The 268,114-nt window shown below is 39.9% G+C and overlaps 4 protein-coding genes and 1 long non-coding RNA gene across 18 annotated transcripts; 3 read left to right on the top strand and 2 right to left on the bottom strand.

Moving 5' to 3' along the window:
- Positions 1–1,442: 1,442 nt before the first annotated feature.
- Positions 1,443–26,340, bottom strand: CUNH12orf40 (chromosome unknown C12orf40 homolog). Of its 5 annotated transcripts, none has more exons than XM_027640012.1 (13): positions 18,437–19,820; positions 16,787–16,826; positions 14,604–14,739; positions 13,557–13,689; positions 12,981–13,047; positions 12,086–12,190; positions 8,788–8,894; positions 5,704–6,236; positions 5,393–5,465; positions 4,645–4,705; positions 4,008–4,074; positions 3,212–3,291; positions 1,443–2,758 (listed from the first exon to the last, which is right to left on the bottom strand). In XM_027640012.1, exons 1-13 carry the CDS (start codon positions 18,601–18,603, stop codon positions 2,144–2,146), a joined length of 2,184 nt encoding a protein of 727 aa, XP_027495813.1. In that variant the 5' UTR covers positions 18,604–19,820; the 3' UTR covers positions 1,443–2,143. The 5 variants fall into 5 exon arrangements, with proteins under 5 accessions (XP_027495813.1, XP_027495815.1, XP_027495814.1 ...); XM_027640014.1 differs by having other exon boundaries at positions 18,740–19,819; XM_027640013.1 differs by lacking the exon at positions 18,437–19,820 and adding an exon at positions 18,214–18,427.
- Positions 26,341–27,157: 817 nt separating this feature from the next.
- ABCD2 (ATP binding cassette subfamily D member 2) lies at positions 27,158–72,749 on the top strand. The gene is made up of 10 exons (XM_027640011.1): positions 27,158–28,200; positions 29,569–29,749; positions 32,367–32,488; positions 35,262–35,430; positions 38,465–38,559; positions 39,947–40,092; positions 57,683–57,828; positions 64,994–65,078; positions 65,803–65,928; positions 68,438–72,749. The coding sequence occupies exons 1-10, from the start codon at positions 27,277–27,279 to the stop codon at positions 68,646–68,648; spliced, it is 2,205 nt and encodes a 734-aa protein (XP_027495812.1). The 5' UTR covers positions 27,158–27,276; the 3' UTR covers positions 68,649–72,749.
- A 23,435-nt stretch (positions 72,750–96,184) lies between these two features.
- On the bottom strand, positions 96,185–97,623 carry LOC113945632. The gene is made up of 2 exons (XR_003527144.1): positions 97,026–97,623; positions 96,185–96,566 (listed from the first exon to the last, which is right to left on the bottom strand). It is a non-coding gene; the product is annotated as an uncharacterized LOC113945632 (long non-coding RNA).
- Positions 97,624–97,712: 89 nt separating this feature from the next.
- On the top strand, positions 97,713–186,023 carry KIF21A (kinesin family member 21A). Of its 10 annotated transcripts, none has more exons than XM_027640000.1 (37): positions 97,713–97,930; positions 129,789–130,011; positions 131,304–131,486; positions 134,389–134,538; positions 135,207–135,341; positions 138,395–138,562; positions 139,932–140,047; positions 143,928–144,123; positions 144,932–145,121; positions 145,811–145,874; positions 146,544–146,747; positions 150,122–150,160; positions 152,372–152,456; positions 152,633–152,750; positions 153,898–154,086; positions 155,001–155,200; positions 155,586–155,693; positions 156,183–156,251; positions 156,362–156,573; positions 157,251–157,404; positions 157,762–157,959; positions 158,294–158,395; positions 160,221–160,386; positions 160,893–160,913; positions 164,759–164,819; positions 165,036–165,090; positions 166,115–166,332; positions 170,355–170,465; positions 171,009–171,137; positions 172,719–172,757; positions 174,753–174,889; positions 176,958–177,138; positions 177,500–177,664; positions 178,347–178,464; positions 179,688–179,858; positions 182,729–182,928; positions 184,768–186,023. In XM_027640000.1, the coding sequence occupies exons 1-37, from the start codon at positions 97,893–97,895 to the stop codon at positions 184,859–184,861; spliced, it is 5,007 nt and encodes a 1,668-aa protein (XP_027495801.1). In that variant the 5' UTR covers positions 97,713–97,892; the 3' UTR covers positions 184,862–186,023. The 10 variants fall into 10 exon arrangements, with proteins under 10 accessions (XP_027495801.1, XP_027495800.1, XP_027495803.1 ...); XM_027639999.1 differs by lacking the exon at positions 97,713–97,930 and adding an exon at positions 97,942–98,065; XM_027640002.1 differs by lacking the exons at positions 97,713–97,930; positions 150,122–150,160 and adding an exon at positions 97,942–98,065.
- A 1,330-nt stretch (positions 186,024–187,353) lies between these two features.
- Positions 187,354–245,258, top strand: LOC113945616 (sucrase-isomaltase, intestinal-like). The gene is made up of 23 exons (XM_027640010.1): positions 187,354–187,429; positions 190,218–190,452; positions 190,905–191,007; positions 191,095–191,240; positions 200,511–200,679; positions 201,279–201,375; positions 202,159–202,271; positions 210,881–211,006; positions 211,990–212,121; positions 217,852–217,965; positions 218,069–218,185; positions 218,269–218,353; positions 221,584–221,701; positions 224,909–225,077; positions 225,613–225,729; positions 228,319–228,467; positions 232,452–232,536; positions 235,082–235,138; positions 236,801–236,931; positions 237,734–237,822; positions 238,209–238,258; positions 242,168–242,326; positions 245,112–245,258. The coding sequence occupies exons 1-23, from the start codon at positions 187,393–187,395 to the stop codon at positions 245,169–245,171; spliced, it is 2,658 nt and encodes an 885-aa protein (XP_027495811.1). The 5' UTR covers positions 187,354–187,392; the 3' UTR covers positions 245,172–245,258.
- The last annotated feature ends 22,856 nt before the right edge of the window (positions 245,259–268,114 follow it).

Raw genomic sequence — 268,114 nt, 5'->3', positions numbered from 1 at the left:
GAGTGTGTCTCCTCACAGATCAGTTCTGCAGATGAGGAGTATCTGCCTGAACTTGGGTAGCTCGCTCCACTGTAAAACAAACCACAATTTAGAAGTCCCAGCAAAAATGCCACTGTCACAGAAATCAGGAGTGTAACTTCCATTGTGGGTTAACGGCAGTTCACTTCCGTTTGGGTCACTTCAGTACCTCACTAACACAAACACCAAAGAACTCTCTGACCATGAGGCAATTTTACATCTGCTAGGATAATAAAAACCCTCAAGTCTAAAGCACACAGTGCTGGAACTTTTAGCTGTAATGTGCCACCCACTGGCCTCTGCCACAGTGTATTGCAGGAGGCTGACAGGCCAAGGGCGATGGAGCAGAGTCAGCCATGGGGGAGGCTGTGACATCAGACAGGCACCACTGGAAAGGCTGGCAGGTACATACTGGGGCTGGGGCACTGCTGGGAAAGCAGAGATGTCCTAATTTGAGTCAGCATGGGCCATTGCTGGTGTGGCATAATCTCAACTGGCTTTGTCACACTGAGTGAACAACTGTGCCTTAGAAACCACTGGTAACAGCTGAGCTCTCAGCAAATCACAGCTGTTACTCAAATAAATTATAGCTCCTGTGGAGATGAATATTGCAGCTTAAAAAATAAATACTAGGGAGTTTGCTTTGACATTAAATTCAGGCAACCTAAAAAGAAAATCTGCTTATGTCAAACCTTAGGAAGTGGGAAGTAAATTGCCTAAACAATAGTTACATGTTTCAGAAGTTGGGCTGTGCAAACCATTTCCCATGGATGCAATTTATACATATAGAAGACAAAGCTATGTTCTTCTAAGTACAGAAAAATCCACTTAAATTTCTGAGGTGCTATTTTTAAAATAGCATAGCTATAAACCTCAAGCTGTTGAGCAATGTAGACCTTCTTTTAAAAATGGCTCTTATCTTCAAGAATAAAACCCAGCAGCAAACACAACCGCTAGTTTGATGATGAGAGCAGGGACAAAGGATGGTGACAAGTCTCATCCAGGCTGAGTGAGACATGCCCCTTCTACAAAACATAGAAATAAAAAAAAATGACATTGTGGGAATAAGGGCAGTGAATATTTTAACTGCAGACTCCAAGTGGAAAGCACAATATATTAATCTTAGAGAAGCAAATCTCCTGCTCTGTTTCGGGAACAGTCTCCAGCACAGCTTTTGACCAAGCCCAGTTTGTAAGGAAGAGGATCCCTGCACACAGACAGCTGGATAATGCCAGTGCATACACACACACAGTTTTTATACATATACATACACATACATACATATATTTTTATGAGATATACAGAGAGAGATATCTCTGTAGAAGTAAAGGTGTATGGATCTATAAGTAGATGTCAGTGACAGAATGAGTCACCCTACCACCTTGACTAGGAACTTTTTAGAAGGAAATACTGTAACCTAGAAGCAATATTATCAGAAACTTTTATTTTGTTGTGATTTGTGACTTCACATAAATACTGAAGTGAAGAGGAAAGTAGTTCAAATTTTTAATTTGCAGACAGAATACAGAAACACATGAAAGATTTGTTAGTATTAACAGCCAGAGAGTGTATCAATAAATGTGCTGTGGAAGGAAAAGTCAGCTTTTTTAAAAAATAATAAATTAGTTCTTTTTAAATTACATTCTATTCTATGTGTGCAGATGTACATTTTCTGTTGTTTTCCATTTTTGTATTTAGTATGAACACAGAAAAGTCAAGTTTGTCTGTTAAAATGGATAAGAACCAGATAATAGCTCTGAACTAAGACCCACATCAAAAATGTTTTGAAGTGAAACAGCATCTTTCTACTACGTTAAAAGAAGCAAAGTCAACCCCAAACTACAGAATCCTATGGATATATGGTAAGAAAGCCAATCTAATTCCTAATGCTTATATTTACTAGGGTATTGTAAAATCATGTATTAACAGTTGGATATTTATAGAAACCCATATTTAGAGATAGCAGTAGTTAGACAGAAATCCATAGGTATTAATAGTTTAAAGCAAACAAACAGCAAAAATATTTTTTGTCCAACCAGGCTAGAAAAATCAAAACATGTCAAGCGAATGAAACACCCTGAGAACAGAACAAAACTTCTGTGTTCCTCCCATGCCATCTAGTTGGTCACTGCTTATCTCTCTCCTTCATTTTATCAATGTAGTTCAGCACCTCCAGAGTCCTTTTGCCAGCCAAACTCAGGTACTCGGCTTCAGAAGGAAGGGTAGCGGTCCCGGCCGCGCTGCCGGCGCCCGCGGGCTGCGGTATCTCCTGCGCTGGCAGTTCGTCTTCTCCCCCGGTGCCGGCGGTGCGGGGAGGAGGGACCCCGACTGGGCTGCGGGCAGCGGGCAGGGAGCCCCCACAGTTGCACACCCGCAGGGTGCCACACTGGGTGGCCACATCCGCCCTCTCTACTTCTGTCACAGAGCGCTCAGTCTGCGACCAAACATCACACCTGGTGCTGCGAGTGACGTGCTCTCTCTTAAGGGCTCGGTTTGATGAGCTGCCCTCGGATGGGGCAGCGTGGTTTTTATTTTCGTCCTCTATGGCGCAAAAAATTAAGCCTTTATCCTGCAGAATGTTTGCTTCTGCTCTAGCCAAACTACTGCTGGGCTGGAGAGGCACAGTTCTGGTGTGGAAGCTCTTGGGGGCCTCTCTGCTTGCTGAGAGGTTGGCATCATGTGTCTTCAAGGACTCTTCATTCAGATATCCTGTCTTTTTGGCTGTGTCTTCCTCTTCGCGCTGTTTGAATAGAATTGTGTGATTGCAACTGTTTAAATAGTTCAATAACTAAGGACTAAGTTAATGACTAACTAATAACTAAGTTAGTCAAATAAACAGAAAGGTCAGAGCTGTCTGGTTTAGGTTGTTAGTGGGTTTTTTCATTCTTTTCCCAAGGATGTACTCCTGGCTTTCAGTGCCAATGCAGACCTTCAAGCTCACATCTTCCCACAGTCATGCTACTGTAATTCCACATGGCCAGGCATTATCAACAGAACAGACCACATGTCTGTTAAACTACTTAGGAAAATTTACAGCTAATAATTTCTTGTCCTCCTCACACATGAATTTGCCTTGTACGAGGCAAAACCATAAGTAAGATTCCAGCTACATCCACCCTTAGATGCCCTCAAGAATGGAGATATGATCTGAATGAAGCCCTGCCAACCCTCAGAGGCTGTGGGGTGTACTCACTGTGTCAGGACTGCAGCTCAAATAGCTCTCAGTCTGCCTTGGAGAGTAACTGTAAGACTGGCTGAGTGGTGACTCCATATCTTGAAAAATAGATGAAAAAGAAAGGCTACTCACCAGAAACTCCCCTAAGATCCAATTCTCAAGTACAGCATGTAAAATTAAACATTATTATTTCTGATGCAGTTTTAAGATACTGTTTAAAGAATAAAATGTTAGCAAGTTCAATCTAGGCAATCTAAGGCAGTAGCCAGTTCTTCTCCTCTCAGGAAAACATATCTTAGCAGAAGTTGTGAGACAGGTGCCCCAAAGCTTCAGCTGTGCTGTTAATCAGCAGCTGCACCAGCAGCAGAACTGTGCTACCCAAAGCAAGAAGGACTTTGCAGAGCAAGGGCTGTGAGAGAACACAGCAGACTCCATGTGCACACTGGCTGCCATACAAGTTACATGCTTTTTTCTTGGAGGCCCATGAGAGATCTTCTGCTCTGAAATGCAGCCAGCACAGCTGACCCTACAGCTACAGCTACCGAGGGAGCTGACTCCCCTCCCTCTGTCCACATGTGGAATGACAGCATATAGTCTAATGGAAGAGAATCTTTCTTCAAGGAAAAGCAAACACAGATGGTTCTTAGCTACCTGGTAATGCTACTTGTCTTTTTACAGTGCTGTATGAATCAGAAAAACAAGCCCTCAACAAATGAAACATCCCAAAAAGATCATTCTCCCTGGGTTTAAAAGTAACTGTTTCAATTTCACGTGTGGAGAAAAAGAAAAGTAATAATATATAAATGATACTAACTTTTCTCCATCTCATCAAGATTTGAACTTGCTCCGAATTTAGACTCTTTCTCTCGTGCTATTGTAAACTGTAAAAAATAATGAAGTGTTAATAGTGAGGGTTCAGCTGGATCAGCACCTTGGGTTAAGAGGAACATTCAGTTTCTATATTACATAAAGGAGCCACTGCACTGAACCACAAATTATTTTAAGAGGTATTTGTACCCTGAGCAGAACCATATGTACCTGGGTGACTTCTACAGGCAAAACATCTAACAGACTATGTGCCAGTATATGTATACTGGCACAAAGCTCCTTTACAATACTGAAGCATCCTGCATATAATGTCTGGGCACTGCCTGTAGAATTTGATCCTAAGGGTTGATGGGTAACTTACACAATGTATTTCAGGCATCAGCTGAGGTGTGAATCAAAGCATGTGAACTGCGGACCTGTAAGGGCTGTCTATCTGAACCACTTCACTAGAAGCAGTTCTTTCTGAATTCCTTTTATAAACCAGGATGGCAAAGAAGCTTCCACAGAAGTTAATTCAGTGAAGCTATATTCAGTTTCTAACTGTTGTGGATATTCCTTCTCCGCCTCAAACGAACGTTGCAAACAGTAGCTTTGACAAAAAATATGTCTCTTTAAAAAGTTACCTCTTCAAATCTAAAAAGCTGGTTCTGTCTCCAGGCTGTTTCTTTCATGGACTCGTCATCCCTGAGGAATGCAAACACAAAGTTCTCTGGTGAGTGATTTTTCCCTCCTGTATTTTTATTTTCTTTCTGAGTTAAAGTCCTCACTTGTGACTTTTCTGTCTTCAACTTTTATTTTGTCTTCAGTAACCATAAAATGCTTTCCACTATTGAGATGACTGAACTTACTTCTGAACTGAGATTTTACACCAAGAATCTGTTTTTCATAAACTTCATGTCTGTTGAAATGCAAAATGGAATTGGAGAGATGGCAGAAGATAGTGCTGTTTTGTAAAATGGAAGATATTATGGATCGGAGGCTTTGAAAAACATGTCTTTTGTAAAATATGGGGCACTCACATGTGCTTACTTTAGCCCAGGGAAGATACTAATTTCCTCTGCAGCCAGTGGAATGTGGCAGAGTCTTTTAGGGGGTAAGCCAAAGCAAGATCTTAATTTCAGGAACTCAAAACTGTCCCATGAAGCAGTATTTCTCTGTACTTATTATAGGCAGATGAGCAAAGGTATAAGGGGCTTACCTGTGCATAAGTTTACTCACATTATGCACTACTATTTTCACTGGGAAAACTTGACTCCTTGGTAATACTGTTTAGAATTTTACCTTCCTGTCCTCTTGGCAGGATTTCTCCAATTCAGTAAGGTCTCTGTAGTTATCAGTAGTTAATAGTTTGATAATTTCCATGGCACTTACCTTTTTTTTCTTGAATAATTCTGCACATTCTCCTTTAAGTTAATCTGCTGATCATGGTGATAAGCAAATGTCTCTAAAATAAAAAAAAAGTAAACCTTGATTTTAAAATGTAATACCATAAATGCAATTTGAAAGCAAAGCTTTCTGTCAAGTTTTTAAAATAAATAATTGGATTTAAAATTAAGTGATTGCAATCAGAAAATTCATAGCATGTTTTCAGTCAGAGCAGATACATTTCTGGTTATAAGAATATATGTCTTTAAAAGGAGAATAAAACCCAGAATACATGTCCTTTAAATCTTGATACGCACCAATTTTTTCAAAGTTTGCATGTTTTTCTTTCTTTTCACAGGGTATGAAGTAGTGCTGTCCCTCATTGAAGTTCTGCAGGTCGGTTTTATGAAGTCCACTGGTTTCCTTGTAGCTTGCAGTTGAGTCATTGTTACTTTTAAGGAAAACGAGTTCTGGAGCTGTGAAAATGCCTTCAAGGTGTCTGTCTACAGAACTTTTTTTTTTATTGATTGCAGGATAAGCCTTTCTAGTGTTGTAAGGATAATTTCTGTCAGTCATTTGATTTCTAACATCAGAATGGATGAAAAAAATGTCAGTACTGCTTTGGTTAACAAAAAGATTAAAATGCTTTGTGGAAGGATTATTATGGATTGGTTGGCTCTCATCTTCAAACAGTGCCAAAAAGGAACAACCACTTCCAACTTGGGGAGCTTTCAGTTCTGCAGTTTCTTTCACAAAATCAAATACTGGTGCTTTTATTCCCTCACAGTTTTCTGATTCCTTACTGGTCATTATGACTGGATTTTTCCTGGCAGAATTCATAGGGTCTAGCCTGGGGGTGGGGGATGAAGCGGAGTGGGGGTAGAAAAGAAAAAAAAAACATTTTGTTTAGTATGCAAAGAAGCAAAATACTGACTGCTAACACAACACTTTATAACTTGATGATAAAAATCTCAAATACTTCACTACTCATCATACTTGTTTTTGTCCTAAATGAGCAATTTTTCAGCTGAAAAATTATGTATTTTATTGTATTTAGTTTTTACTTTATAGTAAGATTGGTTTAAAAGGGGGTCTGTTTCATAATATCTCCAAATATGCCAAGCCATGGAGCACATCCTCCAGGGTGTGATTTATAAAAGCAGCCACAGTATGTCACTGCTGCTCCACTAGCTGACCAAAGGCAGCAACTTTGGGGAGGGGACAAAAAAAAAAAAGAAAAAAAGAGGAAGATAGTTTCCTCTATTCATAAAAGTAGTTTGTTCCTCAAGATTACAGTTCTCTTGGGTACTGAAAAGCCTAATAAGCTCTGTGTACTGCTTTATTCCTGATCTCTCTAACAAGTGACTTCCATTTGTACTTGAGATCAGTAATCCTGATTCAGCACAGAACTCCTCTATTGCACTGTCAGGCGGCCAGTCAGACATTTTATTTTGCCCAGACTTCCCTACTCCACTTCTGAGATTAGTGATTTTGAAGATGTTATCATGCAAACATCAGAGGCTTGAAAGTTATCATGCTTTCACTTACTTAGCTCTTAATCTAACATTTTGACTGTATTTTTTCCAGGCCGGATCTGCTGATCTGACCTTTCAGAAACTCTGAGCAAAAAGTTAAGAGTCTTCAGAAGCACAAAGAATTGGCAAAAAAGGACATTCAAAAAACGACCTTTCTTTAAAATGTTTTGAGCAATGCTGTCAATGGAACTTGAAAACTGAAATGTAGTACAGAAAACTTCTGTGGTGTTCTGTTCAGCAAATACTTGGAACTGGATAAAGATTCTACAGTACTTCAATGAAGTAGTTTCCTCTGCTTACAGAAGCCTCCCCAGAACAGTTTTAAAAGGCTAACCACACTAGACTTTGTTCCTGGAAAAATTTGGACAGATATATGTGAGGAAGGTAAAACTGTTTTGTGAACCAATTCAGAGGGTTATTCTTAATTCCAGCTGAACATTTTGTAATGCAAAGTAAAAGTTAAGAGTAGATGAGAAAATAAGACATATAAAATTTTTGGTTAATATTTAATGCCACACCTCTCAGAATTACGCACATTGATTACATCACCAGTATGCTACATTAAACAATTGTATAAATTTACACTCTACTTTTCACAGTGAAAGAAGGTCCCTTCACAAAAGAACTGCCATCTCTTGAGGTATAAGAATTTATGGCTACAATGGATGAAAACAAAACAAGGATAATATAAAGAAATGGATTTGAAGAACAGTTGGAAAGGAGATGTTTTTAGTGAGCCATAAATGGGTAGAAGACAACAGGAGGTGCCATAAACAGATGAGTGTAGGTCTGACGGCTGGGGGAGAAATGAAAGGGGAGGTGTAGGTGCAGTAAGGTTATGTAGGGCTTTAATGTAAAGATATTAATGAGGAATTGTCCCAGATATACAGCAAGGTGAATGCTATCCTCATTTTAGGTTTTGCTGGAGAAAACCAAGAGAAGCTACAAGAAGAGTGAAAGATAAGGTGGCTGAGAGGAAGCTAATGTGCCTGGTTATCGTGTGACCAGTGAGATTATCAGTCACTTAAGTCCCCAAGCAAACAGGCTGTAGGTACTTCAGGAACAGCAAAATACTATATGGTCTTTTTATGGCTCTATCCAGCCAAAGCTAGACACTGACAGGAACTTTCAACCAGATGGCAGACTCATAGAATAAAACGAGTAAAGAAAGATTAGCTGTGTACAACCCCTAGATCCAAGGGAAGAGTTCCTGGAAAGAAAATTATATAAAATGTTCAGTACAAATGAGTCTGGTCCTAAACCATCTATGATTAGAAATATTTTTAATCAGCACATACAAACAGAAATATATTCTTGATTTCTAACCATTCTTTAAAAAACAAAGTGCATATTCCCATAAAAGTATTATTGAAAAAATTATAGGGGAAAAGAGCTATAGCAGGATCACATATGAAAGAGCAGGAAAGAAAATGCTTTGTTGGTGGAATTCCAAGTATAAACAAGTAGGTGGAGTTGCTCAACTGATGCTACTGCATCAAGGTCATCAGAAAAGCACTTGTAACAGTGACCAGAACTAATGAGACCTGAGGCAGCTTCACTCTCCTTGTGGCTTCTTAGTAAATCTGAGCTATCATTCAAGGTAAATTCAGTAACACTATCATGTTTGTGACATTGAAAAAAATAGATCATGGTTCCAAATGCCTACCCAAAATTCAGCTTTTGCTGCCTTTCAGCAAATTGAAATAGCTTTGTATGTTTAGTCTTTCCATTTGATTTCAATTTCTATTTGAAAAGCATCAAAAATCAGTGAAAAAGACAAGTAGCAATAAGCTTCAGATAATCTTAGTATTTTTCTTAATTAAACTTGACTGTTATTTCCCTCTTTAGTGTAAAATCACTGCCTACCTATGAAATGGTTCAAACAGTTCCTGAAGCACTGTATCAGACTTCCTGAAAACGCACTGGCTTGGAGGTTTAGTATTCCAAGAGTCTTGATCAAGACTATTTCCTGGCTGAGAAAACAGTAGAAGCTATCAAACTCTGAATACACATAATAGCTATAGTCTTTAAAACTTTAAACTTGGGTTTACAAAGAATATACATGTTTTCCCACCATTTTTACTTCTTTTTATCTTTACAGTGGAAGCTCAAACCTGCTAACAGCCCAACTGAGTTCTGTATAACTTACACTTTTCCACATTTGCATATCAATGTTAATACGCAAAATGTCCTTTTAGCATCCCATCCTCCCATAGTATGAACAAGCTTGATAGACTGCAACAATCTGAAGTTCCACTGAAGTTGACAGAATCAGAAAACCTCGTCTGGAAGGGACCTCAAGAGTCATCTAGTCCAACCTGCTTAAAACAGGGCCAGCTTCAAGCTAAGGCCAGATTGCTCAGTAATGTTCAGGACAACCACCTGCTGCATGGCCTCTTCTTGTGCTTAGCCAGTTTCGTGGCTATTTTTTATCCTGTACAAACAGAATTTCCACTGTTGAAACTTGTGCCTTCTACCTCTTGCCATTTCTCTGTGCACCTCTGGCTCTGTCCTGTCTGTAGCTCTGTTTAGACTGTAGAAGACACTGGTTAGTTCACCCCATATCCGGGTCTTTCCCAGGCAATGAAAGCCCTCTTTGCTCACTCTCTTCATAATCAACACCTGCTCCAATCCCCTAACAGTTTATGTGGTCCTTCATTGGTCTTGCAACACTTTGCTCATTTCTCTCTTGTACTGGGGGGGGTCCCAAAACTGGACACAGTATCTCAGACGTGTTCTCACATATGCTGCTCAGAGCAATAATCACTTGCCTTTGACTGCTGGGTGTGCCCATCGTAACAGCAGGTCAAGGGAGGTGATTCTGCCCCTCTACTCTGCTCCCGTGAGACCCCACCTGAAGTGCTGTATCCAGACCTGGGGCCTCCAACAGAAGAAGGAGGTGAACCTGTTGGAGTGGGTCCAGAGGAGGGCCAGAGAGATGATGAAAGGGCTGGAGAACCTCTCCTATGAAGACAGACTGAGACAGTTGGGGTTGTTCAGCCTGGAGAACTCTCTAGGGAGAACTTACAGCAACTTTCCACTGCCTAAAGGGAACACAAGAGGGCCAGGGATGGACCTTTTACAAGGGCATGTAGTGATAGAACAAAGTGTAATGTCTTTGAACTGAAAGACTGTAGTTTTAGATGAGATATTAAGAAAGAATTCTTCACTGTGAGGTTGTGAGGAACAGGTTGCCCAGAGAAGCTGTGGATGGCCCACCCCTGGAAGTGTTCAAGGCCAGGATGGGTCTTTGAGCAACCTGGTCTAGTGGAAGGTGTCTCTGCCCATGGCAGAGGGGTTGGAAATGGGTGATTTTTAAGATCCCTTCCAACCCAAACCATTCTCTGATTATTGACCTGTTGCCAAGTAGACTTTAGCCAACAGACAACTATTTTGAGTATGATAGCAACAGACAGTTTTTTATTCATCTTATTGTCCATTTATCTGATTCATACCTCTCCATTTTGGCTACCACGATCCCATGGGAAACCTTGTCAAAAGCCTTCCTCAAGTATAGGTAAATAATGCCTGCTGTTCTCCCAAATTTACTGAGCTACTAATTTTGGCACAGAAAGCAATTGAGTCCACCAGGGACAGTACAACCTTGGAAAAACTGATGGCTGTTCCCAGACACCTTCTTGTTTTTCATGTACCTTGGAATTGCCTCTGGGAACTTAGCTCCCTAATCCTTCCAGAGACAAAGGTGAGATGATACTTCCCCAGATCAATTAGATCATTTTTGCAGATGAATATAACACATTTCTTGTCACTGGGAAGCTTTCCTGATCATCACAGTCTTACAAAGACGATAGATATCTGCCCTGCAGTGATGTCATCCAACTCCCTCAATATACTTGGATGGACTCTGTCCAGTCTCATGTATTTCTTTATGTCCAGGTTACTATGGATTCTCTAACCTGTTCCTTCACTACTGTTTTGCACCACTCTCCTCCAACTCCCGAATGAGCTTGAAGAATAGCCAGAGAGCAGAACTTGTCTGAAAAAACTGAAGCAAAGTAGGTTTTGAGTGCTTCAGACTTTTCCATGTCCTTTGTCACTACGTCTCAACTCTATTTAGCACTTTCCTTCATTTTCTTTCTTTGATGAAACATCTAGAGAATTCCTCCTTATCACCCTTCTCACCCATTGTGATTTTCAGCTCTGACCATCCTAATGGTACCCCTCCAAGATCAAGGTATGCTTTTGTGTTCTTCCTGGGTTGCCCATCCCTCCTTCTACACTTCTTCTTTGCATTTGAGCTCAGTCAGGAGTTCCCTGATTCAGCCAAACTGGCCTCTGGGACCTACACATTCTCTTGCACATTGAGGTAGACTGTCCTTGTGTTTTGAAAGCACCTTTATTGGGCTCCTTTTTTCTTCAGGTCAGGTTCCTCTGCGTTTCTGCCTACTCATTTTCTGAACAACCCAACATCTCCCTTTCTGAAGCCTTTGAAGTACTTCTTCCTCACTTACCTCAAGACTTTATAATACCACTGATGATACACATAGAATTTGTTTTATTATTTCAAATTAATAATATATTTTCTAAAAAATAAAGCATAATATATTTTCTAAAAAATAAAGCATATTGTATTTGCTATTACTTTTCTAAGGATGACTGTTTTAAGAATCCTGAAGTTAACAAAAAAAAAATAGTAACATGCATCAGAACAAATAACTCAATTGTTATTTAAAGGTAATGAGTTAAAGAGCAGGCTTTCCTCGATCCTTTTAGAGCACTGAGAATACTGTAAGAACTATGTTACTCACACTGAAAGATTAAAAATTAGGTCATGGGATCAACTGGGATCATACAACACCCAGTTACACCAACTGTATGTTTAAGAAAGCTGTATCTCCAACTATAATACACTTCAGCTTTCTTTAACCAATGTTACAAGCCAGAAACAAAAGAAAGCCAGCAGCATGTGACTAATTCTCTTTCTGCAGATATCAGCAATGCTGAGAGCTCAATGTTAAGCTCAAGTTAAGCTTATTTCAGAACAATAAAACAAATATATTTGTATATATGGACTATTCGTTGCCACCAGCCTACAAGAGATGTTGATTGCTTATAATTATCTTCACAATTACACTTTATCTACATACAAAACAAAAGAAAGATAGTTTAAAATAATTCTGTGGAAGTAAAATGTTAACCAAACCTGCTTTTGCAGCTTCTCTTCATAGGTCTGTTCCCAAATGTCACCCATTAGGTTTGTGTTGAACTTTTCTTCTGGAAGCTGTGTACAGTTAGAGGACTGAAAACCCTAAGAAGACAATGAACAAGTGATAAAAGCTCTTGCTCAGTTGTCTTCTTGTTCCATACTAGAACCAACATACAGTAATTCAGCTACTTGTGAAAACTAGACAAAACATGGCAAAGAGAATTTTATCAGAAACTGTTTTGATTTAAGCATAAAGTGCAAAATAATCAAACCTTTCTATATCTTTTACATCTCTGCGCATATACCACAAGGAAGAGAAAATTTTTGTGTATTTGAATGTCATGATACGACTTTTTCACAAAAAAACCATAAGGCTATAAGGGCTTATTTCAGGCAAACACATAAGTACCTATTTAATTTGAAGCATGCACACAAATGTTATCCTGCGGAGACATGGATATAAATACATTTTTAGCACTAGGTATATAGGTAAATGATCTGCTGAATTGGTTCTGCGACTTGCACTTAAGTTCACTTTTATTTATGTTTGTCACATTCCATCATTTCACATTTCTGGTTTTTTTTAATTTACCTGCTGTTGGCCTCTGTTCCTTTCCCATAAGCTCTGTTCTTCATGACTAGCTTAGAGCACAGATATTCTGAAATAATTTGCAAAATGCCTAAAACAAGATGAGCCTTTCCAGAAAAATGTAAGCAATTGCAGGAATAAATATAAAATGTGACTGCAAAATAATATATCAAAATAGTCTTAAAGAGGAAGACTTCACATATTTCAGTATCGATGAGATTTGGTCACTCTTTTAAAAATAACTTTAAAATACAGCAATTGCTGAACAATTTTAGTTTTATATCATAGGAAAAATAAACCTACATTATGCTGGTATTTTACTTTCTCTGAGAGATGCTGCCTTCTGCTGTCCAGTACTTGCTTTTGTAACCTTGTAAAATGAACAAAAAACAGCCTATGAAATATGAGATACAAGATCTGTAAGATTTAAATTTTCTGAGTATTAATTTCAAAATAATTTAGGAATATTTTTCCACACATCTTACAAAGGCCTGATTCTTAAGCAGTTGTGAGCAGCCTGTGTGTGATTCGGTCAGGTCAGGGTCTGAAGCTGGATGGGAAAGCAGTGTAAGTGGATAATGCTGTTTGAACAGCCTGCTTCTCAAGATAAAACTAGTGTATGTACCTGACATGAGTAAAAACACACCGCCTTTTTTTTTAAAAATCTCTCAGCTTCATGTGCAGTGTTTTATTCAGAATCTATTTATTTACTCTCTCACAGTAAGAGTATCACTGGAATGCCAGGAGTGATTGTGAAACTCCCTGTTTACTACGGTATGTATATGGTTTCTTAACACTCCAAATATAAAACCATCATGAATTAAATACCTTTTCCAGAACTTCATTTTAGCATAACTATTGCCTATTTTACACAAGTACCTGTTCTGGAGATCATCCAGGTTTGACTTATGTTGTGTATGTAGTGGTGACGTGGGAAGCTCTAAGTTGTGTCTCCCAGGAAGTTTTTTTACATCTTCAATGATATCCACGTGGACTGGCTTCCTCACATTCTCTGCAATGAAATTATTCGGTATGTCAGAGCTGGGCTTGGAGAAACTTTTGAGGCTCCTGAATTTTCACTTGAGTACAAAAGCTGTTGTTTTAGACTTCTTAATCCATTTAAAGCCATATTTTTTCTTTCTTTTTTTACTAAAAATGCAAAAACTCTATTCTAAATGGCATGATAGTATAAAATTATTCACAGTCAGCTGCTGTGTGTGGACAGGCTCTGTTGCCCTCCTCAGTCATCTTCTACTTTTCCTCAGCATAGGACAACAAATTTTCCACAATCTGGTTTATGAGAATATGTCACAGAAAATAAGAGTCATAGAGTCATAGAATTGTTTAGGTTTGAGAAGACCTTAAGATCATTGAGTCCAGCCATTAACCCTGCACTGCCAAGTCCACCACTAAACAATGTCTCTCAGTACCCCATCTGCAGGTAAAGAGTAGGACTGAAGTTGCAGTGACGTTTCTTTAGAAGTTTAATAATGGATTTTAGGAAAGATAATTTGGGTAGAACTGACAAGATTATTCCAAATGCCCAAATGAAAAAGGAAGTGGATTACAAATGGACCCATTCAACGGCAAAGGGAAAAAGAAATGGATATAAGATAAAATTAATGAATAGAAAATGAGGAAGGTGCATAAGTGTATGTTGCAAACATTAACCCTTTCCTGGCAGAACCAGGACAGTGTACAAGACTTCAAAGGTCACATAGGCTGTAGCCAAGGTTATTTGATTCATCTTATGCCCTGACTTTTTATTCAGTCATAATTTCTGTATATAGTTACAATTTTTTATTTTAAAAATAAAACAACACTGAGCATTAAGTTACAAGTGGAAGAACAAGAACGAAAATAACAGCAGTAATAGTTAAAAATAACTGATTCTGAGAAGTCAGAACACTGTTACTCAAAACTCACCAGTGTTGTCTTTTTTGGTTGATATCTGGTTAACCACATAGAGATTAAGAAGATCTAAACTGACTGCTGAACTTTTAGGAGACGATACTTCCAGAAGCTTCATTTTTGATTTAAGTTTCTTTTTTTCAAAGTATTCCTTAAATTTTTAAAGGAGATAATAAGTTTTTGACAAAAGCTTCAACAACAGACTAGGAGTATAGATAGATATTTCTTTTGAGATTAGCAAGAAAGACTTAGTGAACAATTCCTAATAATAAAACCACATGATTAAGTACCTCTGAATTCTCACACCCTGTTAGCAGTTAATTTATTTTTTATGGCCTTGAAAAAGACTGCAAGTATAATTCGGTCATATTCAGAATAAGTCACTATTATCTTGATGCCAAAAATTTAGTCCTTAAACACTCATTTCTCAAACTTTGTGTATAATGGCTAAAAAATATTTCTTTCAAATAAAAGATAAATGTGGCAAGAAAAAAGTCTTTAAAAAATTTAAACTTGGGCTTTTTGGGTAACTTATAAGATAGCAGGCAAATAAACTAGCAAGATTACATACACCAGATGTGCCATCCATAATGACACAAAGAGTTTATTGTTCTCCAAATTTGTCTTTCTTGACAAAGAAAATAGTCTTGTGACAAGAAAAAAAAAGACAAATCTCTATGACTGGGACTTCAGAAAGACTTTTTGTTGCAAGGAATAAAAAGAGATACAACTGACACTTTGAATATATCAAGGAGATAATTCTGGAAAATTTAGGAAAAAAACCCCATCATTTTGTAGAGACTTAATAATGATCCTAAAATCATCAGTATCAAGTACAGCAGACTAATAAAATAAAACAAGTAAGATTTATTTTTTCTAACTGAAAGATGGATATTGAAAATTGAAGGCTATGCCAAAAAGAAAAAAAAATAGTACTGGCTTTTCTTCTGAAATGTAATTCCTCTCCTGAATGCAGGTTACTTGTAACCAATATACCCAACATGTTCATTGGTAACTAATATTCAGTATAATTTATTATTATCTTTAGCTTTCTAGGCTGATTTCCTCTGTGGAAAAATATCTATTTTTCAGTTAAGAAGTAAAATCAACCTGTGTACAAATCAACACTTCAAAATTTATATTACTTTGGGGTCCACACCCCTAAGATGTATCCAATTCCCTTCAGTGTCCCAGATATTTTCTTCCCATCACCTCTAAATTACTGAATTACTAATAACTGTGTAATAGCAATTACAAAATTACCACTCTGTTTAGTAATTTAGTGCTACATTATTAAAAACAATCCTGACTTGGATCCTTTCCTTATTTCCCTCCTCCACTGAAGCAAATTACATAGTTTTAACATCAATTATGTGGTTTAGACCAGTAATCCCTGAGAAAACAGATATTTTGGAGAACTCATAGGCCTCCAGGAGACTGGGAAAGTGATGAAGACAACAAGGTGCTGATTGGTCCCACATTCCCTTATGTAAACGTTTTTATTTCAGTGATTGTCTCCACACAGTCAGCCTGTTTCTCCTACTTCTCTGTATGCCTATGCACCTGCTCTGGGCACTGGGGATACCAGCTTCAGTGGTGGAGCTTCCCTGTACTGCCTCTTTCTTCCCTGCTTAGGACACTGACTTCACTTACTGTGGTTATAGCCATTTTCTCTTACTGTTTTCTTCCTCTTTGCTGTTTGAAACATCTTCTGCCAGGGATAAGTTTGATTCTCTTGAATCAAAATACAAATAAGCTGGCCTACTTTTGCAAATGCCAAATAAAGTACTTCAGTGAGCCTAACACTCTTTAATACAGCCCAGAAGAATAGCTGTGTATGCATGTGTTAGGCCAGCTGACCATGTGGTTGTCACTGTGAGGCTTCAAGCAATGCCATGTGTCAGCACATACCAATGTAATATGGTAACAGAAATAATTCAGTAAAACTTAAATTGGGCACATTCATTCGTTCATTCATTCATTCATTCATGCCCTTCTCTGGCTGCCTCCTCTTCCTGCTGGAATTCAGTGTAGTAAACCTAGCACAAGACTTTTGCCCTAAAAGTCAGGTAAAAATATTTCAACTGTTAAGTTACTGTTTTGAATCTCACTCTAAATGCTTTGAAGGTATTATCTAAGTGAATCCACTAAAGCATTTATATAACAATGTAAAATCCAAGGTAGCTAAAACCGTTTACCTTTTGTTTTCTCCTTTCCTGCTTTAATATGATTCTGCTCCTAAAAATGCAAATAATTATTATTTTAATTGCAAAAGTATAATCTTGAGTCACGGCTTTAATTGCTCATCAATGTTATTGAGAATTTAGGACACAAATTTGTTATGTTATGTTGTGTTATGCTATGTTATGTTGTGTTGTGCTGTGTTCTGTTATGCTATGCTAATGTTATGTTATGTTACCTGTTATGTTATAATGGATATTCAGGTAGTTAAGTCAATATATCTCTGTTGAAGTCACCTTGACTGATCTTGGTTTACTCAGGTAAGGACAGGACCACATTGTATATTAGGCTACTACACTGAACATGAGAAAGGAAAACAGAAGAAGCTTTTAGCCATTTGACCTGTAATGCAACATTTCATCAATTTGTAATTTCTTAAAACTTAAGAAATCTTTGTCAATATATTATTTTCTCCTAATTTTCTTTGTCAAGCTGCAACATAGTTCCAAAATATATCAGCAAAAAACCCAAAGGAGCACGATACAAGCTTTTACCTTCTTGGTACAGAATATTGTGAACCTTCCACAAAAAAGGTAAGAACAACAGTTTGTCACTACAAGGTGCTGTTGTTTGTGCACCTTAGGAGACAGTTATACCTTTAACTATGTATCTCACTTGTAAAACATAGCCTTAAATGAATTGAAATGGATTGCCTACAGGACATAGTGCACAAAATTGGATGTCATGGTCCTGCTGTGAGCAGGGTGAGCACGGCTGCATTCCTTGGGTCGGTAAGATTAGGACATTTTTGAGGGTTAGAAATATCAAATATCCCCTCGGAATGACTTTTTTTTATTTTCCTGTTCTTAAGGTTAGAACAAACTTTCTAAACATGCATACATAACTTTTGCCCTTGCAGTGGGGAGAAGCCTCAGTAACAGGTAGTTTTTCTTGCACCTCAAATGCAAATCCCAGACTCACTTAAGGAACCCTGACAGATACTACCAGCAGCAGCAAGCAGCAGGTTGATTTGTATTTGCTAAGTGCGTGCAATACTCCTACACGCTGTGTTTTCTTACAGAGGGTATGACAGACAGACATTTCGGACAATGTTGGGTTTGGGGTTTTGGTTTTTTTTTTTCAAACTGAATCTCTCCCTTCCCCCTGCTTCACAGAGGCAACATTCAGAAATTCCATTTTGCTGGGAAGACTTCCAGATGAGTAAGCCATTCTTTTAGTTTGATTCTGCATAGAGTCAGGAAGATTACAAAGCTGTGTTTAGCAACACTGCTTCCCAGTGGCTGGCAAAATCTGTGGGGTTTACATTTCTAGTAGATGGGCAGATGGCACAGCACCTAAAGAAGCTGAATGTTATCTTATTTATTTTGTTTTTAACATTACAACTCAGTTTGTGGTATTTTACTATTTCAGTGCATCTCAATACCTGTACATCTTTTTCTCCAAATGGTAACCACTGCTGTTTGTTGAGGGTGTGAGGAAAGGCCTCACCCAGCCCGTCTGTGGAGAAACACTGGGCCTAAACATGACAGCCCTGTCTGGGGCGGGATGGCTGTGTCACCACACAAACCACAGCGCTGCCCAGACTGTGAGGGAACACCGACACAGCATGGAGCTGTTTCTGTCAGCCTTCGAAGAGTTTCACTCACCGACTGCCACCAACCCAGTTCATTTTCTGCTGCTGAGGAGGGAGGGAGGGAGGGCTGGAGGTGGGGGCGATGGCCACAACGGAGATGGTTTGCAGCCCCCCAGCAGGGCCACAGGGCCCTCCTGCAGGGCTCCTCCTCCTGGGAGCACCAGGGCAGCTGCTCTCCATGTCCCCAGGCTAGCAGAGAAGAAGGAAAGGGTGGTGCAGGGACAGACAGCCAAAGGGGAAGGATGCAGAAAACCAAGCAAGGCAGCTAATGGGGAGGAAGTGATACTCTGGTTGCTGCTGCTCCTCCTCTACCCACCATGTTTCCATACAGGCTGCTGCCAGAAGCCATTGCCCTTTTGCAAGGGGGTCATGAACCTCTTGCTGTCCCAAGTGAATTGATTTGTCTTTCAGGGCCAGCTTGTCTTTGCTACAACCACCATACTTTTAAGGCAAGAGAGAAGCACCTTCCTCCCCATCCCGCTCTTCCTCAGGTAACTTAGGGGCAACAGGGGAATCAATGAGCATTTTCTACTAGCAAGCGTTGTTGCCCTTGGGTCTCTCTGATGACCTTTTGTGCGCAAATGTGACAAACCCTCCAGGAGAGATGCATTGCTGGGGGTGCTCCCTGTGCTCCCAGGGCATTTAGCAGCAACACAGCTCCACTCGCTCCCTTCCCTGTGACTCCCTGCCATTGTTTCAGCAAGTGAAGGCACCCATTTACAAAACAATCATCAAATTTTACATGAATCTTTTCCTGTGGCATTTCTTTACTGAGCTATCTTTAGCCTAATGTTTCTCAGGGTACTAAAGTTGGCTTAGCGTTAGTACATCAGTGGGAAGGATGCTCAGAGTAGATAACAGGAGCCTAATATTAAAAATGACCCAAGATTTTTTTCTTTGTAATACTTCTAATTTGATTAGGGTGTTTAAAGAATCTGAATAGTATGCATAATCGTTTATTGTAACAACACTCGATTAAAATCATCACAATAAGTAATATCTATATTTTAAGTCTATGTGCCTCTACAGCTCATATGATAGATGACAGAATGAAAGTTAATTTAACTAATTTCATCACTTCAAACATTAATTTTTATTTTCAATTTCATCTAATGTACATGTTTCACATGTTAATACTATGTCTAAGATGACGTTTCATGCCTAACATATTCAAATACCTTTTACTTTTGTTTTTCTAATATATCATGTTTTCTGTATCACCATTACCCTTACTTTTCTATAGTATTGTCTAGATTTAAGGAAAAAAGTGCACTTTTCTTTATGTTTGATTTATTTAGTCTGGTAGTTAGCAGTTATTTGTAGAATCCTGGAAAGGTGACACGACAGCTTCAATTATTTTTCAACATAAGAAATCTTCTCCTCAAATTATTTTCTGCAGATAAAGCAACACTATCTGTGGTGTTTTACACTAACCTGGATGATTGTTCTGCCCTAAAAAGTTCTTTTTAAAAGATGGCTGTGATATTGCAAAGTCATGATAAGAGTCTGAGGAGGTTTAAAAGAGAGGACAAAACTTGATTTAAAAACAAAGTTTCTCCTTTTAAAAGTAGCTCCTCTTGAAAGACAGATCTCTCTTTCAATTGATTTAATGAAAGGCCCTTCCTCTATTCACCTTAAAAGGGTATAGAGACAGTAGATAGTAGAGAGGCTAAACAGTTTCCAAACATAGCAAACCGGTCAGCTCAGAGAGAAGCACTTAATCTGCCTGGGTAAAAATCCAATGCCCATCTGGGAAGAACATGGGATTCAATCTACATGGCAAACCACCAGCCAGGACAGTATCACTGACAACAGTAGGTTGACACATTGCTATATGAAGCAGATGCCATTCTTAGCTGGTATTATTTAGATGGAATAATTTTTCACTGAATGAACCCTCAAGACTAGGTGCAGTCCTTGGCTTGATGGAGAACAATGTATGACATCTGTTTCAGAATCTCGAGCTGAAAACCCCATTTTATGAAAACAGTATTTCTATAAAGATTAAAAAAGACCAAAGAATCCTCTGCAGATGTGCTAACTCCAGTAAGGGAACAATGTCAGTCTTGTTAAGAACAAATTAGGAGAGGGAGTTAAAAGAATTAAATCTTTACATGTGCTAGGAAAAAGCTGAAGGATACCAGACTTGAAAAAAAAGAAACAGTCTGAACCACAGCAAATAGCTATACTGCATTCAAAAGAAGATAACAGTAGGGAACATGAACTCTGAGAAACACAAAAATACAATTAGATAGGTCAAAAAGAATTTGGGAAACAACTAGGCAAAGGAACCAAATTACTAAATCACTCTTCTTCACATCAACTAGGAGCAAAAGCTTGCTAGAGGGCCAGTTGAGGGCCAAGGTAAAACATAAGTGCTCAGAAGAGACATGGATGTTACAGAAAAGATAAGTCAGTTTTCTCGCATCGGTATTCATTGATGAGGAAACTGGGGAGAACTTTATGCAGGAATCCTTTCTGGAGAACTTACTGAGGATCAGTCCAAAGTGAAAATAACAACAGACAGTCAAAATCATCTTAACCAAGACAGAACAAAGACTAGCAAAGCACCAGGACTAAATGGTATTCACTGAAGAGTTTTATAATGAAGCACTATGACCATGTATAACTTGATTTTGGAGTCGTTTTAGAGACTAGAGGGTAGCAAATGTGACAATTTTGAGAAATAATAATTCTGTGGCAATCCAGAAAGCTTACTTCTGCATAAAAAAATTGCAGGAACTATAATATAAGTCAGCATGTGAAAAGCTGACCTATAGTGTAGCTTCTGCAGATGGAATTTGCTGCCTCATAAACATGTAGAAAAGAGTGATTGCTGTAGTCTTGATGGATTTAATTAAGGCTGCTGACAACATCTGTTACTTAAGGTTTTAAGAAAACTAAGAAAGAATGAAATAAAAGGGAAGGTCCTGCCATTTATTAAAATGCAAAAGAAAGGGAGGAGAATATTTAGTTCTGGTATCACTGTACTCAATGGCTGGGGGCTGCTATGGAATAGAGATTGACGAACTCCTGAGATGGGAAAGTTGCTGGGCGAGAGTGGGAGAGAGTGAGGAAGAGTGAGCTCCACTGTTGAATGCCTCTTCCAGAACAGGCATAGGTGACCATAAAGTGGAGCCTGTGGGAGTCAGGGTCATATCAAGATGAAAGGAGGGATTCTTCATATATGATATGGTAGATCTGAGGAATTGCTTGCCATAGACATTATTATTTATATAAGAGTTTACATTATTTCAAGAGAGACTGGACAAGTACTTTTAAGAGTAGAATATTTAACAGAAAAACCTCTCACTCACAAAATTCTCACAGTTAACGGTCAGAGGTTGGGAGAGTATGAAGCTGTAGCAGGGGAGGCAGCATCACATGTAGTTGCAATTCTTTTTCTTCCTTGGGTATCTGCTTAGAGCTATTGTTAGAGGCAGATTCCCATGCTCAGTGGAGCACTGGTCTGAACCAGTTTGCTTCTTCTTAATATTTAGAAGTCTCCCAAATAAGAGTTAATAAATAAACTACAGTAGATGATCTTTGTGTTGTCATATCAGCTGCAAACCCTCAAAAATTCTTGAGGCATGACAAAAGGATGGCAGCAGATCCCGTGTTTGGGGTGTATGAGTAGAAGAGATGATTTTCCTGGATTTATTCCTGCCTGCACTTTTGCAGAGTAGAACACTGGCTCTGCTGAGGGCAGAGCCAGTAGCACCATTGCTAACTTATACCAGCTACATGACTTTACCACTTTTACCTGTACTATTGCACTTGGCATATAGCTTATTTAAAGTGTTCAAAATGCACTTGAAAAAAGTAGCATTAGCATTTTCTTCAGATGATCTGAGAATAGAAACCTTAAACAGAAAGAAACTCAAAGCAAAACCTGAAAAACATATGTAACATATTCAAGACTTCTGAAAGCATAAAAGACACATGCTGATTCAGCTGAATTACCTGTATAGAATAAGAAATAAGCTTAACAAGAAAGAGAAATATGTCTAAAAAAATACAGATATTTAAGTTTTTAAGTATTTAAGTGTAAATACTGAAATGTTAATTCTTTGTCTAAGATCCTAACTTGGCAGTTTACTGTGGTTGGAACAGCTGACATCTTCTCCATCCTTGGCCTTTTCCTTGTCCCTCTCTGTAAAGGGAAAACAACTTGTTTACACTTCTTTCTAGAGCTGTATTCTGTCTAGAATGCCACTGTTCTCAAAAGTCAGAATTGTTTGTGATTGGTCTGCTGTTGACTGTCCCATCAGTCAGATTACTCAAATCCCTTATGGATAAACTATCAGAACCCACAAGTCATACAGGGTTCAAATTTACAGCAGCAAGTATGCTGTAAGAGTAAGGGAAACAGAGTAAGGGAAAGAGGACTCCTGGTGTGGGAATGCCCCCCATTTACACCATCTCTGTGATGTCTACACTCAGGAGCCAAACAACAGAGTAGGATCTCCCTGTTTCCTCTCTCCTCTCTTGCCATAACACACCTCTGGCTATTCTGGGTACCCTACAGCCCCATTAGGACCAAAAGAGTTGGAATCAGCTGCTTGGTAGGATCAGACCAGTCTCACCACAGTGACACTTTTTCAACAAGCTTCTATCTTGATCCCTTTCCCCACCCACGACGTGGGGTGGCCCAGTTCTAGTTCCATTTCCATCTGAAGAACCATTGCGACACTTTGAAGGATGGGGAAAGGGAACTCCAGGGGTTTCTCAGGGGTCTTTTCTGACCCTGAGCCTGGAGGGGAGAGGTGCTCCCCCCTCCCCCCCGCACGTGGCCCCATGGCCGGCAGGGAGACAGGACACCGGGCGTGGAGAGGAGGCAAGAGAGCGTTTATTATTGGGGATGTTACATTTATAGGGTTTAGGAGGATTCACAGAGTAACCAATTAGAAGTCTCAAGGGGCTTACAGGAACACCCAATCACAGGAAGGAGTTAACAAAGGCCAATGGGAAACACCTCAGGACACCTTCCCAGGACATTCCTGCATGGATAACACTTGTCGTGGGGGGTGCTGGGAAGAAGAAGCATGTGTTTGCCAAGAGACCACCAAAAGCCATTTTAAGACATGTTTAAACAACAGTTTTTCCCATATAATGCAGATTTAGCGCTACACTTCTATATCTGTGATTTTAACCCTGAAGCTCCTTGCTCGGCTTAGATCTCCAGATCCTAAAGGAATTACAGTGTCTGGATATTCTACTGAGGTATATGAATACAGTCAACAGCTCCTCTAAACTAGCCTGAATAAGCGGATAATTTCTGCTGATACAAACTTGAAATCAAAGGTCAAGGTATCTTATCACCCTTTTCTGATAAAAACATCATATTTGTCATTGGTGTGCCTTGACATCGCAAACTCATTCTGTGAGTGTATTTCTGTACTTATGTAAGTGATGACATTAAAGTAAATAGAAACTTTGGAAGTGCTTCAGAGTAAGGTATTTACTTGATTAATGGCTTGTATGTTCATCCTCTCTTGAATCTGGCTCAAGCTGAGTCCTACTATTCCCACACCCCTATGATAAAATATACAGCTCAAAATTAAAGAAAATAACAGACGTTCCCAGCTCACCATATTACAGTACATCATATTTTAGACATTATTTACAGTTCAGTATTAGTATTTGAAAACAACAAGCACTGTGTGGATTCATGACATGTTTTACACATACTCATCCACATAGAAGCTGCTACATACTGTATACATGACCTATGCATATCTAAATGTTAAAGATCATAAATAGTAATGATTCAAAACACATAATTTATATCTATTTTTCAGTATCTTTACTTTTTATTTTTTATGTCTTTATGGCACAGTGGGTATCTCCATAAGCAGTGAGGAAATTCCAGTTTACTGCACACTGACATAACAGCAATGGGACCTTCTGTTAGGATCATATAAAACATCAGGTAAATGGCCTTTTGCTTAAAATGTTGCACGCTTTGTTTTTTCAAACACTGAATCAAAAGATACAAAAAATGATTATGGAGTAGGACTGATTGATATCTCTTGCATAATAGCCTTCACATTCCAATTCCACTACCTCCATTGCAACCACAGAGTTGTGCAAGGACCAAGTGCTGGTGTGGGAGCCAGTGGGCATAAAACAAAAGAGAAAAAAGAGACATCAGTTGCCATGATTACACTCTAGTTCCTACGTATTCAAACAGTCATGGACGTTAGTCACTCTAATATTCATTATTGCCATTTCTTCTTCCTCCTCAGTTATTGGTTCCTGCACACAAGTTATTTTAATGCATTTGGTGAAAACTAACCATATGACTAAAAAACAATCATTTGACACTAACAAATGTGTTTTTCCTTAAGAGAGGATAAACCCCCAAACATTCTGGTTCTAATATCAACATCCCTCCAATCTCACAGCTTCAATTACTCAAACTTCACTGAACACTGCACCAATATTACTGCAGCTTTATTAATTATTTTTGAGTAATATTGTGAACTTTTATTATGACTAAATGTAGTAAAATTGTTGCCTTCAGCATTAAAAAATTATATAAATCTAACACCTAAGGCCATGCTTCACAAAGAGGAGTTTGTGCACGGACTACTGAGCAGGACTGTGGCAGAGCAAAACTCTCAAGGCAGCAAGAACAGAAGAAAGAGAGTATTTAAAGAACAGTTTAGGCTTTTCTTCATCCTTTCAAAAGGAGGAAATACATTCCTTTTATTGACTGAAACACTGCACAGTCAGATTTGCTTCACTTAAATGTTCCCACAGATCTGACTGTGGGGTGTATGTCTGCACTAACCACCAAGCCACCAGAAATTTCAGTCGTCCAGGATCTTGCAAAGTGAAAAGTCAGCAGACATGCAGAACCAAAAGAGATCTGTGAACTTTCCCTTTGTAAGAGAACACTAGAGTAATGGAATATTGCAAATAGCTGTGGTTTGGCAAAATCTTAGAGTATGCTGTGGTACACACAAGCCAGAAAGGGAAGTATGCAGTTGGAGATCACGATTAAAAAAATAACAAAGTCTAAGTAAAGCAATTTCTTAGTCAGTGTATCTTGTGTCTTTGTGCACTGAAAAACCTTCCTATTTTACTGACAAAACAACCTGCAGTGAAATCACGCCTATCTACTAACTGAAAGTTAGCTGAACTGCACTAGGTCAGATTTTGACATTTTTCTAGCTTTGAGTTATTCAAAAAAAAAAAAAAAAAGGCTAGAAAGGTCTCTGTCTAAATCTCTAGCCTGTCCTCACTGGTAAAAATACAATAAACTCCAAAATTACCCCATATCTTCTCTAAGTATCTGTCCAGCCTATTGTGGACAAAATTTGTGCAACTTCCTAGGAAGAAATGAGAAATAGACATTTCTCGGTCTTTTCCTCCTGGTCTTGGCTTATTGGACTTTTTGGAAGGCACCTGGATGTTTTGATAAATGATGTCTGATTTTTAAAAGCAAAGCTTGCTCACTCTCAAATCAAACATATCATTCCTTCATCCTGAAGCTTCTGTTGCTCTCTAAGCATCATCACTGCACTCTGCTCCCACTAAAGGGGGCTGCTTTATAACAGTAAAGCAACTTAGCATTTGCTGAGTTACCGAGAGACAGGTGGCCTTACTCTGCATTTCTAGGGAAAGGCTGGGCTGCTCAGCACTCCTATATGCTCAGCACATTCTTAAATTCTGCTTTTATATACACACCCTAAACTAATGCTTTATCATATACCACCTTGTACAGCTACCTTACTGCTACATTTTCAAGGTGTAAAAGAACCTGAAGTATTTTTTAAGTACTCTGATCCTCCCCCTGCAGTTTCAAATACAGTACCTTTTCCAAACAAGGTAAGAAGTAGAAATAAGAAATTAGGAAAAGAGAAAAAATAAAGCATCAAGACAACTGTCTTTACGGTTGATTCCTTTGTGCGAAATTAGCCGGGTTTTGCTGCAGGGGCCGTGCGACTCGACCGGGGTTGTTTTGGGCTGCCAGAACACAATACCGGTTTCCTTTCGGCGAGCGGACAGGAAACAAATTACGCGAATTGTGCAGGCGCTGCCCCGGAGACGCCGAGCCGCCCGAGTCCTTCCCGCGGCCGCCCGACCAATTTCCGACCCGGGGCCGCCCGAGGCCACCGGCCCGGGCTGCGCCCGCCCTCGCCCGCGTCAATCCCGCACCGGGCGCCCCCCCCCCGCGGCGGCGCTTCAGCTCTCCCGCCCCGGGGAGGCTCGGGGTCGCCGGGGGTGACGCGCTGTCCGCCGGGGCTGCCGCGGGGACCGCGCTCTCCCCGGTGCCGCCGTCCCCTCCTCCCCCCGTGCCGCTGGCGAGGCCGCGGCCGGGGCCGGGGGCGGAGGCGGCGCCTGCTCTGCAGGGCAGGCGGAAGGAAAGGGCGGACGCAGCCGGGGGCGAACCGGAGCGCTGCAGGGCCGAGCGCCGGGGGACCAGAGGTGCGGCTGGAGCCAAGCGCTGGGGGAACCCGCCGCGAACGCGGGGCAGGGCGGAGCTCCGGGGCACTCAAGCTGCTGCCGCTACCGGCGCTGGTGCGGCCGCGCCCCGAGCTATAGCGGTGCGGCCGCGGCGGCCGTGCGGGGCTGCCGGGCCGCTGCCGGTGCCGCCCCGCGCGGCGCAGCCAATGGTGGTCGGCGGGGCGGGCTGCGCCGCGCAGGGCTGCGTTGTGCAACGCGCCGCGCTTTGAAGGCACCATCGCCCCTGGGAGGCAGCGCTCACTCGGCATCTGTCACGGCAGGGCGGCCGGCGGCGGGCCGGGCCCAGCGCCCCAATGAAGACCCGGCGGGACCGGCCTTCGCGTTGGGCATGATCCGCCCGCGGTAGGAGCGGCGCGTAGCGGTGCCCCGGCGGGCAGGATGGCCCACATGCTGCATGCGGCGGCCCGGCGGGTGCAGTGGAGCAGGACGGGCGCCGCGAAGAGGGCGGCGTGTCTGCTGGCCGCGGCGTACGGGCTCAAGATCCTCTACCCCATCATCCGCGGGCGCGTGAAGCGAGCGGGCGGCAGAGGCGGCTCCCAGGATGAGGGGGGCCAGGCGGCGCCGCACCGCGCCGGCGGCCGGGGCAGAGCCTCCCCGGCCGTGGACGCGGAATTCTTCAGGCAGCTGCTGGAACTCCGCAAGCTGTTCTTCCCGAAGCTGGTGAGTGCCGAGTTGGGCTTGCTTTGCCTCCACTCGTTCGCTCTGGTGTCCAGGACTTTCCTCTCTATCTATGTGGCCGCCCTCGATGGGAAAATTGTGAAGAGCATCGTGGAAAAACAGCCCAGGAGCTTTATCTTCAAGTTAATCAAATGGCTGATGATTGCGATCCCAGCCACTTTCGTGAACAGCACCATACGGTACCTGGAGTGCAAGCTGGCCCTCGCCTTCCGCACGCGCCTGGTGGATCACGCCTATGAGACCTACTTTGCCAACCAGACTTACTACAAAGTGATCAGCATGGACGGGCGGCTGGCCAACCCTGACCAGTCTCTCACCGAGGACATCATGATGTTCTCACAGTCTGTGGCACACCTCTACTCCAACCTCACCAAGCCCATCCTGGATGTTGTGCTCACCTCCTACACCCTCATCCGCACAGCGCGATCCCGGGGGGCCAACCCCATTGGGCCCACGGTCCTGGCTGGGCTCGTCGTCTACGCTACGGCCCGTGTGCTCAAAGCCTGCTCGCCCAAGTTTGGCAAGCTGGTGGCCGAGGAGGCTCACAGGAAGGGCTACCTGCGCTTCATACATTCACGCATCATTGCCAACGTGGAAGAGATCGCTTTTTACCGAGGGCACAAGGTAAGTAGGAGAGAAATTGGAGGGTGCTGTGGTCACTTCCACAGTGCTGGAGCAGACCCATGCTTTCCCTGCTGCCCTCCCTGAGCACTTAGGGTCCCTCTGACATTTAAACCTGTTTACAGCTTAGCACTTCCCATTTCTTAGGAAAATGCCATCACACAAGCAGTATCTGGGGGGAGCAGATCACAGTTCCCTTGAGCTCTGACAATCTTCCGGTTTTGCAGCTGGATCTTATGCTTTTCTAGAAAATTTATCTCCATTATTGTTTTTCCCCCACCCAGTCCATTCTGATTAACTTTCCCAGGCTTTTTTTTCTTCCCACCCATTTGTATGAACTGCCAGATTTAATACTGCAGAAATAGCAAACAGGGTACACCAGAAAGTCTAGGGGAAAACTCTGTGATAGCTCAGAGCACACTACAACCTTTGACACTCTTTTACATAGCTAAGCAAAGATGTAGTCATCAGAGTCTTAAAATAGCTTAAGTACAGTACTTCTGCAATCATAGTTACATAAACTAGTAGCTTGTTTTAAAGCCACTTGATTAAGAAACCCTTCACATTTTTATTAGAAGTGGATTTTGGCTGTAATACCTTTCAAACACAATTGAGAAAAAAACTTGTTTCATGTAAGATGAAAATGAAAGCTGGAAACTCTCTCAGTCCAAGCAATGATTATATAAGGTAAATGGTTTATTTTTGTAGACACAGTTATTCTCAAAAGCTGCCTATAGTAATGTTTTAAGTGTAGCTAAATTAAACATTTTCTCAATTCCCATATATCTGGGCTTGAGCTGAATACATATTGTATTGACTTGCAACTCTCTTTGACTTGTTAAACCTCTTGGGATAGTTCTCTCTTCTCCCAGACTTCTTGCAAAAACAAGCAGCTTTGCATTTCAGGGATCAGCTCTGCAACTTTAAGTCACTGGAGATAATTGATCCCCAAACGCTGCCCAATATGAGTTTCAGTTACTGTGAAACTCTACAGCTGCAGCTTTATTAGAAGGATGTGGCATCAATCTTATTATGGTTGTTAGAATTAGCTGCTGTTGTGACTGCCTTCTATGTTGTTCTTGTATATATCAGAGATCTTAAAAGAGTTGAAAACCTGCCAATGTTCTGTCAAGGGACGATAGATAGTGTAATAAGATGGTGTAAATAAGAAGCAGGTGCACTGACTTCTGTAAAGCTGTGCACTTTTGCTGTGAGACTGCAGTAGAGTGAAAATAAAGTACCATGTAGCAGATGTGATTCAGAAGTCACAGCTCTGGGTGCCGAATTATTTCAGGTGCATATGTGAATGTATCTTGTATGACATGTGCATCTTTGTTGCATTGTATAAATGTTTTATTTTTTTAACTGTAGGTAGAATTGAAACAGCTGCAAAAAAGCTACAAAGCTTTGACAGATCAAATGAATCTCATTTTGTCCAAACGTTTATGGTACATCATGATAGAGCAGTTCCTGATGAAGTATGTCTGGAGTAGCTGTGGTATGATTATGGTCGCTGTGCCCATCATTACTGCAACGGGATTTGCAGATGGCGGTAATACATTTTTTTCTTAATTTCTAAATGTTTCTTTAAAGTTATGTCCTCAAAAGACTGTACTTCCCCTGAATGCCACTCATATTGATTTATTTTTCACAGACTTTATTACAACATCCCTATCTTGTGTGTAACTTTCAAGCAGAGCAAGTCAGCCAAGGAAAGAGCAACACAAATGATTCAGCTTTGAGCATAAGCCTGATAAACAGTATGAAGTCAGGACTTAGAGGATCCTTGTGTCACACAAGATTACAATGTTAATTGCCATCCTTTTTCACTAGCTACTCTCAGGATGGTAGGCTGATATTTGCAGCATCTCCATTTACAAAATGATACTATGAACTTTCCTAGAGTGCTTATCTCCTCCTTCCATAAACCACAGTGTAATCAAAGGTAATTATAGGTCATTTTTCTCTTACTATTGACCTATTAGGAACCGCTGGTTTTCCCTGACTCCATGGGCAAAGAGAAGGTGAAATTCAAATTCCAGACTAGGATGGTATAATTTTTGACATCCTGTCAAAACTTTCCTGGAAGTGAAAGGAGACTCAAGTAGTGCTTTTATTGCAGATGCTTTTAAAAGATAAATAAATTTAAAAAAGAGAGAGAACAGAAAGAAAGGTAATTAAGGAAGAGTAGTGAAAGACAAGTGGGTAATTTGGGTCAACGGGCTTCCTTGTGCACAATTAGTACCACAGAATGTATTAGAATTCCACAGGATTCCTTAAACACAGATCCTACAATATCTGTGGAAGGATCAGTTCCAAGTTGGATACATTTAATCAGAAAGGAGTGAATTCTTTTCTGTGCAGTAGTTATATTTTTTTCTTGGTAGTTATATTCCAAATCACGACTGTCCAACTGGACAGGTTTGATGTGACCTGTGGGATGACTTTACGTGGTGCCCACATGGTTTAGCTCACTTGCAGTTGTGTTGATACACGGCTGGGTGTTCAGCTGTCTGGGCTGCTGCCCATCACATGGCTCAGGAGGGCACTATATCAGGACCCTGGCTGGCATCCTGGGAACAGCTTCAAAAATATCAGGATGTCTTGTTCCAAACAGAAGAGGTTGTACAAAGGCATTTCACCTCACAGTGAAGGTTATCAGCACAACAGAAAAAGTGATAAGAGTCTTTCTGCTAGAATGGGAATGAGTACAATCGAGAAAAAGAGCGTTTAACCACATGTTGTAAATATCTCCTTGGTATTAGAGCATGAATAAAAAAGGACTTGTATTCATGCTAAACTAGATAACATTCCTGTTACCCATGACTGTTCTTTTGATAAATACATTTCAAATGTGGGAGAAAAGACGCAGCAGCAGTGGCTCGTGTTGTAAAGCAGAATATTTGCCACCAGCAACCTAAACTGATAAAACATGGGTTTTATTGTGGAGTCCTGAAGCATAACATAATGGTGGGTGGCAGACATAATACTGACAACACTGTCAAGACCAGTTTGAGGTATTACAGGTATTCAAAGAATCAGGCATACCTGAAATTACCATTGACCTGCTTGGGAAAACAGTGCTTTGTGCCTCAGCAGATCAGATACAAGTTTGTTCACATCTGAAGGAAGAGGTAGTGGACTTACTACTTTGGGATGTATCAACAGAGTCAGGGATATGCACAAAACTGGTACCATGGCCAGACTTGAGACTACAGTTGTAAAGCAATAGATTTTGTCCACTTCTTCAAGGGGGAAAAAAAGTAAAAAAAAATATTCTTCAATAATAAGAAAAAAGAATCTTTTTTTAACAGTAATATTTCTGACTGAAATTTTTAATTTTGCTACATCTTTCAGGGAAGAAATCAGCTGGTAAAGCCAAGATTCCCACTTCATAACACTTCTCATTCTTCTTGTGTTAAATCGTTGGTGTTCCAAATGTTGAGTCTCTCATCAGTTTTTGCAGAGTAACTGTTTTTGGAAGCAAGACTTTGATTTCTCTAGGCACAGTAAACATTTATCTTTGTTTATAAAATAAGTATATATATATCAGTTACATAAATTAAGAAGAAAATGGAAATGTTAGTTTCTGTATGAAACAGAGGCAGTCTGTCTGCTTTGTTAAAACACAGTTCTTTCAAATGCAGGAGGCCAGCCATATGGAAAATATTTTGGACAAAAAGTTCACGTAACATTATATATAAAATAGAAGCTTGTGTTTTGGCACTGTGAAATGTCCACAAATTCTATATAATTTTAGTTTTTCAAATACCCCTAAATTAGCTGTTGCAGTGGTTTGTAGAGGTCTCTCAACTCCTGCTCAATGAGCTGGCCTGGGTGCTGGAATCAGCCGTCAGTAAATTCTGCATTTACCTTAAGGAGGAATGCTGCATCAGTGTAGTTAAACCATACCTGGTTGATAGTATAAAAGAATAGGATGTTTTGCATAACAAGATGAATTCCATATGCTCCCACTTATTCTTTGTTACCAAGTTATCTATGGTAGTTATGTTCACCAGTTCTTTTTGAAAGATTGTCTTTATAGAGCTAAGGTTTTCTTAATTTAAAAGCTGTTCTATAATAGCTCACATTCCCATCGTAATTTAATTTGTAGAGATAATTTTAAGCAGAATATTTTAACAGAAAACTTTCTTCTTTTTTACTTTTAGAGTTGGAAGATGGCCAGAAACAGGCAATGGTTAGTGAAAGAACAGAAGCTTTTACTACATCACGAAACTTGCTGATCTCTGGAGCAGATGCTATTGAAAGGATTATGTCTTCATACAAAGAGGTGCTGTACATCTGTCATACGTGAAACAGTAGAGAAAAAAGTAAAACAGAATTTACATTTAATTTAAAATATAAAAAAAGTTGTAAAGTTTTTTATTAAAAAATATTAAAAAAAAATTTAAAGGCAGTTTCTGTTGCAACTAAATCCATGGAGATCTTTGAACTGGTAGTTTGATCTTTAGAGTTAAGTCAATGAAGAGTCTAAAGTGCACAGCTGCCTGTATGGTGCAACATGTGGTTGTGAGTTTTAATACTTGTGTTCAGGTGCCATTAGAGAGTGATAGAAGTTCCTGGAATGTGAGTGATAAAGGTTCAAATTCCTCTTCTGTTTGGAGCACAGACCTGAGTTCAGGCTGTCTGCCTCCACTTCTCTTGGAAGTGTCATAAAATCATAGAATAGTTTGATTGGAAGAGTCTTTAAAGGTCTTCTAGTCCAGCTCCCCCACCATGAGCAGGGACATCTTCAATTATGTCAGGTTGCTCAGAGCCCTGTCCAACCTGACTTTGAGTACTTCCAGGGATGGGGCATCTCCACCTCTAGGCAGCCTATTCCAACCATGTTTTGTATGAAACACAGGGAGAATTGAATAGTTATTTCCTGTCTACATAAATGGCGAGGCTGTTTTCAGTATCTTGTGAACCTGTTAAGTTGTAAGTAATTTTGCAAAGTGTAGAAATTTTAGCAGGAAAAAATCCACTTTGGGACAGCAAATATTTTAGAAGTACAGGATGTTCATCTGAAAGGTTAGAGATATTGTTTCAGATCCTTACCCAAGTTTCAGTAAAGTTGAGCTTTCATCTGTGGTCTCTTGGGGATTTCTCTAGGTGCCAGCTGTTAAGCCAAAGAAAAGTGAGACGGTGCTGTTATTCTCCTCAACATTTCCTTCTGAATGTTGGTTCTGCATTCGTTAATTGGTGTTTGTTTGGCCCTTTGGTGGGAACTCCTTTTCCCAGTGCAGTGTGAGGAGACATGCATTAACTAGGCAGCTAATCAAAGACTATGGATTCTGTTACTTGGAATCCAGCCTTAATAGCTACAGCTTCGTGAATTGGAGGAGGTGGGGTAGTTTGGTGCCTTCAGATACAGACTTTGACAAATCCAGAGTCTGGGCTGTTTTCAGAAGGAATCCTTCTAATGGGCTATGATTTTTGACCTATGCTCCTTCAGCTGTTTCCCTACTTGGCCTCTGCTCTAAAGATACTGCCAGATAACCTATTATACAGTGATGTAATTTCTATTGTATTTTCAACATTTAAGTAATTTATATAATGTACATGAGGACTTACAAACTCTGGGGGTTTATTTTTTGGAAACAAAAATATCCACCATGTAGTAGAAGAACTGAACAAACTCACTTTTTTTATAACAAGACCAATTCTATGAATTTCCATCTTAATTTTACATTTACACTTCTCTTCAAGAGATGCAGCAGTGCTTTAACCACATTGTCATTCCCGTTTCATGACTCGGGCAGTTTCCAAAGGACAGTGTGCTTCAACCCACTTCAAGTGGTAGTACAGTTCCAGTTCTTGCCCACCTGATCCACCAGGGCAGCCTTCTTCAAGACAATGTAATTCAGCGTGCAGAGGAGGAGGGCTCGACTTTTCTTTGCAGTCAACTGTTCAGGTGGGAGTATTTAGAGTTTTGACAAAGTGAGTTTGTAGGGTCATTGTTTAGAAACTTACTACAAGTTTTATGTTTCTTGTGGAGCACAGCTGGTATGAGTTTCATTTGTAACATGGAGGATTCTTTCCATCACCCTCCAATAGAGTGATGGCCATGTGGCCAGAACTAACACTCACTTCTGAGTCTGGCACAAATAGTGAAGCTACAGTTGGAATTATGTATGCTGTAACAGGTGATCTCAGTCATGGAGTGTATGTATTTAACCACAGCAAGCTAGAGATTTTATAATCTTTATCTAATTTTGTTGCTATTCTTTTTTTTCTCTATGCATTTAGTATAAAAATTAATCCTTTTAAATCCATCTAATTTATAATAAGAGGCCTGGGTTTAATTCTTTGTTGCCAGCAGATGGAGGCAGTTCTTTATGAGCTCTTGGTGGTGTTGCTGCTCATGAATAGTAAGTTACTAGGTCCAGGGATCTGTTGTTTCTGTCTTCACCAGGTGGAAATTGTGAAAAAAGGACCAAAAAAAAATTGAGAAAGCCTTTTAGGAGACCTCACCATCTTAGAAACTCCCAGTTCTAATCCAAGGTCTCAGATTTAGTTCCGGTGCTGCAGCATGCAGTTGCTAGAAGAATAATTTCTGTTTTGTACTGTATTTTAAATTAGGATGCCCTGGTGCTGTCTCTTGTACACAGAAAAGCACACTTTTCCCACAGGAGGTTTCAGGAAAAAAAGGAAATAAACATAAATAATTATAGATGCCATTTTTCTCACTTCTGTGGACCTTTATTTTTTCTGGAAAATGCAGAAATTTTGTTTATCTCTTGTATGACAGGCTATCTGTTTTCAGATATGTTAGTAGCTATTCTCTGCTGCTTGAAGACTCTACTGATCCACAAAAAAGATCAGTCTCTGCAACCTCTTCATTTATTGGAGCTATCATAGCTTACATTGGCTGAAATCAAATTGTCCTTTCTGCTGGCTAGTAGCAGCTATGAGTGGTATATGGATTAGCACAGAATCTTGAGGAATGAAAATGGATTGGTGTTGAAGGACGCTTTGTTGATCCTGTTGATCTTTGGCCAAACACTTGGTTAGTAGAATTTGTGGAGTATCACTGAAATGAGACATTTATTGTTCCTCAGGTCACTGAGCTAGCAGGATACACTGCCCGTGTCTACAACATGTTTTCAGTCTTTGATGAGGTGAAGAGAGGCATCTACAAAAGAACTGCTGTTATTCAAGGGTCTGTAAACAACAGCAAGAATGAAGATAAAGCAGAGTTACACATTGATGGGCCCTTAGAAATCAAAGGTAATTAATTCATATTTGTGTCTGTTTCCCAGGGGATGGGAGGGAGGCATGGTGCAGTGGGGCAGGAGTGAACAGAGGGGTTTTTTCTACAACTAATCTACCTCTCAGCCTAAATGCTGCAGAGGCCGTGTTACCTTTCATTTTAACCTCCTGCTGTCTTGTAATTCTGTCCTTAAGGTATGCTTTTCTTATACACAAAATGGCTCAATTTTTTTCTGTGAAAACTTCTAATGAAAAAGGCATTTCAACTATACTATTACTGATGGTGGTGATATTATTATTCTTACACAGACAGTGCCTGTTTCCCTCAGACACTTCATTTTTTTCAGAAAACTGGGACTAACATTTTCATCTTCAAACATCACATTATTTTGTTTGAGGCAGAAGGGAAGAACAGATTGGTTCAGTAGTTTTTGACAAAAATACTATGTTTTCAATGATTAAAGTTCAGCCCGTGCTCATTTTTTTGTAATTTAGTGGGAATCTTCAAATGAAAAAACAACTTCACCCTTATCCTCACCTCCCAAATGATCAGCATAAACCTTTTTCCTCCTGTCCCTATCCTGTATCTTTCTGGTGCCACTATCTTTCTGTCTCCACTGACCCTGGAGCATTTACTGTGTACATCCCTTTCTTGCTGTGCTCCATTATGTGATGCCTCTCTCTGCCTCTTGCATCCAGCTTTTGTCTGACGTACTTAAAGGCAGCTTTTGCAATGGCTTTATCCTCATTTTCCCAACAGACCATTTCTGCTACTCCCCTCTGTGATGTTGAAAAGCCTCATTCCCTCCCTTTGGTTTTTGGAAACTTAAGCCTCAGTAGAGTTAAGGACTCCTAAGGGCTCTTTATGAAATAACTTCTTGCAGTAATTTCAACAGTGCTGCCCTTCAGCTCAGATTTCTCAAAGGTTCTCTGACAAGGTCCTTCACAACAAACAGTCTGATGCAGCATGGTGGGTAGGTGTGGAAATAGCTGATGTCTTAATTTCGTAGATCTTGGTAATATTTGGCTGACATTAAAAAAAATAGCATTTTATAACTGTTGCATTTTGTCATGTATATGAGAAAAGGGTTGTAGTTCCTGGAGCAACAAAGTAATTTGGGGACTCTTTTTAGATAGATAAAACAAATCCCAAATACAATTCAGATATGCAGGCATGTTGTTTATGTTTCCTTTTGGTCTAGTATACATAAACTCCCCTCCTTTTTTGTCTGCAACCTTTTCCCAAGATTTCATTCCACTACATTTCATCCAGTCTGAATTCCTCCTAAGCCATGGTGACTAGCATTTGTTCTTGAGTGGTTGGTGCTCTCAGAGGCAGCTAGCCAAGACCAAGCATTGTGCACAAGGATTTAAAAAGAATTTAGGCCAGATGAATCTAGGCCACAGGCTCCACAGTTTTTATGACAAGTCCTGTTGTAATAGTGTTTTTCCTCCTTTGTTTTGGTCTTGATACTTTAGAAATCCCTGAATAGTGGATTTGTGTGTAGCTAAAAGTACACGTGTCTGCACTGTTAGAAAAGAAAAATCTTAATATTCAGCTTCCCCAGTGACTCTTTGAACATATAATACTTATTTCCTTTTGAATCATCCAATATAAGTCTGTGTAACTAACCAATGTCTGTTTTGTGCCTTGTATTTACTGTTGTCAGTAAGAATGTGAAAATATGAACATGATAATAATTCTGCTTTATAGTGTATCTAATAATTCATAATTTAAAAAAATAAATAAGATTTTGTACAAATACTATCAAATTGTGTTTCTGATTACACATAAATATACTTTAAAAGCATACTAAAGTTGCAATCAAATGCTGTGAAGTTGGGATTAGGAAATGAGAATTAAGTGTACTTAGTGCTTACTAGCTTACTGTATTTTATCCTAGATTTATTTTAACTACAGTGTCTCCACTGTATCCAAGTAATTTCTTTTAACAGCAAAACACTTTTTTTCCCCATAATCTCATACTGGACACCACAGAACTGTTTTAAATGGGAAAAAAAGAATTCTGGGACTGCTGCATGGCACAGAATTTTTTGCCCAGGTTGTTATAGTTTGACAAAGTTGCAAGCAATTGAAAAAAGAGCCTCTATATGGAAAATGTAAAACTAACCTTAACTGAAGGAAACACTACCAGAACCTTTTATAATGAACTCAGCTTTGCATTACTTACATTTCCTTTGTTCAGAGTAGTCTAAGTTGTAAATAAACAGCTTTCTAATACAAAGAGAAACCTCTTTCCTTTGCATCTTTTCTGTGAAGGTAATTTCTAATATTTGTCTAGGAACCCAAGGGGTCAGGTTCTGTTAGAGAAGTCTGTTAACAGGCGACTGAGAAGTTAGAATTAGTTTCATTTTTTTACTGTTTCCAGGAGAATTTATTTGGAAGTCCTTGTGTTACAGCGTATCCAAATGTCTGATAGAGATTGCATATTTAAATTTGCCAGAAATCGAAATACTAAGTGTATGTACCTGATGGAAATGTTACATGATCTTCTGCAAATACTTACAAGGCACGTTTGCAGTGTCTGTGGCATCAAAAAGAGATGGAAGCAAGCCATTAAACCTTTTTTTCTTTTGCTTTTGTTGCTAGAGGAGACTGAAATGTGCTCCAACTTTCAGGGCTGGTAGTGATTTCTAATTAAATCCTCAAAAGAAGGTTCACTGGTCTGCCCGTGGCTAAGGCTGTCCTTGAACTTTTTTATTGATTGGTATTAAACAGCTATTTCAAATAAAATATAGTAAATACAGGTAGAATTTAAATGAACACGTCTTTATAGTGCATCATGTATTTGTGATGCATACTGTGCATTATGTTTATGATCAAATTTAGAATTCATTGCACATTCTTGGCTACTACTGACAGTGTCTTTCTGACTAGCTAAGATTTATTATTCAGATTTTCCACTGGAGCACATAAGAGCTGTTTCAAACACCAGTCTGTACTTCTCAGCCGTGCACAGAGACTATCACAAATCATTGCTTAGTGGAAGGCTTTGCAAACTGTTAATTTTTATTTTTTTTTTCTTTCTAGGGGAAGTAATTGATGTTGATCAAGGAATTATTTGTGAAAATGTTCCTATTATTACTCCGAATGGCGATGTGGTGGTTTCCAGACTAAACTTCAAAGTAAGATGATATGCAAGAATCTTCTGATTGTTGCCATCTCATTAACATAAACAGCACAGAATTCATATACCTTATGTTAAGTACTTGGAGGAGCATATGGATAAAAGGGAAAGTCCAGAAAGGTAGGCATAGTAGCTTGATAGAGGCAGACATATGTAGTTTATCCTGCTCAAAGAAAGAGAAGGGAGGATTTCTGGTGCTGTTGCCAGGTGAAAAACCAAACTGAGATTTTCAAGGGTGAATATGGCAGTATGCATCCATCTTTAGTTAACTTCAGTGAAATTGGGATGCTTTACTCACACAGGCTCCTTTAAAAGTCTGAGATCACAGCAACAGTGAAAAAATCAAGTCTGTAGTTTCACTTGATCACCACCAAGAGCAGTGCTGGCTAACAGCTGACAGCATTGTTCACAAGCCCAGCTGGGGAGTATTTACTCAGTACAAACTTTATTGCTTTTAAAAACCTATTCCAGATACTTCTTGCTACCTGCTCACAATTTTAATGAATGACCTTTGCTGAATTACTCCCATATGTATCCTGATCTGATGTTCCATTGCAGGTGTTACTACTTTTAAAAAGAACTGAAGTTATCAGAACACTAACATGAACAATTCCAGCAGGTCTTCTAATTTAGGTAAAGCAGTGTTCCTTTTGCCACCTCTGTGGTGTAGGAATTAGGAACTAGGTGAAAAGGGTCCTAGCTATAGCAAAACTTGCAATAACTTCAGTGTAGGAATTTCAGATTTGTAAAATCATGACTTGATGGTCAAGCAGACATTTATATTTATTCATTTGGCTCAAGTGACAGAAACAAAGAAAATATAACAGTCGATATATTTCTGTAAAGCACAGACAATAGCATTGTGATTATGCATAAATATACACTCATATATGCTCAGGGTAATATTCAAATGAGTAAAAAAAAAAAGTTAGCCAAACTAACACAGGTAATTAAGTGGGAAAAGGCAATATGAAGTAAATTTTTTGAATAACTTGATAGGCCTCCCATTGCTGCAGTTAATATCAGAGGTAGGCACAGTGCTGCTCAGTGCTCTGTTAACACCCTTGGACCTAATCTGCATTAGAATAATTGGTTCTGATTGTGGTGTATTGACACTGTAATATTAATAATAATTGACACTGTAATAATCAATGTAGTTTTTAGAGACACTCAGACATAATAGAAATTATTTTTATTATCTCAGCCCACATATTATATCTAAAACCACTGTTTCCAGTATAGTTGCATGAATATGTGCAGGTAATCAATGAAATGGGTTGATAATTTGATATAAATGCTCATGTAACTCCCTCTTAGGGCTCTTAGACTGTCTTGTGCCACATATATTGCATAGTAACATCTTTGTGTTTTCCTCCCCTTTACAGGTCGAGGAGGGGATGAATCTTTTAATCACTGGACCCAATGGCTGCGGAAAGAGTTCACTCTTCAGAATTTTAAGTGGTTTGTGGCCTGTGTATGAAGGAGTTCTCTACAAACCCCCTCCGCAGCACATGTTTTATATACCACAAAGGTATGTGTCTTGCTCAGGGTGAAGCCTTTTATCTAGTTACATGAATTTTGACCCTGCTTCTCTTACTTTTAATCTATGATCTGTACAGCCAAGTTAAAAGGTCGTAAGCCTAACCTCAGCTCTGTGGAGTGTGCTTAAAAGAAAAGAGATCTCTTCTTGTTGGTGATGCAGTATTGTTAGTCACTGCAAAGAGCTCACATACATTTGTGTTGGAGTCTATGCTCTGCTGATGGCTAATGTTCTGGATGTTTGGAATCGTGGGAGCAGACTAGAGTCTGAAAGAAATTTGAAATAGACCTCACATATCTCAATTCTGATTTCACTTTAAAACCAAAGATCAAAACAAATGAGTATTTTGGTTCCTAAGTGTTGAAATAATATTCAGAACTTTCACACCACAAGATCAGAATCCAATCCAATAGTAACTGCAGATTGCCTTTTTAATAATATGTGCTCATTTCACTAAGGTGTGCCTTTTTTGTGCTTCTTTTGTATTCTGATATGCTGTTTGACTCTCAGTGCATATTTTAATGCAATTGATTCTAGAATATCTCCTTAGAGACTTCTAACTGCATTGTTTTGCAAAAGCAAAATCAAACACAGAATCTCTTACTTTTGTAGTTCATTTCTTCCCATGGGCAAAAGAAGTATTCATGGTACAGTTTGTAGTCTTGTTTAAAAAGTACAAGCTACTAAGCTGAATGGAAAATATTAACTGATTAGTAGATTTTCCTTGCTGCAGGTGAAGGTAGCAAAGAACACTGCTCTATAATTTTTTCAAATATCTCTATAATTTATCACTAGTCATTGTCATTTTTCTGATCCACTCAAGGGTTTTAATCAGGAACTTGGAGCAAAATACTTTATTAAATGTTTTTCAAAACAGTATTTCAGAATACTTATTGTGCAGGACATTCTTAAAACCAGTTTTATTCTCATACAGAAGAAAAGCTATTCTGAATTTTTTTCTTGCTGAAAATTTTGAGTTTCAGCCACTTCCATCCTCTGTGTGATCCCAACCCCTACTCATATCAGCACCTATGGCTGGCTTGCCTACAGCCCTTCCTCTTTACTTATGTTCCCTTTATTCTGTGAACGCAAACAAACTCACCTTGCATTCAGGCAGATTTGGCAAAGTGCTGATTGAGGGGATTGAATCACATCTGCTGGGTTTTCATCTCCATAAGCAGTTCCTTTGTCAGCTGCTTCCCTAACTTTGCAGTGCTGGGGGAATTCGTCCAGCAGACCTCTTCTTTGAAACATTTCCAAAGTTTTGGCCAGAATTCACCCAACATCTTTGCAGCCCCCTGTTACCTAAGCTATGTAGGGATTGGCATAAGTATCACTCACATACAGTCCATCCTAATAGCATCCTCCAGGAGGAAAGGTGCTGCTGTGGTGTCTTTGGGACATCTAAGGGATATTGCCATTGCTCAGCTCTCTTGCTCTTTGTGAGCTCTGTGCTTCTGGGGGTATTTTTAGGCAGTACAGAGATATTCCCTTCCCTAGGGAACAGAGCAGTGTCTGGGAAATGGGGCAACAATGAGTGACAGAGAAGGCTCTTCTGCAGAAGTGCTATGCCTTGACTGTTGCTGAAGATTCTGAAGTCTACTTTGAGGGAGTTCAGCTGTGTTGCTGTGGGTTCTGGTGGCTCAGAAGTGTGGCCTGTCACTCATCAGGGTCTTGTATTTGGAAAGGGACTGAAACTGAGTCTTGTAGGGGTTTGTAGGTGAATGTGGCTGAAGGGATTTGTAAATGACAGCAGTTTGTTGGATGTCCTTGAGGATCCCAAGTTGCTTTTTTGCCCATTGTATTTGTTCTTTGGGCATACAGAGTCTTTGATGAATATCTGAGATACTTAAAAATTACTTGGAGCATATTTTTTTCTGCCTTTAATCTACTTCTGAGTGTTTTAACAGTTCATTTAGTTATGGCCTAAATAAATTACACGTTCAGTTGGAGTTTTCTGTCTGTCCCTAGCTCTAGTATACACTTAGAATTTCTGTAGTGGTTTGTGAACTGTTCTGAAGTCCACAAATTAAAGAGGCTTGTTTTGTAAGGTCCTGCAGTTGCAACCATTTTGCTTATTAACCCTGTGCAAATTGCTGCTTGATCAGGATTCTCTTGTTTATTTTTTTCTCGACATAATCCTATGAATTCTAGATTAAAAATATAGTGCCCTGCCTACATTTCATGATGTATATATTTCAGCATAACTTCAGGGAAAATTGTTCCTATCAGTCTGGCAGATGTTCTGGACTGACAGGATCTGGGATTTGGTAGGTTGGTGTCAACCTGGCTTCAGCACACCTCACTCTTTTGTTTGGGGAGTAGGTGAAAACTATGGTGTAGCAGAAAGCTCTTGAATTGGTGGATGTCCATCAGAGCAGCAAGTTAGGATGACATCACTGTGTTTAAGTGTATACATTATGTCTCTGGTCTGAGAGCATGGCAGGTGGCTTTCCATGAGTGGACAGTTAGCACTGAACCTGGTAAGAGCTCACTTCTGCATGCCTGTGGCTGAGTTTAATTCTGCATCAGCCCTTTTTGAGTCAAGCGTGGGAAGCCTCATCTGCTCATGTGAATGGTGGAGAATACAGTGACTACTGAGTAACAAAATACTCCATAGTAAATAGGAGCTCACTGAAAAGATTATTTTTTCGTCTCTGTTTGTAATGTTCCAGCATAGTATTCCAGAAGTATGTGGGAAATCACGTGTCTTTGCTGAGATCAAAAGCTACACACAAAAGTATGATTTATTAAAAAGTGAATTGGCTCATTGTATACTTGAAATTTCATTAGCGCTTCAAGGACTTTGTAGTTAGCATTACTTAGTGGTATCTACACTTTAAAACAGAACCTTAAGAGTTTCTATCTTTTTGGATTTTTTTTAGATTGCTTAGCATCATTACACTGCTTTTTTTACATTTTACTGTGAATCACCGTGAGGGTTTTTTTTCCTCCCCTTATATAGGCCTTGCAGAATTTGTCTTTAATCAGTCACAGTTCTGGAGGAGGCTGATGGTACAAACTGCCCTTTTTGGGGGGCAGGGTGAGAAAAGCCCAGGGATTTCAGCAGTTCTGCCACTGTCTGTGACAGGCCTGTACAAGAGGAGGATGGGCAGAAGAGAGGGTGACCAGAGGTCAGAAGAGAGCGAGGTTTGATGGGGCTTTAAGCAGTCCAGCATCATTTGGTGCCAGAATAAGCTTGTTGGATCGGTGCTAGGAACTGGTCAGAGCTCAACAAGTTGTCAGATCTCATTGGAGCCTCAGTAGCTGCCAGAGTGTGTGTTCTTATCCCTTCTTTTACTTGTGTCTCCTTTTTTTTGCAAAGTAAAATTTGTTTGTGTTAACTGCCTCTTTGCGTTTCTCTTTTAATGAACTGGCCGAGAAGGTAGCATGAATCAAAAAAGAAACGCTTGTGGCACTCTAGCTGGTAAGGAATCATGATTCAAATCAGAATTCAGAAACATAATTTTAAATAATGCATAATTAGCAAAAGTATGTAGTGGTTAACATGGGTGCTGATGCTAAAGATATAACCATGAGATGTATCTGTAGCACTTGGGGAATTAATGAAGCAGTCAAGCCTTTCACAGCATATCAGCGGTGTACCTGAAAGTAGCTTATTTCTCCAGACTGTGCCATGTTTCTACTCTATTGGTCTTAAACATGGGAGGAGACTCTATCTCCATGGAATTAGTGTGCTCTAGCACACAATTCCTCCTAGCATTTACTCCACTGTTACTTGCTCTCCAACTTAAAGTCTCAGCTTTTTCAGTTTAAGGAAATGCAGATTCTGCAAATGTTGGCTCTCATTTCCTTAGTTCTCCATCATTTGATATAAACACCAGCAGAATTGCACACCTACATACTTGCAGGTTACCTTGACAACACCACAGGAATATTCCTCACTATCTCTGCACTGTAGAGCTGCAGTAAAGCTCTAATTACCACTGGGTTATTGATATAAATTGTTAATAATTTTCTGCCCGCTGTGTCTTATTGTCTTATTTGCATGGAGGAATGTCTCATGCAGTCTCTCTTTGTTCCATAACCTTCGATCACAACTCTCGTCTTCCTAGCACAGCACATATCTAAAATGTCCATCAGCATTTTTTTCTGTCTTTCTTGAGGACTGTTTCACATTTGTAGAGCCTGGACTAATTCTTAATCCATACTTCTTTCTCCTCATCTATTGTCACTGTTTTTTCTCTCCACTTTGCTTCTGCTGTAATTTGGGTATTTTTGTGAGAGATGCATTTCTTCAGTAGCACGTGTAGTTTCTCTATTATTCTGTGTGCCATTCTAGTAGAAGACCAACCCACTTTGTCAGCGGTCACAGTGATGGTCCAGGTCTGTATTCTCTCTCTTCTTCTATTGCTCATTCAAGTAGGTCTCTTAACATTTCTTTCTTTCAACACCAGGCTTATCAGGTGTTAAAATGGAGGCAACCAAAGACGAAGTAGTATCAAATGTAGTTTGTTCTTGTCATTTAAAATTTATATACCGACATCTTCCTGCCTTCTCATTAATGCTAGGACAGTATGGAACAGTTTAAAGATTTATCTGGCCCTCAGAAGCTGTTTGGTTTTGCATACATCTATCTGCTCTATTTCTGGTGTGTTTGTCTGGGGTTCCTTTACAAGTCTTTTCCTGTCTGGCGTTTTTCCTTCTGTATTCTAAAAATATCCTTGGCTACTAAACAAAATTGCATCAGCTACAGAGATATATTTCCTCTCCTTAGCTCTCATGAGTAATCCAAATGTCTGATGTGATTTGCCTGAGGTAGTCCAAGGATATTTATCACGTGGATAAAACCAAGCAAGAATGTTTCAGTTCTAAGTGATGTAAATAGCAAAGTGATAAAATAAAAGTAATTTTGACATTATAAGCACATGAAAATGTGAAGATTATAGTATGATTCAAATGTTATCTTATCATGGAGGTAGGTAGTAGTGGCGCTGTCATCCTAAGACAGTTCTTGATTATGTAAACAATTTAATCTTGCAAAATCTTTGTGTTTCACTTTCAGATACCCTATATGAGAAAGCTTGTGCATATGGAATACATGTATATATGGTTCTTCTGTATCAAACTGCTTTCTTGTTAGCATGTTACAGAAGTGGCCTGAGTGAAGTGCTGTGCAAATATGCCTGTGGGAGTTCTGTTGCCTCATCTAATTTAGATTGGCTCAGATTTCTCTATGCTATGTTGTATTTTGCACATTCTAATTTCTTGTCAACTCATACTGCTCTGCACTTAGCTATGATCCTTTTAATTGAGTCAGCTGGAGTTAAACTGTACTTTGGCTGCACATGCCAACACTGCACTAGAGATTGTCATTGTCCTTCAGCATTTTGCTGACAGTACACCACCACATAGACTCGGTCTTTTGATACTTTTCCATCAGTTCATGTTATGCTGTATAGATACCCATTCCCTGGCGCACTGGATCTATCTGTAATACTTGCTATTATCAAGTTCATGGTGCTCCTTTTCAATGTGTTTATTTCCAAAGTTCACCACTTATCTGACAGATGAGAAAAAGGTCTGTGGTAGAGAAGCGTTAACACGAAACATAACACAGCACACTTCAGTTTGCATACTATTGACAGATTTGCTTTAACAAATTGCTTGCTACTTTTTATCTTCTTTTTTCTTTTTTGAGATAAGTCATTTCAGGACAGCTTGTGGCCTTGCATCTCGGAGGGCTGTTGGGCTCTCCGCTCAGCCAGGGCACAGCTTTTCCCATTTTGTCTTTCTGGCATTCATATAGAAACGCTTGCACTTCTCCTTCCTGATTGAAGGAAGTCCTGTCTTGCCTCCTCTAGAACAGTAAAGTTCTTGCCTTGCTGCCCTGTAGGTTGGCTGAAGCTTTGCCTGCCAGGATCACTGCGAAACCTCTCCATTTCCACTGAAGGCTCACTCACAGCTGTGAAGTTTGAACATTTATTGTTAGGTCTGTGTGCTGACTGTCACAAGTAATGACAGTACTTCTTGGTAGGACATTGCGAACAAAATTCACCAGCACAAACAGTCTGAGGTGGGAAAAGATTTTATGGATTAGCTGCTACTCCCTCTTGAGCAATGCCAAGTGTCTTCTTTACTGGCCAGACACAAGAGTTAGCTAATTAAAGAGCAGTTTACAAGTCTTTTCTTTTATTAAGGAAAGTCTTGCATAAATCCCAGACTGAAGTCAACTTGCTGCATTGGGGTTTAGTTTAGATTTAAAATGTATTTACATAAATTCAACACTGATCTTAAGGGCTACTGCTAAACTCATGTTTGTGAAGGACTTCAGCATGCTCTGGGGTTTTGGTCCCTCAGTCCCTTGAGGCTGCGGGCATGTCTGGAGCAAGCTGTGGCTGTGGGAGGTACCAAGGGGACTAAACATGGGTGAGAAATTGAGATGTGTTGATACATACTCAACTTTTACTCCATATGGAGACTATTGCATTTCTGAGTGGGCAGTTGTCTGAAGCATGGAAGCCAGTACCATTGTTTGCTACAAATGAAGACTCTTGTGACAAGTTTGACTCACCATGAAAGTCCAGGCTTGATGTGATGCAGAGATTTCAGTATTATCTCTTATCTACTGGTGGTTTTTTTAGTTGAAGCAGGGGCTATTATTACTACCTTCTGTATGGATGGTTAGATTTCATATGCCAGACTCATGGAGATGTCTCACTTAATGCACAATATGATCATTTAACTTGGTGCAAGCCAAATCCCTTTTATTTGTGATCCATACAGCCTGATAATTCAGAAGATTAAGATCCACTCAGAAACTCATTGCATTCCTTCCAAGTGACAGATACACAGAGGTGTGATGTAAAATGTTGTCAGCTGCAAGTCTGACTAAATACCATAATGTGCATGCAACTAAAAGGTGAAATCCATTTTTGTAAATAAGGTGCTATCCCTCCCATTTTGAGTATTGCTTCAGTACTAAGCACATATATCTTGTTTTGGCTCCTGCACAAGAGTGGATGTCACTAATATGTAGACCTTCCTCCATTTATGTTCTTTTGAAATGTTTTCCTCAATGTTACAGAAGAGCTAAATTTTTGTCTGTGAGGATGCAAATTGCAGGAATTTTTCTACTATCAGCTGCTCTGTGTTTCATAATGTATTTTGGACACCATGTTCTTGCCAGCATGAGCTTGCAATGCCTCCACCCCCACTTGGTCCTTTTGATAGAATATTGAGTATGAAAAGTCCTCATTCAGCACCAATAGTTACATGTTACCTGTACAACCTTTCGAGGCATCCATGTATGTGCCAGACTGTTTATGGAACTTCATTTAAAAGCTGGGAAAAATAAACTTTGAACTTTTTGTAAATTACATTGTCAGATTAGTCTTGACAAGCATTTTATAAATACAAAGGCATCAATAGATTATAGGAGCTGACTACATGGTTGGTATTTATAGGACCTATCCCGCAAAACAATTGCAATCTATTTAATCTGTGTTAGGATAGTTTTGCTGATGCAAACAGCTCAGAGAATCATAGCATGCCTTGAGTTGGAAGGGACCTTAAAGGTCATGTAGTTCCACCCCGCTACCATGGGCAGGGACACCTTCCATTAAACGAGGTTGCTCAAAGATCCATCCAGCCTGGCCCTGGACATTTACAGGGATGGGGCATCCACAGCTTCCCTTGCCTTTAAAATTTAGTTCTGATAGCAGTGCCAGGGAAACAAATTCACCTACATGTTAACTGAGAACACTGTGTAACTTAGCAGTGTTAGGGAGTAATCTGGGGGTCGCATTTACATGACCTAGTTTTTGCAGAGAAATGGCATTGCTGTGTCTGGCTTGAGCAGTTACCTCTACCTTAACTGCCCTATGTTGCAACTGTATAACAAAGGATCTTTGACAGATGTACAGAATGGCAAGTGTTCACTATTTCAATAATACTTTACCCAGGAATGTCAGAAAACATGCTTCAAAAGCCTTATGCATATCAAATTATGAGAAGCAATTTGGTTACATAATACTGGGAAACACTGGGGAACACAAACTACAAAATCTGCCTGACATAAAAAGCTTGATATGAAAAGACTGAAAGGATGTTGGTTTTTGTGAGAGAAGGACAGCTGAAAGCTCTAATAACAAGTGTATCCAATTCCCTGGGAAGAAGTATTTTCTCTTTTGTACCATAGTTTTCAACCAGAAACTCAGTTACAGTGCCCTATGCTTTTAAAAATCCAGATAGTAGACATAGCCAACACGTTCCTCTTGAAGAGAAGATGGTAGTTCTTCTCATGCTCTACAGGCTTTGCCTTTTGCCTGCCCCTGTGTCCTGGGCTCCAGAACTGTGTCCCAGCTCCAAGGTAATTCAGCCTTCTCCCAGCCTCTCCATGGTCTGCTTGCTCAGACACATTCTTAGGTTCTAGTTCTGTGTTTGCCTGCCTTCAGGCTGACGATTTCACCCTCTGTTCCTCCTCCAACTCACTGTGGTTTCCAAGGTAAATATGAGTTCAATTCAGCACAGTGATTCTGTTCTGCATTTCTTGGAGACAAATCCATTTTCACTAGTAGCTTCCCACCCTCCAGAGAAAAGGCCATTAGTAATTTCTTTTATAGAGGTGTTCAACCCCTATCCCCAGCAAGTTAAAGCAATAAGCTATGAACTCATACACCAAAGGTAGAATTTGTCTTTGTTTATTTAGGCAGCTAAAAGTTAGACATTCTTGTGTGAGCTTTATCATGAGTGAACTGTCTACCTCTGGAAGGTGATTTGCTGTTGCAGTGCACCAATGAAAGCATCCATTGTTCATGCCAGTGAGAAAGGTATAAATACTCTAAGGCATTAATTAAAATAGCTTTTATTAGAGATAAGGAATAAGTTGATAGCATAGATAATCACAAAATTACAGAATGTTGAGGTTGGGAGGGACCTCTGAAGGTCATCTGATCAACCCCTGTACTCAAACAGAGCCACCTAAAGCTGTTTGCCCAAGACCATGTCAGAGGGCTTTTGAATATCTCCAAGGATAGAGACCTTCCAGCCTCTCTGGGAAACTTGCTCTAGTGCTTGATCACACTCACAGTGAAGAATTGTCTCCAGATGCTCATGTGGTGTCTCCTATTTCAGTTTGTGCCCATTAGCTCTGATCCTGTCACTGGGCACCACTGAGAAGAGCCCAGCTCTGTCCTCTTTGCACCCTCCCTTCAAGTATTTATATACGTGCTTCAGCCTTCTCTTCTCCAGGCTGAACAGTCCTAGATCCCCCAGTCTTTCCTCATAGGAGGGATGCTCCAGTCCTTTCATCAGCCTCTGTGGTACTTGCATCCCATCAGATGCTAAGAACCCAGCATTTTGCAGCATCAGACAGACCTCTAGTCACAGCATAGCATGCTACACTTGGTCCTATCCATGCTAAGGTTCCTTAGCATTATGGTCTTTAGCACTCTGGTAGGTTTTTCTTAGAGGTAAAAAAAACCATTTGTCACTTCTATTGTCAAACCAAAGGATGTCACCATGAGAACATGGCTGCTTTGCTTCGAGATAAAGACAAGGATGCACGGGTGTGTAATTGCTCGTGCCAAGTGGGAGCTGCTTGCTTGCTCCTCCATGGTGATTAGCTGACAAAGTTTATCCTGCACCCAGGAGATAAGTGCAGCATAGCACAGGCATGAAGGCCAAGCTGTATGTGCAGCACAACCCTACACAGTGCAGCTAAGTATAGCACAAGCCTACGGCCACTCAGGTCAACTGTTCTGTAGATCACTGACTCCTTAATACACCACAGCCTTCCCATTCGGATCACTGCAGCTGTTCGTCCTGTGTTCTAGGACCAGTTCACTAGAGGACACCCTTGACTACCAAGAGATCTTGGGACTAACTCAGACTTGTATGAGTAACTTCTAGGTGAGATGAGTCTCTTCTGCAAACAATGCTGAGTAGTCCCCAGAACTCTGGGTTTTCAGTTCATTGTTCTTGAGACATTAATTATGTCATGGTCTCATGGGAACAGATAGCAGGTGGGTTTTTTTCTGCAGTTCAGCATGTGCGCACCTGCTTAGCTTAGATGGAAGTGTGTCTTTCCCAAGAGGGAAGAATTTTTCAGGCTTGTTTATCTGCCTAACATTTTGCATTAATTATATTCTATCAATTTTAGTTTCAGCTAGAGATTACTACGACTCCCTTGTGGAGCAATGTCTGGTACCAATAATGCTTATAACCATGTATCCATATACATGGTGTGTCTCTGTCATGTTCTATCCTGTGTAATGCAGTGTTTCACAGCAGCTAAGAGAAGAAAGTCAGTGCAGTGTGTGACTTCTCATTTGTTGGCAGGGTGTTTCACTGCAGACATACTATTGGTCTAGTACGACTTGTGTATTCATATTGCAGGGCATGGAAAAATTGTGCCATGGGAAACTAAGCATTGTAGAAACCCAGAGCAAAAGCACCCTCTGCTCTAGAGGTTTCACTGTCTGCACTTCCTCTTCTCTGTGAAATAAGGTGTCACTTCTCATCTACAAAACCATGAATAATTTGGGATCTTCCCAACTGCCTTGGTCATTGTGTTACATTGCTGTGATAAAAATCAGAAGCACCTCTTATGCTGGTGTGTGCCTGGTGGGACTGGCAGGCTAGAGTCTTGTCCAGAACAGCTCACTGTGCTTTCTTCAGATCATTGGTCTTTATGATCATTAATCCGTATAATCCTTTTATCATCAGTACTGCCAGAGGTATGAAAAGACTGGGCTTAAACATACATAAACACTGTATGTTTAAGAAAAGGAGCATATTTTTCCTTGGTCACAGCACCAAGGCTGACAGAGCTTAAGGAGCATTTGGCACATGGTGTGTGACTCTTGCGGATGGTCCTGTGCAGGGCTAAGGGTTGGACTCAATGGTCCTTGTGGGTCCCTTCCAGCTTAGCACGTTCTGTGATTTGAATGATTCATTGCAAGAGGTATAATTATTTCAGAATGCATTGGCTGCTTGTATTTTGTAGAATTTGTTTGGGGTTTGATTTTAATTATACGTGTGTTTTGTCACAGGATACAAACAGACTGAACTGGACAATTATGTGAATTGTTCACCTTAAACGCATTTTGACATCTGATCAGTTCTAGTAATATTGTACGTGATTTTAGTAATGGTGAATAATCATGAGATGAGATGATACCTGAGCATGAATAGCACTTTAATTTAAAGGCTTCTTTTACCTCTTTGCTTATTATTTCCTCCCGGATTCTTTTCTTGCAGAGATGTGCACAGCTTCTTTGCAAAAAAAGCCACAGTGTGATTAGTGTGATTTTTTCAGTCTTTGATATCAGATTCTAAATATATGCATTGAGAATTCAGCCTTTCATACTGTGCATTTAATTTCCTGTTAACTGTGTTAGTGGCCATAAGCTGATTACATTCCACTCAGGTGACTATCTATCTGAAATATTTAGCGGATGTTCATGGCTAGTTCTGTATGAGTGGAGAGCAAAGTTCAATGTAGGCTATTTTAAAGAAAGATCAATTATTTATATATTTATAAGGGTTGCTGAAAATTTAGCTGGCCCTAAAATCCCTTGAACTAGACACAGTACAATAAACTCACCCTCTTGTGTTTTTTTAAATTTTGATAAATATTGTTTATTATTTTTTAACTTTTTGGTGATACCACCTTCTGTTTGAGAGTAGTGGATACTTAAAAAGAACTTAATTCACATTCATTCAAGACATTTTATTTTCTCTAAGTTGTAGTGGTGGTGCCATCAATTATATTTTTTGCTGTTTATTTTGTTAATGTCATCCAAGAACTATTAAGAATTCAGTCCATTTTAATTAGTGGAGGCTATTTGTTCTTGAGCATCACTGTAGATCAAGCTTTGCTGCTGTTGAAAACTGGAGTTTTTACCATTGATCTAAGTCAGGAGCATTGCAAGAACTGGAGTTTTGCTGAGGTGATTGCAGACAAAGTATAACAGCTCCTAAAAATTAGGATCTTGGCAAGCAAGGTGATGGAATGTTCAAAATGTGTGGATTCCCAAGATGATCAGGGAGAGATTTTGAGCTTTTGGAAAATGATTCAAAATATGTATGTAGTAGGTAAAGGGAGCCACCTAGAGTTAACCTATAGGAATCTCTAGATATAAATGTGTGTCTGATCTTCTGCCTCTTACTGCAGTTTAGGTGCCAAACTGAGAGCTAAAATTTAACTCATTTATCTCTAACAAGTCCTCTCCTGAGAGCAGGCACCAAAATAAGATTAGAATCCCCTTTAATATGTTTTTACAGTGCTACTGAAGGATTAGCATAGTTGCTGCATTTTATATTAAAGAACATTGGGAGAAAGAAATTGGTACTAAAATCTCCTTCCTTTCAGTTGAGAACTCTGACTGGTATAGTATATAATTAGGCTCTTTCCAATAACTCTCTCTTTGGACATGTGGTTCCTGCCTCTTAACAGTAGTTTCCTTGCTTCAATGGGAAGATTAGAAGGTGCCCTCCTTTTGACTCCTCTTTAGCCAGGATGGTAGCCTAGAAAAATAGCAATTTGATGTCCTGCAAGCTGACAAGAACTTAGCCTGAAACCAGTTCTTTGAAGAGATTTGCTAACAGTAAACTTGTCATATAGCCCCTTCTCTTGCATCTCTAGTAGCTGCAGTGGTTTGTGCTGGACTTAAAACTGTTGCTCTCATATTCCATGCTGTGCTGGACCTTCGGGGGATTAGACAACATTTGGCTTTCTGGACTGGCGATTCTTCAGTGCAAGGCCTGACTTCTAAAGATCTTCCAAGTTTCTGAGGAAGATACTTCCCTGATTGGGGCTTGGGCTCCAGTATCAGCTTCTTAAATAGAGGTGCCTAAATTTGGAATACATTTTATTTTAGTTGTCAAAGCAAGCACTCTGAATTGCACTCTGAAGCCATCCCAATCTCCTTTGAAAATCCGAGCTGCAATTTATCTGAAAAGGAGAATCCCAGGTGTAGTGTTCCCCTTTTTCTCTCCTGCTTGGATGCATCAGACAGGCACCTTGTCAGCCAGAAACAGAAGCTTATAAAATGGGTCAGTCACGTGTTTATAGTTGCATTGCACATAATTTTCCCACATAAATTTGCATATCTATGAGAATAATAGTGCCATCATTACTGCAAACACACTTGGACAGTGAATGGCAAATCAGGTGTGAATTGCGCAGTTGGGGCCATGCAAATGGGTCTCAGAATAACGAGCCACATTTTTTAGACTTCACCTTCCATGGAGGAAGTGTTAATTACAGCCTGTGCCAAGGAAGGTGAGATGAGCTTTAGACTGTACCTGGAAGCAGTTCCTTGGGCAGTTACATTGGACTAATATCCTTTAACTTCTGATGCCAGACACTTAATTAAGGTTTATTTTTGGTCCTTTTCGTATTCCGGGATGCTTGGAGTTAAGACTCTGATCATTCAGATTGCTTCAGAGACTCTTAAAATCCATATTGATTAGTTGCTGTAATTCTTTAAAATAAGATTGTGGATGTCAGAACAGATTATAATTTCTGTCAGCGCAGTTTATTTTGCATGGAAGATGAAAACACCTTTGAATACATTCAGGGAGTATTTGTAAATATTTCAGGTGGATATGGCTTGTTCTGATTTTGGAGCAGAAATTTCTTGGCATCTAAGCAAGTCATCTTCCTTAACTTGCTACCCAAAAGTGTGAAGTCCTCTGCTCTTCAAGACATCAGAGCATTACTAGATGTTAGTAGAGCCTGGCTACAGTGTGCCTGTGTATCTACAGGTCCTTTGAATTTGCAGTATACCTTTTTGTCTGTGCCTAACAGCTCCAGCATGCAAGTCCTCTGTGTGGAAAGACAAGTGACTGGTATGTACTGTACTAGGTTTTGTAGCACCTGTCCCCTTCTTCCTTCCCAAAGCAATTGCAACAAAGAGACCATATCATTGGCAACACTTGCTCTTCCTCCCATATGATTTCTCTATTATTTTGCCAGCATTGTACACAATGTCATGTGTCAGTAGGGCCCTGGGGAATTGTCCATACCACAGGCTTCAGATTGCAGCATGTCTTGGTATCATCTTTCTTCCCCTCTTGCACTGCAAGGGGGAAACTGTAAACCCTAGGGATGATTCCTTGTTTCTAGGAGAACTACAAGTTCTAGCAGTATTACAAGTTACAATGCTACAAGGTGAAGTGCTAAGTGCACCAAACTAAAATTAGTGATGTAATAAAGCCATCAAACTGACTGAAAAGGCATCAGTTTATGAGAACTGAAAGTGTCTCTTCCAATAAATGCCTTGATGTTCCAGAAAACTGGGCAAGAACGAGTAAGTTTTCTTAACTTTCTGGAGGTTTGATACCAAAGCTTTAAAAAAGAATTGCTGATCTTAAATCCTGTATCTCAAAAGCAGCGTAGAAATCTTTTTTCAGAAAGCAGAGAAAGAAAGAAAACCATTGCAGAGCTATTACCATCAAAGACATGACCTCAGCATGGCAGAGGAGTTGCTTTTGGAGTCTGTAAGAGTGCTTTCTTTGAAACTGGAACCCAGACATTGTGGCTGAAAGGAAAAACTCCATCAGAAATCAATTCAGTTCAGTTAGACTCGAGTATTACTTTAGGACAAAAAGACTGTTTTTGTTGCTTGAACTGCTAAAAAATTAATGAAAACAGGATTTTAACAAGGAGCTTACTGGCAAACCCAAAATTTCACTGTTGCTGTATCCAGTTACCCGTACTTCTTACTGTTTAATGTCTATCATACACATGTAACCTCAATTACAATAACATCTGATGTTTAACAGGTTTTAGTGCATTTAACTTTGTGGCACCTGTGGTACGTAAGGAGGTTATTGTCTTCAAGCTACAGCTAGAGAATTCTGGTTTAGTCTGAGATTATGAAAGTATGAGTTAGTTGAGATTTCATCTAACTTTAGCAGTTTAGAGGTTAATTATCTAAGTTGTCTGGGCTATGACCCCCATTGAGAGAGAAGACCCCCCAGGTAGCAATCCATCCCCACCCTTAAATGAATGACATAAATCAGCTACAGAGGTGCTTCTCTTTGTTGTCAAGAGTTGAAGCACAAAATGAGAAATCTCATGCCAAGAAAGATGAAGTGTCCCCTCAGGGACACGAGTGGCTTCCTGTGAGATGGGGGGAGCAGAACATGCTCTCCCACCTCCCAGGGCAGACCTGTAACCATAAGCCATTCTTTTCTCTGCTAGTTAGTAATTGATGGGATTTGTTACTCCACTGCAGGCTGGGCTTTTCTTTAATTTTCACGGACTAGGTGGGGAGAGTCATGCTTGATAGTACTGGTGTGTTTAGATGGGAGGCCACAAGGAAAATCCAGCTGTACCAGGAAGCAGTGCTGGTGACTCAGTAAACAGCATGGCACCAAGTGTCCTGGCACAGTGCTTTTGAGCATTGCCTTCCTGATTGTGCTGTAGGTTAAATCTCAGAGCTGCTAGTCATTACAGGATCATACTTCACAAGAGTAAGGTATTAAAACCCCAGACAAATTACATGATAACTCTGTCCTCCTTGCCCTTACCTGCAGTTTCACCTAAATTACACGGTCTTACCCACAACCTTGATTTAAACCTTTCTGAGTACAGGTGGAGCTGCTGTCTTCTGTCCCAGAGGTGGCAGCAGTCTGGAGCAAGTGAAATGATTTCTGCATATACAAGTAAAGCCCTTTGGGATTATAGATGGAGAGCACTATAGAAATGTAATATATTGTTACTTCATGAAGTTACTTAATATTTAGAGTTGAAATTTTGCAATATCCCAATAAATGTAAGTGGTTCACTGCACTTGGTGCTAGTATTCATGCAGCAGCCCAGAGCAACAGTCTTCCCACAATAAGCAGAGGGCAGAACAGTGAGCAAAGAGGAGCAGCAGTGCTTGTGTTTGACTTGTGGTTCTGGTTTTGCTCCATGTGGGTGCTTGCCACAACAGGGAGATGACCAAATATTTGCTAGCAGTTCAGAACCCCTGCCCTTCCCACTCTCACCCAGCTAGTCGTGAAAGTAGTTGAACTATGAGCAGGTACAGACAGTTCACCATGCATGCTTGCAGCACGAAAACCACTGCAGCTGATACCAGCTTGCATTTGACTTTTAGTTCATATTGCAGCTTTAGTTCCGTAATTCTTCGTTTGTTGAGTTGTGAATTCCTTCACGTTACTCTGTGGTGTATTTTAGAGACTTCAGAATAACAACAGGTAAATCTGCCCCTTCTGCAGACCCCTTCAAGGGAAGGGAATAAATCTGCCCTGGTATTTCACATCTCTGCCAGGCAAAGCCTCTGCATGGCTGAGACCTTCCCACCACACAGGTCCAGAGCACTTTAGGGAAGAAAACTGACCTCTTGTCAGTCCACTGTGAAGTTGTTGGAAGCAGTTCTTGGTGGCAAGAGCAAGCTGCCTTAAAGCCTCCTCATTGCTGGCCCAGTTTTGTTTGCTCCTCTCTATCATCCCCTGACACCACAGCTTTAATAAGACCGGCATTGTTTTAGCAGATGAACCCAGAGGGAGTTAGTGGAACTCTTGGCAGAGAAAACAAGACAGAGTCTGGAGGCTGACTGTTCTTTGGCTCTGGCCTTCCCTTCCAAACTCAGAATCTCACAGACTGTCCCTGGAGTGTTTCTAGCTTCCAAGAGCTATCAGCAGTATCTGTGGGACAGGATGGAGATCTGTCCTTCACAAGAAATCCTTAGAAAAGGAGCAAAAAAGAAATGGTCAAATAGATGTATCTTGCTATCCTAGCCTGAATGGCCTGGTATCTTTTAGAAAGCTGTGAAGCTGTTCTTTCAGCTTACTTTATTTGAGACTAGGAGGATTTTTGGGCCCTGGGCTGAGCACAGCTCATGTTACTGTGGAAACTGTCCATAGCCATTCCAGAGACACAACCATGACTGAGAACTCTGGCTTCAAATTGGAGACAGCTTGTTTTAAGTAAGTATTACCTGGTCTGGACATATGGTGATTCAGAAGCTGCTTCACATACAGCACAGCCTTGTGCTTGGCAAAGGGAGGCTGGTGCTGGGAGGTTTAATGTGACCAGCCTCTCTAATGTATGCTATTTTGCAATTCAGAAGTGTTACACAGCCTTCTAGAGCCAGCTAAGTTGTGCCTGGTCACAATTCTACACTTCGGAATAGTAATGTGCAAAGGCTTTCAGTGCCTGACTCAGGTGTCTCCTGCACCATGGAATTCTTTCCCAGTTTGAGCTGCAATGTTTTTGTTACAACTTGTTTTTAACATGTGAGTGTTTAAATCAATTTCTAAATCTCTTAGAGTATCAAACCTTGAATACAGCATAATTTCACTGATTCCAAGTGAAGGCATTCAGAATGGACTATAAAGTGGATATTTATTCTGCTTGATCTGTCATTGTGTTTCCATGCTAGCACTACTCCTGTTGCTACCCAGTAATCAACTATTGTGGAAACAATACATTGTCCCTAGGGTAAGGTTAGAAAAGTGTTCAACCACAATGCATCCACTGGATAAATCCAGTTTTAGCAACGTGGTGTTTAAAGCATTATACTCTGCTCATAGAGCATCAGCAAGATGTGCTCCCTGGAAGCCAGCCTCACATTACCAGTTTCTCTGTATTTTATCTCAGGCCCTACATGTCCATTGGAACGCTACGTGATCAAGTCATCTATCCAGACTCAGTGGATGACATGCATGAGAAAGGCTACCAAGACCAAGATTTGGAGTCTATTCTGCAGATGGTTCACCTGTACCACATAGTTCAAAGAGAAGGAGGTAAATTGCATATATTTGTAAAAAGCTTTACAAAATCCTTTCCTTGCATGTGTATCTTAGTGTGACTGACCTTTACTAACTGAACTGGCAAAACTGGATCCAGGTCTTTTGTGGTTTTGGGAGCTGCACAGCCACATGGTTGTTGCTAACTTATGCTAAGGGAGGTAGAAGAGCTGAGTGCTCCTCTCCTCCCCTCTCCAGTAAATCCATGCCCAAGCTGAACATCACATCCTTGTTCTCTTGTAATGGCCAGTCTTTTCCTGGTATTGTGAGATCACTGACCTTCCATCATTTTCTTAGAAAATGTAACCTGTCTTAATATCTTGTAATGTCACTGACTACATAAACTTGAAAGCGTGTGAATGGAGAGTCAGATCCGCTTTCACCTCCCTGGTTTGTGAGATCAGCAGGAGTATGTGCCATGAGAAGGAGTGTCAGATACCACCCCACCAGAGTGAGCAAGTTAAAAATAACCAAACAACACTGGCTGGCAGTAGAGTGTTGCCATCTACTGCTTGCTATTTAAGTTGCCATGTGTTCTCAGCATTGTTTGTTCTCAGAGTAGGGGACAGTGTAAATACAATGGCACTATAAATATCAAGATGTTAAAGTTTTCTTTTGTGTCTAAGTAACTGGAGAATTTCGTGGCTTTTTTTTCCCAAGCATAGCAGTAATTTTTGTCCTTCTGTTCCTACCAGCCACTAATCTCTAGTTTCAATTTCCTCCCCTTCATTATGCTTTTAAAACAGACACAGGACAAAGTTGGTAACATTTAGAGAAAAGAAAAAAGATCTTTAAACCACTCTAAGGGGCTGATATGCGAGTGCTGAATGTACCCTGCTTCTCTCTGCCAGCTGTAGAGACTCCTTTTTGAGCAGGTACTTTGGGAGCATTGCCTTGTAATGTGTGTGCTTGATTACTCTCAGGATCATATAGAGAGTAGAGCTTCAGCCACTGGGAATCCCAAGGCAATGTCTAAATTCCCATTTCTGGATTGCAGCCTGTTGCTCTGATCAAAGGGCAGAAGGTGTCTTTTATTTTTGAAGTATGCAATGGACACTGCAGTGTCTTTTCTGCACATTTTAGAGTGGGGGGTTGTAATTGTTTATAGCAACAATTGTATACTCCACCTTGCAATCCTTTTGTTAGACTCTCATCTTTCCATAGGTTAATGCTTTTTTATTAAGAATGTGATAATGACTGCTTGCCCTTGAGTTGCAATAGAAAATAAGAATCTGCCATCATTCTGATTCATCAGATCTGATCTTATGACACAAGAATTGAAAAAGTGGGCAGAGAGCTAAACTCAGTGATCGGAATAATTGCAGATACGGCCTCTACTCCCTGCACTGACATTATAACTATTCCTGTTAGTGTTCCTGAGCCATTTGCTTCAGTTGGTGAAGTGCTCAGATTGCAGAACAAGTGGAAGTGTTAGGGAGCTGGAAAAGGAGGAGCACTTAAACTGCCAGTGGCAAGAAGTTACTGTGGAGTGTGCATTCATTGTATATTGGTACTTGTAGATGCACTGAACAACACATAACCCTCAGCAGCCAAAACCATCCCCCCAGCAGTCTCTGAATGTTCATCATTGTGGTTTCTGACCCTGCAGCTGGAGCATCTAACTGATGGTGGGGCAGTTACTGTGCTACATACAAGAGCCTTGGCCAGAGTCACTGTTCTGTATTGCCAAGCTGAAACCCCAAGTTTGGATCAGTCTCGCTCTGCTTTCTCTGCCAAAGAAAGTACTTATTGCTGACCCCATTTTTGCTCTTCTGCCTGTCTGACTGCACATGCACAACACACACAATCTATTAAAAAGTCTGGAGGACACTGTTAATGTTCACTGGTGCTCTACTGAAGCTCAGGGTAGGGGCACACTGTGCAAAAGTTCGCACAAACAGACGTGTCTTAAATACTTTGTGATCTAAAGTGACAGAAAGGGGCAAAGCCGGAAAACAGGAAGGGAGATTACCACATACCAGAAGTTTTTAGGACCATAATATACTTACTTGTTCCCTCTTCTCCTTGAGCATTTGCAGGAGACAAGTGCCAAGGTAGGAGCAGAGAGGAAAGCCTTGACATATGATTTGACGCATTACTCAGGTTTTATATGCTCACATATTTTTTAAAGCTGCCCTGGTCTGGAACAAAGACTCATATTCTGGTTTTTTTGAACTAGCAGGACAGAGAAATACTTGTTGAAAGTGAACAATTGAAATTTTTTGTTTATACACAGATTAATATTTCTAATGCCAGTTTTTATTTTATTTTTTTAATTAAAATATTACTTTTAAACTAAAATTATTTTTATTAAAAATGGAGCTTTATTCTTTGTGAAATAGTGAAAAATCCTATATAAAGCTTGTAGAACAAAGGATTTGCCCCAAACCACCTTTCTTCTTTCTGCAAACTGCTTTGATGCTTGACAGACACTGGCATTTTAAAATAGAAAAACTTTTTGCTGAAAAATTCCCAGCAAATTTCTATTTATATATTATATACACTTTTGGAAAATGTACTACATCTGAAAAAAAAAAAAAAGAAATCATTCTTAGTTACTCAGATCCATGTGGATATATGGGATATGTCGATGCTATTTTGAACCATTTCCTTAACTGTTCTAAGAATGGAGTGAACTATCTGTCAATCATTAAGTTATAGAAATCTAATATAATTCTTCAATATTTATTTCTCTTCTCCTTCAGAGCCTTAACTCTGTCTCTTCCCTTTTCTCCTATCCCCTGCAGCATTAAGCCTCAACCAGGCAACAGGCTCCTTAGGGCATGACTCTCTTGTACTTTAATTGACCACGAAAGTCTTGTGTGTATAATCTGATGCTTTGCAGTTTTGTGTTCTGCTCTTTGTGGGCAGTTATGAAAAAGCCAGATGGAGCCAGAAGTACACAACTCTGACTCAAATTATTTGTTCTGGCGTGACTTTATTGTCTTTAGCTGAATTACTTCCACATTGCACAGTACAAGGGTCACCACATTCCAAGTATAAAGTAGCCAACAAGAGCCTGACGTTGTCCTTGTTGCAGCCAGGGACAGAAATTCTGCTTTTTCTACCAATACTGTTTGACCCAGTTAGAAATAAATAGAATGGTTACAAGAATTAATAGCCCAGTTTTTGGCATTTAGCTTCGGTGTTACCCTCGTGAAACTTTTTTCAGTTAGTATCAACAGAATACATCAAATCCACCAAAACAACAGTCTCCTTCTCCACCACCACTGTTGTGGATGTCACTGAGCCCAAGCCCTCGAAGAACCCAGTGCAGTGGCTGTTGACAGTACCCCCCCTTGCTGCTGGAGGCAGAGTTCCTTTCCTCCTGAGGTCCACACTAATGTTTTTCTCACCTGCTGGATATTAGAGGAATGCTGTTTTGTTACTTACCTTTATATTGTCAGTAAGGTGCCCCCTCAACACTTGCAAAGTTGCTAGCTCTACCAGAACCATAATTTCATACAAAATGTGGGTAGCAAAGAAGGTTGTATTCAGCGTGGGTAGTGAAAAAGCATGTCCAGAACTCGGGGGTAATATCATGGAGATGTGCTGTGGATATATCTAAGGTGGTTCCTTTTGGCCTGCTTTGAAAATCCATGTACATTTAGCAAGTGTCAGTTGTGATGCAGCCTTAGGCTGCCAACAGCCTGTGACACAAGCGGAGCCATGAGTACGTGTAGCAGCACAGTGAATGCATGACCGGGCCTGTCTGGCTAGGGCTGATGACATTACTGAGCAAGTTCAACCTGTTTATGGTTTCTCAGCACCCCAGATTATAATTATTCCTCATTATTTTGCACATTTGTCATATCTTTGGGTCTTGTCCAGGGAACCTTTGTGCTAGGCCACATATAAACACACAGACAAGCCCATTTCCTCTCTTTGACATTTTTTCATCTGATTGTTTTAGTCCTGGATTTACTTTTGTTACTGGTACCAACAGGAACTCTGGAAGAGCTCTGCCAGCTTTTCCAGTGGCTCTGCAATTCAGAGACACAAATCCTTGCAGTGTCATGCTGAGCTGGGGTTCATATAATTGGTGGTCTCTTTGTTCCTTCCTCAGCTCTGGGTTGCCCTTGCATATTCATCCTGCACAGCACCCAGGCTCTCTTCCATTTGGACAAGTGCTCAGAACATACACTGTGCAAGAGGCTTCCATGCCCAAAAATTCACCAGGGGTGGACTCTCTGGCTGTTAGCCTTTCTTCTGTCAGATAATGCTCCAGTCCATGTCTGATAAGGCACATTTGAATGGAAATCTGGAAAAAGGAAACTTTAAGCATATCTTTTCATGGCAGCTGAATGCTCTGTCTTGCATGAAATCCTTGTATTCAGAAGGATGAAAGATACAGAGGGCTACAGATCCCAGGTGTAACCATTTTTTTGTTGCGAAATATAGCTTGTGTTTTCCTTCAGAAAACTGAGATTAAAGGAATTATAAAAGAAACCATGCAAGAAAATGAGATGCTGGTATCATGAGGCTATCAGTGGTTTCTGCAGACAGCTGTATGTATTTCTCTTGCTGTTAGTGTGCCCCAGCACATTATATGTGCTCTTTGTCTTACTGACTGCAAAAGGCATTTCTGTGACATCCAGTGTTCATCACATCTACATCAAGGCTGTGTGTAACAAGAAGCTGGGCAAGGAATTTGGACTCCGAAAGCTGGGATTGTATTTGCACCTACTGAGAGGTTTGTGCTGGGTTCATGGGCGAGCCATTTCATTTCTTCATTTGGGAAGTGGATGTACCCGTGGGTGACCTAAGCTGCTGACTTGGCTGATATTTCCAGAATGCTAATGACCTTCACTGACCTATGCCATGTCAGCAGGAAGAAACGGGAGACAAGTAGGTGCACTATTGTTCGTGCACAGTGGGGAGTCTGTTTAGTGTGAGTTACAATGCCTAAGTGTTCAGGGGAAATTGTTCAGACATTAGAAAATAATTTTCAAAAGGGGTAATATAAAAATGCTCACTTCCTTATCTGTTGTTTGAAGCATTCCAAGTGTGAAATGGAAATTTCAGGGAGGGAGCTAGGCAGGAAGAGACAAGATGCACCTCTCATGTTCAGTTAGAATGTAAGTTGAAGTGACCACAGAGATGACCATTGTATCCTGGTAAAAAGAGGGTAAATCTTACACCTTTAGAGAAAATAATAGAATGATTTTGCTGACAAGAGAATGCTTCTTCATGCTGCACCATGTACTCTGAGGCACGTGGTGTGACTTGGGAATTGTCGTGTTCAGGGCTGAGAGTTGGACTCAATGATCCTTATGCGTCCCTTCCAAATCAGCATATTCTGTGATTCTTCTTGAACTTCATTCCCTTTTTGTCTTTTAGTAAGCCTTTATAAACCAGCTGATCAGGAAGAAACTGTATGAACACAGGCACTGCTTCCCCAGGCACATGTGCACACATGCACACCCACCCACACCCTAGCTCAGATCCTGGTCCCTGGAGCTCGTCTGTATTCTCAGCTTAAAAATAACAGAACATAAGCAGCAACTTGAATGTTGTATTTAGAAGCATAGTTGTTTTTATGGCTTTCATGAAGGACTGTTCCCATCCCTTCCTAGAACCCTTTGCCAAAAGGTGTTTTACAGTGTTTTTTGGAAGCTCAAAGTGTCCCAGCACTGGGACTGCTCAGCAATAGCAGCCTCTGTATATCTGTTCCCTTTACCAGAGTATATCCAAATGGTGATTCAGTTATTCACTACACAACTCCATCTTTACTTGGAGCCTGCTGATAGAAAGCACTGGATGTGCCCCTGGGAGGATATCCACTGGGATCCTGAAACAAGAATGGAAAGAAAATAGGGAAAAACTGTAGGATCACTACAGGTGATGTCTTTCTTCTGTGTGCATGCCTGGCTTTAAAATCTAACTATATACACATTTATTTAAAAATCATTGCATTATATTTTCCAATTTGATATAGAGAAAATTCTTGAAATTCAGCCTGAAGTTATCAATTCCTGATTTTGGCCACACAGGCCCCCTGCTTTACTGAGGGTTTTTTCAGTCCTATCAAGCCCAAGCACAGGCAGAACAATCCCCAGCCTGTTGCACCTTCACAAGCCCCTTTTGTCTCACCTTTATTCAGTTACCAGAAATGACACAGCCCATCCTCTTTGCTTTATCTTATTTATAGTCTTTTCTGGCAAATGTTTATTTTCAGTTTGGCAGTGGCAGAAAAGGGGTTTTAACTTTTTAGTTACGGTGTTTCTGGGCTGATTTGGAAAATGTTCTCTTTCTCGGCCCTACTCCAGCTGCTTGTCTCATGAGTAGATGATCTGTTGAGAGAAATGTCTTATCAGATTTTCACTACATCCACACTCTCCCTTTTCAAAACTCATTTATTTTGCTACTCTATACATCTGGATTGTTTGACTGAAGACTTATTTTCAGTAGGGTAGTTTGTTATTTGAAGTTTTTCATTAGTGGGAATGAATCATGCCAGAGTACTCACAGAACACCAGTCTGCCCTAGAATTGCAGATAAAATGCCTTATGCTCCCATTGCATGTATCTGAAAGTGATAAAGAAATACATCAGTTAGAGGCCATGCAGAATATTAAATAAGCATACCCCCTGTTATAGCAGTTGTGGGTTATTTCTAAATACAAGGTAGTGGGAAATTTGTATAGAAGATTCTCCTGTCTCTGTGCAGTTTTGCTGCTTGTCTCTGTCTGCAGCTGTGTTTCTGTTGAGTTTGCTGACAGTTTTCTTTGCCTACTGTGGTGAATGCAGTCCAGCACTGCTCTTTGGTTTCTTTTTTAATTTATTTTAGTTTGTTTTTAAATTTCCACTGATAACTTTAAAGAAAAAATAGCAAATTGTTTCATGACACAAACATGACAGAATAAAATTATTAGTTACAGGTCAAAGAGTTTTTTCAAAGAGACGGTAAGTAAAGTTTTTTGACAATATCTACATGACCAAAAAGGTTAAACTCCACTTTTGAAATTTACATGATATGAGGGACATTTTTCCAGTTGATGGCCAGTGGAAAAGCACTGAGGTATTTCAGAAGATGTGATCCAGAACCCTGAGCTATCTCTTCTGCAGTAGAATTGCTCTTTACAAGATGTTACAAGTGAAGCTGCATTTCCTTCATAAACTTACATTGTCCTGACTCATTTTATTTGCATTTCTTTTAAAAGGCTGGGATGCCATCATGGATTGGAAAGATGTCTTATCAGGAGGAGAAAAACAAAGGATGGGCATGGCTCGGATGTTTTACCACAGGTAAGTGTTAAGATTCATTCCTTAACTAGCGTTTGAAAATGAGGAAGGGTTTTGCAGGTTTCCTGTTACAATTTGAGCTGTAGTAGGCTATAATCTGCAATATGCAACACTGCCAGACAGCTGCATAGGACCTGCATAAACCTTGTTGTTTATTCATACAAGCTTTGACTTTAGTTTGAACAATGTTTCTTAAGCTTTGCTTTTGGCAACATAACATTACCTGTTCGACATACTAATTTCTTTAACATCTCAGGCACAAACACCTTCCCTCCTACAACTGTGGCAGAAATCTGATGGACTGTTGCAGAAGCTCTTGGAGTTTGATAGCCAAGCTCCAAAACCTTTTGTTTTTGGAGACTGCAAGCACACAAAGACAGCCCAGTCCACACATGGCAGTCCACGGAAAGCTGCTGAGTCAGCTGTATCTACTGCCCAACTTGCTGATAGGACAAAATAACCCTAGGTCAAACTAGGACATAATATTTAGATCACTGTGTACTCAGATGGACCAGGAAATAAACCCCATTTTTCCTGGAAGTTGTCTCTGCACTTGAATAATGCATGGAAAGTTTATGTTGTTGCTAGCCAGCTTTCAGCTGTAAATGAGAGACAGCTGTCTGGCAAAAATAGCTGTCTCCTTTCTGTTGTTGTTGCAATGAAACATCATACATGGGAATACTGTCCAAAACCTAGAAGAGTAATGTTCTTCATCTGCTTTTGAAAGGCCGAAATATGCATTGCTGGATGAATGTACGAGTGCTGTAAGCATTGACGTCGAAGGAAAGATATTCCAAGCTGCAAAAGCTGCTGGAATATCCCTACTTTCCATAACACACAGACCTTCTCTTTGGTGAGTATCTTTGGGGCTTTATCATGGTCCTTGCTTTTAGCTTTCTGACAGGCAGTGGATTGGCCTTTACTCTTTCTGCTAGGGCAGTTGTTTAATCAGTATCTACTGCACTTTCTAAGATAACTTGTCTACAGCTATGTTGATTTAAATTAATTTAGCATTGATTTTTTTAATTCTTTGAAACTTGTTTATTCCTCCCTCTTATTTTTTTTTAATGTGTTTCAGTTATTAGCATGCAGGTGTCTGAGATGCAATTAATAAGTCTACACCACAGCCACAACAGATATCACCAGGTTGTTCTGTAAAGGTGACAAGATACATGAGGTGTCCTGGGGAAGTTTACCAGTGCGGGGAGAAGATGGGAAACTTGCCAAGTGGTTAAACTATTCCTTGTTCTTCCATAGGAGTAATACATCTGGCTTTTTAACTTCAGTTGTATGTTCTCTATCTGCAGCATTTGTGAGCTTTCAAATATGATTATCTGTTAAAATAAGAAATATTGGAATTCTGAGAAGCATCATTCTAGGAGGGAGTACTAAGTATAGAAAAGTCCCTGCAAGGAAAAAAATGTAGTAATGTATAAATGAGACCAAGGGCAAAATGAGACCAAAGAGGTGTAAGATAACTTTAGCAGAGACTATTTGTTCTGAACTCCTAGATCCTGCTGTCAAACTGTTTGTTTTTTTTAAACTGATGACAAAAATTCCATTATTAGTATGTTGCCTCAAAGGAAAAAAATTGTATCAGTGTCTGCTTCTCTGGAAAGGAACGGTTTCCCTAGCATTCCTCCTTCCTCTGTGTAGGTGACAGTGGAAATGGTTTTTGTTGAATCAAGACCTAAATGTTAAGAAAAAATGAGTATTCTGATACAAAAAAACCCATTCACATAGACTTTTGGTTTTAAAATAATTTAAATTACGCTGATGAAGAAAAGAAATATTTCATTTTGTTTAAGTTTGGTGGTTTTTTAAAACCACTGCTCAAGAAAACAGGTATTTGAGAGCATCTCACCCATAAATGATTATAAGAGGGAAGTTATTCAAAAGACCTTTAGAGAAAGATCTTTTGAGTTCAGTTTCTTACCAATATTTCTTGTTTTCTAGTAGTAGTGCTATTCAGGAAGGCTTGGGATTGCTCTTGTAATCTCCACAGTATTACTGAAATGATCAGAAATCTCGTGATTTGTGTGGTTCTGGAGAAGTAAACAGAAATGCTGAGTATTCAGAAACAAGCATACCTTTAACTTATGTATGCTTTCACAGGGACTGCACTGCAGAGTAAAAAAAGCATGTTCACATGCTATTTTCTCGTCTTCAAGATTATACCAGGAAATATTTGCTCTTTTAATCAAAATGTTTATTAAAACTTTCCTAGAACACAGACACTGGACATTTCAGTCAGCTCTTAGCTTCTTGATTTTTTGGGTTTTAGTGGGGCAAAAATAGAGGGATAGATGGGGTCACAAAGAATAATATGCAGGAAGTGCTCAATGTAAGTCTGGAGATGAATCTTTTTTGAGTCCCGTGTCATAAACCATTGAGTTTATTAAACTGTCACATTCCCTGGATGGGATTTATAATCAGTGTTTTATGATGCATCTCATCTTCTGTAATTTATAGTGATAAATTACACAGTCATACCAGCAGCTCTGAAGGAACTCTGTGCTCTTGCTCTTGTATCTCCTGAAAAATGTCTTGTCAGGTCTTGACAAACTCTACATATACACCTTTGAATATTTTCAGTGCACACACCCTGATACTTACTGAAAGATCTGTGACTCCTACACAGACTTTTTTATTTTGGCCCCTTGCAAATCAAACCATGTTTTAGGACTGAAGGTGCCTTTAGCCAGCCTTATAAGATGCAGGGAACAAACTGAGGTGTAATTTGAACAAACTCAAGTTTTATCAGTAGCAGCAGGTGCGCTGTGCCTGCCTCACTGTATTTTCCACTAAGGAGGTAAGACATCTCTCAGGAAGCGGGTAAATAAAATAAACTGGGACTAGCGTTCCTGAGGAGAAGCAAACCGTGTCTGTCACTGCTGTTCAAAGCCCTGGAGAAAAAGGCATCTGATGGAGTTGAAGTGAAGGCAACTGTAGCCACAGACAGTGTTTCCAGGAGGGAGGCCACCACCTAGGCCAGAGACAGCAGATGATGAGGGAACCACCACTGCAGGTGAGGGCCTCCATGAGCCCGGCCATGTGGGCAGTGACTGCCCCACTGGGAGCCCACAGCGGTGCCAAGAGCTTACAGGTGGCACCCACTGCTGAAGTTCACTGGATGGCCTAGAGGGGCCCTGGTGACAGACTTTGAAATACCCAAATCCCTCACGCAAGACTGTCCCGGGATGATGAGTCATTGAAGAAAAGGTCTTGCCCAGTGATCCAGGACTGAACACCTCTCAGTTTCCTGAGAGGCACCATTGAGAAGAGACAGACATCCAAATTTGTTCGCAAAAATGGACCATCTGTTCCCTGAGCCATTGCTAATGTTTTAATTTCTACTACAGGAAGTACCACACTCACTTGCTGCAGTTTGATGGACAAGGCGGCTGGCGTTTCGAGCAGTTGGACACCGCTATCCGTTTATCACTGAGTGAGGAAAAACAGAGACTGGAATCCCAGCTTGCAGGAATTCCTAAAATGCAGCAGAGACTGAATGAACTGTGTAAAATCCTGGGAGAAGACTCAGTGCTTAAAACAATGGACAAAGAGGAATAAATAATTTATGTTTTATGTTTTTAAAAGTATTTTTTTAGTTAAAAGCATTACAAATTCAGCCATTGTCCTTTGCATGCATTGTGATAGAGGCTTAGAGCATAGCGAAACACAGCCAGCAGAAAATAATGCTCTGAATGCTATGTAAGACTTTAGCATTTTAGTATTAAGGAAGAAAGAGGTTGAACTGTGAAAAGAAAATAAGCAAGTGCACAGAGTATAAGATTAGTCATTGGAGCTTATGTTAATTCCTAGTGAAAGCCCGATTCACTGCAAGAAATGGCCAATACACTTAGGTTTTGTGGGTGAATTTTTACCTGAGACTTGGCCTGCAGAATGTGCTCTTGTACCAGGTTACTGTGCATATGATATGCCTGCTACACAGAGCAACTGGACATGAAACTCAGGCATGGAGCACGGCAGAGGCAGTATCTGGGTGAGTATGCAGATGCATGCAAAAATCTCATCTGGGTATAAGAAGCATTCAGCCCATGTGAAACAAGACTTCTGTTCTACTACTGAATTGTATACACACCTTTACTTGCATTTTTATAGAAAATAACATAATAGGCTGATCAGAAGAAAACTGTCTGACCAACCCACTGCCCCCGTGATGGAGAAGCAGGGATAGAGCTAAATATGTAATGTGCTTGTGCTGTACTCTATGCCACTGCACATAGCTTCAGAGGCTCCTTGCCCTTCATGATACATCAGTTCCTTTGGGGGATTATATATATCCCTTATTCAGTAACCTCTGGTGGTGTGGATGGAGCACTGGGCCTGGCATCAAGTGACTTAGTTTTTGCTTGACTAAATCATTCATTTGCTCCATGTGTCTGATCCAGCCAGCATCCATCTCTGTTCCTCCATTGGTATAATCACAACATAGACACTTCTTTGTTCCATGAGACACTTTGTGACAGGAAGGACTGTAGGAGAAAGAAAGGTCAGTTTCTAACAATAGACTGAATTCTCAGGCAAGGCTGTCCTGCCTGTTAAAATGCTCAGCATTTATAAAGGTCTGTGAAAAGTTAGAGCATTTTGTAATTACTAATTAATATGTCTGCCCTTTTTTGGTGAAGTGGCTGAACACTGCCCTCACCATGAGCAAATGCATTGGTTAACAGCTTTGCTTTCAAATGCACTCACTGATTGTCCCATCTGCTTTTCAGTCAGTAGGAACATGGTCCCCAGTCAGTCAAAAGGTGCTTTAACAGAACAGCCTGAGACAGTACTGGCCTGCATGCCTTGCTGGAGGCAAAACCTGGAGAATTAGAAATAAAGATGTGAATGTATTTAAGAGCTCCTGCTCTCTCTGGCTGCAAGTGCATGGCAGAAGGGCAGCTTGGGAGTGAAGATCAGATGTGGTAAGAGGCTTTACAGATGGGTAAATGAGCCTTAGCTGAGATGTAGCGATCCTGAAGTTTGTTGGTTCTTTTTTCCCAGAAGTGTGATTCCTTAGAAGATTTATGTCTGTTGTTCTCAGTCTGAGAAAGGCAGTGCTTAAGCTGTTAAGCACTGCTAAAGAGAGGAGAAATATTTTAGGGGCATTTGCTGAGATGGAAATGCTTGAGCATCCTGAAGTTAATAGAAACTGTTTCCTTTTTCTGATTACTTCACGAAAACGGGGAAGGTGAATTAACTCCATCTGCCAAATCCTAGTCCAGTGCACTAATAATTAGCCCATATTCCTTCTCACTGTGTGCTCGGCCTCATGATTGGTATGGCACTTGCACCAGAAAGTGGAATAAGTCTGCTCCCTCCAGAATATGTGGCTTGAATGTAACCCTGTAACTTATCCTGGTGACAGCAGTTTGTTCCTTTCTTTAGTTTTTGCTGTAATTTTCACCCACTGAGACATCCCACTGACATAGAAAGGAATGCTCCTGGGAACTTTTGAAAGGGCTGAAAAATTAAGGTTCAAGAAGTTGTGTAAAAAAACTAAAGAACAGAGTGGAGGTCACTGCTGTGGTGGCTGACATGTGCAGGCATTTTAATTTGCAAGTGTCTCTGCTTGTCCCTCTCCCTGAAGGCGAGCTTTCCCCCCTCTCATCTTCAAAGCAAAATTTGGAGCTGCAAAGGAAAAAAAGAAGTCAGCCAAGAATCTGTTCTCAGTGAGCATGAATGAGATGACTGATGAGTGTAAAAAGCTTGCACATTTTTGAGTTATGTTTCTCTAAGATGTGGTGAATCAGGCGTACACCATACACATGCCCTTGTCCCCGCTGCTGCGTATCCTGCTAGCTCAAACCAGCCACTTTTCCACAGGAGGATCTGAGGTGGAGGAAGGGGCATTATTGTTCCCCCACTAAGCACTTTAATATGTGGCTGGGAGCTGAACCAGGGTTGACAACTCCCTGAATGAGTAGGACACTGAAAAGTGATGAAGTGGCCCAGTTTGGTACAGCTCCAGGTATCCCACCAAAGCTCTGCTCTGGCCCTTGACTTTCTGGGAGCCTTTATGGACAATACAGCATCTGAAATCTGCTGTACACCTCGCAGAGATCAAAGCTGGCCATCCCTCATGGCATAAAGCAGACATCTTCTGAGGAAACCATGTTGAGTAGAAGAAAGTATTTTTGCTGGGGTTTTTTAATGAGATTATGCATAAAACATACAAAAGATATATATGTTACTGATGAAATTTTGATGAAAACTGAAATAATACCAGGATCGATGTAATAGTATTTTCTTTGAAGTTTGACATATATTTCTTGAATCCAGAGATAGACTTAACCATTCCCATCTAGTAATATAATGTAAAATATTCTAGACTCTTGCTCAGCTATTCACATTCTTGTAGGCATGGCAAGAACATTAGAGGCTGGTATGAGAAGAAACACTTCTCTAAATAAGAACTTTATGAGTGATACTGAGCCAGTTTTAGAAGGATTTTCTGTACTGGTGGCTTGTTATTTTTAAAGCTAGTTTTGTGGAAGGAAGAGAAGCTGCCCTGGAGATATTTTCTGCAAACTTTCTCTGTTGTTCCAAGGGCTAATTGAGACTGGAGTGTCCGTTTCTGTTTCTTCAGAGTTTTACAGGGCATAGGCCAGCTCATTTGGTGCTGCTTTGGGCCCAGCCGAGCAGAGGTGCGTGCTCCCTGCTCAGGAATAACTCAGGGAGACAGTTCTGGAGCCGAGGCATGGGGAACACGTGGCCCTTGCAGTGCGAGAGGGTCAGAGCGGGACAGGTGGAATGAGAGCTGCTTATCAGTGTTCATTCCCTTTCTGTCATTCAGGAGCTGTGACTCCCTGGGAGGCTGAGGAAGTGACTTTTTGGTCTTCTTTCTGCCTGTTGTATCTAGCTGGAGCTAGCCAGATATCCCGCTCAATGTGTCATAGCATCTGTGCATTCAGGGCGGGATACTGCACAGTGCTGAGCACACCTGGCCCCCATAAGCGCCCTCTCACCCCCCAGGGCTCAGGGCAGACTGGACTTGCCTGGGTCTGCATCCTAGAGGAGTACAGGTGCTGAGCAAAATTCATACCAGCCTCAGGCAAGGAATAACTGTACAATAAAAATATGAATTTTCCACATCAGTTCATTCAGGTAATGCAGGAATTTTTTGGAAGAATCTTCAGAATGGGAGGGCACGTTTTTTGTGCTTAGGATTTCAGTATGTTAGAGTGGGAGGAGTTTGTTTTTCACTTAGCTTTGGGACCAGAGTCATTCCTACTTTGGACTTGGAAGCCCTCCTTCTGCAAGGACAGAAGACCCCATATATCTTTTAAAGGACTTTTTGAAAGCAGTGGGATTTGTATTTGAGTAGGGAATGAAGGACTGGGTAATCACTGGGATATTTTAAAGAAAATTGCATTAAAAAATTATCTCCTAAAGCAAATGAACACATCTACAGTCCCCTCAATATGTCTGAATGGTGACAGTGCATGTCATAAGTCAAATTTATGGGCCAGTCGTATAAAAAATCCCCTTACTGAGCTGTTTGTGAAGCTTAAGAGAACTGAACTGCTAATTGAATGTCTTTGTTTTGTTTATGTTTGATATTAATGCCTTTTAAAAGCAGACGATTTATAAAGCAATAAAATATGCTTTACAGTTGTAATTTATTCCAACCTCAAATAAAACACGTTGCATTTACTTTGAGTTTGCAGTGTTCCTTATGAGTCACTCACAAAGCAGTCAGGACCTGCCTGCCTGTGCTCTGGGAGTCCTCTCCCATCCCTGGTTTCTGTGATGGAGCAGGAAAGCTTGGGGTGGATGTTGTGTGTTTTCAAGTTAAAACAGGTGTTCCTAGATCAGGCTGGCGTCAAAGGCTGCTATGAGGTTTCTCATGTCTCATGCCCATCCACTTCAGTGTGCACCTGATTTGTGACAGGAAGGTGACAAGAGCTGCCACCCCTTGCTGGCGTGTTCGCAGGGGGACTGGGCACCCAGCAGTGAGCCAGAGGACCGTGTCAGTAGCACGACTTCAGGTGTCCTCAGCAGCATCGGTCCCAAGGGTTGTTATTGTGGTCTTTGTAAGATACAGTTATGCATAAAGCACCAATGTCACAAATATTAACAAGCAAGTGCCCACGATGGCCTAGCAAAGGAGAGGGTTTTTTCTTGGGGAGCATGAGGACATCGGTTGACTCCTTAGCTGCTTTGACAGAGCTGGCTGATGTCTGGCCCCTTCCCAGCTGTGTGGCAGGTGTTGGTGAGGTACTGCATGGTGGCACAGGACCTGGATTATGCAGCTAAGGAGCCAATGGTGATGCTGGTCACTTGAGAACTAGATTCTTAAGGGTAACTGAAGGCCAGTCCCCTGTGCCTCCCTTCCAGCTACTGCACCCACTCAGAGACTGGCAGAGAGCAATGTCCAGGGCATGAGCCATCAGAAATTCACTTTTGAGGGTCTGTGGGTGGGCTGTACACCACGCTGGGGCACATACATTAGACCAAGAGGAGACAGGCTTTATTGTATTGGGGGAGGTAAGCTGAAAGCTCAAGTTGCACTTGAGTTTCGCTTTTTTTGACAAGAAATGTTTTGGTGTCCACTCCTTGTAGAGCATTCCTGCTTTCTGATCAGGCTATCAGAGAACTGGTGCCATGTGTTTTAAGTGCCATAGTCCTGAGCCATGGGCCCTGTGTGCTCAAGGGTTAAGTATTCTGAGAAGAGAGGGAACAGCAGGACTCGTATTATGGGAGCAAAAAGGACTTAGGAAATATTCAGAGCAAAAATGTTCAAAGACTTCCCACACATGAAATTTTCTAGTAAGTGGGGAATATCTGGAAGAACATCTTACATGTGTCTCTATGGCTTATTTCTGATTGTAGTTCACTCTGCAGCACCTGCTTTGTATTTTTTAAATTAGTGTCTTTAACCTCATGAAAGTGAGACCATCTATGAGAGGATAACAGTGACATTTCAAAAATACTTCACCCACTCAATGCAAGTTTTATGTGTCTAAACAGTCTGATTTTAAACAGGTAATTAAGAAAGGGAGAAAGAGATTGTGATGGTGGCTGATGCAGGGCTGAGAAGCCAGTTGGGTCCTGGGGCTGAGCCCCCAGTGAGAAACTAGGCTGGGATGAAGTCTGAGAAAAACCAGTCCAAGAGAGCCATGGGAGAAGCCAGATGTTGGAATAAAAGAATAATGAAACATGTCTTGGACATAATGTAATTGTGCAATAGCACATTACTTCTCTTGTTGTCAAACATACGGAGACAAGCTGTCTCTGACACAGCATTTGTAGGATAATACAAACAACAAAAGAAAAATGTTCATTTATTGATCAATTTTAGCATTAAAAATTGTCAAAAAAGTTATTTAGGTTGAAATGTCTTTGAAAGAGTTCATATTTGTTGGTTTTCAGTGCTGAATTTCAAATAGATCAGATTCATAATGCTTTTCATAAAGATTTGGGTCTTTGGGAATTAGAAATTATTCTTGCCTTAAATGATAAACAAGATATTGAAGGAAACTCAACCTATTTAATATTTAAAGCAACCAAAAAAATTGCATTCAATAATTCCAGTATTCTTGTTCTCAGTTAAAATGTTCTTCTCCTCAATTACAGCCACACTGTGCTATAAATACATCAAGTTTATGAGGTATTTCTCTATCAGTTGGTGTTTCCTGTGCTGGTGTGTTTGGAGATCTCTATCTTTATTAGATGGGTTGCACTGGGTCTTCCTTCCCATCCACATGCTGGTGCCTTTGATGGCAAGTGGTGGAAGAGAGGGAGTGGGGTGGTGGATGCTGTCAAATACGTCCAGGTTTTTTTATAGATAGTCTGCAAACACTTTTAGGAAAAGTCTTAAGAAATAATATCTGCACAACTGAAGTAGTAGCTGACAAGGTACTAATCCAAGGTACTAAGGTGCAACAACTGGTAGTGGTAAAGCTGGGCTCTGCTTAAATGTCCGCTCACAATAATAAGACATTCTTGCATTGAGTGAACACTTCCCAGCATCACTTTATACCTGCAAAGCTAGGGTGGTTTAAAAGTTACACAGCTCATACTTGTGAAAAACAAATAATATGCTTAATCCTAGCCCACAATTTTAATCAGAGGCCTTTCATAATGTTCTTTAGAGTTTTTCTAGGTAACACATAAGTATAATCCATTCTTAAATAATAACATTCCTTGTCTGAGCTCTGCTATTCAACCAAAGTCCCTTTATAGCCAGTATGAAATGGCAGTCACAGAAGCAAAATTCTGAAAATCCCCATTTTCTTCAAAGTGCAAAGGAGGTGCTGTTGCAGTTTTTTATACCGTAATCATGTTACAGAGAATTCAACTACTTGCTCATTTTCCATTATGTATGTGCCATATGGCTCATTGCTGAGTATCAGAGGATGACGACTCTGTTTATTGGACTCTTGCTTGTATTATTATGGGTGAAAAAAGTGATTGATGTATTTCATGCCAAGATGAAAGTGGAGGCAAGGCAATCCGGTCTGGAAGAACAACTGCACTTCCTTTCCAGGGACTTCTGAAGGAAGGTTCAATTCCTCTTTCAAGTCATGGGCTTCTGTCTGACAGAGGGTTTAATTAACAACCAGGAAAAAAACTCCAGTGGCAACATTAGTTTTAAAGATATTAAAAAATGTCTCTTTCTAAATAATGAGCCTGCTGGATGTTCCCTTACTCAGTCTGATCTGGTTTTGTCGATTTCCTGTGACCCGCTCACCCTGCTCTGACACTGGGCAAGGACAGAGCTGTGCCACTGAGGGCTGGGCCCCTCATCTCCGTGTGGGACACCACCAAGGTGCCTGCTTCTCTGCCCCTCTGAGTGCCTCCGGGAAACCTGAGGTTATTGCATTGGCATGGGCTCCAACCATTCCAAGCTCCTCCCCTCCAACCAAGAATTATTTCCTCAAAAACAATCTTCTCACTCTCTTCACTTTAACTCCTATTCTACCTGTCAAAGATTCCAAGGGAGTCAGGAGTTCTCAGCAGCACCTTAAAGACAAACCAGATCAGATGTGCTGAAGCATGTTCTTACATATGATATGGTGTAGAGCTGTATCACCAAATACCTGCCTAGCCTGCCGTGAGTGTAAGGCCATGTTCCAAGATTTTTGGTTCAGTTTGTTTAAAGCTATGCAAGAAGATGTGTCTTTACTTCGCTAATTCACAGCCTTATGCTGCTGCAAGAGGCATAAATGAGATACAGAAGCTGGAAGTAGAAAAATTCAGACTAATGAAGCCAGGACAGGTTTTACTTCTGATGGGTGCTGGAGTACTGCAGCAGAAAGTGCCTGTTTGGCACAGGGCGTTGTTTGATGGCATCTATGGCTTGTGTTAAGCAGTGCCAAACCAGTCCCTCCTGGCCAGCAGGAAAGTGGGAACTTCAGTGCTGTTGGAGTCAACAGGACTGCACACCCTGTGCTTTCATGGACAATGCAGCCAGCCTGGTGAGCTCTGCTGCACAGAAAAGCTACTGTGAGCTTGGGAGGAAAGGACTGAAGACGTGGAGCCATGAAGGATGAGTCTCTCCAGTCTTTTCCTGCATTTGTAGGAAGCAAGTACAGACAGACCTGAGTTGCCCTGCCCTGGCACCCATGAAGGCACATTTAATCAGCATTGCCCACTCTGAAAGGCACTTACTTCTTCCCACAGGAGCTGTCTTGCATTACCCAGTGCCAGGCAAAACATGATGCATGAAATGCAGTGCTGAGCTGCCTCTGGATCAGAGCAGGCTCCTGCCGTGTCAGCCCAGAGTATGGGCAGAAGTCCTCTGCTGTCTGCACCCAGCTGCCAAACAGATCTTAGACTGGCCACAATCTATACAGGGTTTTGCTTTAATCCTATCTGACTGTCACAATCCTTTCAAGTTTTTTTGGATTTCTTGTGGGTGGAGGCAGAAGAGGCATGGCTGCATGCTCTCCTGAAGAATGAGGCGTGTGTGAGCAGAAACTATTTGCTTTGTTGCCCTTGAAGATGAGTCCTCACCCACAATGGCTCATGTGAGAACAGAGCTCTGTCGCCTGCCATGGAGAGCTTCGGGGGTGAGAGTTTCACTAGAAATCCACTCCTGTAAGCATTCAGGAATACTCCAGACCTGGGAGAGCTCTTCATCACTGATGTCTTGCTTCATTTACCTCAATCAGTTTCTCCTGCAGTTGGCTGAGCACCAGATTCAGACACAAATACAGAAGCTTTTGTGTGCAGGCTTACAGGCTCAAATTTCCTGTCCCACATGTAATACTAAGCCTCAGGAATCCTGTTTGAAAGTGCTGCTGGAACTCCAGTCTCATGGGCTTCTAGCAGGAAAGAAACATGATGCTGACTTGAACACCATGTTGAGCAGTGGAGCCTAACTTGTTGCTGGTGAAACAGAGGGCATGTAAGGGAAACCAAATGTTTGGACCATGAAGCTTAGAGTCCCCAGTCATCCTGAGCTGTTCTTGAAAGGTTTCCTGACTTAATGATGCTGATTAGATTACTAGAGAGGAACTTGGAAGAACCCACATTACTGCTGAGTTTGCAGTCTCCTATCAGCATAGCATTGCCAAAGTTTGCTCCTGAGCCAGGCTTGCTCCCTTCACAGTAATTTCCTGTAAAGATTATTGATAGTAAGTTCCTCTGATAACATGTGCAACTCCTTTTGATATTTACTGGCTGAGAAATCACCATTACTTTTGGGTATAACACATAAAATAGTGACTACACTGATGACCCTTAAGAGTGTGAAGGCACCTAAGTCTGTTTTATATGAATATGATTTTAAGGTTTTCGGCTGTCCTTGGGAGTGACTGACTATGCAATACACCATGGAATATTTAATTCTGTCCCAAATTCTTCTGCCCATCGTTTGCATGCTGCATTACTTAATTGGAGCAGATCTGCATTCTGAGAAGCACTGCTATGGGCAGGGCTCAGCAACCGCAGCATTTCCCAAGAGTTTCATGACTTTGTCTCTGCCAGGCTGATGTTTTCCTAGCTGAATACTCATCTGCCACACTTAGGAAGCCTTCAGTGAAGATGATGTAAGCTTTGCAGGTGCAAATCAAAGATTAATTGAATTTGGCTGTTTTATTCCTTGTTGTTTAGGACTGACATGACTGATAAGCTGAGGGGCAAAAAAATATTGGAGAAAAAAAATTAAACACATCTAAGCTTTCTTCCAGTCAGTCCAAGCACTCAAACTGGTGCTGTCTGCTTTTACAGAAACCAGCTGTAGTAGGCTGGGAAGAGCTCTCATGTTGCCTAGGGCATAGCTTTGATCAAACAACCTCAGCTTGCCTTTCACAAAGCTTTTTTAATGCACCTGATATGGGATCCTGCCTGAGATAATGAATCATAGTGCATTTAAAAGAAATTAAAGGATTAATGTCAAACTCTGCCTCTAATCCAAACCAGCACCTTAATCATTCCTCCAGCATGCAGAGTGGTAGGACAGCAACAGTCCTGGGCATCAGCTTATGGCCTGAGCACCCACAAATGTAGGTCACTGCCATCTGAGAGACAGAATCAATATTTCAGGGTGCATTGCTCCCTCTAGCTTGTGAGTTTAATGGAAGGGGTAGGAGAACTGAAGTAAATTTTTAAACAACCTGACTGGAGGGCAAAATCATCTTAATTAAATCTCATTCACTCTTCCTCTGATCCTGCCTGCAGATGGTGTGTCCCTCCTGCACTTTGAAGAGGTTAGCCCAGAAAGACTTGCAGAGAGAGCAGATCTGAGACTCTCAGAGTTTACTTTCAGACAGGTTTCGACAGCAGAGATCACTGACGCTGTCTGTAGACAGACACAGAATTTGAAGACAGCAGGGAGAGGGACATGCTCCCAACTCTCTCCTTCTATGGTGAAAATAAAGGGGGGTGTCATTTATTTTTAGGGTTTTTTCCTCTTGTGTTTGTGCTTCTGTTTATTCACTGAGTTTTCAGCATAACTGTTTACACCCTGGGCTGGCTTTCTCAAGAGAAGGTGCTGGTGAAAGTCCCCAGGACAGGGAGCTGCCACACAGCACTGGCAGTACCCACCCAGCACATACACCCATGGCACCACTTTGCATTTGGCTTTGTCTGTGGTTCATATTTTCAGGCTTTATTCTCTGAAGCTAGAAATAGGTTGCTTTTTTTTTATTCTATTAAAAAAAAAAAAATCTGTGTGTTTTTCTCCTTTACTTACCTGCATGGAACTGGAATTCCCAGGGCGGGGGGGAAATCCAACTGTTAGGAGATTTGTAATAAAAAAGGTTGAGAAAACAGCTTAGTTCTCCCATCTGTTAAGTGTTCATTCTGTGTTGCAAACAGAGCTGTCAGCGTGGCTTCCCCAAACACCGTGTCCTTCTGGCCCCAGTGAAGGAGTGGGGCAGAAGTCAGCAGCAATACCAGAATGTCCTGTAGGGCTTCTGGGCAAAGACACCTTGCCAATGCACCCTGCCTCTCTGCCAGAGGCCCCTGATGTGGTGGAAACGAGTGGGGAAGGAGGAATACATTAGTCCTAACTCATGCTGTGAGGTTAAAGGCTGGAGGCTGAAAGGGCAGCTGCATTTCAGAAGAGAGAAAAGCAAGCAGTTTGGTGGAAGAAAGGGAAAGCCAGGGAGGAGGGAAGCCAGAGAATGCTTCCCCTCTGGGGGCAGTAGCAACTTTCTTTTGAAGACTAGAAGCAGTGCATCTTTGAAGTCTGTTTCAAGCTGAGTACATAAGAGCTCTGGGGGGTGTTCACAAAAGAGAGATGCCTGGCAGTAGTTCCAGGGATTGTGCAAGGGCTGCCATGAAGTCAACCAAGAATGACACGAAGGAGCTGCTCTGCAGTTAGAGCAGTGGGATGGGACTGCCAGCCAGGGACCCATCCCTCACCATATGACAGGGTAATGTGGAGCAGCTGGAAAACCACCCTTCCCACTGCAGAGAGCCCTCATTCCCACTCCAGAAGAGCCTGCCCACAGCCAGGGGAGTGGCTGCCCACCTTTAGCAAATCATTAGAGTCAGGCTCCCTTCAACCCCTGGACCACAGGATGTTAGCCAGCATTGTATGGCCCCAAGAAAATCTAAATGCTGCTTTTTTTAACCCATTTGTAGAACATCTTTAAGCCCCTGGTCCTTATGGGACACCAGATGCCTTCAGGAACCTCTGGCCACATCCAACCATGACCTCGGGAAGGCCTTTCTGGCATGCTATAGTTTCTCTCTCTGAACACCAGCACTTCCAGCCTCCTCCTGTCATGCTGGAAGACACTCATCCCAGGGCACTCACTGGGGCCAGTGATATGCATGATGAGCGTGTGGGGCCCAGGGACAGACTGCAAGGGCCACCTAGTGCTTTGTGTGTGGCATATGCTGGCACAAGTGCCCAGAGCAGCCAGCTCCTCCATCACCCTGAGGAGGGGACTCTGGCCCCAGAGTAGGAAAATAGCTGAACTGGGTGACTGTTCTGTGGGCGGGACACAAAGCAGTGCATGAAGGCTGTTGGTGGATTGCCTGCCAGCTTGCATGGATGTGAAATTACTCTTTATTTCCACTATAATCAAGTAGTGGGAATAAAAGCTATTGATATGCCTCATGCAGATGCAGCACCACTCACTGACTTACACTCATGCACATTGTAAGGTATGTTTGCTGATGCTTATCAAATGTGTCCTGAACATGATGGCAATATTGAAATGTTCCTAACCTGCTGATTGCTGCAGCCTGGGAAATATGTGGGCAAAATATTATGGTGCTTCTGTCTTTTCTGTATAGTTTTTACCTGTATCCAGTAGATGCTGCTTTGATATGGCTGTCAAGGCATGCCACATGTATTGTGTAAATAAATGTGGAAAATAGGTTTTCTGAGGAGTGCTGCCACACGTGCCACAAACAGCTGGACCTGAGAGTTACGGAATGTGGTGAAATGTTTCCACGCCTGTTCTTACCTAGAGGTATTTCAGTACCATTTCCCTGGTGATTCAAAACCTGTTTCTTCATGCTTCAAAATTAGGTTCTACATGCTAGGGATGGCTTGCACAATCTGTTTCCAACTGCAGAGTTCAAACATTTCTAATGCTTACATGAAGAAGAATGGAGAAGGCTTTCATGTTTGCCAATGCCACACCTCAAGCAACTTTGTTTAAAAATAGTGATAATTTTACAAAACCACAAATACTGGATTGTTGTTATCTTAGTAATTCTGATTTCTGAGCCTTTAGCGTATGGCTGATCTAAGTTTTCCTATTTGCTTTGTGAATATGAGTGCTGGATACCTTCCTATTAATCTGAAAGGATTTTACTCTTGCATAACTATGGGTGTGCAGTGGTTTAGGCTTTATGGAAAACATCACAGCTTTGAAATTCTTGATAAAAGGACAAGATATAGCACAATTCTAAAATTAAAAAAAATCTTTATATCATCTAACAAAACAAAGCAAAACAAAAAGATTATTTTATTTTTCTTTCATGTGTATACCTTTGAACTGAGGCAAGCCAGGAACATTTCGGTCTTCCCAGAAAAGAATTTCATAAGATTTTACATGTAACTAAAAAGGGGGTTTTATCATAGTACATAAATGACAGTATTTGCTGCCCAAAAACTTGTTGGGTAATAGTAGATAGCTCAGTATGTGGTTGATGACAGTGACAGAGGTTAAGGTTCAGATTCATTTCAAAGAACATGACCCACAGGTTAAAAGAAATACTGCAAGTAGTAGTTCAGTTAGAAAATATACAGAAAAGTCTATATAATTAAGGATGCTTGACTGAGCATTCTACAGAAATACATGCAGTTATACTGAAGACTAAATGGTGAATTAGATAGAGATGACTGTTGAGTTTATTAGTACATAGATGGATTCCGTGCTTATGGGCTTTAGGCACAGCTCATTGATTATTCTTGTTGCCTTCTAACTTAGGGGCTGGAGGGAAAAGGCAGCACAAAGGCTTTAATAACAAATCTTGTCTTTCTAATGGCATGGCTGCACACATCACTGCCTGGCCAAGGGGAGGTAGGAATTGTCTCTTGAAAGTAGTATTACATGTGTTCCTTTGGCTTTTATTTAACTTCAGACCAAACTTTCTGTGGGTCTCTAGTGGGTTTGTGAAGTGAATGAGTCGCCACATTCAACTTGATCCATGTTTGAGTGGTTTAGCTTAATTTGAAAGACAGTTCAGGAGCTGTATGGACACATACCTGTAGTGGACAATTATATAAAAATTTGCCCATAGGTGTAGTTTGCTGTAACCCCAGTTATTCACAACGTGCCTTGGACTTTGGTATGGGAAGGGTTTATTTATCACTGGTAATTATCACTGTGCACAGCAAAGTACAGACCACCAGCACCACTCATCTGCTGTACAATCAAGGAGTACCTTGCCAAGGACAGAAAGGTCTTGGTCTCTTCTGAGTATCAGCTGGGTATCTTGTGGCAGGGATGTCTTGTGGCAGGGATGTCACAGATCAGTTGGACATGTTTCCTGGACTGCATGTACATCACGTACTTCATGCTTGAGCAAAAAGAGAAGCAAGGTAGGACTTTGTCCCACAGCAGTAAAATGTGGTCACTGTTTCACCAGGTAAATAGAGTAATTCAGAGCACTAGAAATACTCTGTATATAACTCCGGGGCTTCTTTGTGTCCTGCTGCCACCATCTACCACTTGAGCTAACCACTGCTTAGGTAGCAGGTTGGATTTACCGCATTTTGCTTTGTCAGTGAGGAGCACAAATAATACCCATAACAAATTCTCAGAAAAATTTCTGAATCACTGCTCGATCAACCTACTGGGGAATTAGAATGAGCAGGTCTATGTAGAAATAAGTAAATAGGAAGGATAAATATCAACATATATTCCCTATAGATTTTAGTCCTGTGCCTATAATGATAGTTACCTCTTCTTTTGGCTTGAGCAGCAGCACTGATTTCCAGGCAGGTGAGCTCCATCTATCCACGTGCATGTAGAGCAATGATTTGCTCTTCACTTTAGTTTTTAATAGTGTCATCATTTTAAAATCACCTCCACAATACCTTCATCAAAGGCTTCTGTAACAGAATGTATATCAAGTTACTACTATAACAGGAGTATTGAGAAGGATTACAGAGTCCTGGAAGAGGCAAGTAAGGGACTCAGGAGTAGTTATTTTTTTATCAGTTCTCCTGGTCAAAGGGAAGGGTGTTGAAAGGGCCAGTCGAAACTGGTGACTCTACAAATGGTTACAGGACTGGTGCCACAGCCAGGGGTTTGGCTGCTTAGACCACGGTCCCACTTTGAGAAACCTGGGAGCTGATGGGGTTGATCTGTCAGAGAAGGGAAAGAGCATCTTTGCTCAAGGGCTTGCCCAGCTGGTGAAGAGGGCTTTAAAGTAACGGTGCCAGGGGAGGGCAACCTCAGTCTTTTCCAGTCATACCAGCTTGATGTCCCCTACCTGGAACAGCAGGAGATGCCCAGAGCCTGGAAAGCAATCACAGGTCAGCAGGAGAGCACATGGAGAGCAGCACAAAGAAATTCCAGACACTCCAGCCAATGAGGCAGCTTCATGGGGACCCAACTTCACTGCCTCTCTATGCAAGTGCACAGAGCACCAGGGATAAACAAGAAGGAGTTAGAGACAAGCACATGCCTGCAGGGTTGTGATTTTACATCCTGGGACAGCTCCTGTGGCTAGAGTGTTGGAATGGGAGGATACAGATTCTTTAGGAAAAACAACCAGGGAAACAAGGAGGGTATGTCATCCTCTGTGTCAAGAACCAACTGGAGTGACTGGAGCTCTGTCTGGGGGTGAAAGAGGAGCCAACCAAGAGCTCATGGGTCAGAATTAAAGGGAGGGCATGGACAGGTAACATAGTGGGGGTCTGTGACAGCTGCCTGGCCAGGAAGGCTGAGCACATGAGGTTCTCCATGGGCAGATAGGGATGTTCTCACATTCAGAAGCCCTGATCTTCATAGGGGACTTCAACCTCCCTGATCTTGGAGAGACAACACAGCAGACCGTAAGTAATCCAAGAGATCCCTGGAATGCTTTCATGTTAACTCCCCCAAGCGATAGAGAAGACAACAAAGACAGGTTCTATGCTGGACCTTGTTCTTACCAACAAGTAGGGGCCGGTGGAACATGTGAAGCTCAGGGTCAGCCTGGGCTGTAGTGACCATGAAATGGAGAGTTCGAGATCCTTGGAGTAGTGAAGAGGGTGCACAGCAAGCTCAATACCCTGGACTTCAGCAGAGCAGACTGGTCTATTCAGGGATCTGCTTGGTAGAGTGTCAGAGGATAAAGCCCTGAAGGGAAGAGGGGTCCAAGAAAGATGGTTAATATTCAACGGTCACTTCCTCCAAGCTCAGGAGTGATGCATCCTAACAAAGAGGAAGTCAGAGGAACTGGGAGAATGAAGAACTATGAGAAGATCAGGTTTGACACCATCTAAGGTCATCTGAAGCTGTGCAAGTCCATGGGACCTGATGAGATGCATCTTTGGGTCCTGAGGGAACTGGTGGCGGAAGTGGGTAAGCCAATATCCACTATATTTGAGAAGCTGTAACAGTCCAGTCAAGTTATCACTGATTGGAAAAGGAGAAACATAATAATCATTTTTAAAAAGGGAAAAAAGGAAGTCCCAAGGGAGTACAGATTAGTCAGTCTCAACTTGGTGCCCCAGTAGTGTTCAAGACCAGGTAAGGGGCCCTGAGCAACCTGATCTAGTGCAAGGTGTCCCTGTCCATGGCAGGAGGGTTGGACATAATCTTTAAGGTCCCTTCCAACCCAAACTATTTTATGATTCTGTAAATAATCTTAGGACTAAACTGAAATATAGTGATGGCTCTCAATTTGCAAGATGTGTACTTTGCCCTGCTCAAATATGAAAAGAAGGATTTATTAGACATCTGCTAAAAATGATTGACAATTAATATCTGTATCTGCATGAATATAATTCTAATCCGTGATCTTTAATGTTTCCATGTTTGCTATAAGGAGGGACTATGTTTAGTTAATCCAAGAGCTACGAAGTGCCCTGTCAATGCAGGAGGTACAATATGTCACTTTTTAAAGTTCTAAAACAAAACAGTTTTCTGCAGAGGCCTCCCAGACCGTGGGTTTGGAAGCTGTGCTTGGGAAACAGCACCTCTCAAGTCATTGCTCAAGCCAATGAGAATCTGCTTGCTCAAGGTGTGTCTTATACACACCCTGTTCTGCTATATAATTCATGGTAATTATATGCTCGCTGAAAACACAGAACAAAACCATAACTAGGAACAAACAGACAGTCTGGGAAAAAAAACTTTGGTCTGTAACATTTTTAAATAGATGCCATTTGTTTGCTTCTGCAAAAGCTATCATCATAGCACAACTGGACTCTGGCTTTCTGCCTGCAACTAGCCTCACCTTTGCTGAACTTTCCTGGACATGTGGCCATGCTGTCAGGGTATGGGAAAAGACAGAGGTTCCCAGAGGAAAACTTACCCTCCCAAATTGCATTAACACAGGTATATTTTCTTAAGAGGTGGGAGCTTGCTTCCCTAGACCCTGACAAGGTGTCTGGCTTGTGTGTGAAGCAAGCAGGGGGAAGGAGGCTTGAACATCTGCCAGGCACAGCACAGCAGGGCTTGCCCTCTCCTTGCATGGCTCTAAGGGAGTCCAGCACCACTCAGTTTGAAGGGTAGGATTGGTGACCTTGGCTTCCTTCTAAAACAAAAAGCCAAGGTGCCAGACTGGGGAGGGCAGAGCAGCAGGCCCTTGGTGACAGCAAGATCTTACCTACCTCTGGGTGTCATTAACATATGGCTATACACTCTTCTCCTCCCATGAGGCCATAAACCTTTATGCAGTTGCCAGAGTCTCTTATTGCTCTTGGTTTACTCATAGCTAAGTATAAATTTGCTTTGAATTGGTGGGTTTGGTTTAATTTCTTAGGAGGTTGTTTCCTGAGGAGAAAAAGCATGAACTTATAACTCTGCTAGTTAGAAGTACACAGGCTATTACTGCAGCTGCAATACCATATTTTTAACAATTAGCCCCCACTAATTAGTTAATTACCCCATCACTAGTGTAGCTATGAATAGATGTTAAGTTCTATTGCTGAGTACGATGACAGAATTAAACCCACATGCAATGAGATAACACTCCCTACAGACTCTCCCATGCTCCCCACAGTTGTTACTACAGAAAAGATGCAAAACCAATGCCAGCCCTTTCCAAAGTATTTTACATCATAACTTCATTTTAAAATTATGCCCCTTAAAGAGCCTCGATGACACTCCCTGGTGACCCGCAGCAAGCAGTGCAGACATGGACATTGGTGTTGCTTGGACACACTAGGACAGGAGGGTGTCTTCAGCAACCCCCTAGCCCAGCTGTGGATGTTCATCTCTGCACAGCTCTTGTATCATTGCAGGATCAGCTCTTGGAAGTCCCTTTGCATATCTTGGGTGTGTGCTTGTGGAGGGAGCACTGCATCCTTGGAATATGACACAACATACCAGGTTGGTGGTTCCCATGAATCAGAAATTGATGCAAACAGCTACAGGTGTAAGTCCTATGTATCCATAATCAGATGAACATGTATCTGTGCACTATCATGTTTTTACTTCAGAGCCATGGGATGTTGATATAAAAAGTGTGCCTTTCATATGATAGTATACAAGTGTGCTGGTTTAAAGGTAAAGCAGCTACAATGGTAATGGTCTGCACCCCTTTGTAGCTTTAGGGGAACTAGAGCCCTGCAGACACGTGGTGTTTGAAACATTAATGCACACCAGCCACATACCACACACAGGCACCGTGGCTGTTTCATGAGTACTCACGCTTTGTACCACCTTTATTTAATGGCCTGTGCATATGTGTACTAGAAGGACTATAAAGGGCAGAAATATAAAGCTCTGTGGACTAAACCATGTTTTGCAAATCAGAGGACGTGGAAAGAATTTGAATAGCTCAGTTTCACCATCTTCCTGTTGAAATGGTGGTGAATGCTAAATCATTTCAAGTGGAGAAGAAATAATTCCATTATTACAGAAATTTAATCTGGCCATGGTAGCATGGTGTCACTGAATATCACAAATTTAGATGGAGTAACACATTTAAATGGCATTTTACTATAGACATCCATATGTAAATTAACCCACATAACCGATACTACATGTATCTTCAAGTCTGGAGCTATTTAAATAATACATAACGATAGCTGATGCAGAATCATTCTAAGTTGATTTACCTGTTTCTTATCTTCTTTTGAAATTCTAATTACATTATGACAGAAAAACCAGTGCTGTGATACACAATAGAAGGCCTTGAAGACCAGAAATAATAACACTAACATAATGTAGATTGATAATCAGAAGAAAACAAAGCCAACAGTACCGGATTTTAACCATAAATGCTGAAAAAATAATTAAGGTTACATATGATCTATCATCATGATAATGAAGGCAACAGTTATGTAAAGCAATGTGTTTTTTTCAGACCTCCCTCCTGGATATTTCAACTCAACCAACCAACCAACCAACCCCCAACAAAACAAAACAAACAAACAAAACCACAACAGGAAAACAAACAAAAAGTGTACAGCTTTCACATTTCTAAGAAAATCTTGCAAGTTTTATGTGAATGTAGGATCAGAGAGTAAACGCAATGAATCCCCTCTTTTTGTAAGTGCAAGCATTAGAAGTTTGGTCTTCTGGTTTCTTAAGCCTTTCCTGTATTGATTAATTTTCACTCGAGTGAAAGCAGGGAAACTTATCTGTGGATCACATAACTCCACTGTGTGAGTAAGGGTAGTAGAATTTGGCCTGAATTAATCAGACAAATAACCATAATTATGTTAACTAGGTGCCTAAGGCATTACCTTAGTGTGCACAAAACTCTGAGGGATGTCGAGCTCTTGATGAACCAGCTACTCTTATTGAGCCAGGATGCTCACTGATGCTAAGGATTAATTCCTCTCTTGGTGGATAAACTGCAGGAAAACACTGAAATCAAACATCCAGAAGATTAGAATATATGGAGACACCTCAGCATTAACAAATAGCATTTAGCACTAGGTGGTGCTCTTTTCTCTACTAAATCACTATTCAGTGGTTGTGAGGGAAATGTGGAGTTTTTTCATGACACTGCCCCATTTTTTGCAGTAGGACTTCACTCAAAGAACACAAAACTCAAAAGCAAAAGCATAAAGCAAATAAGAATCCTTTCTTGTGTTGATTAGTCACCATCCATAAGCCCAGAGACATAAATAAGGTCATGCAGTACATTTCTGTGAGTGTTCACTGCTGTTGCTCCTGGTCCTTTTTTTACCAGTACTATTTGCACCGCCCCAGCAGTAAGAGATTTCTTGCTTCCCGAAAAAGATTTTTTTGGATATGTACATAGATCACTTTAATGAAATTTATTCATGAGATCCTCTATGTTCCCTTTACTTTTGTATTCTCAGTCACAACCTGTGTCCCATAAGTCGTCCTTCATTCATTCCCTCCATATATTTCTGTTCTTTAGCTATGTGCTCTGTGGCTATTAGTTAGCCAGGGATACACACACATACATAGGAATTTACTTTAAGTCTTTTCCCTTGTGTCAGTCTATCACATATTATATGTCTTTCTTATTCCTGTTATTTTTCTATAAACATCCTCAGATTAATCAAGGTTTTGATTAGCAGAGCCTCATAAGAATATCTGCTAAGATCTACATTTTCCATGAAAAGCCAGACAATGGGAAAATAACTTCAATAGTCACAAAAATGTCTAGAAGAATCTTCTAATACAGAATGACTCAGTGATAACAAGTGGTAAAATAAATTAGGGCACAAAAACAGAGGAGAAAATGGTCTTTTATTTTACAGGGTAAACAAAACCAAAAAAATGTCATTATTACCATACAGGAAGAAGATGTTAGAGGGTGGATAACAAATGTCAGCTCAGTGCCAGTCAAACAGACAAACATAATCTCAAGACTTGCAAAAGAACTAGGAAAAACTGAACACATCCTTGTGCTAGGGGAAGAATGCATGGGGCAGCATAATCTTCAGTGTAGCTCCAGTCTAGTCTTCTGATTTTAGGCTGGAGGTATCAGAGCTGGAAGAGTCCAGAGAAAGGCAGTAGAAGTACTCAGGAGGATTAATCAAATGGAGTTAGAGCCTTCAGCTGGAAAAAGAGACAGCTGCAAAGTCATGGCTAGTTTGACATCCACTCTTCCTTTCAGTGTCACCCCTGAATATATGTTTTCATGTGCCTTTTGGAGAGTGAGCCCCTTTGATGCTATCCCAAACAATTATCAAACTCATACTGTATTAACACATTTTTTTTTCTTCCCCCATCTGTACTTTCCTGAGCCTCAGTGAATGGTTTGTTAAAGCCAGTTCTTTAGAACTCCTTTTCAACTCCACCATGCTGTTTGCCGGCCTCTTTGGTGAGAGCAGCACCACCTAGGGCTTAACTCATCAGAGCATTAAGAAATGTTCTGCAGGTGCTATTGCTGCCCATGATGGCACTGGGGTAGCTGCATGGGTGCTGGTCATGTGCCCTGGTTGAGCCACAGGTTTTGAAGACCCTAGCAGAGTCTTCAAGGTCCCCCATATTCCCAGCACAACATTGACTGAGACAGGACAGGCAGATCCAGAGAGCAAAGCCTGGGGAGTGACAACAGGAGATGCTGTTTAGGAAGAGCACGGTGTACGTGGCCTCTTCCTCCGGTCCAGTCTCCTAAGTTCACAGACATTGGTACTGCCTGTTCCTTTTATTACCTGTTAATAGAGGCATTGTTCACAAATCTTGTCTAATCCCTTTTTATGCCTGCTAATAGCCTGCTTTCCCAGCCTCCTGTGGCAATGAATTCCAGAAGTTCATTACCCACTGTGCAAAGAAGTGCTCTTTCATTTCAGGAGCAACTGTATGCTTCCTGCCCATATATATAAATTTAAATAAGATTCAGCCTGTCACTGTGGTATCATCTTTTAGCCTAAGTATTTCCAAGTGATATGAACAGAGTAAGTGGTACAAAAATGAATTCAAATAAATATTAAAGAAAACAAGGCTCAGTTTGTTGCATTTTTCCAGGGGAAGGTGAGAAATGGTTGCTTAACTATGGCTACTACCTGGATAAGTGAACACTTCTTCTCCACCTTCATGTAGACAAGCCCAGAGATGGCAGTACTAGTTTTCTTGTGGGAAGGGGAGGTGACGTTGCAGCCTGCTGCAGAGCTTGGGACTGCAGCCCTGGCTGCTGCTGCCATGGTACATGACGTGATCCTTCTGCAAACCTTGTTTGGGAACTTCTGCTTCTCAGTTCTCCCAGCTTGTTATATCACCATTTCAACTAACCATCTTTTTTCATGAGTCTGTGTGACAGTGCCAAGCCAGGCTGCACACACAGAGTGTAAAGCAACCTGTGCCACGTTTAATCTACAGCTGTCATCCCTTAATTTATAAATTCCATGATGCTATCAAAATACAGACTCTCAGTTTTGTCTTGCAAGACCTATTCTTTACCCACCCAGCCCTCTGTTGTTCAGATGACTCTCCACCCACTTGCTCTTCCTCAAGCTCCCTTGCTGCCTGTGGCTTGTGGTCCAAGTATTGTCTAGATAATTAGTCATGTCTTCACCCACCTTCCATCCTTGTTTTTTTGTTATTACTATTTATTGTTTTAATTGCGGTAATGCCTAAGGATGCCAGTTAGGAAATTGGACTTCATTGTAAAAAATTGTACAACAAGCTCTAAGCCAAAGAACTCATCCCTGGGTCTTAGGCACACCATGTCTAGTGAATATGTAGAGAAGTGGGAGGAAGCCGGGGAGAACAGCACAGGAAAATAAAGTGTTTACACAGAATAATCAAAGAAACGGTCAGCAACTAACCTCTGCTAGTAGTCATTAGCGGGTTCTGTAAGGAAACAGAAAATTTCCTGGCCTCATTGGAATTAATTTCATCTGGGTATCTTACCAGAGATGGGGAACTTAATATTGATTTAATCTGAAATGTGCTAGAGTTTTGATGCTTGTCCTACAAATAGGTAAAGTATTTTTTTTCTCTCTTATGTAGGGCAGATTGGCAAGGCTGCTCAGAGGAGGCTGCCTTGCAACTGTTAATGCTGTCTCTGCTCACCACACACATACAGAACTCCTATCATTCAGTACCTTACACGAGGCTGAACCAAAAACTGAAATCATAGTGGTGATGGGGGAAGTGGTAAGGACAGGGGAAGGATGAGGATACTATTGGGAGGGACATTATGAAAAATCCATCGTGTTGGGTAATTGTATCCTTAAGGCAAAATTTGTGTTGTGCAACTGTGACACGTTCAAGTCTGAACAGCTGGTTTGGGTGAGAGGCAGCAGAAATTAATTTCCCGTGCAGCTTTTATATTAATAATTCATCTCATTAAGGTGTGGCCTAATAAGTGTTTGCACAGGCACAAGAGTCAGCCCTTATACAGTTCTTGACAACCATTTCTTCTACAGGTATCTGTGACTCACGTGTCCCTCTTGCCTCAATTTCTCCATACAAGCTTCGGTTAAGATCTGTAAAACAGGTGGCTACTACTCAGTTACTTTGGAGATATTTTGTAGTCCTTTGCAATAACATGAAGAAAGCATAAAACTCAGCCATCCTGATCATGTTGGATTTATTTCAAGGCATTAGCGAATCAGGGCCAAGAATCAGGTTGAAGGACAAGGTTCTGACCCACAGGATTAAGTTCCTTGCAAAAAACTACAGGACCTGGCTAATCTCAGGAGATATTTAACAACCCAAAGACCCAGTAAGGTCTTGTCCTGCTAAGACTTGAGTTATTTTCTTCTTCATACTCTATTGAATAGTGTTATCATAAATTATTAAACTAAATTACATTATTGTAAAGGCTACTTTCTTTTACTTTTTTCTCCTCATCTCCATTATTCAGATTCTTCCTTTAATACCTGAAGAGACTTCCAGTTGCCAGGGTGCATTTGGAAGATTTTACTGCAAAGGAGCTGATCTCAACTTTCAGTTAACCAACAAATTCCTAAAACACAGTGACATAAAAGGGATGTTAATCCTTGGTGAAATCCACTGATTTGAGTCATGAGTCTGATTAAGATCACATAGGGGAAATTTTCTCCAGAGACGTGGTTTAGCCCTGTTCTTTTTCATGTGTTTTCTTCTAGTCTAGTAGTGTTTATTCAGTGGGGATCTAATGTATATGTGTGTTACATGGCATATAATACAATGCATATATTCATATCAGAATATTTACCCTGATATGACCATATTAATGCAGATAGCAGTTACAGTAGTACAAACTACAGCCGTCCTTGGGCCCAGAAGAAAGATAAATAAATCTATGGGTATAAGCACATTTTTGTCCTATAACACAACCACTCTGGGGTGCCAGGAGCAGAAGAAAATGGTACTGCTTTGTTAACAATGATATAGTAAACAAAGTAAAATTTTCAGCAGTAAAAATCATTGGTACAAAATGAAATTTTTTCTTTCTTCATCAAGTGTAATAGTGTAGCTAGCAGCTGTATTCACATTGAATCCTCTACTCAGCTCTAGATATGACCCCTTTATTGTGTGTTTCTTCTCATTATATTTTCTCCTCTACAGTTCATTCATTTCCTGGAAGGTGCTGGAAAAAACCACCTCCTTTCTTCTCACTTCAGAGGTGTCTGATGCTACTTTTCCTTTTGTGCTGATCAGCTTCAGAAACAACCCTGCAGAGCCATTGCTTGGCTTTGACTCCAGAGATCCCTCTTCCTTTTCTACCCTGTCCTTTCTGGTTTCTCTGCCGCCTTCTCTCCACACACATCTGTACTAAACCAGTCCCTATCTAGTGTTATTCTGATCACATAAACATCACCTTATACTCCTTTTATTTTTCTCAACTTTGAGGTTACTCCCCCCATATTGTCATGAGCCAAGTGATGATTTCTTTCAGCAACTTGCTTTCTTTTCCACAGTTATTGGAAGCAGAGGTTCCCCTGTTGCACATTTCAGCCTGCTGGTTTAGAGTAGCTTAACACTTCTCTTCCCTCATTGTTATTTAATCAAAAGTCTCAGTGAGTGATGGGAAGAAAATGGAAAGCATTTGAAATGTCTTTTTAGGCTTGACTGCTTTTCAAGATCTGCAGTTTGAAATGAGAAGCCAGTCAGAGAAGAAAAAAACTGCTTCTAGAAAGTTGCTTAAAAATCAAGATGTAACAGCTTTTAGTTTTGTTCGTAGTGAAAATCTTTTAAAAGATTTTGGAAACTCCTAAGTTTCTTGTAAGCTCAAGGCATCATACAGAAAATGCAAACAGAAGTTTCACTGCCAAGTAGAAACCTGGAAGCACTGTATATATTAATGTTTATTAGATAAAATGGAGTGATTATTGCCGAAGCATGAATGTTGCTGACTTAATTTCCATAGGCAACAGCTCATGAAACCCAGTTGCATAGGAGTCTGGTTACCTTTTCTGTGTCAGAAGATACTGGAATACAAGGAGTTATCAAGTCACAGAGTTCATAGGACAGACATGGACAAGCAAAAAGCTATAGAGAAAATCTGTGGTCACTTATATGAGCCAAAATATCTAAATTTTTCAAACTATCATGTGAATGAATATGATATAAATTTTTCCTCATTTTAATGTATATATTATATCATATTTGCATATACATTTAGGCTTCACAGTGTGCCATTCCAGAAATCACTGAATAAATTGTGGCTTGGCTAAAAAGTGTTTATTTAATATATACATTCAAGAAAACAATGGTCACTAATGAGATGGTATGCTAGCTGATTATGTTGTGTGTGTGATTTTGATAAAACAGCATGAACTATGCAGACAGTGAGATTTAATGACATTCAGAACAAGACATCAATATTGTTCTTTCATAGCATTTGAATATTTCATGTTCCACTGTCTGTATCTGAAAGAATATCTGCCTCCCATAATACTCAGCAGGTGCCCAGGTCAGGTGCTTAACTTGTCAAAACCTCATAATTTTCCTTGAAGCCTTCTAGAAGTCATGGAACAATTAGTTTATTTGATACAGATTAATCAAAAATTAGTGATTAATATATTATTGCCATCTTAAATGAAACAATGTCACCTCCACTACTCAAAAGAATCTCTTCTCCCAACTAAATGATATATTTAACAGGTCAAAGAAATAAGCAACTAACAAGTCAAATCTTTGACTAAATTGGCTTATTTAGCACTGGTAAATTATCACAGTTAAAAAAATTGAAGTGAGGTGTCTTGTATTTTAAGTGGTCTATTTTAATTAGATACAGCATAGCCACAGCCAACACAACTTGTCTGCAAACATACACAGGTCAAAGCACAGGGCTCTGACTCTGGAGTGGAGTCCACTTGGCTCTCTCAGGTTGTGTACAGCTCAGTGATTTTAGGCAGCTTCTGATGCTTAAAGGAACTCCATGGGCAGCTTCACCATCTGTGCAGTGTGTGCGTGTGTGTGTCAGTCAGAGCACTCACCCTTCCAAACACAGGTTTTTGTTTGGTTGCCCAGTGAATGAAGCTCATGGTGCTGAGTCATATGGCAGGGGAATGGAGGCGGTGAAAGTGTAACAGCAGTCATCAGGGACAGCTGCCAGGGAGGGATGTTCTTAGCAGTCCTCTTCTAAGCACAGAGCAGGGATCAGAGCTGTGAACTCCTTCCCTGCTTCTCTGCCTTGCTGTTTGTCCCCTCTCTGTGAACATCTGCAGTTGATCAGGAGGTGACCAGAGGTGGTTGTTACCTTGTGGTGTTGGAGCCACAGGAGAGACAGAGTGCTCTACCACAGGCCCTACTTGTATATGTGCTGACTGAGGAGTATGAGGAGAGGGGACCTTTTGAAAAACGTCATTCATTAGCTGGGAGATTGCACAAACCTGCAACTGTTACCATTTAGCTTATACAGCTTTATATATAAATGTAAACAAGACACTGGCAGTTTAGTTACATACTTGGACAATTTTTTAAAAGAGCTATTGTGCCCTTATTTATTCAAGTTAATCAAACAAGGAGATGAATAGGATGTTGGAAGGCAGAGGCCACTCACGTTATAAGAAAGGAAAAGCAGGAGATTTAAGTTTCTTGGTGCAGCCAATTTAACAGTATAGCACACTGCTTGTTTATATTCGGAAAAACCAAAATAAAAGCTCATTTTGACAGAGGGGTTGTATGCTTTCTGGAAATGGGGAACACAGAGAAAAATTTGCTATTAAAGAAACAGGAACTTTGTCTTTTATCTGCTTTACATCTAAAGAGATGCAAATGAGGCAATTTGCATAAAACACAGCAAGAAACTAAATGTCACTTGCTATATCAATTTCAGAGGAGTCTGGAATTGGAGTGAAACATTTAAGACAGAAAACACGTAATACTGTAGGACTGAAATAACCATAACTTAGAATAGTTTTACTATAGCACCAAAATTTATTACTTCCTGTTTAAGCCCAATGTAGATAACAAATCTTTGTCATTAAGGTCTGAAATCTGTGAATACCAACCCATCTATGTACCTAACATTAAACTCAGGAGGACTTCTCCCAGACTTTTTAATTTGCTAGCTTCATTTTCAATGTGGAAGAGAGAGGTCTGGATGTAGTCAGGCAAAAGCAAATATCTAAGGGCACACAGAGGCCAGAAAAGAAATGGCCCTGGAAAGATCTAGGGTATGATCCTGGGTTTGAGCATCCTTTGGCTGTTACTCCCCACTGAGTTTTCAGCACAGCTTATGGCAAACTGGAGACACTGACTTAGCAGGATTTTATGGGCATGGGCAGCGTGACGTGGATGAGCTTTGCTGTACTGGGGCCCATCCAGAAAAAGATGCTGTGAGAAACAAATGCAGGAGGATGCAACCAAGGTATAAATTCGGCTTGAGTATGCTTATTACATTAACCTTGTAACTAACTGTGTCAGCTGAAAAAAATGCATTGGATACTTTCGGATAAGAAATAGCGACCTTTTCCATAGTTGTTAAAGTTTTATTGTTAGCTTGATTTGTAAATCTGCTACAACTAAATTGTGAGAACCTAATTATGCCATAGGATTCCACTCACTGTGAGTGGGTTGCAGGGTATTTTCAATACAAGACCCACAGATGTATGAGGCAGTCATGAGTGTTCAGTCCCTTCTAGCTGGAAATGCCCTTGAACTGTGAGACTTCTGCCACTTTCATTTCAAGGCTATTTTGTATGAATGCCAACACAATTCACCTGCAGGAGCTTTTTCTTTATTTATCTTGCCCATTCCATAATACATTGAGGCAAAAGGTGGAACAAAGCATCTGGCCTATGGCATTAAATTAGAGAATAATGAGCTGAGAAGCCCAAGGAAATGTAGTCTTTGCTCTGCTTGTATCAGATTCCCTCAGTGATTTCATACTGAGCTATCTGGATCTCCATTTTTCTGCCTTTCGGATAAATATTATCTCAGTGTACCTCAGCAATATGGTATGTGGCTTAAGTTCCCCATATTTGCAAATGTTGTTGGAGATTTGTGTGCTGATGCTGTGTAATTCAGAAGAAAGCAGAAAATCATCACTTTGTATAGCAACTTCCAGGCAGGCCATTTTCTAGAAACAATCCAATTTCTAAATAAATAGAGAAAAATAGAAAAGACAGAGAGAATAACTATGAGAAACACGCAGAGTAACTATAATACAGGGGGTTTCTGCTGAGAAAGAGAGACTTTTGAAAGATTCAGGGGCATGGCTAGAGGCCCCATGGTGTGGGGAGATCTCACCTGCCCATCTGTGACCAAGGCTGGGACTTGGGCGTGAACAACCTTTACTAACAGAAGCAAAACAACTTGAACTGCAAGGCTTTTAGCATATCATTACAAATTCAAATCCAGGCCTATTCTGATGGAAAATCTTCCCTAGGAATGTGAATTGTTTTGGGCAAAATAGTCGGGCTTGTTTCCTGGCAGGGATACTATTTGCATCAAAAATTAGTGTCATCCGCCCACTCAGTTTCCAGCTAAAACCCAGGCATTTCATTAGCGAAGTGAGAACAGCGATGCCTGGCTCGAGCAGCCAGGGCAAACAAACCTGCCGGCACAGCGAGGAAGGTGGGAGAGCTCTGTGCTCCTGCAGGCAGGGCCAGCACAGGGCCAGTGGAAGAATGAGGAGGTCTCATTCTTGCCCGGGAGAGGGAAATATGTGGAAGGGCAAACGGCCCAGCCCTGGCAAGGGCTCTCTCCCAGGAAGGAGGCCTCGAAAGCTGTGTGCAGCGCTGTGCGAGAGCCGCGCACGTTGACCGTGCGAGTGGATAGTTGCGTGTGGGCGAGCTGTGCAGTTGTGTGGGAGCGCTGAGTGCAGGCGCCTAAGTGCCACGCGTGTGTCCGTGTGTGCGAACAGGCTCGTGTAAGCCGGGCACCACGACCGGCCCCATGTGCGCCCACAGCCGCCAGCGACGGTGTGCGGGCCAGAGGCGCGTGTGAGCCCACACGCGAGGGCAGGACTGAGAAGGGCTGCGTGCGCAGGGTGGACAAGCGCTACCCCTGCGTGTGTGCAGGAAAATGCCAGGAGCGTGTGTGCAAATAACAGGTGCGTGCGGGGACCGGCCACGCCGGGCTCTGTGTGTCTGTCTGTGTGTGTGGTTGTGGGGGGAGGCCCGGGCGGGGCGGCGGCCGCGCGTGTGCGCAGGGCCGTGTGCCCGCGTGTCGCCGGGCCCCCCGCGCCCGCCGCGGCGGTTGCCCGGGGCGGGGCCCGCTGACGCACTGCGGCTGCAGCGGGCGGAGGAGCCGGAGCCGCCGGCCCGGGCGGCCACTGACCGGGGCCGCAGCTCGGCCCGCAGGCGGCTGACTGACAGCGCTCCCCGCCCAGCGACTGGGAGGGCCGGGCCGGGAGGGAGGAGGAGCGGCGCGAACCGCTCTGCACTGCTGCAGCTCGCACCTATTCATTCAGTCACCTAAAATGGCTGGAGAGAGGAGGTGGCGGAGCAGGAGGAGGAGGTGAGGGGGCAGCTGCAGCGGTGCCCCCACCTCCTCCGCGGCCCGGCAGCGCTCCTGGCAAGGCTCGCGGCCGCCCCTCGCCCGCGGCACCATGTCGGGCGGCCCGGACGAGAGCTCGGTGCGGGTGGCGGTCAGGTGAGGGCCGGGGTGCGGGTGGCGGTCAGGTGAGGGCCGGGGTGCGGGTGGCGGGGGGTGACTGTGCCCGTGCCCCCGCGGCTGTGCGGGCTCACCACCCGCTCAGCGACACCGTCGAGGCACATCTTCCCTGCGGAGAGGGGTCGCCTCGCCTTGGCTGCTCCTGCTGAGGCTCTTTTTTTCCTCGCAGCAGTGGGAAACAGCCAGAGGAGCGGGGGGGAAGGACCGCCACCATTCTGAGGTCTTTCTCGCTCATTTCTCTCTAATTTTGAGCAGTGACCCTAAAAATATTCCGAGTAATTATAGCTCGGTGTTGCTAGTGCTTACTCATGGAAGCTGGGCAGCCCTTGGACTGTAGCGATGCCGTTTGCATCACGGAGCTTTGCGAGAGTGGTTCCTGGCAGACTGATATTTTTAGCAGGATAAAGGCTTTTATCCCGCGGAGGCTGTGTCTAACCTCACACACTAGAGGGATGAACTCCCATAGGGCTGCTCACAATGCGTAGGAATAGGTATATGTAGAAGTCTTAGTGGGAGGGGAGCTTAAATAATTTTAAGACATCAGTTAATTCAAATTGCTCTTTAATCAGAGATAAAAATCTACTGTTCCTCAGAGAACTCTTGTCTCTTGTCGGTTTTCCATGTGAAAATACTGTTTTATTGTTTGAAGAACTTCCAGATTAGCCCACAGATGCCTTAATTTTCAAGATGTCTTTACATGATTCAAACATGAGGAGAAACGTATATGTGTGTGTATATATCTGTGTCTATTTATGTATACGTATGTCAATATTTGGGGCTTAATTGTGATACTGAATGTTGATTTATGTCTTTACTTTTAAAAAGTTTCTTTATGTTATATGTTGGCACACTTGGAATATTATACCACAAGAAATCAGACTTTAGGGGAAGGTCTGTTTCTTCCAGTGGATCTTTGGAACCATTTCATACATCTTACCTTAGAGACTTCAAGCGTTGTTCAGGAAGACCAAAGCGTGGTGGTTTTGTTTTCTTTCTTTTTTTTTTTCCCCGAAAGATGTAGAAATAAGTGATGTTACTGTGTGCTATGGTTGGTACTCGTGTGTAGGGGGAACGGTGCAATAACACTTTCAGTAAACAGAGGAACACCGCCCCTGCATGATAACATGGGGAGTATGCTGCAGTTGGTCATTAAAATCTGATTGCAGTAGCATTTTTCTATGGAGAGAGATGCTTTTGTGAGTAGTATCTGTTGAAGCATTTTTCACATGATGTACAGGGAGGTATTATTCCAAAGCATAATTAAGTTGTATTTTTAAAAAGGAAAATATGAGATAGGTGTGATCCTAAAAACAGGGTGTGTTACAGGTTTACAGACTGCTCTGTTGTTTGAAGAAAATATTAAATATGTTCTGAGCCAAGAGAAATAGTGATGTAGAAGTTAATTTACAAATACAGAAGGTTGTTGCAGCCTGGAATTAAAAACCTACTGGTAGAAGTATTTTTATACTTTATTGTGTGTGATGATTAGAAATAATATATGCCAAACAATTTGTAGAAGTGAATTAAAATGACCCAGCTGTAACTCTTGATAACAAATCTCTGATGTTACAAGGTGTATTTCTGCACTATAATTGTCTAACTAACATCTTGTGTCTCAGTGCAGTTCACTAGTAATAAAGAATTGCGTCTTTCCTCCTGTCTGCTTTCTTCCTTTTGGCAGATTAACTATTCATGCACAAGATTTCTCCCTCTCTGTTTAGCAGTCATGAACAACAGCATGCGCAATTATTTTTCTTTTCCCACCAGTAGCTCTTTATAGATGGTTTTATTTTTTTTCTGATTGTGTATTTTGTACAGTCCTGTAATTCAACTGATTTTGCAGCTCACTATGTATCGGTGCCATGCTGTATCATGCATTATGAATATTACATTATGTTTCCTTGTTGGTTTTGTTCTTCAGTTCTTTCTGGCAACTTGAGCTTAGTTCAGTGATGATCTCCACTGTTGTGATGAATTAGTCGTTGTGTTTTGTATGTATGTTTCCTGAACAAGGCTTGCTCTACAGCTGGACCAGCTTTTAGTTTGCAACCCTCGTGTTTGCAAGATACTGCAAAGGCAGATTGCACTGAGTTTAGTATGAAGATGAATTTGCTTAAACTTTAAACATGGGTTATAGAATAGACATCTGAAATTAGCAAATTGTTTTTCCAGAACCTGATTATCTCACCTAATTGTATACAACAGGGTTCAAAAATACTTCATTCTTTCCAATTAGCACCACCTTTTAAGCTATCATCTTGTATGCTAATTGCTCCCCATTTTCTTCAGTGTAATAATGGGTTTGTGACTGATGAGCTGAATACTCCTGTTTAGTGAAGCATGAAAGCTGAAAATAGTTTGGCAGATAATCCAGTAACTAATGTTAAATTCCCCAATTAAGAAAACATTTCTTTCTCTATTGTCACCCACCACTGAAAGACATGTGGGCTTAGTTTTGATGATGGTGTGCAACTTCAACAAAGAGCTTTGCTCTCTGTGTGACTGTGTAATGTCTGCTTTCAGATATAGAGAGCCCCCACAATAGTTATCTAATCAAATTACTGTTTTCTTTCTTTTAAATGTGAAAAAATATCCTTTTTGTAAATCTAAAATAGCTGTCTTTTACAAGTGTCTTTTCATATGAAAAGTAACTTTTGACAAGGCTATGAAATAGTATCAACATCATAGGAAACTGTTTCAAGTTCACAAAAGGATGTAGATTATAGTTTCTAATTCTTGCCTGTCTTGCCACTTCAGTGATGTCCACAGTGAAAATGCAGCATGTAGGCTGCTGGTATGTTGGGTAGACGAAGTTCTCGCCTAAGATTTAGATCCCCACCAGCAAGTGGTCTGTGTCTGCTACTGAGTTTTAGAGTCCTTGTGCTACCTGAGGAAGGGAGTGGATGGGGTCACTGCAGTCAAAGGTGCACTTGCTTTTACCCTTTAACCAACTAGACCTGAGCTGGGTTTCAGGAACTGAAACGGCTCCAACAGTTAGTGCCTATCCTTGCCCCATGTGGCTTGGAGCCATAGGGTTAGGATGTCGTAGGGGTGATGATCTAAGAAGACAAGAAAGTTGGATACATGATGAAAAAGGGAACTTTTGGAGAACAATAGTGTTTGGATAGAGCTAACCAGAAGCCTTGCATGGAGCACTACTATCTGATAAAGCATGGAAGTATGTCTGTTATGTCTTCTCCGTAACAGGATCCAGATAATAATGTAGAACATTGAAGGAAACTGCCTTCTAGTCCTCCAAAGGCGAAAGATGGCCTTGATCCACTTTGAGGCAGTGGAGGTGCCAGATGTATAGATGATAAGCTTCAGTGTTGATTTGTTTGAGATGCTGTATTAAAACAGAAGAAGTAGTAATGAAGTACAATGTGAAAAGATGAATAGCTGTGAAAGCTGACCAGTAGTCAAGAGGAGATGATTGCTTCAACGTGCTTGTGTGACACCTCAGATGGAGTGGACATTAAAGGACACGAAATACTAGCTGATAAAATGAAGAGCTTTGGCATTGATTGTGTTCTTGTGAAAGATGGAGCCCAGCTGAAACTGTGTTGATGGGCAGAACACAAAGAACCAGGGGAGAGAGAAGTTTTAGGGGATGGTGTTTTATAATCAAGTATGTTTAATTAACATCAGTAAAGAACAGTTGTGAAAGTTCCCTCTTTTCATCATCCTTGGTATGTCTCTCTATGTGCCTCCTTAACCCTACTTTAGCAAGAGTACTTCACTGCTACTGCTTCCTGTGCTTTGTGTTTCATCCCTCAAGGAAGGAAGTGGAGTGTTGCTACTGTCCTCACTTGTGTAGAGAGGCTCTGAGATCAACCACCCACTGCCTTGAATTGTCTAAAAAGTTCCCTTTTCATACCCACCCTGGGTGTCTGCCACATGTTGTGACACTGCTTCACAAAGGTGAAATGATGTTTGCCAAGTGTGGAACTTATGTGTGCAAAATGTAATGGAACTACTGCTAAACTTTTTTTAATAACAGGTGCAGCTGATGAATTGAAACCACCCAGCCTCTGTTTCTGGTGTTCCAAAAGGGAGATAAAGTATGCTAGAAAAACATATTGATTACTAGTGCAATTTAGGAATGGAGGTTTTCTGCAACTAATCAAGCTGATTGTGGCAGGACATAAGGATATAGTGTTGACTTCTGATTAGGCAAATGGGATGTGTTCATCACTTGTAACCTTAGCTTTCCACTGCAAAGCTTTGTTATGGGAATGCAGGATTTCTTTTCATACCCCCAGTTCTTGAACTGTGTGATCAGTTGGACATCTATAGTGGGTTTTTTTTCTCCTTTGTTAGTTTCTGTGTGGTTTTTTTCTCCCCATATGGAATCTGCTGTTTGTTGTTGTCTTGCCTCCCTCTACCTTTTCAAATTTGTGTTCTTCTTTTTAAGGATTTTCTTCTAATAGCTTTTATACTGAAGTTTTCCTATGTCTTAGATCCAGCTACTGTTAAATACACCAGGAAGGAAGCAGCTGAGTGGAAGGAACCTGTCTTTGACAGGTGTGTTTTAAGGCACTTTGATGGCAGCTGAGATTGATTTTCTTTCTTGGGCTGCTCTTTTGCAAACAGTTACAGCTGTGTTTAAGCTTCCCTCCATGAATGGCTCCTCAAATGTCAGATGAATGAACATGTATGCTGTGGTATATATTATAAGCTCTGGAGGGCAGATACTCATTTCATGCTTCCGATGCAGTGCTAAGCATTCTCATAAATCATTCTGTAACTAGATAAGCAACAACAGTAGGCTACAGTACTGACCATTGGCTCCTTAAAATGAACCAAAGTTTTCCTTTTAATAGATTAATTAATGCCTGTCTGTAGTCATGTGAAGCTGGGACTGTTTTTTGGGGAAAATATCTCAAAGTAACTGTGTTAATGAAGTCCAGCAGTCTATAAGTATGCAAGCATGCCCCATCAAAGAAAAGAAAATTATCAACAGTATCAAATAGTAAGGTGTTGGAAAATAAGTCTTTTGCACAGAGTCTGTTAAGGGAAAACTACAAAAGAGATCTTGTTTTTGGAAAGCTCGAGTTGCATATCTTTTTGTTAGTTTTGGTGTTTTTCTTTACTCCCTGACTTAAACAAACATTCCCTTGTCCTTCACCGAAACTTTACTCCATCCGTATGTTTTGCATTTTAGCTGAAAAAAAGACGCGGCACCATCTGCTGCCGAATTAACTCTGGTTTCATAATATCTGGCTTGGTCGTCCGTTACTGATATTGCTTGGGGCGGGCTGAAATCTGTGATCTTGCTTTCTAGGAAATAAACTTTCCACCACTCCTGTTGTAAACACAAATTCATTCTTTGATGGAGGGGAAAGAAATCCTACTTGGGCCTTGTGTCTTGAATCTAGGAAGAAGAAAAAGCAGTGAGTGGTGTACATGGGTGGTCTGTTCATGCTTGCGCGTGAATTATATTTTTAACTTACCACTTCCCAAAGTTTGTAGAAGACTTGGGAGTTTACTTTGCTTTGAAAATCCATTGAGTTACTCACTAATTTCCATTTAATAGTGTTGTCTTTGCTACTTACGATCTGTGACAAGTTAGGATTTATATTGTTGGTCTAGACATGCCTTTATTACTGAACTCAAGGCTTCATATTTTCAGGTTTACTTTGTGACTTCTGTAAATTCTTCTATAGTAGTTGAATGACCCTTGTGCTTGGGATCAAGGGAAGCTTGCTCCCTCCCTCTGCTTTCCCTTGATTTGCTTTAAGTGTATTATAGATTGCCCTTGCTGCCCACTCAGAGATGGCTGCTGCAATTCTTGCTTTTATGTTCTGTTGCCTGATTAGTGCTGGGGAAATAAAGCCATTTTAGGTTTTTAGGTGCCTTTTTTTTTTTTTCTAAAGAAAATATTCAGTATTCTGCTGTATCTGTGGCTGCCAGAGCAGAGAATTTTTTGTTATGGTAATATTATTTCCATATAAAATACCTGTGCAAAGTTAAGTGTCATTTGACCTGGTGAACAAGGAAGTTTAATTAGAAATCAAACCTGATCTGAACAAGTCTAGCAAGAGTAACTGCATGAGCTGTGCCTTTTTCTTTGCTTGTGCTCCTTCTCTTCTCTTAAATTGTTTTAAATTTTGTTCATTTTCTTCCTACCCTTCCTTGGTTTTTTTGTAGTTTTCAATGTTTATTTCCACTTTTCCTTGGTAAAATACATCTGCTCCTGTGTAACTACGGGGAGAAGTGCTACCTTATTTTTCAAAAATGGTCTTGTTTGATGTGTTTACTATAGCAAAAGATACAAATGCAGAATAGTAAAAAGATTTTAAGATCAGTGTCACACTGAGTTTGATGCATAGAGAAGCAAAATGTTCAACAGGTATTTTAATATGTATAAAACTGATTATTCAGAGCTTATGATTGATTAGCATAAAATATTTCCTGAATAGACTCTGAATGGAAATAAGGAGTGAGTACCATCTGGTCCTTTATTCTAGTTAGTGTCCTCAACAGATTTGGCAAAGTTGGCCACTGCTGGAATAATTAATTTTTGTGTAAAGAACTTTTTTCTTTTTAAATCAGCTGACAAATGCTTGGCTTGCTGTTTGGGACAATGCACCCTTTAAGCATCTTTACATCTTTAAGTCTGCTTAACAAAAATGAATGACTTATCCCTTCAGCTTGTTTACTCTGGAGCTTCAACACAGAAAACTGAGAGCAACAAGACCTTAGTAAAAGGTTATTATATGATCGTTCTGTTATACACAATGATTTATATCCATTCAAGTAGACTAGTGCACTTCCATTGTTGGCTTTAAAAATGGATTCAAGGATTTGTTGTTTAGGTAAATCTTCGTGTCTAACTGGTGGTTCTTGCATTTGTGCTGCTGTAGGAACTCTGCATAGTTCTGTTGGTTAGCAAGTATCTAACTCTTTGCAGGACATTTTAGATGTAATTTTTCCATACTAGCTCTTAAATACTCCAGGTTTCTTGAAATCTTTTCCCTTGTACACTGTAACTTTGAAGGATACTTACTTATTTTTGCTTTTGTCTACATTCAGCATAATTGATCCTTTAAAAACATGAATAAAACAGTATTTTCAAAGTGAATAAAAGTTAAAAGACTGTAGCATGCTATAGCAGCATGGTTCAACTACCAGAGCTGAACACAGGGAACGTTATCAGTAATAAGACTAGACAGAAAATGTTTCCCTTTTGTGAGACATCTCAAAGTCTGACACTTATCTTTTCTTCTGTGTTCCCTTTTGATAATGGAAGAATTTGATCAAAGAGGCTTCTCTGTTTACTGGGTCTAATCTCGTCTGGAGCCTTGGAAAAAGGTATTCCACATCTTGAGTCAATTGTCCAACCCCTCAGTTACTGTCTTTAAGCTGTGTATTTTTTCATGGACTGTTTTTTCCTTCCATTTATAATCATGTTAGTTGTCTTTTGCTTAATACTGCTAAGACAAATTTAAGGAGACATATTAAGCTGAAAAGCTACATAGCCATGGAGCATTAATGTCAGTCAAGAGACTGTGTTAAATATGGGACTTATTAGTAGTGTTGCTTAAGAAGTTGTGCAAATCATCAGTAATAGGTTAAAACACAAAAGAAAAGAACATCCTCTAGAAATATATTGCAAAAAATGAAATACAGTCTTGCATAACTGTGGGGTCACTGGCAGGATTGCTAAGAAATGTCCCATGTACAATATAGCCCTTAGGATTGCATAGAATGGAGAAAGTGGCTTATCTGGGTTCCTTTGAAGCATTTGGTGAGAGGTTGCATGTGAGACTTCTTGGAATAAAGTGATTGGAGCGTAGGCTGACTTAAGTAAGATGTGTGTTTATATAATTTATTCAAAATACTGAAAATTGAGAAGTTACTTTTCTCATTAACTTTGCTTTTCCAAGTCAGTAATCCTTAGCATTCATTTTGTTGGACATTTCTTTTCTTTGGCATGGGACTAATTGAGAGATGAGTCCCGAGACCTTTTGTGTCATTCCAAGTAGCTCATTATCCCAAGGTCTTAGAGTTGTTAATCTCTCTCTCAGTAGTATTGATTTGCCAGCTGCAGCTGTGCCTCTTGGTTTGTGCTTGATTCTGCCATAGGACACAATCTCTGTGCATCCCCATCTCCACCCTTATGAGAATATGAGAGGGGTATGAGTCTAAGTAGTGAGTTGTTTTTTTTTTTAATGTTCTTTTCCTGCTTTTACCTCCCCATGGTCCACTGGCACTTTGTTTATTGTCATCTTAGAATTATGTCATAAGGTCCTCAGACCAAAGATGTAGCATCGAAGTAAAGACTTATGATATAAATAATACACGATGTAATATCATGAGAAAAGCAACTGCTACTAAAACAGCTGAGTTAGTCACTGAAAAGTGTTACAATTAAAAATTCTATATGTTTCTCCCTCTCTCCATCATTTGTTTCTGTGAAGGGGAAAAGGAATTATGCCTCTACCAAACACTTTGATCTCCAGGAAATAGCTGACTGGTCATTTTTTTTTTTTTTTACCTGCTAAGCAAACATTGCTTTAGTTGTCACTCTGCATAAGTTGTCCAGGTAAAGTTTATTTTACTCCCTAGTCTCAAATACATTCTTTTTGAAGTCTGATTTTTAATTTTAAGTACATGCGAAATAATTATTTTTAGACTCTGTCTCTGTAATGTGATGCCTTTTGAATTTTTCTTTAAGAAGTATTATCTATACACATTACTTTGCAGGCTAGGGATGTTGATACCATCTAAACTTCTGTATTCTCCTAGTTAAAATTATATTGTGCGTGTGAATTACTGGTATATTTGGGAAAGGTTGTTGTGAGCAAACTGTTTGAAATGCATTGAAAACCAGAAAAATATTTTCATATTGGGCTAAGGGCGATTAAATATCTGAATGTATATTTTCTAGATATGATCAAAAAGAGAAGGATTTTACTTGTGTTTGAAGAGGCAGTAGATCAGAGAGGAGGCCACCTGTTCAATCTATATCACTTAGAGCACAGCTTATGCTTCTGTCTAATCTGATCAGTCAGTTCATCACTCAGGAACAATAAAATCGCCAATCTGAGTTCAGCAAAAGTGGATTGGGGTTCAGTAAACTCTAAAAATGAGATGAGATAGGGCTGAATTGGTATTTGCAAGTCAACTATTTGGGATTTAAGCATCTGTATAATTAAATGTACTTTTTTCTTTTTTTGTACTCCTAAAAGCTTCAGACTTTCAGACTTTAGGATGTGATGGGGTTTTTTGGTTTGTTTTTTTTTTGTTTGTTTGTTTGGGTGGTTGGTTCTCTGGTTTTATTTTTTGTTGATGTCTTTTTTGTTTGTTTGGTTTGTTTTCTTTATTTCTTTTTCTTCCCCACACAATCCTCAAAGTGATCTGCATTGGCTGGTCAACCCACTGCCTTGGCTCTGCATTTTAAAATATAGCTGTAGATCTTTTTCATTATCATCATTAGCAAAGCTTTTAGGAACAGATGGACTTTTCTGTGTTCTCTAAATGTCAACAAATAAAGCTTTGGTAGGCCCCAAAAAGGAATCATAGAATTGTCAAGGCTGGAAAAGACCTCCAAGAAACATTGTACAGCTGAGAGCTTCAGATGAAAGTGCTTTGTTCTGTGCTTGCAGCCCTCAAAGCAGTGCTTCTGTTAATTTTTGAACTCTGACTGCTGAGTGCAGAGATGCCTCTTTGGGAAGAGGAAAATGGTGTTATATAAAATGGTGTCGACCTACATCTTGGTTGCTACTTGACTGAACACAAAGGGCTGGTGCACTCTCTGCTGCTATTGGAGGCAAGTGTTCAAGTGATCATGAATAATGTGTAAATATTAAGTATGAAACAGCAGTGTTGTAGCAAAAGAGGAAAATTAGTGTAATAGAAATTGGAGACCTTATGGAAAGTGCAAAGAAATCCATGCACTTTGTTCAGTACTGCTGATATCTAGTGTTAGGTTTTGGGTCTTCCTGTTGAAGAAAAATGTGGACTAACTGAGGGGAATTGAAAAGAGAAGGGAAATGACTGTTTGTCTAGAAAACATGACCACTAACATAGTGAGATATGAGGAGGGAAGATTGGTAAGAGACTCGTATTGAAATACATAGAGTCAAATATGGAGTGGAAGGGAATAAAATGTTCTTCATGCTCAAGGTGAGATCTATAAAAAGTAGTAGATTTAAATTCCAGTAAGAAAAGTAAAAGGAAGAAAATATTTTTCTATTGTAAGAATGTATGTCCTGGAATGATTAGCCTGTGGAGATACGGAATTGCCCCTATGGGAGACTTCTAAAAGCAGTTCAAACTGATAACTGCCAGGAACGTTTTGGATCGAGTTAATGGCGCCTTGGTCCAGAAAGGTAGAGTGGGTAGATAAAAACTCTGACCCTCTCAGTGTTTTTTCCGCCCCAGTTGTCTGTGAAGCTGCATGTTGAGTGCCAGGACCTGAATTCAGCACAATTGAGTGATCCCATTCAAATGTCAGAGTGTGTTCACAGAGGTGTGACGATGTCCTCATGAACAGTAAAGCCTTACGGCTTTGGAAGGGTAAGCTTAGATTAATCCAAGGTTGAAATGACCTCAAGAGGTCATCTGATCCAACCTCCCACTCAAAACATGGCTAAAACTAAATTCAGGTGAGATTTCACAGGGCTCTATCAAGTTAGATCTTGGAAAAACCTCTGAGGATGGAAATTCCCCAGTGTCTCTGAGCAGCCAGTACTTGACTGTCCTAGTTTTTGATGGTCAAATTCTTTTCCTTATGCCAGGCTGGGAAATTTTGTGCTTTGTTTTATGATCAGTGCCTCTTGTCCTCCCAGTGTGAACCTCAGATAGGAACTTGGGCCTGTTATCTTTGAAACCTTCTGTTCTATATTGGGAGAGAGCAGACAAGGCCTAAAAGCCTGGAACATATTGAAGGACTCTGTGCCTAGGATCTGATGGAAAAGCGAGATACAGGGGACACCTTCAGCAAAGGAGGTGCAACCTCTTCTCCATGTAAGTTCAAAGATGATAAATGGGATTCTTGAGGGACTGACAGTCATCCAGTAGTGCTGGTGATATGGCTGCTGCTAGGAGGTAATGTGTTGTAAGCATACACAGCGTGAAGTACTGGCAGCTTTAGTTTGTTTGTGTGGTATCTATAATTCTGTTCTAAAGTCTGTACATTCACCTCATATGATCCTCCCCTGCTTGTTTTGAAGACTCTTTCATCGTAAATGTGATGTTGCTGCTGTGAAGGCATTTGGAGTGTGATTCAGTTATTGATAAGTCTGTTTTCCTCTTCTCCCACCAGGAGAAGGCTCACCTTCTGCCTGCGTTTTCTTTGCCACCGTTCAAGCTTACTTATTATTTTGACCAAGCTGACTAAGAATAATTAATCTCCATCACTGTTTAATGTCTCTTTGCTTTTCAGATGTGCTCTCCTGAGCCATCTTGTAGAATAATCGTGTCTCTTTCCCTGTCTCCTGCTGTTCATGTTTCATTCTTTCAGTTCTTCTGGCTTGTTCAGACAGTATCTTCTGTATGGCCGAAAGAAATGTGTACAATAGTCAGTGGTTCATCACATGAAGCATGTGATAATCTTGTGAATACAACCCAAAAGCATCAGTTACTTACCTTGGAGTGGTTTCTTAAGACTCTTTGGAAATTAATTGTAATTTGTGCATTATCTGTTTTTTGTCTTGTTTATGACAAATGGGTTTTTTTAACTTGCTTTATTTCTTTAGATTTGTGTATTCATAAAATGGATGTGGAGCACTGGGCAAAGTTAACATTTAGCTTGGTTTGCATTTTTTGTATTGTTGGATGTCTGCCTAGTATCTGTAAGAGTTGTCTGGTTGAAGTTCAATCTTTTTAAAAGAGAGAAATGTATTGGTAGACCGAATGAAATGCTTCAAAGCTCATATGTGTCTCTCTTGAATTTGTATACTTTTGTTTTCTCAGATTGTAGCTAGGAAATGTTACTAGATGTGTCAAGGAAATACGACTAATTGTGGTCTAGCTGGACAACTGACTGCTCTTTCTATGTATGTATTCTGTAATTTATACATGCAGTTTTCACCATAAGATTAAACTTTTGTGCTAGACTATATGTCTATCCAAGGAATATCCAGTGGGGCAGAATGCTTGTCATCTGCTGCACTGTTGTAGTTATAATTGCTCTCCTGTTTTGCCACCTCCTTGGTAAAGAGGGGGATGGTCACTCCAGTACAGCAAATGTGTGTGAGGTCCTCTCCTTTGCTCACAAGTCACTTTAATTGGCATTGTGGGTTTTTTTGCATCGCGGTAATAAAAAAATAAAATGTAGGAGATACTTTCATGTTCAAGGTGTCTCTCTCTGCTGCAGCTGTTACCAGTACTGGGAATCCTCTGGATATACTTTTACATGTAAGGGTGGGTGTTGCCATATACCTTATGTATGTGTCCTTGCTTCTGTGTGCCAGTGTGAGCAAATGCCTAGTTAGGGGACCCTGGCCCCCTCACTTCCAAGAGTGGAAATAATTAAATAATCTGTGTAACTTGTTTTAGGTATTGGCCTTCAGTACAGGGTTAAGCTACAAAGACATAGACATCTGCTGCTGTTTATAGGGTCAGCTCTGGTGTTGGAGTAACAATGACCCCATGGGGAGGCTCCTGTTGCTTATTGATCTGGGTACAATTGGAGCACAAAGGTATGGTATATCTTCAATTACTTTGGACATAGCTGAAAAGTTTTGTTTCCAAAAGAAATGGACATTCAGAGTTCTACCTTTCTTCCTTCACAGCTAGGTAGGGATGATGAGATGGTGTAGAGCCATGGACTTTTCAGTTTTATTGTGAAGTCTGAAAGGTTCAAAGACAGCCAGGATTTTTTTCTTTTCTTCTAATCTGTAAGTCTTTCTGGATATTCTTATTGTGTGCATTGCATATTGGACTTTCTCAGTTCAGTGTGCTTGTGAAAACAAACAAAAATCAGAAGAGCTACACAACAACCTCTCTTATGTGGCGTGTAGAGTTTTGTCTTTTTAAAAGGAAAAGCTTTTTTTGGCCATTTTTTTCTCACTTGAGTCCTGGTGTAGTTTGTTTAAATTGTTAGCTAGGATAGCTAACTACTACTAGATAGAAAGGACTACACTTGAAAGATTTCATTGTGGTGTTTTTGGTGTTTTCTTCATTTTGTTTGTTTGTTTTGTTTTACTTTCTTGTTTTTCTTTTTTTTGAAGGAAAAAAAAAACACGGTACCAGCAAGAATTGCTAGAGGTACTAAAGCTAGCAGTTTCTTCTGTCAGCAAGTTTTAGGTGGAGTGTCACTGCTGAACTATTTTTCAGCTGCTGGGTCTTTGTGTTACTCCATTTTTGCTGTTGTTGCAAGGCCCCTCTGCCAACAGTGCTGCTGCAGATTAAACAACTTAATGCGTTGCAATGGCTGCCTGGGAACAGAGGGCTTAAGTCTTGTTACTCTGAGCTGAAAACTGTATGTGGTAGCTCCAGATCAGGATGGTGATGGGTAATATAGGAAAAACACAAGAGATTGTGTACAGTTTTTTTTATTTGTTCTGACACTGATCTGACGTATTGTGTAATACCAGTCAGCCGGATTTGATTGAGAATCCATTTATGTGTTTAGTTATAAACATGATTGTGTTTGAAGTGAAACCAGTCCTGGTCTCCTTTAATTTGTGCTAGGCAATCCCACTCCCTGTCCTGAGTCTTTCTCACTTCACTGGTTTCAATTTGCCTTGATTCCATTCTTCAGCCACTGGTTCTTTGTTCAGTGGTCTAGAAATGGTTAACTCTAGGAAGCAGAGTTGGGAAATAAGCTATTTGTAGTTTCCTATGGGCCTTGCTAATTATTCATGTGATAGGGCTTATGCAAGGGCAAGGGCTGCATTGCAGTTGCACTTCATTTGATGACAAAGTTCTGTGTTTCTGTGTAAACAAAAGTCTTTTGATAAGGCGTGGGCAAACAAAGTCTATAGTTGAAACCAGGGAGAAACCAAACTTTTCTGGGAGGATCTTAAGGTGCTACTACCTGCTTATCTGTCATATTTCTTAAAAAAACCCCAACAAAACAAACAAGAACACCCCCCATAAAACCCCAACCCTGACAGGATTTTATTTAAAAAAAAATATTTTTAAGACCTTCATTGCTATCTTCCTTGCATTAGCCTTTCTTCAGGTTCAGTGTTGATATCACTTAAATCATAAAATTAACATTTTCTATAGCATGACTTAGCAAAATATTAACATTTAAAACAGTGCAGACTGTTTTCTCTCTTTACCTTTGACACTGAAATTGTAAAAGCAGACTCTATTAGAAAAAATTAGCAGTACCTGTTTTGGAGAAATCTGGAAATTCCAGGGAAAAAAGTATTGATCTACTAACACCTTTTTAAGCCCTCGTTTAATACTTGCCAGCAATTTCTTTAGAACACCAGTTAGCTTGAGAAGTTTTGTCTACATATTCAACCTTTTTCTTTCTAAATATATTACCGTAGCATATGCTGGAATAAACAGCCCTGTACCTCTTCTCTCCATCCCCCAGATGTCTGTAGTGCTGAAGAAAATTCTTTAAATGGAAACAAGGTTGGCCAAAACACTGGAGCTTTGTTGTTGATGAATTACGAGGTTTTTTTGTTGTGCCTTTTTTTTTTCTTCCTAAGTTTACTGTAAGAGTAGAGGTACTATGTGGTTGAAGCTGAGTGCAGCCATGGAGTGGAAGTGAGTACAGGTGTGAGAGACAGCTGTCTGATTCATAGCACTTGGTGATGCAGAGTATGTGGCTTGTGTTAACATCCAGTCTTGTGGCTTCATGGTGCTAGTGAGGAAAACGGTAGGAACCAACCTTAAAGTTATGGACTAATGTATAGATATATCTGTCTCTATATAGCTTTTAATAAATGTGTGACCCATTATGAAAACTTTATATAAGCCTTAGTGTAATACCCTCCCTGGCCTTGAGGCATTACCAGTATGCCATTAACACATTATTTTGTGTGAGCTCATAGCTTTCTGTTTCTTGGTGAAGTTCCTTCTTAGCTTCTGGAAAACCTTGTATGCACCTCCCTTCATGCACTGTCCTGTTAGGTCTCATCTGATTTAAGCTAAAGGAGCTCTTCTCTTATTGGATACTAAGTGCTCCGAGGAAAGAGATAAGTTTAATAAATTTTGTGGCATGGACTGTAGCCATCTCAAATGGTTTTACTGTAGTCCTTATCTGTAAACAGTTACCATGAGCTTAAATTTCTAAGGCAATTTGAAACAGTTTATATATGAATACTTGTTTCGAAAGCATCTGTGCTACCTCCAGTGCATGAGGGACTCTGAACTCTGATGCAGACAAACCACAGGTAATTTGCATTGATGATTTCTGAGAGCAGCTGGGAAGTGCCTGATTTAGAAGTATTAGGTGCCAAGAAGAGCTGATTTAATTGAGTCAAGACAAAGAAATGGGTTTTGGCCCTGAAGAAGCTTGTCAGGACAGACTTTTCTTTATGTCCCCAAGGAGCTGCAGCCGAGTGTTCAGCAGACAGAAATGATCCCAGGATCAGGTGTTGCTGCTTTGTGTGCACTGGCACTGAGGGAGACTGGCAGGGCAGTGCCCAGGCCAGCAGCTGTGCACAGCAGAGGAGGACTGTTCCAGAAATGGAGCCTCCCCTGCCTGTGATGTAAAATGGAGACAGTTGCTTTTAATTTGTGTGCACTACCTGCTTCATGATTTATCTTTTTTTTTTTTTCTTAAAGTGACTTTCCATTAATAGTTTTGGAGTTCTGTTTGGATTTGTAATCAGAGAACCTGAGATCTAATGAGAAATTAAGCCTACAGCTAGGACATGAAATAGAAGGTGCTTAGCCTTGCTGTTAGGCCAGCATAAATAATGGTTGTTTAAAGCAGGTATAAGTAGTTAGGAAGTAACTAGTTCTTTCTAGATTTTATTCAGAATGTATGCTGTGAGTCCTGTGCACCTGTCAGTTTACATTGTGGTGCGTTACCAGGGTACACTTGTTTCATGGACCTGCTCTGTCCTGGAGCTAAAGTTTTGGTGAAATATACTGGTGTTAATATTAGTGGTAATTCCAAACTATAAGCTTGCTAATGCAGTGAGGTTTGCATGCCAGTACCTGTTAACCAGGAGAATGACTATTTTCACAGTCAGTTTGTTTAGCCTAGCCAACAAGGAGTTCCTACCTGCCCTATAGTTGGAAGCTAAACTGTTAAAAAATAAACCAGCCTTTTCTGTTTTGTATACTATCAAAAGTCATGGTATTTATTCTCAGACAACTGCAAGAGAAGTGTAGGGAACAGAACAAAGGTCTTTATGTAACCTTTGTCGACCTCACCAAGGCTTTCGATACTGTGAGCAGGAAAGGTCTGTGGCAGATTTTGGAACGTTTAGGTTGTCCCCCCAAGTTCCTTAAAGTGATCATCTCACTCCATGAGGATCAGCATGGCCAAGTCAGATATGGCAACACACTTTCTGAGCCCTTTCTAATAACGAATGGTGTGAAACAAGGCTATGTTCTCGCTCCTACCCTATTCACAGTCTTTTTCAGCATGATGCTCCAAAGGGCCAGGGCAGACCTCGATAATCAGGACAGTATCTACATTCGATATCGTACTGATGGAAGCCTTTTCAACCTAAGGTGACTGAAGGCCCACACCAAGACCCTAAACCACCTTGTCCGGGAGCTGCTTTATGCTGATGACGCTGCCTTTGTTGCCCACACAGAAGCAGCCCTGCAGCATTTAAATCCTGCTTTGCAGATGCTGCTGAGCTCTTTGGGCTGGAAGTCAGCTTAAAGAAGACAGAACTTCTCCATCAACCTGCACCTCAGGAAGTCCCCCATCATCCCCATATCACCATTGGTGAATCAGTGCTCAAATCAGTCCAGCAGTTTAATTACCTAGGTAGCCTCATCTCCTTGGATGGTAAGATTGACGGAGAGATAGACAACAGGTTGGCAAAGGCATATAGTGCTTTCGGAAAGCTTCATAAAAGAGTTTGGTAAAATAAACACTTGAAGAAAAGTACAAAGATCAGTGTTTACAGAGCCATAGTGCTGTCTACTCTCTTATATGGTTCCGAATCATGGGTCATCTACCGCCACCACCTGCGTCTCCTAGAACGCTTCCATCAACGCTGCCTCCGTACAATCCTAAACATCCACTGGTCAGATTATGTGACCAATACGTCTGTCCTAGAACAAGCAGCAGTCACAAGTATTGAGGTCATGTTGCTGAGAACACAGCTGTGCTGGGCAGGGCACGTCTCAAGGATGAAGGACCACCGCCTCCCTAAGATCTTGCTCTATGCTGAACTTGCCACCGGCTGCCACAAGACAGGAGCCCCGAAGAGAAGATACAAAGACTCCCTGAAACAACATCTCAGCCTTGGCCATATTGATCATCATAACTGGTCTACTCTGGCCTCCAGTTGGGAGGCCTGGAGACACACCATCTATAACGCAGCTGTCTCCTTTGAGAACACACACAGGATAACTCTCGAGGAGAAAAGACAATGCAGAAAGAACCGTGTCTTGTGGAATACACCATCTAAGGAGTCTTTCTGCTGTGCCTTTTGCAATCAGACATGTCTATCTTGTATTGGCCTCATAAGCCACCAGCGTGGTTGTAACAAATGTGGATAGAGCCTTCCTAAATCTTCGTTCGCGAAGCCCAGCCATGATGATGATATCAAAAGTGAAGAATGTGAAATCAGCCCTTACTTTCCTGATGAGGTAGCAGAGCATGCACTTTCACTTTGTTAGGTTTAAGTCTCCAATGATATATTGTAGGGTATTGTAGTCAGTAAGTTACTTGAATAGTTTTAATGAAGAACTAGTAGAAGTGATATTGAAGCATCATATCTTTAACTGCAGTCAGGTTAAGCATCAGTCAATCAGTTTTTGAATGTTTTCTTCAACTTAAGGCATTCTCTGGTGTATTTCTCCCTCTTTACATAGAGGATGTTCTTCCGTACTGGCAGTGAGAAAATTTAATACCCTAGGCTATGTGGAAGAAGCCAAAGTACCTGCAGCTTTTTTGCCCAATGTAGGTATCATTTTCTAGATCAAACAAATAAGAGATGAAAAATTCCAGTTATTAATATACTGTTGTGGGTTGACCCTGGCTGGATGCCAGGTACTCACTAAGGCTGCTCTCACTCCCCTCTGCAAATGGACAGAGGGAAAAAAAAACCAGCAAAGGATTCATGAGTTGAGGTAACAGCTGGGAGAGGTCACTTAGTGATCACTATCATGGGCAAAACAGACTCAAAGTGGGGATATTAATTGAATTTCATTACTAACAGAGTCAGAGCAAAAGAGTGAGAAGTAAAATAATTGTAAAAACACCTTCCCCCCACCCCTCCTTCCTTCCATGTTCTCCCTCCTCCCCCCCCAGCGGTGCAGAGAGGTTATGGTCAGTTGTTGTTTCTGCTGCTGCTCAGAGAGAGGAGTCCTTACCCTGCTCCCGTGGGGTCCCTCCCACAGGAGACAGTCCTTGATGGACCTCTCCAGTGTGAGTCCATCCCTAGGGCAGCAGCTCTTCCCAAACTGCTGTCCCATGGGTCACTCCTCCATGGGGTGCAGTCCTTCCCGAATGAGCTGTACCGATGTGGGTCCCCTACAGGGACTACAAGTCCTACTTGGGAAAAACCTCCTCCAGCGTGGGCTCCTCTCTCCACAGGCCACAGGTCTCCAGCAGGACCCTGCTCCATTGTGGGCCTCCTACAGGGTCACAGCTTCTTTCATGCATCCACCTGCTCCAGCATGGGCTCCTCCATGGGCTGCAGGTGGGTCTCTGCACCCCAATGGTCCCCCATGGGAGGGGCACAGCTCCTCCACCGTGGTCTGCACCACAGGCCACAGGGGCCGCAGCTCCGGCACCTGGAGCACCTCCTGCCCCTCCTGCACTGACCTTGGTGTCTACTTTGTTGTTCTCGTGTTCTCACTCTGCTCTCCCCTGGCTAGAATTTTTCACTGCGTAACAACCTTCTGTTCTTAAATATGTTATCACAGAGGCGTTACTATTGCTTCTAATTGGCTCGGCCTTCACCAACGGCAGGAAGCCCATCCTGGAGTTGGCTGGCATTGGCTCCACCAGATGGGGGAAGCTTCTAGCAGCTTCTAACAGAAGCCACCCCTGTACCCCATCCCCCGCTACCAAACTCTAGCCACAGAAACCCACAACATATATTTAGTAGAATATGAAAATGTTTAGAGAAGACTTCAGACAGAAAGTTTTTTCCATGCAGGATTCACATTTAGGCACGTTTTAGGTCTTCATTTTAAATCCAATTCCCAATTTTCTACCAGAATTGTTTTATTAAAAAAGCTTTTGATTGTACTGGTTTCTTGTCTTTCTTCAGGGTAATACATCTGTGTATGCTACAGCTGTAGAACTGGAGGTGTGTAATTGAAGAGATTTGAAGATGAGAAGTTACTGCCCTGCACTTACACAGTCCCCTGTGTAGTGTCATGTAAGGCCGTCTGGACTGGATGAAAGGCTGAGCAAGTGAAATGGTGACAGCTCAGCCCCTGCTGCAAGTGTTGTTGCAGTGGAGAGCTCTCTGCTAGCTTTGGGATGTGAATTTGTGTGTGGAAACTGGCTTTCCTGTGAGGTTCCAGATTCCACTGGATTTCTTGCACAGACTATGTTGAATGAGGCTCAGATATAGCAGTACCAACTCCAAACTTATTCACCAGTCAACTGTGATAAGTTCCATTCTTTTGACTTCTTGTTACTTAAGCTCCATTTATTGCAGCTTTCCACTGGTATTCCATATAAATGCTAAATATTGTCTTGCTCACTAACTTCCAGTTCCTTCTCCACCACATCTGAAAGTCAGCCTGAGTTAGCTGAGCAAAAGATTATGGCTTGTAGATAACTTGAGTTTTGCACCTGGTTGAAACTTCAGGGATTGTTTTTAGAATCAATACCAAGAGACTTGCAAACTTCTCAGCTTTGTTGAGGATTGAAGAAGGGAGGAAGGGTGGGAGAGAGTTTGGGGACTGTCAATTTATATTTGTTTGAAATGATCACTTCCAGCAAAAGAGTATCTGGCATCGTACTGAGCAATCAGTTTGGAGCATGGCTCAGTGTGGGAAAATGCTACCTACTGACTTCTTAGCATAGTTTCCTGAATGATCCTGACTTCCTGACTTCTAGCTAACTTTTTGAGGTTTTCTTTTAAAGCCAATAAAGAGCAGCATGGTGGTCAGGTCTTCAGCCTGCAGCTGAACAAAGTGTCACTGCATAGGAACGGAAAGATGGAAAAATTATCATTGAAGCTTGATACTGCTGATGATATAGAGCCTTGCAAATAGAATGAATAGACAGGAAGAAAAGAATTAAAATTCTTTTTTAAGACATGTAACCTTGTGTAGCCAAACCAGAAGGACTGAAGAAGGTGGATAATACTGTTTCTTTCTGGTTTGCAAGTTTAAAAACAGACAGTACTAAATAAAGTACTATTTCTATTTTTCCTTATTCCAGAGCTGGGATTTGCCAGCTCAAAGCTTTCAGTCACTACTTGAACAGTCTACCTTCTGTTTTGAAACAGAACAACTTCTGTTCATTAGAAACAGTCAACAATAAATATGAAGAAATTTTCTGCAGTTTGCTTTGGAAGTTGGTGTATCGGGTGTTATGGATACAGTGTGGTTTTTTGTGCTGTTTTTGTTTTTTAACAAGGAGTGGCAGAAAAGTCATACAGTATTTTTTGTTCTAAGAATGTTGCACTGAAATTTAACAGAGTGAAGGCACTATACAGAGCAGATGATTGAAACACTGTTTTTAATTGTATTGTCCTATTGTGAAGTCTCTGGTTATTTTAGAAGTGTTAGATAAGCAGTCATTTCAGTAACGATTAATGACAACTTGTGATTTTTTTAACTGATCTGACCCTCCTGTCCTTTTGTTGTATTATTTAACTGTAATTACTTGGGAAGTGGCTTGTAGCTTTACCTATAATAAACATGTTGGTAACTGTTTGTTTTGAGTTGGCGAAATGTAATTGTTGGACCTGTGGCTCAGAATTATAAAGCAACCTACTGCCCTAAACTTGAGAATATATAACTGGGAAGATCAAGTTTGTGTATGGAGAGGAAAGAAATGAAAACAATTTTCAGAGCTACAGTAGTCTTGACATGAACATGTAGTGATTTCTGGACTATATCTCTAAGAGCTGGGAGTGTAAGTGAATATGTGTGGGTGTTTAAAAAGAAAAGGGAAATCTGGGTTACAGAGGCAATAATTAAGAGTTCTTTGCTGCAGACATAGGAAACCCTTTTAACTTTGTCTAAAAATAATAGCCTGATTTTTAAAAATAGGTACTCTATTTGGAAGACGTAGTGAACTTCTAGAACAGACGTACGTTTAACCGAAGAAGATTTAACTGAAGAAGACATTGAATTAAGCCTAATGTTGGCATGACTGACAGATTTTTGGTCATCTGGATAATCTTGCATTACATCTGTTTTTCCCTCCTATTCAAAAAATGTTTTTCTGTAGTGAATAAACATTGTTTTGTTTGCTTGTTTCTGAATATATTTGTGGTACTTCTCCTTGATTTCTGAAAGGTCTTGATAAGCTATAACGTGCGGAAGTTCCCGAAAGTATGTACTTATTCATAAAATATGTCACTTAATTGCATAATAAATAAATAATTAAAACTGTTTTGCACACTCACAAAATAATGTCATTGCTCTACAAGTAGGAATATTCACCTTTTAAAACAAAGCCACTGTCATTTCTGTGCCTTCAATTAAAAATACTACATGGGCATTATTAGATCATTTGTTGATCTAATGATGCTGCTGGCAATATTTTTTTAAACCAGCTGTCTCACAGAATTGTGTTTTTAGTAAAGTTTGACTCTGGTAATTAATTACAACAGTAGTTACAAGTGTGCTTTATAAAAAGATTTGACATCAACCACATTTTTGTTGAGTGATGTACTTTTCACAGGCTTGGTGCGTTTGGATGTGTTGGGCTTATTGGTCCCTGGTTTACAAGAAGTGCCTGAATTACCTCAAAATCCCTGAACTCTAAATGTGACTGAATTTGTGTTTGGAGGTACTCAGACTGTGGTTTTGTGGTTTGTTGTTGTTGTTCCTTCCTCTTTTTCCCATTGCACCTAAATGAATGTTATTCTATAGCTGCAGTGTTTTGAGTGGTAGGATAGCCTATATTCACCACATTATTTTTGACAATGCATTACATTGTCAGCTGAATTCTGACACTAAAATTTCTGGAAGCAAAGTGTCTGTCTCCAAGATACTGGCAGCACTTGTTATCATGACTCATTACTAGGCTGCTGGGCTGTGCACTCTTCAACAAGCCTTCCTTAAACTTTAACTTTTTTTTTTTCATCTTAGGGTACTTATAATGATATTTGTGTAGCACATTTAAACTCTGTTAAGCATTCAGTCAAAGAGCAGAAAGATGCTACAGAAAGTGTAGTTCTTTTCCTGGTACTGCCCTTGTTACATAATTAATACCAGGCTCTCTTAAGCAATGTGACTCAGCTGCTCCTTACAGCTGTGCTTCCCAGAGCATTCTTTCCTGCTTCCCAGAGCAGGAATGATGACAGCTGCTAACTTTTGCACTAAAGCTACATTTTGGAGGAAAAAAACCCCATAATTTTCAAAAGAAATATAGGTTGCCATGCTCTTTCTTTTGTATATAGAGTTGCTTTCTTCATGAATCCCTACCCGCCGAAAGATATACTTGCTGGCTTAATTGGCCTCTTGGTATCCATGAGCACAGTAGTTGTAGACACTGATCTGGGACCACACCAGAAGACCTTTCTTTCCCCTTTTCTTTTGAATTTGTGACCTTTACATTCTATAAGTTGTGTAACTGTCAGGTACTATTGCCATAAATTTTTCATAATAGTAATCTATACTCGTCTTTGTTATTGTCAGTGCTAGTGCTTGATGTGAAACACTACCAGTGAAGTGAAGATGGTATTTCATATTTCTATGCATGAGGCTATTAGTCATAAAAGCTAAAACATATTTTTCAACAGAAACCTTTAACTTAGAAAAAGCAAGTGCACTCCTGTAAGAGAGACAGATTTAATGCACAGTTTAAGGCAGTCCTCCTGTCCTTCATTTGCTTTTTGGATATTGGACTTGGTATTTAAATATACCTGGAGCACAGCCATCAAATTGCAGACTGGTTGAATCCTCTGGTAACCTACAGCTTTAGTGACTTGGAACGCTCATCCAAACTCAGAGCCACAGGTGGCTCTGCTTCCTTGTTTTAAATTTTTTGGTTGCAGTTTCCATTGGTTGTGTATTTCCTGTGTTGGCTCAGAAGACATTTCTTTGATTTCTGATGAGCCTTTGGAGATGTTAGGTTTCTCAGACCACCTGGGGAAGAAACCTGTTGTTTGTGTCTGAATCAGGTGTTTGGGATGTCTCTGCTGTTCTGTCAGCTGTGGGGTGATTTCCAGAAGTATAAGCAGATGAAAAGTTGGAAGTGTACATAGGGTTTTCTAAGACTAGATGCTACCTCTTAAAATAAAAACTGAAATGAGCTAGCACATTCTGGAATTTCTTTTTGTTCTCTTATTTTAAAGGTGATAAATATTCCCAGGAATTATATTTTCAGAGTTAATCCTTAAAGGAGAAGTAGCCAGTGAGTGACTATTTTTTCAGTGTATGTTCATGTAAACTGTACAATGTGGTGTCCAGACCTTGAGCTAATGCTGACCACACTAGTAGTATAGCTGAGCACTGTGTTCCACTGTGCACCAGCACTGCTTATTTATGCTTCTTACTCTCTAAAATTACTTGTTCATACTTCCTGATGGGGAGAGGCTGTTGCTTCAGGCTAATTAGCTACATGGAGATCCAATGTCTGTAGTCCCTTTCAGCCCCAGAGTATGTTTGACCCTTTCAGCACTGAAGCATGTTTGACCCCTGATTGCTGTGACTCAGGTCTCTATTCTGCCACTTCATGGCACAATGGAGGTGTGCCTGCATTCCTGTATGGTATGAAATTAATTTAGAACTTTACTTTTACTTAACTCCTTGTTTCATTTCTTGCTCATAAATAATAAATACTTTGTCTTAGTTCATAAATTATACTTTGCTGCATTTGCTTATATCTCATTTTATCTAAGATATTGGATTATTATTCTAGCTTTCTGAGAGTGGTGAGGCATATAACAGTCGATGTTGATAAGAAAACTAAGGCAAGTAGCATAGTAGGACAATTTAAAAAAATCTGTTTGGCTTTGGCATTGGAAACAACATTTCTGTTTAGTTCTACTCAAACTGCACTTGGATTTGGAGGTGTGCCCATTCTGTGCTTGGCAGGCACGTGGAAGCTTATGGTAATACTGCTTTTCCATCACAGATGACCTTGTCTTGAACTAGAAATAAACAAGGCCAGTACAAATCCTGAAACACAGTTCTCCCTTCTCTCTTTCTCTCAAAAGTCAAATTGTTCTCAAAAGCTGTGGATTTCTTTGCTCACTAGAGAGTAAACTACTCCATGAGAAACCACATGAAGGAGCTTTGGATAAAAGCATTCATTCATGTTATGAAGAAAAACGTTGGAGGTCATCTAGATCTGCTGGAAGTTCTGTTAGCCCTCCTGTGGGAGATGGTGTGAGGAAGGGAGCATGTGGGGCAGTAAGAATTCTTGAGAGAGCAGGCCTGGGTGTTTTCCCTTTGCGTTTTCTTTTCTTGGCAAAAGCACAGGACTGTCCCTGTCAGTGTGAGGATGCCATCTGTGTTGCACAGCCTGCTAGGCTGTTACAGAATTGCACAAGAATTAATTTGAAATCATACTGCTAAACTGTGTCCTGGCTGGCTGTAGTGGCTGCCTGGAGATGCAGCTATTGTATGGCACTTCAGGAACCAAGGGAGAGCAGCAGCCTGTGGGACTGCCTCATCCTGGCACTGCAAATGTCATCTCCAGCATGAACAGCTAATGGGGAGATGAGCTGACCAGACACAAGCTACTGAAAAGGGTAATTGTTTTATGAAATTAAATTTGCCTGTAAAAATAAAAAAAAACAGCTGAAGAAGTAGAGTTTGAGCGTAGAGGAGGGGAACTGGACAAATCTAATTATGACAGCGGTATATTTCCTTAATTTAATTCCAGTTTTCCATTTGCTGCCTTCTCATTAAGTGCAAACTGGAAGTGACAGTCTGCAGCACTGAAACAAAATATTCTGTGCATATATTTTTGACTAGGAAAAATTTTTTTTGTTTGCAGTAAAATAAGTTAGCTATTGAAAATGTAATATCAGAGCCCATTTGGTCATTTAGTGCCTGATTTTGCTGGATGTTTTAACTTAGGGGTTTAGTGGTCATGTTTCATGGCTACGCATAGTTTGAAGGAACACTATACCTTTTTGTAAGTAACTTAATAGGACTTTGGAATAAAATCTGGACCATGTAGGTCCTGCTTAAGCTTTTGCCACAGTCCTTACTGCATTTTTTTATGTCCAAGACCTATCCAGGAGGTTTTATCCTCTGGTGTTGCCAAACTTGTATCAAGATACCTACTTTACGTACCTGAAAGTTTCTTGGTATCTAAAGGCAAGCATTAGTAGATGTGCAAAACATCTGCCTCACTTGCGCTTGCCAGGAGGTGTAAGTTTAGGCCGAGTAATGGCTGGACTCCGCCTATCTTCTGTGGGCTCTGGGCACACATACCTGCTGGCAGGACTGAGCTCAGTCTAGACCATGGCAGCTTTAGAGAAACACTGATGGGAGCGGTGCCCAAATCTTATGTAAGAGTGATCGAGTTACAGTTGCAGCAAGGTAGTGTCGTTGCCCTGGCTGGGTGACTGGTGTGTGCCTGTCCCTCCTGCAGGGGAAGCAGCAGGTTCAAGGGTGGGAGCTGACCCATGGAAGGGGGAAAAGACTTGGTGATGTGCTGGGTGGCCAATTGCTGCAGTTTGGTTGCTGAGCTGTGTCTTGTGTGATCACTGTAACTTTTATATCTGTAGTTGCATGTCCTTTTTACGTCTTGATACCAGAAAGTGTAATACCAGTGATCGATACCAGAACTGCACCGTTAAGTGATACCACTGCACAGAAACTCTCTGTGGGTGATAGTTGCTGGTGGGAGCCTAGAGGTTTGTTCCTGCACCCTTTTTGATGTGTTAACAAGAGGTAAACCTGGGATTTGTCATATGCCAGACCTTCTTGTATCCTTAAAGCTCATTGCATTCAGATGCTATCACTCTTTTTTGGAGGTGCTGCTATTTATAGAGCAAGATTCCACTGTGTGCTAGCAAAAATACTGAAAAGTTTATGCATATCAGATGTCTTGGAGATGAAATCTGTTCAGTTTCTTTACTCCTTGCTTGCTGTGAAGTGAGATTAATGGGAGTGATTTGATGAGCATAAATGGAATAGAAGGGTGAAGGAATTCTGATGCTGAAGTAAGGGCAGGAAAGTGTTTTCTTTTGGACAACATTTTTTTGTTTGTTTCCCAGTTTATATTGCCTGCTTTGCTTCAGTAAATATTTTATTAGGTGCTTCTGGATTTAATATTTCATATACCCACATGTGAAACTTAATTGTGTGAAATATAATAGGCTTAGTGTAGTAAGAGAAGCATTGAAGAGCCCTGGGTTTACAGGTTAACTTGTTTCTTGCTCAGCACAAGACGTGGTTTGAATTCATGCTTTTCTGAGCAGGGTGAAACCAGCCCTTTCCTCATGGAGTTTTTTAATGAAAAAGAACTTTACATGGGACTTCAGAGTAATCTTTCCTTTCCAATGCACAGCTTCTGGATAGTCACTGCTATCTGAAAGATTAACCTGTGATTAGTTTTTTTCCACTTTTCTTTCTGTAAAACAATAATTTGATGCTTTGCCTTTTTAGATCACTCTTAGAAGTTCTCATGTTCTTATTGCTATTCTGTAGAGGTGCTGAGAAGGCATGTGGTAAACATTTTGATTATTAGCTTTTGTTAGAGTAATATTTGCACTTCTTCACATGGAGATGAAAAATTAAAATATTGCTGGTCTCATTTAGTGTACGAAACGAGATTAAGGGGTGACTTAATCATAGATGGACCGAGATTGCTGGGTTAGAATTAGGTACTGGAGAGGTTCTTAAATGAACAGGCACAGAGGTAAAATTATTTAGTAGTTGAAAAGGGATATGTGTATATGTATATCTATCTATATCCTTATATATCCAGATAGTTTATTTCTAGGGATGAAAAATTGTCCCAGTGATTTAAATATATAATATTTATATAAATAACTAAGAGAAGATGCTTTTCAAAGAGATATTATGATATTATCTAGTTTAAACAGGAATCAATTCTGTAAGGTCTGATGTCTGGTGTAACACAGGGTATTGACCTGATGATGGCTGTAGTCCCTGAACTATATTATCTGAGTCTGTTGTAGCTGACAGTACTTTTAGCAGAGACATTATGCCCCTGTTCTGCTGAGGGATTAGTTCCAGTACAATACAGTGCATTACTGTGCAACTGCTGGCTGGTTTAGCACTCCCTAATTTGACAACTTGTCTCAGTGTGCTGAGGCAGGAGAGATTTAGGGAATTAAGTTTCATGTGTGTGGCCTGGAGGTGCTGCAAACTACACATAAACAAGTATTGGGTGTGTTCATGCTTTGGAGAGGAGGAGAGGGAAGGATGTAAAGCAAAATGTTGTTTGGGAAGTTGCCACATCTAAGGAGATGTGATTGGAAATAGGTAGAAAACACCTGATAGTATACGATTAAGCGAGTATCCTGAAAAACAGGTGAGGTGGGGCTGTGTAGAAGACAAAATGGTGAAGTCAAATAGGTCTCGGAGAAAAATCTCTATGGCAGACTGCCAGACTGCAAGCCGGGCAAGGAGAGATGACCAAAATGAACTCTTTAACATTTTTAAAGCTTGGGTGCTGCCTGCTTTGCTGACAGAAGTGACCACATTAAGGCATGAGAGTGCAAAAGGTTTGGCTGTAAGCAGAAGGAAAAACTCACTTTCCCAATTGATCTGTGGGGTGGAGGGGGAGGAAATGTTCCTATAGCCAGTGCTGGCTATAGGAATCTGACTTGCATGAGGACTGTTATTTGCCGGGCCACACCTTCGGTACAAACAGTAAGACTTTGAGAGCCATGAGGTTCAGGTAATCCACTCACACTGCTCGTACGTGGCCAGAAATCAGACTGAAGGGGAGGCATCTGTTGCTTTCTCATTTAAGGTCATCATATTAGCTTGGTGCTAAACTTATCGAGAGAGCTATGTAGATTTCAGAGCATGAAGTATCCCTTGAGCAGACCTCAGGTTAGGTGATTAAAATCTCTTGTCTGCACATCCTTTCTTGGGGAAGGTGTCTTTCAAACCTGATGCAGCCATGACTTCTCTCTGGTTGCTCTCTCCCAGGTACCTGGCAGAGTGGGGACATTGGGTAAGAGTAATCACATAAGGAGAAGGGCTATCTCTGGGCTGAAGCTTCCCTGATGTGTCGAGTCTTGCTTTGTTTTTCCTTTGTGCTAAGTGCTAGTGAAATGTATTTTTGTCTTAGCACTGCCTTCAGATTTAGTGGTAAGTTAGGGAGGGAGGAAGGACACCATCATCACTGCTGGGTCTCCGAATGTTGTGTTACAAGGCAGGGGAAGCAACTGAGCTGGTAACAAGCTGCTAATAGTGACACAGATTTCCTTCAGCTTGGCTGGTCTCTGGAATGGTGTTTTGCTGAGGGCTGATTACATGGCTGGTATGTATAGGCTTGCTGTTGTGCAGGGTTTTGTAGCAGCAGAGCTCTGGGAGGTGCTGCCTGGCTGCAAGGCAGGGACCTAGCTGGGACGATTCTCATGGGAAGTCTCTGCAGGGCGACATCGAAACTGCTCACTTTACAGTGCTGTCATCACTGTAATAATTACCATGCAAATCATTGATATTTTAGGCATGCTGTTCCTCTTTGTGGTCACTCTGAGCCTTTACTTAGCAGGAGAAAGGAGAAATTTATTCGGCACCTGTCATAATTGAATCTGCTCCTCAGTGTAGAAACTTAATTCATTTTTGTAAGCATAGAATAAAAACATATGAAGAAAAACTTTATTTTTTTTTAAAGTTGTCAACTTCATTCTGCAAGTTAGTGGTAAAAGCCCTTCATAGGTGGAGGGAAGTTGGATTTCTGGAATGTTTGATTTTGGAAATGTGTTTTCAATCTAGATTTTTAGAAAAGGTCTTCCTCGGCTTTCTTGCACTGTAAAACAATGACATACCTCTGGAGTTCTAAAAGCCCTCAGAATTTGTTCTTGTAAGGACAATTGATGGCCTTTGTACTGTCTGCACTGGATTAGGGAAAGAATTAGAGTGCTTAGTCTGAAAAAGAAGCTTGCCCTCTGACTGACTTCACGGCATTAAAAGAAAACAGTAGAATAACCTACCGAGTTGGCATTTTCTAAATATTGTTTTAGGCAGCATGCTACAGTGTTTTATTTGCTCAACTTTCCAGTTGTGTAGAATGCTTTTAGAAAAGATATATGATTAATTTCTCTTTAAAGACTTTTTACCTAGAAATAAAAGCTATTTTATTACCAAAAGTTCCTTAATTTAGAAAGAAGTTAATGTATTACGAGCTTCTGTACATATTAATCAGGTTTTGTGTTTAGTCTTCACAGGTGCTAGTGGATCAAGTTTGTTGTTATTGGAGGAGTCATGTAAATCCTGAATTACTTTTAGCATTCTTATTTCATTTAAAGAAAAAACTCTTATGATAATGATGTAATTAGAGAGAATGTCTGTGACTATATTACACACTTTGTGTCCTTAAATGCAAATTTTATTTTACACATAATATGATCTTTCCTTTAATGAAATTTTTCAAAGGTTTACTTGATTTCTGCTCTACTCTAGAGGGTATGCTGACAAGGGTGGTACCTCCTGATCATAAATGAACTTTCCATAATGGAATTAATGTGTGGAAAACCTTACAAATAAATTATGGTTAATCTCTAGTGTCACACATTGGGATATAATGAAACCCTTAGAATAAAAAATTATGAAAAATACTCCTGACAGCAATGCACATCCCTGGATGAATGAAAAATTCAGAATCTGCAATAAAAAGAGGATATATAATGTTTTGTGATTTCTTTTAAGTAGGATATTTCTAACTTGATCTAATGTGTACGTGTGCTGATGTAATTTCAGTTAGTCTGCAGCAGTCCACTCAGAGCTGTTGGAGACTTGGTCTCTCTGCATCAGCAAGTGTTGGCACGGTCACAGTAGATCAGCAGGTAGCTTTGGGCCCTTATGCTCCCATTAGATTTTGGAACAAGTTTTGTGTGTTTGGAGTCAAGCATTTTGGCTTAGTTTCCTCTGAACGGGGTGTAAATTGTGCACACTGAAACTGCTGTGTGATCCAAACCAACCCATGATAAGTGAAGATGTTGGGGAATTTGCTTCAAGACAGCACAGCTACTCTAAAATGTGGAATATGAGATAAATATGTGCCTTTAAAGTATACTCTGCATAGATCTTTGATACTGTGTAACTAAAAGTAGCCACACTGAAGTAAACATAGGTACTTGAAGCTTTATATAAATGGATAATCTATATAAAATATTTCATGATTTTGTTTGTGTGTAGCTGTACTGCTGATGTTTTATCACCCTTACTATAGCCTTCTTTGTCCTGTCTTTTAACCTGCACACATTTCGTGTGGGGTGGGGTTTTTTGTGTGTTTGATTCTTTTTGTTTGTGGTTGTTTGGGGGTTTTTTTGGGTGATTTTTTTTTTTGTGCTGCATTGGGAACTTGGAAATGCTTTAAAAAAAGGTAGTTTTATAAACAAATTGTTAGTTAATTACAGCTAGAATAATATGTTATGTAGGCCAGAGTTTTCCTGTTGATAGTTAATCATTAAACCAATTGAATCACAAACTTCCACAGTCATTATTAGTCATGAGACAGTACATGAATTCAATTTTGATGAGACTGCAAGTGTTAAGAATGCAGAGGAATTAATAAAATGATATACAAAGTCCAAGGTAGCTATATTCTACAAAGTATTTTGTCAGAAACAGAACAAACTGAAATAAAAGCTGAAATTTGTCTCAGTTGGAAGATAGTGAGGAATCTTACCTTTAGAACTTGTTAGATATTGTTCTTTTTTTTTTTGTCTGAAGATATGCTTCTTCACTGAAACCAAATATTTCACAGAAGTATTCTGGCTGTGACAAAGCTCCTTTCCTGTCAAAGGGAAAGAAGAAATGTGAGCCTTCTCCTTGCTGTCATAGTTCTCATAGCAGGGAGGCTTTCATTTAACATGACATGTAGGCTTTGGGGGGTCCCTGCTCCCAAACTGCTATTTAAAATATCCTGTATTTTTTCACATTTATCTTGCTTATAAAAAAACTCCCACAACATTAAAATTTCTGTTTTTATGGTGAAAGCATGAAAAAGAAAGATAAAACTAAAAAGCTTGATTTGAAACCAATTATGAAAGTTACTCTTCAGTAATGTATAGTATACATACAGAAATATTAAGAGTTTGAGGCAGGTTGTCAACTTGTGAAGTAGGTGAACCTTCAGAAAAAATGTTATTTGCATGGGCAGTTTTGTGGCTGGGGTTCTGATACAGTCAGTTCAGTGGCTCAGACAACTGGAAACCTCCTGGCTTGGTGAAAAATTCTGATTTTTCAGCCAGTAAGGACTTCTTCTCATCCCTTATTTTTATTGTTTGTGTATTCCTTTTTTGATGATGAGAATCTCTAATAGTTCTTTTTATCTCTTCCAAAACAGAATTAGACCACAGCTAGCCAAAGAGAAGATTGAAGGATGCCATATTTGTACATCTGTCACACCTGGTGAACCTCAAGTGTTCTTGGGAAAAGATAAGGCCTTCACTTTTGATTATGTCTTTAACATTGACTCGCAGCAAGAAGAGATCTATATACAGTGTATAGAAAAGCTGATTGAAGGCTGCTTTGAAGGCTATAATGCCACTGTCTTTGCTTATGGCCAGGTAAGCTTTATAATTTTATTTTGAAGTGTTAATTTTGGAATAAATAGTTTCTTGCAACTGATTTTTTCTTAAATTTTGAAGTGCATGAATCTGTTTTTTAGCATCTTGGATTTATTTTCAATGAGTTATCCTGTAAGAGACTTGTTAGGATTTTATGTAGATTCTATGTAAACTGGCAGTGAAAACACAGAATATATATAGGCAGTAGATCTGAAATTAATAGTAATGCTGAAAATAGTATCAGTCCATATAATTCCTACATTCACCTCAATGCAGCAATACAAATTATTGACTTAATCAGTTGACATTTAGAGATATGTTGTAATGAGATTCTTTTCTGAACAACTGTCCAACCCTCTGCATTTCCACACATTTTTGGGAATAGGAGCTTTTTAAAAATAGATCCTGTGGAACTTTGGGTCACATTGTTTGTTTGTTTGTGGGCAAAATGTAGAGATCAGATTCCAAAGTCGGAAAACTTTTCATAGAGAACACACCCTCTTAGTACACTTAGCACACATTTGACTTCTCAAAGCTGAGCACAATGTAGAGAATGTGTTACTGTCTTCTGAATATTCCTTTAGGAATCAATTGCATAAAATTAGGTCTTGCATGCTGAATTTTCACCACTGTTGAATGTCACATCTCAAGTTAGCTAAGTGAAGTCTAATCCTAGTGAAACAAAGCAGTTTGCAGATCCAGTTTAGCAGATTATGTTCAGCTGTGTGATCCTATCTTTGTCTTAGACTTGACCCACTAATTAAGTGAAAACACAACACTACCTTGTCTTCTATAGGACTTCACATTTAATTAAATTAATTTCCCAGTGAAGATTCTTTCAGTATAAAGTGAGAACAATGGGAATATAATACCTGAGATATTCTGACATGGTAATTAAGGGAGTAATTTGATCTATTTCAGTAAAAAATTGCAAATACCACTTCTGCCTCCAAAATACATGCTTTAATTAACAGCCTTGGTTGAAAACATTAACTCATCTTTTGACCTCAGAGATGATAGCTCAAGGCTGATAAAAGCTGCTTAGGGGAAGTTTCCAGGGGAAAGGTTATGAAAGATTGAACTGTTCTCTCCCTTCTTGTATGTGATCTGTGGATAAACAGTAGAGTTGGTCCAAATTCTGCTGTTCATTCATTTTTCAAAATGACCCATTGTTATGTGTGTCAGTATTGTAAAGATGAGAGACTGATCTAGCATTAGTGTTCACAAACTGCATTTCTGTGATGATTTGGTGCTATTCGTGCATTCTAGTGACTACTCCTTTTTCAAATTAGACAGGTGCTGGCAAAACATACACCATGGGCACTGGATTTGATGTCAACATAACAGAAGAGGAACAAGGCATTATATCACGTGCTGTTAAGCACCTTTTCAGATGTATTGAAGAAAAGAAACAAGGTGCTATTAAACAAGGACTTCCACCTCCAGATTTTAAAGTGAATGCACAGTTCTTAGAGGTAAACATGATCTGTGTTTGTGGGTGTAACTTTGTGGGTTTTTTAGAATACCAGTTAAATATTTTCTGGTTTCTTCTTTTACATTTTTTCCTTACAAGATGTTTTGAGTTAATCTTCAAGTTTTCAAAAAGAAATTTTATAGGATTTGCTTCAGCTCTTCAGTTTATGAAAAAGAGCCTTTTTATCTTTTTCCAGTTATTTTCATACTTCCCTTTATAGCATTATTTTGAAGCACAGAAATAGTTATGTTAGTCATAACTTATCCTTTTCTGTAGCATGCCTTTGTTTGTATGGCCTGTTGTTCAAGCTTGTTTGTAATTCTTTGCAAAACCTTAAAGCAAGAAACTATAAAAAAAACCCCTCAATTATACTTTGTGGCTTTGAATAATGACCATGTTTTGCCTGCTTTTGCCACTTTGCCACAGATTTCTTTAGCTTGCAAAATCTGTTCAGGAGGCTTATATTTCTTTCACCAAAGAAGAAATCTAGCATGAAAATACTTCCTTCTGCAGTTCCCGTTAGTTTAGGATTGGGTTACTATTCTAGTAGTGACACTTTTGTGTCACTGTGCCCTTTTTCCTTAGACCCAGAGAAAACCCTGTTCAGTGCTGTGACAAAACTGTTCCCCTTGTGTTTGCTTATAGACACAGTTACTGGTAAAGAGGCTGTAACATCTGTGATCTTTCCGACCTGCAGCAGCTGTTGGTTTAAGTCTTGCAGTGTCTTTATGCTGTGTCTCCTGACTGTGGAACTACTTTTTAAATTGATTGATTTGGGTGTAACACATTTACATTCACTACCAAGGTGCAAAATCTGATACTTTCGGCACGTGGATAGGAAGAATCAATTTAAGGAAGAGCAGGTGTAAATTTGTATTGCTTAGTTCAGTATTTATGATTTTATCTACTTTAGGGGTGGAAAAACTCCATTTTTATTTTACCGAAGAGAAAATCTGTTGGTTTTATTACTTTTGAAGTAAATTAAGTCCTTTAGTCATGTGTTCCTATGACTGTTCTAAAGATTAACAAGCTGGCAGTAGTTTTGCACTGGTATAGGTTTGTCACTGCTAACCTTAAGCAGAACTCTGTGTTGCTCTGGCTAATGTTTGCCGAGAGAGAGTTGGGTTGAGAACGTGCTTGTGGGAATGCTCTGCTCTTCTCTCTGTTTGTACATCAGGGAGCTGCAGCTTTGCTTCTGCTTAGGCAGCTGCAACATGAGTAGCATAAGGAATAGTAACCAGTGTGGTTTCTGAATTTATTATGAGTTTTGACATAACATTACAAATGTGGCTGACTCCCAAAATACAGAGCAGTAATTAAATGCTACAGGGGGAATGGTATGAAGAATTGTGGTCATTACCACGTATTTCAGATGAAATGTGTATACTGAAACCTGTCTTATCTAATTTAGAGAAAGGTTAAATGATGTATATAATAGTTTTCTCCCTTAACAAAATGTCATTTTTGTTGGTAGATTTATTTTTTTATTCTACTGAGGTTAAATTAGAGCTTTCCCAGAAAGAGCTTTTTCTGATTAGTTAGCTATTGCACACTACTCTTGTATCAGAAAGTGTCCTTTTCCTCCCATCCTATCTACCATTAGAGCTGAATTGCATAAACTATAATTTACTGATTGAACAAGTTGAAGCAAGATTGTATTTTTGAATAACTTTGAAGTCTTACAGCTGGATAACTCTAGGGAACAGTGGCTTTTGTTTGCTACTTTCTTGCCTTTCTTTAGTTTGCTACAGTCTGCCTCCCTTAATTCCTTGCTTTCCTGCTTTTTCAAAAGATAGGCATATGCAGTCCCATGCAATTGCAGGTGCATTATCAGGATCTCTAAACTGTGGCATAAGTTTGTTTGCACTTATCAAGATAAAACATTGGTAAGAAGGTTCCTGCTTTGAATTCCATGCTTAATAATTAAATACAATTCCTTTTTCAATATGTAAAGGATTAAAAGCATCACATTCACAAACGCTGAGCCTTTTCTTCTCAGGTAAGACTTCTTGCTTGTGAGAGGAGAAAGTGACTTTCAATGTATGAGAAAGTACCCTGGGTGAATACAGATCTATTGTGATGGTTCTCTAACTTTTACCTAATGATTTTCATCTGGAATTGAATTAGTCTGACCTGAGCTCTGCTGAAGTGAGTTGGTATAACTAAATTAAAGACTGGAAATGTTTCAGTGTACATCAGCAGAGACCTGAGCCATGAGATTCCCAGTGGGATAGTGCTTTGTTTTTCCCCCGATATCTTCAATTGGATCTAAACACCTTTTGTAAAACTCAGAACATTCTTCTGTAGTACAGAAGCCCTGCTCAAGAAGCTATGCCATAGTGTTTTTGGACTGCTGCTTGGTTGTTTTTTAAGAAGCAGGTTGCACAAAAACAATTATACATCAAATTCCTTTGAGAGCAGGAAGAGTTTATCTAAGAGAGACGTAGAATTATTAAGATGTGAGAGAGGATATGAGGAAAGGTGTGATGGCAGGGAGAGCAAGTGCAGTGAATTGGAAATGTTTGGAGGAGGGTGCAGTCAACTGAATCAACAAAAGAAAAGCCCAAGGTCAAATCTACCACAGAAACCGCTGCCAGTCTAGTTCCACTGGCATCGAATGCCTTCCCTTCCCTGGTCCCACCAAAGAATTACCTCTCAGATTTGGCAACATGGAGGAATTTACTGCTTTTTTGGGTGGCATAATAGAAGGTTGTGTGGACCACTTAATTTGCAGCTGCTCTTGTTATGTGTTGTTCTTGTAAGTTTGGATGTTTCACAGCATCCTTTTTTTGGGAGCTGAGACATTTGGATTTTTATGTCTTTTGGTATGTGCCATGCACAGATTTGTTAGTGTTTGGAAGAATTCCTTCCTAAAGTGATTTTTTTTTTTTCCTTCTCCTCAGCTTTACAATGAAGAAATTCTTGATCTGTTTGATACCACCCGTGATATTGATGCAAAGAATAAAAAATCAAATATTAAAATACATGAAGATTCAGCAGGAGGAATTTATACAGTGGGTGTTACAACCCGAACTGTGAATGGAGAATCAGAGGTGATAATTGAAAATAAATTACTCTGTAGCATACCAAATACATTCTAAAAATGTTGTCTTTATGTTTTGATGGGCATTTAAAAATAGAGGTTATGCTTGCTAGTATCTGCCTCTTGGACAATTTAAGTGTGAAACTTAGCTAAATTTTTTATTTTCTTAATTTCTGTAGTCTTAAATCTGATAAGTGTCTGATATTAAGTGCATGCTACATTCATTTAAAGCTAGGAATAGGCTTTTGTTAATAATATAGTTCTGCTGGGAGAGAAAATTTTGACCATGTAGTAAATCTGTTACTTTTCCTTACTGATATGAAATAAACTACTGTTCATATGCATTGCAAATCTTAATACAAATGTTACTGTGCTCCATGTTTTTTATATAAAAGGTACAAAACCCATACATCTGTTGCTACAGGTCAATGAAGATAGCTGTGTTAATACCGGGGACAGTAAAAAGAGACGTACAAAGATATAAGGATTTTCTTTCAGGAATCCCAGAAAATACTTTTAGTTTGCTTATTTAAGAATCTTTGTGCTTTTTTGGCTTGAAGGAACTGAATTAATAGCAAAGAGAAAAAGTTTAATTGTGTATCTGAAACAATAAGTGTTATAGGAACACGTTTTCTTTAACCAGCAAGCAATGCAATGTACTTCTTGTCTGTTTTCTAGATGATGCAGTGCTTGAAGCTGGGAGCTTTGTCTCGAACCACTGCCAGCACTCAGATGAATGTTCAGAGCTCACGGTCACATGCTATCTTTACTATACACTTATGTCAAACCAGAGTCTGTCCTGCATTTAATGCTGTATGTATTTTTTTTCTGTTATTAAACTTATCTTTAGTAGCCATTTTTCAAAATGGGGAAAATTTTGGCAGCCACTGCTATTTGAATTGCGCTTAATAAGGATGCTACAGTCATCATAATGCTCGATGAATTTGCTAAGCATTATAATAATTTGATTTAATCTGTGCATATGTAACCATCCTCTAGCCAGAGGCAACCATAAACTGCAGCCTCTTACATGAACCTGCCTATTTTCCTCTAGCATTTTCTACAGTCTTTTGTTGCGACATACACAAGCGAGAAAGTTAAAATGTAATTTGTCTTTAATTGGGAAAGCACTTTTAAGTGTCTTAGCAGTTTAAACGTGCAGTCAGCTAGCTGAACTGCTTGGATATTTCAGACTAAGTTTTTTGTTGATATCCAATAAGGCACAAGTGGAAAAGCATTAAATTCCAAGCCTTAGTGTATTTATTTTAAATAGATATATATTTGGGGTGCACGTATTCTGTTAAGTCTATGTGCTTAGCTTGAAATTTAAATTATGAATGAACATGGTGCTGTTCTGTAGAAGTTGTTAGTTGCTCTCTGTGTATCTTGTAAAGAGGAAAGTTCTGAATAAATCCACATTACTGAAAACTATGGTACTTTCAGGGGGACTTCATTATTCTTAAGGTAACAAAATTTTTAAATATTAAATAATGTCTAACTTGCATTTTACCCATAGGCATGTGGAACAGTGAACTGGATTTTCAGTTCTTCTTGGTGGGGTTGCCTTTTTTTTAATACTACAAATAATCATTTGCAGGCAAAATGAGGGTCCCTTTCTGGTCCTTTGTGGTATGTAGACCTGCTTTATACACGTGCTAAAAACACTTCTTCCTGCTTTCCATGCTGAAACTGTGGATCTGGTGGTATGGTCAGCTGTCTTCACTTGGGAGGAACTGGCATCACACTCAGAGCCCAGACAGGGCACCTCAGTCACTGTGTGGTGACACTGTCTGCTTGGAGGTTTTTGCTGAAAACTGTCTATGGAGAGTGAGATAAGTCATCTTGGAGCCTCATTTCTCGGAGGCTGTTGGCACAGCAGTCCCTTGTGCTGATGCACTCGCAGCCTTCCACATCAGCTGAGCCATTTGCAGGACTGTTGCCTCACTCTGCCTTTTTTCTTACAGAGGCTTGTGTTAGAGGAATAGGTAGCCACCTTCTGCCTTATGTCAAACTGTTTTGTTTCTCCTTTACTTGGAAGATATGCACAAGATAATTTGACTCCCCGGAGCTATGCGTTTCTATATCCTTAATCTGTGAAGACAGCACCCTCTTCTTTCCCTGTGGAGTTTAGGAGAGTAGATGATAGACCTGATGTTGACCTCTGAACACTCCTAGAATCTAAATTAATACAAGCTATTATTGGGTGGTCAGGGTAGATGTAGCTCAAGTTTCTGTAGACAAGAGTTTTGGGAGACCTTTGTTACCAGGGCAACGCAGTTTCTCGTTCTCGGATGACAGCGCTGGCTGTGTCCCTTCTGTGCGTAGTGGCTGGTGCCCAGTGCTGGCAGGCAGCCAGGGCTGCAGTGCACAGTCACGCTGCTCCTTGAGCTCTGTTCACATAATCCATGCTTCTTAGAAGTTTCTAGATGTACATTTCACTTGCTAAATAAATGAGAGTGACAGGGTGCATTAATCATTACTTTGAGGGCTGGGAGTGAGAGTCAGGGTAAACGTCAGAATAACAGAAATAATGATTTCTGGTCTTGTGGAAGTAGCACAATTCCTGTTCTCTTCTGTAACTGCAGCTAAAGGAGGCCACTTTAGAAGCATGAAATATTCCACTACCATGAGAATGGTTTGGTCTGCAGAGGCCTGCATTATCCCTTGCAGTAGTGAAGGGAGCCATGGGCTAGCTGAGCAAGGCCATTGCCACAGAATGAATACCTGAGGGTTTGTGGTTTTGGTTTGATTTTTTTTTTTTTTAAACAAAACCCAGAAAAATCTGCCTTACTTTGATAGAAATTCCTAATAAAGCTTGTTATTTGGGCTGTGAGAGTATGTTATAGATCCGCACACTCATTACATGCTTATTACGTGACACCATGACAAGTTAGTAGAAGTTGCCCTGCATCGGATATCTTACCAGAAAGGCCAAGAATTGAGTGATTTAAAGATTTTTCTTATTGTCGCTTTCCTGACAACAAATCTAACTAGACTTAGAGTAAAATAAAACTCCACAGTATATGGTACAGCTACACTAATTGGCAGGAAAAAAGTTTGGGATTATCTAATGAAAAAGGATAATTTTGTTGCTGTGCTTTGGGACATGAAGTGGAAAGAGGCTCAGGCTATGGTACCTGCCCCTAGTGCAGTGTGTTCCTGGGGAGACTCCCTGGAGCCTCTCCTGGAGTGCCAGTCGTTACAGCTTACCTGGGGGAGGAAGGTGGAAGAGAGAAAGGAACCTTTTCTTCCTCCTGTGTTCCTCCTGCTGTCCTTATTTTCTGGTCAAATCAGAAGTGCTAGTGGAATACTGACTGCTAGGAAAAATGCCATTAAAAATGGCTTCAAACAATAATTCCTAAAGTAAGTTGAAGAATCACGCCACAGGAAAGCTGATGATGGGGTTTAGAGTGGTATAAAATCAAAATATCTTTCAGTTATTTGGCAGGTTTATGAACTAAGTGGCTCTGGTAATTTTTTTGGGTAATAATGTAATTAAGGTTTTGGTTTTTTTAAATCAGTTTCATTTGACAATTGATGCAAGACTTGCATTTCTGAGGGGAACAAAATTTGTTGCCCACTTTGCTGCAGACTTGTATACTTCAATGTATGTATCCCCCCATTTCTACATCAAGTATGAACTACCACTGTTTCTTGAAGTAATTTGTATTCACATGCATCTAGAGCTGGGTCTTCAAGAATGTTAGTATATATATTAAAATGGAGATAGTATTTTGAAACATACTGTTGTTAGAATGAATGATGGTCATGACAAAGAGGTAGTCTTGTAATTAATTGTTGATTGAACTTTGCAAATGTCAATACGAAAGATCTTACCAAGCCTTATGGGTTCTCCTTTACTTCAGGATAATGCCACTGATAACAGGATAATATCTGAATCTTCTGAGATGAATGAATATGAAACTCTTACTGCCAAGTTTCATTTTGTCGATCTGGCGGGATCTGAAAGGTTAAAGCGAACAGGAGCTACAGGAGAAAGGGCAAAAGAAGGCATTTCCATCAACTGTGGACTAGTAAGACTATACAAATATACAACATAGTGTAAAACAACCCTAGGCAAAACACTTTGAAGTAGGAATAAAATTTATAATTTATAGCATCACTATTTTTTTCTTGTCTATGTACTGGCTCTCTATAGTTTTTTATTAACTGTAATAAATGTTTTACTTAACATTTACTGAACTGCACTGAAAAGTAGAGCTGGTTGATTATCAGTGATTATAGATATCAGTAATATCAGAGATTATAGTTTCATTCCTTTCTTTTGAGCTGTTTGGCTGCGTGGAGGCTCTGTGCAATTCTCTTTTTAAGACACAAAATACATATCTATTTTATATGTGAAAACATGTCTTTTGTTCTGGGCTAGTACCAGTGAGGTATTCTGTAATTAGAACTTGCATAGTGATTCTCTTGCCATCATGACAGTTGTTATTTTCTGTAGTTATTCTACTTATATTATATGGAAGAGAAAGAGAATTCAGTTCAATTTCATCATTAACATAAGCACAAAACCAACAGGAATTTGGTGATTTAGATGACATAGACGTATCCTTAACAAATAGGATACAAAATGCATGAAGGTGAAAATCAGTGTGATAATATTTTATGGCCGCAAAACTTTCATTTACAGTGAAGTCCAGCCCTCAGTTTTGTGAAAACAGACTGAGAGTGCTTTAAACCCTTAAAAGCAAGCAACCACAGCATGGGGTGTGCCTGCAGTTCTCCAGCTGCTGAGCACAGCCAGACCATTCCCAGTCCAAGAACTGGCAGGACAGGGCACCACCTGGAGCCATGTCTTTCAGTTTGGCAAATGAGTGAAGTGTGTGCAGTTGCACATTAAAAATAATTCCACAGCCAAATGCTAGCTTGTTTATAAACATAAATTAGACCCTCTTAGCAATGAAACAGGATGGTCAAGGACTTTTTATTTAATATCTGTAGAGGTAGTATATTCTGGGTTTTTTCATACAAATGCCCCATATTTTATTCTAAATGTAGCATAAAGCAGATGGATAAAATTTGTAGCCCCTGCTAGAAATAGAGATCAACTTTTATCGTCATAAAAAGTAAATGTTTGTTAGATATGAAGTATTTCTAACTTCAGTTTGTGACTGAGATATCAATAGACAGTGCATAAAATTGTGCTAAACACTTAACATTTGCAGGTACCAGCCTGCAAGTCATCTGATGCACTGTTGATAACACAGAAGTTTCTACATGTCTACTGTAAAATGTAAAAATCTTCAGAAACATTTTTATCTTAACTTCCATGAGTATATTCATTTTCTCACAATATGCTGACCCTGGTTTATACTGTTTTTGAAATAAAACTACTCAGGAACTGATTCTGACTTCTGCATTACATGATTTGGTGTCTTATAGCTGGCACTTGGCAATGTAATAAGTGCATTGGGAGATAAAAGTAAGAAGGCAACTCATGTACCATACAGAGATTCAAAGCTTACAAGGCTGCTTCAAGACTCTCTTGGGGGAAACAGGTATGAAAACTGGAACACTTTATGTATTTTATTGTGAATGGGCATGAATGAGTTTATAATCTTCAGAAAGTAAAATAAACATTAAATAACAACAAAAATAACCACTGGAGGAAGGTTCTGAAGATAAATTGCTGTCGTGACAAAAATGTTGTCAATGCAGGGGAAAAGATTTTCAAAGAGGATTTTTGCTTTGTTCTTTTCAGTGCTGTTATAATTTTACTAGATATGAGGCTTTGAGGCGCTTAGAACTTACCATTTCCAGACATGTTCTTCCCATGAAGACATCTTTAGATTGTAGATAGTATAAATAGTAAATTTTGTTTACAGCATATTTTAAAGCTGTGATGAGTTTCTGATTTAGAGTTGTGGGTGATTTTGGTCTTTGGTTTTGTTTTGTTTTGTTTTTTTGTAAGTGTATTGTTTACTCTGACTGCCATGCACAGGAACTTGGAGTCAGCTTCCCACTGGCACTACCATCTCTTTAAAGGTTATATATTTCAAACCATGGTGTATCTGTCCAGTTATTTGATGTTGGTTTGTAGCCTAATAAAAACAAACTAGCGTATCACCAGGGTTGTTGGTATGAACCTGTCTTTATATATTCTCCATATATATAATGAAGAGAAGTTATGGCCTATGAAGGGTTTATCTAAGAAAGCATGGACAAATTTATAAATAATAATACAAATTTTGTATCTGTAATGTTAACATGTCCAAATACAAGAGCGACCATAGCTGAGTATATTTTGGTAGGGTAAGTATTCTTATTTCTCTATGTGATTCAATATGCCTCTTATATTTAGGAGGGTAGGCAGTTTTCTGGGCATTTCACAAAGGAATACGGAGAAGTGGAAGGAAATTCTTAAACCGTTGCTCTGGTCTTCAGAGAGAGAACTTTAATAACACCTTGAAGCACTGCAGTGTGAGGAAAAGCAGAGCCACACAAAATAAGTAAAATAAAGGCTAGAATTTTCAGAAGTATATAAGGGCAAAAGAAACTCAAGAATTATGAAAAAAATCAGCAGAAAGCAAGAGCATAGCTCTTCTGCTTCACTAAATTTTATGTCAAATACACCAACTAGTGAGCATTTTTCAAACCACTTCTAAAATCTCACTTTGTGGAAGCATTATTTGACTCCAAAATATTTTCTTATTTTACAGCTCCGCTGCTCCCCCTCCTGTTCTTCAGGAGAAATTGCGGAGTTTAGTGTACCGTGGTGTCGGGTTTAACCCCGGCCACCAGCCAACCCCCACACAGCTGCTTGCTCACTACCCCTGGTGGGATGGAGGAGAAAATTAGGAGGGTAAAAGTTGAGGGTTTGAGATAGTTTACTAGATAAAGCAAAGGTCATGTATGCAAGCAAAGCAAAACAAGAGAATCACTCACCACTTCCCATGGGCAGGCAGGTATTCAGCCATCCCCAGGAAATTAGGGCTTCAACCTGTGTGGTGGTGACTTGGGAAGACAAACATCATCACTCTGAATGTCCCCCTCTTCCTCCTTCTTCCTCCACCTTTATAAGCTGAGAATGATGCCGTATGGTCTGGAATATCCCTTGGGTCAGTTGGGGTCAGCTGTCCTGGCTGTGTCCCTTCCAACTCCTTGTGCATCCCCAACCTCCTTGCTGGTGAAAAGTGTGCAAGCACTGCTCAGCAGTAACTGAAACATATCTGCATTGGACGCACAGTAGGTGATTTCAGCACAAGTCCAAAACAGCACATACCAGCTACTATGAAGAAAATCAGGTCTATCCCAACCCAAACCAGCACAAATGTACAGATAGCAAATGCTACCCCAGAACATTTTTTATAATAGTTGTATATTTTCTTTCTGTTTCTTTGTGGCTGATGTTAAATGTGTGGATGCTCCCCTCCCCTTATTTTTTATGTATGTGAGACTTCTCAAATCAATACTTTGCTGTTGAGGAAGAGGGTTTATATATATATATATATATATATATACACACATACACACACATAAACACATTTTGCGTGGTTTCTTATCCCTGCTTTGGCAACCAAAATGTGTGAGAAGCTAAATTTTAACAAATATGCAGTTTTTCTTCTGGGGAATCATATTTAGATTTCTTTTAGCCTGTTCTGCAGCCTTCCAAATTCCACACTAGGTATTACAGTCCAGATTACTGTTTCTCTCTTTAAAAATATGTATCAAAAATGCACTAGTAGTGATTTGGGTTAGACTGTAGTAAGTCCTGAGTTAACAATGATAAAAGCATTGTGTCACTGTACTATTCTCACCATAATCCTCATTTTAAGTATAATGCTGTAACAGTTCTGAAGCAGCATTTAAATATTGATGTTTCTTGAATTATTCAATAAAGAATATAGAGCACTGGTGTTTTAAAAGGAATTTTATAGTGCATAATATGAAAAATAAGAACTTTCATAACTTCAGGAGCTGAGGGAGCAGTTTAAAGAAGTGATAAAATAAAGGGAGTAGAACAGCTTTAAGAAATCCTGATCCATTACACAATTCAGATAGGAAAGTGGAGTTCAAGTTGTTCAGTTTTCAAGATGGAGACATAGCAGAACCAGTCCTCTGAGGTGTAGAAATGTGAGCTCATTCTCAACTGAAAACAGAAGTATTCCTCATGTCAGAATTAAAAAATTGTTCTTAATCCTGCATACTCTTGTCTTGAGGACTAAACTCAATTTGGAGAACTGACAAAAGATACCAGCAAGGGCTGAGGAAGAATTGCTGAAACTGAATTTTTTTTTAGTCTCAGGCTACTTACTCTTTCTAGTTTAGTTTCCCAGTAGGTGTGGTGAGGGGAACTGTTTGCCTCACAGAGGGTTGCAGGGATTCATTTGTTTATCACAGTCTAAAATTTTAGAAAGTGAAGATCAGAATCTCGTCTGCCTGATGTAGATATTGCTTGTTTGCCCTGGAGACAGTGCACTTTTCCCAATGCTTAACCTAAGCTGTGATATAGAATGGAGAAGCAAGCTCCTTTAAAGCCTGGAGGGGCATACTCAGTCCATCAAATGCAGATGTTTAGCCCTGTCTGTTGAGAGTTTAGGCCATGTATGCACCTTCAGAGTGATCTGCAGCTAGAATTCTGGTTCTGATCCCTCTAGGCTGTTCTCATCTAATGTGAAGTGAGTATGCTCCAGGGAGTGTGAGAAGGGACCTATTAAATGATGAAACCACTTGGTTGGAATGAAAAATTGTTCTGCTTTTTTTCTGCTTTCGTCCCACCTGAGGTAGACAATAGGTACATTAGGCATATATGGACACCCAAGAGGAGCATTTGGGCAACCTGCAGATGAAGTAGGTAGGCACCTCAGGAATTACAATAGGCAGTCCTGATGGTGGCATGGTCCAAATCACTGTATAGGAATTTAGGTTGATCTTAAGTTCCTAAATCTCAGTTTATGTAGGATTAGGCAAAGTGAATGTAATTTGAAAAATATTTCTGGAAACCGCTCAGCAGTAACTAAAACATATCTGCATTAAGGACACATATTGGGTGTTTTCAGCACAAATCCAAAACATAGCCTGCACTAGCAACTATGAAGAAAATACTCCACCCCAGCCCAAACCAGCACAAATGTACAGATAGCAAATGCTACCCCAGAATATTTTCAATGATACTTGTATATATTCTTCGTGCCTCCTTCTGACTGATGTTAAATGTGTGGAACACTTGATGACCTAGTATCTCCTACACTATGCTAGGGTGATGCAAGATGTAATAGTGCTGACCTTTGTGGTTCCACAGTCTGCTGTGCCTTAGATCAAGAAATATTTTCACAAATGTTACAAAGTTGCTATTCTTGTTTCACCTTCTACCTCAAGACCTGTTGGCTTCTCTCTTTTCTCTTTGTGTAATACTGACTTGTGTCTTTTAACTTCCAGTCAAACCCTCATGATAGCGTGTGTAAGCCCTTCAGATCGAGACTTCATGGAAACTTTGAACACATTGAAGTATGCCAATCGGGCACGGAACATCAAGAACAAGGTGATGGTTAATCAGGATAGGGCTAGTCAGCAAATAAATGCTTTGCGCAGTGAGATTGCACGGCTACAGATGGAACTCATGGAGTACAAAACAGTAAGTTTGCCCTCTTAGGATTTCTTCTGCTTTAAAATGCTTATAATTTCAAAGCTTGTTTTTCTGTTGACTACTTCCACTTCATACACGTTTGAATACCAACCTTGACGTAAACAACACTTCTAATTCCAGTGATTACCAGATATTTTTAGAAAACTTAGATTATGTCCCCAAAGAAAAGATACATCAGCAAATGCCAATGGTATTAACAGATGCTGCATGCTGTTTGCATTTTGAGAGGCAAAAATTGACCTTGCCATGTTCAACAATGAGAAACAATCACCTCCAAAGCAAAACTGACCACAACTGATGTGTTAAGTGAATGTGTACAGTTCCTGTGTATTGCTTTTGAAAACTTACTAGATAGCTAAAACAATGTGTCTTAAAAATAAAGTTTTATATAAGGAAAATACTCATACTACACAATGTTTTATTTCTTCCTGAAAGTTTAAACAAATAATGGTTTCTGCAATAAATGTTACCAAAGAGTGTTGTACTCCTTTGTTATTCTTGAATAGTATCCTGATTTGATAGAGTTGTCTTCTAATTTCTTAACCTCTTCAAGAACTTGTATTTCAGACTAAGATGGAGTTACACAGGACCCAAATGCTAAGGTGTTGTCCAACCACCAATGTTTTGAAAACTATCCATTTATCAATGTTCTAAACTTTATGAGAGAAGATTATCTTTTGCTCTGAGCGTCTGTTTAGAATTTCAAATAATCTGTGGATTGCCTTTACTAAGTTAAAATTTTGTCACATGTAGGTCAACCCTTTACTGGTAATAAAATACTTTTACTTTCTTAAAGGGTAAAAGGATTATAGATGAAGAAGGCGTTGAAAGCATCAATGACATGTTTCATGAAAATGCGATGCTGCAAACAGAAAACAACAACCTGCGTGTTAGAATTAAAGCAATGCAAGAGACTATCGATGCACTTAGAGCCAGAATAACGCAGCTTATGAGTGATCAGGCCAACCAAGTGCTAGCCAGAACAGGTATGCTGTGGGTGTGATGTGTGTGAACTGCTTCATAAGTTCATGAACTTTAATCCAGTATATGCTCTTCCTTCATGGATCCCTTGGAATGAAATGATGCCTTTGTATCAGTAATGTAGGTCCTGCTTTGGCAGGAATAGGCCCTCATCTGATTATTTCTTCTGTTTCTGGAGACTTCTGTTATTAGTTTGGTACCCTGATTTGACCATTCATTTAGAACTACGAGCAACATGAGATATGACATAATACCTTTGGATAGGAATTATTTATATGCTTAGCCCCATATGAACTTACATATTTTGCTTTGGATGGGGACCTAAACAAAGATGGGTGAATGTTGGCTTGCTTGTCACCTCATAGAATAATCAACCAATTGTTCTTTTTGTGCATGGTTTGTCAGGTTACTTTTGATTTACGCATTGTTAAAATGTGCTAATGTGGCAAACAAATGAAATAGAAAAGGTTAATGGGTAATCACATGATGGTCATATGACAGAGGAACCAAAGACTTAATTCAGTTTAAGCAGGAAAGATATTATACAAATCAGATAAGATCTTAATGTGTAATCCATGTGACTGTCTTTGCTGGTACCTTATGCCTAGTGACTGTATTCAGATATTTATATTGTTACCATCCTTCCTTAATCTTTCTCTTCCCCTCATTACCTCTTTCTCTCTGTCCTTCAAAGGAGAAGGAAATGAAGAAATTAGCAACATGATTCATAATTATATCAAGGAAATTGAAGATCTCAGGTATTTGCCTAAATATTTGAACAATTTTTATTAAAAATAAACCCAAAACACTAGAAGTGCTAACAAGTAAATGCTTCACCTGTTTTCCTCTGTGGGGATTACTTTAGTAAAGTGGTCCTTCAGCTTCTAAGACCATCTGGTGTTGTTCTTGGCTACAAAAATGTAAAATGTTAAAGATGAAACAGACAGTAGAAATGAGACTATGTGGCCTAAATAATGATGATGACTTGATATTGTTGCACAAAGGACAGCAAAACTTGGAACAATTATTTAATAACTTTATAACCTTGTGTATAAATGATAGTACTGAGAAATTATGTGTAATTTAATGTTAAAAAAGGCCCCTGCTTTCATTTTAAATTAAAAAACCCCTCTAGATATTTTAGATATTTTTATTTATCTATTTCTTGGACACGTATCATGCAAAAAAATTATCTGGCCTATCCCCACTTAGTGCTAGAGCTTTTGTGTGGCATTCATGTAACATGTATATACATATAGCATATGCAGATATTTATGTGTACATATATGTGTGTATGTTCATACAGACATTTGTATTTTCATGTATTCCGAAGGAAATGTGTTGAAGGTACAGATGCTAAAGAGTGTACATTTCAGGTATAGGAAATACTTGTAATTCATTGTAATTTTTTTTTTTTTTTTATTAAGAGCAAAATTATTAGAAAGTGAAGCAGTGAATGAAAATCTTCGACGCAACTTGTCAAGAGCTTCATCAAGAGCCGCATATTTTGGTGGACCATCAGCATTTTCTGCTTCTATGCTTTCTTCAGAGAAAGAGACAATGGAAATTCTAGATATAGCCAAGAAAGATCTAGAAAAGCTGAAAAAAAAAGAAAGGAAAAAGAAAAAGAGGTGGTGTACAAATTATAATGCTATTTCTTTTCTCTTTATTAGTAAAGAGGTGTATTTTTTAACGATTGAGACTTAAATATTAATTTATTGTTATTGTCTGGGTTTGGACTCTAAACCACTGTTCCTTCAAACCCTTTTACACATTGAAGTTATAGATGTTTTTCTTTTGCATCTTTTCTTCCAGTGAAGTGTGCAGTATTTGTAGAATGAATGTCTCTGTTATAATGAATTTTTATATATAATTATGCACAATGGTAAAAGCACAGGTGCTCTCCATAAATTTTGATATTTTACAATTTTTTTAAATGCATTTGAAATTCAACAGAAGGTTTAAAAAAAATTATAAACTTTTTTCCAACTCTGTCAAAATTGAAACCGCTTTCTGAAGAAAAGATATTCTGAATAGCTGGGAATTCTTTGGTGATTCTTGGAATGGCTTCTTTTGCTTTATCTTCTACTTCTATGAATGTTTTTAATTTGATGTTTCCTAATTCTCTGCAACATCATGCTTTGCTCTGTTTTGCTGTCCAACTTCTCATCTACTAAAATCCTCATAGACAATGACATAAATGCCTGTTCAGACAGCAGTTAATACAACAAGGCTTTGTTTGTGTACTCAGAGACTTTTATTTCATTAAAAATTTCACCCTTTTATCTGAATTTTCCCCATGCTTCTAATCTATTACTCTTTCTTATAATGGTCCTTCAGACTTCTACAAGTTCAGAGTAAAACTAAAACAGTATAAGCTGGAAATACAGTCCAAGTATAAAGTAGGTTCTATATCTATAAATCCATTCACCACACAGATGTCTGATACTTGTAGAGAACACTCATTTTAATAACAATTCGATTCTTCATTTGCATATTATTTTTCAGGAAGCTCTTATACTTTTAGGGGGATTTTGATGGATTTTGTCTCATGTTTGTAGGAACTTGAGGGCAAGATGGAAGTATTAAATAAAATCACCAGAATGTTCTGGCCTCTCTTAGGCCAAGCACTTCAATATGACCTCTAACTATAAATGCAGGAACAAAGAGTTTTGATTTTGTATGTTTTAACACATTTTAAAATCAAGCATGCATTTAACTACATGCTTAGACAGAGCCTCAGGTTTTAGGTTGGGGTCTGAATATTAGACAGAAGACAGGACTGTGTCTGTATAAAGGTTATGAGATACATTGAGTAATATCTCTTATTGTAGGAGATTATGATTTAAAAAAAAAATTTTTTTGAAAGTTATACTATATGTACAGTAGTAAGTAAAACAAATGCTTGTTCATTTTGTTGTTCTTTTGTTTTTTTTCTGAAAGAAATTTCTGCATCTTGTCATACTTGCTCATACCAGGACAATCATCTTGTGATGGGATAGCCAAGTAGTCTGATCCAGAAGTATTGACTACTTACCATAAACTATTTTTGCTATCAGTTTTCTATCCTAGCAGAATAGAATTAGAGAACCACAGAAAAATTTAAGTTGGAAGAGATCTCTTGATGGTCCAGCCTCTGTCTTAAAGTGGGTCTTGTGTTCTGTAGAATAGGATCATTATCTTCAAAGTGCTGGCCTATCTGCAGGCTGCTTTGTAATAAATAATTATAAATTTCTGAGGTGCATATGTTGAGAGAAAAATTCCTTAGATGCTAAGAAATATTAGAATTTGAGGCATTATATGTTGTCACACTTGTTACTTGCTGAGTGCCTCTATCTAATTAGTGAAATACAGTGTCTATGTTCAGGTTTTATAACTGTGAATTTTTATTCTATTGGAATTTCAGGAATTGGCATTGAGTTTGTTAATGTATTGCACAGACACAATTTACCCTGCAGTTTGGTAGAGATTCTTTGCTCTACTTCTGTCTTCTACAGGCATTTAGTTGCTTTTACTGTACTATTTCTTTTTAGGGTTGCTGTTCTTTGGCAGTTGTCTAACTAGCATTTTTCTATTAAAATGGGATTGGTAAGCCTAGCTACTAGTTCTGCCCCATCTGCTGCCTTTCTTGATCTTTTGTTTCCTGGTTATGGATCAGTACAGTAAAAGGTGCATAATTTTAAATACATGCAACTTATCTAAATTGTTGTGAGGTAACCTGAAGATCTAAGAGTCAGTTTCTGAATGAGCACCAGGCTTGTACTGCTCTATATCTGTAGCCTTTAATAAGCATCTGTCATAAAGTTTAACAGAAACAGTTTACATGGCAGTAATGTTTTGGCTACTGAAAAATTGACATGCTTGACTGGAGTGTCCCACACTGTGCCCTACTCACCAGAAGACCCAGAGCAAACCTTCCACATTCCTTTCAGTTGTTAGTCAGCCTTACATACTTGGTAACCATCTTTGACTGTTGTCTTTTGACTTCCCCAACCTTTATTAAACTAAATGAGTGATAAAATTACATGGGGTTCAGAGTGTTAGCTCCAAGCTGATACTGAAGGAAGATGAGAGGCATTATAAGGTGGAAAGGAAGCAAAAGCTCTTGCTCAAAACTTTCTCGTAATGGGAACATGAGGAATTTCAGTAGTTGATGAATTTTAAGCCACCTCTATGCTTACATAAGTCATTCAGACATTTCTTTACTGATGCATCCACATTCGTTCAAGAGGAATAAGTACAGGGAGAAATACTAACATTTTGTCCATCTCATTGCTTCTGGTGCATGTTTTTTGTTAATTTATTAAAAAATAACAAGCAATGATTGGCATGTATTTTTTGAATCCCAGAAAAACAAACTGCAGTCTTCTACTTTGTATTTAAAAACAAACAACAAAACCCCAAACAAAAGAACATTAATGTAGTTTGAAGGTTTTTTTATGAGTTATATTCAGAATATATTATTTAGAATATTAATACAAAATTTTTCTTATTTCTACTTTATATTACAATATCTTATCAGCATATATAAAATCAGTGTGTATTTTTTTTTTTCCTTATATATTCCTGAGGATTTATAACTTCAGGTCAATGGCAGTATTTGCAATTTTCAGTATTTTAACTGCCAGTTTTAAGTGGCAAAAGAGGAGAAAGCTTTTTCTAGAATTAGGAGATCTTTAAAATTCATTATTAGAAATAATTCTCAAAGTGAAATATATTGTTTAAAACTTCTTCCTTTGTGTAACTTGAATTTACAGTTGTTGACAGTAGTGGATTAGTTAATCTACAAATGCTTCTTCTTTGTTTTCTGTTTACTTTCCAACTGTGCAAGATATATTGCCTTTTTTCTACTTGTTGTCTCTTGATGGTATCTTTTAAAATTTCATTTTAAACTCCACAAGCTCATATATATCATTTTTTTACCTTCTTATCACTTTTGCTTTTCACTGTCTGGTTTGTCCTTCATTGGCTTGGCCTTCCAATACTGTACCTCGTGCTTTTGAAGGCTACAGAAACTTGAGGAAAGCAGTCAAGAAGAAAGAAGGTTGGAATATTTCCCAGGTTTTTAATTACCTGTCATTTCAATTAACTGGTTGTCATACATAAAAAGGAGTCGGGTAGATTCATAGGTACTTCAGGAGTAGTTAATTTGGGTTTTCAAAATTCTTTCTTGTGTTTTGACTTTCAACAAGTGTTCTAACTGGAAGAAACCTCTGTTGTGGAATCGAGGTTGACTCTGGGATTGCAGCGTTTAGCAAGCTTTTGTGGGGAGGTGGTGCCTTTGGGAATTCCTGTAGAATTAAGTAAATTTCTTTTCTTGCACGGCCTGTATGGAATAAAAGGCAAGAGGAAGGTGCAGTAGTGCATACAGTATGAAATGTCTAGCAGGCAGTATATGACAATAATAATAATTTTGGCATGTGAGATCAAGAATGTCTTGGACCTTCATAGCTCAGTTGTCTGCTTCTTTTGTTTCTGAAAGCACGTGACTGAAGCCTCGATCATTCCTTTCATTCAGTTTCAGCCAAACCAGTAGATAAAGTAGTAAATCATAGAAAGCAGTAAAATTGAGGACTCTAAAAAGAGAAATATACTGTGATTAAAAGTGAAAGTAAGGGAGTTTTTATTTTTCTGCTGTCTTCTTTGATCCAAAATTCATGCAGACAATGTGAATCCACAGATTAGTATCACACACATTAAGCTGTACAGTTCTGCCTGGGAGAGCTTCTGGCTCTCCTTCCTTTTGTCTCTTCCCTTTCTTAGGCAGAACACATTCTCTGCAGTGATGAGCTCTGTGCTATCTGCAGGTGGAAGGGAAACTGTGAATTTACCTCAATCTGCATGAGGATTGCAGCTAAGATCCATCATTACTTAGTCTTAAAAACCAACATAAAACATAACATGTTCTTTGCTGAGGGAGATGAGAATCTATGGAAATGAGATTGTCTGGCTCAGTGTTCCCTGTTTGGCATTTTTTTTGTGTACAGATCTGGTTAGGCTTTTTAATTCCAGCATCCCCAGCTTTCTGGGGTCCAAGCAAAAATTTTCTGCCTTGTGCAGCTCATCACTGTAATAAGTGGGGCTGAAGGAACCAGTTAGCACCGAACAGGTTAAAAAGTATTATAACAAAAAAATCCAATGTACACAAAAGAACTGTGTTACTCAACTGGCACTTTTGAAATTTGAGCTGTTTTAAGGGTGGTTTTAAAAGTGTCACTTGACAAATTGTAGTATCTCAAATCTACTGAATATTTCTTCTCACTGCACTGAGTATTGGATTTGTCCAAGAGTTAGATCTTGAGTCTGAACTCCTTTTGGTGTCAGTGGAGGAAGAAATGCATTTCTAGTTACAGTGCCTGATCAGTGACAGCATGTGACTTGCCAAAATTTTATGCAACTGAAGTTAGTTGAGGTGGATTCCACATTATGGAATCCTAACCACATTTTTTCATTATTACCCCCTATGCGTCTAGCCTTATTCTGTCATGATTTCCCATCCACTGGAGATTTGGGTTGTGCACAAGTATCTCTAGAATGACTGACACCTGGTCTGTGATAATTTGCAAAGTGACATTGGTTTTTTTGTTTTGTATTTGCATGTGATGTCTTATATGTGCACTTAAAAATGTTAAAACTTGCCGTAATGGCTAATACACCAAACCTTTAAAATGAAACAAAAACAACCCCTGCTGTAAACCCTTTTTGTTGCATCAATGCCTATTTTGAGCATTCCCTTGATGTCCAAGCAGATAACTTTGATCAAAAGAGTAGTTAGTTTTAGTACGATAAATTAGGATATTATTTAAGGTTTATATATACATTTTCAGACTATTCTAAGCACAGTAGGCTCTGTTATAGCTTGAGAGTGTAGTAATACCCTTAATGTATGTTGTACTTGCACACAATGTTCTTTCTTTGTTTTGTAAAAGCTACTCTGGGTACACTGCAACTTCCATGCAAAATGAGTGCTGCTGTAGTATGTGGAGATGGGTATTACAATTGCCCCAGTTGTGCAGTATGCTGAACAATGTGTAAATCATTGCCATTACTTTGCAAGCCAAGATTAAGAGTAATTAGGCATTCTTTTATTATCTGCAGAAGTTTGGAAGTTGTATTCTACCCATGCCCAACACCTGTATCTTTTTCTAACTACACTTTTGTTTTCATCTTTATTTGGAATTAAAACATTGGTTGGGGGATGGGAAGCACATGTCATTTCAGTCTGTGAATATTTTGTGTCTGCCTCTTCTACTAGTGTTAAAGAGGATAACACAGATAATGAGCAGGAGAAGAGAGATGAAAAAGGCACTTCGGAGAGAGAGAATAATGAATTGGAGGCAGTAAGTATTTAGAAGTGTTTGGTTTATTTGTTTATTGTCTGTTTAAAGATTTACAAGATTATAGAAAGGAAATTCAGAATGGGTCAGGTGAATACTGCGGCTTCACAGTGATAGTCACAAGGGATTGGGAGATGGAAAAGCTTGGATGTGCTTCAACATCTTTGTATGTTTTTTAGGAGGAAATTCAGGAAGTAAGTGATCACGAGGATGAAGAAGAGGAAGATGATGAGGATGAAGATGACATGGAAGTTGTTGAAAGTTCAGATGAATCAGATACTGACTCTGATGAAAAAGGTGATGTCAGTGCAATATTCTGTAGAATTTTACAAATAATATCTGTCATACCTCAGGTTTTAGTAGGCAAGATAGCCTATTGTCAACCAACTGCCCATAATTCTCTGTGAATTTTATGTCCAGTGAGTAATTTTTTTGGTTATGTGATAAAACATGTAATAGATAGCTGATGAAGTGTCCCTGTTACTGGCTTTAAAACTGACCAGAGACCATCAGGTGTTCGATAACATATTTCTTCCTTGGTTAAAATATCCAAAGTGTAAGGTTTAAGTACTGGATTATTTTTATGACTCTGGACTAATCACCAAGGGGATAGCTCCTACCAGCTAATTTGGAAATGGTAGAATTTTATTTAAAAGGCTAAAAGTCCATCAGCCTTCCTCATTTTTGTGTAGCAAGAGTCAGAAACAGAATCATCAGCAATTCTCTCATGTGAATCAGGGCAAATGGGCAAACCAATGTTGGTTTCTTCTTGTCACACAAACCATTATCGGGAACCTGAAAAAGAATGATCCTTAACTGATATCTTTATTCTAGAGCACATAATCTTAAGACAACAAGGGACCTAATTGGCTAAAGAAATTAATTCAACTTTTATGAATTTGTTATATTGGTTAGTCCTTTTTCCTTGCTTTTTCCTCCTGCTTTTCTTATTCCCTTCACCATTCCACTTCTACGACTGAGATGGTTCCTGTCTTCTTAGAATCCCGGCTGTATGTTTCTAAGATCTAGAGAAGGGAAAGTCTCCCTTTGGAGTCTGCCAGAAGTCAGTTTTTCCTTTTATAACCTGCTGGGTTTATGAATGACAGTTATTCACCAGCCCTCATGTATGGCTGAAATCTTGCAACTTTTTGTATGGGGAAGGACAGGTTGCTGGTATTCTGATTTAAATGTGAGTAATTACAACATAATTACTGTGATCCAATGTGAGATATCTTTCCCTGTCTGTTTCTCAGTTCTAGGATTGAGAGTGTATAAGAAAGAGACTTTAACAAGAATTGCAAATAAGAGTTTTGCTTGCTGCATTGTAGTTTGCGTAGAATTCTTCTAAGCACAATTCACATGGCAGCAAATGACTGAGATTGCAAGGAGTATCTATATTCATGTGATTCTTGCTGTTACCTTAACAGAAGTCTTTTTATTTCAGAAAATTATCAAGCTGACTTGGCAAATATCACCTGTGAAATAGCCATTAAGCAGAAACTGATAGATGAGCTAGAAAACAGCCAGCGAAGATTGCAGACACTGAAAAAACAGTATGAAGAGAAACTAATGATGCTACAACATAAAATTCGAGACACTCAGCTTGAAAGAGATCAGGTTCTTCAAAACCTTGGTAAGAAGTACAAAATCATTGATCTTGTGTAAGCTGTTCAAGTTGAACTGTTTGCTACTTCCTTTATTTTCTTTTTCAAATGTGATGAGAAATTGCAGAAAATAGAAATAGGTTTGTATCCATAATGCTAGTGTATCATTCTTTACTTGTTCTAGTTTCTACCAGAATTAGAGAAAAAATTTTTGGAAATATACTGCTACTGACAGGTATTTGATTTGGTTGAATAAGTATTTTTAGTTTTCTAGGAGCTCTCATTTTAATGTCATCCTTGAGATAGTTCCTGAATGAAAGGTGTTTTCCTGCTTTCTACTCCCCACTTTCTTTTTATATGCATAAAAATAAAAACAAGTAAGAGTGATCTTTCAGAGATGTTCTACTGCCCAAACCTTTTGAATATATAATAGTATTGAGATGAAAAACCATCTGTGACTCAGGAGTCCTAAGACACAAAAACCCTGAACTTTGGTAGAGTACTGAGGAAAGTATTTTGGTTTTCTTTTTTAAAAATATACTATATGTGCTTTATAGTTATGTACTTTATAAACTTTTGCTTTTCCCTTACTCCTTCAACTTTCCCTTTTGATCAGTGTCAGAAAAGGAATACTTGGCGTTTAGGACTGTAGTTATACTCTTGTACACACGTGTGAACAAGGATGTGTATTTGTGTCTTCAGGTGCTCAGATTTGTTGTCTAATGCAAAGAAATCAGAGGAAAGTGTTAATACTTGATCTCTTATCCCAGAATGCATACAAGGTGGAAAGTTCAATGCAAGAGAAAGGAACTAGAGACAAATTAGTTTTTTTTTTTTAAGGTATTGCAGATAATGCTAAAGCAGAGGAAGCAGTCATCTGCTGTGGCTGGCAAAGTGAAGATATCCTGAACAAAAGCAGATTAAGAATTCCATTTTGTTCTAGGTTCTGTAGAGACCTATTCAGAAGAAAAGGCAAAAAAAATCAAGTCAGAATATGAAAAGAAACTCCAAGCCATGAATAAAGAACTGCAGAGGCTTCAAACAGCACAAAAGGAACATGCACGATTGCTTAAAAATCAGTCTCAATATGAAAAGCAACTCAAGAAACTGCAGCAGGAGGTGACAGAGATGAAGAAAACAAAGGTATATATTGGTAAATTGAAATGTACAATGAGTGTTTACTGAAAATTGGGTTGAAATCTCCTGTGTACCCATCTCCCAGATAACTGTTAGCTGCTTGAAAGTCTGAAAATAGAAAAGTTATGAGGACTGTGCTATTCTTGGAGGAGAGGGGTAGCTTTTAGGTTTAATGAACAGAAATTACGGTATCAAAAATGCAGAAGCTTGCACAGCTTATTAGCTGTTATTCAGCACTGAGTGAAAAAGGCACATTAGATGGAGGAGGTAAATTGCTAAAAGCATGTAATATACCGGAAAATGACGATTTGAAGAAGAAACTCTGTATGAGTGGGGGCAGGAAGCAGCACTTCAGTGTGAACAGCTTTTCTAAGTGACAACCTCTTTACAGGTTCGCTTGATGAAGCAAATGAAAGAAGAGCAGGAAAAAGCAAGAATGACTGAATCTAGAAGAAATAGAGAGATTGCACAGCTTAAGAAGGAGCAACGCAAACGAGAGGTGATTTGACAGATAAAGAACTTTAGTTTCAAATAAGCATCTGTCATTATGATGTGCGTCTGTTTGCAGGCACACGCCCTGTGTACACACACCGAGGCAGGCATATACCTGCATATTTTCACCAGCCAAAATGCACAAAATTTGCTCTGACTTCTATGATAACTCAGTTTCTAGCTTTAGGTGATAAACCTTCTATTTTCTGTTGTGCTTATTGAATGTGTATATCAATGTTATTTTATTAGTGAGTCTTCACAAAATTCTTTCTACCACCTTGCTTGCATGTAAGTATTCTTCTGTTAGAGAACTGATACAGTGAAGCACTAACTTTCATTCTCCCTAGAAAGAGCAAGAAGCAATTGTGACTTGACCGCTTCATGTCACAGCAATTTTGCAGATTTGCATTAGTGTGTAAATGTCTGTTTTTAATACAATACAATCTTTGTGGCAGATAATGGAAAAATATCATGTGCTGCTTGTATTTTTTCACAGCATCAACTCAAACTTCTGGAAGCTCAGAAAAGGAATCAAGAAGTGATCTTACGTCGCAAAACTGAAGAGGTATTGTGGTAAAACAGCAATTAATCTTTGAAAACAGAATGATATTGTACTGCTGTAACTTAAAATACAGTTCTGGAAAGAGTTAATCATGCCTTTGCACTCTGTTTCAGGTCACGGCCCTTCGTCGGCAAGTAAGGCCTCTGTCTGATAAAGTGGCAGGGAAAGTAAGTCGAAAGCTGAGTCTGCCCGAGCATTCTATGCAGGAAGCAAGTTCCAGCTTAGCAACTGAGCACGATGGCTCCAGAACAGCAGTACAGCAGAAGATGAGGATTCCTGTTGCTAGGGTTCAAGCATTATCTGTAACTGCAACAAATGGAACAGGGTAAGGATTCAAACTCTTTAGTACTCCCTTAGGAGAACTGAAAATTGCATGGATTTTCTGGCAGATAATGTTTAGATGATACATGTTGCAGCAGTTGTTATTTGTCAAACTGTTGTCATGTAGTGCTCATAAAATGGGCACTTTACCTTTATCAAAAGCAATGTTACTTTTCTGCGTTTAAGACAATGTAGAATAATATAAAATGGCATTAAAGGACAAGTCTCATAAACTGGATTTTGAAATTTTGAGTTTTTTTAATCTACTCCTCAAGAAAAATGCCCTTGGTGGTCCAATGCCAGCAGCATTCTTAAGTACAAAAAAACCTTGTTGGAAAATGCAGTTTAATGTATTAGGTTTACTTGTGCTCTTCCACTATGGTTTAAAGCAGATCTCCTTTTTAAGTAGGGAATAACTCCTAGGTGGCATTTGAATTCAATAGTGTGTCATAAAAGATGCTGTAGTGTATGATACCTGTTTTTCAAGTGCAACATATTAAGGTGCAGTGCAGTTCAGGGCTGGATGGAGGTAGCTGTCTGGTGCAATGAAAAACTGCAAGAAATTCTCGTGAAATTTTAAAGTTGTCTGTGAAAAATACTCTGGCCTGATCATTTCCATATTCAAATTTATAACTGGACTACTTTAGACTTAGCTGTATGTTTCTCTTGAATTTATCACAGAAAGAAATATCAGCGGAAAGCAGTGACAAGCAGAGTTTACTCCTCAAAGGCAGCCAGGATGAAGTGGCAGTTACTTGAACGCAGAGTGACTGATATTATTATGCAGAGGATGACTATTTCCAATATGGAGGCAGATATGAACAGGTTACTTACGGTGGGTAATCTACTGTGCGCTGTTGGCTGTACCACTGTATTAAATAGAGAGCAGTGCAAGCATGTCTGCTGTAAATGAATTGTTGTTGTGGTGGCATTGGCAAAGTGCCTTGGAATCCATTGCAGTCAGTGAAGACACTCTTGACTCCAGTAAGCATTTGAACCATGGGATTGCTGTGCCTAGTAAGAAATAAAAAGCACATTAATGTGATCATCTGCAAATACATTACTGTATTCACCTGTGTAGCTTCTTCCCATAGAATTCATGATATGTGATAAAGAAAACAAAAAGGCACTTAAATACCCTAAGGTCTTACTAATTCCTTTTTATGTTATATTATGTCTTTGGGAAAAATAGCAACGTGAAGAACTTACAAAAAGAAGAGAAAAGCTCTCAAAGAAAAGGGAGAAACTCATCAAAGATGGTGGCAGTGAAGCAGATAGAAATGTCCAAAACATAAATGAAGAGATGGAATCAGTAACTGCGAATATAGACTACATTAATGACAGCATTTCTGACTGCCAAGCAAATATTATGCAAATGGAGGAAGCAAAAGTAAGCCAAGTATTAATGCAAAAATGGTAAAATGGGGACAAGAAACACAACTGTGTTAGCCTTGAAAATGTTCTCACTTAAAAATTATTTTTGGTTTGTGTGTGTAATTACTGAACCTGGAAGTGAAAATTGGTGAAAGCTTTTGTGTGAAGTTTGAAATAAGACTGTTTATACAATTGAATTTTCATATCTGAGTTCTAGTGTCAATAGTGTAATGCAAGTTTAGATTGCAAAGCATTTAAATGTCAAAAGCTGATGTTTTCTAGTCTACTGGCATTAATATAATTCTTGGGACTTTTTCACAATCTGACTGTTTTTATTGTTGCACCCACAGGAAGAAGGAGAGACCTTGGATGTAACAGCAGTGATTAATGCTTGTACTTTGACAGAAGCTCGATATTTGCTTGATCACTTCCTCACGATGGGTATCAATAAGGTAACGTGTTAAGTGAAGTACCCGTGTGCCAGGACTGTGGACTGTGCCATTAGCAGAGTTGTGCCAACATAAAGACTGACCAATATGCATTAGATAAAGCAAAACTGGTCAACACTACTTAGTCATGCTGGTTCTCAGCATGAAGGCCCTTGAGATCTATCGTCCCCTTCAATTTGTTGCCTGATTTTCAATCTGCAGTAGAGCCAACTTCATTGTACTGGTTACCACGTATTGTTCCTATAAGAGCACTAGCTTTTTGTAATCAAATAAATCACTTTCTGTGTTTTTAAACAAACTTCTAAAGAATGCTCAGGATCTCTTTTTAAAAGACTGGCTCAACCGCTTTTGTAAAAATATGAAGCTTTAAAAACTTAAGTTATATATTGATGCATGGCATACTTTACTCAGACTTATACTTTTGAGTAGAGCAATAGGGACTTTTTCTGAAAGCCTTGGGGAGTAATATTTTCAAAATGAGTGTTTGGCAGCTTATAGCCCTGTGCACACATGTATCATATTCTCTTGCTGCTGCTTTTGTTTCTGTCTGGAGAACAGTACTCAGTGTCATTGAATCAAATGAAATATTTCAAGGGTATTGAAATGATCTTTGATCAATCCCACTGACCAATTCTCTGTTCTTTTTTTGCATTCTTGATTCATCACTATGCAGGTAATCACAAAAGTTTGTGGAGAAAAAAGATGACAAAACTGCCACAATCACATTGGCTTCGGGAAATTTCAGTCTTTTGATATTTTTTCAGCCCTTGGAGGGGTTTGAATGGATCTTGCAACAGAGTTAATATGAGAAAAGTGCCTCTGACTTACTCTGTTAACAATTTTTGCTTATTATGATAGAAGTATCCATGATATGAAGGTTTCCATCATCTTTTTGATAAGTATCATGTAGAAATACTGAAGATTTTTTTTTTTTTTGCAAAATTGGTCATGCCTGCTGTCTATTCTGTTGTTTGTTTTCATATGCAAAATGTGTCTATTGATCTGCAGTTTTAGTTGAATCAGAATGTAATATGTAAGCTGGTAAGGCTACACTTGTTTCTCAAGTGCTAGCACTCAGAGGCCTCTGTTGCCCTACAAATCTTTGAGAAGATGTGTTGTACCTTCATTTTTCTCTACTGTTTCTTTTGGAATTTGAAATTTGGAGATCTATTTGGAAAACATTCTCTGTAAATTTCTTTGGCTGTGTTTTCTACAGCTGAAAAATTCCCACTAATCCACGGGTCTAGGGAAGTTCCCTTAGAATGAATTCTTTCGTAAGTTAGGCCATGAGATCTTTCATCAGAAGCTGAAAGTTCACCAAGTGATTGTGTAGGAAAGATTATGTTTCTGGGTCCTACCCCATCCCACCTCCAACTCCCCTCTCATTCTTTATCACAGAGTATCATGGTAATAATTTTTTTAAAGAAAGGACTTATTTGAGAAAAGTGAAAGTGTGGATTTTTCAGATGCTTGGTACTCTTAAATGAATGCCAAGACTCTGAATTGCCCTTGGGAGTCATATCCAACTTAACCACTAGATGCATATTTGCAAGGCAGTCTGAGGAATACAAGTTAACTGAATGATTAATGAGTCTCTTTAAAAGAAGAAAGAAAGAAAAAGACCTTTAGTTGATGCCTGATCTTTAGGATATGAAAAGAAGGTTGCAATATACACATTGTTTGTGCTTGTAGTTTTTAAAAAGTTTTGACAGTTCTCATTTTGTAAAAAAAGAGTTGTGACAAAACATTTGCCATCTTTCTTTCTTTCTTTCTTTCTTTCTTTCTTTCTTTCTTTCTTCCTTTCTTTCTTTCTTTCTCTCTCTCCTAGGGTCTCCAAGCAGCTCAAAAAGAAGCTCAGATCAAAGTTCTTGAGGGACGCCTTAAGCAGACAGAAATTACTAGTGCTACTCAAAACCAACTGCTGTTTCATATGCTAAAAGAAAAAGCTGAGTTAAATCCTGAACTTGATGCTTTTCTGGGTCATGCTTTGCAAGGTAGTTTTGTCATCTTGTTTTTTTGAATAGTCAGCTGCATGTCATGTTTGCCTTTCATGCATGCTGTACTGGGTGTTCTAGACTACTTCCTCTCTGAATAGATGCTGTATTATAACACCATATACTTCACAATTGATGAGCATGTATGACATTTTTAAGTATACCCTTTCAGCAATGAAATGTAGGAAATTGTTTTTTTACTATTGAGATTTTTTAAAATTCAAATAATCTGCTTGTTATTTTTACAGAAGACAATGCATTTACAACATGGAATTGTTTTAACATGTGAATGTGAAATTCTAAATATTCAATGCTATTCAGTTATCATATGCTAGTGATTTTGAACATAGCATTTTATATCTGTTACGGCATCTATTCTACTTCTCATGAGATGATATAAGAAAAGTTTAGAATACATTTGGGTACTTTTGTTTTATTTCTTTTTATAAATGGATATGTTTTGATTGGAATGTTGCTTTTTTTTCCTTGTTGCTGTATTTACACAGACCTAGATAGCATACCACTAGGTAAGTATGTTTAGCTTTCTGTGTACTGTACAGCTGCATGAGTTACTAATGCATTCATGTTCACTAACTGGTTCATCTTAGAATTTGTGAGTGTGTGTGAAGTTTGCATGAACTGTTTTGTAAATGTACTCATTATCATGAGCTTACAGAGCATTTCTTCCTTTCTGAAACCGTCCCCAGCACTTGTGGTAGTAGCCCTCGTGGTAGTTAGATTTGCCACATAAGAAGTGAAGACAGTAAGCAGAACTGTATTTCAAATTTATAACTTGCTGCTTATGAACCTAAAGTGTGTTCAGCCTACAAAAAGCAATTTCATGATATACTACTGCTGTAGTTGTGACAAATTCTACTCATCTTTTTAGGTCGAAAAAAAAGGCAATTCTTAATGTGCAATTCTTTTGCAGATAGCTGATTCTGTAATGTAAATATTATGCAGAATGCAGGATTATATCTCACTTTTTCAATTAGGATTAAGTTACTGACTTCACTGATTTTGAGATGTGTTTTGTTGTTGTTGCTTTAAAATTATTCCCAAAAGAATTATGCTTATTTTTCTCCCCTTGACAAAATTGACTGTGTTTGAAACTTGAAAAAAATATTCCTGGTATCAGTCTCAATTCCTTTTGTATTGTCTTATGCTGCTTTTAATCACATTATGCTGTCCTGTGCTAGTTTGCATAGGCATCTGAAACATTTCAAAAGCTCAAAATTACCTGAAAGTATATAGCTTATCATCTAGAGATGGTGAGAACTTTGCTAGCTTCCTGTCAGGTGACACCAGAAGATCTGTGTCAGGGAATCTTGCTGCATGCAGCCAGTTATTTATTCAGGAACCTCAGTGGTTTGTAATCTCACAGTGCATCTAGAATAGACCTTCAGTGTGTCTGCATGTTCACTCCTGTTGGAGCAATGTTTCTTCAGACAGCATTGTATTTTCTTTGCTCTGGACAGTAGCTCTATTATCAAAGTTTGTGTAGAGTATCTCATTAAAGAAACTTTTTAACACTTTGCAAGCATGAACTAAGACTTGTCAAATATCTAAGCCACTCAGGATTGTTCTAACACTATAGGAAGGAAACTTCACCATGGGTGTATCTTGGCTGAATGTGCCGTACTAACCTTGGTCCAAGTTGAAATTCCAACTGTCGATAGTTCTATAGATCATTAGTGACCCAACCTTTTGAGCTGCAGGGAGTTCATGCCATTGTAGTGAGGCTTTGACGCTGGGATTTCCAGCTGATTAGCTGGCACTCTGTTGCAGGGGCTTCCTGTTAACCTGACACAGTTCCTGCAGGTAGAAGTGTGGGTGGCAGCAGATCCCGAGACCAATTTCACCAGGATGCCTGACTGACATCTCAGTGGTAGAATGCAGCCAGTCCCATCCCTAGAGAGGGGTTGCACTTCCAGGGGTTTTGTGAATCGCTCTTTTCATGCTTACTTTCAGATCTGATACCTTCAAAAGTTCTTAGCCATTTGAATACATTTGGCTTGAAAAAGTTTGAACATTCCCCAGTGTAGCTGTGCACTTTCACTCAAGTGTAAACTAAGAAAGGGTCTAGTCTGCAGGAAAGTACATCACAGACTCAGATTTTGACCTGAGTGGGTTTTCAGTGCACATCTGCCTTGTTTGTGGTTGAACGAGCTGCCATTCGCTGTCCCATCGACTCTTGTGAAGAGTTAAAATGACCATGAAATTGACTTTTGAGTGTTGCTGAAGTGACTCCTTCCTGAAGAGTTGTGGGAGCTGCTTTTCCTTCCCACCTATGACATATGGACATTCATGGATGTGACTCATAACCATCTATGTGCAGATCTTAAGAGGGCTGGTCAAATGTCATTTCCTCTGGATGAACTGTGCTGATGTATGGCACTGTACTGGTAGTGTCCAGTTGCCACTGCATGAGGATGAAGACAAATCATCAGAAAAGTTCTCCACTGTTCTGCAATTACTGGTTTACTAGCAGTCATCCCTGCTGCTCCTTGCAGGCAGTACTGCCTTTACTAACTTTATTGCTCCTTTCATCTCTTCTCACTCAGGACTTCTTGCAGAATCTTGCTCTTATCTTGTGTTGATTCTGTGGACTGGTTTCTATCTTGGGGCTTTGGCAGTCTTCCTGTGCTGAATTGCAGACAAACTGAAGAAACACATCAGGTCACATGAGTGTGAGCCTACAAATAAAATCCCATCTTTTGTGGTCATTCCACACTTTCTCCTTAGTTACCTGTAAAAACAGATTGCAAGTTCTTTATGAGAAGGAGATGAAGTAACATCATTCTAACAAGAAACCTATATAAAATAAAGTGCCTTTATTTTATGGATACTACTTCTGTCTTCCTAGAAGGAGCAGTACTCTAGATCCCCTCTTCTGCAGAAGACTAATAATAATAATAATAATGTGTATTGAAAATGTTTAATCTGGGCTCAAACCCAGGATGGAACAATAAAAAAAGAAAATCTAGAGTGCTATTCCTGTGTCCCTGCTTTCTTTATAATATTGTTGTATTTCTGATAATTAAGGTTACATTACTAAGATTAAAACAGCAATTGAGTACCTCTGAAGTGCATTGTTGGTGTTGGGTCTAGATTGATATATGGTTTTGACTTTTTCAGAAAACATGTTTAGATGCAGCATACAAAAACAGGCAGTATTTTCCTTCTCTTTTCTTCATTCCTTCTCAGAATTCAGCTGAAAAAAGTATCTTCCCTCCCTTTCTCCACAGCATGAACTTGCACTTAAAAACATATACATGGACAAACATGTTTTAATATGGGTTACACATATATTGGTTCTATGCATTGTAAGTGGTATCTGCTTTCTGGAGAAATGAAGTAAAAAGACTTAAAGTGTCTCTAATAGTAAAGAGGAGATGTAATGGAAGGTTATTTAATCCTTCAGATTTCTGGAGTATGTTCAAAAATAAGGGACATACATAACACACTTCTGCAAGCAATGTCCTTAAACTGTGCTTAAAATGTATTATTAGAATAATATGCAAGTCAGGGGATTCGCTTTGCCAGCAGTCTGGAATTGACTGTACATGTGCCTTTGACTCATCGTCTCAGCCTAATGTTTTGCACTGTTTGCATGCAGACATGGTAATCATATGTTTGACAGCATTGATTGCATGCTGGTTTTGTCTTTTGTGGCAGGTGTGCATACCCATTTTTACTTCAAGAATATTTCTACTGAACAGCTTCCATTTACATTTAATCTCTTTTAAGGAAGCAGTTCTATAGTAGTAAGTGGTAGCATCATCCTCTTCTGAAACATAAATGCTTATATACTAATAAAATGTTTGCTTCTTGTCAGCTCAAAGGGTGGCACTCTGTATAAGCTCAGGCTGAGCCTTAGCTCATTAGCTAGTTAAAAATACAATTTTCTTTTTTGTTATAACCAGGCTGATTCTGTCTTGCAGCAAGAAGATTAAAAAAAAAAAAAAAAAAAGGAGAAACAGACATCCTTACTGTCCACTGATTTACATCCCATCTCTTCCATGTTTTGTAGTTCGTTTTATTTGCTTTATCTGCTTTCTTACAGATTTTCTTCTAGAATTTCTGTTTTTCTGTCATCTCTGTTGTCTGCTACAATAGATAGAGGACCACATTTGGCACAGTGTGCCTAGATGTATGATTTATTGAGACTGTGTGAAAAAAATTAGTTTAGATGCCAGGAAAATTCAATGGGGACTGAATAGAAAATAGTCAAGATATTTTGAAAATCTTTGTCTCTTGTACTCCATTCATCTACATTCAACATAGTCTGAGCTGTTTTGTATAACACTTACAGCCTTCACCTCCTGATGTAGATGGACACATTAACATTATTCTTTTGGAAATTTTCCAGAAAATTTGGAAGATAGTACTGATGAGGATGCCCCATTGCATAGTCCTGGGACAGAAGGAAGGTGAGCAAATCTTTGTTATCAGGTAACTGGATCTTATTCTAGAAAAATTACTGTAATTTATTCTTTTGTAATGCATTGTGCATCTGCTAGAAAATACCTCTGACATTTTTTCATTGTACTTTGCCCACAATTTCAGTAGAAAGAAAGAAGAATAAGAATACACATTCTGCAAAAATATCGCTCGTTTCTAAATGTGATGTAATCTTTTTCTTTTAGTTCATTATCTTCAGATCTTTTGAAGCTTTGTGGTGAAGTCAAACCCAAAAGCAAGGTAGGATGTACAATGATGATAATAATTCATCTAAATGATTTCTGAGTGATTCTATGATTCTATAATAATTCATAATTACCTTCTGGACAATGTTCCTTAATGTCTTTAGGGCAAAGCAAGAGCGAAGACATGCAAAAGGTGAACTGATGTATTCTTCATTTGATTTGTGTGCAGTATGGTGACACTCCTCTCTGAGAAGCAATGTTAAAAATAACTTTTTCAATATTTTTGGGCTAAATTTTTAGAATTTCAGAAAGAGATGTAGTCTTCCAGTTATGTACACTCCAAACTGGTGTAGTTTTGCAGATTAGTATTACTTAAGGCCACAGTTCCATGTCGATGCCAGTGGGAACTGTGAACATGCTTATTGTTTGCAATTTGCTTGTTTATGAAACAAATAAAAGTTTGACCTCCAGGCTCTTAATTACAGTTGACATTGGAGGAATATCTCTAGGCTGGCTGCAGTTTAATATTAATGGTAGTGGGAACTGGAAATGTGCACTGATTGCAGTTTTGCTTCTGTGCTCACAGGAGCATAAGCCAAGTTTGCAAAGTAAATAGAAGCTTAGCCTCCACTTTTCTAACTGCAGTTGGCTTTGGAGGAAAATATCTATGTTGGCTGTTGCATTATTGGTAGCATTCATTGGTGTGCAGCTATTTGGGCAGTTAAACTGAGTGAGTTTTGTCTGAAAATGTCACAAAATAAACATGTCATTTTTGTAATGGCTCTGTTCAGAGTGGATCTTTGTCTTCTCCACTGGCCTGTCTTTCCCCGAGGAGTAGATATTAATTTCACAGTATAATCGCACTTAACATGTACAGTCAAATCACTGTTTTATGCCATTGAATTTGACTTGCCTCCTCTGAAATCATTGGCCAAGAGTAGAGGTGAGCTTCTAAATTTAGTTTCCAAAGGCAGTTGCCAAGTGATTGAGGGGGATGCTAATTGCTAGCTAGTGATAAGCTTAAACGTAGCACTCTTGACGCATGTTTAAGTGGCAGTTTGGTTTTTATTTGTCTCCAGGCCCGCCGGAGGACCACTACCCAGATGGAATTGCTGTATGCAGCCAACAGTGATTTAGTCTCTGACAGTAGTGCTGCAGACTCTCCTTCGGCTGGCTCTCTTGCATCAGTTGCAGAAACCCAAGAAAGCGGGATGACTGCTGACACAAATGATACTTCTGCTAGGGACAGAGAGTTTATACCCCCACCATCTGGCTTACCTTCTAAGATAGGCAGCATGTAAGTTTGGCCATGCTGTACTAATTATCCTTTGCTTTTAAAAAATGCATGTTGCCAATTTCTTGTAATCTATTATTTTAACTTTACAAGTGAGGTTGATATACTTGAAGCCTACTAAATAATACTGACTAAGCTGCTTCTTTTCTACCATCATCACTACAGAAGGTATAAATACAGTGTTGTAAGTACTGTGGTTGTTACTGAAGATGTAAGTTTTGTTAAGTTGCTTTGTAAAATTACTGTAACCTTGTTCTACATAGGGGGAAAAACCCATCTAATACCTTGAATACTTTGCTGTATTAGTGCTATAGGAAATGCACATTCTAGAGAGGTAGTGATAATCTGCTTAAAACAGCAGAGAGATTAAAAAAAACCAAAACCCTACACCCCAAAACCCAACCCAAACTTATATAACGTAGTATTTCTATATGGTCCTAACTATTAGGAAGAACCTTTCTGTGAATTGTCTTGTGTGGACTATGCTTAAACTGAAGAAGTCCATGCAGCAATAGTGTATGCAAGTGAAAAGTTGAAAGAAACATGGTAGATATTATGAATCGTCAAAAATCCTTTCTGTTTGCAGGTTGCACTTACCTGCAGAACAGTCTTGCTAATTGCAAGTATCACTTGATTTGTAATAGAACTAAAAATATTATTTTTGTCTTTTTACTTTGGGGCCAGCAGGTGTCTCTCACATGCACTCTTTTTTTCTCACTTGCTGTTCTTTTTATATCTACCAGTATCACTGCTGATTATTAGCCATTCACTGCTAGAGACCTTTTTTTGGCTTTTTAAGGTACTAGCTCCTATACTGCACAAACTCATATAGATTGAATGTGCTTGCCACATTCAGTGATATGGAAATGTGTCCCATAGCTATCTTCATGTTACAGGTTCTGAAATTAGGCATCTTTCAATATTCATCTGTCCTATTTGCATAATATTTTTACAGCAATCTCCATCTAATGTACACTTGCAATTTGTATTATTTTTACTATGTATTTCTGGCATGTGCTTGAGGTGGCAATCATGAACAGTAAAACACTGCTGACAGCAATTATTAACCCTTGCTGATGGCTTCAGTGCACTTTACAAGTAGAATGTGCTTGGGAAGAACGCTCTTGAGGGTGAGGTTAGGTAGAAAAAACCCACTTGTTTCAGCAGTTAGTGTGAGATGCATAGAGACTTTTGAAGCTTCAACATCTATAACGTCAAGTGTTATGACCTGGCATCCAAAACTCAGGTAATACAAACTTTTGCCTCACTCCATTTTCTAGAATGTATCCATGTATGAGAGTGAGCCAGCAATGAGGCAAAACAGGATTTTCCCAAAACTGTGTTCTGCAAGCATTTGAGAGTTAGATGCTGTCAATAAATCAATTCAATCAGCAGTAGGTCTCACCTTTTTTCATTTTTTATTGATCATGTTTTAGTATATAAGTACTCCAAAATTCCTACAATCAGTTTGCAGTGACTTTGTCACTGCAATGTAGATGGTTTTTCAAAAATAGAAGTCCATGTACTTTATACAGTATTGCTGGTTTTGCTTGGTCACTGCTCATAGTTGAAGAAAGCTTGTCTTAGTGAGCCATCTGGCCTTCCCGTATGGACCTGTGGTTCCATCATCTCTCTTGTAATAAAATATATTACAATATATTGTCCAAACACTTCTTGAACTCTGTCAGGCTTGGTGCTGTGAGCACTTCCCTGGGGAGCCTGTTCCAGTGCCCAACCACCTTTGGGTAAAGAGCCTCTTTCTAATATCCAACCTAAACCTCCCCTGACACAACTTCCAGCCGTTCCCTTGGGTCCTGTTCCCTCGGGTCACCGCAGAGAAGAGATCATGAGGAAGTTGTAACTGCAGTGAGGTCTCCCCTCAGTCTCCTCTAGGCTGAACAGATCAAGTGACCTCAGCTGCTCTTCATGCAGCTTCTCCTCAAGGACCTTCACCATCTTCATTGCCCTCTTTTGGACACTTTCTAGTAGCTTAATATTTTTCTTATATTGAGGTCCCCAAAACTGCACACAATATTCAAGGTGAGGCTGCACCAGTGCAGAGCAAAGCACCTGTTCTTTACAACTATGCTTAGGAATTCCATTCCAGCAAGACAGCTGAATAATTTTTATTTTTATAATTTTTAATGATAATTGTTATAATTTTTTAGAAAATATTTATATTTTACAAAATATTTATATTTTATAATAATTTTTATAATACCTGCCTATCCAGGCTTTCAAAAAGAATTCATAAAAGGATCATGCTCTTCATACCCTCTTCTGAGGATGTTCCACTGTGGAGTCAAAGATGGAAGACTCAAGGGGCAGGTAGTGAGCAAGTGAAAGCTGGTTGCATGTCGCAATATGCAGGATTCCAGTGTGAGGAAGAGGAGCTTGGGCTCTAGTTTCTGGTTTGGTTTATTTTATCTAGTAGCTGCACAGTGGACACATAGGCAACCCTGGCAGTAGACACTATAACCCATTTGTCATCCTTGTTGAAAGACCTAGGATCATCCTGATTCATAGGATTTGCCTTGTTACTTCAGGATTTTTGCATTCCCAAATGCATTCTGGTCCAGCATAAAGAGAGGAAGGGAGTGTGTCCTGTTCCACCTTTTTTTATGTCCTTTGCAGAGTATGCCTAGGGGTAAGAGCCCTACACAGAAATGGATACTCCAGCCGTGAGAAGGGTTAAACCCACCTTTTAGTAACTTAACTGCTAGGCTTTTGTGCAAAACCAGACAAGTTATCACTTATCCTCCTTTTTCTGTCACTTGAAGACCCCTGGGAAGCTCTAGGGTTGGCATGCAGTTCTTGGCACTAGGTCCTACAGGTCCTTCACATTCCAGTTAGGGTTTGTGATCACTGGAGACGGTTTCATCTACTTAAGTCAAGTAGCTGTTCTTTGTTGTGCTGTCCTTGTTAAAGGATTTTATTCTGTATTCCAGTCCCCAGGTGGATTTTATATAGCACAGGCTTCCTCTCAAGGGAAACTGATACAGCTTTTCTCATGCAGAGAAGTTGCAGCTGTACATATCCAGAACCGGTAGAGCTCTGAGACAGGATGGTAGTAACTATGTCAGGCATGTGGCCTGCCAGCTGAACTTTATCTGCTTAATGAAGTTCTGTGGAACAAAAGCACTTCCAGAATCTGCTTTGTTTCTTTTAGTGAGTGTTTCTGGTCCTCATATTCATACAAAAAACTCTAAACACTCAAAACTAGGATAAACCAAGGCAAATACTGCTTTTGTGATTGTTCAACTAGTGAGAAATACGAGTTCAGAAGAATGGAAACCATTCAGATGTCTTTTTTTTTTGTCTTACTGTGGTGAAATGATGACATTTGAGTGTCAGCTTTAATATTGCCCTCTTGATATTTTTGCTAATTTTAATGGGGAATAAAAGGTTGGGAAAAAGGCCACAGAGACTGTGAACTGGAATTATTTCAGAGGAAGAACGAGAGAGACAAAGGAGGGATGGAAAGCAAGGGAGAAGGAAAATGGGGGACAAAGAAAAACAGCGTTATTATAGTCAGGTTGCCAATGGAAAGTACATTTTCTTCATAATTTTGAATCTTATACTGAAACACGAACATGTTAATGGAAAGTTTCATTCATGTATAAGAATCAATCTGATATCTCTGTTCTTCCTGTCTGTAAATGGTCTATTGTAGACGAAAATGTGGAATCTGAAATTTCAGAATTTCCATGACCATAATTTGAGATGCATACTCCACTGTATTTCTTTTAGTCCTTCTCTTTTATTATTGAATTAGTAAATCTCCTTTGCATATTCAGTATCTGACTCTATATGTTGATCAACTGTGAAAGTTAATAAACTTGGTATATTTTTATATTGAAGTGTCAGAACAAGTTTATAATCCTTAAAGTTGCTTTCAAGAAAGGCAATAATAGATTAAGAATGGTCAAAAATTTGAAATCTTACTGGGAGAATGACAGGTAATGTAAGAAAAGCAAGTTTTGTGAAAGGGCCTGAAAGTAAGATAACGATTGCTCTTGCTTTAGTTCCAGACAGGCATCTCTACCAGAGAAGAAAATACCTGAGCCTTCACCTTTAGCAAAGAGAAAAGCCTATGAGAAAACAATGGAAAAGCCAAAGACAAAAGAACAAAAACTGTAAGATTCTTTCAAATTTATTTACTCTGATGTATTTTAAACCTTGAATTTTCTTGAAAAATAATCTGTATTTTTCTATTTCTTTAAATCTAGGACAGTTTTTATTGTTGGCAGTGTTGGCACTCATTGCTCACCTTGTGTTTGGTGTGGTTGTTTGTTTTATTCCCAGATTGCTTTTCTGCACAAAATAACTCAGGAGCAGAGCCCTGAGAAAATGTCCTTTGGAGCATTTGCAAATGATTTTTTTTTTTAATTAAAGTCATCAATTTCTCTAAGACTCTGCAGCTTTATAAGAATTTCTTTGTTTTACATACTGTATGTTTTCTGCCTGGAGCCTTCACTTTTAGCACTTAAACTTTGAACATTGTGCCACCTTGCACTCTGCAGTCTTAAGCTTATTGCCTTCTCTGGGAAATATCTGTAGCTAGTATTATAATTTTATTTATTTGCTAAAGAAAAGAGCATCTAACATTTGAGGCATGTTGCATTTAACTTCTCTAACCATTCATAACCTCTTAAAGAAGATGTTCTTTTTTTTTGTAGCTCAGATTCTGGAGCCCCAGAGGCTAGTCTGTCACCTCCTACTTCCCCACCAAGCCGGCCCCGTAATGAAATGAATGTTTTTAGTCGTCTTACTGTTTCTCAGGGAAACACATCAGTTCAGCAGGATAAGTAAGTTACAAAGGGAAGCCTCAGCCCCCAACCAGGGAAATGCAAAGTGTGCTCAAGTTATCAGTGTAGTGTCTGGTAGAAATTTTGCCCTTCTGCAAGACAGGAGGAGATATTTCTCATGTTTTTGAGTAGTTTTCAAAGAAAATATTTTAAACTACCATGGAATCACTGTAAAAATTCAAGAAAAGAAATTTCCTGCTGAACCTTGTTTCCTGTTTTCTAGGCCATGTCTGGTATTTGTAGTTTTAAACCCAAAATAGAAAAGAATGGTAGAATTCTTAGATGCATGTGTATTTGTGTGTGTTTACATTTGAAAGTAGGTTTTAGGTGATAATTTAGAAAATAGTGCTTTTGACAGTTATTCAGTTACTCCAGCGTTGCTTGGAGAGCTGTCCTAACAGCACCCTGGAGGATGGGATGTTGAAATGCCTAGAACCCAGTTGATAGAGATTATGCAAATTATCAAACAGACTGACTTTAGGAGGTGATCTGCAGGAGTAGATGATATTCATATCTGGTTTCGAAGATATTCATATATTGTTTAGAAGAAGTAGAACTCATTTTCCTCATATTAGGCATCTGTTAGGAACCCTACTCCAAATGGCAGTGGACTTTACTTGACTAGAATCTTTATTGCAGGTTTCATTACTGGTCCAAGTGTCATGCAGTGCTTATGAACTACAACTCAGATTTGAAAGAAACCTTTAGTTCTAACTGTAGCAAAATAAGAAATTACTCTTGTCTGTTTACACTGTTGGGTTTTATTCTAAAACTTGGTTTTTTTCAGTGGTCTATAGCCACCACATACCAAACAGTGGCTTGCAAGATTTTCAGTAACTGTGCTTATAATTTCTTTATCTTAGCTATGTTACCTTTATCTTATTGCTAACTCCCACCTAACCCTTTTTGTTTTCTCTGAACTGACCTTGTAGTTAAATCGAAACTGCTGAATCTGTTTGATTTGAGTTGAAAATGAAGGACATCTTAGGACATAGTGCAAATGTTCATATCTTGGGAAAGTGTTGTCTTGTATGTTTTCTTGGTTTTTTATTCTTAAACGTTTTTGAAAATGAGAGGTGAAGGATTTTGAACTTAAGATTGTTCGCAAATTTCTGTTTTTATTTGAGTGGGCTATCATATTTAATATTTATATCTCTATGACTAACATTTTACACATTTCTTCTACACTTAACAGGCATTGATGTTCTGAATTTCTTTTCCTTTTGATAATTTCAACAAGCACTATCTTACAGAGGTTAAATTATGCATCCGTCTTCTCCTTTTACGTTTTTGCCTTCTGTAAGAAAATATTGGGGAAATAAGAAATGGCTCAGCTGGTGTTACTCAGCTTCTGGAACTGAAACAGCCTACCAGTGTAGCTTACTGCTGAGAGTGATATTTTAAGATAATTATTCTGTCCCCCTACCCTGCTATATACCCTGAGCAATGCTGCGTACTGTATGTGGATTTGCATTGCTTTTCTGAGTTGGCCATGCTGTTGTTTGTTCTTCTCGTATGGAGGCGTTACTTTGCTGATACCTATATTCTTTCTCCTCACAATTCCACCACTGTTGATTGTAGGTCTGATGAAAGTGATTCCTCTCTGTCGGAGGTACACAGGTACTCTCTCTTTCTCTTTTCTGTTTTCTTGGCATCTCTCACTGAAGTTATTCCAGTTCTTAAGAAATTTCATTTTGCTGCATGATTTTTCCTGTTACTTGTGCATTGTTTCTCTTTGCTTTTGCCAGGACATTAAGAATCTGAGATTTTGGTCAAGCATGTCTCCCTCTCTCCTTTTTAGGGTGGTGGTTTTTTTTTTAATCACTGTTGAGCATGTCAGGTTTTTTAATTTTAAGAGAAATATCATGTAAACCTTTCCTTAGACATATTCTTTCTCTCTTCATTTTCCTCAAAAAAAGAGAAGCAGACATTTTCTTATGTTTTATCTGCTTCTCTCTTTCTTTTTGTTTTTCTTTTTCCATTGTGTGCTTTGATCACTAAAAATTAAATCCCAGTGCAAATAAAAATGAGTAGTTTTTTTTATTATGCCTTTCTGACAGAACGCACAGTGGTTTAAGAGATAAAAGGAACGTCCCCACTCATGTTCTTGTGACTTAGATACTCAGTGAAAAATAAGTTTATCAAGAGGAGGGCAGTCAGAGGACTGCTAATAATGTGGCTTTGTCTGGTCATTGTAGCAGTTGTATCTTTTTTTTGTCTTTTGATTTTAGAACACTGCACATAGGTAGATAAATAGCTCCAGGACATGTATTTTACATGGCTTGTCACAGAAGTGACTTGAGTGAGAACAGCAATAGCAGTAACTCAGTTTAGATGATCCGCTAGGGAATACTATAGAGAAAACCATGTTAGTTTTGTGTGGTGGTAGAAAACAAAAGCATAGAGACCTAAATTATTAAATAGGAAATTTTTCCTGTTTTCTTGAAAACATAAAAAGGTGCATATTGAAGGGTGAATGAATGCCTTTCCAAAATGAGGAGGTTAATGTCTCACAACTTAAGGCACTATTAATATTAGCAAAATCTATGGAAGGATTGTTAAAGAGTAATTAATTATATGAAGATATCCTGAGCAGTAAAAATGTATAAAATAATAATTTCTAAGACTGTACTAGATAAACTAGTGAGTTGTCACAAAGTTAGCTTTTATCATGAAGGATTTTTTCCTTTCTATAGGAAACTTCTAGGCAATATTGTGGAATTTCTACATTTTCCTAAAGCATCTGACACTTCTTTTTGGTGAGATAGGGCTATGTTTCCTTAGTTCCCTTTCTTCACAGTTATGTGTGTAATCCCAGAAGAGCATGACAGAGAGTCTTAACTGCAAGCTGACCAGGTCACAGCATTATGTTGCATGTTTTGGGCATCTCCTTGAGTCTTTTCTACACTTCACAGAGATTAATGGGATCCCTGTGTGTGTGCAGTTGTATGCATGGGATTTTAGACTGCTAATAATTTTGTTTGGTGATGAACTGTGAGGGTTTCTTTTCAGGCTGAGTTACTCTTTTGGTATCACCATAGAACTAGTTACAAATCCCCAGGAAGATTGCTCTGGGGTGCCAGCACTCCAACATTTCTTTTTGGCCATTTGAGCATGAGTGTGTTGTCATGTATGGGGTGTAGTGCTAACCTTCCTCAGATACAGAAGTTTATGGCAGTTCTCCAGGTCTGCACATAGAAGGCAGGTTATGTGAAATGCATGCTGAGCTTGGATTTGACAGTGTACATTACATTTGCTCCATTTTTCAGATGTGCTGTCTAGACTTAGATGTCTTATGGTTGATCTTAGGCATCCTAAAGCTTTAAGCGTCTTGTTATTTTCAACATTATGCAGAATTTCCCATGTACCTAACATTCAGTATCTTGTCTTTTCATTTGTTTGTTTTTGTATGTGATTTCCTTTAAGTGGTAGTCCAGAGTTGACAGGTGGTGAAGCTAAATAGTAAAAATCCTTGCGTAGTTTATGAAAGGCATTCAGCTGTTCTGCCCTCACATGTAAGAAAACTAGATTAATTTCTTTTCCCTACATGCAAGTAAATTAGTTTTATCTGTGTCTGTTACTATGCCCAACTCACATTCTTTGTTTTTATTTTAGGGGGATAATTAACCCATTCCCTGCTTCCAAATGCGTTCGATCATCCCCGCTTCAGTGTATCTATACAGCTGAAGGACATACCAAGGCTGTGCTTTGTGTTGATGCAACTGATGATCTTCTCTTCACTGGATCTAAAGGTTGGGCAAGCTCTGTGCACCTCTGCTGCCTACAGAGGCTGCTTGGACAAACTTGGGGTGTTGTGAAATTCTCAGTTTGTGCTTAGTGCTGTAAACACTGGAAAATTGTAAAGGCCCATTTCTGAAGAAGGATTTACAGTAGTTATCTACAGGTTTTTAATTCCAGTGTGTAGTATTTAGCTGCTTATTTGTAGTGGAAAACTGCAAAAAGAAGTAATATTAACATTTGTTGAATGATACGATGGAACCAATCATGTTAACTTGTGCACACATGATGTGCAATGCAAGGTAATAGCTTCAGTGTAGGGGTAGAGGTGCGAATTAGCATAGTTTTGCCTGTACTGCACAGAGATTGAATAGAGTCCTCATGTCATAGTTGATCCTTCGAGCCATCTTCTTCATCTAAAGGTATTTTCTGCCTCCTCTGTGCATCTCATTGCCTGTCCTTTGTGGTTGTAAAAGCCGTATGGCTGTTGTGGGAGAGCCCAGATTTTTAGTAGTCACTAAATTCCTTACTGGATGGTGCAGTCACTCTATGAACTTTTCAAACTGGTAAAAGCAGTGTTTTGAAGAAAACCTTCTAAAATCAACCAAACAAAAAACCCCCCAAAAAATCAAACACCCCCCCCCCTCCAAACAAACAAAAACCCACCAAACAAAACAACACCACCCCCCCCACTGCTAATATTCAGATATGGTTTCTGTGGCTATTCTGTTTGCTGGCTGTTAAAAATACCAAGACACACACTTTGAGTGAACCTTTGGTCTTGTAAGTTTTAAGCCAACATTTCAACATTTGTGCAAGTGTATGCAAGTGCAAAAAGACATTTATTTAGATTTTGTAAATGTTGCTTAGTTAATTTCTATTGAGATTTTTGAATTTGGAGTCTATGTGAGGAGGAGAAAAAAGCATTTTTAAAGATTTTATTTTACATCTTGATTTTTATTCTAAAATTTTGGATTTGGGATTTTTTTTATTTTTTTTTTAATATATGGATGCTTGCAGATGTTGCAAATATTTGCTTTTTTCAAGTCATATTCTAGCTTCCCATACTTATGGAAGAATTTTTCCGATATATATTTTTGGAGGGCAGTTTGCAAAGTACACTTCTACTCAAGAGCGTAGACAGCTGTTAAATTAAATAAGGTTAAATATTTTGAAATAGTTGCTGAAGCAGAAAGTCTCAGCTCACTGACATCAGATAATACTTGCAGCCAGTGTCAAATTCAGAAATTCCAATAAGCTCTTGTGTGCATTGCAGATATTTGGCTTGGTCTTGATAGTTGGTATTTTTAAAGGGGCTTGGTATACTTCCCTTCTTCATGGTCTTATAACTGTTGTCTATCCATGAAGCTTTCTCTTCATCTTTCCAGTACTTATTTCAGTATAAATGTATGTCTAAAATGTATGGAGTGATACAGACGTGCAACAAGGAGAGTTTTCTGTGCTCATGGTCAGTGTTGTGAATTTCTTGAAGACTTCTATTCATTTAGGAGTTTAGTACATAAAAGGTCGCAGCACTTAAATTCCTTTGCTCCTGAATGAAAACAGTGACTGAAGCACTTATGGTGGAATTTTCAGAGGTCCCTAAAATACTGGAGAGTTTGGATCACTTCTCACCTCTGTAGTTTTATTGTGGCAGTCAGAACTCTGTCATGCTAAGCCTCAAAACTCTTCCTGAACTACATTTTTGATGATGAATTCTTGAATTAAAAGCTTCATCTATCATCATCCGCACCTTACAGCCTGTAAACTGTGTATTTTCACTTCCCTTGAGATTTTTATCCTTTTAAAATTCTATGGGAGCTCATATGCAGATCTTGAATGCACATTTAATGATTAACCTTGCTTAGTTTTGACAGTGATAGATGATGCCTATATGTATTCTTTATGGCCTGTTTAATTTAGCTGTTTTTTGCAATGTCTGCATAAACGGAGAAAAATGTATGAACGCATGTACTTTTTTTTTTTAAATAACTGAGTTTAGGAAAACCATGGGATTTTTCTATTTTGGTTTTTTTTTGTTAATTATTAGTATTTTCCCCATTTTTGTTTGTCTTTATTTAGATCGTACCTGTAAAGTCTGGAATCTGGTAACTGGACAAGAGATTATGTCTCTAGGGAGTCATCCAAATAATGTTGTTTCTATTAAATATTGCAACTACACTAGCCTGGTCTTCACAGTCTCAACCTCCTATATCAAGGTGTGGGACATCAGAGATTCTGCTAAGTGTATTCGGACATTGACGTAAGTACGCTAAACCTCAGATGCCAAGAGTTCAAACGAGTCTTAATTTTAGGTACATTTTATTATATTTATTCAATAGTGCAGTACAGTGTAATTTAAGTACACTGCCTGTTGGGAATGGAAGCTTTCTTTATGTGTTCAGGCTAAGTCGGTAATGGGGCACCAGTAATATATGGAAACAAAAAGCAATTTGCATTCATGCCTATAGCGTTTTATCAAATGTTCAGTATTTGTAATTGGCTTATAGCCTTTTTTCCCAGTGAAATAGGTTTGGTTTTAAACTGTAAACAAAGCGTGGAGAACAAAATGTAGTATTTAGGGGTTTTTTCTTTTTTTTTTTCTCCTTCCTCTCTGTACTCAGGTCTTCAGGCCAAGCAATGCCTGCTGATGTGTGTTCAGGAAGTACTAACAGAACAGTTGCTATCCCAGCTGGAGAGAACCAGATCAACCAAATTGCACTAAATCCAACTGGCACATTCCTCTATGCAGCTGCTGGAAACTCAGTGAGGATGTGGGACCTGAAAAGGTACTGAACACCAGCTGAAGAGAATGTTCTTTAGGTTGTTACATGTGCATAGGAAGCAAAGTCATGCATACAAAATGGTCAATGAAGTGTTTCTTCTTTATTGTAGTGTCCATAACCTGGCAAAACGTGATCAAAATATGGATCAACTAATCCATACTGTGATGGTCACTGAGATAATGATTTTCTCATGTGTTAAGGTTGTGGTGAATTGTTTCAGTAAAAATGACTGGAAAAACAAAAGGTTTTGTTTGATAGGCACTATAAAACACACTCTTTTAAGGTGACTGTGAATCCTGACCAGTAATTGTTGATGAGATGATGAAAGCCAGTAGATGTAATGTAATATGGGACTATGATTGCTGCACTGTAAGAGCACTTTTCCAAGCAGAACCTGCACCCAAAGAGTGCATTCAAAATACAGAAAATACTTAGGAGGGGACTGATTTGTCTTTACTTTCAAATTTTTTAATTCTTATTTTACATAAATACAAGTTTTTGTTGCATTTAGCATAGATTTAACATTTACCTATGGATATGAACAATAGAGTATATGTAAAATGTAGGATGAGTAGTGAAGATGTAGGGAAAAATAAAAAGATCTGTTCTGTCAGAAACTGTGTGGTAGACTGTATTGGATATATAAAAAATTAACAAATCCTTATTTCTTCCCTTATCCTTGAAGATTTCAGTCTACAGGAAAGCTAACTGGTCACCAGGGTCCTGTTATGTGCCTTACTGTTGATCGAATTTCCAATGGGCAAGACCTTATTGTCACTGGTTCAAAGGATCATTATATAAAGGTAAACCATTAGTATTTGCTTATTTATTTTAACTCTTCACATTAGCATGGGATGGAGGCTTCAGCAAAAGTGACTTACATCTCCATATTTGAAATGTAATAGCCAAGATGGAAATTATTTCACCAGTCATGGATCATGAATAATGTTCAGTCTTGGGACTTTATGATCTTTAAGGTCCCTTCCAACCCCTTAACATGGTATGATTCTGTGATTCACTGCATGGGTAGGTCTGCTGGGAATAGTAGGTCTGGCCATAGATACTGCCATCCCCTGCCACTGAAAACTACTGTCTTGTCTTCTGAGTCAGTCATATTAGTCACCTCTGTCTAAATGCCTGATTTTTCTGGTTTATTGTTGAATTTTTTGTTACAATTGAAATGATGCATGTTAATTAAATGCAGTAACTTTTAAAATACCTTTAACTCACAAGGTGTTATTTTACACTACCAGCTCTTCCTTTTTTACTATCAAACTTGTTCATTCTAAAAGGCCAATAAAGAACAAATAATAGGGGATGAAGTCTGACATTTGCTTGTGAAACAGAGGTAGTGGTTTAAAAAGTTACGGCTCATCTGTTCCTTTTCAGCTCAGTCCCACTGGGTGAGTTCCAGCTCCCTACAATGCAAAATGAAACAGCATTGCTTGCACTACTGCTCTTGGGACAAAGACCTGATGGGATTGATTATGCCTTAAATTGTTAAAACAACCTGACTTAAAGAATCTAAGACCCTATTCTTGGAGCACAAGCCAGGAGAGGGGTGTGTCTAGTCCGTGAAAAGCATCAGTATGTAGTGGAATGTAACCCTTACCAAAACAACTTATCCGGAAAAATATATTAATGCTTCTTCCTGAAGCTGCCTGTGCAATTCTCCCAGCATGAATCATGTTTCCCAAACTCACTCATGAGCTTTGTTTCTCTAGTCCAACACACAGCGTACGTAGAGGCCCTTCGTATGAAGCTACTGTGTGTATCATATTCAAGTAGTAGTATTTCTTTCCAGAGCAGTCTTCTCTGAAGTCAGTGAAGCGTTCCTTATTTAGACAAGAGGTGGAAAAAGAGAAAGGAGTGGTTCTGGTAGATAAATTCTGTGAAATATACATCATGATACAGTGGTCTGTAATAAGACTTCCTAAGTTTTTTCCTTGAAGTTATTTGCTCCATGACTTTCAAGCACATTAGATGGCAGAAAATTTCACATAACATACTATGTTATTTATTTTAGATGTTTGATGTGACTGAAGGGGCTCTTGGAAGTGTAAGTCCTACACACAATTTTGAACCTCCTCATTATGACGGCATTGAAGCACTTGCTATTATGGGTGACAACCTTTTTAGTGGATCCAGAGATAATGGAATTAAGAAATGGGATTTGTCTCAAAAAGACCTTCTTCAGGTAATGGAAAAAATCATGCAGCTAGTGCGACAGTCATGCTGTAGAACTGTTTTCAGGCTGTGTAAGTGTTCAGGCTCATACAATGACTATTCACGTAGACACTGATGATTTTAACGGGGAAGGCATAGAGCACTGACTAGGAAAGAAATCAATAATATACTTGATCTTTACACTAGGAACACAGTTGCTTTTCTCTTCTGTGTATGTAGTGTCAGGAAATTCTGGTGAAGTGATTATTCTTCTATTTTAGTTCTGAGTGTGTGGGGTTTGTTTTTCTGCTTCAGAATGAAGGCAGCACTTGCCTCATCAGTGGCTGGAACCATTGGATATCATCCTTGTCATTGACAAGTTAGTAAATTTTGGACTGGGAACTCATTAATGAGAACCAATGCTTTAGATCAGACTAGAGAATATTTTCTTGTGAAGAGGGTTTATAACCTACCTTGCTCCACCCAGTCCTACCCCTTAGATCTCCATTCATCTTGCATACAATGCATATGTTATGTAATGTATACAACACATTCATAATAATGTTTGCTGATAGAACACATTTGCTGTATGTTTTTCTTATGTAAACAAAAAAAAAAGGGAAAGGGGTGCAAAAGGACCTCAAATCCAGGGGATTTGCAGTTTGTTTGGCATGAAGAACTTTGATTTTTGGCTACTTGATATAAGGTGGTCTGTTCTTTTAGGTCCTATGAGAGGTTGTTGAGGTACAGATACGATTGTTTAACTTGAGACTATGGAACTGGAAGGCAGAAAAACAAATACCAGAAAAGAGTTCTATTTTTGTAAAATCTGTTTAGATACCAATCATCTAATGATTTTGGGGGTGAGGAGGAACATGTCTTTTATCTACATTTAATGTGCAGACTGATAGCAAGGAAACAAATAGAATTTTAAAGTTTTGGAACATGAAAAAATAATGGACTGGTCATCTTAAGAAGAAAATTTCAATATGGGCCTACTTAGTATTCCATAAATACACAAACTTTCTTGACCTTCTTTCAAAATTGTCCAATTGGGTGCCAGTTCCTTTTCAGAATAATACGAAGACTTCACAGTTAAAATAAGAATTCATAAATGCAGCTTTTTACAGACAATTTTTGCTTGGCCATACTGGGACATCTACCCTCATATCTTTCTGTCCAGAGAATGTACTAAGCAGCTTATACCAAAACCACAGGAACAGGAAAGATCTTGTATTCTCAGAATGACTTCATTAAAGTTGTAAGAAGTGGTTTTGCTCTTGCATTTTAGGCTTATTAAAATATTACGAATATGCATTTTTGCTGTTGCAATTAATTTAACATCAGACAGAATATGGAACCAGGGGTGAAGTACTATGTAAATTGGTCTAATTATATTCCTTTTCTTATTTTCCTTGTGGTATACCTGCATTTCATAATTTATATACTTGGTGTCCCCCTGTTTGTTCTGTTGGTTTTAAAAGTAGAACTTGATAAAAATTATCTCACACTTCCTTCTTCCTTTGTATTTCTATAAAATGCTGTATATGTTTCAAGGAGGTAAGACCAAAGCATTTGACAAACTATAAATAATTTTTATTCACTGTCGTTTTTAGAAAATGTAGGGAAGTGCTGTTACTTTGCTAATCATGTGGTAATTCAGGGTGGAAGGACACACTGGAGGTCACAGTGTGAAGTTGGCCTGCTGGTCCAAGCAAGGCCAACTTTGTAGTTAGATCTGGTTTCTCAAGGCCTTGCCCAGCTGAGTTTTCAAAATCTCCAAGGTCACAGATTGAACTTTCTTAATCTACTTTCTTAATCACTCTTCTTAATCTACGAAGCAACCAAAACCTGAAACAACTTAGTTGCTTTACAGTATAAATGCTAAGTTGCATCAGAGGTCCTAGTTTGGCATATACAGGTTAAACAGATCTGATCTTCTGTAATTGATGAAAATCACTTAACAAGTATGCTATTCAAAAGAATTCAGAGACCATTTACTTCAACTTGGTGTTATACATCCCAAGCCATGAAACCTTGCTGTGACAAAACTAAGATTTATAAGAACCTCTCCCCCTCCCAGTTTCATGAAGTGCTGCAGAACAAGACTTATCAGTGTTGTGGTTACAGTCTGTATTATAGATGAAACACCAAGATGATCCTAGAAGGCTGAGAGTACTCCATGATATGAGAAATGGAGCAAAGTAAAGCAGTTCCTACCAAACTGAACTGCAGAAGAGCTCCTCTTGGTCCCCCTAAAAGACAGAAGACTCGGGCTATTATTTCCCTACTAACGGTACCAAAAGGATGCTGTTCTCAGTCGGTCTGTGAAGCATTTTGCTTTCTGAATTGGAAGTAAAATGCTAGTGCCCTTCCTCAATAAAGAATTAATGTGTTTTGTTAAGTGCAACATCTCAAAATCAATTTATAATGTGTAATGGGAGAAGAAGAAAGGAAGAAGGCAAACACAGAAACAGTTTCTGTCTTCCTGGTATATCTTTAAGCACTATTTTGGATTTTATTTTTACATGTTTTATAGCAGTTTTACAGCCAGACTTGAAACATATACAGAGGCCATATGTTTGAAAATGCATTCAAATATGCATTTTAAAATATGCAGGTTTATCATTATCCTGAACTGATTTCTGTTCCACATTAGGTCAGTAGTCTTTTGGATTTTCTTCTTGTTTTGCAGTACTGTTTCACAAAAAAGAAACAAACTCATGGTATAGAAGTAGCCTTATGGAAGTTATCACCCTCCTTGCTCTAAAGATGGAGGATCCACAGGGGTGGGATACACCCAGAGTCATGTAGCAAAACTGCTGCAGGACAGGAGTCGGGCTTACTTTTCTGTTTGTTCCTCCAAAAGTTTTTGAGACTTGCCTGCCTTGTCTTTTTCAGCAAGTTCCTAATGCTCATAAGGACTGGGTATGTGCTCTTGGTCTCATACCTAGCGCTCCAGTTCTGCTCAGCGGCTGCAGAGGAGGCATCCTCAAGCTCTGGAATGTGGATACCTTTGCACCCATTGGGGAGATGAAGGGACACGACAGCCCCATAAATGCCATCTGCACCAACTCCAGCCAGATTTTCACAGCAGCAGAGTGAGTTACTCGCCAAGAATCTTTCTTTTCCATCACTCCTGCTAGAATTCTGTACATGCAAATGTATTAGAACATTTTCAGTTGTATAAGTCACTTCATAGCAAGGATCAGGAGAACTGTCCAGTCCATACCCCTCAAAGCTAATAATCTATGACAGCCATCTCCAGAGTGGTGTGCTTGCACCCAGGGGATCTAGTGGGGTGCTGGGAGAAAATTAGTATTCAGTAGTACATGTATATAATTTATAAATTAATAAATACACATGGCAACGTGGGCTCAAAGTTTTTAGTGGTAGGGGTGCATGATCAAAAAGGTTTGGAGACCACTAACCTTAGAGGATGGCAGGGAGAATTTGGCAATAGTCGGGAACTTTATCCGCTTGTCTCTCAGTTGGGCTGTGTCCTGTTGGGACTCATTCCTGACGTGTGCGGATTTTTCTAGAAGCCATGGTAAGTGGTTGTTTTTGTTTTTTAAGTGCTGACATATTAGCAGAAGCTTTGCAAACCATCCTGTCCTTTAAACACCTTGATTTGAATATTTGTTTCCTCAGTAAAAGTGAGCAAATTGAGGACGCGAAACCTCAGGGGACTTGACCAAGAAAGAGCAAATTGTGGAAGCTTCTGGCCTTCTGAATGAAAAGCAGATCTTTCAGAATCATAACAGGATTTTAAAGTTGCCAAGTTGACCTTTTTTATGTTTAAGCACTAATAGAGGTAGAGATGTCAAAGCTTATGTCTCTGTTTGCCTAAAGATTATTAATAAGTTTAGAACATACATGCATCTGAAATTTATTCTTTTTTTACCATAAAAAAAAAATTACAGCCTTTTGGCACTTCTAACAGTGTGCCTAAGGTCTATAAAACTTAGACTATTTCTGGCAATTTACAGTGAAATGAAGGCACAAGTCAGAAAACACTTAAAACTGTCACAAAGTCTGCCCTGCCTGCTGGCTTCTTTTGTGGGGATTGCTAGTCACTCAGTTTTTATGAGATTCATAACTTACCTTTCATTGAATAAATTGCTATTTGTTTTACTTTTAAATTATGATAGTAGAGCTCTGTAACACATTCAGTGTGATGTTTGACTTACACATACTTTAAAATTGTGTAAATAGTGATTGTTTTCAAAAATACAGAATTACAGATTGCCTCTCCTGGGCTTCTAAACACCAGCTCACGGGTTTAAGCTTTCCAGCCCCTCATGAAGGTGTTTGGGTTTGTTGGGGTTTTTTTGTGGAGGGAGTTAGGACTTCATGTTGTCTTGTGGTTCTGAGCTTTTTTTACTTTTCCCTATAATGGACTGACACCTCTTGTGTAAATGGAGCCTGTTTCAGGTTTGATATTACCTGTTGTAACATTTCACACTCTTTTAATGACAGAAATTAGTTCTGTCCTGTTGAGTCTGTCTCCCTAATTCTGTAGCACACTGGCTGTTTGCCTGTGGTCTGCTGAGTTGCAAATAGCTACATGATGGAAGCTCTTCTCTGATGTCTACCTGAACCTATTACCATTGCTTGTATTTTAGAAAATTAGGTAGTAGGAGAGTAGGATTTTACTCTCCTTAGACATAAAGCTTTATACTTTCCTAGATGGTTAAAAGTAATAGCCAATGCTGTGATAAGGTTAGGGAATCTTAAATGTTGGACATCTTAGATTATGAAGTCTCCTGGAGGTGGAGTAACTCTTGCATACCCATTAAAGAAATGTTATTTTGCCAGCAATACCTTTCTCATTAAGACACCCAAGCTTTTAAGGAAGCTTCCCCCTGCCCCCCTCTCCAGTATCTCTCCTTCCCCAGTTTGATTAACTAGCACTAATATTGTTTTGTTTTGCTTTTCAGTGACCGGACTGTGAGGATCTGGAAAGCTCGAAATATAATAGATGGACAGATCTCAGATACAGGAGATGCAAGTGAAGATCTTGCCAGTAATTAAAATTATGGGTATAAATGAATATATTGATCAATTTGAGGTGCACTCTATGCAGTTTGCTGCATGTTTATTAGGTAAACACTGATGATTGGAACGAACTGACAATGTGTGAACTCTTCTACTAGACCTGCTGTCCTTAAAATATGTACTGTATTTAATAACCTCTTGGTAACACACTTGTGTCTCAACAGTCACATATGTATCTTTATATATTATGGCTGAATTTGTGTGCATATGTAATACTTGCAATTTAAATTAACTGGAATTCAGTCTTCTCTAATGACCATCTCAAAATTATAACCTGGAATATATAACAAAAGCGCTCTGCTGTATTTCACTCACAAGTATGATCAGCTGTTTTGCATTTTAGGGTAGCAGGGGAAGGATGGCGTCCCAGGAATCAGCCTGTGATTATGAGAGGCAGTTTCAAGATTCTAAAGGTCACTTACACTGTTGTTAGGAAAGTGGAGTGAATAATAGAGGGGAAGAAGCTGTTAATGATACATCTATCTGACATGGCTGTATCCTGCTAACAGCAAATGCCATATGATTTGTGTAATGTTAGCGTATAATCTGTGTTGACCAAAGTTGTGCAGCTGTGTATCTCTATGCTCAGGACTAGAACTCAAATACTCACAAGTTGGTATGTTTTATTTGTGTTTTGCCTATGTTCTGCAATGACTAGCTGTTCTTAAGGTCATGACAAATATATCTTAATCTATTTTTCTTATGGATTTGTTTCTATCATCTCACATTTTCTTTTTTTAAAGCAAATTGTCTTTCCTTTTTATCTAATTTTATATGCTGCTAAATGTATTTTAAATACACTGTTTTGCAAACCTTGGCAGTTACTTTGAGAACTGAACCACGTGTATTGGAAAAAGCTATGTAAATAGATGGTTGTATAAAGAAAATATCCTATCTTGTGCCTGTATGACTTTTAAAGCTCTTGGAGCATGGATATTGAGGGAGGATGTATAATTTACCCAACTGCTCTGAATATTAATTTGTAAATTCTGCAAATTTTGAAGTTTTATGTAGATTCAGATACAGTGTTTGGATATTGAGGTTTTTTGGTTGTTTTGTTTTTATTTTTCAGAAATACCAGTCTGTAAATTATAGCTTGTGTAGGTAACACTTAAATAAAGATGCGAATGTGAACTACTTTTTTGCCTTTTTCATCATACTTCCTTATAAAAAATTCACTTCCCCTGCAGAAGTCTTCAACGTAAAAAGCACAATTTTACACAATGCAATAGAGTAGCTTGCTGAGTAATATAGCCCATAGGTTGTTCTGGTATCCCACACCTGTGTTCTCGTTGGCCATTATTTGTATTTTGATAGTACTGAGAAACCTATTGGGATTCCTCCACACTAAGTACTGTACAGACTTAAAATGAAGCAGCTGGTTCCTGTTCCTATGAGATGACACTTCTTACCTTACTATGTATGGTCTGTCAAACAGAGAAGTTTTGATGACTCTTACTGATCTTGGAGGAATTATTTCTTTCTCTGCTCAGCTTGAAAGGAGATGAAAGTACTGCTTGTGATTTGCTTGTGAATTTATTCCAGGTTTTGGCAGAAATGGGTAATGAATGATATATATTGTTAAGAAACAATGTATAAGTTAGTTAAACAGCAGCAATACCAGTTAGTGTGTGTCTATCATGCTTTTTGGGCACTCAGAGGGTGTACACACAAATGATTTGGGTCTATATCACAACTTTGAGCAGAAGTCCCAGCGGAGAGTGGATTTACACACAAGACTCACGTGGCAGTCATTTTTGTGCCTGGTGGAGGGTCCCTGTCCCCCTGGGCCCAGTAGGTAAAACCCACCCATTGTGTTGTGCCAAGCTACACAAATGATGGCAACAGCGTGGTGATCCCTGGTTTTGGGGCTGGCATCTGGAAACTCTGAGTAGTTGTGGGATTTTTTAGTGTGTGTATAAGATTCATATGAATATTGTATTTTCCAGCTAAACCAGGTCTTACCATAGAAAACAGCTTTACTCTGAAAGCTCTTGCCATCAAGTAATTGGAAGAAAAATGTCATTTTGTAAAGGTCACAGTATCAAGTGTCTTGTTTTAATGGAGAATTCTTTGACTGTTTGTTTTTCTCCAAACATAATTTTTGCTGTAAAACCACATAAGAGACAAAAAATAATATGAAATCAGAAAAAGGTAAGCACTGGACTCTCATTGTCTGAAGATGCTTGTTTCAAAAAAAAAGATGAAGGTGGTCTCTGAAAAATTAATTATCTAAGAAGTCATGGGAAAATCATGTTCTCTCTGGAAGTTGGAATTCAAAAGCTGAGCAAACTTTGTGGACAAATTACTGACTACATCTTATCTGCTTAGACGTGTTCTTAAATACAGGCAAGGTCGTGTGTTACAATTAATCTCATGAAAGTTACAAATGTTGAGAAAATATTTGCAGTGTTTCTGATTGTGTATGGGAAACAGTGCTTATAGTGCCCCTGGCCTTGCATAAAAGGCTCCAGGCTGCCTGCAGAAGTCCTTTGACCGTGGCAGGGATGAGGAGCCTGTGTTTCTTGGCCATTGTACTCACAGGTAAATATACAGCATTTGTATTTTGTCATAGGCTTCAAAAGCCAAATACACATGTGGTAGCAACGAAAGAGCCATTAGAGGAGGTGATCATGTTCCATGTAAAAGGAGAGAACAGGCATGGCACTGACTCCACCTGAGGTGACTGTGGGAGGGCAATAGAGCTGACTTGTTTAGAAACATACCCCAGTCCTACAGTGTATTCAGCTCTTGGGCACCAGCACAGGCACACAGGACTCAGTGGGATCATTCAGCTCCTGAGAGTGACCCATTTCTTTGCTAGTGTGTTTTCTCTGATTTTACTCCAGCATACCAGAGGTTAATTTGGTCCAGAGTCTAATAAAGGGAGAATACATATTACTGTGTTGCTAGAGGAGGGAACCTGAAGCAAATGCCTTTGAAAAACATATGGATGAACCCAAAATATAAAGACTAAAGCTGTTAAATCAAAAACCATGTGGTAATACTTTAATTCCTTCCTTATACCTTAATTTTAATCTTAATTTTGCAAAATTGAAGTCAAGGTTTTTAAAAATCAATGAGGATAGTTTTCCATGTATATCTTTTCAACTACCTTGCTTTAGCTTCTGTTCCCATGGAAATTATCATGGAAAAGCAGCAAGTCGCCATAGCTGTTTCTATATATTCAACTGCTTGTTTGGATTTCATCTCCTATGTACGTTTACAGACATGGGCCATAAATATGGTGAAAATGATGCAGAGATTTTTTTAATTATTTTAAAAAGTAGGGAAAGAAAATTACATCTTCCCAGTTGCTACTATTACATTTGTACTACAATAGAAGTAAATCCAGGAACAAGAGATGAATGAGATTGCAGCCTTGTTCAGCTGCTTACACCTGCAAGTGTTTGTTTTTAAAATTTCCTGGAAAATGTAAACTTTGCATTAATGGGAGAAAAAAAAATAAACTTTCTGGCTTCTGCTGGGGCAATATTTTTTCCCTTGAACTAGTTTTGCATTTACAATATCCTTCATAAGAAGTATTTTGAAAGTATTTTACAATACAAATGAGTTCATAAAATTCTCCCACAAACCTATGCTATGTAAAATGAATGCCACATTAATAATCTGCTGTACTATGTTCAGTCATACTCTTTGATTTCAGCAATGAAAACGCCAATGCTGCGTTTGACTCCCATTGAAAAACACATCCCAAAGTAAAATGAAATGTCATGGGTTTAGTTTATTTTGTGCTCCAAGAAGAAATAATTTAGGGATTGCGGAAGGATGCTCATAGTCCTATTATGCTTTAGGTGAAAAAGAGGATCAGAATTTAGAGCTTTCCTATGTGACAGATCACGAGGGGTGAATACTGGACAGAGGGCAGTCAGCCTGTGGGACATCACTCTCTGCCCCGGAAAACAGAATGGAAGCCAGTCCTGCCTGCCAAGCAGCTGGCAAAGGTTTTCAGCCAGATAATTCCTGTTAATTCCTGCCTTTAGAGGATGATATGAGCTGCTGTGGCAGTGAGTAGCGAGCTCTGCTGAGCATCCTGGTAGCATCAGACCTGCGTGCCAGATGTTCCCATATAGAAGGGAGGATGAGAGTTTTCTCAAAAGAAAAATGTAGATGGCACTCAGCTCCTGCTTTTCAGCATTCTCATCCCCCACTCGGAAATCAACTCTGGCATTGCAGCATGATGGCATTCTCTAGTGAATCTACTAGATTTATTCTGTAAATTTTTCCAGTATGTATAATTATTGCTTGTGCACATCTGCTTGTAAAGTTCATTCTATGGAGAAGCCCAGACTGCATCAGCAGTCACGTTTTAGGCTTTCAAGCACACAACAGTCCACATGAAAGAAAAATTAAAGCAAAGGTATTAGTCATTTTATATCAAAGAGTAATTATTGTTCAAGTAGATTTAATCTTTAAATATTGCCATAATGACTAAAATTACATAAATTAGCATCAAAATAAGTATGCTGCCTGAAGTATGCCTGCTCACTCTCAGAATATTTGCTAACAACAGTTTGTCAGCATGGCAGAGAGCTGGTCTTGTGGTCCCCCTGCTCTTGAGAGGCTCACAATGTGCAGAGGAACTACAGGACTTGACCTTCAGCTGTAAAAAAGAAAATATTTAGCATCTTACTAAGGTTTTTTTTCAGGATGATTCTGCGAGTGACTAATATGTGCCTTTTCTTTTACTAGTGGCATCTCCCCTTTACTTGTAATCCTACTGTATCAATGCAAACTACTAATACTACGTGTATATCATAGTCGTATGATATAGAAAAGAAACCCAATACAAACGTATATATAATCAGTATTTTTCTATTTATATCATACAAGTACATGTTGATATCACATATTTGTATCTCTAAAGATAGATAACCTCTGTGATAACATGAGAATGAATAAACAGAAAATATAACATTTTAATATCAATAGCAGTCCTTGCCGAAGCATCCCTCCTGTTCAGCCAGCCTGCAGAGTTGGCTCTCTTGCCTCACCAGGAGCTTCATTACCCTGCTATTTAACTTTCCATGAGTATTTCAAGCAAGTCGTGCTTTAGTTGAGCACAAGCAGCTTTGAGAGGTGAATAATACAGACCCACTGCCTCAGCTTGTAAAAGAAAGTGACTGTTGCTCTTGCTCTGTCACGAGCAGGCTGCTCTGCTGTCATCTTAGTCCAAGGGACCATGAGTGTTGGCCCTAAAACAGGGAAAAAAGCACATAAAAAAAAAAACCAAACTGAAGAAGTTTGTATTGTTGTGGAGTTTTTTTTAACGTGGTTCTCTGCTGCTCTGACTGTTTTTCCCTGTGCCCAGCCCTAGGCGGGTGCCTTGGCTCCAGCCAGGATGCGCAGTGCCCTGGGGCCGTTGCAGTGAAGAAGCGCATCGACTGCCACCCCCAGCCAGGCGCGTCCCAGGAGGCCTGCGAGGCGCGGGGCTGCACCTGGTGCAGCACCGATGTGCCCAACGCTCCCTGGTGCTTCTTCCCTGAGGACAGTCCCTACGGCTACTCCCGGGCTGGGAACACTGAGAAGACAGACAAAGGCTGGAGGTGAGTGTGTGTGGCTCCTCAGATGCTGCCGGCTGGCGTTGCCCCACAACCACCGCTGCCGCCCTGGGGGCTCTCGCTGAAGACCTCCCCCAAGCTACTCCGATACTCACGCTCGGCTTGTGACAAGGAGGGTAATGGCCACGTTTCCCTGTGCATATGCCATGGAACTGGGGCACTGTGCTTTCACCACACCACTGGTGAGGAAGTCAGGCAGGGGCACAGGCGGGTCCCTCCCACCCTGGTAGCTGTGTCCCAGGAGACTCTGCGGTCTCCTTGCTTTGGTGGCACCTATTTTATCCATTAACATCAAGGACAGCGTAGGCTGACCTCTGGGATAATTTCTCTTGACAATGAAATAATGATTTATTTTGAAAGAGCTGACAGAATAGCTGGGTTGTTCCCCCAGCTCTCCCCAGGGTGGTCTCAGCCAGTGATCAATGTTTCCACTCCAGGGTCACACTGAACAAACGCCAGTCCTTGTCCCTCTTTGGAAATGACATTTCCCCAATCGTCTTGGAAGTGGAGTTCCAGACAAAGGACAGACTCCGGTTCAGGGTGAGCATTTGAGGAACTGGAATAATTTAACCAAAGCAATGCACACTGATTAGTGAGTTAACCTGCTCCCTCCTCACCTTGCTTTAGCTCTATGACCCCAACAAACGGAGGTTTGAAGTCCCACTCAAGATCGATGGTCCCGGGGCTACCGCTGAGGAAGCCAACTATGAGGTGGAATTCTTGGAGGACTCCATGCACTTCACAGTCAAGAGGAAAAGCACTGGCACTGTGCTGTGAGTACTAGAGGTGATTCATGTTGCTTTTTGTAGAAATTAGGTGTCATGGGGCAAGCACTGTTTCCTCACACTCTAGTGCTTGGTCTGTGAGACAAGGGGGTCAGAAGCAAACTGGATGTGGTATAAATGCAGATTTATACCTTGTCCCTGAAGGATATGCATTATTAATAGGAATATGTGCCTGTATAACAATCATCTACATATATGTATAAAAGGATGTTCAGGAAGTCAAATAACTTTTAAGGCTACAATATCATGGCTTGGGAAGCTGGTAGACTCAACTCATCAAAGCACTGAACTATGATTTCTGAAATTTGAGGTGTCAGGAGTTAAGCTTTAAATCTCCTGACTCTCCAATAGGCAAGTCTAGGTAACTAAACCTCAAAGCCACAGAGGCCATAAGCCTCTAACTTCCACTGATGTCAGTGAATGGCATTGTCCCTCTGCAAAAATACCATTTGTATTCTCAAGTTGGCACTGTAAGTTTAACTTCAGCAAAAGCTCCCCTCACTAACAAATGTCAACAGGTGTCATAATACCCCCTTCCATCAACATATCTATAGTGTGTAATGCTGATTAGGAAGACAGTCCCAGTCAAGGTGCACTCCTGCCAGCTGCTTTCGGGAATGGTACAACGAGCAGTGTAAGGATGGCTTAACATGAGTGATGTAAATAAGACAATACAGCCTCTAGAATGGTCTGCAGATGGAACTGCCATGCTGGGTTTTTAATGAGCTGACCATCCTTTAAAGTTACAGTCTCATGGCATCTCCTTATACATCACATAGTCAATTCTGTTAAGTTTTCTTTTTGCAAGCTATTGTAAATGTATGTATTATGCATTACTCCAATAACAAAAATAATTTAATTTCTCATTAGACTTAACAGTTCTGTGTAAACAGTGGACTAATGTTAAAGGCCCAGTTTTCTTCTCCTCATAATAAGAGGTTTCTGTAAAGGCTTATTAATTGGAATGCTGATGAAAGAGGTGAATGCATAACGAGACATGTGAGTGGCCTCATTCCCATTCAGCCCTCCTCATCCCCAGTCAAACCCCAATGGTTTAGCCTCAGTTAGTCAGTCCATCCTCAAACTTGAGACATCCCAGCTAAGGGAAGAGGCCTGCCATGGAGTAGATGGCAGGGTCTGATCCACTGAGCCACAAAGGTGCAACTCCAGCAAGAGGCAGAGGAGCACAAATTGGTCCCCACTGAGCAGGTTTCCAGGGGGGCACATTCACTGGCCTCCATGGGCTCGGGGAAGCCTCTTCCATAGCCCTGGCAGTGGGGCACCCCTTGTCCCCCAAAACCAGTGCCCAGCAGTGGCACAGGTGTGGGGTGTAGCAGTGCTGTGCTGCAGAGGCCGGGGAGGCAGAGGGCAGCCTTGGTTAGCAGCATCTGTGCAGCACTTGGCAGCAATGCTCCGCTCTCAAACATCCCATGGGAAATCATACACTGCCTTCAGGCAGCTGAAAGAGTGCTCCTGAAAGCCAGATGACCCCCAAAAGAGGAAATTGCGGGTGAATATAATGCACAGTTAATGGGCTTTATCCTGCAAACAATGGCAGGGCTGCTACCAAAAGATTCTCTTCAAGAGAGACACAGGATTTTGCATATATAGTTGCTGGGAATTTTTGTTTCATGTGAAATGGCACAGCAAATACTATAGACTGAAGGATCCTGTCAGGGAACCATTCCCCTTGCAGCTGAATCATATTTAGAGTTATATTCCCTGTCTGAGTAGCAAAAATGCTTTCCTTTCATTTGTTTGCCTGTCCATCCTGTCAGAGTGAGGGAATGCAAGTGCTCAGGGATAGCTCCACAGCCTATCTTAGAGGGATTTGCAACCTCCTTAGCCACCAGAAGTGCTGTGCAGATGGAAACCTTTCAAAACAGGAAAGCAAGTTATATATTCTGGCCTAAAAGCTGTGGCTGGCTGCATTTGCTTCATTGTGGAGGATGAACCCTCAGCAAGTGGCATTATAGGAGCATCGCCATCAGTGGCTGCACTTGGCTGGCTGGGTCCAGAGGAGCACTGGTGGCATATGGCATGTTAAGTACATTTTCATGTTAGTTCAACCTGCCCAAAGGCAGATTTGTATGCTAAAACCCAAATCTTTTCCTCTAGGCTCCCTCCAGAGTTGGTGCTGCAGGGCACCCAGCCTGCCTGGGCCAGGCACCAAGATGCAAAGCTGGTGGTCTCTGTGGCCACACCAGGTTAAGGCAAGTGCCCCTGAGAAACAGGCAATTGCCTAACACCTGGAGAGACTTCAGCCTCCTATTTTAAGATGTGAATGGCCATGGCCTTGCTGTCTGAATGAACAGCTGAATCAATCATATGCACACAAATACTGCTTAGAACAGTTGATGTGGGCAAATAAAGCCTCTTCAACAGGTGCTGCAGTTGCACTCCCCAGGTGTGAGTGGATAATAATTTGTGTCTGCACCAAGTCAGGTAGGAGTGCTCTGCTGGACCTTTTAACATCCCTGAGGAACTCTTTCTCATCCTAAAGCAATCCCAAATCATCAGATATCTGTTTTACGTGATGCTTCTTATCCCTTGCTAGCAGCTCCACACTGCTGGATGATGAACCCCCCAGAAAAGCCTAAATTCCCTCATGATCCCCAGTGTGCTCTGGCCCAGATGACAGTCCACCTGGGGACGGAGCAGTCTGTCCCAAGTAGAAACATGGTATGGGTTTGGGCTGTGCTTTCAAAGTCCATGTCTGTATTTCCCTACTCCCCTTTCCATGGTGCAGTCTGTCCTGCCATCCTTGTCTTTTTGCCGAAGGATTTGAAGCGCTGGAGTAGCTGATGGCAGGCTCCTGTCAGCTTGATAGAAAACCCTGTCTCTGCTCTACCACTCATGTACACAAAGCCTCCTCCTCGTGAGGAATGATTTAATTCCACGCTGGAAATGCTAAAGGGGAAAGACAGAGAAGGCTTTTTAGTATTCCTGAATGTGCTTTACTTGCTGCAGACGAGGAGACTTTGCCGTAGCTGAGCTACCCAAGGAGGGCAGGACAAACTTAGAGCTCCTTGTAATCACAGTAACAGGAGAGAGGAATAAATTATGTGAGGGGAGAGACATTAACAGCTGATTGCAAACCTCATGCAGAGCCAGGAGCAAGAATAAAAGGCCAAGTCCTGCTATATTTTCCGCTTGCTCCAAGATAATCAAGTGACAGCCACTGCTTCACCTGCATGGGGTGAGAATAGGACAGGGTCAGGTAGGGAGATGATCCAGGTGCTGCTGGGGGCTTCCAGGACCAGGACCTCTTGGGCTGTCTCCCTTTCTGCTCTCAGTAATGCCTCCTTCTTACCTTTTTCCTTCTCTCCCACTGCTGTCGTGTTCTCTGTCCCACCCCACCCTCCCTGCTCCTGCTCCTGCTCCTGCTCCTGCTCCTGCTCCTCCTCCTCTTCTTTACCCTCTCCAATGCTCCTACTGTTTCACTGGTAGCCAGGGAACATCCTTTTCTGTGCCAGTAGCTCTCCGAAGCCATGAGGGTGAAGAGGTGTCATGTCCATGCATTCACTGGCGAGGTGCCAAGGGGCTCAGATGAGACTCAAGGGCAGGCAAAGCTCCCACTCCCATCCAATGTCAAGTATTTTCTGTTTTTTTCTGGGGAAAACCAGAAACCTGAATCTAAGGTTGCAAGTCACAGTTCTGAACCATGAGAGACAGGGACTGGGGACTGAGTCTCCTGTCCCAGAGGTGAGGCTCCCAAACTAACATCTTTGTGAGACAGCAGAGGCTGCAGGGAGCCCCTCCCCACTCTCATCATACTTGGAAAATAACTGTTTTGGCAAATTGGTGTGATCAATGGCAAAACACTTTGTCAAGAGATTGCTTTAGTTTAGTAAATCCTTGCTCACAATATCCTAGTTGATCTTGCAGCTCTAACAGGAAACTCTCCTATTGCCAGCCAGGTTTATTGTTTACAGTAGTAAAACCAGGAGAGAAAATACTGTGTTGCAGTAAGGCAGAGGGAGAACTAAACAGCCTCTGTGTTGTTTTGCAGCACATGCACTTAAGTGCTATTCTCCTTCCTGCTCCTGCCACACTAACAACAGCAACCACTGGAGGAGGTAGTATCAAGAGTGAGCATGAAGGCTTCGAGAAAGCATACACTTCCTCAAGAACAGAGAGTAAAAGACTGGGAACTGTTTGCCCTAAGACAGTGATAAATAACAAATCGTTTTGCAGTGTGTGATTACTCAGTGGGACTCGTTGCCCCAGGGCAGCACTGACATGGGAGGCTTAGCAGGATACACATTCACGCACAATAAAACATCATCTGTAGGGAAAAAAAGCAAAACAACCCAAACTATTTTTGACTCCATTTCACAGCGTCATTTAATCCTATGAAAACAGCCAGAAACTTCCTCCATAAGCAGATTATTGCAAGACTGGCTCTGAGTGACATCTTTTGCCTTCCTTTGTGATATCAGGCCTGGGCCATTGTTGGAGACAGGCTGCAGAGGGACGAACTACTGATTTGATTCTCCACTTTAATATCCTGACTTTTCCTTCATGATGTCATACAAATAATGGAAGGCAGAACATTTTTTTCCAAACCAGATATGGGCTACTTTGGAATACCTTGTTTGCTATCACTTGGGAATATATGGCACAAATAACCAAAATCTAATCAAGGTTTTCCCTAATTTCCAAAAAGGCTGTTGCAGAGTTCAGCTGCCTTTTTTATTGATTGTGATAGTAAGCACAGACGCCACTTACCATGAAGACATTTTTACATAGGCAAGGCTATTAGAATGATTTATAAAACTATTGTCTTAAACTGCAGTTTTGCTGAAGGCCACGGGAGCAAATTGTATGCATCATGGGTAGCTTGGGTTTGTTCCTAGTTTGTAAGAGCTATTATTTCAGTCATCTAATCATTAAGATTTATGTTACATAGGCAAGAAGTATTGTAGGGCTATAACTTATCCAAGTGTTTTTCAGAAGAGAAATAAAGCATTATATATCCAACCACTTATAGGACATCCTGATATCACAACAATGAATACAGTAGAAGTAGAGCAGAACTGTGTCAATAGCTGTAAATATACCCTGCTGTTCTTTTTTTAAAAAATGTCGTATTTATGGAAAATCTGTTGGTTACTCATGCTGACTTTCTCCACCTATTTGATAAATCACCTTCAAAGTAAGATATGCAAGTAAAAATTCATTCTTGGTGTGCCTTCTGCAGTCCAGTGGTGTCCCAAGAATCACAACTAATAAGGAATACAGCTGTTGTGAAACAGTGTGTTATGGTTTAACCCCAGCTGGCAACTAAGCACCACGCAGCTGCTGACTCACTGCCTCTCCAAAAGATGGAGAGAATTGGAAGAGTATAAGTGAGAAAACTCATGGGTTGAGATAAGAACAGTCTAATAATGGAAAGAAAATATAATAATGATAATAATTATAATGATAATTATGATTATAATAACAGCAAACACAACAACAACAACAACAACAACAACAATAATAATAATAATAATGAATTAAAGGGAAAATAACAGAGAGAAAAATAAAAACCAAGAAAGAAAAGTGATGCAAATGAAAACAATTGCTTACCACCAGCAGATTGATGCCCAGGCAGTCCCTGAGCAGCAGTCTGCCTGGTTTTATTGCTCAGCATGAAGCCATATGGTATGGAGTATCCCTGGAGTCAGTTGAGGTCAGCTGTCCCAGCTGTGTTCCCTCCCAGCTACTTGCACTCCCCCAGCCTACACACTGGTGGGGCAGTGTGAGGGGCAGCAAAGGCCTTGACTCTGTTAAGCACTGCTCAGGAATATCTAAAACATCCCTGATCTATCAACAGTTTCCAGCACAAATCCAAAAAACAGCCCCACACCAGCTACTATGAAGAAAATTATCTCCAGCCAAAACCAGAATTCAGTGTCTCAAGTCTCCTAATTCTGGAGGTTTTGTAAGACCACTTTTAGAAATGCCAGCAGCTGCTTGCTCACAGCAGGTGAGTCACTGCTTTGAGCCGTTGTACACATTGCTTTTATTGGTCTCAACAAACCACAACAGAGCAAGGTTGTTCAACCAGGTAAATCCTCATGTCCGGTTCATATTACAAAGGACTGATGATTGCACTCCTGAAAACCATTTTGTACTGCCTGACTAAAAGTCATGCCCCTCTAACATTGTGACAATGTCAGTCATAAACTAAAACATGAACAGGACGTTTTATCTATCTGTCTACCCACCTTCCTTTAATACTACTTCCTTGGTCTACTGCAGTTATGTTTCATCCTGGTGACCAGTGGGTTGACTGCTGGGTATGAGACTAGTTCCCTTGCTGGCCAAAAATGTTAATTTTTACACAGTCTTTTCAATCTGAATCATTCTTTTTTTCCCGATAAGAGGTTAAAAATTAGAGAGATTTACTCTTGAGTGTAGTGCACAGTGTTTGGAAGAAAATGTTAACTTTTATCAGTCAGACTCCCTGGACAGGCCTCAGCTGAACTGTTTGCAGGCAACAGCCCAGACAGATGTTAAAGAGGCCAGTTTGTATTTTCATGGGCAGGAGTGTCCCCACTAACAGACACACTAACAGGTTAAGACTTTCAGCAGTGAACCTTCTTGTGCAAAGCAAAGGATTCTTGTCCTCTCGGGCTTTGCCATGTCTAACTGCTGGTAGGGGTTGAATTTTTGACAGTGAATGACTGTTCAGTTGTATTTTTAGACTTTTTTTAGATCCCTTCTGTTGTCCATTAGAGCAGTGTTATGGTTCATAGTACTCTTGGAGGAGAACCATGCAAATTCCTGCACACAGGATGTCATTTTATGCTCTCTCCTGTTTTGTTCCTTCTGTCTGGTTTAAACCAGCAGGAGGGGAGGTGGGAGAAATAGAATATTTTTATTTATTGTATCCAAGTGTTTAAGGAATGACATAGTTTTTTCATTTAAATGATCACTCTTTGCCAACACCACACCAGCAAACACATAAAGTAACACAACAGCCTCCCACAGTGCACTGCAGAGCAAAAGGACTCTGGAAGCTGCTTGGGAGTGGAGGCAGAGAGAGGTGCCAGGGGAAAACCTGACCATGCTGTCCTCTGGATGGAGATAACACAATGATGCCCAGAAAAAAATACAGAGTCATTACCAGCCTTTTTATGGCCTGGTTAATGCTATATTTAGTCCATAGCCGTGCTGGTGCGTGGAGGTCTAAGGAAAGAGGAGGCTGCTGGGGAGCAATGGCTGCTGACACCGCATGGGGAGCTGTGCTGGTGGGGGTGGCAGCCCTTGGAGAGCTGAGTGATGGAGGGCTACAGAGCAGGGCACTGTTTTGGCAATGTCATGCAGAAGTTGGGTACGTGACAGTTGCTTGAAGCAACGTGTGAGTCATAAAAGAGTGTCTCCATGACATATAAAGATATGGTGGGGCAGAGAGTTTGTTCTTAGGACTGTGGTTTGCACCACCCCGGTGATTCTACTGGTTAGGGAGGGGAGCTGCTGAGCTGAAGGAGTACTTTAATACCATGGTAACACTAATTGCTCTCATGATGAGAAATGTCAGTGCTGTAATGTGGATACTACAATTGTACAAAGCCTCATGTCCTCTGAACAGACATCATGGAGAGTGCTCAATGAGTTAGGACAGATATTTAAGCTCTTCCCAAAGCATTTCCCCTCTGGCAGCCTTTGCTTTTTGCAAAACCTTGTGGTCTGCTCAGAGCAGTGACCATTCATATCTTGGCACAGGGCAGAGCTGTGTGACAGCTCTCCTTTGGACAGGAATATAGCTCCAGAGCCCACCCCTATTCCAACACAGCAGCAGCCTCTTGCAGAAAAGCCTCTGTTTGCCAAGGGCTGGATCTAATTTTCAGGGATATGTTGTGTCCATAGCCCTCCTAAAAGTAAATAATCTTATTTGGTGCTGTGTGTAGGTGGAGAAGCTGATGGAAGGAAGGGAAGGAGGGAGGGGTTCCTGCTGGAAAAAAGGAAAAAAATCAAGAGCTAAATAAAATTCTTATTTTTCCTGCTTGTAAGAAAGACCAAATAGACTTTTAAAAACATACCTGGACCGTTCAGTATGTGTATTTGACTTTGGATTTGTGTGCTTGACTTTGGATTTGTCTGGGACAATCTAGGGATAGATTGTGCCTGCTTTTTGCTTGGAGAGGCAAAAGAGTGTCTCGAGTGTCCCAGTGAGTGGCTGCCCTTGCTTCCTCATTGGGAGAGTAGGCCAATGTAGTGGGAGCAGTTGTGGGTTCCCAGTCCTCCCAGCAGCAGGGACTTGTCCCCAAGCAGGGGTACTGGTGGCATGGGTGGCAAGCCACTCACCAGGGAGTGCTCCCCTTGTCGGGAGCTGCTCCCCACCGACACAGCCCACCTTCCTCTTCTCTGATTTACCGGTCAGTTTGATCAACCATTTCATTTTGTCAAAATCATTGACAGAAGACCATTAAAAGGAGAGTTATGCCACTTCTATGCTCCATGGTTTGGGCTCATTTATTTTAATAAGCTATAACAAATTCGCAGTTAAACAAGGCTTGAGAGGGTACTATTTAAATGTGGTACTTGTGGCATACACAGGACCATTAATAAAACACTTCTTCACAGCTTGACTATTTTCTCCCCCATCTAGCTCACAGCTTATCATATCACTAGAGATAGGAAACAGAATATAACACCTAATTAAAATGTGAGCCTGTGTCCACAGATGAGTCAATAGAAATAAAGGCATTAAGCTAGTGAGAGAAGCAGGAGAGAGTCATCACAATAAAAACATCTTGTTCAAGCAGACTCTGGAGGAAGCTATGCTCCTACCTTAGGCACCTGCATGAAGTTGGGGATAACATGACGTATTCAGGTCCTGATACAGAAAGACATTAAAAACTAAAAGCTGATAAAAAGTAAATGTCTGTTTTTCTCGTTAAGAATTCTGAACTCCACTGTGTAATAACAATTTTTAGCCGTTACTGTTGGTTGTCATAGAAATATCACAAGCAACTACTTATTTTGGTAATAGATTTATAGATAGTGTCTTCTGTTATTTTAGTTGTTCTTTTCCAAAATTATATTGATGCATTTTTTGAATAAGTAGATGAGATATCTGCGCCATCAGAAGATGATTTTAATGTATGTTAGGTTAAGCATTTCAGAGGCATGCATAGAATTTAATGGTTTTTTAATATTGTTATTCTCCAAAAGACATAAAAAGTAAAAATAGCCAGACATGAATTTAAAATTATACATACCAAAGATAAGCAAACTAATCATGTCTCCCTCTGTTTGTCACAGGTGGGACAGTCCCCTGGTCGACCTGTTTTTCTCCAACCAGTTCCTTCAGATCACCACTACTGTGCCATCCACTTCTGTGTATGGATTTGGTGAACATGAGCACCCGACCTTCAAACACAACATGGACTTCAGTACCTATGGCATGTATGCCAGGGATCAGGCACCAACGGTAATTCAGTTTATGCAGTGCTTTGTCCAAGCTTGTATCACCAAAAGGAGGTGGCAAGCATGGAACCTCACAAGTTTTGCAGATATCATCAGTTTTAATTAAATTAAAAAGCCATGAGTCATTTTGAGGGTACTTCGAAACCTTTCATCAGAAACTTTCTCACAGTGCAGTTTTCAGAAAAACTATTTTGTGTGCCAAAATTCTGGTTCAGAAAAGCATTGAATTTCATGCTTAGATCAATCCTTGTTCATCCAAACAAGCTGGACTTCAGCAGGACTCATTAGATATTTGGCTAAACTGGAATCAGTGGTTGATGAGTCTGTTTTAACCAGCAAGTGATTCCTACCCATGCCATTTTGGAGGGTTTGGCAGAATATGAAAGGTTTAACTCAGAAAAACTAAAAAGTGCCATTGTGACGAGGCATTAAAAATAACTCTTTTCTATCAATTTAACTTCACACCAGTTTAGATGAAAAATCCGTCGCCTTTCAAAACAAGCCTATGAATTAATTTCCTTGTCTATGGATATGTAGCTACCTGACAAAAACTATGAAAAATAGCAAAGTCAAGCCATATGTCATCTGCCATTTATGTTTCAGTCATTTGCCAACCTCTATGGAGTTCACCCTTTCTACATGTGTGTAGAACCTGACTCCAATGCCCATGGTGTTCTCCTTCTGAACTCCAATGCACAAGGTAAAAAGATATATGGATTTCCTATATGGACTGCATATAGAAAGATCAATAAGTATATAAAACTGCTTTAGCAATTGCTTTTTCAATGTGATACAAATATGAGTGACTGTTCCCTAACTAAGCTTCCAGGAATTACTATAGAGTTTTCAAAAGGATTTCATTAGAATGACTGTTTAACAAGGTAAGGTATTTTCAGAGAAAATATATGCTAAACTTTTTTTTGAATATAGATATACATAGAGGGAAAGAAGAAGGTGTAGGAAATTTCCTCTGAGATTGGCTTAACTAAATCAAATCAATTTAAGTTAGTCCTATATTCTATATGTGCAGAATAGTTTTGTAAGTTGCCATAGTCACCTTACTTTATTAATCTAGTGATATAATTTCAGAAAAGGGGAATCTTCACACAGTCTATAAAATCAGTTTCCCCTGGCAAGCAGTGGCTTCCAATAAGAAGATTAAAATAGCATAGAGGAACCCTAACCACAAGTTTGTTGATCCTTTTTATATAAATGAAATTTAGACAAATGGATCTATGCAATCTCCTCTCTGTGGGATTCTGTAATTTATTGCTGCACAGTGCCAGTCTGAATGCCTCTTAAACACTGACAGTGTTGGAGCATCAACCACATCTTAGGAAGCCTGGTCCAGTGTTTGACCACCCTCTTGGTAAAGAAATGCTTCCTAATGTCAAGTCTCAACTTCCCCTGATCCGTTCTTGACCCATTCCCATGTATAGTGCAGAGCTGGTTTGTACTGAGAACCTGTTTTTTTGTCTTTTAGATGTTACTCTGTCTCCAAACCCATCTTTGACTTTCCGCACTATTGGGGGGATCTTCGACTTCTATCTCTTCCTGGGACCGACCCCCGAAAATGTCATTCAGCAGTACACTGAGGTTAGTGGAAAAGTGCACAGGGCACATGGGGCAGTGCCTTGTAACAACAAGTCTCATCAGGATCTGGTAGTATTAGGTAGTGCAGCCAGAGCATTGTCATGATCTGTTTGTACAAAGCTGTAACTTCAGATCCGTGAGAAAACTGGCATATGCTCAAGCATCTGTGAGCAGTCTGAGTGTTGCAGGCTGGCTGGGTGTTCAGTGCACATCTCCAGCCTTTCCTGCAGTATTTCAGAATGGGGTTCAGGAGTGCATTAAAGGGATGCAATGATTAGAAAAAAAATCTGTTTAAGCTTACTCTTCTCTTGGCTGTCATAATTTTAGTCTTTGGTGTATGACCATGACTGTATTTTGACACTGTGGATGGAGAAAAACTAGGCAGAACACAGATGGGAATGTTTGGGAACTTTACATCTGCTGGATTTCAGAGGTGTTGGATGGACTTTAAAGGCTTTAAGCCTTTATTTGCCAGTGGAATTGCCTGTTGATTTTGGAGCCATCAGCATATTTTTTAGTAATGAAAACCCATGTAATTGCATTGGAGAGTATAGATGTGAAACAATACATTTACTGCTGTCTCACAGAGTGTAACTACTTTCTTTCCAATTGCCCAATGTTTTCCAGAGAACCGAGACTACACATGCGGATAGCTGTTTTGGAAATGTACATGCAATTTTTACCTAGTGAGGACTGCACAGGAAAAAAAGTAGCAGATAACATGTTTTCTCTCATCACCAAATGCCACGTGATGCATTAACTGGGCCTTTGCACAAAAAATTGCTCTCAGACCCAGGCTCTGTACATAAGGAAATCAGTGTCAAATTTAAAGCATGTGGAGCAAAGCTGAGAAGGGGCGTGCTACTGTGAGAAGGAGGGGTCATGATGCTAGAGCATCCCAGAGCTGGGCACTTAGAGCTCACAGTGAGATGTGCATGTGCTTTGCCTTCCCCTGCAACACTCCTCAAAGGGGCCTGAGCTCTGATTTTTAGCAAATCTTTTGTCTTTCCTGGCTTTTTAAAACCTCCATATCCTCTGATTGCCTTCTTTTAAAGTGCCTGAAATGGGAACAGAAATACTGTGGTTCAGACTAAGGGAAAAAGAGTAATCAGCAGAGAAGGAAAGTATTGCTGGTTTCTGGTTTGGTGATGTAAGGGATAACACTTGCTCATGCTGCTGTTTTGAGAAGGCTGGAACCTCCCCAGGGTGGTGGGTTCTGTTAGACCTTCCTTTTCCAGGCCTGTTCAGGTTGTGCCTCCCAGAGAGGTGGGAGGCTGATGGTGCCCCCTCCATGTCCCAGAGCAGGAGCGACTGTTCTGTTGCTTGTAAGTTTTCAGCTCCCTCTGCACGTTGTCCCCACCAGTCACCTGTCATGGTTTAACCCTGGCCAGCAACTCAGCTGCTCGCTCCCACCCCCTCAGTGGGATGGGGGAGAGAACTGGAAGGGTAAAAGTGAGAAAATTCGTGGGTTGGGATGAAGGCAGTTTAATGGGTAAAGCAAAAGCCATGCATGCAAGCAAGGCAAAGCAAGGAATTCATTCACCACTTCCCATGGGCAGGCAGGTGTTCAGCCATCCCCAGGAAATGGGGAAAGACAAAACCATCACTCCAAATGTTCTCACTCTCTCTTCTTCTTCCCCCAACTTTATACACTGAATGTGATGCCGTATGGTCTGGAATATCCCTTGGATCAGTTGGGGTCAGCTGTTCCCACTGTGTCCCCTCCCAACAACTTGTGCACCCCCAGCCTCCTCACCTGGTGAGGTGGAAAAGAAAATCCTTGAGTTATCACTATTTTCAGCACAAATCCAAAACACAGCCCCATACCAGCTACTATGAAGAAAATTAACTTTATCCCAAGCAAAACCAGCACACACCACCTCTGATCCCATTGCCACAGACCATCAAGTAAACAGGTTTTTAACTTACACGTGGGTAATAAAACCAGAAAAAAAAAAAAGGAAAAATAAGTAAAGCAACTCTCCCCCAGGCTTCAGCTTTGATCCCTATTTCAGAGGAGTTAGTGCAGCAGTGCAATGGAGATTAGAGCCATCCCTGTTTCTTTTCAAAGTCTTTTGCTGGTGTTTGAAAGCAGCATTTCTGTGGCTTAGCAGGTGGTCAGCAGCTGAAAATAAAATGAGAGAGTTCTCACTCCCCAACTGATGGGTAGTGGCAGCTCACTTTCCACCCCTGTGTCTGGAAATGGAGCTGGAGAAAGAAAACAAGGTAAAGGAGAGCAGTGGGCGTCTCCTAATGAGACATGTCACATGCAGGACCAAAAAATCTCCTGTTCTGTATTCTTTGAGCTTGTGCTGAGCTCTCTAGGGAATCTTAAGGAATGCATGTTAGTAATTTCACAGTGAAATAATAACTTCTTCAGTAAACATCCTGACATTCCAAGGTCGCAAATGTTACAATTACCATAGTCTCTAGGGTAATGATTTGGCTTTTATGTACAAGATCTGTGGGAAGGTGAAGGAGAGAGAAAAGACTTTATTTTTCAATTGTATTTTCTGTCACACTGAGAGGACTTTCCTGTGCAGTCATTGTCATGCTGCAGGGAAGGAGAAGGCGTGGAAAGGAGGAGTGTGACTGATGTCTGCAAGGCACAGCTGTCTCTCAGCTGTCTGCATGGATCTCCTCTGGGAATTGTTGTTTTGGGAACTCCTGGCTGTCAGGGACCCTGGTGGGACCAGGCTGCCCTGCTGCAATGAGCTTCCTGGGGGAATGACACCCACTTCCCACCTGTGCAAGCATCTGCCCCAAATCACTGCTTTGGGACCACCCATTGTATCTCTCCAGGATGTCCCCAGGATGGCAGGGTGGCCAGGTGGTGCATGACTGTTGAGAGCAAGAGAGTTGTGTCCAGAGCAAAGTGCTCCACATCTTTCTCAAAAGTTTTGGGCTGTTGCTTTCGGTGACACTTCAACATCTGAGCAACCCTTCTGGCCTCCACCCTCCTTGTTTCTGTAAGAGATTTAGGAGCTTAGCTCTACTCTGTGCTTTCATGTGGCTGCCTCCAAACCAGTGAGTTAGGACAGCTTTGTAACAAAGCTCTTTATTTGGTCTCTGGAGTACGCAAGGTTTCCCTGTGCACCTCTCCAGGTTGCCTCCAGCACCCAGAGGTGGACCATGGACTCTTGCCCAGAGCCACTGGGCCCAGAGCTCCCTGTGTGCCGATCACGGTTGATTGCAGCTGCCCTGTCAGGGCCACCAGCGTCTTTGTGCATCCTTGGAGTGAGGACAGGATAATGTGCTTTAAATGGACTCCAAGAGCGAGGCAAGATGTGGGAAGGGAGCAGAGGGCTAAATGCTGGTGGCTCTCTCCCTCTGCTATGTCTTGTGTGGAGCAGAGGTGAGCTGTAGGATGCATCCTGCCAGTGGCACTGCAGTGATAGAGCAGTGACAGCAGCTGTAGGGTGAGTGCTGGACATAGTGCCATGGGAAGGAGAAATCTCCAGCCTGATTCTTCTGCTCGCTCTTGTCCCTGAGCCTGGCTGTGAGGAGCATTGGTTCTGGCACATCCAAGATGGTCCTGCACATATATATATATATGACAGTGATCACATTTTTCTCCTTCTGCAGAAGAGGTCTGGTATACAGGACAGGTATATAACACAAATCTCACTTTTAATGACGAACATCTCAGTTTGAAGGAGGGAGGGGAAAGCAGTAACAAGTTAAAGAGCTCAGTCACTGAGCTGAACCTGGCTAAGGCTCTCTAGTCACACCTGATACCAGATTGCCACTGCCAAGACTACTGGTGGCCTTTCAAAACAGACCAACAGTGTGTAGCAGTAGTATAGGAGCTCCATAACAAGACACTCAGGAAAGTTAGGATTCAACAAATGGCCATCTAATAGCTCTTGGTGGAGTGATGGCCTTAAATTTGTTATTTTATCACAAATTATCTAATAACAAGCTTTAAGTGAGTATACTGCATGTCTCCTAATGCTGTTTTCAGAGATAATTCCTGGTTTGCTCCCTCCTTACAGAAGTGTAGGGTAGTTATGGGTGTAAGGGACCTCAGAAGGTCTCCAGTCCAGTCTCCTCTTTGAGAGGTAACATGAGAAATCTGCTTGTACCTAGAGTTTATCACAGATGATTCAGTGGGAGTCTCACAGCTGAATTCATGGGTCTCCCAAGAAAGAATAAGCAACTGATAAGTGTTTTGTGCAACAAAGAACAAGGTTTGAAGGCCGTGGCATTGAAAGTCCTTAAAATTTTTAGATTCCTGAGGTTGTGACCATCTTCTGAATTGTTCAGCAGCTGCAGGGCCTTTCTTCTTGCTCTCCTAAAAGAAAGCTCAGCTTCTGTGCCTAGACTTTGAGTGAAGGTTGCCTTCTGCCTGACTAGTGACCACAGCACTCACCTGCTTGCCTTAGCCATGGGGGATGAGGTGGATACAGATACCTGGGCCATAGGAGCACTTGTGAAATTTAGCCATTGTGTGACTATCCAAACACACTATTTCTGTGTCTAAATGCAGAGCATTAGTCTGCTTGGGGTTTTATAGTTTCCTCCTACAACTCCTCTGTGAAGAAAGGGAGTTTAAGCAAATATTAAGCTTCGAGAGACATTTTGTATGGCTAGTTAGGGGACAAGATTAGCAGTCTTTCATGTTAAGTCCCTGTACCTGGATTGCTGGACATCTCAGCTCTTTTATTAGCATGGAAAAGAATCTCTCTCTCTCTCCAACCTCTATGGTATATAGAGCATAACTCTGCAGCCTTGTCTCTCTCATCAAAGTCTTTGGTCGTAATGTTAACAGAATACGATCCTGATTTACTCTATATGATTTATAACCTAGTTTATATCATTGATGCTCATATTAATAATTTGATTGGTCCAATAAACCAACACAGGGAAAGTGAATACATGTCACCTGCTCCCTAGACACAGATTTTAGCTGTTAGATATACATGTTTCCACTGAAATTTGTTCTTACTGTAAAACACTTCCAGGATACCTCCTAGATACATCAGCTCTCAGGTGCATCTGAAAAAAGTGAAAAAAATACACATAATGCCAAGTTATGTAAACATGGAAAGACTAACAGTGAATTTATTAAACAAAATCAGGAGTTATTTAAGAAACAAGTGCAGGAGGAATTCTGGAACAGAAAATAGAATCTTTCTTTTTTTACTTCTTCTGTACTACCCTATCTTTGCTGTTTTTTTCTCAGTTTGGATAACCCATATGTTTACTGTTTCTGCATTTTCCTCCCTCAGTTCCCTTGCCATACCCCATTTACCTTTTCTGATTCTATGGGAGTCAATTTTGCCAAGCAGGCTTTCTCTGCCTGCTGCACTTTATGATCATTTGTATGCAGAATGCAATCTATATGAATTAACTAGATCCTAAATATATATCAAATCCAAACTTGAGTTTTCAGGTTTGCAAAATTGCATTCCTGCCTCTGCTGATCCATCTGTGAGTAGGTACCATATGTCAGTTACTTTATCAGGAAGCTTCAGGGGGATCCATTAGAGAGAGTCCACAGCATAATTAGAAAAAAGAACATTTGTTTTCCCAGCTGCCCTGTTTTCATCCTTCCTCTTGAAATGTTCTGCTGGTTTCAGTTAAGCTCACCATGGATGCACCAGCCTGGTGAACCCAGAGAATGAATTGCTTTAAAGACTTAGTATTTTATTTGCAAGGTGGATACTTTCCTGTTGGTTCAGCTGTAACCCCAAACTCCTAAAGCAATGCTTTCACAAAATACCATCTCACTCTGTGGTCCCAAGTGACACAGCACCATCCCACAAGGGTGAGCAGCTGAACCTCAGCAAACCCCTGTGCTGGGGCTGTGCCCTTTGGGAAGGGCTCTGTCAAACACTAGTGGCCACAGCTCCACCTCTGGCCCTGGTGGTGTCCACTTGGGTGCTTGATAGGACATGGGGAAGAAGCAAATCACCATCCAACTCCTGAACTACATTGTATTGTTGATGTCTCTGACTCCCTAGCCAGGAGTGATCCAGAGTGTCACAGGACTCAAGAGCAGGGCTGCCCAGGAATTCCCACTTCCTCTGCCTGGGCTGGTTATCCCTTTCCCATTTCCCAGCCTACCTGGGGAGAGGCAGCAGAATCCATGCAGACATCCTGCCAGGGCACAGGGCTCTGCATTTAGCCACAGGATTAATATTTATCAGCTGCTTTTCCCTCTTCCTCTTGTCCAAGGCAAGAAGCCTGTGCACAAAGCATTTTATTTCATTAAGGAGTTCTTTCGTTTTGATCTCTCTTTTTAACCGTGTTTGTAGGTCACTCTCTGGTTACAGGAGAGAAAGCAAGGGCAAAATATACATATGCTTTAGGATCACAAATGTGATCACAAATGGGGTGGGGTTCACAGAGCTCATCTTGTAACCTTTGCTGCTCTAAAACAAACTGCTGCCTCCCCAGCTAAATTTATTCTTAACATGGTGAGTGTGGATGTGATAGAGAAGCAGACTTCTTGCCCTGAGGCTTGCCATGATGGGTTGGACACCTTGGTGCTGGCTCACAGGGTGTCTGGGAGATTATCCTGAACCATCATGGCCCATTCAACTCTCCACAGAAGACCCCAGCAGAGCTTGAAAGATGGCCTGGGTGATCAAATGTGTCCACACAAAACTAACCGAAAAATGGAGCTAATGGAAAAAACTAATGACACGTGCAACCAGATGAGAGAGCACCAGAGTAACAATAGTGTGTGTCTGCCCATCAGCCTCCCCCTACATGGTAGGGACCATCTTTCTCTGTCTACAGCCTCTCCTGCAAGGGCACAGCAGTGTTCAGCAAAGGCTGGGTGCCACTGCAGCAGGAACATGCCGCTGATGGATGGTCTTGCTTCCTCTGCAGAACCCAGCCTCCAGCTGAATTGAAGGAGAAGCAGATGTTCAGGAAGGTGAAGAGAGTTCAGTCTGGTGGAATGGGACAAGTAGGAGGTGTAGGGGGCAGTTGTGCTGATCAGCCTGAGCATCCTTCCCGGAGAGACTCAAAGCATTAGCCTCACCAGTTGTTCTGGCCTCCTCCTGTTTTTTCTTAGGTGAGATAGCAGCATCCCAACTAGACAAAGCACACTGTAGCCAAAGCTGTAATGTTTAGTGCTCAAGTTTGACTGTGCATTCACAAGCTTTTCTTGTTTGGAAGCATTTTGCCCTGTGTGTTCCCCAGCTTAACTGCATTAGAACATCCTTGGCTATTCTCTGCCTCTCTCCCACAGCTGTTTTTGTGTCTGGTGCACTTTGTACATCCCACCAGCTCTAGCATCCATGATGTATTTTAGAGCAATTTCAAGTTCAGCTTTGCTTTCCCAGGTCAGGCTTCCTGGAGAAAATCACATAGGAAGGTGTGACTTCATGCAATATATCTCCAGAGGGATTAGCAATGCAATAGATACAGAGTGCCAGAAGTGCCTTGTTTTATTTATTTAAAGTAGATGAGGCTTAGCTGGCAATACACAAATTTTTTTGGTTTTCAGTTCTTGGTATAATTACCTAACTGTGGAGATCCATGAGGAAATAAGGGAGGAATGGTTATTTAGCCAAAGGGGGACAATATCTGCAACTGATTAATAAGTCGTGGGTGCTTACTAGCTACTTATTTTTCACTTATTGCCTGCGAAGGTGTTAGAAATACAAAACAAAGGTTAGTTTCATGGGATTGAACTGAAGTAAGGATTTCAAGAGATGTCTCCCAGAAAACACTAGTGTGTACTCATGATGCAATGCCAGATTTCAGTTTATTTGTAGAACAGACACATCATGGTTGCCCACTGCTCGTCCCAGGTTACCACAGCAGCTCTCACCGGGGGAAGCAGAGCAGGATGCCTTGCTTCTCTGTGCTCTCAATTGAGTTTACTCATGTCATTTACAGATGGATTACATTCAGACAGTGGAAATCAAATATTTATAAAATCATATTTAACTCATTACCTTGTGTTTCAGTTGAGAATTTCAGGACCAAACAGTAACTCTGACCTTGAAGAGGGTTTTCAATGCCTGGCAACGCAAGGCTGCGGTCCAGCAGTAAGAGCAGTCAGCCATAAGTAACTGAATTTCATCAGGTTGGTGTGTAAATATAATTAAAACTTCAGAGAACTCAAATAAACATCAGACTCTTGATGAGTTAGTTCAGCTGTATGTGGCAAGAGAAATTTGCAAAGCTTATGTTGCTGTATATTGTTGGAGATTTGTCTGCTGTTGACCAAGGGGTTTGTGGACTTGGCAGGGGTCAGGTGGCATGAGGATCCGTGCTGGATTTCTGCTGGCATGCGCCCTGTAAGTGAAGGCACCTGCTACTGTGCAGAGGCTGAGACCTCACCAAAACTCTCATTTAACATTAGCCTGGGTTTTAAAAGACTGTGTCTTCCACTGTTCTTAGAAGTGGTGCTCAGTGTGGGTATTGCTTGGAGCCTCTGTGAAGGGCAAGGATCCACCAGGAGAAGCACTTTTTTGGAGCCAAGCATACTGTACTGAGGGTTACTCGAAGACAGGAAAGGGTATTTAATGGGTGTATAAAGCCTATACCATGATCTCTGTGGCTTAAATGATCTGGAAGCCTCTCCTGGTGTTTCAGAATAACTTCTCATCTCACCTCTTGCATTTTTGTATTCCTCATTCCTGCTGTAGGCCATTGGACGCCCTCACATGCCAGCCTACTGGTCTCTGGGATTTCAGCTCTCCCGCTGGGGCTATGGCAGCCTTGATGTTTTAAAGCAAACTGTCGATCGCATGCACCGCTATGATATCCCATATGTAAGTATGAATTTTTCACTGCGTATGCTAATTTTACAATCTGAAGTGAGGTGAATAAAATTATAATAGAGGAAAGATAATTATCCTACAAGAAGAATTGTAGAATAAAAAGATGTTCATAGTCATACGTAGTCCTTTTCCCTGTAATATCTTCATAATGCTTAAAAGAACATTTAAAGTGGGCTTTTAACATGAGGTTTAAGTGCTGCTCTTGGCTGCATAGCAGGTGATTCTGCTGTGGATTTGCTATTATGCAGTATGAGATGGTAGCATTTTAAAAATATATAATGGAACTTCTGATGCAGATCACTGCAAAATAGTTGCTAAACTAGGACTTCTACATTTTCATTTTGTCCATTTCTACCATGTAAGTTTGTAGGACTATAATTGTTACAGCCAATCTCTTAGGTTTCATTTCATACATTAGTTGCCTTTTAGAAATAGAGTTGCATACGCTCCAATTTCTGTATCAAATACTTCCATTGAAGGCCATCTAGTCCAACTGCCCTGCAATGAGCAGGAACATCTTGACCTAAACCAGGTTGCCCATCCAATTTAACCTTGAATGTTTCCAGGATCAGGACATCTACCATCTCTCTGGGCAACTTGATCCAGTGTTTTACCACCCTCATTGTAAAGAATTCCTTCCTTATACGTAGTCTGAATCTACTCTCTTTTGGTTTAAAACCATCATCCCTTCTCCTATCAGGAGAACAGACCCTACATAAAAATCTGACCCTGTCTTTCTTGTAAGCCCCCTTTAAGTATTGAAAGGTTGCCATGAGGTCTCCTTGGAGCCTTCTCTTCTCCAGGATGAACAACCCCAGCTCTGTCAGCCTGTCCTCATAAGAGAAGTGCTCCAGCCGTCTGATCATTTTTGTGGTCCTCCTCTGGATTGCTCCAACAGGTCCATGTCTTCCATGTGCTGAGAACTCCAGAGATGGATGAAGTATTCATGTAATATTTCCTCTAAAAATGTTTAGGATGTCCAGCATCTTGATATTGACTACATGGAACGTCGCCTGGACTTTACCTATGATAAAGTGAATTTTGCTGGTCTGCCAGAGTACATCCAGGAGCTGAAGAAGAAAGGAATGCACAATATTGTGATTCTGGTAAATTAACAATTTTACTAATTTTTTTCTCCATTTGTAAGAACTATTCACAGTGTAGTCTTCACAGCAGTACCTAGATGCTAACACACATATACTATTGTAGCAGATTTTCCATTTTTGTCACTTGTTGACAAATTTGTTGCTCAAGAACAATTTCTCACAGATTTCATGTTTCAAAAGGTTGCATTCATTGGATATCTGTGTAGCAGCACCATCCCGATACCAAAACATTAATTCTCTGTCACTTTTTCCTACTCAGTTATGAGAAATTTTGCCTCTGTTCAGGTCTGAGTTGACACAGGATTGCTTTCATACAGTTCTTTCCCTGAAAATGAATAAATGGATTTATGACACATATGAAAACAGCTGAATAGGGGAAAAAGTCTACTCCTAATCATTCTGGAAGCTAGTAACTACAATTCATGTTGTCTTGTACTTACATTTTATCTAAATTAATGCAAGATATGTTTATTTGCATGAAAAATTGTGGAAAATGTATGTTGAATCTCTAACCAAAATTGACATATGGCCAAACTAATTAACTTGGACAGAAGTGAAAATTGGAGCTTTCCATCTTCTCCAGTTAATTTATCCAGAAAAATTTGCTATTGGCTCCATCACATGTCCTTGTGCCAAAATGACTCTCTGTCACAATAGCTAAGTGAGCGCCAATGGTGGCAAGGGAACTGGAGACCAATTAAATTGAAATTTATACACAGATTTAAATGAAATAGGAAATTAAATAAAATGCCTTGGTAGATTCACAAGATCTTGCTCTCCAGGGTCCCCCAGCAGTGCAGCACTGGGAAGGCTGCACTCCCCAGCACAGGATGCAATTTGTTCTCAGTAACCACTGGGGACAGGATAAGAACAAAAGCACTTTAAACTGCAGCAGGACAGATTTAAGGTAGACATTAGGGTAAGGCTGCCTGTCTGCAAAGTGAGCTGAACAGGAAGCCAGCTGCCATGGCCAGGGTCCCTCCCCAAGCATGTGCTCTGAACAGGTCTGACAGATGCATCAGGGATGGCTCAGGCTGAGCTGACCCACAGCCACAGTGTGAGGAGGAAACAATCCCACAGGGTCCCTCTCAGGACTTTTTGCTGTAATTGTAGTCATCTGTTTTCTGCCTAAATGGTCAATTCACACCTTTCATTTGGGCACTATTTATCTCAAACTACCAGTCTCTCACCCTTCTATTTTCTTTCTTGGTACACTGATTCGAGTATATTCTGCCTCAGCCTTTTTTTTCCTAGGCTAAACAAACTGAAGTATCTTATGCTCTTTCTATTGGGTGAGGTCTTCAGATGTCCTTATAGTAGCTCTCCCTCACATGTTCCCACTTTGAATGCATTTGCTTGTATAGCAGATAACTCGATTTCCCCAGCGTTCCTGATGATGCCCCACAGTGTTAGGAGAACGCTATGGAAACAGAATACTATTTCCTTCTTTCTCCTAAAAGTTGTCTCCTATACCAAAGCCCTGCATCACATTTACCTACATTGTATTGGTGGCTGATGCTTGTAAGGAGCCCAGTTAATCCAACTGAATCATAACGGACAGGCCACTAATGTTTGGCCCTAAGTTGCTCCAGTCCTTTTAAAATAAGGGTCACATTCCTCATCTTGTCCAGGGTGTCCTGTCAAAGGCTTGTGGGTAGAAAGACTGAACAGCAGAGTCCTAAATTGTAGTACAGTTCCTTTTTCATTTGTGCTGGTGTACTGGAGTCAAGATAAGCAAGAGCCACTGCAGTTTCCTCATCTAAAAATCACATTATCTTGTCAAGTAGATAGATTCAGGCACAAATGCCTCCTTGTCCTTATTTTTCCCTCCACAATTTGTTGTAAAGTTTAGCATATGACTGGGGATGGACTAGTCAGCACCACAGATGAGTGTTTTCTTTTTAACTGGGAGTTTTTTGATAGTTTATTTAAAAGTACCTTCTCTGTATTTATTATTTGCTAATCTTCACTTTGTTGTACTATAATTCCTTTTGCTGCTATGAATCTCAAACAAAACCATGCAGGCCAACTGATCAATTAGATGTTGATAAAGGAAATAGCAGCCTGAAGGTTCCATTTCTTCTGCAACTGCAAATCATGAGAAGCTCCAGGATGCAGCAGTGAAATCAGTTTCCATCAGTGGAGAGCCAAGGCACAGAGTTTATACAGTAAGAGATTACTAAGTCACTCTGATGGAGAGCAACTTTAAGACAAAAATAGTCCCACATTAACTGGATACATCATTGGAAATAACCAAGCAGTAAGTGAGCACGTGTGCTGTCAGGATTAAGTGCTCTTTCTGTTAGGCAGTTTAGGCTCCTTGTGTCCTCAACACTGCTCTAAAAATTATCTCATCTTTTAGAGATGTGACATTAATTACCACCTGCCTGTTTACTGGTTTATCTCAAAAAAGTTTGCAAAACATTAATATATGAGCAAAATACCAGGAGTTTGGGGTAGCTCTTCCCATGCAGTCTTACCCTTCAATAAATACATGGCAGTCACCTCTTCTTCATCAATGTCAGGATGTTTCCAGTTGTTTTGCACTTGCTACTGGATAAGAAGCTACAGGCAAGCAGTTGTGATTTAGTATGTGAGCTACATTATCTTCTTACTTGTGAATTTAACATCAACAACATTTCTAAAGCCCTTTCAGTTTCTTAGGTGGCACATTCAACATCAGTGCAGGAAGTGTTACTATATAAATTCAGCTGTTAGACAGATGCAAGGAATATAACAACTACTCTGAAGTCATGCAATGAGCTAATGGGAATCCAGATAGGAAACCCTTCTTTCCTCCTTCCACTAACCTATAACTAAGGACTGTCTTTTGTTCTAGTTCTTTAGCTAAGCTTGTGAAGAAAGAACAAAAGCTGAGCCAGTTTATTCTTGCCATTATTTAAAAGCTAATGTGAAGTATAGGTTACACCAGTACTGAAGTTTTCTATTTTCACTTTACTACAGTTACTCACATCCTGTCAAACTGTCTGTTAGCATTCTCTAGTGATGCAGAGCATTCCCCTAAGTTGAGTCAGGAGCTGGAACAGTATGAAGGGTTTCATTTCCAAGTGTTAGCAAAGCCAAGCTAGTTGCAATCAAGGTAAGCGTAATCCAGTTTGATACCGAAAGAACAATATTCTTTTAGATTCCCTTTAGGTAGTAACAGTAATGGGTGAGTTTCCAAAGTATAGCAGATTGTTGCCTTCCTCAAGATGATTTCAGGAAATGGGCTCTGACTGCAGCCACTTAGTGTCATGTAAAACCTTTGTTAAATGGATTTGGGAGTGCAGATCCTGACAGCCAGCAGTACTAACACAGGTAACCGATCTGAGGATGGGACCCTGAACTCAGTTGTGCCACCATCACTGGGTGGCTGGTGCCGCACAATCAGGAGGTCCAGTCCCCAGTGCTGGGAGCCCTCAGTGATTGTGGTCACCTTGACAGTAGTGTGGCTCCATCACTGCAGCCTCTAAGTGCAGCCCTTCAGCACTTCTCTCTCCTGACCTCCTTCAGAGGCTATCTCAATTTAAGGGAAATTTTGACTAAGAGTGTCCGTGCTTGGCCATCATTATTGCGCTAAATAATGTACATGCTTTGCTGTGTCAGAGCAAATATATTCTTTAGAAACAACAAAAAAAAAGTTCTAAAAGTAACAATGACTACAATGAAAAATTATAAACATTATTACTGAAGAGGACCCTTAATGAAAGACCTTGTATACCTTCTATTAAGTCACACTAAAAATAGAAAGAGCTAGGAATGACATGAGTGACAAAATACTAGTCAATAGCAACATGCTTATGATTCAAAATAACGCTTTAATAGCTTTAACATTTTAAAGTCAAGCTCTGTGAGCTGTAGAGGCTAAGATTTCCAGAGATTAGTATTTATGAATGTGCATCAAAGTCTATGATTGAGGCCATAGGTGGAAGTGCATCAGACTGGATAAGCGCTGTGTGCTCCCAGGTCTTTAAGCAGTCAGTTGGAGTTAAGGATGCTCAGCACCTCCTTCCCAAGAGCTGCTAAAAAGATGAATTATGGAAGATTTAGCAGGCATGAACCTCCTCCCTCACAAACAACCCTTGAATGCATAGAGGGTTTTTTCTCCCTTTAGGACAATACTAAACCTGCATAATATATTAGATTTGTGCCCTGGAATAACCTTTCAGTTGAAGGAAAACAGAAGTTTGGATTGGAGTAACTAATTAAGCTCGCTTCTTCTAGCCTTAAGTCCCTTGAGAGACATCTTTTCTACATTTACAACATAAGTATTGCAGATGGACAGTTTTCTCTTTTCCAAAGTTGAACTATTAAATAAGTTAAAAATGTAATGGACACTTATACTCCTTATGAAGGTGACACTGGAGCTAGATAGTGAAACAGAATTTTACACTTTAACTAGGGATTTAGCTGTAGCTTTTGTTTTTGCGGCACGGAAGAATATAATTCCCTCACCAGGGCTACAGTTATCAGAGGACTTATAAGTAAATCAGGCAATTAATTCAGGTATTTAAACGAGCTTTAAAACATACCTTTAAAGATACTTAGCATTTGGGATCTGATATTTTTCGTTTTCTAAGAAGTTTATTAGTTAGACTTTTATCACATCTTAATTAAAGTTCACTTAAATTATTGCACAAGCTATAAGTGAATGGAAGAATTGTTTCAGTGGTGTTTTTCTCTATGGTGTTTCATAACTGAAAGATTTTGCCTAAAGCAGAACCTGAGGGAATAACGTTTTCCAAGAAAAAAGTAAAGAATTCCCTTCTTCTAAAATGGCTGCAATCTTCATCTGTTCTAAATTACAAAAAGGAAATAGCTGCTCACAATTAGTGACATGTTGCAAAGTGCACTTATCTCCTTTTAGTTGCAGCTGACTGCTGAGCAGAGTTGAATAATATCTCTTCATTCTCTGGCATCTCAAAGCGTTGATAACTTTATTACTTACCAGCGTGGTGGGCCTCCCTCATCCCCAGAAGCCAATCAGTCTCCCTTTCGATGAGCTTTGTGGCTACTGGTGGCCATCCTGAGGCAGAGAAGTTGTTGGTGTCAATGCCACTGACAGCAATAGGAGGTGGTGATCCCCCCAAGCAGTGACAGGGGCAGCAAGGACGAGCTATGGAGTCTAAAATGCTATGGTCGTGATTCCTGGGGAGAACAGAGGCGTAATGCCCCACATGTGAATTGGGTTACTCTGCATCAGGCCGGCATAAAACACCCTTGTCCAACATTGGTTCTGAATGGAGAGCTAAAGGGGTCCTTTTGAGGTTTCAAACCCCTTGAAAAGTTTTAGTTATTCCAGCCTTGAGCTGTTGATGCTGAAGCAGCTGGAATAAGGATTGCCTTGGAGGAAACTCAGAGGTGTCCAGGTATGGGAATGCCCAGCATAGGATTCAGCCCTAGCAGAGACCTTGGTGTGGGGGCTGTAAAATCTAGTGCCTCTCTAAACTAATTTGAACATCGAATGCCTCATAAAAAATAAACATGAGGGTGTTTAATAATTTTACATTGCTTTTGCCTTATACAAGAAATACTCATGACATATCTTTAATGACTTTTTCTAAATTAGTATGTGCTCTCAACTCTTACTAAATTTTAATCCTATTTTCTTCCAATATTTTTTTGCAATCTGCACTAAGAACGTAATCCAAATTTTTCTAAAATAAACATATAGAAGAGTAATTGTTACCTCTGAGATTTCAATAATGGAAGTGTAATTGCTGTTTTCAGGACCCTTTCATAACCAAGGATGAGGAACCAGGCACTTACAAACCTTATGATCTTGGCCAGGAAATGGGAGTCTGGGTGAACAACTCTGATGGTGTAACTCCTGCTGTTGGGACGGTGAGCTTTTTAATTTTCTGATGCATTTGGTCTAGTGCTGCTTCAAAATGATACAGCAGTTCTACAACAGAAATGGGAAAATAACCAGACCTGTGACCCCTAGGCCTGGCCTCCCGGAGATTCTGTGTTTCCTGACTACACTAACCCCAGGACAGTGGAGTGGTGGACCCAGCTGTGTCTGGAGTTTAAGGATGTCCTTGACTACGATGGGATCTGGATTGTATGTCTCATTTATATCTGCCCTCCCTTCTTTAAAAAAAGAAAATGAGGCTTTTAACATATGTCTTGCTCTCGTTATTAAAGGATATGAATGAACCATCCAATTTCTTAAGGGGCCAGTATCCTGGATGTGCTGAAAATGAAATCAATAACCCTCCTTACATTCCTAGTGAGTAAAATTTCCTTGTTATTTTTTTTTGGAAAAAAAAAGTCCATCCTCTCATTTTACATCTTTCCCTGTCTGTTCCATGTGTTCAGTTACACATCTGTTCAAGACTCTAGTGGCTCAGCTTAGATGGAGTATCAAAAATCAACCACTTTTATCTGTCCCTGGGTCTGCCTTGTAACAGGACTAGAAAAATGACCTTTCCTGCCATTCTCTGAGCAACTGGTCAGCATCAAAAAAAAAGAGCAAGATACCTATATACTATAGCTCAACCATAGATTTATGGAAGGAGTAACCCTTCTGCTTTACCATCACCACTGCTAATCTCAGAGATGGGCAGTCTCTGCCTTCTTCACAAACCATGACAAGGAAGAGGGGATCTCCTTGATGCCTTAATTCAATACATTGCCCTTCTCTTAGGAAAGAAATTTTCACTGTGTTATTAGAAATGGGCTAAAAATAAGTTTAAAACTGTCCAAGCCTACAGGAGACTTATAGGAATGGGAAAACCTGTTCCAAGAGCTGAGTTAATGATATGCTCATTGTTCCCCAGGAAGCCATGAGTACTTACAATTAGTACCAGTGATCCTGGCAGTTAATCCAGCCAACATTTCCCCAGGAAAGCCCAGCTGCCTAAGCAATGTTAATATGCAGCAGGAAGTTGATACATAAATGAGTTGTTGACAGTGAAATGTTGGAAATGTTCCTTTTTTCCCTTTGGGCTTTTGTACCATCATGGTTGAGTAGTGGAACAGGCTCCCCAGGGAAGTGGTCACAGCACTAAGCCTGACAGAGTTCAAGAAGTGTTTGGATGATACTCTCAGGCACATGGTGTGACTCTTGGGGATGGTCCTGTGCACGGCTAAAAGCTGGACTTGATGATCCTTGTGGGTTCCTTCCAACTCATCATATTCTGTGATTCTTAATTTTCTTTATTAAATCTCAATTCTTTTTACTCTGAATATAAGAGAAGCATAAACATAACAAAAGCATGACAAAATACTATAAAGAGATTGTAAATTTTTGAAAGCAGAAGCAGAGCTTTTAATTATGGTTTTGGTGTTTGCTCTCTCTGTTTGGAAACCACTGTATACTGGCCCCGTGGGTCTTGACCAGAGCCGAGGAACTGATGAGACATTTCCATCTTTGCCTTAAGTTACCTTCATTTTTTGTCAGCCTTCAGAGCTGTGAAAAAAGATGTGAGACTTTGGGGAAAATGGCCAAAATATCAGAGATCCCTTTATCCTTTATTTTTATCCCTTTTTATCCCTTTGTTTTGAACCAGTGTTTAAGGGCTTTCTTTTATATTTCACTTAATGCCAACTCTGTCCATGCTCTTATCTGTCCAAGCCCTCAACTGGCATAGATATGAGATGGGATCCAAGTGGCTTAGTCCAACAAGACATTAGGACCTTCCTGGGACTAGCAGAGTTTTGGGGGCTCACCACTGTCTAGGTGATTTCATCTATGCAAGTCCCTGTCTCAGTGCCTCTGGCTTTTTGTCAGTGTAGCCTTCAACCTCCTTATCTAAATTTTATAACCATGATTACATGTAACTGTGGTTTGAACTTCTAAAAACAGATGTCCTTCAAATCAATTTTCTATAAAATACTTTATACTGAAGATTAATATGCAATTGTAAAATAATCAGTATTACTGAGGTGGAATACAAAATACTCAGAATAGGAATGAAGAACGAAACTATGATCCATGTGGCAGCATTTTCTTTTCTATCCCACCTTAATTTTATGGGGCTAATAATCAAGTGCCACTGGGACATTGTGTGACTTTCCTCAGAACCTTAGTGTCCTCTTCAAATACATATCAGTCAAAGTTACTTGAAAATTGCCTATAAATTAAGTTATGTCTGATGTAGATCAGCCACACTGGAGTCTTTTGTCTAAAGATCCAAACACAAGGATTCTAGCTGTGGTGGCACAGCAGAGCAGAGAGGCTAAGGTGGTTTCATGTACAGAGAAATGCACAGTAGTAATGAACTGCAAACATACAGGAAGTGCAATTAAGCAGGGAAATTGCTTGTTCATGGAGCAATATTTACAATAGTGCATGCACCTAATTAAGCATGCAAAAGAAGAATATTTTAGAATCTACCTTTTTTTTTTTTTGAGAGAGAGAATTTTATAACAGTTTCAACTCCATCTTTGAAAATAAATACATTGTATAAACCAAACACCTGACCTGGCCGATTCCTGCTGAGCTTCATGTGGCATTTTCATGGCAGTTACCTGCGGAGGATAAAAAATTTTTTGCACCAAATGGGCTTTGCCACCATCTCCTTAATATGGGATCAAAGACCAGGCAGCATCTGTGCAGCCAATTTATGCCTCATTTTGCTTACCTTTGAGTCAACTGCAGCTGTGCCAGTGACATCAGGCCTACCCCTGACTATTACTGAAGGCAAAAAGTTTCTGCAGCCTCTGTCTCCTGCTGATAGACAGAGTTACTGGATAGTCCATCCACATGTGAATATACCTGCTATAATGAGAACCTGTCCTGGTTCTCTTCTGTGCAGCCTATCGGGCCATAGCCACCAACAGCCTGCAGACTGCTGCACCTCGTGCTTTTTCCTCCTCTGCCCACCTCTGACCCTCCCTGCTCTTGGGACAGTGCCACTAGTCCTGCTGCCTTCCAGTCTTAAGTGCCTCAGGGCAAGGGAGGGGACAGAGCTGAGTTTAGGTGTGAACTTTGCTGCAATGGGGCAGAACTGTGCTGCTTACCTGCATCTGCAGCTGAGTGATACAGACACTGAGGTTTTAGGATCTCACACAACCATACAGGTTCCCTGGACATCTGAATTTCTGTTTGGTTTTCAGTGATTTTATTTTTTTTCCCTAGCAACGTTTTTGCTATTAAGTAAAATTTCTCACTGTGTAAAATAATATGTAGGTGTATACTTAATTAGGCAATGCAAAATTTTTCTTTCTGACTATTGCTTAGTAAACATGATACCTGTACAGATGTTTTGAATTATTTGAATTATTTAACATAGAACTTGAAAGGAATTATCAGTCCTCTCCTCCCCTCTGAGGACACATGTGTCTCTCTGCATCAGGTATTCATGGCTACATGCTAACCTCATGCCAGTGCAGGTCAAGCAATTGAGCTTTTCCTCTTCTCAAATCCTTTCATGTTTTCACCTCTAAATGTGTAGAAATGTGAAGAGATTTGAATTATGATGTATGTGATTTTACAGTGGTTTGTATCATTCTCAGGCATTTCGGATCGTTCGCTGGCGCAGAAGACATTGTGTCCTGACTCCAAGACTTACCTCGGAGAGCATTATAACACACACTCTCTCTTTGGCTGGTCACAGACAGAACCAACTTTCAAGTGAGTTTTCTAAGTATTTCTAGTCAGATTCACGTGATTGAAACACATTTTAAAAACTGCTGATGTTACCTGGGAAAACTGTAATAGTATCTAATAAGCAACATTGTTTCGTTTTACTGTTCATCATTTTGTAAGACGTTTCAAGAAAAGAGAATCTTGGAAGAAGGAACAGAATATATTCCAATTTTACTTTTCTTAGTTAAATCAGGATATATGTGTAGGGCCTAACTTTTCAGCTGCTGCTTTAGTGTATCTACAGCAAGATGTTCTTATCCTCTGTTAGAGCGTCTCATGAGCAGCTGCAGAGGCAGCCTTGTGTGATCCCAGGGGAATTTTTCTGTCCCTTCGTTGTTGTGGCAGAGGAGTTTCTATCAGTGTCAGTGAAGAATCTGAACTGTTCAGCTCTCCCAGCTGCTTCTGGGGCTGCCTCTGGTTCCTGGCAGGCAGTGTTTTGCAGTTTGGCTTGGGGCTCAGTTCAGGAGGGCAGAACTGCATTGCAGCACAGTTGCTGTTAGCTACTGTAAAACTCATTTTGCAGCTGGGAAGCACTCAAAACCAGCTTACACAGGCAGACTGTTGCTGTGAAGCTGGAATGACAGTGGAAAGCTACTTGTTGGATTAAATCAAATGGGCAAATCATGCCTTTTCCAGCAGGCATTGAGCTAAAACACGGAGAAACTTAATACCACAATGGAAGTGCAAAGCAGGGGTCCACATGCTGGCCAGTTTCAGCATTTAGCACTCATTTTCAGCAGTTGGATTGTGATAGCATCCAGAGGACATGGCTAAGTGAGCCTAATTACGGTGTTGATGCATTTGTATTTTATATGCCAAGCCCAGGGGAAAGGAAGCAGCGGGTAAAAGCCAGAAGTGGTTTGCCAGCTCCTATGGGCTTGGCTGAAGCACAGTCCAACTTTTGAGAGAAGGAGCAGAAAGCCCTCAAACCCTGGACCTCTTAGCATCATTTTTGGCCTCCTATGCCCTAGAGTCAGAAGAGGTCCTCCCAGCACTGGTCTCTCCACCAGGATTTGCTCCCTGCACGCTGGAGTTCACATAACCATACACTGTCTCGGTAGTACTGTGAATAGGGCTTTCAGATTTCCTATCTTCTTGAGCTGTTTTTTAGCTTTATTCAGTCTCTGTGCCAGCAAAGGCAATTGTCTGAGACAAACCCTGTGAATTCAGCATCTCCATGTGCAACACACTTGCCCCAGCCCCTTCAGTGCACACACTGTCCCAGCTGCGCTATTCCAGGCTAATGCCATTGGGACAGTTACTGCTACACAGCTCCTCACAGCCTCCCCTGTGGCTGTGAACCTTCCCCTTTCCTGCAGCACTTGCTTCCAGGGCTCCTGACAAAAGAAACATATTTTGCTCAAATGTAGAGAGTCCTTCAAGGCTGGAGAATACCGCCAAAAGCATATGCAGAGGTTGGATTTGCTGCAAAGCTGGGAAACTTTGGTGAAGTATTTTTCATACATATTCTTTTGGTTTTCTCAAACACATTTCTTTTCAGGGCTGGTTTTGTACTCTTTCTGCATTTCCTCTTCACAAATAATATACTAAATTAAATTACTGACAGGAATATTTAGCAACCAGCATCAATTGCAGGATATTCTCTGAAAATGAATGACAACTTCATAATCGTATAAAAACCCAATTCTAAGAATTATTCTAAGGCAGACAGAGAATAGGAAATGTGTCATCTGACCCATGTCAAATGATTTGAATTTGAATACATAAACTAGCAGCAATCAGTTTGTGCATAGCTTAATGCCAAGAGTTATTTGCACATGATTTTCTGTAAATAATTTAAATCAACAAATACATTTGACAACATTAGGACATGTTCAGCAATGGTTTGCGAAAGACTGAAATTATTCAATAAATTACTTGTTGCAAATTGTTTATGGAGCTCTGAATCATAGTTGAGTTGATCTAGTATTGTCCTCATTAGCACCTGTATTTGCAAATGGAACTAAAAACAGCCAGAGGAAGAGCACTCTTACTCAAGACATCCATGAAACAGCTCTAAAATACCATTTGTACAAAGCACGTGGAGTCTTGTGCAGTTGTTGGGCCCAGCAGTGCACCTGCAAACCAGAACCAGCAGGTCCAGTGAGGTTCAAGAATTGTACCTCTTGCTGCATGTGGCCCCTAAGGTTAATATGTTTAGTCTTCCATGAGAGCTGTTTGGTTTTTTGCTTCAGAAACAAGTGCTGAAGCACTTTGAAGTGCTCCCTGCCATTACAGACCCGATAGCAAATACTGGGCCATTACAATTACGGATGAAAGAGCTCTTGAACAAATCTCATTAAGAAAAGGGAGAGGGAAGTGGATGGTGAACAACATGATTAATATTTCATGCTAGGATTTCCCAGGGAATCTAAATTTTGTTGTCCAAATTGTATTAATGCAGAGTTGAATTTGAGTTCCTGCAATATATAATATTGCAATATGTAATTACATACAGATGTGACCCTATGTTGAGGAATTTTTTAATAGATCTGTTAATAAGACTTGTTGCTCTTCATTGATTTTCTGGTGATGCAGTAAAATTATTTTCAAAAAGCAAGGAAAAATTCATTGTACCACTAATTCTGTAATGAAACCTCATATATCAAACCACGACAGGAAAGCAGAGGATGGGGGTGACATTTTGAATGATTACATGTTTGTTTTCTAAATTGATTACTTCTTTTTTATAAAATGTTTGGATATAATTTTGATATTTTTTGTGCTTTTTTTTTGCTTTTAATTCCAGAACCTTAAAACTTTATTTGCCTATAAAAATCTCTAAATAAATCCTACATTGAGAAAAATACATATTGTACTGTTTTTTAGGAACCCACAGGACACTAAATTAAATGTACTAATACAGAAAGGAAATTATGTTTCAATTTTTCAGTTTGAGACACTGCTGAGAATAAATTAAACACACATTATTATTTAGGAAGACTAAAAATACCTGAGACAAATTGTTTTGTGAATCAGATAGGCAATAGTTTTTTTACTTTGACCACTGAGGAAAACTTTCTTTTATTTGCAGTTTTGCAGCCACATTTTCATGTGACTTGGGATCACAATAATAATTGTTTCTTGAATAACATCCCTTGGGATAAAATTGTGCCTGAATGCTCGGGTTGATCCTATGATTTTTTTGGTTGCCAGTCTTATTTTTAATGACCTTGTTGCATTTCTTTGCAGTGCTGTCCAGCAGGCAACTGGAAAGCGACCATTTGTCTTGAGTCGGTCTACATTTGTTGGCAGTGGGAAGCATGGGGCTCACTGGTTGGGTGACAACTTCTCTCAGTGGAAGGACCTGCGCCGGTCAATCATTGGAATCCTGGAATTCAACCTCTTTGGCATTCCCTATGTAAGTCTGGCGTCCTTCAGGCAGTTGCTGGCTCATACACGATATCACTTCAAATTAACTCAAATGTTTTCTGAAATAAGCTGCTTGAGGTGGCCAGCGGTAACGGCCTCCACTGCGTCAGGAGCTGCAGATTAGAAAAGGCCAAATGTCATCAGTCTTGGCTGCTGAAGGGAAACAGAAATAGCTCTGCAAGATTCAGACTGAGTCACTACATGCCATCCAAAAGCGATCCCTTTGTATTATGTTGTTATCATATTCTGTGTTTGAGATCCCTTCATACATTTCTGGTTTTGCAAGCTGGGATGGAGAATCTGTAGAGTTATTGAAATATGGTCAGATCTTCCACAGTGATCTTAGTGCTCTAGGAGCGACTACAATCTCAGTCACAGAAATATTGTTATCGTTATGAAGCACTTTTATCAAGTACTTAGAAATAGGTTTTACTTTCCATAAATTATCTTTTTCAGCAAATTTCTGTAGTTCCGCATTTTTGGGCCTCAGTCACAATAATAAACACGATTTTATTTTTCTTTAGATTGGTGCTGATATCTGTGGGTTTAACTATAACACTACCTATGAACTCTGCCTGCGCTGGATGCAGCTTGGCTCTTTCTACCCATTTTCCAGAAATCACAATGCAGAGGGAAACAGTGTAAGTAAGTGAAGTTACATAAAGCTGTAGTCTTATGATTACAGTTATGTCGGCAGTGATTTGTGTTACTTTCTCAGAAATTAACCTGCCATTCTTGGGTAAACTGGAGCAGTGGGTGAAAAGGAGTGCTGCACTGAGAGGGGGAATTACACAGGGAAGTGTAAATTTTTCCCATTCATAATGTAAAGATAATGTAGAAATGCTGCTCTTCTCATGCTGTTGGTTCTCATCTGCTCTATTTTCTACCTACTGAAGCCCAAGTTTTATTTAAAAGCCAGTGAGAGCCAGCATATCTTCCTACTCCCTCAATTGCTTCAATTTTTGTTTCTGTACTTCTGTAATTATAACAAGTATTGCAGAAAGGGGAGAGAGATCATTATACAGTATCCTTGCTGTTTAAAAGCAGGTTACAAACATGTGAGAACTCCAAGGAGAGGCACCAGTAGTGACAGCATTATCAGCCAAGAGGCAACCAAGACCAAAAAGGCCAAAGAGCCTATGAGGTGGATGAAAAAGTGCAGTCTCAATCCAGACCCATGCCCTGGTTTCAACATCATAAAGTCCTTTAAAGACTTGTTGCAGACAGAAAGAAGTATCAGGTTGTTTCTAGCTATGAACTTTGAAGGTCTTGCAGCCTTTGTAGATATACTGTGTTTATCTGCAACCGTGATGAAATACTTCTGCTGGTTCAATAAATGTTTGGGGCTTTTTTCCTTCTGTAAACTGATCTGTGCAATGCTGGAACTCAGTTTATTTGCTAACCTTCAGTTTCTTTGAAGTTGCATCATCAAAATTTTGCAACATTTACAACCCCAGACAGACTTTTGTCTCTGCATGAAAGTATGATGGATACTCAGCAACTGGGCAAATGCAGGAATAATAAGCTATAGTACTATCAGTAAGAGAGTCAGGAATTAGCCTGTAGATCCCTGATATATGCTGAGGTATTTCTTTGTAGAAGAACAAATGTCTGGGGGGTGTTAGCTGTTGATAAATATTTTCTATTTACCTCTTCACTAAAGTTAGAGGTACCTATATATTATTTATATGGTTGCTTGGCTCCTTGAGCGTCCAAAGGGGGTCTGACCTGGGTGAGTGGGTATTAATCACATATGTACAATTTAATAAACAGTAAGAGAGCAATGGGTCTATATGACGGGAGCTGCAATTCAGAGATACATTTGGTTTTATTGGATTACTTAAATCCTTTTAAAGCATTGTGTTCACTGAAAGACATAAACAAGTATTTTGGTTCACTGAGCATCACCTAGGAAGTCCAGCTGTTTTTTGTGAAATTAGGCAATATTCATACAGCGTCAGAACACTGGTAAAAATATAGTGCAATTTTTGAAATAACAGATAGATACTCTGGAGCTCAGAGCCAGCAGGGCTCTGAGTGACTAATTCTGATGCAAACATAATAATGGTGAAATTTTACTTAAATATTGAGTTTAATTAACATAAAATTATTGTTAAAATAAAATCTTAAATATCCCCTTTACCTAATTCACTGGGGATTTCAAACAGTTTAATTAATACTTTTCTTGTCTGAAAAGCACTAGATAATATAAAAAGCTTTGGTACTTCTGTTCCTTTTATGTTTCATTATCCTTGGAATTCGTCATATAGTCTTCAATTTTAATGAGAAAACTGAGTACTATGGGAAAAATTTTGTGAAGGAGGAAGGTAGCTGTGTGACTCATTAGCTGGCTGTTTAGCACTGGAGAATGTTGGACAGGGGGAGTTAAAGGAGATGTAACTACTTCCTGTATCAGCACTGCCCTGGGCTGCACACTCTGCATCCCATTCCGGGGGGAGAGTCAAGGTTGCCTTGGAGTAAGATCAAAACCAGCCAATGAATACAGACAGAATGTTTAAACCTGCCCTCTTGGTGGTGGGACCCAGTGCATGCCCTTTCTCATAGGAGTGCATTGCTGGCAGGGAGGAGGTGAGGGCCACTGCTGATGTGTCCTGTCATCCTAAAATGGTGGGCACAGGAGGAGAAATCAAGTTTCTTTGAATGGGTGAAATGTTTTCCCCACTGCACACAGTGTGATCACTTGCTGTCTTCAGCAGGGCCATGAGTTTACTTTTTTAAATAGATTTGCCTTTATGTATCTGGCCAACATAATTAGGCTTTTGACTTTGATTTGCAGATTATCAGTCTTCCCTTTTTCCTGTGCTTCACCTTCATTGTCCCAGAGGGCTTGCATCTTCAGGATAAACTAATTTCTAGAGACAGGGTGTCTGTTCCCGAGCACAGACATGAAACCCCAGCTCCCCTCCCCACCACAAGGTTCAGTGTGGTTGCAGAGGGCTCACATACACTGTGGTGGGGCCTGATCTCTTTGAACTCACTGGAGTTTTTCAAGTTGAAAATTTTATACAAGCATAATGGATATATGGTAATAATGGATGTTGTCCTTAATACATCTTCCAGTTTGCAAATCAGTGCTTTTTCTTATTTAAACACTCACTTTCATAGCATCATGTCAGCCACAGCTCTCCTCATGTTGCACACAAGTTCTCTTTTGAATTTGCAGACCATACTTTCAATACTCAGTACCAATCAAAGCTTGTACTTAACAGGAACAAGACCCAGCTGTGTTCGGAGACGAGTTTGCCAGGATATCTCGTGCTACCCTTCGGATCAGATACTCACTGCTGCCATACTTGTACACATTGTTCTACGAGTCTCACGTGCACGGAAACACAGTGGTGCGGTCACTGATGCACGAGTGAGTTTGGAGTCTCTCTTTTTTATCATAATTTTTTCACAAAATTAGTTGAGCTTTTACATATATGTATGTATAAAATAGTTGACATCTGTACGAGAATCATCACATTATTGTTATTGCATGCTCTCTCTTAAAAGAGCAGTTGAGCAATTAATCAAATTATATGCACAAAGGTAACTCTTAATATATGCAATGAATTTCCATTAAAACATAACCTATATTTGTTTCCAGTGGGGGGAAAAAAGAAAGTCTAAGAAAGAAGAATTCTGAAAATTTCTAGTCTTAGGCAAATATGTAGTTCTTTTTTATTTCAAAAATAGGAATCACATACCTGTATTTTCTGTGTTTGAATGAAATAGATGAAATCTGTATTCTCATCCAGAATGCCAAAAGGCCTCATACAGAGAGCCAATCATCCACAGCATTTGTTTTTTTCTAATTTAGCACTTGCATCTGCAAGCTATCTATGAAACCCACATCTGTGTCCACAAATTGCACAGAGAAAACAGAGATGTTTGAGTGTAGAAGCAGGTGCAAAACTGAGATTAATAAATACAGACTGAAAACTCTCTCAGAAAATTAGACACAGATTTTTGGAACAACTCATTTTTTCTATTTGGAAGACGCAGGAATCCAGCTGAGGTTTAGTTTCCCTTTCCTCATCTTTTAATTAGTTTTTTACCTGCTTTTGGTAAATTTTCTACTTCAGAATGCTTTATGCAAAGACTTGAGCAAAAGGAGTGCAAGTAATACATATGAAAGGCTACTGCCCAAAGCTCTGCATCATTTAGTTTCATTGGTGTAGGCTACGCTGTGGACTGTTTAATGTTCTTTTTCCCTTTAGGTTAAAAACATTCTGGTTAAAGGGTAAGGCATTTTTTGCAAATCAAACTGAGATTACAGTAAAGTGCAGACCATTCAACCATGGAAAGGATATGCTTACTCAGCATACTGGTTAAATGATAAATTTTGAAAGCAGTATCCTTTCCCTTTCTACTCTGCAGTGTTATTTTACTCGGTAATGTTAAAGAGAATTTTATAGGTACTCATATCTTACAAGGGGCTATATGTTATTTATTTTAGCTCTATTTTTTGCTTAATGAGATTTGTGTTAATATTGGAAATGCCCAAGTTAATTTTGGCATTAATACTAGATAATATCTGCTAATTATTTTGGTGTTATTAAAGCTGCCTATCTAACCATTACCAGCATACCTATACTCTATTTGGGCCACATCTACATTAGCAAATTTCCAAATTTGCTTTGATTTGAACTGTAGAGCAGTCTCAGATGCCCTAGTAGAGGCTTATGTTGAATGAAACTGAGCCAAGGGGTGCACTCCAGCCACTGATGGTAGTTTAGTCAGCGGGACCAGAATGGGATTACTAGGAAATAAAACCTCTAAAATGCATGTAAGTGTAGGCATCAGGAGACCAACACAAACTGTTTCACTCCCCAGGTCCCATCCCAGTGACATTTTAGTAGCCCCATCACTTGCTAATGTTGCCATAGCTAGATCCCAAAATGGCTTAAAAGTGTTTCTTACTATTATTAAAGTCTAGTTACTATTATTACTTAATGAGTATTTCTTATTATTTCTAATTAATATTAATTCTTTTAGTAGTGGGTCTACTCAAGTAGAGAAAGTGACCCAGATGCTAACAGGAGGAGAAATGTGGTGTATTGAGAAAGAGAGAGCTGAAATAGAATTTTCAGTGTATGGAAGATGGAAGTTTACAACAAACCTTTCTCTTACTTGTAAAAAATACAAAGGAGAGCTAAAAAACCTCCTGTTTTTTGGGTGGAGCTCTTATGAGTTCACAACCCTCACCATGAAAACAAATGTGCCTGGGCAGAGAGACTCCAAGCAATAGGTGTTTCATGTGGTCATTTCGGATTTTTCATTCCATTTCAAACATTGAGGGGCTTGTTTCAAATAACAAACAAGAACAACATCCCAGTAGATTCTTACAAGCATATTAGGTGCCTCTGAGGCTTTCAGTCTGTGAAACAGAGGCGTCAGCATCTCAGCTGTCCAAAAAGAACATCAGGTGGTAATCCATTAGTGGAAGGGAAAGTTCTGTTTAATGGCTAAGCAGGGGAAAAATACAACAGGAGAGAGGCCAGCATCTAACCAGAGGAAGCATGTAGAGGGAATTAAGGACCCTTCATAGATCAGAGACATGGTTTAATGGCTTATCTTTTCAAAATAGGAAAGTTCATTTGTTTGTGAATTTCTGCTTGTGGTTGCTATAATTGCAAGAGAAACTAGTTCTGTTAGATGCTGAGACACTTGTTTCCACACACAAATACAATAAACTTCTCTTTTGTCATAATTTCTTGATCAGCTTTTTTTCCTGAAATCTCCCACAACAAAGCATATTGAATTAGTATTACAATTTTATTACAGCGGAATTGAAAATACAGAGAAGCTATTAAGATGACAACAAAAACTAATGTTTTATATTTCAAAATCTTTACAACAAGGTAATTAATCAAAAGCCATAACCTGCTTTAAATATTTACAAAGTATTATGTGAAAATGCAGTAGCGACCAGGATGGAAGTGTCCGAAAAAGCTACTGTTCTGGACAGAAAAAGAACCTCTGAATAAGTTGAGGTTTCTTTCAGACAGAGCCCAAGGCTTGCCTTCAAGAACAACGTTTCCTAAGTTCCACATACTCCCCTAAACTTGAAACATTTTAGAAATCTGAACACTCAGTAGGTGTCTTTTTATTGCCAAGTTATCTTTGCTCGTTTTGGGGAAATTTCTGTAAGTCTGGGCTGGGTGCAGGGTGTGCCTATGCCCTGAGCAGGCAGGGTGTCAGAGCAGGGCACCGCCACTGAGTGACTCTGCTCTGGCCAGCTTACCACAGAAATCTGGCTTTAGACAGGGGCAGCTGCAAAGTCAGTTAAACAGATGCAGTAAATATATTTTTAAACAAAGAATTTATATGTCCTTAGAGAATAATATGTAAATATGCAATAACCAGTGTGAATTTGTCAAAAATGAATGAAAACCAGACCAATTGCCATCTCTGACAAGGCAGCAGGGCTGTTGGATGGGAAAGGGGGCAGAGGAGAGGCAGAAGTCAGGAGGTACAAGGTAACTTGATTTTAGGAGGATTGCAGACACACTTCATGCAATATTCTTATAAGATAAGAATCTTATCTTATAACTAGAATCTATTATTAATTTCCTCAGGGATGGATTTACAAATTATTGAAATCCATTTTAAATTCTCAAGGATTTTATGCCAGATGAGTGGAAGTTCCTGAGATGAGGAAGATCTCTCCTCTTTGCCAGATGCTATTCAATATTTTCATTAGCTGATATATGGTGGAATAGCAATTTCTTCCCAAGAGAAGGCAGATGATGCCAGATGAACAGGACTCTGAGCACTATGGAGGACACGATCAGGATCCAAAACAACCTTAGTGCATTGAATAAAATGGACTGAATTCCATAGGTTTCTAAAACATTCTAGAGAGGCAGCTAAAAAGAACACTATGTATAAATGTTGCTTTGTGTTTGTCTTGAGAAAGATTTCAAATGTAAATCTGCGAAAGGTGTGGGAAGCCAGATCCCAGGATTTTCACAAATGCTTTAGATCATAGAGTGGAGTGTTTCTCATCTGTGTTCCATCTCCTGGTCCTGGCCCCTATCCTGCTCATTGGCTCCTACAATGAAGGCTCAGCTCACTGGACAGAAATTAAGTTAGTTGTTTACTCACTATTGCTGCTCTAAAAAGAAGTCAGCTTCATCATTTTGTGAGAGTTCTGGTCTGCTCTTGGATGATAGGTGCTACTGTAATGTCTGAATCTCTGCCCAGCTTTTGGCGTTCCCTCAATCAGCAAAAATATTTGGCGGTGTTGAAGGATACTTTGAGGAAGCAGAATTCTTGTCACAGTGAGTAATATCAAAATATTCGACAAGTTCTATCAAAATGTGAATTAATATTGTTTATTTCACTTTCAACATAGATTTACCTCTGATCAGCAGACTCATGGAATAGATACTGCCTTCCTTTGGGGACCTGCCTTTATGATTGCTCCTGTTCTTGATGAGGCAAGTACTTTAATTAAAAAATGCCATACTGGAATAAAAGAAATTAACTGCGGTTAGGGCATTGGGTGACATTCAGAGCATGTTTGCTCATATCTATTCCTTTCTTCCCTCCACTGTCAAAGCTTACAGAACACATTTCTCAGCAGCACAGACAGTAAATACAGAGCTTCCCAGTACTTGAAGAGGGAGGATGAAAGTGAGGATGAAAGTTCTGTGCTACTCCAAGCAACGAATGGATATAAAGAGCCTGGATTCTGCTCCTCACATGCTCCTGTTATTGTGCTGGCAGCAGCCTCCAAGGACACACACAGAGCAGTAATTGTTGAGCTAGGAAGAAACACACAGATATTCAAGCAAACCGGTTTCCATATTACTGCTCACCCACAGTGTTTTGGAACTCAAGGGCTGTGGTAGGAGTTTCCCAGCATCACAGGCAAATGCAGTCATTACAGAAATGGTAATGATAATGTTAGCTGCTAACAGGACAGGTTTCAAAAAGCAGCATTTCCCTCTGCTCTGCTGGGCACAGCGCTGCGGTCAAGGCTCACGTTGCTTGGCAAGGGTGGGTTTCTCTCCTTGCCCACTGCTGATTGCTGACAGCACAAGAAAGGTATGCTGAGCACATCTAAGTATTTGCAGGTGATGCATCCTAGCACTGTTAGCAATCAGCGTGCTGCCAGAATATCTGATGTATTTCTAGATGTTGCTGATGATTAAACATATAAACCAGCCACTGTTAGTCACCTTTTTTTAACCAACCCTTTTGCCTCTGTGAGTTTAAATGAAATTCTTATTCCTGCATCTAAAACCATTCTGACTCCACTAAGGCACTTCATTTGTCAGTCTTTCATCTTCAGACTCCCACAGGTTTCTAATAGCTGATGAGTAATGAGATTTCACAGGGTCTCAGACCAGTAAGATGATGAAGACTGTGAGAGAAACCTTCCCATGAAGAGCAAGTGACAAGCCAGGGGAGGCTTCCTGCAAAGAAGTGAATGAAAGGGAAAATTATAAGGACATATAAAATGATAGGGGGCTAGGATGATATCCTAATGTTTTTTGGAGGACTGCAGCACAAAAGGAGGACCAGGTGCCTGTGGCCTGATGAGGGAAGCAGAACTCTGAAGGCAACACATTGCTGGGTCTTGCAGTGTGAGAGGTGGCAGCCAGGGCTGTGCTAGATAGCAGGGTGATATCTAGCTAGATATCTAGCTAGATAGCTAGATACAGTCAGAGGTGAGCTGTAAACCCTTCACTGTGGCATTGCAGGCCAGTAGTGACTGCATCAAACTGCAGCATGGCATTTGCTTGTGTGGAGAAGACGGGTCAGAGACGGTTTGCCCTTTGTTCCTAGGGTGACAGCAAGTGAGACATCTATGAAAATTAAAATGAGGAACTGCCTTACACACAGTTTTGTTATTTAGGGAGTCAGAAAGGCGAGGCTCATGGGATCATAGAGTCATAGAATGGTTTGGGTTGGAAGGGACCTTAAAGATCATTTAGTCCCAACCTGCCTGCCACGGGCGGGGACACCTCCCCCTATATCAGGTTGCTCAATGCACCATCCAACCTGGCCTCGAAATCGTCATGATTCAGATGGTGGTTACACACTTTTCCACAGATCACAATGCCCAGGGTTGTCATAATAATGCAAAGAAAAGATGGAGAGGGAGGCATCTTGATTTTATGGGCATTTTCATATATATGAATATCCTGAAATATAAAATGATAACTATGCTTTGACTCTTCTCCACCTTTACATTTCTTACTCCACTTGTTCCCTTGGGTAATCCTTGGGGCTAAATCATAATCCTGCAAAGAGTCAGACATCTACACTGAGAATCAAAATTAATCTGTTTGTGAGAATAAGCAACTTGTGACAAAAATGGAAGTATGTTTTGATTTCAACTGTTCCTGGAGTTATTGATTCAAAGGGCCTTTAGCGTGATTTCATCCCTGCAGCGATATGATACAACACATGCTGTAAAACAAAGTACAGCAATTGTGCAATTAGCAGCACATTTATTATTTATTATTACTTATCTGCAACTTTAAATGGTTTACAAGAATGGAAATATCCGTGTATCCTCCTTGCTAGACCTTACTCTCTGCCTGTTTCTGCAGTAGGAACAGTGCAAGAGGCACTGACCAGTGGTGTCCTCCCACTTCACATGTGAAGTCCTGTCTTGCAAAGGCTACCATAGACCTCACTGGGGTTGCCCAGATGTTAGAGTGCATCTAGGCCAGTTACATTTGTAAGACACAGAGCTATGTACTAAAATGAAATAATCATGTAACATTGACTCATCCCATGGAATGGCAGTAAAACCCCCCAAATAGCATAAGCTTTTCTCTTTGGTGTTATAGATTAGCCAGCACTAGTCCACTGCTATGACAATAACTCAGCCCTAATATCCAAGATTTGATGTTATTAGAATATTCAGCATACATCTCTCCATGGACAAATGCAATAAAGCTAATGTAATATCAGAAATGCAAAAAGAAAAAAGACTTTAATCTTTTAATCTCTTTATAACAATTACAGGGAGCAAGATCTGTGGATGTATACTTCCCTGATGCAGAATGGTTTGACTACTATACCGTATGTATTTTTAAGATTAATTTTCTTACATTTTAAAAAATAATTTAAAATGGTACAATTCTAGCAAAATAACTTTTATCAATGTTCACCAGTGTTTTTACCTCAGCATCTGTGTTAAAGAAAACTAGAGAGCAAAAAGTCTACACTAGGCTAGCTGGGAGAGTAAATTACACAGCTTTCAGTAACATTTTATTTTCTATTTTTGGTCTGTAAAGGTCTAAGACACATAGAACTGAATTTTCAAGAGCAGCCTAGAAACGCATGAAAGTGCCAAGACTTCTTTCTTCCCCCTCCCCCAGTTTTAATTCTTGTACCGATAGACTTTCCTGCATAGAAACAGAGACAGAATCCTGAGCCACACTCCTGAGAACTCGCCACAAACCCTTCTGTGCATGCACTTTTGCATATGCATCCCTTTTGACAGAAGGCATATTTTGAGAGCAAGGTGAGGCTTCCCTCCAGAAGATGCTTCCAAGAGATGCAGAACAATCTGCTCTGTGGAAAATTCCAGTATCTTCTACTTTCAGGGACTACGAGCCTTGACCTTTTGAACACCATCACTTCCAAAAGTGCTCAGTTCAACCTAACTACTCTCTGCTGTAATCTGCAGGCTAAGACCAGCATTGGCTTCAACAGGAGCAGTTAGGCTGATGCTAAGAGCTTTCAGAATTGTGAGCCCAGGATCATCAGTCTGTTGTTAACTACCCTGAGAGATCCTGGCAGAGGAGCAGGAAGTACAGAAATGCTCTCAGAGGAAATGCAGACTTATTTTTAAAGGTGTTTGGTCATTTTCAGCATTTGGCTGGTGTCCTCAGATGGATGTTCATCCAACCCTTTCCCTTTTTCTCTTTTCATAAGACTGTGACACTGCAAAGTTGAGCATTTAATTCAACTCTCCTTGTGGTTCCCTCTGAAGCCTCTTGCTGGGCTGGGCCCAGGGACAGCAGCCCCAGTGTCCCTTGCCCTGCCTATCAGCATTAGCATTGCTCATCTCCCAGCAATTTGTACTTGCCATACAACATGGTGCTTATCCAAAGCCAAGGTTGGGTACTTGCCATAAATTATAATTATCATTTACAGAGGGCAAAGCAAAGCCTTCCTGTTATTTACTCTGTACATTAGTCTTGCCTGCACCTGCTTTTGAGGCATTAAACCAGAAAGGGATGATACAGGTTGTCGACACACACAAGTTTCACGCACTGAATGCTGTAATTACTTTCTGAAAGGGGAAGAATTGTCCTTACAAGAGAAGAAAATCCACAGTTTACATTCCCAAATGATTATGAATCACTTACCTTAAATTGAAGTGTGACAGACTCCACATGTATAAAAAGAGGAAGCAAAAGTTTCTTTTTCTTTTCGCTCAGTCTCTTGATGAGGGGTTTTTATTCTACAGCATATGGAATAATGATACCATTTTTAAAGACCATTTGCTGTCTTTCATTCATGATGCTTCTATCTCATGCATATGCATAACTGCAAGGGCTAGATCCTCTCATGTTAAAAAAGAAACTGGAATAATACTCCTGAAATCCACATTTTGGTATGGTTTTTCACTGATGTGATGGAGATGAAAATGTACCCCTTGTTCTCTTTTTTTAGTGGAATACATGTATAGGGCCTGGATTGCCTTCTTTTTAACTGCATTAATTTTTGTGGTAGGGTCTTAAAGTGCCAAGTGCCTGGAAGAAGAACTATACTACTGTGTCTGCCCCACTGAGCAAGATCCCTCTGTTCATCCGTGGAGGGTACATTCTGCCAGAACAGGCACCAGCCACAACCACCACAAAGAGGTAAACTCATCTGTGGTCATCACCAAGCAACCACAGTGTGGGTCAGACCCACAGACAGTCAAAAAAGCAATTAAAAGAAAGTGCAGAAGAGAAACTATCTGCAGCTCCCAGCTGCTTTCCCAGATGATAAGTACAGTATTTTTCTACCACTATTCGCTCCATTTCATTAGGAGAAATCATGCTAGAGATGACCCGTTTGCACAGCTGAAGCCTACTCCTGGCTCTGTGGTTATGCTCAGAAAAGCTTTTGCACCTCTTACTTCCACACAGTCATTCAAAGTAAATGTATGCAAGGGAAAATGCAGAACTCTTCTCCTTGGGTGAATTTATGAAATGCCATAAACAAGGCGGAAAAAATCAAATCTCTTTTGAGGAAAATTATTTCCCCATGCCAATGGATCATAAACTGATCTCAAGTCTGAACTGTGCTCAGAAGCTAATCTAAGTAGGAAAGGGAGGGAACAGCACTGTGCAGCAACCAATCCAAGCTGCAGTAAGGTAGCACTGGGGACCAGTTGTCTCCCAGACTACCCAGTTGTCATATATTAAGGCCACAAAAGAAGGGAAAACTTGTCCGCTTGAGCACTCAAAAGGTAGGAATTTTACACTTGGGACAAGGCAAGACAAAGTTTTTGTCATCACTTCAGGAGTCCTGTTGGTGAACAAGTATCATTCTTCTGTCATGGTCTTTTTTGTATACTTAAAATGGGAGTTAACTGTGTTCAGAACTTCTTGTTAAATTACTTGGAAGGGACAGAGCCCACAGGTTTGTACTGACACTTCTCAGTGTGTTTGTCAACAGCCGCCTGAACCCATTTGGACTCATTATTGCCCTGGATGAACAAGGAGAAGCTTCTGGGTCTCTTTTCTGGGATGATGGTGATTCCATTGGTAAGCCTGGTGCCCCGGTGTGAAGCAGTGTCTGTATACAGGGCTGTCCTCAGGCTGCCTTTTCAGCAGTATAATGGCACTGGCTCCTGCTAGAAAAAGCTGGAGAACTGACCCCAAGTTGAACATTACAAAGGCGAAAAGCAGATTGCTCTTGAAGTTAGCATTTTGATATGAGAAAGGCGTGACACTGGGAACAACTGGTCTGCTGGAGAGGGCAATCTCTCATGTTGTGTTCCTCTGAGATCAACCTAAGACGAGAGAAAGAGATTAAATAGCCCACAAATCATCTTAGTCTGACTTTAGCCACTTGCTATGATTAATGTGAACTGCTTATGGATTTTGCTACATGTTTTGATACCTATCCTCCTTGCTTTGTGTTTTAACAGATACCATTGAAAACGAGAACTACTTCTTGGCTAAATATACATTCAGCAAAGTAAGTAGCTGTATTTTAGTGTAGCCATTGTAAGGTGCTGATGTCTAACTTTTCTCTTGAAAGCTTTTTTCTTGTAGCTCAGTCTTTAAACCTGGTAAACTACCTAATGCTTTAATTTACAGCTAGATACAAAATAGTCCAACTAGGATGCTGCAGTTTTGTGTTTGCTTCACTATCACAGTGAGACACATCATTACTGTCCCTCCTGTGACGCGAATCTGAAAACCCACTTTTTCAGCTTTTTTTTTTTTCCTTAGTTGCAGCTTCTCGGTATGAGGGACCTTTTCCTTGCCTTCCTCCTGCTGAATACTTTCAGTTGGATGGGTGGGAGAGGGCTACATTCCTCTATTCAGGATATCCCAGCAACTTTTTATCTTTGATCACTTGAAATTTTTGTTTTGTGGTGCAGAGAATTATGTAGTCTCAATTCTTCAGCTTGCATTTGCTTTTCTGACAGCACAGAGACAGCTCCCATGGTTGGTCTCCTGTGGAGTGACTCAGCACGTTACTGGCAACCCAGTGTGCTGATCAGATGCTCCGTGCAGTGCAGCATGGGAATAGATTAGCTCAGGGTCAGTGCACTGATGCCTTTCACACAGCGCTCACTTCTGCGTAGACATGTCCTGAGAAAGCCTGATAGAAAAACCCAACAGATTTCAATGCAGAAAAATACTATAAAATAAATCTACCATAAGCTCATTAGGTATATGATAGTAAGTTGTTGGAGTTATTGTAAAAAACCCTTAACCTACTTCAATAATCTATACAGATCATATTTCATCTGCAATTCTAGCATTTGGTAAGAAATAGAATATTGTATGTAGACTATGGCATGGTTTGGTCCCCAGCTGTCTAAACATGAGCCAGTAATTTGCCCAAGTGGCCAAGAAGGTCAATGGCATCCTGATTTGTATCAGAAGCAGGACCAGGGCAGTGATGGTTCCCCTGTACTCAGCACACCTCAAATCCTGTGTCCAGAGAAGGGCAATGAAGCTGGTGAAGGATCTAGAGCACAGGTCTTACGAGGAGCGGCTGAGGGAGATGAGGATGCTTGGCCTGGATAAAAGATGGCTCAGGGGAAACCTTATCGCTTTCTACAACTACCTGAAAGGAGATTGTAGAGAGATGGGTGTTGGTTTCTTCTCCCAAGTAACAAATGATAGGACCAGAGGCCTCAAGTTGCATCAGGGGAGGTTTAGATTGGATATTAGGAAAAATTTCTTCATTGAAAGGGTTATCAAGCCCTGGAACAGGCTACCCAGGGATGTGGTGGATTCACCATTCCTGGAGGTGGATTTTAAGAGATGTGTAGATTTGCCCTTAAGGATATGATTTAGTGGTGAATTTGGCAGGGCTGGGTTAATAGTTGGACTTGATAACCTTAAAAGTATTTTCCACCTAAATGATTCTGTTATTTTCATGCCATGTATTCCTAAAAGCCCCAAAGTAGTCTACAGAAAACTATTCAAAAGAATAAAATCTTGTTAACCCTATTGTGATATTGGTCTTAGAAGGTTTGTCTTCAGAAGCAAGAGCAAGCCAGGGCAAGCCAATGGGTTTTATTATGTAGCCTGGTATATTTGTGAGATATTTTCCTGGAACAAATACCACACGTGTAGACTTTAAATTTAATTTTTAACTTATTTCCTTCTTGATTTACTGAGGAAAAAAATCCTTTTTCTTAGAAAAAAAGGATATTTCAACAGCAAAAGGAAGAAAAATCACTTTGGTTTTCTGTAGTTGTATATAGTAATTTATTGCAGGAAGGCTACAGAAAAACAATATCCAGTTTTATATTAAATTCTGAACTGTGCAAATTAGATTGTTGATTCTCTGGCACTTCCATTTCTCATTGTTCATATTTGACTTCTGCCTGTAAGTCCATGACTGAATTCCCTATCTGCATTCCAATAATCTTTAATGTCGATTTTTTATTATGTGTTTATAAAGAAAACAGTCCATCTCAAATAGCAAATTGTAGAAGTATGAAAAATGTATGAAAGTCTTGGTGTTTGGTGCACATTTCTATATTCTTAAAAGAAATGTGGATGAATAATTTAATCACACCTAGCTTTAAGAGAACATAAAAGTTTTGTTCCCTGAGAGATTTGCTAATAAGGTCTGACATTGCAACATTTATTCTGAACCCAGCACAGAGTGTTGTACAAGTAACAGCTACAGGATTAGACCCTCTAATTTATATTTTCATTTAAACAACCCAGAAGTATAAAGAATTCAAGGCTTGCGCAAAGCACTTAAGTCTCGGGGAATGATTCAAGCTTCTGCTCTCTGGTGCTGCTGTCTCTCTGCGGTTGGCATTTTAATTCACTTGACAACTCCCTTTTGACATGCATAGTGACTAAGTGACCTAAGCCAAAGTGCCCCTTTATATGAAGCCCACCAGAGCTAGACAGTAAGAAAGAAAAATCATGACCCTGCTACTCAGAGTACAGAAGTCCTGGCTTCTGGCCTCAGTTTCAGGACTTCATTTTGCTTTCCATTTATGGGGCTTTGAGTGATATCCATATGTTTCCTCCCTCAGCGAAGAACTCAGGACCTTTCTGGTAAATTGCTTTAACCACTAGATGCTTGGGGAGGAGAGGATCACTCATTCCCCTGGACCATCACCTCCCTGTCTCTCCAAGACCTCCAGTTCTAGACCTTGGTCAGAGAAGAGTGTCTGTTGAAGAGTCGTATCTCAGGGCCTCAGAGCTTGAGGGTAGCCTTGTTAATACAGTTGTGATTGCTGAGTTCAACATCACACTGTGCGTACTCGGTCTGTGCTAGCTCTCCTGCTTAGCCACACCTGAGACAGCAATAAACCACTGTAGGGAGGTGGTCTCTCTATACTGAACCTCCCTCTGTGCTGGAGCTCTACCAGTGGGGAGAAGACAGGACATATAGGTATTCTAACAAATTCTCCAGAGGCCTCTCCCCATTTGCTGAAAAATAGCCAACATTCCTTGTTTAGGCAGTTTAAATCAGTGTGCTGGGGATTTGCACTTATTTTTAGTGTGGATGCCTGAAATAAGCAATCTAAGCACAGGCGTAACTTACAAATACCGTGATCTAGCTTCTGCTCCCCTCCTACCACGCACCACTGCAATAACATAGGCTAATTTATGCAAAAGGTTCCATCATGGGTTTCTCCTTGGCATATTTTTAAAAAGTCATGATTGCATAGCAATCCATCATTTCCTGAGCAGTGTAATTCATCTTTATTTCCTTAACAACTTTGATCACATAACAAATGTGATTCCTCTTCATTGCATGTATGGGAAATTACTGTCACTGGTGATCCAAATGAATTAGTTTAATGACGTTGTATGTCCTCTTGGTACACCCCTAAATATGGAATGTGTAGTAAATAAGAAGTACAACAAACAAAACTCTGTGGAGATACAGTCTTCCTTCAGTCTCTTTAAAGCTGGGACATATATAACATGCTCCCTTAAAATAGGGGCAAAATATCTAGCAACTGATGTTTGTGGAAGATGCTAATGTTTTAAAGCAGTTAGTTTTGGATGTTAATTAAATCTGCCTTAAGGTCACTAATTGAATCTCTGTATCTGGATTTTGGCTTTGCATATGCTACTGTACTCTGTAAAGGGTACAAGAACAAAATTTACATTGATTACAAGTAGAAAAACATGTCCAAGAAGATTCCAAATGAATGCTGTAAACACTATTTTTTTTCTTATTTTCTTAATTTATAATCATATATGAAACCTTTCTAATGTGCAAATTAATACGACTGTTGTTTCTTCCTTTACAATCTTGGACTTCAATGTCTACATTGGAAGACGTTCTGTATGTTCACTGACAAGGATGAGATCTTGTAACAGTGTGCAGTAAGTCACCTCTAAAGAGTTGTCGTGGTCCTAAAGTGTTCTCTGTGTCTTTTTCCAGGGAAACCTGAAGACAGAAATACTGAAAAATGGCTACCGAGGAGCTGACACTCTGAAGTACAACAAAATTACTATTCTTGGCCTGAAATTGAGACCTCAAGCTGTTACTCTGAATGGAAGATCTATCCATGGAGATGCTTTCTCTTTTGAGATGAGTGGGGTAAGTGCTGAACTGAGTAGTTAAGAAAAAACTTAAGGAAAGGAGGGTGAAGAACATTGAAGGGGATGAAGGCACTGAAGAACAGGAACAGTTTCTCATCCACACCCCTTCATATTTCCAATATAATCAGACATAATTCTTGATACAACAGTCCGAGATTTAGAGGAGGAAAAAAAAACAAAAGCAAGAGCTCTTTTAGGAAACTTTAATCTTTGCTATTACACATATGCTCTCTTTTACTTAATATCTACCACTTATACAAATTTTTAAACTAATGAAATACTGAAATGAAGATACAGCTCCATAAGCTGGGAGCAATGTTAGTTTTATGGGCATTCTTACAATTTTGATAAAATGAGAACACTTGTCAAAGTTTTTTGTCCACTGCTGAAGTGGTGTAGATCTTTTTCACAATTACTTAGTGTCCAAAAATTATTCCTGTGTAATTGGCTCTAAGGAGTATCTCCCTATCTTCCAAGGAGGTATAGTTTCAGCATCTTAAAGTGCCCAACCTCAGCGTTCCAGACCAAAATGCATGATTTACTTGTGCAGTGCCCCTTTGGCACCAACAAGGAGACATTCCAGAGGGGATGGACGGAACATCCTTAATAAACTCCTAAGTTGCAACAGTTTCTGTGGTCCCAATTTTCTTTTTCACAGGAGTATGGACAAAAGGAGCAACACTGAGTAAACTTCCTTTCCTCTGGTCACTTGTCCCATATCTGTCACCAGCTGAAGTGGGTTGTGCACACTTTGTATGAGATGTGGTAGTCACATCTCAGCACTGGTCTGCATCTAGGGAGCTCCTGGTATTAACACTGTAAGGTGCCACTAACTCATTGTTAATGAAAGATAATTGAGGCAACAAGTAGTGGATGTCACATCTTAGGTTACCCTACCCACTTGGCTCAATGATTTAAGTTTAATTTGTAACCAGAGTGATCCCTATTATACACACCTGGTACTAACATTTATTTTATTGAAGGAATCTGTAAAGGAAGAAAATTGCTGAGAATAAATTTCTGCCTTGGAGAATTGTAAAAATCTCACTTTCAGAGACGATGTCATAAATAAGTGTAATCAGTATTGCCTCAAGGGAAGAAATTGTTTAACAGCCAAACTGCCTCTAAGAAGGCTGAAAGCTACATAAATGTGGCAGGGTAAAGAAAACATTCCATTGAGATGTGCTTGAAGGCACCAATCATGGAAATCCAGAAGATAACTGCACACTAACAGCATCACATAGAAAGCTGATTTAAAAAAAACTAAAAAACTTGTCAAAAAAGTATGATTTAAAATTTGATTTAAGAGAAAAATATGATCTTAGTGACTTAAGATGTACTTCAAATGCCAGAAGAAAATAAACTCTACTCAGCTGTTGTAGTGGGGGTCTAAAACTGCACAAAAATTACAATTTTTATTCCTGCTAAATATATTTTTCTCAAAATTCTACAAGATTCAGTCAAACCTCTCCCACCACCCCTATACAGTTGTTATAATGCCACTACCTATAATCCTCTCATGTTTGACCCTCTAATAAAAAATAGAAAAGCACGAGCAGCTTGAGTTTAGATCTTGAAAACTTACAACTCATGTAATTAATAAAATAAAATGTAAAGGGCAAATCTGCTACTTTCTTACAGGCTTAATGAGATTACATACTGTATAATAACTTAACAAGCAGAGACCACACTGTCTGAAGGGATATAGTAGAAAGTAACTTCTACCATATTGTTTTTGCTTTACAGAAAGCAAATTTACCTAATAGCAGTGCATAAGTGCTTATGAAGCCATATTTATTTGTATATAAATAGAAACAGGTTGCTTAGTAATATTCCACTTCTTTCTCTCAGATTCATGCAGTGCTACCCTGATCTGACATTTGCAATATCACAGAATCGTCCTATTATTAGGAGTCTGTTATCTTTTCTTCCCCCTGGAGAATCATGCCCTAAGGAACTGTACAGTAACTGCAGCAGGGATGTTGGAAGGCCATGTCTGTTGACCAGGCTTGTGCTGACAACAAAATGACCTGGGCGTAGGAAGGTTCTTTTTATTACACTTGCATCCTCTGCTGGGAAGTGCAGAGAGGTTCCCAACATCCATCGCTCCCAATGTCCATGTAGAATCACAGTATGGAGTGGCCTCTCTGGCTGTCTGGCACTTTTGGGTTAGTTTTGGATGGGGTTGGAATACTTGTTCTGGATTTTTAGCTGTATTTGAATAAAAGGCAAATTATTCAAGAAGTGGAATTTCAGCTTACTAAGTAGTGGTAGAGAACTATTTATGATGAAAGATGAAAATATTAGATATTTTGAAGAAGTGATCTAAGTAAGCATAGACTGTTAATGTTAACATGAATTTGTGGGTTGGCAAAGAAATAGCTAAGAGGTGTGAATGGATATCATACATTTTAAGACATTATTAATTCTGAAACCTAAAGGTAAAATTGGTTAAGTACTGAAAATGGAAATTACATGAGTAGCACAAAATACATTAACATCGAACACAGAAAGAGCGGGACAGGTATTGTATTTATAATTTCATATTTAATTTGTGTTATTAATTAATTTTAAACTGTTCCTGAATTTCTAAAAGGGATGTTGAATTGGATACAGCAGTAGAAAGATGTATACTGCCATCAAGTCAGACTCACCTACCAGATATGCTAAGAAAATCACGAAGGTCTAAACTCAAGTTTCACTTCTTAGTCTCTGTTTTGAGCTGGTCTTTTTTTACATTAACATAAAGTTGTTCATTATTTTGTGTCTCCTTTTTTCCACAGAAACTGACTCTGCGGATTTCTGCTCCACTTACTCAGGAACTGAACATTAAGTTTTACTAGAGTGGTCAGAACACACAGACTCAACTTGTGTTGAGCATCCTTGCCCCTCAGATATTGGTCTCACTTTGATTTTAATGTAAAAAGTCCATTTAGTCATTAAAACATTGCTTATGGACCTGATAACTGGTCTTTTCTTATGTAGTATTTGTAACTCAGTATTCTTCAAATGAAATTTTCAATGGTAGTTAATGAGTATTACCATAAACTGATGTGGTCAACATAGCATAGAAGAAATCATCCTGAACATTCTGTCTCATCATGGGTGGAGATGTTTGGAAACGTTCTCAATGGGACCATATTCTGCACAGCATACACTGTTTGGGTTTTTTTCAAAGCTGTGGTAGCAAAAAAAACCCGAAACAACCAGAAGTCAGCTTAATTCCCATAGCCCTGTTCTAGGGGAGGCAGCGTGCGTTTGCAGGAGAATACATGGGAAACACAGCTAATCAAAGGCTGGACATACCTAGGTCTTCAGCTGGTCCTGAAGAATGATCTCCCAAGACCATAAGAAGCTCCAGCTTGTGGAAACAGCTCTGAGGAGTCACTATAATTTTAACTATTTTATATATATTTTTAATATTTATATATTATTTATATTATATTATTTTAATAATACAAGACACAACCAGCCATTAATACAAAATGCAATACATATAATATATAATAAATATTAATATCATCATCATCATGGCCAGGCTTCACGAATGAAGATTTGGGAAGGGCTCTACCCACATTTGCTACAAGCACGTTGGTGGCTAAAAAGGCCAATACGAGATAGACAAGTCCGGTTGCAAAAGGCACAGCAGAAAGACTCCTTAGGTGGTATCGACAAGACACGGTTCTTTCTGCGTTGTCTTTTCTCCTCGAGAGTGATCCTGCGGGTGTTCTCAGAGGAAACAGCAGCGTTATAGATGGTGTGTCTCCAGACCTCCCAGTTGGAGGCCAGAGTAGACCAGTTATGATGATCAATGTGGCCAAGGCTGAGATGTTGTTTCAGGGAGTCCTTGTATCTTCTCTTCGGGGCTCTTCTCATGCAGCAGCCAGTGGCAAGTTCACCATAAAGCAGGATCTTAGGGAGGCGGTGGTCCTTCATCCTTGAGACGTGCCCTGCCCAGCGCAGCTGTGTTCTCAGCAACATGGCCTCAATACTTGTGACTGCTGCTTGTTCTAGAACAGATGTATTGGTCACATAATCTGACCAGTGGATGTTTAGGATTGTACCGAGGCAGCATTGATGGAAGCGTTCTAGGAGACGCAGGTGGTGGCGGTAGATGACCCACAATTCGGATATATAAGAGAGTAGACAGCACTATGCACAACAGAGCAGTGTAAACTTCTCCAGTTTGTGTCACATGCAGGAAGACAAACACAGATCTGACTGACTGCTAAAGGCTGCTTCTTCAAAGTGAGCTGCATCTTGTGGAGAAATCTTGAGACTTGGGTCTCTCCAGAGCCTTTGCTGGCCACAGTAAGATGGTGAGAAAGGGCTGAGGAAGAGCAGAATATGGGCAGTGGGGTGAAAGCTGATTTAAGGTGATGGATGAAATGACCGTCTTCATTGCTGCAGAATACAGCACATAACTAGAGTCCTTGATGAAATAAACACTTGAAAAGTATGTCCCTCTGAGTCTGTGGACTGTGCAAACTAAGGGCCTTGTGCAAAGGAAAGATGTTTTGTTAGATGGATGGTTTGTTAGAGCTGTGTATTTGGAACAGAGGAAAGCAGGAGAACCTCTGTCAGAGCAGACACCATCAGCAGGCAGCCAGACAGTGCATGCTTGCTGCACAAACCTGATGAACAGCAGAGACCCAGAGGATGTGTCTGCATGTCATGGTTCTCCACCAGAGATCTCAGAGCAGGGCCAACCAGCGGAGGCTCCAGCTGGCACAGGAGGTGTCAGTCCAGCAGCCACTGGCCACAGACATTTTGTCTCGGGCTCAGCCACACTGCCAGTCATCCTCTCGTGCTGCCTGTGTGAGCCTTGTGGCTGCTCACCCTGAACCTGTTGCAGATATAACCAGAGAAAGCTGTTGGACATCTTGACAATATGGGATGGATGGGGGCCACTAAAGCAGACCAGTTCTGTGCAGAATCCAACCTCTTCCATGTGGTCTTTGCAAGAATGGCATCAGAGGTACCTTATCCCAGGTAACTCCAAGGTTCCTCCAAAAGTGAGGATGTTAGTTCCTCACCATGGCAAAAGAGCAAAGAGAGAGCAAGAGAGCACTGGGTTAGAGAAAACAAATTTGTAAACACCTTAGACAGGAGTGGGGGAATGGGATTTGTTTTTTCTGGGGAAGCTTTTTTTTGGGTAAAGAGAGTTTGCCTCTAATCTGCCTCCCAGGGTGGGTAAAAGCAGGAGTGGGAGAGGGGAAGTGGTGAATTTGCTAACAAATGGTGAAAAAGGAGACTGGTATGGAAGCTGGAGCACAGACGTGGCTGTAGAACAGAGGAGATGTCACCTCTATAAAGAGCTCTTGACTGTATAACCACGTGGAGTTAGCCAGTGCTCACAGGTTTTCTGCAAAATCAGTGACTCACCTAGCACTTTCATATATATATTAATAATATAAGAGCATAAAAATACACTCCTACTGGCATCAATACACTGTTCAGGCTTGTATTACAACCTGGATTTTATTCCTTTCTTATTATCTTGTGGCTTGTAGCTTCAGTGAACACAACAGGAAATCGCTAGTCAGTAAATACATCTGCCTTGGGCTCTGATTTCACATATTTATTTCATAAAAGTAAGCAAGACAGCCCTTGGTCAGCATTTGTATTAGGGACATCAAAGAAAAATGGAGTTTGTGTGTGCATGTGTGTGTCTCTGGCTATTTATCCTCTCTGAGCATTGAGCTGCGGGTGTAATTTTGGATCATTTACACTTTTTTGAAGTTCCGGTTACAGTGCTTGTTCCTTCCCATCCCAATAATTTCTTTCTTTTTTTTTTTTTTTTTTTTTGTTGGTTTTCTGTTTATTTGGTTGGTTTTTTTGGTTTTCTTCTGAGAAAAGGATAACAACTTCAACAAAAAATACTGATCATGTGTTGCAAGTGATATGAGGTGAATCCAAGAATTTACAGACAAATATTTTACTGTCTTTTAAGGTTAGAATAGATTTAACATGAATTTCCTCACGTGTTGGTGTGGATTAAATTTATTACAGATACAGATTTTCAGTGGAGAGAGAACTTCTCAGGCTGGGATTTAAAAGCATCAGTAGTCAGCTGCTTTCTCCATCCTGCCTTTGTTAGCTATAAAACTCTCCAGCTGAGTCCTTCAGAACCTGAAGGAGTTGAAATGTAAAGGGAAAAATCTTATTTTGCATTTCAAAACCCTGTTGATTCTAGGCTCCTGCCTTACAAAGCCATAAAGAGAACACAGAAATTCACCAGTCAAGCTGCACTGACCCCTAAGCATATGCCATTAGGCTTCACTTCTGCAGAGAAAGGAAAAGTAAATATTCTCCATGCTACTCCACGTACACTTCAATTTTTTTCATCTAAAATCGGTGATTTTAGGTTTAAGCTCCAGTGATCTCAGTGTCCATTCTTATGAAAGGTTCATGTTGATTTTGTATAACATGAAAAGATTATGCCCAAATCAGCTGCACTGGTAGAAGTAGCACAATTAAATGAAGGGGACACGCACAGAGGGCTCTTCTATGCTCAGTAAGCTGGACATGAAAAATCCATTCTGATATGGCCCAATGTAGTATCGCATGTCTTGGAGCAAAGAAGAGACAAAAGAAGATGTGACTCTGCTATAGCAAAGGAGACACTGGAGGAGATTTGGACCTTGTTGGACCTCAGCAAGAGTTTCCAATGAAAGGTTTAATCAAAGAGGAGGTAGAGCAACCTCAGATATACAGACAAGTAAAGGCAAAGATGCTATAATTTATCTGTTTGCTGTACTGGTACCATCCTGCTAGAACACTGTCCCATTCTGGTGTCAGAAATCTCTGGAATATACTTTAAAAAAAGCAGCTTGCTACAAAGAAAAGCCACAAAAATGTCTGAAGGACTAGAAAAAAATGCATTTTCTAGGAAATACACCAATGAGCTCAGCCTGTCTCTAATAGCCAAGAGAAGGCTCAGTCATAAGAGAATCTCAGTGTACCTGTGGGGGCAGAAATAAGGTGGTAGAAGCTCTTTAAACTAGCAAAGGTAAGATTTGGTGTCTGGTAATGAAATAAGACAAATTCAAAAACTGATATTTTAACTGTAGGAACAGCTTGTCAAGGACTCTGGTGAATTCTCCTGCAGTAGGAATTTTTAAATGAGTAGTTGCTTTTCTAAAAGAAATACTCTTGCTCACTAATTTGGGAAGCTTTTGAAACTGTATCCCTAGTCTTTGTATGCCAACTGATCACAGCAGTCCCTCTTGGGGTCACAATTATGAATAATGAAAGGATGTTTTGTAGGGTTTTTTGCAAAACATATGTAGATTTCTGTGATAAGTCAGTGCTTTTGAGGTCTCCACATATTTAAAATGTCGTTGATATTGGATTTTTGGTATACGTTGATATGTAATATATTTTGAATGTTTAAATTCTAGTGAAGGTTCTGATAATTACTTTTTCTTGTCACCAGGTGGAACTGGAATCTCTTTGAAAGTGAAAGCAATTACTGCCATTCTCATGCTTGCAAAAACCAAGCAGCTCCTTGTATGACAAGGAAAGGTGATGTGACATCCAGTGAATGCCAGTTGCCCCTGAGGTCTGGGGTAATGTGACTGGGGGTGCAGTCAGGTGTCAATGCTCAGCACTGCAAGCCGGAATGCAACCTACCCTGGGATACCCCCTAATACAGGGTCCCACCAGGATCCATGACCTGGGCTGTGAACTGGTTCCTTGATTTCCCTGCTCCTGGATCTGTGGGGCAGGTGGCTGGAACCCCAACAGTGACGTGTAGAGACCTTGACTGGGAGACTTGTCAATGTGCTCACTGCAAATGCATAAAACGCAAATGTTCCTGTGGTGGATTATGAAATGAAGGTGAGATGAGCACACTGGGCTCAGAGGGAAGGAGACTGCCAGGGCTTTCCCTTGTGGGGCACATTTCCACCACAAGGGGGAAATGGAGCTGCCAGAGGATGTGCTGACAAAACTGGGCTCTCTCTTTAGGAGTTAACAAACTATAGGGATTAAAACTAGCACGGATGCAGAATGCTGCATATATAAGCTCTAGCAATGCTCTCCTGACTGCTACACTGAGGGCACGATGAAGGCCATGAAGGAGGGCAGGAAAGTGCCCGCCCCTGGGAGCAATGCAGTCAACTGGAGAAGCCCTGGAAGTGCAGAGGCAGGGAGAGGTGCCTGGATAGCAGGAGCAGAGCCTGGGAGCTATTCTGAGCAGTTCCATGCCTGAGACAGATGGTGAGGCTTTTCCTAGTGACCCAGAAGGGATTGTGTAGACCTCGTAGCAACTACACACTCTCTAAAGGTTGTTGTAGAGTTGCACCACATGGAAAGACCCAAGTGGAAAAAAGAATCTTAAGGGAATGAGAGTTGTGTGTCCTTTCTGTTCACTGAACTTTGCTCAGGAGATTGTTGCAGTTGTAGTTGGTGCTCAAATATAATGGAGCTTCAGGGATTTGCCAAAAACATTTTGGGATGTTGTTTGCAAAGAAAAGAAATGATAGATTCATTGGCACAGAGCAACCCAGTTTCCTGCTGAGTAAATTTTCTACTCTATCCACTCCTTCTTGGCTCATGCTGCTTCACCTATGCTTCACGAGCACTTGATAGCAGCCCTGCCTCAGTTTTTGGTGTGACCAGAGTCCAGCACATGCAGGATACAATAAAAACTTTTTGTGCTCTTGCTTATAGTTCAGAAGGACTACTCTGCTTCCTCCCACCTTTTCCTTCCCTCTCTCCCATATAAACACACGTATGTATGGGAGAGTGGGGGTGTTCAGAAACTAAATGTGCTGCTGACCTTGTACAAACTCCTGTGGATACAGGGATTATTTGAGGCACAAAGGACCTCCCTCTTATCCAGAAAAGTGCTGTGAAATACCATCTACTTCTCACTTATGATACCTCATGATCAAACAAGGATTGCAAAGCACTGCAGAGCTCGGTGTTTCAGGATACTGCTGAAATCTGGAAGGTTGCTCTCATCAGGAAAGCTGCTCAATATTCTACCCTTTCTCTTCTTTGGCCCTTTACTCCATGCTGTCCCCCCAGATATCACTCCTAGTTGACCATTCATTTTCATGAGTGGTTAGACTACATTGTGCCTGCCAAGTGAGATATTTACTTAACAGGACATCTGTGTTTTTTGAATAACCATTACCAAAACTGTTATGAGAAATACCCTCTCCCTTGCTAACTGCCTTCTCCAGATCCTCTCTTTATCCATACATGATGGTGAATGATGAAGTACTTCTCAATCCTGCCATGGTTTCCCATTCTAGGTCTGTCTGAGGACTGTCTGTCCTTTAAATGTTGGTCCCAGTGTTTTCTCTGAGCAGTAATAACACCATTTTGGGGCATTTTCCCTCTATATCGAGTCCAGATCATAGATTTGTAATACTTCTTTGGTAGACCATGATGCCACAATAGTTTTTCAATCATCCATAAAAGTCTATAAAGTGCTAGTATATTAAAAATAATTAAGAAATTTCAATAGAAATTCAGAGGAAGCAAAAAGGAAAGCAACACTCTTCTCTGCTCTTTGAAAGGGTGTTGATCAGTTTTTTCACCACCCGATTATGCTTTCTGGGGAATAAATGTGAAAAAGCTGAGATAAAAAGCATGGCAATTACAGAATCTATATATATGTATATGTACATATATATAAAACTTTACACAATAATTTTGAAGATACAAGCAATGTTCTTCTCTTCTTCCTTCCATGGGCAAAGTCTGAAGGGGAAGCTGTTCTGAGCCCTTGCCAAGTTGATAAAGACAAAAGAACAGTTTCAAATACTGATGTGTTTTTAGATCAAACAGCTGGAAGTACTGTACTTTATGGCAGAAAAGAAACAATTCTCTTAGTAACGCATAAAAGAAAATAATATAGTGCACAAACTACTCAGCATTTCATTATTTCTTAATTTGTTTCATGTGATTATAGAGGTCTAGAGGCTAAAAAAGAGAAAGCATTTGAGAAACTCTACTTTAAAATGTCTGGAATTTATAGGCAGCTGGAAAGCAATGGAAGTTAAAACAGTGTTTCCAGTGAGATGCCAAGAGTCTGTTTGCCTATCTGAAAAACATGCTTCCTGCCTTTCAGCATCTAAGAGGAGTTTCAAACCATGAAGCAACAGTTTAAAAATGACTGTTATGTCTTCAAAAGTTCTTTTATGTGTGGATGAACCTTCTTTCATGTACATTTACCAGATAATTGTATTTTTGCATTTATTATAAGTCTTTCTTTTTTTCTCTCTCTTTCTCTCTCTCCCTTTCTATCCCCCTCTCTTTCTTTCTTTCTTTCTTTATTTATTTGGCTCTGTGTTCTTAATAGAACCATTATTAAGCATAATAAGCATATCTTCTTCTCAACCTTAAAAAGCAATAATTATCTTATTATAAGTAGATCTCAAAATCCACCCCTAAAATGCAAATGCTTTCTTCATGGTTTCTTCATTTTCCACCTCTAGAAAACAGAAGATGCTAATTTAGAGACAGTATAGTTGTTATTATCACTGACACAATTACAATGAGTTTTATATGTTTGTTCCTACGCAACCAATGCTTGAATATGTTTAACAAGTCAAACCTATTACAGTTCCTTTTCTTAATGCTATTTGTTTTGTACCCTTTGTGGCTAGATTTTGCTACAGGATTATTGGTACGCGCTCTATTTTCTTTGATCTTACTGAACACAGGAAATAAAAAAGATGGAGTGAGATTCCTCCTGTTTAAATGTAGGTATTTGCAGCCCAGCTTTGGAGATGAGTGGAGGTGCCCCTTGCCACCAGCACAGACAATGGCACCTCCACAGTGTCTCACCCACTGTCAAGCTCCTTCTTCTGGCTGGGTCTATCCCACCCTGGATCCCACTGCTAGCATTTGCTAGGTCTCACTGATCATAACAGGACCGTAGACACCTATCCCCATATGCACACCTACTCTGTAGACTTTAATACAAGATGAGATGATTTTCATCCATGGAGTTTCAACTGCTTCTAAATTGCAGCTATTCAGGTCCTCAGGCACCAGGTTGGAACTGGATAGCAAATCTCACTGGGATATTTTTTTTCCCCAAGATGAATGCCCATGAACTTATAGAAGGGAGTGCTCCTTCTTGAGATGGTCCTTTGCTTCCCAGGAACTGATGCCCAGAAGTTCCCAGGCAAGTTCCCAGCTTTGTACAGCAGGTAAGAGGCCCACATCTTCCATATGCTGTCCTTCAGCATGAAATGTATTGTGCTGCAGAAAAATGGTAACTAAAACACTGCAAAAACAATCACAAGGATGAAATAGTTTATGCTACTCACACTATAACCTATAAAGGTTTTGTCTACAGATAGGAAGGGACACAATAACTGTGGGTAAGGATGGACTTATGAGCCAGGAAAATGGGCTATGGTTTTCCTACTAGTGCTGCTGAGAATAGGCCAGCTGGTCACACAGCATTGGTTTTAGAGCTTTTCCTCTTCGCCATTCAAAATGTGATTCTTCTTCCAGCCTTGTTCGGTTTGGGGAACCCAGCATATAATCCCTTACACTAGTTTTAGTGTCATCTCTGTTTTTTTAAATTCCTTTGAAATGGAGTTTTTAAATAAAATTGTTCTGAAAGAGTGAAGACCAAGGCTAATAGTTTAAGCGTGAAATTTGGGAAATATTTGCATCTTGTACGTATGTCAGCAGTGACCATCTAATTGGTTTGGCTCAGCTAAGTGATCTATAAGAGCACTGTAGGGTACTAATTAAAGGTTTGTGTAATGGTTTGTGGGATAACTGGTTCCTTAATCTTGCTTTGACAACCAGACAAAAATAGGCAAGTGATCGGTCTTACTGATGTTGCCTAACAAGTTTGCTCTTTCCCTGCTGCTTCAGTACTGCAGCAAATGCTACAGACAGGAAAAGCTGGATGTTTGAACTGTGTAGTTGGTAAGAAAACCAAGGAACCAGGACTATTTCTTGCAGAGATATAGTCCACCCCAAAAAACCCTCTCAAAACCCCACCACAATCTGAAGCATTTTTTTACATGTGTTACATGCAAGTACAGGGACACATTACCTTCTAGGCCTTTTTCTGCTCAGGTAAGCCTAAGCTGTTCAGGGACCAGTGGACTTTCCTTGGGAGCAGCAGGCTGTGGTGTAGGGCGTACCCACTCTGGGCACTTGTAGGACAATGGGAACTGCTGACTTCAACAGACAACATGTAAGGCCTTAACATATTTAAATTTCATAGGTATTTTGTAATATTGACAGCATTTCTGTTAAAATCAGCTAGGTATAGGGATGGGAAAAGCCTGGACAAATTTACAGTAAATTGCTGAAGCAGGAAGAGTTAACAAAGAAATCTCAAGGAGAGAGTGACTGAAGCAATCTTTGAGAGACAGTATTTAGGGACTTTCCTTTCTGTGCCAATGACTTTACTGCATTCCTGAGCATAGAGCTGAAACACCTCAGGCACTGCTATGTGAAATAATCCAGCAAAACATCCGAGCAGCCTGCAGCTGAGAGAGCCGAGCAGCCGAGCAGCCGCTCTGCCTGCTAGAGACACCACAGAGCAGCTTGCAGGCAGCAAACACAGCTGATGGGGACAACTGGCAGAGAACACAGCTGACAGAGGCAGCTGCAAGCCAGTCCAGCGGGCAGCGGGGTGGTGAGCAGCCAAGTGCAGCTGCAAACTTCAGCCTAAAGCACAGGGTCCTTTCTGGCTTCTCCATACCAACACAGAGTGGTGACACAGTAAGCTGATACAGCACCAGCCAAGCTCTCTCTTTTGGGACAACAGCTTGATTCCCGATTTGGTGGATTACATGATGATGTGTGGGGGATGACTAAAGGAGGATGGTTCTGCAGCCAGTATGCTCCAAGGGAGGGTAGTTTTACCTGCTGTAAATTGTTTTGCACCCAATCCCTTAAAAGTTTCTATCATTTAAACTCATGTGTGCAAAATATTTTTTGTCAATGGGGAAAACATTTCCTTGTTTAGGTGCATTGATTTAATTCCCCTGAGTTTCAGGCTGACACTCCTGTTCTGTATTTCCAAAGGCCCCTTGAAAACAATATCTGTGCTTGGGGTAAGGACTTCAACTCATCTTCTATTCTACAGCACTATAAACTGTTTACAGCTGCTATCCATCTTGTTTCCACTTCCATGTTCAACATACTGCTCTCTAAAATAAGAGCTTTGTATATTAGGTGAATTATCTATATGTGTTTGCATTGAACTACACTGCACCATTATTCCAGAGAATCCAGTTTACCGTGAAATTCCAATCACTTGATAGAACTACTTTTTTTCATTATTAATGGTCTCCATCATGCTTCATCTCTGAAGTTTCCCAGTAAAGGATAAATACATGGCTTAGAACTGATCCTGCAACACATCATTATAGATACTCTCTAGAAATACTTTCTGAGTCATAATCTTTTTAGTATGTGCTGCATTCATTTTGTATAGTGCTAATTTTTAATCAACACATCATTTGGTGAGAAATTATATCAAATCCTTTAGTAAAAGCTAGATGTATTACACTACATTGTCTCCATTCACAGATTTTATCAATAGAAGTAATTATCTGCCATTATTTGTTTTCTATGTGCTCTCTGTTGCCCGTCTTCTGCAGTTATCTTTAAAATCCACATGTTGAACCTTAGCCTAATTTAATCTCTTTGAGGTAGGAACAATTCCAGTGTTAAGACAGTGCAGAGCACAAAGGGAATTCAGAGAACTACTAATAATAACTCTATGCCAACTATTCTTCAGCTCTCTGTTGTGATCTAGTTGTTTCACATTTATTGCATTACTTTAGCCAGGGCAGAATTTGAAGTACCAAGTCCAGAAAAGGACTTTGGTACCTACCAGTTACATCCTGAAATGTCTATATTATAGGATTCTTCCTCTAAGAATTTTAAAGCCTATGTTAGAGGTTCACACTTCTTAAATGGAACATATACATGCAGACACCTGGAAAAGACAGATAATTAGAATTTTTCTACAGATAGTAGTAGCAAGTAGTTATTCTGCACATAATGAGGTATTTGTGACCCTCACAGAATGGTGTAGTGCAGAGGAGCATCACCATGGTGTGATAGCAAAGGCCTTGCAAATGAGGAGATGTGATGCCAGGCGTGGGAGCAGAAGGTGAAAAGAGGGGCTTGGGATGCCCCCCTGCTGGGGACCCCAGTGTTGTAACAAGGTCACCAGTAGCTGGTAAAGAAGTGAAGACTGAGAGCCGGGCAAATCCAAGAGAGCTGAAAAAGCAAATCTCACCATATACAGTAAATTTGAATGTAAAATGGAGTTGCAGACCAATAAAGTGAGAGCTCACAAGAGCAGGTTTGAAAAACAGCCCCAGGTGAGGGTTCTTATAGCAGGGAGGAAGAAATCATCAATATCATACACCTCCTTCCAGAAAGGAAGTAGAAGAAACTCCATCAATAATATCACACTTCTCCTGAAAAGGGGCATGAGATGCTGATGGCATGCTGAAACCCTCTTCTTCTCAAGCAATACTGATGCCATCAAACACAGGACCAAACACAAAATCCTAAGGCAGAGCCCAATGACAGAACTAGATAGTAGGAAGGCTTTGTACAACTGTTTTGACTCCATTGCTAATGTCATTCTGCATTAATTGGATAATTTGTACTGTGGCATGTAGAACTGTTCTGACTAGACTAATCTTAATAACTGTCTGTTGTATGGTAATTTATCTTAAGATTTTCATTAGACTAACAATAAATTCTTGGCTTCCCATATAAGGTGTGTTTTCTTTCCTGCCTGTAACAGGATTTTGAGTGCAACATTGGTCTGAAAATTCACTTTCATGTAATAACCATGGTATGGAGCAGTGGCAATGTAAACAATCACCACATCACAGTTTAATTCTATTAATTTTAACTATTTTCTTCTAAGCAAATAATTTTTTAAAGATATAATTCTTTTCTGTAGTCATAATTTCACTTATTTAGCTATATAACTTCTGGAATTCTAAAGTGCAGTAAAAATTATGTCTATAAAATAGAAGCTGTCCCTTCTTATTGCAACACCTTTTTTACATATCTAGTCTATTCCTCAATATGACAAACAGATCATGAAAGTATTTCTTTCTCTGTAATTGTAAGCAAAGCATATGCATTCCATTGACACAAAGAAAGAAAAAGGATTAAAGAAATAGGACACAATTAATTGAAATCTGAACAATTCTGCAGCCCTAAAATGAGCTATTTCTTTTTCAAAGGTCTCTCTCTGCAAAGGGGAAAGGATATTTAGAAATGTTTTAAACATCAAAAAAAAAGAGAATTAAAGAAACATGTGTATCTCCTATTTGTTTAGTAGAACTTCTTCTACTATTTTTCATTTGCATTGCAGATACAATTTCTCAGAAAGCACACTGGGAAAAAAAGCCTTTGATGGAGAAGTGATATGTGTTAGTATTTGCATTTTCTCACCCTATCTCTCTTCCTTTACTACAAAAGAAGATTCAATTTAATTAATTCGATTTAGATAGCAAATGTCTCTACGAAGCTTATTTTGGAAAGCAACTATAAAAGGCACAGCATATTTTGAGAGCTTTTCAAAGGGTACTAAAAGGGTAATATTAGAAATTCAGTTTCAGACAATATAAAGAATAGGGCAGACGTAAAGTACAAAGATTCACTGCGTAGTGAAATATATATCTACGTTTTGGAGAGTAATTCAAACAGACCCTTATGCTGTATTTACTTTTTAGGAAAACCAAGGGCCATGGTGCAGACATAAGGCTATGGTGTAGAAGGTGGTTATGGCTTGGTTTCTACAACCTCAGAGACTCTTTTAGTATATTAAGTTCATGGAGTGCTTGGAAAGTTGCTCCAAGGCTGATATTAAGACCATTACATTCTGCCTATGGTTTGGACTTCTGAATGAATGAGATAAAAAATAATTATTTAGTTAAAAAGAACAAATTGAGCTAATTTTTATACTGTGACTAATTTTTATTTCTTTATGTTGTGCTGTGAAAAGCTATCACCAGATATAAAAAACCTCAACAAAACAACTTATCAGGTTTGAGATAATAAGCAATAAAGACTTTTATCACATTGCTTTGCTGTGTTGAGAGAGGCTCCCATGCCAGGCCAACAGGAGCCTCGGGGGTTTCAATGCAGACCAATGCACAGCCCTGTGCTTTGGGTGGATGTGCCCAGACACGGGTGAAGGAGGAGGTCTGAGGAGCTGGACAGCAACTCTGCAGCAAAGATCTTGGCAGACAACAAGCTGAAAATGAATAAGCAGAGGGTCACCCTGGGCACCGCAAAGGTTAACAACACCCGGAGTTGCAATAGCAAAGCCAACACGATTTTTTTCCCCCAGGTCACATCTGTGAATAGCATTGAGATCCTTGCTATTAAGACAGTCAAGTGCAGAGACACATCAGTGCAAGATCATTAAGATGATTAGGAAGCTGATGATTAGAATATAATAAGCAAGAAGAGCAGAGGGAGCTCTCCTTGTGTAGCCTGGAGATGAGAGGGATGAGTCTGACTGTTGCCTTCTATTACCTGAGTGGAGCTATCTTATGATATCCGTGAGAGTTGCTTCTGAGGTGCACTACAGAAGGGACAACAGGCAACAGTCACAAGCTGCAGCAAGGGAAATCTGAACTGGACATAGGGCAAAATTTTACAGATGGTTAGATGCTGGAGAGGGCCACCTGGTGAAGCTGCACCGTCCCTGTCTTGGAGAGTTTTAAACCCCAGCTGAACAAGACTCGGAGCAACTTCACTTTGCTTTGAAGTTGGCCACACTCAGAGCAGGAGGACTGGATGAAACATGAAGGTCACTTTCAATCTCAGCGATCCCACCATTCTTTAATAAAACCCAGTAGGTTTCCACATTTTGGATACTGTGAAACAGTGCTTTCCCTGCTAAGTTAGCTGCCATGCTGAGATGGCCTCGTGATGCAAAGCTGTAATTAAGGTTCATGTTAGATTTATAGTTTGACAAACATCTACAGCAATAAGTAAAATGAAAGCTAGTGAATTTAAAAAGCTGGATAAAACTAAGCTTTCGATAATAATGAAGAATAAGTAATTTGCATCATTAAGGTGCAACTACCTGGAAGGACTATTAAGACAAGACTGAATAGAGATATTAGAGCCGTAGAATAACTACGTAAAACATGTTTTTAATTTGAAAAGGGATGATAAAGTAGGTTTTGATGCATGACTTCTAAAATTTCCTTGCCATATCAAACTTTCATGGTGTGAGTGGCTTCTCAGCCAATACTAAGCCAAGGCAAAAGACAGTCTTGCAGAAGGTAAACTCAAGATTACTGATGAAGCTGCAAAAAGAATGCTGAGTTCTCAGCTATAGCTGAGAGTCACTCTTTCTGACACATAGTACATGATCCAGTTGTTGATATCTAAGTGGTACCAAGGAGAACACTTGAGTTGGGAGTCTGCTTCCACAAGGTGCCGGGTAGCAGAGGAATTTTATTCTGTATTGAATTAGGGCTGGTTTTTGGAATTAAGGATGCTGCAAGACTAAAACTGGACTGAGTGTTAGGATTAGTATTATGTGTAGCAATTATGTAGAATTAGCAATTATGTGTAAGGAATTTATCCTTGTGTTAGGAGCCCAAGCTTGTTCTCTCTATAGATTAATATTGAAGCATGTATAATATTTTTCAAAAGGCTTTTAAAAAGGGGAAACTTTTTTAAGTACACAATTTTTTAGTGCCTTGGCCTTTTAAAGGGTTATTTATGTTTCTTGGGAAACACACAAACTGGAATAAAAATATATTTTGCAATCAAACTTCTCCTAAAATTACTATATAACTCAGCATAGCTATGCTAATTATATCACTATGAAAAGATACACCAAAACTGTAAATGATTAAGGATCTGAAGTTAATATTTAAAGCGTAATATTAATTTGTACTGAATTATCTGTTAAATTCAAGAGGTTAATTAGTTCATTGTTCATTTCAGTTCTGTTGAGTTCCTATATGGATGAATTTGGCCTAGGGTGTTTAAAATCCAGTATGTTCAAGAATAATTTTTTTTCTAATTTTTCTCTTAGTCATGTAAAGTAAGATTAATTTACCATTTTTAAAGCTACTGAACTAGCAAATTTAATTTTTGTGTGTTTATAGTTAAAATCAAATACATAAATATGAAATGAGGAAACACTATTCAAATAATTATTTTATTTTATTTTTTTATTTCAAGGAGGTTTGTGTTTACCTCTGAGAAAAATCCAGAATGCAGTCCATGTGACAGTTTTCAAATCTGCCACTTACTTTTTCTTTACATTTGTTTTAGTGTTCTTTGGTGATTTGTTTTCTTTTTACTTTTCTTTTTTACACACACACACAAAAGTATTTATGAAGTTACTTTCTCAGCTGTGAAAAATGCTGGTTGTGCTGGCAGCTAGCCAGCATCTTTTTTTGCAGAAGAAACCTTTAACACAACTGTTCTGTGGTTACCTAAATAGTTGAATCATTTTCACAGAATTCTTGCTACTGTGATTTGGGAATGTATGCTGCTGGTATCTGGCAATTGCCCCAGACTAATTAGTTCTTTATTTTTGAAGATGAATGTTTATTCCATAGTTGGATAAATAATGTGTATGAAGTCACTTTAGGAAAAAAAACTACTATTTTTATCAGGATGTAAAACCTTTCTGAAAAGAAGAGAAAATAAAGGTTCTCATTTACCACAGATACAGAATTATAGGCCCTGACAGCCATCAGCACAGCTAAGTCTGCGGTGCTGATACAGTTTAATATTCTGTTAATAACAGAATCTAATTTACCTCCACTTTGAGAAACATTGTGCAATTCCAAGTGGTATTTTAAAACTGAAAATAAGTAATGGATCAGGTTTCATTTGAGTAATTTGTGGATATGAGTTAGTACACTGAGACAGCAGATTGTGACACGTGAGCAAATGGCAACATTGTACTTGTACTTCTCACACAGGCAAAGCAATAGTGCAATAAATCCACTAAACTCAACAAATGTTCAGTGTAAGCTTTACACCTCACTTAAGAGGGAGACAGCTGCTGCCCAACAACACAGTTATGAATTCAAGCATATGGTTAAAGGCGTTCCTGCATTAGTGCCACAGTCGTTCTGGAAGACAGTCAAATTCATTACATTATTTGGGCTACAAATTTTCAGCCTCATTAAAACCTTAATTGCTTGAATGTTGCCATGAAATGAAGAAAATCCGATGGACAGTGTTCCCAAAAGGCAATCCACATGCTGTCAACTGTTTGTTTAACATATTTTAATGTCATGGAAATAAAACTAAGATTCATGAATGAGGGAATAAATGAGGATGGAAAAAGAAGTAATATTCTTAAGAATTCACTTTCCCATCTGAGGTTCTTCTCTGTTTCCATGAAAATAAAAGAAACAACTCTCTGAAATTCTCATTTCTTCTCTAGATATTTTAGTGACTTGCTAAATGTCATTCCTATAAGTCACGCTGCCTTTTTGGTAGTTCATTAATAAGGCAAAATCAAACTATATCAAAAAATAGTGTTTGGTAACTGGAATGGTAACTGTCATTATAAAATGCAATCAAAATAAATGATGTAAAGTTGGAAAATTTAATTCATATATATAAATGAGTCATGAGTGATTAAAATCAGCTTCTCAGAGAGTTGGTGTATTCACTTTGGAGCTTGCTTCTGATAAATGGGTAGAAAAAGAAGACCATGCCCTGCAGTAATTGTATTTCTTCAAAATATCTTGTGTACAAGGACCTCCCTTTTGCTGCAGAGATCTCCCAGCCATCTAGGCGATAGTCAGGCTTCCACCCCACACACTGAAGGGCAGAGCAACCCAGACCACTGCACAGCTCCTTCCCTGCCCAAAAACCTGGTGTCTGCACAATGGGAGGAAACTATGGGCTCTGTAGAACCCAACCATACTGAGTAGGTCAGAAAATTGCCTTTATGCTGAGATTATAAACTTTCTTTGAGTATCAGAACAGAAAGCCCCTACTGCTAGAGGCCTTTGCTAGAGGTGAAAGCCAAAGTGATTTAACGGATTAAAGTCTGCTTCGCCAGACTGAGCATCTGACCTTGAAGCTCCTATCGAGGAATAATGATTGATAATTGTGAGAGTGGAGGTGTTTAATGATATTCCTAGTACTTCAGCTATCGTTACTTGAGTCCTTGTAGGTGGAGACATAAAATCAATTGTGGAAGCCAAATCAACATCACAGATAGTACTGGTAGGATCTGTTACCCTCTCGAGAAAGTCTTTCAGCTGGGAAACAGAATATTTTATATCCTCTCAGTATTGCGAAATCTTTCCAGACACAATTCCTTCACTTTCTATAACCCAAACAATAGGACCCCAGTTAGTGGGAGAGGCTGCACTTTCTGGTTCTGTGTCTAACAGTGGATTATCAAATATGACAGAGTCTTAAGGAGTCATGAAGTTTTTCCTCTATAAAAATAGAACCATGTTCTCTTTTTGCCCAAAGGGCATTTGTTGGTTTCTTCCACAAAACAAGTATAATCTTGGGTAAAAAATAATCAAGAAGCAAATAAAGTAAATCAAACACAGCTTTCAAAATTAATTTGGGACAGAGCTTCACTGTAAGCCTGACTGCGTGAAAAATAGTACATGAAGGGACCTGGCAACATGCTTGCATTTCATTGATCTTTGAAGGAATACACGAACACCCACCCTAATTTTTTTCAGAATTAGGAAGCCATAGACATGGTATAGGCACATATAGTGACAGTTTTTTTGAAATTCTACTATCTTGGCTTACAGTGAGAGATTCGGGAAAGAAATTGCTTAAAAGCAATAGACAGAAAAGTTTGTTTGCTTCTTACTGGCCATTTAGAATATATAGTGTTACTCTGAATGCACTGGGATCCTTCTGGGAAGCTGAAGTGATAAGTGAACCTGATATATCATATAGATTATATATTCATGCAAGTTCAAGTTTGTGACTATTGACAGGCAGTAGATGCAACATTTACCCAGATTAGTCCACGTCAACACCCTCACCATGTACACATTTGTCTGAATATTTACAGGTAGGTAACAGATCAGCAATTGGTGCTCCTTCACAAAATCTGTGTTGGAGTCTACTCTTAAAGATTAAATCTGTGCCTATTTTGGCAGAGTTACTGATTTCTTCCATACCTGAAACAGTGTGACCCGATGTCTCCTCAATGTTATCAGGAAATACATGAAGTCATATGCATGAGTAATGAAAGGTACAACCTCAGGGATGGAGAAGGATGGTTCAAATGTAGCACTCTGGGTGTTGCTGCTGTTGGGTTCAGAATTGCTGTAATGATTTTTTTCCTAAAAGAACTGAGTTTGACTTCAGTTACCATGAAGAAAACAACTGCATAATATACCTATTAGCTGTAGAGGCTAAGTGTGCCAATTTCTTCTGCACTAGCCAATTCAGAAAGCAACTTTTACATATGAAGACTTGGCCTCCAAAAATGTGTTGCTAATGGTGGCAGTGATTTTATGAATATTCTGGAAGCATACTTAGGGAATCTATATGGGTAGAGATTAAGTAGAGAAACTGTGAAGTATATTATTCCTAAAAAATTGGTAACAGTCAAATATTTTCTGCAAATCAGCTGGTATTTCTTAGAAATATGAAAAGCCTAGAGGAGAGTGGGCATGGTAGGGAAGGAAAAAATAATTTCAATTATCAAGAGTAGTCCAAAGAATGGGATTTGACTGAAGAGGAAGAAGTAGATTCTCCTCTTCCTCTTCTGAGAATAAAATACTTTCCTTAAGTGTTCGCTGACCTTGTGACGAACATGCTGAGGTTTCATTTTGGGGCTATCTGATCTTAGGTTCATTTAAAAGAACATTGTTTTTAGAATTTCTGAGATAAATCCTATGCAGACAATCTTCTTGTTACCATCCCTTCTGCCATACTAAGCACCCTTTAGCAGCACCTAATTTGCTACCATGAGCTCATAATGAATTGTCTTTCTAGAAAAATTGCTTTAAATGCATCCTTAAATTTTTCTGGCAGCCTGTCCATAAATGAAAATCCTCTGTTCATAGTTGTAGAGACCTTACTAAGCAGTGCTATGTTTAAGATGTGAAATGGATTCCATGACACCTCCTGGATGACTCTTGAGGATGTTTCAGGGGTCTTTGCCATTTTGAAGAGCTCTTGAACAAACTGACAACTGTATCAGGAACTGATGCTACTTAACCTAGAATGGCTATGCTGATCCTATGGAAGGACACTTTCCTTAGGATATGGTTGTGTTGCTGATCTCTCTCCTCTGGCCTGGATCTAACTGGAAGAAAATTTGAAATAATCCAGGAAACTTAACCTAGTGCTAAAGATGCTTTGATACATAGCACAGCCAAATCTGGTGTAGATAACTATAATATAGTGAGACGAGAATATTTGTTGGATAGCTGTCCTTTGTGTCTTTGAAGAGGGGAAGTGGTATAAATAATTTGTAATTTTATTCTGCATGGAATCAGTAGAGAGGTATACAAACAAATGCATTACTAATTTTTCATGGTACAGAAATGGTGAAATTATTAGCTGTCTCTGCACTTATGACTCACTAACCTTCCTCATGCTTATGCCATGGTGACAAGGCACTCTTTTCTCATGCAGACAGCAAGGATAGGTTTCAAAGGCATTTAAACATAGCAGGCCAAGACACTTTTTACTGACACCTGTGAGGCTGCAGACATAAGCCCTTGAAAAACTAGTATTTAAAGTGAAAACCTTGAAGGAGTGGAGACGTTTTCTTTACGTCTAACCTCTGAGTCTGACACCTCCTTTACACTTTACTGTCACAAAAATAGAAGTTCATTGGTATTTATGTGTTTTGAAAGCAGATTACAAAATCATGGAGCTACAGGAGATAATTCTCACTAGAAGAATAAAGGGACTAAACATATCCATCTGCATGTTGTAGCACACATGCCTTTTAAAGCCTGTGGTCAGTATTAGACACAGTGCTTGCTGATGATTCCAGCAATGATGGTTCCACTTGTCCTAACAAATACTAAATTCCTTGTCTTTGTTCAATGAATTGAAACAATCAGCAGTAGTAAAGAAGAAGGAAGTGAAGTATAGTAATCAGAGGCAGCAATGAATGATATAACAATTTTCAAACTGTAGTGTGCATTAGGATTGTTTCAGTACTATGTTCAGCTATCAGAAAGGACCAAGCTACGGCTGAGTTCATTCCATTCTTCAGGCTCTTGAAAGAAACTGTTTGGTAGCAGCCAGGATAAAAATATGATGTTTAGTGGATGTTACTTAAGAGAATTATTGAACAAATATTTGAAGAAGAACCAGAGAATATGGTATGTTCATTACAAATTCAGACTTAGTAAGTGTGTCATTATCATGAAAATGCTGTTGTGTCGTAGTCACAGTTGTTTTGTTCCAATAATGCTGAAGCTCATTTCTAAGCTCACTCCTATACTCATCCACATACTCTATCACATCTACAAAAGAAAAGATGTCATTTCCAGTTCCTTGACTTCCTACAGATTAGTTGGTGTTGGTTTTCTGTGTGCAGTTTTTTTATTTTATTTTTTTTTAGGAGTGCAAAGATTTAATCATAAAACTTCTTTTCTTGAGATGTCTAATAATAATCTGCAAGGCAGAGAGCTGAGGGGGTGGAGGGGAGTAATCAATGTTTGCATCCTGTGGCATTTGGCTTCAATTATACTCCTGAAACCTGGAAGCAGTGATGTTTTAAAGTAATCATTCAATGTTACGCATTACAGTTATTCTGAATTCTCTAGTTTGTTCTTAGTTTATGCTATAATTACTGCAAGTCTATCCCTCATTCCTTAAGTTAGGTTGCAGGTATTGAAACAAGTTATGTAGGTATCTGATAATTAGCAACAGCTAACAATAATAAAGTAACAATCACAAAAGAAAGCAAAGAAAATATGTCCTGCTTTTCACTGCAAAATTTTCACAGATTCACTGATGTCATTCAAATGTCAGCTTAGAATATATCACACACAGCCCTGGTGTTTCTTTTGCACTGTAGTCTGATAGGTATTTTATACATAAATTCCAGATACTAAAACTGCCTCTGTCCTAATAACTGGGTATTATTCCAGTCCCTGCACCTCAGTGCCATTTAAGAATGAGAAAATACAAGGTGCCTCTGTGGAATTATAATATTGCATATTTAGCCCCATCGGTGCACATCTTTTGTCTACTGCTTGATTTAGTTTTTAGTTTCTTTCTTTCCCATATAAATCACTCAGTGCATGAGAACTATGTACTTACTCAAAGACAAAACAATAGAAGACAAAATAGCTGTGCCTTTATAACCATGATGACAGAAGACAGATATCTCCCCAGCAACACTGAAGATTTAAATTTCCTTAACTCCTCCATTATTTTCATAGGATGCTTTATTTATGGAATCATCCATAACCAATTATTTCCATTTTTCTAAGTAGAATAAGATACTAAGATCAGATAATATAAAAAATGATCAAAACACACCCCCACCAAACCAAAAGTAAAGTGGATTAGTAGGGCATAATACAAGATCCTATCACACTTACATGATACACTTTTAAGTTACTCACACCTATAGTATTATAACAGTTATATATAGTGATGTACTATACTTACTATAGTAACTCTTTATGCCTTTCAGTTTATTCATACCATGCCCTTTGGGATCCACTGATCATGTTTTGATTCTCATAGCAGATTATAAAAGTGGGAGGAAATGTATTATAATGATGAAAAAAAAGAGTTTAAATTTTTTCTTAATAATTGTTCCTTAGGTTTCTTGTAGCTTATTTGTACTGGGCATTAGCCTCTCAAGTCACCATTCCTTCACACTGCTGTATAGACAAAGATAATAGTGAACTAAATTTGTCTTTGGTTTTTTTTTTTTTTTTTTTTTTTTTGGTTGGTTTGGTTTGGTTTGGTTTTTTTTTTTAGCAATTTCAGCTGTAGCCTTACTGGTTTGGCTCCCTGAAGACACACCTAGAATATTTGTGAAGGTATGTTGTTTCTTGGCTGTACTGAAAACTTCAGACAGACTGGTTTAAGAGGAAATACCTTAGAAATACCTGATGAGAAATTGCTCTGTGTTTAGCAACTGGACAAGAGAAGGAAAATAAGGAAAAGAGATTCAGTTGATAAATTCCTGACAACAAAGAGCCAGAAGATTAGAAGTGGGGTGTGGTCAGAAGTTTCTGAATAAAAATATCAGTGATCTCTTCCTTGAGTTTCTGCCACTGGAGCATTGTTTCAGATGCGTGCTGCACACAGGGAGTATCTATCCTGTACTGAAGAACACATTATCGTCTTCTGAATTCCCACTGCTGCTCCTTCTGGATTCTCTCACCATCATTATTTTGTTGTATTACCTGGGATCATGCATTGAACTTGAATTATAGCAACAAAAATCTAGAAATGAAATTCAAAATGAATGTATTCAGATAATGTTTGTGCCTTTGGAGTCACATTTGTCTTTTACAAGTAAACACATTAAACTTCTTTATTTCTACATGTAAAACAGACAGAGTAGTAGAGGACTTCAGTACATGATTTGGGGTTATACTGTATGATCTTTGACCTGTCCTACATATTGTGTGACTACAGATATGGCATTTAATTTGCCTGTGCCATACCTTCCCACCTGTGGCATAGGGATGGCAGAGCTTCCATCTCTCTCCAAATTGCTATGATGAAAAATGAATATTGGGGGCTACTGAGATTTGGGCATTGGGATGGGCTGCCCAGGGACGTGGTGGAGTCACCATCCCTGGAGGTGTTTAAGAAGAGACTGGATGTGGCACTT

Source organism: Corapipo altera, unplaced genomic scaffold (assembly GCF_003945725.1).
Source record: "Corapipo altera isolate COAL_440 unplaced genomic scaffold, ASM394572v1 1b, whole genome shotgun sequence".
NCBI classification, from domain to species: domain Eukaryota; kingdom Metazoa; phylum Chordata; class Aves; order Passeriformes; family Pipridae; genus Corapipo; species Corapipo altera.
Note: the sequence above shows the minus strand (reverse complement) of the source record. Positions and strands in the feature narration are given on the sequence as shown.

What these genes read in the sequence shown, in the direction of transcription:
- CUNH12orf40 (XM_027640012.1), bottom strand. Translation starts at nt 18,603, where the DNA reads ATGGAGAGCAGCTGCCCTGGTGCTCCCAGGAGGAGGAGCCCTGCAGGA. An exon ending in CTGTTTGAACCATTTCATAG is followed by an intron (nt 6,237 to 8,787) that starts GTAGGCAGTGAT and finishes CCCCACCCCCAG; the next exon opens with GCTAGACCCTATGAATTCTG. An exon ending in AGCTTTTTAGATTTGAAGAG is followed by an intron (nt 4,075 to 4,644) that starts GTAACTTTTTAA and finishes TATTTTTTACAG; the next exon opens with TTTACAATAGCACGAGAGAA.
- ABCD2 (XM_027640011.1), top strand. Translation starts at nt 27,277, where the DNA reads ATGGCCCACATGCTGCATGCGGCGGCCCGGCGGGTGCAGTGGAGCAGG. An exon ending in TTATGTCTTCATACAAAGAG is followed by an intron (nt 32,489 to 35,261) that starts GTGCTGTACATC and finishes ATTGTTCCTCAG; the next exon opens with GTCACTGAGCTAGCAGGATA. An exon ending in GCTCGGATGTTTTACCACAG is followed by an intron (nt 65,079 to 65,802) that starts GTAAGTGTTAAG and finishes TGCTTTTGAAAG; the next exon opens with GCCGAAATATGCATTGCTGG.
- KIF21A (XM_027639999.1), top strand. Translation starts at nt 98,022, where the DNA reads ATGTCGGGCGGCCCGGACGAGAGCTCGGTGCGGGTGGCGGTCAG. An exon ending in AGTCCTGGGACAGAAGGAAG is followed by an intron (nt 164,820 to 165,035) that starts GTGAGCAAATCT and finishes TTTTTCTTTTAG; the next exon opens with TTCATTATCTTCAGATCTTT. An exon ending in AAGTCAAACCCAAAAGCAAG is followed by an intron (nt 165,091 to 166,114) that starts GTAGGATGTACA and finishes ATTTGTCTCCAG; the next exon opens with GCCCGCCGGAGGACCACTAC.
- LOC113945616 (XM_027640010.1), top strand. Translation starts at nt 187,393, where the DNA reads ATGAGGAGCCTGTGTTTCTTGGCCATTGTACTCACAG. An exon ending in TGCACAATATTGTGATTCTG is followed by an intron (nt 212,122 to 217,851) that starts GTAAATTAACAA and finishes TGCTGTTTTCAG; the next exon opens with GACCCTTTCATAACCAAGGA. An exon ending in TTGCTCCTGTTCTTGATGAG is followed by an intron (nt 232,537 to 235,081) that starts GCAAGTACTTTA and finishes TAACAATTACAG; the next exon opens with GGAGCAAGATCTGTGGATGT.